Here is a 263731-nt window from a genome sequence, read left to right on the forward strand (position 1 = left end):
GGCTTTGATCTGGTTTTGTCTGCCAGCTCTGTGTTGATTTGTTTGAATATGTTGTTTGGTATGTCCCTCCTTGGAAGAAGTGAGGACAGAATTACATTGGATTGTGGAAATCTTTGTTGTGCAGTCTCTGTTATTTGCAACAATTTGTCCACAATAACTTCCTGTTGTTCCCGGATGTTGTTTGTGGCTGTGTGTATGATGATATGTTTGGGGTTAGTGAAATACGGATAGTTGATAACTACCATTGCCTGTTCAATGTGGAACAGTGAATTTTGCAGTAAATACCCCCCCCACTCTCTCTGTCCCCCCCCCCCTCTCTCCCCTCCCCCTCTCTTTCCTCTCCCCCCTAGGGTTGCCACCTTTTCTTCAAGTTAAACCCGAACACTTTAGCACATTAGGCATTTTTTTTTTATAGTATAAACTATACATATATTTTGCTATTAAATAACATTTCTAATCATATGAAGTGAACAACAAGAGTACCCCTTTACATCAGAGTTCACAGAGTTCCCTTTCACTGTAAGGGGGGACTCTGGAGCCTCTAACATAAGGGATGCTCTGGGAACCCTGACTTAAGGGGGGGGGGGGGACACTGAGAACTCTGATGTAAGGGGAAACACTGTGGCCTCTGGTGTAAAGGGGAACTCTGATGTAAAGGGTGCTCTGAGAACCCCGATTTGCCTTAGTGTAGTTACTCAGATGTGAGAGAGAGAGAAGGGGGATACTTCAGTCACAGACAGGGATGGATGGTGAGCTTACTCACCCCTTGGCACCTCTCATCCAGATGTATCTGAGGTTGTTGAACTTCAAATCTCCCCCAACTTTCCTTTTCTGAGGCACAGCTCTGGGGATCAGAGTGTGGGCAGACAGAGATGGTGGGGGGGGGGGGGGGGGGGGTGCAGATCGAGCCCTCTCTTCTCTCCCGTCTGTGTGTGTGTGTTGGGGGGGGGGTGGTTTGTTAGTGCTGGTCAGGCAGTCTGAAACCCGGACACATGATTGCAAACCCGAACTGTCCGGGTGAATCCTGGACAGGTGGCAACCCTATTCCCCCCTCTCCTCTCTCTCATCCCTCTTCCTCTTTCTCTCCTCTCTCCTCTCTCTGCCCCCCCCCCTCTTTCCCCCTCCCCCTCTCTCTCTCTCCTCTCTCTCCCCGCTCTCTCTCTCCTCCCCCCTCCCTTTCTCTCCCCCCTCCTCTCTCTCCCCCCTCTCTCTCTACCCCCCTCTCCTTCTATATCTCTCTCCCCCTCTCTCTCCTCCCCCTCTCTCTTTCTCTCTCTCCCCCTCTCTATTTCTTCTCTTCTCCCTCTCTCTCTCTGACCCTTCTCTCTCTCCCCTCCCCCCCTCTCTCTCTGCCCCCTCTCTTTCCCCCTCTCTCCCCCCTCCCTCTCTCTGCCCCCTCCCTCTCTCTGCCCCCTCTCTCTCTCCCCTCTCTCCACCCTCTCTTGCTCTCCTCTCTATCCTCCCTCTCTCTCTCCCCCTCTCTCTATCTCTCCCCCTATCTCTCCCTCTCTCTCCTCTCCCCCCCTTTCTCTCCTCTCTCTCTCCCCCCTCTCGCTATCTCTCCCCCTCTCTCCTCTCTATCCTCCCTCTCTCTCCCCCTCTCTCTCTCTCTCTCTCTCCTCTCTATCCTCCCTCTCTCTCCCCCCTCTCTCTCTCTCTCCTCTCTATCCTCCCTCTCTCTCCCCCCTCTCTCTCTCTCTCTCTCTCTCTCTCTATCTCTTTCTCTCCTCTCTCTCCCCCTCTGTCTCCTCTCTCCCCCTCTCTCTCTCTCCCCCCTCTCTCTCCTCTCCCCCCTCTCTTCCTGTCTCCTCCTCTCTCTCTCTCTCTATCTCTCCCCCTCTCTCTATCCCCCTTCTATCTCTCCCTCTCTCTCTCCCCCTCTCTATATCACCCCCCCTCTCTCTCTCCCTCTATCTCTCCCTCTCTCTCCCCCTCTCTCCATCTCACCCCCCCTCTCTCTCCCTCCCTATCTCTCTCCCCTCTACCCCTCTCTCTCTCTCGTGTTAAAAACATTAAAGCGGAGGTCCACCCCAAAAAAATAATTAAAAGCCACCAGGGAGGAGGAGTTGGGATTACCGGAAGTGGAAACAAAGACAGGTATCCTGTCACCCCTCCCCCCCCCCCCCCCCGAAAGGTGGCAATTGTGGCACCAGAGAGGGAAAGGAGACAAATGAGCGTAAGTTCCACTTTTGGGTGGAACCCCACTTTAAGGCTACTTTCACACTGGGGCGGCAGGTCTGCTAAAACTAGCGCCGCTTTACCGCCGTTTTAACAATGCTTTTCGGCTGCTAGCCTGGCACTCTTAACTCCCCGCTAGTGGCCGAAGAAAGGGTTAATAGCACCTGTGTTGCGACGCTTCCGAATCGCTTTACAGGCACTTCATTCATTACAATGGGCAGGGGCAGTGTAGGAGCAGTGTAACCAGCGCTCCCAAACCGCCCCAAAGACGCTGTATTCAGGACTTTTTTTTCCCATCCAGCAAGCGCACCGCCCCGAGCACCCGGGCTCTCACCCTGGAGAGGCGATTTTACAGGCGCTATTTTCAGCACTAAAACGCCTGAAAACTGCCTCAGTGTGAAAGGGGTAGAAAATGCATTTAAAAGTTCTGATAAAAGCAGTTACATTGTTTCGTTTTTATCTATTTGTTAGTTTATAAGTATTTATTAAAACATTGTATCAAATAAAAGCTGTCTATGTCCTTAAAAGGAGTGAGGGCCGGTTCACACAGCGGGCGATGCGAGGCGACACGACTCGCCTCGCTCCCGCAAGTCGCCCCCGTTCTGTACAATGGAACCGTTCTGAGAGGAGCGACTCGAGTCGCTCCGACTCAGAAAAAAGGTTCCTGTACTACTTTCGGGCGACCTCGGGGCGACTTGCATTGACTTCTATACAGAAGTCATTTGCAAGTCGCCGCCGAGGCCGCTGCAGGTCGTGGCGAGGCAAGTCGGAGTCGCCTCGCCTCGCCTGCAGTGTGAACCGGCCCTAAAAAAAGGTGTAAAAAAAAACTAGGCGACTAAGTAAATAGGTTTACTGTCAAGTTAAAATAGAAGTTTGTGAATACAAAATAAAATAATCTATACTCATCTAGGTGGATACAGCGTCTTCCTGATGCTGCATCTGTCCCCTCCCACTTCTAAGACTGAGAACTGAGCGATTAAAGGACGCTGATTGCTGAGTTCTTGGTCTTCAGCGAACAGAACTGTCAGATGTGTCCAATGACAGTTGATTGCAGATGTAAACACAGACCAGTTATCAGCTTTTCTATCCTCACACTGACAGCATGAGGAGAGAAGAAGAAAGCCGATAACTGGCTTGTTTTAAAGGGACATCAGCACTGATAATCAGTGCAGTCCCAGCAGTGCTGTCAATCAGTTCTCATCAGTGCTGCCAAACAGTGCCCATCAGTGCCCCCTCATCAGTTTTACCTATCAGTGCCCATCAGGGCTGCCTATTACTGTACATCAGTGTCACATATCAGTGCCCATCAGTGACCACCAGTGCCGCTCATCAATGCCCATCAGTGCCACCTATCAGTGTTGCCTATCAGTGCCCTTCAGTGCTGCCTATCAAAGCCCATCAGTGCCAACTATCAGTGGCCAACAGTGATGCTTTTCAGTGCAGCTTCATCAGTGCCGCCTCATATGTGCAGCCTATCAGTGCCAACTATCAGTGCCTATTAGTGCCGCCTATCAGTGCTGCCTATCAGTGCCACCTCTCAGTGCCCTTCAGTGATGCCTATCAAAGCCCATCAGTGCCCCTTTTTCAGTGCCAATCAGTGCTGCCTATCAGTGCAGCCTCATCAGTGGCTACCAGTGCCACCTCATTAGTGCCCATCAGTGCCCATCAGTGCAGCCTATTAGTGGCCTATCAGTGCTGCCTATCAGTGCCGCCTATCAGTGCTGCCTATCAGTGCCCCTCAGTGATGCCTATCAAAACCCATCAGTGCCGCCTTTCAGTGCAGCCTCATTAGTGCCACCTCATCAGTGCCCATCAGTGCCACCTATAAGTGCCTATCAGTGCCCATCAGGCAGGAAGGAGAAAAATTAACTGTTTGCAAAACTTTATACCAAACTATGAAAAAAAAATGTTTTACTTTTTTTTTTTGCTATTTTTTTGGTTTGCTTAGCAAAAAATAAAAACGCCCCGGTGGGAATAAAATATAACTAAAAGAAAGCTCTATTTGTATGAAAAAAGATGATAAAAATTTTATTTGGGTACAGTGTTGCATGACCGCGCAATTGTCATTCAAAGTGTGACAGCGCTGAAAGCTGAACAGTAGCCTGGGCAGGAAGGGGGTGGAAGTGCCCGGGAAGGAAGTGGTTAATTATTAGAAAAGTTTGAAAACTCTTTTTGAGGTGATGGCACCATGCTGGAGATTTTAGCAATTGGGTTTCCTACAACCAGCGCACACCACCGCTGCGAAGTTTGCTCGGGGTCTCCAACCTGCACTGACCTCTGGCCATGAAGGGGTTAGGCCATTAGCCGTCCCCTTAGGATGCGGTTTATCACATTTTGCCACCAAAGAGCGCCAATAATCACTGTTATTATTTCGAGGTAGGCGCCAGTCACGGGCGTTCCTGCCAGTGAATGGTGCCCAGCTGCAGGGCACGGAGCCCTGAGTCTGCGCCGGCCTCCCCAACACCTCTGAAAGGGCCCTTTCTTCAGGCAGAACTCGCCCTTCAATGGGGTCTTTATGATGCCCACCCGTACGTGCCCTCTGTCAGAATAACATCAGGATCATCTTTTTGCTGTCCAATAATGGGGGGGGGGGGGTCTAAGTAACATCACTTGGCTGCCTGCTGCGATTCCCGCGCCTTTGTCTGCCAGATCTTCAGAGTTATTCAGAACAAGATAAACGATTGACATTAGCATCAAGTGCGTTCGTTCACACCAAGTCCGGGAGGCCACTCCCCTTTAGGGTCCTCGAGTGTTTATTTTACATAGCACTGGAGCTTCTCATGCATGGTTTAATACAAAATAAAAATCAGTCTTTCTAGCCATAGGAGCTTACAATTGAATGTCTTTATCGTGGTCATAAACAAGCCAATCTTCTTAAATCTAAAGCAGTGGTCTCCAAACAGCGGCCCAGGGGCCAGACGTGGCCATTTGCTTGCCTTTATCCGGCTCTTGGGGCATTGTTTCCCCCACTGTCAGCAACGTTTCTGATACTGACCCCAATGATGGGGCACTATTCCACCCACTGACCCCAATGAGGGGGCACTATTCCTCCCACTGACACCAATGAAGGGGCACTATTCCACCCACTGACACCAATGTTGGGGCACTATTCCTCCCACTGACACCAATGTTGGGGCACTATTCCTCCCACTGACACCAACAATGGGACACTATTCCTCCCACTGATATCAATGATTGGGGAACTTTTCCTTCAATTGAAACCAATAATGGGGCACTATTTCTCTCATTAACACCAATGATGGGGCACTATTCCTCCAACTGACACCAATGATGGGGCACTATTCCTCCCACTGATACCATTGATAGGGCATTATTTTTCCACTGACACCAACAATGGGACACTACTCCTTGCACTATCACCAATGATGGGGGCACCCTTCATCCCACTGACCCCAACAATGGGACACTATTCCCCCCACTGATATCAATGATTGGGGAACTATTCCTTCAATTGAAACCAATAATGGGGCACTATTTCTCTCATTGGCACCAATGATGGGGCACTATTCCTTTCACTGACACCAATGATGGGGCATTATTTTTCCACTGACCCCAACAATGGGGCACTATTCCCCCCACTGATATCAATTATTGGGGAACTATTCCTTCAATTGAAACCAATATTGGGGCACTATTTCTCTCATTGACACCAATGATGGGGCAATATTCCTTTCATGAAACCAATGATGGGGCATTATTTTTCCACTGACACCAACAATGGGACACTACTGCTTTCACTAACACCAATGATGGGGCACTATTCCTCCCACTGACCCCAACAATGGGACACTATTCCTCCCACTGACCCCAACAATGGGACACTATTCCTCCCACTGACACCAATGATGGGACACTATTCCTCCCACTGATATCAATGATTGGGGAACTATTACTTCAATTGAAACCAATAATGGGGCACTATTTCTCTCATTGACACCAATGATGGGGCACTATTCCTCCCATTGATACCAATAATGGGGCACTATTTCTCTCATTGACACCAATGATGGGGCACTATTCCTCCCATTGATACCAATGGAGCACTATTAATCCCTCTAATACCAATCGTGGGGCATTGTTTACTCCCACTGGCGCCAGTACATTTTCTACTGCCACTGGCCACAGTCTGGTCCCCCTAAAGTTTGAAGGACAGTAAGCTGTCCCTTTCTTTAGAACATTTGAAGACCTTTGATCCAAAGAACTCCTTCACTCACTCTGTCCCATTCCAGTAAAATCCTAATATGGTCCAGATAAGGGGAACCCCAAGAACTCAAGATCCACAGAGAACATTATTTTCAATCTAAGTGCACCATAACAAATTCCGTCAGTGGGAACTGAACCCAAAACTCCACAACTGGGCTTAAATACTTAATACTTGCTGCAATATTCACATTAAATTCAGAGATGACCCCCACAGTACTTTTTTTTTCTGCCACTAGTGGTCTTCAGTCTGATGTCCAGCTGTCAGGGCTGGGCCCAGCCCTTCCTTCTCTGAGCTGGCCGCTCAGCTGTCGGCTAATTGCCAGTTCATCTCTCTCCACAGTTACTCAGCTGTTGATGATATCCTGCTCATCAGTCCTGCCAACTTAAGCCGTCCAGAGGATCTCTGCCTTCACCTTGGTCAACATAACAGTAACTATCTCCTGCTATCCTGTGTAAAGACTGGCTTTGCTGACATCCCTTCTGGCTCCAGATCCTGCTTGCTGTTCCACTACATTGATCCCTGACTTCTGGCTTGGCTGACTATCCATTTCCGGTTACTGAACTTTGGCTATGTTTTGACTACATTTGTTCTTTCTGCTTTTATTATTAAACAAGTTGTGATTTAACTGTACTTCTGTCTCGGGCCTGATTTCATGGTTTTTTGACGCCAGCATCATTCAACCCACTTCCTCTGAGCCCAGGTTGTCCCGGACGCACCCCCAACTTGTGACTAGACAGTGAATGGGGAAGCAGCAAAACGATAATTTACCAACAACTATGAAAATGTGACAATGCGGCTGATTGGATATAAATTGAATGGATTGTTACAATGGCCATTTGACATGGAAGCAGAGACTGTATATGCAATAAAGAAAGAGGACGCAATCCCCTCCCCTCTTTCCTCTGAGCCCAGGTTGTCCTGGGCGCACACCCAACCTGTGACTGGACAGTGAAAGAGGAAGCAGCAAAGCGGTGATTTACCAATAACTATAAAATGTGAGGACGTGGCTGATTGGATATAAATTGAATGGATTGTTGCAATGGCCATTTGGCATGGAAGCAGTAACTGCATATGCAATAAAGAAATGGGTCGCCGTCTCCCCCTTCCTCTGAGCCCAGGTTGTCCCGGATGCACCCCCAACCTGTGACTGGACAGTGAAAGAGGAAGCAGCAAAGCGATGATTTACCAATAACTATAAAATGTGAGGACGTGGCTGATTGGATATAAATTGAATGGATTGTTGCAATGGCCATTTGGCATGGAAGCAGAGACTGTATATGCAATAAAGAAACAGGGCGCAATGCCTTCCCCCCACCTTACCCCATGTACAGCTATAATTGCAAGGGTCCCGTTAACAGGTTCTTTACGCCTGGCTGTCGCAGTAGTCACATGATCATGAAAGAGAGTTGTCTCTCTCAGAGAGTGTGCGTTCCCAGCAGAGCGAGCTCTGCCACCCACGATCGCATCGGTCTGGCGAGTGGGCATTAAAGCGCACCCTCTTTGCCGCAGCACATGTGTGTCACATGGGCAGCAAGAGGTTAAATTCAAGCGATTATATTTAAGCAATCACACATCAAAGTATTTTAATAAGGACCGAGCCTCTTTCTGAGATTTGCTGTTTAGAAGTTAAAAACAGTTTTTTGTTTGCTAGAAAATTACTTAGAACCCCCAAACATTATAGAAAAAAAATTCTAACACCCTAGAGAATAAAATGGCGGCCGTTGCAATACTTTCTGTTACGCCGTATTTGCGCAAGCGATCTTACAAGCGCACTTTTTTTTGGAAAAAATACACTTTTTTGAATTTAAAAAAAATCAGACAACAGTAAAGTTAGCCCAATTCTTTTTTTTTTTTTATATTGTGAAAGATGATGTTACGCCGAGTAAACTGATACCCAACATGTCACGCTTCGTGGAATGGCGACAAACTCTTAACCCTAAAAAATCTCCATAGGCGACATTTAAAAAAATTCTACAGGTTGCATGTTTTGAGTTACAGAGGAGGTCTAGGGCTAGAATTATTGCTCTCGCTCTACCGATCGCGGCGATACCTCACCTGCGTGGTTTGAACACCGTTTTCATATGCGGGCCCTAGTCACGTGTGCGTTCGCTTCTGCGCGCGAGCTCGACGGGACAGGGCACTTTTAAAAATCTATTTTTTTTTTCCTTATTTATTTTACCTTTTTTTTTTTTTTTTACATTTTTACACAGTTTTTTTTAAAAAAATTGTATCACTTTTATACCTATTACAAGGAATGTAAACATCTCTTATAATAGAAAAAAAGCATGACAGGACCTCTTAAATATGAGATCTGGGGGGTCAAAAAGACCTCAAATCTCATTATTACATTAGAATGCAATAATAAAAAAAAAAAAAGTAATAAAAAAAAAAAAATATGGCCCTTTAAAGCGGGAGTTCCGCCGTTTTTGTTTTTTTTTTAAAGCCAGCAGCTACAAATACTGCAGCTGCTGACTTTTAAAATAAGGACACTTACCCACCCAGCGCGCCCGCGATGTCGGCACCCCGAAGCCGATCTCTCGATCGTCTCTCGGGTGCTGCCGCCGCCATCTTGGGTATGGGAATCAGGAAGTGGAGCCTTGCGGCTTCATTTCCCGGTTTCCTACTGTGCATGCGCGAGTCGCGCTGTGCAATAAGGATGGTCCCCGCTGTCTCTGGGATCCGTGTGTTTCCCAGCAGACAGCGGGGGACCTGCGGAAAGGGGCGTAGATTCTGCGGAAAGGGGTGTACCTTGTGCAGAATCTACGCCGGAAGTGGGTGCAGATACCTGTACTGTACAGGTACCTGCACCCCCCTCCCCCCTGAAAGGTGCCAATTGTGGCGCCGGAGAGGGGGAGGGTTCCAATGAGCGGAAGCTCCACTTTAGGGTGGAGCTCCGCTTTAAGAGCTATGGGCGGAAGTAACGTTTTGACATCGCTTCCGCCCTGCAATGATATGGAGACGGGTGTGGGCCATCTTCCCCCCTCACTCGTCTCCATGTCAGGCCATGAGAAGGACGCGATCGCCTCCGGTATCCGGCAGAGGCCACCGGATTGCAGCGGGAGGGGGGGGGGCTCTCTCCTGCCACCAATAAATATGATCTCGCTGCGAATCCGCCGCAAAGACCTCTTTTATCTTATGGTAACTAGCTGCTGCCATAACAATGATATCCTCCTTCAAAATACCAACGTATAACGACGGTGGGCGGTCTGGAAGTGGTTAAAGTCAGTAGCTTCCCATTTGTTTTTTTTAATCTTTTACACCAGCGTTAAGATGACGGCCGGGGGAAGGCAACGCAGACCAGGTGGAGCCGCTTTTTTTTTTTTTTTCGAAACCCGTGGATCTCGGCTCGCTTTAATAGCTTGCCATACTCAGCAGGCTGATGCACACGTGGAGGTGGCCCTCTGGGGAAGTGCACCCGTGACCCAGCAAACAGCAGACCGACACTCAAGTAATTTGCCACCGCTCAGCCGCCTGTCATAATGATTAATTCCACCATCCAGCGCGGCTCGCCATTGGTCGCCGGCCTGCTGTCTCTGTCATCTATCAGTCCCCGAGAAGACACTTCGAGACGGGGTCTTGGGTTTCCTAAAGCTGGATGGAAATGTTTGCTTTGGAGCCGGTCCTGAAACAGTCCAGTTTTTGCTGTGTTTGGCGGCGATGAAAGCGGAATAAAGGAGACTCCCGCCATCAGCTGGACGTTTACATTTCATCGGAGCTCGTGTTTGGCCATGTTGTCTGGGGACCAGCAAAGGCCTCTGCGTGCTTTCATTCTCATTTAAAATCAATCCATTCTCTGCTGCTGCCGTCATGATGTCCGACCGTCTGGACTGAGACTGTAGGCAGCCACAGGCTGAAAGTGCTGGTCTGCTGTCTGTCATGCTGATCCGGTGGCTTCCATGCTTGATGAAGCCTTGGAATGGGAATAGGCAATCAGCAGGTTCAACTCCGCAAGGCGCAGGCTTTTTTCCAAGTCAGTGACTCAGAAAGTACATGAAGCCACAGGATCAGAATGACTGGCAGGCAACTAGCATTTGAAGACTGAACTTTCCTTTGCTGAGGTGGTGGGGTGACCTCTGATGTGATAGGGGAACCTCTGATGTGATCGGGGGACCTCTGATGTGATCGAGGGACGTCTGATGTGATCGGGGGACCTCTCATGTGATGGAAGGACCTCGTATGTGATTTGAGGTCCTCTAATGTGATGGGTGGGGCCCTCTGATGTGATTAGGGGACCCCTGATGTGATTGGGGGACCTCTGATGTGATAGAGTAACCTCTGATATGAAAGGGAACCTCTGATGTGATGGGAGGACCTCTGATGTGATGGGATGACCTCTGATGTGATGGGATGACCTCTGATGTGATGGGATGACCTCTGATGTGATGGGGGGTTTCTAATGTGATTGGGTGACCTCTGATATGAAAGGGAACTTCTGATGTGATAGGGAGACCTCTGATGTGATGGGGGGGGGGCTCTGATATGAGGGGGAACCTCTGATGTGATGAGGGACCTCTGATGTGATGGGGGGACCTCTGATATGATGAGTGATTTCTGATGTGATGGGATGACCTCTAATGTGACTATGTGACCTCTGATATGAAAGGGAACTTCTGGTGTGATAGGAGGACCTCTCATGCAATGGGAGGACAGACCTCTGATGTGATTGGGTGACCTCTGAAATTAAAGGGAACTTCTGATGTGATGGGAGGACCTCTTGTGTGGTGGGAGACCTTTGATATGAAAGGGAACCTCTGATGTGATGGGAGGGCTTCTGATATGAAAGGGAACCTCTGATGTGATGGGAGGGCTTCTGATATGAAAGGGAACCTCTGATGTGATGGGAGGGCTTCTGATATGAAAGGGAACCTCTGATGTGATGGGAGGGCTTCTGATATAAAAGGGAACCTCTGATGTGATAGGGGGACTGCTGATGTGATGGTGGACCTCTAATGCAAAGGGGGGACCCCAGATGTGATGGGGGAACCTTTGATGTGATGGGGGGAACCTTTGATATGATAGGGGGACCTCTGATGTGATGGAGGGACCTCTGATGTGATAAAGGGACCTCTGATGTGATGGAGGGACCTCTGATGTGATGAGGAAACGTCTGATGTGAAAGGGAACTTCTGATGTGACGGGGTGACTTCTGATATGAAAGGGAACATTGAGCTTCCCTTCCCATCCCCCCTCCATAGAGCCTGGGGTACAATGAAGGGAAAGTAAGATAAAATATCCCCCATCTATGGCATCAGTGGGACAAAATTTGACCCATTGTTGGTGTGAATAGGAGGAAAATAAGCCCCATCGTTGGGTCAGTAGGATAAAATAAGCCCCGTTGTTGGGGTCAGTGGGATAAAATAAGTTCCATCACTGGGGTCAGAGAGATAAATTTAGCCCCACTGTTAGTGTTACTGGGATAAAATAAGCCCCATTATTGGTATCAATGGGAGTAAGATGAGGCACATTGTGGCTGTATGTGAGAGTAAATAAGCCCTATTTATGGTGTCAGTGAGACAAAATAACAAGACACCACAAGCCCCAGCGTTGGGGTTAATGAGAAAAAATAAGCCCCATCGTTGCCATCAATGGTATATTACAAGTGTCATTGTTGGGATCAGTGGGCTAAAATAAGTCTTGTCATTGGTGTCAGTGGAAGGAAGAATAAGTCATTTGCATTGGTGTCCAGTGGTCACTCCCATTCTACTGCTTTACTTTTCTCTGTCCCTCTGACTGGAACTATGCCGTCACCGTCAGGCCGCAGATCACTCTGGTGACATCATTTTGCAATGCCTTGCCCAGCATGGATATAACAAAGACTTTCCCTCCTCCCATCCCTCTGCCTCTTCTACGGCCTTTCGCAACCTTCCCAACACCAAGGAACCCTTGAAATTACTTTCTGGTCTCAGGGAACCCCTACTAAAAATGACTATATCTACAACTCATGATACATTAGTGTGATGGTCATTGGGAAGAATGGTCCTCACACTTGTGGTCATTGGGAAGAATGGTCCTTACACTTGTGGTCATTGGGAAGAATGGTCCTTACACTTGTGGTCATTGGGAAGAATGGTCCTTACACTTGTGGTCATTGGGAAGAATGGTCCTCACACTTGTGGTCATTGGGAAGAATGGTCCTTACACTTGTGGTCAGTGGGAAGAACGGTCCTTACACTTGTGGTCATTGGGAAGAATGGTCCTTACACTTGTGGTCATTGGGAAGAATGGTCCTTACACTTGTGGTCATTGGGAAGAATGGTCCTTACACTTGTGGTCATTGGGAAGAATGGTCCTTACACTTGTGGTCATTGGGAAGAATTACCTCTTTACAGGTAACTAAAAAGGTCAATGGTGTCAGTAGGAACTTATCTGAGATGCAGAAATTGCTCATTGCTAAAGGAACCCCTACAACCTCTGGGGGGGAACCCTAGGGATCCTTGGAACCCTGGTTGAAAAAACCCCGCTCTACTATGACATCGCCACCTCCACTAGCACAGCGATTCTATCCATGTATAAATAACTCGTCAGTCTCCATAAATCTGTCAGCGTGGCCGAACTGTCAAAGATGACGTCCCCTGGGGCTGAATGCATGCATCTGATTTTTGTATTTTCTTTCTGCCCTTATCAGATGGAATTGTCACATTTACTCCAACCCCACAGGAGAACGGATTCCACAGATTTGTTTACCTGACACAATGCTATGTGTCCATCACCGCGATACTATCAGCAGACAGTGAGTGGGGTTCATTTACTAAGCATGGGGGAGTGCTGGTGTAGCTATGCCTTGTAGCCAATCAGCTTCTAACTCCAGCTTGTTCAATTAAGCTTTGACAATATTACCTGGAAGCTGATTGGTTTCTATGCAGAACTGCACCAGATTTTTTTTGCAATCTCCAGTTTTAGTAAATCAAACCCCCAATGTGTGTATTCCGATGGCAGCACGTCACCCAGAGAACACAATTGGTCACACCAGCTTTGCGGGTATGAAATATGCCATGGAAGTCTACTGTTTCCAGCAGAAGGCCCAGGAGTGTACCTGTATATGGTCCTATCAACATAAAGGAACCCACCGCTAATCAACGTACAGATCCCATCCCCCCATCCACCATGTCACAACCTACAGATTTGTAGAAGGAGCTTTCATTAGCTCAATTGGCTACTGAGATCCCCCACATGGCTGGCTGCCATCTAAAGTGTGAAAGCGGCTTAGGATACCTTTTATCATACGGAGAGCACTGCCTTGGCCTTTTTAAGAACTTTAAAATGTGTCTATGGAAAGTATAATACAAATGTCAGGTGTGTGTGTATGCAGTACCAGGACAGGGTTGTCCAGCCCCCAAGGCAAGGATCCAGAATTGCGCTCCCCCCCCCCCCCCCAACCAACTATCAATAAATGCCGTAGAATGGGTGTTCCACCCTGCATCCATTTTTTACCCCTTTGCGTCACTGCACCCAGGGCAACTGCCCCTCCTTCCCAGCCCTTTTCCCGGCCTCTGGTACCCAAGATCCCAAAGTACATGTACACTATCCAAATGAAAAGAATTCACCGCTCCAGGTGTAACTGATACTAGGGCCGTCTTTAATATCGATTGGACCCTGGGCAAAAATTTTCTTAGGCCCTTGAGTTTCCTTCACTGGAACTAAGCGGCCAAGCCCAACCCCTGAAAAACAACCCTTTGCCATAATCCTCCCTCCACCAAATGATTTGGACCAGGCCTTCTCGCCTAACATCAGTGCCTGACCTCACAAATGGGCTTCTGGAAGAATGGTCAAACATTCCCATAGACACCCTCCTATACCTTGTGGGCAGCCTTCCCAGTAGAGGTGAAGCTGTTATAGCTGCGAAGGGCGGGGCCAACCCAATATTGAACCCTACGGACGAAGACTTGGTCCAGGTGCCATTAAAGTTCATGTGTGTGTAAAGGCAGGCGCCCCAATATGCAGTATGAGATCATCTAAGGCAGGGGTCTCCAAACTTTCTAAGCAAAGGGTCAGTTTACTGTCCTTCAGGCTTCGGGGAGGTGGGGGGGACTGTGGCCAATAGGAGCAGAAACTGTATCAGTGCTCTGTCATTTGTTGTATTGGGAGGAATAGTGCCCCATTGTTGGTATCATGTGGAAGAATAGTGTCCCATTGATGGTGTCAGCAGGGGGAATGGTGCCCCATCATGAATTTCAGTTGGTGGAATAGTGCCCCAAGGACCAGATAAAGGCAAGAAAAGGGCTTCATCTGGCCACAGTTTGGAGACCACTGATCTAAGACACTGCTACTTCTGACTTCTAGTCTCAACAGATTGGAGTGAGATTTGGTGATGTAATTACAATGATGACCTTTGTTCTTGCTGTAGAGGAAGCCGTACCTGAGGACCTGCAGTGCAAGGATCTCCCTGTCAGATGGGTCACCTGTCCATACACCACACACACATGCAAAATGCTCACCAAGTCTGGGAACCAGGGCCTTAAATAGGCTCTGCCTGATCCAAGATGGCTGCTAGCGTCACATGGGGCTGCAGCATCCAATCAGAGAGCTTCCCCAGTGACCATGGAAAACATAGAGGAACCATGTTCCCCTTGAATTCTTCTCCCTTGCAATAAGGCTGCAGTTGAGTGTTGAAAGTAGAATACACCTGCCTACACATGTGTTTCCAGCACACCGCAACTGGCGTGAACAGCATCTCAACCTAGAGTTTGTGTTGAATGTGTTGAATGTGTAGTCTCCATTGGAAGCCTATGTGACAGGTGACAACGCAGAAGCACAACTGGGAGACAAAGAGCGTTGTCACCCTATCACAGGAAGTGCCTTAATAAGGACATTCATAGCAGGATCAACAAGGATTTTTTTTTTTTATGTAAGAATGCAAATGACTTTTGGAATGATAGGAGATGTTAGTGGCTGGCTTGACTTATACTGGAAGTCTTGTAGATGATAACCTTGTAGTTGTGATATATATATATGGAACAGCAAATCAATAAAAAGTGTGAAACTGTAAAAAAAAACGTAGAATCGGATAAACTTCCCAATAAAAGGTCACAATGAGGACTGGCTGACGACGCACGATGGCTCCCCTTTAAGTCATGAAATCCCCGCTGGCACGTTGCCACGTTGTATTTGCAGCAGAGCTGTCATTACAAGCAGAAGCCGGTGCCAGCTGCAGGGTGGCTGGCTTAGGAGGAGTTAAAGTGCTCCAAGCTGGGGGGAATTTCTCTTTAATCTCCACACTTGTCCCGGGGATTGAGAGTGTGGGTGGCAGTGCTAGCTTGTGGCTGGATCTGAGGTCCCCTGGCCCACCGCCTGAGACGGCTTTGCTCACTAGTCATGACACCTTTCGACCAGAAGGACCCCTAATCCCTCTGCTGCCACGGTTCTGTGCCCAGGGGTCACCGCAGGCCAGGCTCGCTGTCTGTGTGGCCAGAGGGGACCCCGTTTAAAGCCCCACTCTGGCCTGCTGTAAAATCTACCCAAGCCATGGGGGTCACCATTCCACCTATAACTGGAATGTCACCTATGAACGGACTGGCCCTTTAAGGGTTGATAGCCCAGGGGGATGGGTTGGAGATTTTTCTGGGATTTCAGAAAATCTTAGATCCTGTTTAGAAAAATTGGAATGTTTGGATGGTAAATTTTTGTCATATATTTCAGAAAGAGAAATTGGGATGACAAAAAAGGTAAATTAGTAAGAAAATTGGAATATATATATATATATATATACACTGTTATACAAGCTGTACACTCACTACTTTACATTGTAGACAAGTGTCATTTCTTCAGTGTTGTCACATGAAAAGATAGAAGAAAAGATTTACACAAATGTGAGGGGTGTACTTACTTTTGTCAGATAACGTGTGTGCGTATGTATATATATAAACATACACACACACGACATCTAACAAAAGTAAGCACACCCCTCACATTTGTGTAAATCTTTTCTTCTCTCTTTCCATGTGACAACACTGAAGAAATGACACTTGTCTACAATGTAAAGTAGTGAGTGTACAGCTTGTATAACGGTGTAAATTTCCGTCCCCTCAAAAATAACTCAACACACAGCCATTAATGTCTAAACCGCTGGCAACAAAAGTGAGTACACCCCTAAGTGAAAATGTCCATATTAGGAACAATTAGCCATTTTCCCTCCCCCGGTGTCATGTGACTCATTAGTATTACAAGGTCTCAGGTGTGAATGGGGAGCAAGTGTGTTAAATTTGGCATTATCGCTCTCACTCTCTCATACTGGTCACTGGAAGTTCAGCATGGCACCTCATGGCAAAGAACTCTCTGAGGATCTGAAAAAAAGAATTGTTGCTTTATATAAAGATGGCCTAGGCTATAAGAAGATTACCAAGACCCTGAAACTGAGCTGCAGCATGGTGGCCAAGACCATACAGCGGTATAACAGGACGGGTTCCACTCAGAACAGGCCTCGCCATGATCCACCAAAGAAGTTGAGGTCACGTGCTCAGCATCATATCCAGAGGTTGTCTTTGGGAAATAGACGTATGAGTGCTGCCAGCATTGCTACAGAGGTTGAAGAGGTGGGAGGTCAGCCTGTCAGTGCTCAGACCATACGCCGCACACTGCATCAAATTGGTCTTCATGGCTGTCGTCCCAGAAGGAAGCCTCTTCTAAAGGTGATGCACAAGAAAGACCGCAAACAGTTTGCTGAAGACAAGCAGACTAAGGAGATGGATTACTGGAGCCATGTCTTGTGGTCTGATGAGACCAAGATAAACGTATTTGGTGTCAGATGGTGACAAGCGTGTGTGGGGGCAACCAGGTGAGGAGGACAAAGACAAGTGTGTCTTGTCTACAGTCAGGCATGGTGGTGGGAGTGTCATGGTCTGGGGCTGTATGAGTGCTGCCGGCACTGGGGAGCTACAGATCATTGAGGGAACCATGAATGCCAACATGTACTGTGACATACTGAAGCAGAGCATGATCCCCCTCCCTTCAGAGACTGGACCGCAGGGCAGTATTCCAACATGATAACCACCCCAAACACACCTCCAAGATGACCACTGCCTTGCTAAAGAAGCTGAGGGTAAAGGTGATGGACTGGCCAAGCATGTCCTCAGACCTAAACCCTATTGAGCATCTGTGGGGCATACTCATATGGAAGATGGAGGAGCGCAAGGTCTCCAACATCCACCAGCTCTGTGATGTCATCATGGGGGAGGGGAAGAGGACTCCAGTGGCAACCTGAGAAGCTCTGGTGACCTCCATGCCAAAGAGGGTTAAGGTAGTGCTGGAAAATGTGTCCTTAATGGATGGGCCGCCACTGCCTGGCCCTCAAGGAGCTTCCAATCTAAGGTCTAACTCACCTTCATACATACATACACTAGGGGCAATTTAGACAGGATCCAATTAACCTCCCAGCATGTCTTTGGAGTGTGAGAGGAAACCCACATAGGCACAGGGTGAACATGCAAAACTCTAGGCAGGTACTGCTGTGTTTGGGATGTGAACCAGCGACCCTTTTTCTGCTAGGTGAAAGTGTTTACCACTACACCATATGGTATGTGCAGTATAATAAATAATAACATTTTATATTTATATATACTGCAATATATATATATATTAATATATACAGTAAATATATAATTATTATAAATTTATAACTACAAAACTACAATATCACTAGTACTGGTCTGGACCTTTAAGTGGTGTTTCAAAAGAATTGGAATGTTTAACTGTTGCATTTTTCTTCTCTATTTCAAAATAAGGAATTGAGATGTCAAAAAGGTGAAAAATTATATGTATATATATATATACACACACACACACACACATATACATATACATATATATGCACACACATATACACACACAAAATTATTATTATTATTATTATTATTATTATTAATAAAATGATTAAATATAAAATACAATTAAATGTATTTTATAAATTATTCTATTAATAAATATATATAATACAATAATTTATCAAATAAATGTAATATTATGTATTTAATCATTTTATTAATAATAATAATAATAATTGTATGTATATATATATATATATATATATATATATATATATCATTATTAGTAGTATTATTAATGATAATAATAATGAAAAAAATCCTGACAGTTGTCCAGTACCCACACCCCTTAAACCCCACACTAGCACGCTGCAACCACATGCCTTGCACGCAGTTGTGGGGAAGTTGCAGAGCAGCCCCATTCACTTGAATGGGTTGCATTTGGTGGGCGGCCCACCAAAAGTGACAGGGCCATACTTCCTTCCATGGCAGCAAAGCTGTGGCATGTCTACACCCCCAGCCGCTGCCTCTGAAGCTAAAGATGGGTAACAGTTGGGGGGGGGGGTAGTAAATGTGTGGCTCAACTGCATGATTTTACCACCACCCAACCACTAGTATAAACGAGCCCTTGTGACCCATTCACCTGTGTGCAATGTGGCATCATGCAGCAAAATGTGCACAGTAACACAAGTTACCAGAGTACTTGTTCTTTATGGCACCATTTATTGTCAGTGGCACCCCAATGCATTGTTCAGTAGAGTCCAATGTACAGCTCAGCGCACCACAGCGCATGCGCGTACATTGTGGTGTACTGTGTTTTTTTAAAACAAGGTAGGTCCATTTTTTCGTCAGTTATGGTGCGTTGGTGGCCTTTTAATAATCAATGGACTACCTTACGGCAACGCATATTAACCCGCGAGCGATAATGCACCGCATTGGATCAGATATGTGTGAGCGGCACCTCCATTCTAATAAGATTCCAAAGGGATTATTTTTTTTCTCAGAAATAAAAATGAGATTTCCTATCAAAGTTCTATAGATCTGTTCAAGTCACAAAACACACAGGACAAGACAACGACCTAAATCGCCATAAATCGCTAAAACAAACATCATAAAGTTCACTTCAGGACATAATCCTCTTCCTGTGTCATGAGAAAGATACACAGAGCCGCTAATCCTAATTCAACAGAAAAGTCTAAAATTCTCTCTTTATAAATCTGAATAAGTTACATTGTATAGAAATGTATTTTCCCATTTTTGATACATTTGGCCCTCGGAGCCCATGGGGGGTTGGGGGAGTCTGATATTTGATTGCAGTCTCCTCATTCTCTACTTTTTTGGGGTAAACTTGCAAATTTTTTTGTCCTATTAATTTAATAAAGTGTATCAAAAGCTAAAACATTCTTTTATTTATTTTGGATGGACTAAATCAGGGGTCTCCAAACTTTCTAAACAAAGGGCCAGTTTGCTGTCCTTCAGATTTTAGGGGGCGCCGGACTGTGGCCATCAGGAGAAGAAAAGGTCTTGGCATCCATGGGATAGTGCATCTTTGGCATTATGGGGAGGAATAGTGCCCCATCATTGGTGTCAGTGGGAGGAATAGTGCCCCATCATTGGTGTCAGTGGGAGGAATAGTGCCCCATCATTGGTGTCAGTGGGAGGAATAGTGCCCCATCATTTGTATCAGTGCGAGGAATAGTGCCCCATCATTGGTGTCAGTGGGAGGAATAGTGCCCCATCATTGGTGTCAGTGGGAGGAATAGTGCCCCATCATTGGTGTCAGTGGGATGAATAGTGCCCCATCATTGATGTCAGTGGGAAGAATAGTGCCCATCATTGGTGTCAGTGGGAGGAATAGTGCCCCATCGTTGGTGTCAGTAGGAAGAATAGTGCCCCATCATTGTTGTCAGTGGGTGGAATGGCTTCCCATCGTTGCTATCAGTGGGAGGAATAGTGACCCATTGTTGGTGTCAGTGGGTAAAATGGCTTCTCATCATTGGTGTCAGTAGAAAAAATAGAGCCCCATTGTTGGTATCAGTGGGAGGAATAGTGCCCCATTGTTGGTGTCAGCGGGAGGAACAGCATTCCTTCTTTGGTGTCAGTGGGAGGAATAGTATTCACTGTTGGTGTCAGTGGGTCAGCTAGCACCCCTTCATTGGTATTAGCGGGAAGAATAATGCCCCATCATTGGTGTCAGTGGGTGGGATAGTGTCCCATTATTGGTGTCAGTGGGAGAAATTGTGCCCCGTTGTTGATGTCAGTAACAGGAATTATGTCCCATTGTTGGAGTCAGTGGCAGGAAAGGTGCCCCAATGGCCACATAAAAGCAAGCAACACACCACAGTTGGAGACCACTGGACTAGAGCATGGGTTCTTTATCTTATGAAGCCCGGTAAACTCTTCCATAACCTTCTGTGCCCCAACAGTGAAAAAAATCTCATTGTCACACAATAGAAGCAAGGGACTGTACAGTACATGATGCCAGGGATGGGTCCTGGAAGACGAGTATGTTTGATGGGTCCTGGAAGACGGGTATGTATGATGGGTCCTGGAAGATGGGTATGTTTGATGGATCCTGGAAGATGGGTATGTTTGATGGATCCTGGAAGACGGGTATGTATGATGGGTCCTGGAAGACGGGTATGTTTGATGGGTCCTGGAAGACGGGTATGTTTGATGGATCCTGGAAGACGGGTATGTATGATGGGTCCTGGAAGACGGGTATGTTTGATGGGTCCTGGAAGATGGGTATGTTTGATGGATCCTGGAAGACGGGTATGTATGATGGGTCCTGGAAGACGGGTATGTTTGATGGGTCCTGGAAGACGGGTATGTTTGATGGATCCTGGAAGACGGGTATGTATGATGGGTCCTGGAAGACGGGTATGTTTGATGGGTCCTGGAAGACGGGTATGTTTGAGGGGTCCTGGAAGACGGGTATGTTTGATGGGTCCTGGAAGACGGGTATGTTTGATGGATCCTAGAAGAGGGGTATGTTTGATGGGTCCTGGAAGACGGGTATGTTTGATGGGTCCTGGAAAATGGGTATGTTTGATGGGTCCTGGAAGACGGGTATGTTTGATGGATCCTAGAAGATGGGTATGTTTGATGGGTCCTGGAAGACGGGTATGTTTGATGGATCCTAGAAGATGGGTATGTTTGATGGGTCCTTGAAAACGGGTATGTATGATGGGTCCTGGAAGACGGGTATGTTTGATGGGTCCTGGAAGACGGGTATGTTTGATGGATCCTGGAAAATGGGTATGTTTGATGGATCCTGGAAGACGGGTATGTTTGATGGGTCCTGGAAGACGGGTATGTTTGATGGGTCCTGGAAGATGGGTATGTTTGAGGGGTCCTGGAAGATGGGTATGTTTGATGGGTCCTGGAAGACGGGTATGTTTGATGGATCCTAGAAGAGGGGTATGTTTGATGGGTCCTGGAAGATGGGTATGTTTGATGGATCCTGGAAGATGGGTATGTTTGATGGGTCCTGGAAGACGGGGATGTTTGATGGGTCCTAGAAGACGGATATGCTTGATGGATCCTAGAAGAGGGGTATGTTTGATGGGTCCTGGAAGACGGGTATGTTTGATGGGTCCTGGAAGACGGGTATGTTTGATGGATCCTAGAAGATGGGTATGTTTGATGGGTTCCTGGAAGATGGGTATGTTTGATGGATCCTAGAAGATGGGTATGTTTGATGGGTCCTTGAAAACGGGTATGTTTGATGGGTCCTGGAAGACGGGTATGTTTGATGGGTCCTGGAAGACGGGTATGTTTGATGGGTCCTGGAAGACGGGTATGTTTGATGGGTCCAAGAAGACGGGTATGCTTGATGGGTCCTAGAAGAGGGGTATGTTTGATGGGTCCTGGAAGACGGGTATGTTTGATGGGTCCTGGAAAATGGGTATGTTTAATGGATCCTAGAAGATGGATATGTTTGATGGGTCCTGGAAGACGGGTATGTTTGATGGATCCTGGAAGATGGGTATGTTTGATGGGTCCTGGAAGACGGGTATGTTTGATGGATCCTGGAAGACGGGTATGTTTGATGGGTCCTGGAAGACGGGTATGTTTGATGGGTCCTGGAAGACGGGTATGTTTGATGGGTCCTGGAAGATGGGTATGTTTGATGGGTCCTGGGAGACGGGTATGTTTGATGGGTCCTAGAAGACGGGTATGTTTGATGGATCCTAGAAGAGGGTTATGTTTGATGGGTCCTGGAAGACGGGTATGTTTGATGGGTCCTGGAAAACTGGTATGTTTGATGGGTCCTGGAAGACGGGTATGTTTGATGGGTCCTGGAAGATGGGTATGTTTGATGGGTCCTGGAAGACGGGTATGTTTGATGGGTCCTGGAAGACGGGTATGTTTGATGGATCCTGGAAGACGGGTATGTTTGATGGGTCCTGGAAGACGGGTATGTTTGATGGGTCCTAGAAGACGGGTATGTTTGATGGATCCTAGAAGAGGGGTATGTTTGATGGGTCCTGGAAGACGGGTATTTTTGATGGGTCCTGGAAGACGGGTATGTTTGATGGGTCCTAGAAGACGGGTATGTTTGATGGATCCTAGAAGAGGGTTATGTTTGATGGGTCCTGGAAGACGGGTATGTTTGATGGGTCCTGGAAGACGGGTATGTTTGATGGGTCCTGGAAGACGGGTATGTTTGATGGGTCCTAGAAGAGGGGTATGTTTGATGGATCCTGGAAGATGGGTATGTTTGATGGGTCCTGGAAGATGGGTATGTTTGATGGATCCTAGAAGATGGGTATGTTTGATGGGTCCTGGAAGATGGGTATGTTTGATGGGTCCTGGAAGACGGGTATGTTTGATTGGTCCTGGAAGACGGGTATGTTTGATTGGTTCTGGAAGATGGGTATGTTTGATGGGTCCTGGAAGACGGGTATGTTTGATAGATCCTAGAAGATGGGTATGTTTGATGGGTTCCTGGAAGATGGGTATGTTTGATGGATCCTAGAAGATGGGTATGTTTGATGGGTCCTTGAAAACGGGTATGTTTGATGGGTCCTGGAAGATGGGTATGTTGGATGGGTCCTGGAAGACGGGTATGTTTGATGGATCCTGGAAGACGGGTATGCTTGATGGATCCTAGAAGAGGGGTATGTTTGATGGGTCCTGGAAGATGGGTATGTTTGATGGGTCCTGGAAGACGGGTATGTTTGATGGGTCCTGGAAGACGGGTATGTTTGCTGGGTCCTAGAAGACGGGTATGCTTGATGGATCCTAGAAGAGGGGTATGTTTGATGGGTCCTGGAAGACGGGTATGTTTGATGGGTCCTGGAAAATGGGTATGTTTGATGGGTCCTGGAAGATGGATATGTTTGATGGGTCCTGGAAGACGGGTATGTTTGATGGATCCTGGAAGACGGGTATGTTTGATGGGTCCTGGAAGACGGGTATGTTTGATGGGTCCTAGAAGACGGGTATGTTTGATGGATCCTAGAAGAGGGGTATGTTTGATGGGTCCTGGAAGACGGGTATTTTTGATGGGTCCTGGAAGACGGGTATGTTTGATGGGTCCTAGAAGACGGGTATGTTTGATGGATCCTAGAAGAGGGTTATGTTTGATGGGTCCTGGAAGACGGGTATGTTTGATGGGTCCTGGAAGACGGGTATGTTTGATGGGTCCTGGAAGACGGGTATGTTTGATGGGTCCTGGAAGACGGGTATGTTTGATGGGTCCTGGAAGATGGGTATGTTTGATGGGTCCTGGAAGATGGGTATGTTTGATGGGTCCTGGAAGATGGGTATGTTTGATGGGTCCTGGAAGATGGGTATGTTTGATGGATCCTAGAAGATGGGTATGTTTGATGGATCCTAGAAGATGGGTATGTTTGATGGGTCCTGGAAGATGGGTATGTTTGATGGGTCCTGGAAGATGGGTATGTTTGATGGGTCCTGGAAGATGGGTATGTTTGATGGGTCCTGGAAGATGGGTATGTTTGATGGATCCTAGAAGATGGGTATGTTTGATGGATCCTAGAGGATGGGTATGTTTGATGGGTCCTGGAAGACGGGTATGTTTGATTGGTTCTGGAAGATGGGTATGTTTGATGGGTCCTGGAAGATGGGTATTTTTGATGGGTCCTGGAAGATGGGTATGTTTGATGGGTCCTGGAAGACGGGTATGTTTGATGGATCCTAGAAGATGGGTATGTTTGATGGGTCCTGGAAGATGGGTATGTTTGATGGGTCCTGGAAGATGGGTATGTTTGATGGATCCTAGAAGATGGGTATGTTTGATGGATCCTAGAAGATGGGTATGTTTGATGGGTCCTGGAAGACGGGTATGTTTGATGGGTCCTGGAAGACGGGTATGTTTGATGGGTCTTAGAAGATGGGTATGTTTGATGGATCCTGGAAGACGGGTATGTTTGATGGGTTCTGGAAGATGGGTATGTTTGATGGATCCTGGAAGACGGGTATGTTTAATGGGTTCTGGAAGATGGGTATGTTTGATGGGTCCTGGAAGACGGGTAGGTTTGATTGGTCCTGGAAGATGGGTATGTTTTATGGATACTAGAAGATGGGTATGTTTGATGGATCCTGGAAGACGGGTATGTTTGATGGGTCCTGGAAGATGGGTATGTTTGATAGGTCCTGGAAGACGGGCATGTTTGATGGATCCTGGAAGACGGGTATGTTTGATGGATCCTGGAAGACGGGTATGTTTGATGGATCCTGGAAGACGGGTATGTTTGATGGATCCTGGAAGACGGGTATGTTTGATGGATCCTGGAAGACGGGTATGTTTGATGGATCCTGGAAGACGGGTAAGTTTGATGGATCCTGGAAGACGGGTATGTTTGATGGATCCTGGAAGATGGGTATGTTTGATGGGTCCTGGGAGACGGGTATGTTTGATGGATCCTTGGAGACGGGTATGTTTGATGGGTCCTGGGAGACGGGTATGTTTGATGGATCCTGGAAGATGGGTATGTTTGATGGGTCCTGGGAGACGGGTATGTTTGATGGATCCTGGAAGATGGGTATGTTTGATGGGTCCTTGGAGACGGGTATGTTTGATGGGTCCTGGGAGACGGGTATGTTTGATGGATCCTGGAAGATGGGTATGTTTGATGGGTCCTGGAAGACGGGTATGTTTGATGGATCCTGGAAGACGGGTATGTTTGATGGATCCTGGAAGACGGGTATGTTTGATGGGTCCTGGGAGACGGGTATGTTTGATGGGTCCTGGGAGACGGGTATGTTTGATGGATCCTGGAAGATGGGTATGTTTGATGGGTCCTGGAAGACGGGTATGTTTGATGGATCCTGGAAGACGGGTATGTTTGATGGATCCTGGAAGACGGGTATGTTTGATGGGTCCTGGGAGACGGGTATGTTTGATGGGTCCTGGGAGACGGGTATGTTTCCCCGTTATTTGGGTTGGGGCCCCTTGAAGGCAGACAATGGGGACCATTTTTGGTTCTCGGGGGTTCTCACCCATGCAGGATGAGGGGTTCCAGGGTAGTCCAGTTGGAGAAGAGAGGACTGATCAGCAATTCTCTCAGAATTGGTAAATCTTCAATTCGGAGACTCGGAGACGTTGGGAGGATCTTTTTCCACCTCTCTAGGAGTCTCTGAATTCTGGGTCACATACGAGGACTTACCAATCCTGAGAGAACTGCTGATCAGTCCTCTCCTAGCAGACTACCCCAAAACCCCTCCCCCTACATGGGTGAGAACCCCTAAAAATGTCTCTTACTAAAAAGTACTAAAAATGTCTCTTAGAACATGTCCAATCGCACGCCAAATCGTTGCAAAGTGAACCAGGGCTGAACATGTAAATAAAATCCCCCCTCCCCCAGTCTGGGAAGTCTGATGGAGTCATGAATGCTGCAGCTGGGGAGTTTTCCTAATCATCTCACCTGAGAGTTCCCAGTCACTGCGGAGGAGAGGGGAAGACATGGAGCTGCAAATGTAAGTTGTGTGATTTGTGTTCGCTCTTATACTGGTGGGGGGGGGGGGGGGTGGAGCGATGATGCGGTCTATGGTGATGATGATGTCATAATGTGTTTTGGCAGAGCGGATTTCGGCTCCTAGAAAATGCTGAGTGCCTGGCTGTCAGGGAGGCAGAATGGGTGTCGCTCTGAAATGTTTGCAGTTTTATACGTAATAATAATGTGCACTAAACCCTGGATTTGAACGCGTTTCTGCGACTCCATGAGGATGGGGGGAGGGGGCTGATCACTTGTGATGCATTTCCATCGGTTCGGTTGTAGGAAGTCCGGCACAACCGTCATGAAAACGCTGCAACATCGTCATTGTTAGTAGGGAATTTTGTGACCAATTGATGTAGTTCTTATCTGTGAAACTTTTAGCAGTTAGGGGGTGGTAAAACTCGTTGAGCTTCAATTTTACTCCCCCCCCCCCCCCCATTTAATGGCCGAGGGAGGTATACACGTGCCACGGCCCTTTGCATGAATTGTGCTGCTTTTGGGGTTCAGGGTTGACATTGAAGTCTCTGGCCCTCAAGTCGCACAAAAGTCACACCAAAGTTGCGCATGACCTACTCTGACGTCGCAATGATATGAATGGTACTCATTGGAAAGTACGGGCTGCGACTTGTCCAAAGTTGCATGATAAGTCGCACAAGTGTGAATGGAGTCTTGACACCGCTTGACTTCTGCGACTTTTCTCTCCGCTCGGAGTGCAGCTTTAAGGCCGGGGTCACAGTCAAGTGATTTTAATTATGAGTCTGGAATGGATTTCTTCGGTTCCAGCGCAGTCTTCCCCGTCTCTCCGCGGTGCCTCCGGCTGTGACGCAGGGTGGGGGTGGGGGGGTGTTCCAGTACGCCGTCCCGTCTTTATCTCCAACATCTGTCTCTGGCTCCTCTTCAGCTCCCTCTGAGCCATTTCCATGACATGCGAGTCTCACGCCGCTCCGCCGCAATAATCGCACAGACCGCATTTGTCCTGCAAAGTGAGTTGTCATGCAGCCGGAGATCAGCGGGGGGGGGGGGACAATCTGTAACAGAACAAGACCGCTTCCTGCCTTGTGTTTTGTTTGTGTCATCACCAGGTAATGCCGCCTCTGCCCGCCATTGTCTCCACGTCCTTCGAAGGGCCGTTCACACCAGATGCGTTTATAAACGCATAGACAGGTTACCCTATGGGAGTTATTTCCTCAGTCTCCCCTCCCCCAGTGATCAGACTGTACATTGTAACTTTGCATAAGGAGGAGGAGTTATTTCCTCAGTCTCCCCTCCCCCAGTGATCAGACTGTACATTGTAACTTTGCATAAGGAGGAGGAGTCATTTCCTCAGTCTCCCCTCCCCCAGTGATCAGACTGTACATTGTAACTTTGTAGAAGGAGGAGGAAGCATTTCCTCAGTCTCCCCTCCCCCAGTGATCAGACTGTACATTGTAACTTTGCATAAGGAGGAGGAGTCATTTCCTCAGTCTCCCCTCCCCCAGTGATCAGACTGTACATTGTAACTTTGTAGAAGGAGGAGGAAGCATTTCCTCAGTCTCCCCTCCCCCAGTGATCAGACTGTACATTGTAACTTTGTAGAAGGAGGAGGAAGCATTTTTTCAGTCTCCCCTCCCCCAGTGATCAGACTGTACATTGTAACTTTGTAAAAAGAGGAGGAAGCATTTCCTCAGTCTCCCCTCCCCCAGTGATCAGACTGTACATTGTAGCTTTGTAGAAGGAGGAGGAGTCATTTCCTCAGTCTCCCCTCCCCCCAGTGATCAGACTGTACATTGTAGCTTTGTAGAAGGAGGAGGAGGCATTTCCTCAGTCTCCCCTCCCCCAGTGATCAGACTGTACATTGTAACTTTGTAAAAAGAGGAGGAAGCATTTCCTCAGTCTCCCCTCCCCCAGTGATCAGACTGTACATTGTAGCTTTGTAGAAGGAGGAGGAGTCATTTCCTCAGTCTCCCCTCCCCCCAGTGATCAGACTGTACATTGTAGCTTTGTAGAAGGAGAAGGAGACATTTCCTCAGTCTCCCCTCCCCCAGTGATCAGACTGTACATTGTAATTTTGTGGCAGGCAGGAAGCATTTCCTCCGTCTCCCCTCCCCCAGTGATCAGACTGTACATTGTAACTTTGTAGAAGGAGGAGGAAGCATTTCCTCTGTCTCCCCTCCCCCAGTGATCAGACTGTACATTGTAACTTTGTAGAAGGAGGAGGAGGAAGCATTTCCTCTGTCTCCCCCTCCCCCAGTGATCAGACTGTACATTGTAACTTTGTAGCAAGTCACTCACAAGCATATTATATGATTGTGTCATCTCTGGGTTGGCATCTCAGCCCAGGAAGTAGAAGGTGGCCCTGGGTGATGTCGGAAGAAAGATGGCGCCGTCCTTCTTGACATGAAGGCATTTGTCAGGGGGGATCTCTGTGATCGGGAATAAATACCCGGCAGGGGGACACGCACACATCACTGAGCACGCTGCACTTGACATTCAAGGCGTCTAATGATGACCGCTCCACTTTAGAAATGTAAGGACACGGCAGGCGTGGCGATCTCGGGGAGGAACGCCGCGTCGCGCTCCGCCATTGGCCTTCCTCAGGGCCATTATTTCCAGGGATATATCTAATATTTCTAATAAGTGGGTTGGAGTGATAATTGCACGGAGCGGGCGTCTGTAGATAAGGATCGCGGGGAGCGGCCCCTTCTGTCCGGATCGTTTTCAGATCGGTTTTAGCGAGAACAATGCGTCTTTTCTTCCCGAGCGGAATGAGACGTCCCATGCATGGGGGAGGGGGAGGGCTACCTGCTAATTCAGTGTAAAATCTTTGTTCTTCCTCTTTAGCGATGTCGCCAGTCCATTGAGGCGCGCTCAGTCCCCACCAACGCTGATGTGTCTAATCTCCTCCAATTAGGAGTGGTGGGAACCTGCGTGCTGATTGGAGGAAATCCTTCTGTCCTCCTCTCTATTGTAGAGAGGAAAAGGAAAATCATTTATTTAGATAGCATGGGAGAGACGTGACCTTTTTCTCCCAGTGACACCATTGGGGAGATTTTCCTTCACTTCCCATCCAGGAAATGAGGGATCGTGGATATCAATTGGCCAGGAAGGCCTAGAGAGCGATCGAAACATTAACAGGAGTTCCAAACCTTCCTCACTTTACTATTATTTATGTTCTGTTTTCATGTCATTTTGGTTGGAGAGGAAAAGGTTTATTTATGGTCTCTGTCAGGATTTTACTACCATCTGTTGGGGAGATTTGCCCCATCGTTGGTGTCAGTGGGAGGAATGGTACCCCATCATGGAATGGGGGGTGTTGGTGATAGGAGTGGAATGGGTGGGGGGTTGTGGGGCTGGAATGGGGGGTGGTGATAGGAGAGGAATTGGGGGGGGGGGGGGGGGGTTGGTTATAATAGGAGTGGAACAGGGGTGGGGGGTTATGGGGGGGTTGTTGTGATAGGGGTGGAATGGGGGGGGGTTGTGTGATGGAATGGGGGGTGGGTGGTGGTGATAGGAGTGGAATGGGTGGGGGGGTTGTGGGGTGGAATGGGTGGGGGGGTGGTGGTGATGTGGTGGGGTTGGGGGGTGGAATGGGTGGGGGGGGGGGTGGTGGTGATAGGAGTGGAATGGGTGGGGGGGTTGGGGGGTGGAATGGGTGGGGGGGTGGTGGTGATAGGAGTGGAATGGGTGGGGGGGGTGGTGGTGATAGGAGTGGAATGGGTGGGGGGGGTGGTGGTGATAGGAGTGGAATGGGTGGGGGGGTTGGGGGGTGGAATGGGTGGGGGGGGGGGTGGTGGTGATAGGAGTGGAATGGGTGGGGGGGTGGTGGTGATAGGGGTGGAATGGGTGGGGGGGTGGTGGTGATAGGAGTGGAGTGGGTGGGGGGGTTGTGGGGTGGAATGGGGGGGATAGGGGGGATGGTGGTGATAGGAGTGGAATGGGTGGGGGGGTTGTTGGGTGGAATGGGGGGGGATGGTGGTGATAGGAGTGGAATGGGTGGGGGGGTTGTTGGGTGGAATGGGGGGGGGGTGGTGGTGATAGGAGTGGAATGGGTGGGGGGGGTTGTTGGGTGGAATGGGGGGGGTGGTGGTGATAGGAGTGGAATGGGTGGGGGGGGTTGTTGGGTGGAATGGGGGGGGTGGTGGTGATAGGAGTGGAATGGGTGGGGGGGGTTGTTGGGTGGAATGGGGGGGGGGATGGTGGTGATAGGAGTGGAATGGGTGGGGGGGGGTTGTGGGGTGGAATGGGGGGGGATGGTGGTGATAGGAGTGGAATGGGTGGGGGGGGGGTTGTGGGGTGGAATGGGGGGGGATGGTGGTGATAGGAGTGGAATGGGTGGGGGGGTTGTGGGGTGGAATGGGGGGGATGGTGGTGATAGGAGTGGAATGGGTGGGGGGGGGTTGTGGGGTGGAATGGGGGGGGATGGTGGTGATAGGAGTGGAATGGGTGGGGGGGGTTGTGGGGTGGAATGGGGGGGATGGTGATGATAGGAGTGGAATGGGTGGGGGGTTGTGGGGTGGAATGGGTGGGGGGTTGTGGGGTGGGGTGGGTGGTGGTGATAGGAGTGGAATGGGTGGGGGGGTGATAGGAGTGGAATGGGGGGGGTGGTGGGGGGGTTGTGGAGTAGAATGGGGGGAAGGTTGTGGGGTGGAATGGGTGGGTGGTGGTGATAGGAGTGGAATGGGTGGGGGGGTTGTGGGGTGGAATGGGGGGGTGGTGGTGATAGGAGTGGAATGGGTGGGGGGGGGGGGGGTTGTGGGATGGAATGGGGGGGTTTGGTGGTGATAGGAGTGGAATGGGGGGGAGGTGGTGGGGTGGAATGGGGGTTTGGTGGTGATAGGAGTGGAATGGGGGGGGGGGTGGAATGGGGGGGTTTGGTGGTGATAGGAGTGGAATGGGTGGGGGGGTTGTGGGGTGGAATGGGGGGGGGGTGGTGGTGATAGGAGTGGAATGGGGGGGAGGTGGTGGGGTGGAATGGGGGGGGGGTGGTGGTGATAGGAGTGGAATGGGGGGGAGGGGGTGGGGTGGAATGGGGGGGTTTGGTGGTGATAGGAGTGGAATGGGTGGGGGGGTTGTGGGATGGAATGGGGGGTTTGGTGGTGATAGGAGTGGAATGGGGGGGAGGTGGTGGGGTGGAATGGGGGGGTGGTGGGTTGGAATGGGGGGTTTGGTGGTGATAGGAGTGGAATGGGGGGGGGGGGGGTGGTGGGGTGGAATGGGGGGGTTTGGTGGTGATAGGAGTGGAAGGGGTGGGGGGGGGGGTTGTGGGATGGAATGGGGGGTTTGGTGGTGATAGGAGTGGAATGGGGGGGAGGTGGTGGGATGGAATGGGGGGTTTGGTGGTGATAGGAGTGGAATGGGGGGGAGGTGGTGGGGTGGAATGGAGGGGTTTGGTGGTGATAGGAGTGGAAGGGGTGGGGGGGGGGTTGTGGGGTGGAATGGGGGGGGGGTTTGGTGGTGATAGGAGAGGAATGGGGGGGAGGTGGTGGGGTGGAATGGGGGGTTTGGTGGTGATAGTAGTGGAATGGGGGGTTTGGTGGTGATAGGAGTGGAATGGGGGGGAGGTGGTGGGGTGGAATGGGGGGGGGTGGAATGGAGGGGTTTGGTGGTGATAGGAGTGGAAGGGGTGGGGGGGGGGGGGTTGTGGGGTGGAATGGGGGGGGTTGGTGGTGATAGGAGAGGAATGGGGGGGAGGTGGTGGGGTGGAATGGGGGTGGGTGGGTTGGAATGGGGGGGTTTGGTGGTGATAGGAGTGGAATGGGGGGGGGGGGGGTGGTGGGGTGGAATGGGGGGGTTTGGTGGTGATAGGAGTGGAAGGGGTGGGGGGGGGTTGTGGGATGGAATGGGGGGTTTGGTGGTGATAGGAGTGGAATGGGGGGGAGGTGGTGGGGTGGAATGGAGGGGTTTGGTGGTGATAGGAGTGGAAGGGGTGGGGGGGGGGGTTGTGGGGTGGAATGGGGGGGGGGTGGAATGGAGGGGTTTGGTGGTGATAGGAGTGGAAGGGGTGGGGGGGGGGGTTGTGGGGTGGAATGGGGGGGGTTTGGTGGTGATAGGAGAGGAATGGGGGGGAGGTGGTGGGGTGGAATGGGGGGGGTTTGGTGGTGATAGGAGAGGAATGGGGGGGAGGTGGTGGGGTGGAATGGGGGGGTGGTGGGTTGGAATGGGGGGTTTGGTGGTGATAGGAGTGGAATGGGGGGGGGGGGGGTGGTGGGGTGGAATGGGGGGGTTTGGTGGTGATAGGAGTGGAAGGGGTGGGGGGGGGTTGTGGGATGGAATGGGGGGTTTGGTGGTGATAGGAGTGGAATGGGGGGGAGGTGGTGGGGTGGAATGGAGGGGTTTGGAATGGGGGGGGGGTGGAATGGAGGTGTTTGGTGGTGATAGGAGTGGAAGGGTTGTGGGTGGAATGGGGGGGTTTGGTGGTGATAGGAGAGGAATGGGGGGGAGGTGGTGGGGTGGAATGGGGGGGGTTTGGTGGTGATAGGAGAGGAATGGGGGGGAGGTGGTGGGGTGGAATGGGGGGGTGGTGGGTTGGAATGGGGGGTTTGGTGGTGATAGGAGTGGAATGGGGGGGGGGGGTGGTGGGGTGGAATGGGGGGGTTTGGTGGTGATAGGAGTGGAAGGGGTGGGGGGGGGGTTGTGGGATGGAATGGGGGGTTTGGTGGTGATAGGAGTGGAATGGGGGGGAGGTGGTGGGGTGGAATGGAGGGGTTTGGTGGTGATAGGAGTGGAAGGGGTGGGGGGGGGGGTTGTGGGGTGGAATGGGGGGGGGGGGTGGAATGGAGGGGTTTGGTGGTGATAGGAGTGGAAGGGGTGGGGGGGGGGGTTGTGGGGTGGAATGGGGGGGGTTTGGTGGTGATAGGAGAGGAATGGGGGGGAGGTGGTGGGGTGGAATGGGGGGTTTGGTGGTGCGGAGAGTCATAAAATGCTTTACGACCCCTGAATCCGCGTTCATTTCTACAAAGAGACAAGTCTTGTGGATCTGGAGCCGGTTTTCATTTCGGTTGGAAATTTTTCATGTTTTCGGAAAATGATTTTCATTTTGCAACTTTCCCATCAGCAGGAAACCTGAAATGTCGTGTTTTGGAAGCTCCTCGTCTTTAGTCCTCCGTGGACGCATTATCATCCGCCCCCCCCCCCCCCGGTGCTGAAATTGGATAGATGCATTGATTTTCATAATGATGCTTGGAGAGAACACAGGCAGACCGGACAGTTAAAGGGAACGAGTCGGGGAGTGAAGCACCTGTGTGATAAGCTGCTGATGGAAGCGGTTTTGTAAATGGTGATGAGATGTTAATGACTTTTTTTTTTTTCTTTACTGTATATTTTTTTTCAAAACAAGTAAAATGGGCACCAGGGAAATCAGTTTTTTTTTTCGGGCAACAAGCCTATTACACATTCATAAGATGATCTGTGATTCCTACACAAGGAGATATGGATCTCGGCCAGACGCCAATGTAGATCAGGCTTACAGGTGATTGGATTAGACTGCAGTTTAAAGAGCCCCTGGGGTCAATTCACTAAGGCCGGGTTCACATCTGTGCGGCCGCGGTTTTCAGCCCGGGGTGCGGCGTGTGTCTGTTCACCGGTTCAGATGCAATTCTGGTCCAAATTTTTGCCTGAATTCGCACATAAGCCAGACCCAAAAAACACACCGGACCCTTTTAGAAACCACATCACAGCCGCCCCATTGAGAGCCGGTCACACACACATCATGCAAATTGGATGCGGCAAAAACCGCAAAGTGGCACATAATTGTGAAGTGGAAGGAAAATGATAAATGTTTTTCAACATTTTTACAAATAAATATCTAAAAAGTGTGGGGGGGTGCATTTGTATGGCGCCCCCTTTACTCTGATACCCCTAACTAAAATCTAGTGGAACCAATTGCCTTCAGAAGTCACCTAATTAGTAAATAGAGTCCACCTGTGTGTAATTTAATCCTAGTATAAATACAGCTGTTCTGTGAAGCCCTCGGAGGTTTGTTAGAGAACCTCAGTGAACAAACGGCATCATGAAGGCCAAGGAACACACCAGACAGGTCAGGGATAAAGTTGTGGAGAAGAAAGCAGGGTTAGGTTATAAAAAAAAAAAAAAAAAAAAAATAAATAAATAAAAATCTCCCAAGGGGTTAGGTTATAAAAAAATAAATAAATAAATAAATAAATAAATAAATAAATAAAAATCTCCCAAGCTTTGAACATCTCATGGAGTTCTGTTCAATCCATCATCAGAAAATGGAAAGAGTATGGGCACAACTGCAAACCTACCAAGACATGGCCGTCCACCTAAACTGACCGGGCCGGGCAAGGAGAACATTCATCAGAGAAGAGCCAAGAGGTCCATGGTAACTCTGGAGAAGCTGCAGAGATCCACAGCTCAGGGGGGAGAATCTGTCCACAGGACAACTATTAGTCGCCTCTCCACAAATCTGCCGTTTATGGAAGAGTGACAAGAAGAAAGACATTGGAGAAAGAAAGCCATAAGAAGTCCTGTTTGTAGTTTGTGAGAAGCCATGTGGGGGAGGGGGCAGCAAACATGTGGAAGAAGGTGATCTGGTCAGATGAGACCAAAATTCAACTTTTTGGCCTAAAAGCAAAATGCTATGTGTGGCGGAAAACTAACACTGCCCATCCCCCTGAACACACCATCCCCACCGTGAGACATGGTGGTGGCAGCATCATGTGGTGGGGATGGTTTTCTTCAGCAGGGACAGGGAAGCTGGTCAGAGTTGATGGGAAGATGGATGGAGCCAAATACAGGACAATCTTAGAAGAAAACCTGTTAGTCTGCAAAAGACTTGAGACCGGGGCGGAGGTTCACCTTCCAGCAGGACAACGACCCGAAACATCCAGCCAGGGCTACAATTCATATTCATGTGTTAGAACAGGGGTAGGCAACCTGGGGCCCTCCAGCTGTTGTGGAACTACATTTCACATGATCGAAACAATGTGGCGCTGCGCTCCCAGAATAAAGTGAAGCAAAGGGAAAGTAGAAAACAAAAAAACAAAAACACTTATCCCACAACAATTAATATATGTGACCTTGTGACACGTGGTCTAAACAAATACACAGGGGACTAGCCCCAAAATAAAGTGCTCGTGTGTGTGTGTGTGTGTGTGTGTGTATATATGTATGTATGTATATATATATATATATATATATATATATATATATATATATATCAATATATAGGTGGAACAATTAATACCCAAACAACAAATGTCATGCGTGACGTAGCCAAATGTAAAGGGGACTAACCCCTTTAAAATCCCAATAAAATTGATTTACGTTTTTGGTTGTAACATGACAAAATGTGGAAAATTTCAAGGGGTATGAATACTTTTTCAAGGCGCTGTATTGTTCGACTTTTGTCACCAAGAACAATCGGGTTCATGCAGGAAATTTGGATTGGATGAAACATGGAAGCTTGAGATTTGAAAATGAAAGGCATTTATAGCTTGCATCATCCATCCCTTCCTACATGAACAGAGGATCTCTCAAAATATCCAAATGTCAATCTTTTCCACAAAACTGAATTGTTTTTAGATCTTAGAAGGGATAGTTGTATCTTTTGGGATGATTTGTATGGTAAGGCAGCCGGTGGGTTCGGCGCGATCCTGTACGGGGGGGGGGGGGAGAGACATCCAATGTCAGGTGTGCAGGGAGGGGGAGGGGCTCAGGCTGAACAGACAGTGGATTCTGTGTCTGCCAAGAACCGCTGAGCATCCTAGGTGGTCAGAATCTAGGATTACATATCTGTTTGGGGTCAGGCTGTGTGCTTCCTATCCCCGCAGGTTACATCCTGGTCTCTCCAATCTCTGCCTATTTCTTTTTCTTTTTAATTCTGAGGAAACCCAGGGTGAATTGTACTGGATGGAGGGTCGGAAAGGCAGACTTTGGAGGGTCCAGAAGGCTCTTCTGATTTTTCTGAATTTTGAAACTTTGCTTTGGTATGATCGGGTATCCAGTCCAACGTCAACGTTCTGGAAGGACAAATCTGGCGAAGAGTTAAAATGGCTTGGTTATGACGGGCCCTGGGATGGACTGAGTGGCCCTGTTTGGTGCCAATGTATAAAGGTTTGAAATGGAAACTTTACTTCGAAATAAGTAACAGAGATGGGCAATGAGGGGGAAATCGACACATATACTATATGGCCAAAAATTGGTGAAACCAATCCAAATGGTTGAATTGAGGTGTCTCCATTGAAGGGTCCTGGTAATCTCCGTCATACAAAGACATTGTAGACAGTTGTGCTCTTCCTTCCTTGTAGTAACAGTTGGCTAAAGACCAGAGGTGTAACTGGAACCATGAAGGGCTCCCCGACCTCTATGGCCATTTTCATCCATCCCGGGTCCTTTTACTTCCATCAGACCCAAAGCCCGTTACTTCCATCAGACCCAAAGCCCTTTACTTCCATCAGACCCAAAGCCCTTTACTTCCATCAGACCCAAAGCCCTTTGCTCCCATCAGACCCAAAGCCCTTTGCTCCCATCAGACCCAAAGCCCTTTGCTCCCATCAGACCCAAAGCCCTTTGCTCCCATCAGACCCAAAGCCCTTTGCTCCCATCAGACCCAAAGCCCTTTGCTCCCATCAGACCCAAAGCCCTTTGCTCCCATCAGACCCAAAGCCCTTTGCTCCCATCAGACCCAAAGCCCTTTGCTCCCATCAGACCCAAAGCCCTTTGCTCCCATCAGACCCAAAGCCCTTTGCTCCCATCAGACCCAAAGCCCTTTGCTCCCATCAGACCCAAAGCCCTTTGCTCCCATCAGCCCCGGCAGGGGGCCCTTTTCTTTCCATTTGGCCCCAGGGGCCCTTTACAAACTCCAGTTCACACTGCTGCGACTTATCATGTGACGTGCAACACATAAAAGGTACATGACAAATCAAAACACATTAATTTCAGTGGGTGATGGCTTTAACAAAACCAAAAAGGTTCTTGCGCTACCTTTCTGTGACTTTGGTGCAATTTGAGTGCCATAGACTGCAATGTTAAATCACAAAAGTTGCCAGGAAATCGCAAGCAGGTCCCACAACTTTGGGGTTGCAGCAATGTGAATCGAGCCCATGTTCTGCAGCAGTCCCCTTCCTGCTGTCTTGCCCCCTACCCCCTCATGTTGACGGAATGCCAGGGCCTAGTTGCTAGTTCGACCTTGGTAGGTCCACCAGTGGCAAGGACTCTTTTCTGTTTCCAGCATGACTGTGCCCCTGTGTACAAAGCTAGCTCCACAAAGACATGGTTTGACCAGTTTGGTGTGGAGGAACTTTAATGTCCTGCACAGAGCCCTGACCTCATTCCTATTGAACACCTTTTGGGATAAAATGGAACACTGAATGTGGTCCAGGTCTTCTCATCCAGTAGCATTCCTGTCCTTGCAGGTTCACGATTAAAAAGAAAACTCAACCATCAATGGTAATATGGTCATCCAATTTCAAACACATACACCATATGGCTCAAAGGTTGTGGTCACTCCTCCAAATGATGGCATTCAGTTGTCTCCAGTGAAGGGTCCTGTTAATACTCCATCATACAAAGACATTGTTCTTTTCCAGTCTTATGGTAACACTTTGAAGGCCCTTTTCTGTTCCAGCATGACGGTAACCTGTGTACAAAGCCAGCTCCATAATGACATGGTGTGACCAGTTTGATGTGGAAGAACTTGGGTGACCTGGACAGAGCCCTGAACGATAAGTTCAGGGCTCTGTCCAGGTCACCCAAATCCTACTGAACACTTTTGGAATGAACGGAACACCAATGGTGAAGCAGGTCTTCTCATTGAACATCAGTACTTGACCATGCAGACTTGTGACTAAAAACCTCGACCATTAATGGTAACTCTGCATGTAACGCACACCTCTTTGAGTCCAAGAAGGGGACAGCCCACTCCAAACTGATGTGGTATATAGCCCGATGTATGTGGACACTCCTCCAGGTTATTGAACTCAGGTGTCCCCAGTGAAGGGCCCTGTTCATACTCCATCGTACAAAGATAATGTAGACAATTGTGCTCTTCCATCCTTGTGGTAACAGTTTTGGTAAAACCCTTTTCTGTTCCACTATGTCTGGGGGGCCATGGCCAAAGGGGAGGCAGAAGAGGCAGCCACCTTTGGCACTTCAGCAGGAGGGGGTGCAAAAAGGACAGCCCCTGCAACCTAAGCTTCTGAAATAGTTCACAACTCCTGAAAGTGGATGCAAGAACCTTGGCCGTGCACACTGACTGTGCCCTGTGTACAAAGTCAGCTCCATGAAGATATGGTGTGACCAGTTTGGTGTGGAGGAACTTGAGTTTTCTGTTCAGAGCAATGACCTCGTCCCTACTGAACACCATTGGGGATGATTTTGAACTCCCAGCTGCAATCCAGGTCTCTTCATCTAACATCAGTCCTGTCCACCACCCCACCTCTCTACTACATCCAATCAGAGAATGCTTTGCAAATAATTCTCTGCAAGGTGCCTGTGTTGAGCAACTTTACTCTTGTCATTGGGCCCTCTTTTATTTTTCTGTGACTTTGGTGCGATTTGAGTGCCATAGACTGGAATGTTAAATCACAGAACTTGAAAGGAAATCGCAAGCAAGTTGCATGACTTTGGGATTGCCCCTCAAGGTGACAGGAAGAGAGCTGCTGCAACTCCAAAGTCATGCAACTTGCTTGCAATTTCCAGCAGACGGAATAGTCCCTCCAGAAGAACTCCTGGGCGCAAGCTAACACTGATTACCTTTCGTGCTCACAAGAATTGGGCATTGGCGAATAGATATGCACGAACTTCCGCAGAAACACAAGCCGCCACACATCCCTGTGCGCGCCGACACTTGCGAGCACCTGTGATTGACGCTGGCGCCAAACAAACTACATAAACCCAGCCAGTACTCAGATCCAGTGCTGCCTTGTCTTCAGCCTCCCGTGTTTCCTGCATTCTGTGAACCTGTTTCCTGCTTCAGGTTATCTACCCGGCTTGTTTTGACCTTCCCTTGAACTCCACCTGCACCGACCTCGGCTTATCCTGTGACCAATCTTCTGTCTGCTCCTTTCGGTCCCAGACCCGGCTTGCCTCCTGACTAGGTTTCTGCCTGTGTCCTGTACCCCATTCTCCAAGCCTGTGTATGTCCCAACCTGCCCGACCCTGCTATCCTGTCTGCTGTCATCTGCACCAGCCGCCTACCTACCAGTCTACCTGCTGAAGCCATCTGATGTCTTCATCTACCCTGCTGCTTGCAAAACTTCCTGGCACTCATGCGACTCTGCACTCCTGCGCTTCCTGTCTACAGGGCCGTCTTTAATGCAGGGCACCAATCTTTGTTGGGAGTCCCGCGCTACCCGTGAATTGGGGGCCCCCAGTGACTGCTTTGCAGAGCGCACAGAGGACACGGGAGGTTGTATTCCCAAGTTAGCCAATCAGTGAACAGTAGTAATCTGCTGTAATCTTCAGCAACCAATCAGTGAGTGGTAATGATGTGCTGTAACCCCTAGCAACCAATAAGTGAACGCTAATAATGTGCCGTAACCTCTAGAAACCAACCGGCAAGCAGAAATTATCTGTTGTAACCTCTAGCAACCAGCCAGTGAGCTGTAAGGATAGGCTGTAACCTCTGGCAACCAATTGCAATCGCTGAGTGATCTGCTGATCTGCGTGATCCACTGCAGTAAACAGATTTTGAGTCCACCTGCTATTTTTTTGTATGTCTCAGAATGGAGGGCCCAAGAAAATGTTTGCTCAGGGCCCAATCAATATCAAAGACAGCCCTGTCTGTCTACACTATCAGAGGTGTAAGAGAGGCCTTCCTCATCCTATTGGGCTCTGCTACCAGGTACATGATGGTGTGCAAAAAAAATAAAAAAATAAACCCATATGCCTGATGCTGGAAATCTCACATCATAGTGTGAATAGAGCCTATAGGAGATTGTACAATCAGACTGTATAGTATATGGCTAGCTTTAGGCTTTATATACAAGCAGTGGCCGATGGACAGCGCTCGGTTTACTTCCACTGCGTCAACCAATCATATAATGACTCTGGAATTCTTGGTGTAAGGCTGTCACATTGGCACCATGTCAATCAATGGCCGTGTGTCCCTTTTTGGCTTGCTGTGACCAGTTGCCCTCGGTCTTATCGGGTCCATCTTGACAGCATCATGGGCCCCTGGGCAAAGTAATGCTATAGGATCATTACCAGCCTACCTTAATTTATGCACCTTCCCTCAAGAATTAAAGCACACATAGTTGATAGAATTAAGGTCATCTGTCCGGAGGGCACAGTACAGGGGGAGGTCAGGAGGGCACAGTACGGGGGGGGGGGGTTCAGGAGGGCACAGTAGGGGGGGGTTCAGGAGGGCACAGTAGGGGGGGGGGGGTTCAGGAGGGCACAGGAGGGGGGGGGGGGTTCAGGAGGGCACAGTATAGGGGCGTTCAGGAGGGCACAGTATAGGGGCGTTCAGGAGGGCACAATACAGGAGGATCAGGAGATAACGATACTGGGATCAGGAGGGCACAGTATAGGGGGGGGTTTAGGAGGGCACAGTATAGGGGGGGTTTAGGAGGGCACACTATAGGGGGGGTTTAGGAGGGCACAGTATAGGGGGGGTTTAGGAGGGCACAGTATAGGGGGGGTTTAGGAGGGCACAGTATAGGGGGGGTTTAGGAGGGCACAGTATAGGGGGGTTTAGGAGGGCACAGTATAGGGGGGGGTTCATGAGGGCACAGTATAGGGGGGGGTTCAGGAGGGCACAGTATAGGGGGGGTTCAGGAGGGCACAGTATAGGGGCGTTCAGGAGGGCACAGTATAGGGGCATTCAGGAAGGCACAGTATAGGGGTGTTCAGGAGGGCACAATACAGGAGGATCAGGAGATAACGATACTGGGATCAGGAGGGCACAGTATAGGGGGGGGTTTAGGAGGGCACAGTATAGGGGTGTCCAGGAGGGCACAATACAGGAGGATCAGGAGGACACGATACTGGGATCAGAAGGGCACAGTATAGGGGGGGTTCAGGAGGGCACAGTATGGGGGGGGGTTCAGGAGGGCACAGTATGGGGGGGGGTTCAGGAGGGCACAGTATAGGGGGGGTTCAGGAGGGCACAGTATAGGGGGGGGGTTCAGGAAGGCACAGTAAAGGTTCTGGGATGTTGCCGAGGACAGGACCATTCCAGGACAGCTTGGTAAAAAATATTGACTGTCCCAGAAAATCCAGGACAGTTGGCCAGTATAATGTAATGCAAGATTATCATAGGGCCCCTATGCACCTGGGGCATTAAGACAGCCCTGGGTGTTCTATGGATTATTGGAATAGGTTCCCAGTGATGCCAGAGTATGCTGAATCCTGTCTAATGCATGGTAATTTTTAATTTTTTTTTTTTATGTAGCGCTGCAGGGGCCCAGGTGAGAAGTACACCCTGACTCATTATCTCCCGAGCTGAGTGAACACTTTGCACAGTCTATAATTACTCCGGATAAACAAACAAGGGAGAAAATTTTCTCCCAGGCCTGTGCGCCCGAGCTCTCCAGCGCTGGAATCCGCGGATGAGAGATATGTGGAAACAGGCCGATGATTGATACGCGGAAACCAGGGGCTGATAAGGATTTTGGAACGGCCTCCGGCGGCCGGGCGCGGTGCCACCCTTCAGGTGTGCGAGAGTCTCTCCGACAGACTCTCTCATCTGCCTCCTGACTGGGAGAAAACTGGATGGATTCTGATAAAGACGCATCCCTCCTATACAACGCGGAATAAATCAAATGCCGGCTATGTATTAAAGGCGGACCTACAGGCACATCATCCCGCCACCTTTTTTTACCTTTTTCCTCTTTTACAATAAAAAAAAAAAAAAAAAGTTAGTTTTAAAGAATCACAACACACATGCTAAAGACAGCTCTGACCTTGAGGGGACAGTCCATAATTGTATAATTCGGTCTTCAGGGAAGTGGAGGTGAAAGTTCAACTGCTGACTTTTTTTTGCATATCCTAAAGATCTGTTTTGGAGAAAAGGGGATATTCTGCGTCTATGGGCTAGGGTTGCCACCTGTCCAGGATTCACCCCGACAGTTCGGGTTTGGGTTCATGTGTCCGGGTTTCAGATTATCTAAAACCCGGACACATTATTTAGACTGGACTATGGCTTTTCAGCAGGATTGCTGGCAGTGGTTGTCTCAGCTGAGAGTGTCTGTTACACTCTTTCACAGCCCCTAAAGCCAGCACTAACAAACCACCCCCTCCCCCCCAACACACACAGATGGGAGAGGAAAGAGGGCTCGATCTGCACCTCTTCCACCCCACCCCTACCCCTCTGTGTCTGCCCACACTCCAATCCCCGGCGCTGTGCCTCAGAAAGGGAAAGTGGGAGCCGGAAATTTGAAGTCCAGCAGCCTCAGATCCATCTGGTGCTGACTGCTAAGGGGTGAGTGGGCTCACCATCCATCCATCCATCCATCCCTGTCTGTGACTGAAGTCTCCCCCCTTCTCTCTCTTGCCTCTGAGTAAGTACAGTAAGGCAAATTCGGGTTCTCAGAGCACCCTTACATCAGAGTTCCTCTTTTACACCAGCGGCCATAGTGTTTCCCCTTACGTTAGAGTCCTCTTCGTACATCAGAGTTCTCAGTGTTCACCCTTAAATCGGGGCTCCCAATGCATCCCTTATGTTAGAAGCCCCAGAGGTCTCCCTTACATCAGAGTCTGCAGAGTCCCCCCCTTACAGTGAAAGGGAACTCTGCAATTTCAGATGTAAAGGGGGACTCTTGTTATTAACTTCATATGATTAGAAATGTTATTTAGTACCGTGTTTCCCCGAAAGTAAGACAGTGGCTTACTTTCTTTTTATCCCCAAAAGCCCCACTATGTCTTACTTTCGGGGTATGTCTTATATTGGAAAAAAAATTTCAAATTTTTTGTTTTAACCATAAAATTAACATTTATTAAAGTGGGGTACCCCCTAAAAAAAAAAAAATTAAAAGTCAGCAGCTACAAATACTGCAGCTGCTGGCTTTTAATAATCGGACACTTACCTGCCCCAGGGTCCAGCGATGCGGGGGAACGAAGCCCCCCCCCTCGCTCCCCGCTCCGCTCGCGGCGCCGTCATGCATACTGTGGGCACCCGGCTGTGGCTTCACAGCCGGGCACCCACTGCGCATGCGCGAGTGGCGCAGGGCGCCGTGATACGCCGTACAGTCACCTGGGACACATGACAGGTCCCAGGTGAATGTGCGGCGCGAGGGGAAGTGATGTCACCAGCCCGGGCAATGAAGAAGGCAGACTACGAGGGACCCCCTAGCAACCGGTATTTAGAGGTGAGTAAAAATTTATTTTTTTGCCAATTTTTTTTTGATTTTTTTTTTTTTTTACGAATTTTAAGTAGTTTTATTTTTTTGGTGGCAACACCACTTTAACAACCTGAACAGTATTGTATTCACCACAAAACAGTTTTATAAAAGGAAGTGCCAAGAATGTCTTGTTACAACATTGCATAACATGTAAAACAATGAAAAATGTATTTAATCCAGTGTGACACCTGCTGATACCCACTGGGTTACATACAGCAGATGATACCCCAGTATGCCAGTGTGTATGTTTTACTGATGTATGATTAATACTGTGTGCATTACCGTATTTTAAGCAGGAGGCGGCAGTGACAAGTGCAGGGGACAGAGGACTACAAGTTCCAGCATGCAAGGCTGCACTGTACTACAGAGGAGGCCTACAAGTCCCAGCATGCAAGGCTGCACTATGGAGGACTACAAGTCCAAGCATACAAAGCTGCTATGCTCAGCAGAGGAGAACTGTAAGCCCACACAGCCCGGTATGTTGGGACTTGTAGTCCTCCTCAGCTGCATCTTGCGGTTACATAATAAGAGCTGCAGAGAATCTCTTCACACCCCCCATCCCCCTCCCCCTCCTTGGTCTCTCTCTGTATGACCAGCACTGACCTGTACCGGGAGGACACAGAGCCAGTGACACCTGTCGGCAGTGATCTGGGACCTGGCGCAATAATCCCCTTCTCTGTGGTTGCGTCGCGCCGTTCTGATCAGTCTCAGGCAGCGGCTGTCACTCACAGCCGAGCAGAGTGAAGCCACCTCCCCCTCCTCTTGTATGGCTACACAGTGCTGTGTATGGAGGAGGAGGAGGAGACGGCTTCAGTGAAGCCGCCTCCCCCTCCTTCTCCTTCATGGACAGCACTGTGTAGCCATACAAGAGGAGGGGGAGGCGGCTTCCCTCTGCTCGGCTGTGAGTGACAGCCGCTGCCCGAGACTGATCAGAACGGCGCTGTCTCTTCAGTTGGAGGGGGAGGGCGCTGGCCTGGCACCCCCCCCCCAGGGTGTGGCACCCGGTGCGGCCCGCACCCCCCGCCCCACTCTTAGTACGCCACTGGAGGCGGCAATACCCCCGTGTTTCCCCGAAAGTAAGACGTCTTACTTTCGGGGTTCGGCTTATATTAGCCGACCCCTCTGAAGCTCCCGATACGTCTTACAATCGGGGGTGTCTTACTATCGGGGAAACACGGTAGCAAAACATATGTATAGTTTATACAAAAAATTGCTGTGCCCCACAAAAGTGTTCAGGTTTGACTTGAAGAAAAGGTGGCAACCCTACTATGGGCACAGATGCTGGACTCGGGAGCGCGCCCGCTAGGTAACACCCCGGGAGAGCGCTTCCCCTAGGGCGTTATACGATGCACGGAGGAGCTACCAGTGCCACCGGGGGGGGGGGGACCCCAGAAGTCGAGGATCGGGGGGCCACTCTGTGCAAAACGAACTGCACAGTGGAGGTAAGTATAAAATGTTTGCTATTTAAAAAAAAAAAATAATAATAATAATAATAAAAATAAGCCTTACAATCACTTTAAATCTATTGAGATTTTACAGTTTTTTTTTTTTTTTTCTAAAACGCTCCAGTCCCGGCCTTCCAGAGACCGGAGATACACACCCGGCTCATGTATAATTCCATCTGTGGTGCAACGTGAAATTAATCTTGGGTTGTGCTACAGCAAGATCCTGCTGCTCCCCCCCCCCCCCCCCCTCCATCCCCATGTTCCTTGGGAATCTGGTAATTAATTCAGGAGAAAATTAATTACTGTTGGATTATGCAACAAAAGGATGCTTTAGAATTTAAGAGGCCCTAGACGGCTAGATTGAAGGACCTTTTATCTGCTGTGAACCTACGTTAACCCCTTCATCCCCCAGGGTCACACTGGGCAAGTTGGCGAGGAATAAAGACATGTAACTAAAAGCCGTAAATACAGTTAATTTAAAAGTGGGACGTATAAATGGAGTAAATATACAGGTTAGCGTCGGAGAGGATTATTGACCAGTGTATGATTTTGTGAGAGCTCAGGCTGCCATTTTTCATTTTATCCCGCCAGCGTGGTGCAGCAACGGCCGACCCCCCCCCCCCCCCCCGTCACCACCACCACCATCTCCGCACACCCCTCTAATCGCATGGACTGGTTGTGTTGGATTTTTTTTCTTTTCGGAACAGCTAAGCTCAATTAGCTCGCAAGAGGGACGGAAGGCTGGTTGAGGGGGTGATGGCTCGTTACCCGTCCACCAGGCTTGTGTGTCGGTGGCACCTAAAATTTCTTAAAGTCCTTCTAACGCACGGATACCTTGGCTTAAATTTTTTATTTTTAACATTTTCTTAATTCTAAGCAGGATGTTGGCACCGGTTCTGGTCACATGACGGCCTCCTGTGGAAGGGTGGGGCTTGGGAACGCCATATTCCATAAGGTAGATGTAAATCTTAACCAAAAGACATTTCCTTTTGTATTGGAATTAAAGTGAATCTTCACCCTAAACTAAGTGCCGTATTGCCCCAATGCCCAGCCCCTCCCCCCACCCCACCCCCCCCCCCCCCCTCGCTATTTATTATTATTTTAAGATGCATTATTTTATTTTTTTTGTGCTGCAAAGTAACACTTCTGCCTTCTTTTGCCTAGACAAGAATGACATTGTTGTCCCCTCCTGCCTGATTCTGCTGGTGTGCCACAAGGCTTCAGGTCCCTGTGGCACACCTGCTCATGCACAGTTTTCCCTGCATATCTGCACACATGCGCGGTTTCCCATACATGCGCAAAGATGGGTATTATGGAAGCACCAAACCTTTGCTGTCTTTGCGCATGCTTGGGAAATCTCCTCTGTATTGCCAAAAGTGTTGAAGGGCTCTGCCAGGAGAAGAGTCCTTCTGCGCACTTGCCATAATGATGCTGATTGGGGGGGGGGGGGGGGGGGGGGAGAAGAGACAAGGTTGCTACTCTACTTCAGGACACTTAGATTTGCGGCTCTTAGGGGCTACCCCATTGTTTCTTGAAACCTTACAGGAACCAGAAGGGGTTCCATCCCGTCAGCAGCTGGGGGAAGTATTGACTACATACCCCCTTGCCACCGAGCCTGAGCGGTACACATATTTCCTCAGTTATACTAAAGTGTTCAAGTTTGGCTTGAAGAAAAGGTGGGAACCCTAAGAGGTAACAGTCCAAGGGCACAATTAGGAGACAGGTAAAGGGTGTTGTCACCTTAACAGGAAGTGCCTGAACAAGGATCTTTATTATTTTCATGAAACCTGCAGAATTAAAGTGACCTTAACATGTTAATGCAAAGTTAGATTTTTAGTGATTGTGTTCTCATCTGTCTTAATGACTTTAAAGTCATCAGTCATATATATTTTTTTTTTTTCATCTTTCCTTCTATTAAATCTTCTGCTCTTGTTGTTTTAACTTTGGATAGTAAAACATTTTTTTTTTTCTGCCAGTAAATACCTGATACAGCTCACTTCCTGTTTCCTGTCTGGTCATTCGCCCAGGCTTATGACATTGTGCACAGCTCTCTTTCACTCTCGTGAGAGTTTGCCGGGAAGGAAGTGGGGGCCGGTGCTACCACTAGGCAACTGGTGTTCCTACACTCTTCTCTCTGCAGCACGCAACTAAGCCTCAGCATCAGCAGGCTGCCCCCGCTCCGTTCGCACAAAGTGTCAGAGGCGCATCGGCGGCTGAGGACTGTCTGTGTCCCGACTCCTGAAATAATGGAAGCAAGCAAACATTCATTGATGGGCGCTGGTGAGGCTGCCTTTGATGGGCGCTGGTGAGGCTGCCTTTGATGGGCGCTGGTGAGGCTGCCTTTGATGGGCGCTGGTGAGGCTGAACTTGATGGGCGCTGGTGAGGCTGAACTTGATGGGCTCTGGTGAGGCTGCACTTGATGGGCTCTGGTGAGGCTGCACTTGATGGGCTCTGGTGAGGCTGCACTTGATGGGCTCTGGTGAGGCTGCACTTGATGGGCTCTGGTGAGGCTGCACTTGATGGGCTCTGGTGAGGCTGCACTTGATGGGCTCTGGTGAGGCTGCACTTGATGGGCTCTGGTGAGGCTGCCTTTGATGGGCTCTGGTGAGGCTGCCTTTGATGGGCTCTGGTGAGGCTGCACTTGATGGGCTCTGGTGAGGCTGCACTTGATGGGCTCTGGTGAGGCTGCCTTTGATGGGCTCTGGTGAGGCTGCCTTTGATGGGCTCTGGTGAGGCTGCCTTTGATGGGCTCTGGTGAGGCTGCCTTTGATGGGCGCTTCAAGGTGGGGTATACATGGGCAGGGCAAAGGGGGTGGACTGGGGGGGGCACAAAAAGGGTTTTGCCTAGGGTGTCAAAAATCCTTGCACCAGCCCTGGGGGGGGGGGGGGGGGGAAATTAGTCATAAGCGGACCAATGAGAGCTGCAGAGCTGGAGGTGTGGGTCTGTGTAAATCCAGGAAGTGAACAGGCAGCAGCTTCAGCTTAAAATGGCCGCAGCAAGACTCAGTGTTGGGAGATTTCTGCAGCATATTTGGCAGGTACAGAATCACATTATGTATTAAATAATATGCAAAGTGGTTGGAGGGAAGCTTCAGAATGGCCAAGATGTTTTTATTACAAATTATGTGAGCAGACCGCAGTTCCTCTTTTTAAACCAGAACTAAAGTCCGCAAATACTTACCTCCGCTCCCTTGCCAGCATCAGCATCTTCTCCCTGGCTTCATCCGAGGGCCGGGTCGAGGATCTGGATACAATGTTATTATTTAAATGATAAAATGTATCGGATTATTTCCTCTGCACTGTGACCACCTTCCACCCTTCGATTTAACCGCTTGCTCTGCAGCATCGTCCATGAAGGGTTAAACAAAATATTTGCTGTGTTTACACCCCCCCCCCCCCCCCAACACAAGCCACTTTCCCATGTCTGCGGCCTGCGGGCCAGTGAATTAGTCGCCATGGTGACGCCGTTACCCCCCAAGGAGCTGGTAAAGAAGTAAAAGGGGGGGGGAGGTTTAAACTTGAAGTGGGCTCATTTTAGCAGAAATAATTCTCACCCCCCCTGCAGCCTGGCATCCAATCAGAAGCCTAGGATATGATGTCATACCTCCCCGATATTAGCGGCCGTGCCACGGATAGTTCTCACCGAGCTCTCACTGTGTGCTGTGCACATAAAGAGCATCGCTGCGTAGGAAGTCAGAAAGAGGTATTTGGCTTCACCCGTGTGTGCGCTAAAGAGGGCGCCAATTGAAAACGGGTTATACAATTGCGCATGGAACCTTCATATACATTAATTATATAATACAATATCATTTTTTTTCTGTAGTATAAAAATCAATAAAAAAAAAAAAATCCTGTCTACATGCCATCAGCTGCATATCGTTGCTCTGGACGGCTTCCTAATAGTGACAACAGTTGACCATGCCTGCACAAGGAGGGTCTCCGTGGGCACTTGAGGTCTCCAGTGAGAGGGCTGAAGGCTGGCAACTGTAAAACTATGAAATCAGGCCGAGACAGAAGTCCAGTTAAATCACACTTTAATAATAAAAGTAAAAAGAACAAACGTAGTCAAAACATAGCCAAAGTTCAGTAACCGGAACGGATAGTCAGCCAAGCCAGAAGTCAGGGATCAACGTAGTGGAACAGCAAGCAGGATCTGGAGGCAGAAGGGATGTCAGCAAAGCCAGTCTTTAAACAGGAACGCAGGAGATGGTCTCTGTGATGTTGACCAAGGCGAAGGCAGAGATCCACTGGGCTTAATGGCTTAAGTGGGCAGGACTGACGAGCAGGATGTGATCAACAGCTTGAGGAAATGTGGAGAGATGGGGGCTGGCAATTAGCCGACAGCTGAGCGGCCAGCTCAGAGAAGGAAGGGCAGAGCCCAGCCCTGACAGCTGGATATCAGACTGAAGACATCTAGTGGTAGAAAAAAAGTACTGTGGGGGGTCATCTCTGAATTTAAGCTGAATATTGCAGCAAGTATTAAGTGTTTAAGCCCAGTTGTGGAGTTTTGGGTTCAGTTTCCCCTGACACAACAACACAGGAACATAATTGTGAAATGGGGGTGGCGTGTTGTCACTCTATAACAGGAAGTTGAACCTTTTTTAGGCTCCATTCACACCATGCAAACACCATATACAGTACTTGCCCTTATGCCAGAGGTGTCCCATAAATAGAAGTCCACAAACATTCAAAAAGGTGCTGCATCCTTAAAGGGGTTGGTACACTTTTATTAGCACCACCTCTCTTAATCAGCGGGCACTCTGCTTGTGTTTCCAGGTGTGACCCCCCCCCCCCAGCGAGTGGCATGTAGGGCAGGGTTCAGAGTGGAGTGTTCCTTTAAGCTTGTCCACGGTATATGCATTGTTCAGTCTTTGGTTTGAGGAGCGGGGTGATACGAAGGTACGTGGGAATGTCATGAGCTCATTGTACAAACATGGCAGCAGGGAGACTCTACATTCTTAGCTGAACACCTGCTGCTGATAAGACATTAACAGTCAAGTAAACACTCCGGATCCTTCTATATAGATAATGTACAGTACAAATATGTCTGCCCCACACGTATGTCCACACAGGTAGAGCCGCGTATTACGCCTGGGAATTCATGGATTACAATTCATTCGGTTAAGCAGGGACTGGACACATTTTGATCTAAGTATGGGGAGAGAGGACCTATCAACTTCTGTACAACCAGTCAACCACCATCCCTGTGCTGAGTTCCCGGGTCTGTAAACCCGCTGTACCCATTATGGGGGGGTCTCACCATCCTTGTGCTGATTTCCCGGGTCTGTACACCCGCTGTGCCCATTATGAGGGGTTCCCACCATCTGTACACCTGCTGTGTCCATTATGAGGGGGTTCCCACCATCCCTGTGCTGAGTTCCTGGGTCTGTACACCTGCTGTGCCCATTATGAGGGGTTCCCATCATCCCTGTGCTGAGTTCCCGGGTCTGTATACCTGCTGTGCCCATTATGGGGGATTCCCACCATCCCTGTGGTGAGTTCCCAGGTCTGTATACCTGCTGTGCCCATTATGAGGGGTTCCCACCATCGTTGTACTGAGTTCCCAGGTCTGTACACCTGCTGTGCCCATTAGTATGGGTTCCCACCATCCCTGTGGTGAGTTCCCAGGTCTGTACACCTGCTGTGCCCATTATGAGGGGTTCCCACCATACCTGTGGTGAGTTCCCAGGTCTGTACACCTGCTGTGCCCATTATGAGGGGTTCCCACCATTCCTGTGGTGAGTTCCCAGGTCTGTACACCTGCTGTGCCCATTATGAGGGGTTCCCACCATCCTTGTGCTGAGTTTCCCCCGGATCTGTACACCTGCTGTCCCATCATCCTTTCTGGGTTTATATTGATTTGAGAATATGTAACCAGAGCTTGAACACACAAAGATGGACAAGGACAGAGTTGGGTATTGGGGAAGAGAGATCTTAGTTTTGGAGAATCCAAGTTATTTAAAAAGCCGCTTAGTCTCCACCTATAACTTGCATCCCACTTTTGGGTAAGGTATATTAAATAATGTAAATGACGCTGTATGATAATACCGCCGCCAGCGTTCTTCTGGTTTGTCGGATGTTTTTGAAGCTTCCTCCTGGATGAAGAATCTACAGAACATTGGTGGGAGGGTTTGATACATATGTGTCTTGTTTTTGTCCTGTGAAGGACGCATTGGCACACACGATCCTGAGCGCTCCCTGGAAGGCAGCTCATTTATATTCATGGGGGGGATTTTGGGAAGACGAGGACGGAAGTGTGCGGAGAACAGGAGACGGCCGCTACACGCCTCCACGCTGGGATGCCGAGGGAGTGTTGGAGTCAGAGGAAATTGGAGGAATGATTTACCCCATTCCCTTCATACGGAACAAAACACGTCGGGGTCTATGGAGAGGACACAAAGTCTGAAAACAGAACGACCGAAATCCCCTCTGGAGGCCGAACATCCGTCTGATTAGAAGCAGGAGACTTTTTTTTTTTTTTTTTTTTTTTTTTTTTAAGGGGAGCTCTCACCTATGTGAAAACTGAACTCTAGAATAATAAATGCATCGGTCATGTGTATTCTGGAATCTCGGTGAGCTTTGTGTACTTCTTCTTCCAGATCTGTGCAGTAATCCAGTGTGAGACGTCCTGTAATAAAGACCGACCACTGCTGCTCTCTCTCTCTTTTGTGCAGGGGGACTGGTCTTGTCTCCGCCCCTTCCTATATCTTTCTGCAGGCAGCCTGTAGTGGGTGGAGCCTGCTGATTCCACCTTCCACAGCTCTTTTTTCTCTTTTTTTTCTTGTGCAGGGGGACTGGTCTTGTCTCCGCCCCCTCCTGTAGTGGGTGGAGCCTGCTGGGCCCCTCCCACAGCTTTGGTATCTCTCCTTGTGCAGAGGGACTGATCTTATTTCTCCGCCTCCTCTTGTAGTTTTCTGTAGGCAGCCTGTAATGGGCGGGGTTTGCTTGGTCCCTCCCACAGTTCTCTCTCTCTCTCCTCTCTCCTCTCTCCTCTCTCCTCTCTCCTCTCTCCTCTCTCTCCCTCCTCTCTCTCCCTCCTCTCTCTCCCTCCTCTCTCTCCCTCCTCTCTCTCTCTCCTCTCTCTCTCTCCTCTCTCTCTCTTCTCTCTCTCTTCTCTCTCTCCTCCCCCCCCCCCCTTGTGCAGGGTGACTGGTCTTGTCTCCGCCCCCTCCTGTAGTCTTCTATAGTAGGTGGAGCCTGCTTGGTCCCTCCCACGGCTCTGTTCTGTGCACATGCTATGCACTGCTCAGTGATTCAGTGATGTAATACTTGGGTGTGTAAATGCATTTGGTGCACACAAGATTTATCTTTTTTTTGTTTGTTTGTTTTTTCTTTGATGGAGGATAGAAATTTTTTTTATATAAAAAAAAAATATATATATATAACATTATTATATAATTTATTTTTAGTCCCCACACACAATCATGGCCCAAAAATGTTTAGATTTCACACACACCACAAAAAACAATAATAATAATGATTTATAATTATTAATAACAATAATTTATTAGGGAGATGTTCCTTCACTTCCTGTCCTTTTTCTGTTTTTATTTTTTTTTATTTTATTTTTTTTATTTTTTATTTTTAGAAAATGGAAGGATTAAAACCCTTGCTGTTGTTGTTGTTGTGTGTTATGTATAGTATATATGAGGAGGAGGAGTAGTAGTAGTAGTAGTAAATATATAGTATTTCTTTTTGGTCCCTATACACAATCGTGGACCAAAAATCATTTATATATCTCACGCAAACCACAAAGACATAATGATATAATATAAGCATAATTTTTGTAATTTGTTCTTTAAGATGTTCCTTCACTTCCTGTCCTGAGGTGTGTGGGTTTTTTTTTTACGGCCGTGGATTTTTTATTTTTTTATTTTTTTTTTATTTATTTATTATCTGCGTCCTGGGGAGTGAAAAATGAGGTGTCCCCTTACCAGGAACAGAGGGGGAATCTTCCAGTGGGGACACTAGCTCTGGTGACAACTGTCCATGGGGGATTTTCCCCGCCATGGCGGTTTTAACCCTTTCCTACTCTATCCAAAACCAAACTAAAAAAAAAAAAAAAAACGTTTTAGATCCACGTTTTAATGCCCTCGGCGCATAGAGTTCATATAGAGTCCACGGCGGCCAAGGAGTTAACGTGGCGGCTCAGCGCGTCCTGTGCGCGGATCTCGGCGGCGCTCAGGCAGAAGCGCACGGTTTAGGAATGAATTAGTAAAGTAAACATTCTGCCCTCATGGCTCAGCTGGGGGAATGTCACGATTGGCTTATTTCTTGGCTCCCCGTCCCGTATCCTCTCCCCGGCCCGGGTGCCTAGGCTCACCTCAGTAGCTTATCTAAACAGCACCGTTCCTTTCCAAGCGATTTGTGTTTTCATCCAACTCGCTGGTTCTGAGGACAGTCGGGGACAACCGCGTGATGACGCTGTCTGGTTCATAGATAGTGCAGACATATTTGGGGGGGGGGGCGCATCTGATACCTGGATGTACCCCAGGTTGTAGAGCTGAATGCCGAGCAGATATAAAAGACCCAAATCAAAGCAGATCTATAATCATTAATACCGGAATGCTACCGGCTGGGGGCATTCTGATAGGAGGAGAGGGCAGAATGATGGGGAGATGAGCAGACAGCAGAAAATAACTCGGCAGGAGTTCTAGCCCTTCCCTATACAACAGTACATACATATTTAACAATGTAACAATTTGTGATTTCATATCCTCCTGGAGATTAGATTTAAAAAAAAAAAAATGGACCGCTCATTTTTTGCATTTTGTCAGATGGCCGGGTTTCTAGTGTTCTGCCCGGCCAGTCATAGAATCTCTATAGTTCTGCCTGGACGGTCGTAGGCATTCTCTGGTTCTGGCCAGTTGTAGAATCTCTAAGGTTCTGCCTGGCCGTTTGTAGAAGCTCTCTGGGTCTTCCCGGACGGTCGTAAACATTCTCTGGTCCTGGCTGGTTGTAGAATCTCTCTGGTTCTGCCCATCTGATCGTAGACATTCTCTGGTTCTGGCCGGTCATAGAATCTCTAAGGTTCTGCCTGGCCAGTTCATTGTAAAATCTCTCTGGTTCTGCCCGGACGGTTGTAGACATTGTCTGGTTCTGACCGGTTGTAGAATCTCTCTAGTTCTGCCTGGCCGGTCATAGAATCTCTCTGGTTCTGCCTGGACAATCAGAGATTCTACAACTGGCCAGAACCAGAGAATGTCTTTGATTGTCCAGGCAGAACTAGAGAGATTCTATGACCGGCCAGGCAGAACTAGAGAGATTCTACAACCGGTCAGAACCAGACAGACAATGTCTACAACCGTCCGGGCAGAACCAGAGAGATTCTACAATGAACTGGCCAGGCAGAACCTTGGAGATTCTACAACTGGCCAGAACCAGAGAATGTCTTTAAGGTTCTGCCTGGCCGGCTGTAGAAGCTCTCTGGCTCTGCACGGATGGTCGTAGAATCTCTCCGGTTCTGCCCGGCGGGTTGTAGAATCTCTCTGGTTCTGCCCGGCCGGTTGTAGAATCTCTCTGGTTCTGCCCGGCCGGTTGTAGAATCTCTCTGGTTCTGCCCGGCCGATTGTAGAATCTCTCTGGTTCTGCCCGGTCGGGTGTAGAATCTCTCTGGTTCTGCCCGGTCGGTTGTAGAATCTCTCTGGTTCTGCCCGGTCGGTTGTAGAATCTCTCTGGTTCTGCCCGGCCGGTTGTAGAATCTCTCTGGTTCTGCCCGGCCGGTTGTAGAATCTCTCTGGTTCTGCCCGGCCGGTTGTAGAATCTCTCTGGTTCTGCCCGGCCGGTTGTAGAATCTCTCTGGTTCTGCCCGGCCGGTTGTAGAATCTCTCTGGTTCTGCCCGGCCGGTTGTAGAATCTCTCTGGTTCTGCCCGGTCGGTTGTAGAATCTCTCTGGTTCTGCCCGGTCGGTTGTAGAATCTCTCTGGTTCTGCCCGGTCGTAGACATTCTCTGATTCTGCCCAGCCAGTCGTAGGATCTCTCCGGGTCTGCTCTGTATGCGGACATTTGTGGTTGGGAAATGCTTTGTTTGTCGGGGGATTATGTATGTACACCGCAAGATGCTCAGATTCCGCCGCCACTTCCAGCGCGGCGCGGAGGTACACGTCCGTGTGTAGGAATGCTCCCGCCCCCACCCCCACCTCTCTGCCCGGACATGCCGCTCCGCTCAACCACAAAGGGATTTTTCTTATTTACCTGGAAGATGAGGGGTGCTCGCAGGTTACACTTCTCGCATTTACCGATCTTTACCTGCCAGTGAACCCGTGCGGAGCATTCATGCAGAGTCCCAGTTCTGTATTTTAGCATGCCGTATCCTCGCCGCGCACAAATCTTCCCAGATAAGGATTTAAAGGGCGACTCCCCCTCTGTGACCCCCATTGATGGTTGTGTTTTTGTTTTTTTGTTTTTTGTTTTTTTACTTGTCTTGGAATTCTGCAGACCGGTCATGTGATGTTGGAGAAACCCCTGTCTTCTTTTCTTCTGTGGTTTGGACATCCCTCATTGGGTGCCTCCTCTCCGGGATGGGCGGTCCTCATTGATGCACAGCACTGCATCGGCGTGTGACGATGTCACCAACATCGGTATACTGTGAGTGAAGGGTGATGCTCCTCCCAGCACTCACTGTATGTCCTCAGTCTTTGGTGCTGAAGCCTCATTCTTCTTCATAGAATGAGGACATATTGTGGCAAAGAAGAGGTACTGCTCCAGATTGAAGATGAGCATTGCAGCTAGACTCCCAGCACTCACTGTATGTCCTCAGTCTTTGGTGCTCAGCGATGCTGAAGCAACATTCCTCTCCATAGAATGAGGACATCTTGTGGCAAAGAGGTACTGCTCCAGATTGAAGATGAGCATTGCAGCTTAACTCCCAGCACTCACTGTATGTCCTCGGTCTTTGGTGCTGAAGCATCATTCTTCTCCATAGAATGAGGACATCTTGTGGCAAAGAAGAGGTACTGCTCCAGATTGAAGATGAGCATTGCAGCTAGGTCCCAGCACTCACTGTATGTCCTCAGTCTTTGGTGCTCAGCGATGCTGAAGCAACATTCCTTTGCATAGAGTGGGGGCATCTTGTGGCAAAGAAGAGGTACTGCTCCAGATTGAAGATGAGCATTGCAGCTTGAGGGTTTCTTTTTAGTAAAGGGGCCTGTTCACGCATGCATCAGCCCTTGTTGCCCCTGTGGCGGATCGCTTTTCAGAGGGCACCTGACAGGCAGTAAGTAGATGATATGTCGCCTCCTTACCACTTGTTTTTAAGTTGGAAATGCCCAACACACCGCACACCTCATTCACCTAACGCGTAGCAGGGAACGAGCATTCCCATTGCCCAATTTTCAAAGTACGATCGTCACGCGATTCTGCGTGTCGCATAGGACCCACTTGTTTACTTAAATGGGCTGCTCTGAGTGCGTTTTGTCGTTCAAAAAGAAGATCCTGCTCCTTTTCCCGGGTGACGCACTTTCACGCGATTATCAAAGGAGCGGATTGCCACGCGATCCTGTTGCATGTCAACCGTAGCAGAATCGCATGATGTTTAGGGCACTGTTGAAGGATAATGGCACCCAAGCACTGCGATTCCTGTGCATTTCCTGATGACCTGAGCCTCAAACCAATTATTTTCCTGGAATAGTTTGGCTCATCATGAAACTGAACCCCCCCCCCCCCCCCCCCGCCCAAACAGCCAATCTGTTCTTGGGGGTGGTGGAGAAGGAGGTAGTAGAACCTCTGTCAGGTTTATACTGCGGCCTGTGCCCCACCGTGCGCTGGGCTGTACACATGTGCAATACATTTAGTTCCCAAATGAGTTTTTAGACAAAATTTGACTAATTAAATAATTCTGAAATATTCTAATTAACGAAAACCCATTTAATAAATTTTATTGAAATTCTAAAATGCGGACATTGAAAAATTAGAAAATTCTGAAATTCAGAAATTTGGAAAATATGAAAATTGGAAAATATGAAAATGCGGAAATTCAGAAATTGGGAAAATACGAAAATGTGAAAATTTGGAAATACGAAAATTGGAAAATATGAAAATGCGGAAATTCAGAAATTGGGGAAAATACGAAAATGTGAAAATTTGGAAATACGAAAATTGGAAAATATGAAAATGCGGAAAATACGAAAATTTGGAAATTCAGAAATTGGAAAATATGAAAAATTCCAAAATAATAGCTAACTAACTGGTAATGACTATCTATTAAATTATCGGTATTGGAATTTCCTTTTAAATTTTGCTGTTGGTGAATGTAACGAATATGAATTTATCCGAACGTAACAAATTAATAATAAATAATAAAAACTTTTTATTTATTATTATTTAATTTGTTCCGCTTCATTAATTTTACATGTGGAATTCGTTATTTCGAATAATTCATAGCTTCGGATAAATTCGTATTCATTATTAGTTAGTTATTTTGGACTTTCTAATTTTGGGATTTTTGTTCTTTCGAATTTTCGGATTTCCTTTCGGATTTTCGAATTTACGATTTTATTCGAAATAACGAATTCCGATCATAACGAATGACCCAAAAAAACAGAAAAAAAAAACAAAAAACAAATGAAACTAAAACACACATTTTTTTTTTTTTTTTTGGCAGTGCACATGTCTACTACACCCCAAATCATTCGCTTTCTGCAATTCACGCAGCAGAAATCGTCAACGATCGGCTGGATTCATGAATCGCACAATCCTCCGCAGACGCTGCACCACGGGTTTCTGTGGGTTTTTTTTTTTTTTTTTTTAAGAGCAAGCTGAAATTTTACGCCACGGTGAGAAAGAGATAACAATTGGTTTATCGGTCCTCTCCGCTATGTCAGGATGTTTTGGGAACGATCGCTGAGAGCCAGGGAGGATACGGCATAAACAGCGGCGTTACCAAGACGGCTCCAACTTTACAAGCGCCCTTCTCCCTAAGCAACCAAACTGAAGAATAACAGTGCAGGTGAGTCACCAGGGGCCCCAGACACGGCCCCCTCCCCCATCCCTCCGTGAGCCATGCACGGGGCATGCCAATAAAATACAGGTGTCAGACAGGGGATGGGGCGTGGTCAGGTGGGTGATCTCACAGATGTGATCTCATTCCTTCGGTCGGCTTCAACAAGCAAAGATCCTTTCAATCTCTATACAGTTACAAAGTATCTCTGAGCGCTTCCTGGTATAAATGGCTACAAAATGTCCATCGGGCCCCTTTTACATTTTTGCAACTTTTTCCTGCGACTTTGGACAGATTCGCATGACAAGTCCTTACCGCCACGATTCCCAATGATAACCATTCATATCTGTGCGACTTCAAAGTAGGCCTTGTGCTACTTTGGTCCGACTTTGATGCAAGTTGGGGGGGCCCATAGACCTCAAGTTTACAAAGGCATTCCCTGAAATCGCGGCAAAATCGCACGACTTTCAAGTTGCTGCAGTGTGAAAGGGGCCTCATTAAAGCCGGCTTCACACCGCGGTGCTGCGGTTTGGCCGCAGCGCAGGTGTAGCCCCGTTTTTTTTCGACCGGTTAATTCCTCAGTTTCCCACAGATTTTCTATTAGATCACGTGTTTTGCACGCTGCATCTTTGGTGCGCATTCACAAAATGCACCAAAAAAAAAAAAGTGCGATCGAATAGAAAGTCTACGGGAAACCGGGGGGGTGTTGCTTAACTACACGACAATTTTTTTTCCTGGACTCGACTGGAATGCAGTAAAGCGCATCAAAAATGCACTGAAATGCCCTGGAACGCAGCAAAAAACACATCAAAAATGCACCGGACCCTAGTATAGTGGAGGGAGGGGGGGGGGACAGGGAAAAAAAATGAAAAAAGCACCTGGAATGTATCCGGAAATGCGTTAAAAATGCACATGCCAAAACGCATCCATAACGGATCTGGAGTGCGTTTTCGTGGTGTGAACCCGGCTCTTCCTGTGTTTTCAACCACTTTTGAGCGCTGGTTCACGCCACAAAAAAAACGCACTACAGATGCGTTCTGGATGCGTTTCTGCATGCGCGTTTTTAATGCGTTTTGGATACGTGTCGGTGCGTTTTTTTTTTATGAAATCCAGTGCGTTTTTTTCAATTTTCTTTTTTCTTAAACTTAAGGACGTGCGTTCCGGTGCGTTTTGATGCATTTTACAGCGTTGTAGTACAGTACAGTGCAGGAAAAAATGCAGCATGTTCTACTTCGTTTTATTATTATTATTATTATTATTATAAATTTTTTTTTATTTTAATTTTTTTCCTGGGACTGACCTCACTGATGTGAACTTTGATTTTGTAAACCATAGAACCTGCTTTCCATTGATTCAGAACAAAAAAAACACACTGGCCTGCATGTGGTCTGAACTGGCCCTTAAAAGGGGGTGTAAAGCTTCCTTTTTTTATTTTCTAAATAGGTTCCTTTAAGATAGTGCATTGTTGGTTCACTTACCCTTTCCTTCGATTTCCCTTCTAAATGTTTTTTTTTCTTTGTCTGAATATCTCACTTCCTGTTTCTACTCAGTAAACTTCACACCATCATCCGAGCCGTGTTTAGTCAGCCAGAACAGCTTACCGAGGAGGAACAGGAAGTGAGAAATTCAGAAATTCAAGAAAACAAAGGGAAAAAAAACATTTAGAAGGGAAATCGAAGCAAAAAGGTGACCAACAATGCACTAGCTTAAAGGAACCTATTTAGTAAATAAAAAACGAACCTTTACAACCCCTTTTAATCACGTTTTATTTATTTAAATCGCCATTTTATTCTCTCGGGTCTCTGCTAAAACAAATCGATATATTGTTTGGGGGGTTCTAAGTCATTTTTTTTTTTTTTCTGCCAAACAATCCAGATTTAGCCCGAGTTTCACACCAGGTGCGCCGCGAATTCTCTGCGGATCCAACACTGCATCTAAATCGCGATCCAATCCTTGTGAACCAATTGCAGAGTGTATGTTAAAGTAACGACACCCGGCAATTGGTTTGCAAAACGCAGCACGATTCGCAGAATTGGATCCCATGGGTGTTCACATTTTAGAAATTTGTTAATTTTAAGAAAAAATTGTCCTCTGAATCATCTCATCTCTGCGATTGAATGTGAGCGTCAATTACAATCGCACTACTAACAATTAGAAAATCGTAGTGGGGGCGGGGCCCTTCTATAACCCCCCCCTCCCCCGTCTATGGCAGTGCATTGACTCAGGTGCTGTATGCGCAGTGACAGAGGGATTTGGAAATCCCCGCACTGTGACCTCATCCCGGAGGAATGACGGGCCGATCGTTGATGCGTTCGCCTCTTCTTAGCACGTTTGTGAAAAAAAAAAAAATTGTCTCTTCCCGTCTCCTCTGCTGCCCCGGGGGCCCCAACAGATTCTTCACATTCTGTTATTTTGTTACAAGTTCTTCCTGAAGAGCGGAGAGGGATACAACGAGGAGACTCCTCGCCATAAACAGACCACACACAGCCCAACCCGATCGCCCGATATCTGTTCACCAGTCCGCTCATACCAGGGCAAATTCATTACCGCACCAAGTTGAAATTGCCCCGCCTTTGCGATCTGCTGCAGGTAGACATGTGGACTGATGAAAAATTTGTTCGTTTTTAGTTTCGTTCTTTTTTTTTTTTTTTTTTCCAGATCTCAATTTGTAAATTCGCACGGGAGCCGCCAGTGCCCTCTCTTCAGTGCGCATGTGCCGATGATGGCGGCATATATAGTAAATATCTCCTAAACAGTGCAGCAGGTTTAGGAGATATTTCCAGCACCTACAGCCTTATTATAGACTCGCCTGTAGGGAAAAGTGGCATAACTGCGTTTACATAACATGCAGTTCGGTGCATATTATTATTTTTTTTTTTTTTTTTTTTTTTTCTATTCATCAAAAGCGCATGGAAAGTAGGTTCTATGTTTTCCAATGGCATCATTCACAGCAGGGCTTTCCAGTTCCAGGGAAAAAAAAGTAGACCATGCTGTATTTTTTTTTTCCCTGGCACTGGACTGTACTGGAACGCAGTAAAACGCATCAAAAACGCACTGAGATGCACTGGAACGCATTAAAAACGCACTAGACCCTAGTATAGTGGGGGAAAAGAAAAAAAAAAACACCTGGAATGCATCGGAAAATGCATCAAAAACGCACTAAAACATGCACGCAGAAACGCATCCGGAATCTGGAGTGCGTTTTTTGCTCTGTGAACCGAAACGGAAGTCGGTTATCGTCCCTTTTTTTTTTTTTTTTCTCCTCACAATCATCGTGAGGAGAGAAGGCGGCCAGTAAACGGCTTCTGTTACAGGGCCCCTGGCACCAATCTGTGCCCACCGATGCTGCTAATCGGTGCCACCTATCAGTGCCCATCAGTGCTGCCAATCGGTGCCTTATCATTTGTGTCACCTATCAGTTGCCGCCTACCAGTGCCCATTAGTGCAGCCTCATCAGTGCCATCTATTAGTGCCCACCAGTGCTGCAAATCAGTGCCCATCAGTGCCTTATTATTTGTCACCTATCAGTGCCGGCTACCAGTACCCATTAGTGCCCACCGGTGCTGCCAATCAGTGCCTTATCATTTGTGTCGCATATCAGTGCTGCGCATCAGTTCCCTTCAGTGCCATCTATTAGTGCCCATCAGTGCCTATCGGTGCCACCCTATCAGCGCAGTTTATTAACCGTTTGCTAAATTTTATAACAAACTATGAAAAAAAATGTTTTCAAAATTGTCGGTCTTTTTTTTTGTTTTATTAAATAATAAAAATTTTAAAAACAGCAGTGATTTAAATATCACCAAAAGAAAGTTCTATTTGTGTGAACTGAAACGAAACGTAATTTATAACATTTGTATCGTGTGTGTTTTTTTTTTTTTTTTTTTTTTGGTTGATATTCTGTCTCTATCATAAAAAATACTCCTATGATAAAAAATGATAGACCCTTCATTTCTTTGTAAGTGGGCAAATGTACAAAATCTGCAGGGGAGCCAATCATAAATTTTCACCACTGTAGGCCAACATTATTTTAATTGTAATTTTTCGTTTTAGATTTACCTATTTTATATTTTATTTTGTTTTATTTTATATTGTTTTCTTTTATTTACTTTTTATTATTTTAATAAAACATTTTTAGATTTGCCTATTTTAGATTTTATTTTGTTTTTTATTTTATACTTTTTATTATATTCTTTAAAAAAAATGTAAGTTTGCCTATTTTAGATTTTATTTTGTTTTTGTTTTATTTCATTTTTAATTTATTTTTAGGTTTTAAAACTTTTAGATTTACCTAATTTAAATTTTATTTTATTTTGTTTTTAAAACTTTTTAATTTACTCCTATTATACTGGTTCCTGGAGGAGTCAAGAAAAAAAATGTATGGAAATAAATGGGAAATGCTGCAAGTCCTGCATTTCTATGCTCTGTGCAGTTCTTTAGGTTGGTGACGGGTTCTCTTTAGCTTGGTGACAGTTCTCTTTAGGTTGGTGACGGCTTCTCTTTAGGTTGGTGACGCCTTCTCTTTAGGTTGGTGACGCCTTCTCTTTAGGTTGGTGATGGGTTCTCTTTAGGTTGGTGACGGGTTCTCTTTAGGTTGGTGACGGGTTCTCTTTAGGTTGGTGACAGGTTCTCTTTAGGTTGGTGACGGCTCCTCTTTAGGTTGGTGACGGCTTCTCTTTAGGTTGGTGACGGCTTCTCTTTAGGTTGGTGACGGCTTCTCTTTAGGTTGGTGACGGCTTCTCTTTAGGTTGGTGACGGCTTCTCTTTAGGTTGGTGACGGCTTCTCTTTAGGTTGGTGACGGCTTCTCTTTAGCTTAGTGACGGGTTCTCTTTAGCTTAGTGACGAGTTCTCTTTAGGTTGGTGACCGGGTTCTCTTTGGGTTGGTGATGGGTTCTCTTTAGGTTGGTGATGGGTTCTCTTTTAGGTTGGTGAAGGCTTCTCTTTAGCTTGGTGACGGGTTCTCTTTAGCTTGGTGACGGCTTCTCTTTAGCTTGGTGACGGCTTCTCTTTAGCTTGGTGACGGCTTCTCTTTAGCTTGGTGACGGCTTCTCTTTAGGTTGGTGACGGCTTCTCTTCAGGTTGGTGACGGCTTCTCTTCAGGTTGGTGACGGCTTCTCTTTAGGTTGGTGACGGCTTCTCTTTAGGTTGGTGACGGCTTCTCTTTAGGTTGGTGACGGCTTCTCTTTAGATTGGTGACGGCTTCTCTTCAGGTTGGTGACGGCTTCTCTTCAGGTTGGTGACGGCTTCTCTTTAGATTGGTGACGGCTTCTCTTTAGATTGGTGACGGCTTCTCTTTAGGTTGGTGACGGCTTCTCTTTAGGTTGGTGACGGCTTCTCTTTAGGTTGGTGACGGCTTCTCTTTAGGTTGGTGACGGCTTCTCTTTAGATTGGTGACGGCTTCTCTTCAGGTTGGTGACGGCTTCTCTTCAGGTTGGTGACGGCTTCTCTTCAGGTTGGTGACGGCTTCTCTTTAGGTTGGTGACGGCTTCTCTTTAGGTTGGTGACGGCTTCTCTTTAGGTTGGTGACGGCTTCTCTTTAGATTGGTGACGGCTTCTCTTCAGGTTGGTGACGGCTTCTCTTCAGGTTGGTGACGGCTTCTCTTTAGATTGGTGACGGCTTCTCTTTAGATTGGTGACGGCTTCTCTTTAGATTGGTGACGGCTTCTCTTTAGGTTGGTGACGGCTTCTCTTTAGGTTGGTGACGGCTTCTCTTTAGGTTGGTGATGGCTTCTCTTTAGGTTGGTGACGGCTTCTCTTCAGGTTGGTGACGGCTTCTCTTCAGGTTGGTTCTCTTTAGGGATGGATGGTATTGTGACACAAGTCCATGTGATTCTCTATCCTTCCAGGAAGGATGCGACTCTCGTTGCTCAATTCGTTTTCTGAGCATTTGCAAACAAAACATTTCTATATTTGCATGAAGTTCCGAGCAGTCCCTGAGCAGAATACTGAGCGCCGCCCTGCCCGTTTGCCACACTGAGCGTGCCCAGAACTCGCCATTTTTGTGGTGGACCAGTGAGAGGATTGGGAGCTTCGCACCATGACCTACCTGCGTGCTTCTCCCACTTCCATGGGTACCAAGGCCTACTCCAGAGAGGCCGCCATCTGAATCAAGACGGGACTGCTGATTGGCTGCTGTACGTTCAACCGTCATCCCAGGGTCACCATCTACTTCCTAGACTGAGATGCCCACAGTCTGATCACTGGGGGAGGGGAGACTGAGGAAATGCTCAGCGGGGTTTGTGCACACACGTACAATTCCATTGTTTATTTGCACTAACACCGCACAGTTGCAGCTGAAAAAGCACACTTCCTCTGGGGATCGCGGTCGGTGAAGTAGCCCTCCCAGGAGGCAGCGTGGGTCCGGCCTAGGCCAGAAACCCGGAAATGCTGCTTTACAACCACCAGGCAAAACCCGAAGCTCTGCGTGGAGTGAGACTTGATGTATTCCGATGGCAGTAGTCTCCTACTGTGCTGTACCTGCCAGCACTGCGATGAATTGGCATGCCCCCTCTCACCCCCCCCGCCACCCTTCTCCACCGCTAATGCATTCGTTTTACTCAAATAGTTTAGTGCTGAGTATTTGCCCGGATTGTCAGCGTGCCGGGACTAGCTATTTATATTTCTGGTAGATATCTGTGTGTGTTTATGTAGCCGGCTCCCCTTAATTAGGATGACTCCTCACTCCGCAGTGCTGGATATTAATTATTAGAACGCCATGTGTCGGCTCCAGCTCGGCACGTACGCACCGCCAGGAGTGTGAGAGAGAGTTCGGGGACACGCCTCTCTGCTGCTCTGCCCTGCACACCTTGCCAAAAAATGTTCAGCGAGCCCCGGATTAGAGAAGAAGCCAGGAACCCTGGAGCAGGAGCCTGAAATACCTGAGCCCACCAACTGTCTGCCGCTTTCTTCAAGAGAGAGAGCCAACCTTTCTCAAAGGCTTCAACGCATTTCACCCAAAAATGATACGTCTCTTTTGAAAAGATGGTGGTAAAATCATCTGGTAGCCTCTTCTGTCCCTTGGGCGGCTTCATTGCAGGGTCCATTATGAGGAGTTCCACCATCCCTGTGTGGAGTTCCCGGGTCTGTACACCAGCTGTGCTCATTTTGAGGGGTTCCCACCATCCCCGTGCTGAGTTCCCGGGTCTGTACACCAGCTGTGCCCATTATGAGGGGTTCCCACCATCCCTGTGCGGAGTTCCTGGGTCTGTACACCCGCTGTGCCCATTATGAGGGGTTCCCACCATCCCTGTGCTGAATTCCTTGGTCTCTACACCTGCTGTTTCCATTATGAGGGGTTCCCACCATCCCTGTGTGGAGTTCCCTGGTCTCTACACCTGCTGTGCCCATTATGAGGGGCGAGGACAACCAAAGCTCTCTCACAGGAACAGATTTTGGAATAATGACCATAAGACCTCAGTGTTTGAACATTTAACATATTCGAAAGTTATTTCAAATCTCACGCACCGATCTTTTGCGCAGACATGATCGTTTAATGTCTATTCAGCATTATACAGTGTTTGGCAAAAGAGCATGAACCCCCCCCTATAACCCCAACACTAAGTCTTCCTGTAACCCCCATTACTATCCCCAACCCTAACACTAACCTTTTCCCTTGTAACCCACTCTCTGTAATACCAACTCCCTCCTTGTAACTCTGACACTAATTGCCCAACCCTAACCTTTTCCCGTGTAACCACAATACCATCCCTGTAACCCCAACCCAAATATCCTTCTCTTCTGTGAACCCATCATTTAACCCTCCATGTAACCCCATTACAACCTCTTTCCCATCCCTGACACTAGCCTTCGCCCTTGTAACCCCATCACTAACCCTCCATGTAACTCCAACACTACTTGCCCAACCCCAACACTAACCTTCTCATTTCTAACCCCAACAAAAGCCCTTTTCATAGTCCAAACATTAACTGCCCAAGCCTAACACTAACCTTCACCCTTGTAGCCGATTCCTGAGCTTTCCTGTATCTCCATTACTACACCAACCTTCTCCCTTGTAACCAAAACACCCTCCCTGTACCCCCAACCCAAACATTAGCCTTCTCCTTTGTGAACCCAACATTAACCCTCCCTGTAACCCCATTACAACCGCCTCCGCATCACCAACCCTCCATGTAACTCGACACTACCTACCCAACCCTAACAATAACCTTCTCCCCTCAACACAAGTCCTCCCTGTAACCTTAACACTAACCTCTCCCTGTAACTCCATTGCAACCCCACACATACTAATCTTTTTCCTTTTGCCCATCACAAAACCTCCCTGTATTACCATCACTAGCCTTCTCTGTTACTCCATCATTAACCTTGCCTGTAACCCCAACAGTATCCACCCAACCCTAACACTATCCTTCTCCCTTGTAGCCCATTATTAAGCCTTCCTGTATCTCCCAATACTACCTGCTCAACCCTAACACTAACCTTCGTCCCTGTAACCTTAACACAAGCCCTTCCTGTAACCCCAACACTAACCTTCTTCCATGTAATCACAACCCCTCCCCTGTAACCCCAACCCAAACACCAGCCATCTCCTTTGTGAGCCCAACATTAACCTTTCCTATAACCCCATTACAGCCCTCTCCCCATCCATGACACTAGTCTTCTCCCTTGTAGCCCCATCACTAACCCTCCATGTAACTCCAAAACTACTTGCCCGTTATTAAGCCTTCCCTGTATCTCCAATACTACCTGCCCAAACCTAACACCAATCTTCTGCCCTGTAAACCTAACACAAGCCCTTCCTGTAGTCTCAATACTAACTGCCCAAGCCTAAAGCTAGCCTTCTCCCTTGTAGCCCATTACTATGCCTTCCCGTATCGCCATTACAACCTGCCCAACGCTAACCCAAACCCTTTCTTGTAATCCCAACACTAACTGCCCATCCTTAACACTAACCTCTCTCTTAACCCATTACTAACCCTCCCTGTAACCCCATTACAACCCCCCTGAACCCCAACAACCACCTTCTTCTTTGTAACCCATCATAAAACCTCCCTGTAATACCATAACTGACCCTGTTACCCAATCATTAACCTTCCATGTAATCCCAATACTAACCTCCTCCCTTGTAACCCCAACACAAGCCCTTCCTGTAACTCCGACACCAACATTCTCTCTTATGGTCCATTATTACTCCCCACTTTAAGCCCATTACAACCCCCAACCCTAACAATAGCTTAACCCTCCCTGTAACCCCCGACACTAGACAACCAACTTTCACCCTTTTAACCCCATAATTAACCCTCTCTGCAACCCCTAACACTTATTCCTACACTAGCAACCCTTCCATAATCCTAACACTCAAACACAAAGCCTTTCTTGCAGTAATTCTATCACTAGCCTTCCCTGATATAAATGACCCCATGCTTGCCACCTCTCTTCTCTGGCGTGGATCCTCTGAGCCTGAATCTCACCCCTCTTCACCAAAAAGATATTCAACTTTACATTTTTTTTAAGGAGAAAAAAAAGTGTCTAGGAGGAGAAATGATCTGATGTTTCTCGGGCATTCAGACCCACATGGGTGCACTGAGCACATGGAAATTGTGTGGGACACCAAATCCAGACTTGAACAAAAAGAACCCACAAAGCTCCAGGATAGGAAGGGGTTAAGGCGGCCCCCACTGTGGGCCCCACACTGGTGAGTGATGGCGAGGGCACTCAATATTAATTAATGCCATTGCAAGCTGGCAGCTGGGCGCTCACAGACTGCAGCTGAAAAGAGAATTGAGCATAAACATGGAGGCAATTTAGGGATTAGCGTCCGTGCCGCAGCAGGTAGACTCCATGCTTCGATCCCCCAGTCGGTATGGCGAGTGGGCTTTTACATTCCTCTGATAATGATATGTAATTTCACTACGGTAAAAAAAAAAAAAAAAAAAGAGTGGCGGGGGGGTACTTTAATCATCAGCGAGACCGTGGGAAAAGTCTGCTGCACACAGCGATGTTACAAATAAAAAAGTCATCACCTTTTGTAGAAGATAAATCTGTGGTTGGTGAACCTGTGCAAACATGTCTGCTGATGAATAATCACTGATAATGGGTACCAACTTCTAGCCCAGGAACAACCGAGCTCATGTTTTAGTAATTCTGCCTTATTACAGTTAAAGAGGACCAGTCACTTAAAAATCTCGTTCCCCCATTGGGTGTGATGAAAGGTCTTGAGTTAGCCATTGTGAATTTTGGTTTCGTGCTGCCCTAGGCAAGACTAAAATCGGGCACCGATTGTCCCACATTTTCCTGTTGAAGATCCACTCCATCTGTAAATGCCACCCATTCCTCTTTAGGCCCCACCTCTTCCTATTATAGCCCCACCTCAGAGGTGGATGAGAGAGGAGAGAGGGGGGGGGGTGAGAAAAAGAGAAGGTGGAGAGGTGGGGGACTGACTGACTGATAAAGAGGGAGGGGGGGTGACTTAGGGAGGGGGTGACAGAGAAAGAAAGAGGGGGGGTGAGAAAGAGGTGGGGGATGAGGAGGGGGTGACAGAGAGAGGGGTGAGAGAAAGGGGGTGAGAAAGAGGTGGGGGATGAGGAGGGGGTGAGAGAGAAAGAGGGGGGGGTGAGAAAAACGAGAGAGGGGGGGTGAGGAAGGGGGTGAGAGAGAGAGAAGGGGTGAGAAAGGGGGGGGTGAGAAAAAGAGGGGGGGTGAGAAAAAGAGGGGGGGGTGAGAGAGGGGGGATGAAAGAAGAGGGGTTAGAGAACCCCCCCTAGCCCCCCCATACTATACCGGACTTTCACCTTTCTGCAGCCTGTGGGCTCCCTTTTACCAGCTGTGTACCAAGGCTACCAAGGCACGATCATAGCCCGGGACTCCGACCTGCTCTACCAAGTGAGCTATTTCTGGCATTGAAGGCTGCAGCCACTGCTGCCTCTTGCTTCCACTTTGCTCCCCTGTCACTGAACAGTCAGTCCACAGCCACCCCTCTGGCGTCACCCGTGTGTGGGCCGCACCCTCGTAGCAACGCCACCACTCGGTGTCCTTTCTGCTTGGTTGCAGCGTCATCCCCCGGAAAAATGGTACCCAAGGAAAATGCCTTGTTTGCCTTGCGATAGGTACACAACTGGTTGTGACCTTGGCATTCATGTTGGGTGCCATAATGGAACCTGATGGTGTTGGCAAAGACCTGTCCTCCTCCGTCCAATCGGACCCTTACAGAAATTCTCGCCCTGGAACTTTTAAAGTTACTTCGGCTGGAGAAACCACTGATTTTGTTCCATGCGTTTGGTTCCACCAGGGTACCGTGGTCTTCAAAGAAGTTTGGATGCCGAACCGGAACCCCACTAAAATCAATGGGAGCCCAATCTGTCAAATTTAAAAATGTCAATTTTCTTCTGAGCCATACCAGGCTTTATGCCGCCATCAACATGGGGGGTAACCCATGCACAAAAAAGTGGGAGCCAATAGTAAATTGTCAACTGGAATGCTTAGCTGATGCAGCCTTCCTCAATTGGGTACTAACATTTATAGGTAAAGCTGATCCAGGGAAAATCCGATTGCCTCTCTGGGATCAGGAAGGAATTTTTTCCCCTGCTATAGCAAATTGGATCATGCTTTTCCGGGGGGGGGGGGGGGGGGTTCACCTTCCTCTGGGATCAACTACGGGTATAGGGTTGGGTATATGGGATTGTATGATATTTTTTTATTTTATTTTTTATGGTTGAACTAGATGGACTTTTTCCAACCTGACTAACTATGTAACTATGTAACCAAGATAGAGGAATCTTAGTAGGTAACTGTAGTAAAAGCAAACAGGAGGGCGCAAATGCCTAGTGCATTAGCAATAGATTTATGCTCGAGAGCCAAATTAATTTCCCAACTCCCAAAATTTAAAGAATGCAAGCATTGTATTGCACAACAACCAGATCCGGTGCTGGTGAAGTGTTACCTGGTCCAATGCGCCACTTGATCGGCAAGATTACATGTTTCAGGGGATTCACCCCCTACCTTAGAGCTATAGGATAGGGTAGCCCCCCTGCAAGGCACCCTTTCTCCATGTCGATGTGGACAAGGGCCTCTTCCCCACAACCCTGGCCAGTGGTTGTGGGGGGGTCTACAGGCTTATTTAGAATCTGGAAGACCCATTTTAACAATATGAGGACCCCAAGAAGTGCATAGTATCCTTACTCGTTCACAAAAAAAAGAATTGTAACATAAAAAAATAAAAAATAAAACATTTGACAAGCTTTATTTTAAAAATAAAAAATTTTTAATTCCCCAAAAAATTACCCTTATTGTAAATACATCCTCCATCATCCGCTGAAAAAAGAATACCTGGTGCACACAACCAAGCCTGATGGTACCACTAGCTGAATGTCAATGTCATCGCCCCAAATATGTCACTCTCCCACCCTTTTGCTTATGTGGCAGGGATTCCCAGTAACGCCAGTGGTTCCTAGGGACGCGGCGGGTGCAACCACCCACTGCTTCCTTAGGAATCAGTTATAGAAGCAGTAGAAATACCACTTCTATATATGATGCCAAACAGGAGACCAATCGGGCAACTGACGGCTCATTCCTACCGCTCTGTAGGCTAAGTGCCTTTAACATTTCATCACATGACCCCTGCTGTAGGGAAGGATCAGCAAATCTTGGCTCTGATCTCTATTCAGTTGCAGTGTGCGAGCGCCCAGCTGCCAGCTTGCAACGGCATTAATTAGTATTGAGTGCCCTCCTCGGAGATTACATGACTGAATGCTAAAAGATAAAGCAGCAGTTTCTCCAGCCAGAGTTGGCGTCTTTTGCATTTCGGGTATATCTGTACACCAAGTATTAGGTTCAGAAATGGCAAAAAGTTCCAGCAAAGAACTCATTTTGGTTTTACTCCAACGCAGAAAGGTTAGAACTTCTATCATGGTTTTTAATGTTGTCTGTGCCCATAATTTCAGGGGACCGCTTTCACTTCCTGTCTCAGGGGGTTGGTGCTCCATCGGTCGGTGGGGGAGGCAGACAGACCTGACCACAGACATACCCCATCACGCCAGCCCACCACCCCACACTAACCATCCCCCCCCCCCCCCTCATCAATCACAAGCCCAACACTGTACACCATACCTATAAGAACCCAGCCCCCCACCCGGTCGCCCTCTGGCCCGCCAGGCCTCTGTCAGCCCTGCATTTATACCATGCAGGTCACGGTGGCAGCTTCCCCCCTCCGTCTTCTCCGTGTCCTGGCTGTCTCTTCTCTTCCCAGCTAATCGGGTCTTCGGACTCCCGGTCAATGAGGTCCTTGGACTACTGACCAATGGGGTGCCGCTCCCCGATGGGCCAGGAGGTGAAACAGGAAGACATTATAGATTGTTAATTCGCTTTTGTCACACAAGAGAGATGTCACAGGGCGCAGTGCGCTTTTTTGAAGGCAGTTGGAGACGCCGGCTGTAATCACGTGCTTCAAAAAATAAATGTAAAAAATCCCATTGGAATCCATGCATCTGGAGCCCCACATGTAGATTAGGGGCCGAATGCATGGATTAAGGGGCCCCTAATGAGCGGCCGCAACTGGTTTTCCATACTTAGAGGAGAAGTGCAGAATTTTTAAATACCAGATGCAAGTGCTCACCTATGTGGATGCAGCATCGCTCCAATGCTGCAGCTATCCTCTGCCGACTCTAAGCCCCAGAACCAAACATTCACATAATGGCCGATCGCTCAGTTCTCTGTCTTCATTGAGAAGAGAGTGGTGACTATCCATTAATCTCTGTTCTGTCCCTCCAGTGCTCACTGGAGCGCTGGGCTGGGGAGGGCGCTCAGTGGCTTGCTGAGGGGCTGAGCCAGCTGAGCCCGCTGCTGGTCAGGCATCCGGGTGGATCCTGACATTATTGTTGGGATCCCTCCTGAAGTCTAGACCAGCTCTTTGATGTCAGCCAACGATGAGTGTCCACTGTGAACAGTCACTAATGGTGAAGTCCATCTCCTTGCTATCCCTCATCCTTATTTGTAGTTCAGTAATCGCATACAATAATCACCATGCTGCCCAAATCTTGAGATCTAGGTGAAGAGCCATCCTGAATATGATTTAGGGGTAATGTTCGTGGGCCGTTGGAAGTCTCGCTGCACTTTTGAAGGGGGGGTCAGTGGTCCAAATCTGGCTTCCTAAGGTGTGTTTTAACCCTCTCCCCTCGCCATGGATGCCATCCGCCATGCTAGACGATATGCGCTAATGTATTCCTAGACCTCTGGACGCTAACAAATATGCCGACGAGGGAAATGAGGAGGTGATGAAAGTTTACCCCGATCTTTATTTATTTGGCTCTTCGGTTAACTTCCCCAACATCCGGGGGAAAAGAAAACGCATTGGAGAAATATTATCAAAGCCTCTGCCTGGCATCCTGCGAGCAGCCATAGCGGCGAAGTCTGACTCTGCGGATCAGGTTCCTTCAGAAGCGGACATGAGGGAGATGAGGCACCCAGCACGCGGCATGTCTGCGTCGGTACTGACAGCTAGCGCTGGGGATCGGCGCCTGTGAAGTCGAAGGAAGCCGGGGAAAGGGGGCACCTGAAACCTGTAGGGAAGTGATTAAGGGGGGAGGGGGTGAGAAATCTGAGTAAACAGGACTGGTGAAAATGAAGACGGGAGGAAGTGAGAGGAATATGAAAGCTGGACTTCTGGTCCCTTGCTAATCCCTGTACATGCTGCAGGATATAAGCGGACAAAGTGTAAATCTAGCACAGTTGCTTTACCCAGCAGCGGCATCCAGATGAGATAACGGCGGTCACCGGGGATCCGTCTGCCGCTGGATTTGGGATAATGTGCTGTGAGGAGCTGTCAAATGCTTCCTACTTAATGTAGAACATTGCTGGAAGAAGATTGGCCAAAAGCAGTAGAAACTGAAGCTCAACACTTCCAAATGTAAAATAACAAGCTTGGGGAGGAAGAAATAATCTTCTGATAGAGTATAGAATTGGGGGGGGACAGTGTTGACCAGAGCTGCAGAACAATAAGACTTGGGATGTCTAGGCATTTGACTATATACCTGTAAATGTTTATATCACTAGAGGGGTCACCAGCGGGAGGAAGAATGTCCTAAATCCTCTATATAGATCTTTATATCACTAGAAGAGTCACCAGCAGGAGGAAGGAGGTCCTGATTCCTCCACTGAGATCCAGTGGAGGCTGGTGCTCAAAATTCTTGGGGCAAACAAATTAAAAAATACTGAAAAAAACCATCAATTGCTGCCACTGTGCCCATCAAATGTTGGCACTATGACTCCCCCCCCCCCCCCCCCTTTATATTTGTATATTGCTAGAGGGGTCACCAGCAGGAGGAAGGAGGTCCTGATTCCTCTATATAGATCTTTATATCATTAGAGGGATCACCAGTGGGAGGAAGGAGGTCCTGATTCCTCTATATAGATCTTTATATCATTAGAGGGATCACCAGTGGGAGGAAGGAGGTCCTGATTCCTCCACTGAGATCCAGTGGCGGCTGGTGCTCAAAATTCTTGGGGGCAAACAAACAAAGTAAAATTCTGAAAAAAAAACATCAATTGCAGCCTCACTGTACCCATCAATTGCAGCCTCACTGTGCCCATCAATTGCAGCCTCACTGTGCCCATCAATTGCAGCCACTTTTCCCATCAAATGCAGCCACTATGATCCCCCTCTATATGTTTATATCACTAGAGGGATCACCAGCAGGAGAAAAGAGACCCTGATTCCTCTATATAGGTTTTTATATCACTAGAGGGATCACCAGCAAGAGGAAGGCAGTTCGGTTTCCTCTATATAGATCTTTATATTACTAGAGGGACCACCAGCGGGAGGAAGGAGGTCCTGATTCCTCTATATAGATCTTTATATCACTAGAGGGGTCGCCAGCGGGAGGAAGGAGGTCCTGATTCCTCCACTGAGATCCAATGGTGGCTGGTTCTCAAAATTTTTGGGGGCAAACAAAAAAATTTTTGAAGAAAAATACTGAAAAAAACATCAATTGCAGCCTCACCGTGTTCATCAAATTCCGCCAACATGACCCCCCCCCCCCCCCTTTATATGCTTATATCACTAGAAGGATCACCAGCAAGAGAAAGGAGACCCTGATTCCTCTATATAGGTTTTTATATCACTAGAGGGATCACCAGCGGGAGGAAGGAGGTCCTGATTCCTCTATATAGATTTTAATATCACTAGAGGGGTCACCAGCAGGAGGAAGGAGGTCCTGATTCCTCTATATAGATCTTTATATCACTAGAGGGATCACCAGCGGGGGGAAGGAGGTCCTGATTCCTCCACTGAGATCCAATGGTGGCTGGTGCTCAAAAGTTTTGATTGCAAACAAACAATTTTTTTTTTAGAAAAATACTGAAAAAAACATCAATTGCAGCCTCACCGTGTTCATCAAATTCCGCCAACATGACCCCCCCCCCCCCCCCTTTTATATGCTTATATCACTAGAAGGATCACCAGCAAGAGAAAGGAGACCCTGATTCCTCTATATAGGTTTTTATATCGCTAGAGGGATCACCAGCGGGAGGAAGGAGGTTCGGTTTCCTCTGTATAGATCTTTATATCAATAGAGGGACCACCATTGTGAGGAAGGAGGTCCTGATTTCTCTATATAGATCTTTATATTACTAGAGGGATCACCAGCAGGCGGAAGGAGTTCCTAATTCTTCTATATAGATCTTTAGTTAGACCTCCTAAGCTCAGTTCTGGAAGTCTCACTTACATAATGATATTGATAGAATGAGTCCAGATTTGGTGCATCCTGAGGGGGTTTTTTTTTTTTAGCACAATGCTGGTAGTAATACCCGACTAGTCCCAGAATCTCCCGGATTGTTTTCACACTTTGTACAGTTATATTTTGTAGGGTTTTTCCTGTTGGTATCTATTTCATATACTTCTCTGTTTTTGTACATTTTCAGACATGCCAGGGGCACCAAGGATTTATATTTGACTCCCTTTGTTTGGACAGAGCAAAGATAAGGTAAGAAGTTTAACTGGCTGCATTAAGAAACAACATGATGTAGGAAAAGAGAACCAGAAAGATGAAGTTACCCATCCACATAAGACAGTGCTTGCTTAGAACTGATTCCATAGTAGCCTAACTGAACTTTAGTTTTAAATCGTCTTCAAGGTGCATCAAAACAAAAGCTGTGCGAACCCATACTTAGTAAGCAAATAGCCACAGCCTGAGTAGAAAAGCCTGTCCCCTGCCAGTATGCTACACTGAATGGCCATGATTTCCCCTGGTCTCTCTGCAGAAGATTAACCCCTTAGGGTCCACAGAGAGTATAACCAGCATGCTTTACTGCATATACAGACTGATTTTACTGTTGTGGGTTTAGTGATACTTTACTGTACTATATATATATATATATATATATATATATATATATAAATTATAGCAATGCACCAAATTTAGACCAACTGTTATGTCACGTTGATGCAGAATATGAATGAGCGATTGATTTGGTGGTCAGTAGGGGCGCTCTCATTGGAGGAAGAGATGGCAGCTGTTATAGTGGCCAGTAGGGGTGCTCTCAATGGAGGAAGGGGTGGCAGATGATATAGTGACCAGTAGGGGGACTCTCATTGGCGGAAGGGATGGCATCTGGTATAGTTGCCAGTAGGGTGACTCTCATTGCTGAAACGGATGGCAGCTGGTATAAGGCCAGTAGGGGCACTCTCATTGGAGGGATGGATGGCAGCTGGCATAAGGCCAGTAGGGCGACTCTCATTGGAGGAAGGGATGGCAGCTGGTATAGTGGTCAGTAAGGTCATTCTTGTATGACAGAGGAATTACAGCTGGTTGTGTCGCCAGTAAGGGCACTCTCTCATTGGGCAGGGAAATGGCAGCTGGTGAAGCTTAGCCAGGAAGTCGGGGAAAGTCGGGCTCCAGTAATAAAGTCAAATTAAATTGAGGGGTTGGGGGAGAAGATTATTTTCTGGATAATAAATATAACGGCAAACTTCCTGTAGTGTTCGTTCTTATCCAGCACGTTTTACTTTTAAAAGTGTGAAATTAAGTACAGGTCCACTTTACAGAGCAGTCAGTTTTACCCTCCATGTCTGGTGGCTTCTGGCTTCTGCCGGCTCTTGGGTTCTGGTGGCTCTTGGGTTCTGGTGGCTCTTGGGTTCTGGTGGCTCTTGGGTTCTGGTGGCTCTTGGGTTCTGGCGGCTCTTTGGCTCTGGCGGCTCTTTGGCTCTGGCGGCTCTTTGGCTCTGGCGGCTCTTTGGCTCTGGCGGCTCCTGGGCTCTGGCGGCTCTTGGGCTCTGGCGGCTCTTGGGCTCTGGCGGCTCTTGGGCTCTAGCAGCTCTTGGGTTCCTGGCGGCTCTTGGGTTCCTGGCGGCTCTTGGGTTCCTGGCGGCTCTTGGGCTCCTGGCGGCTCTTTGGTTCTGGCGGCTCTTTGGTTCTGGCGGCTCTTTGGTTCTGGCGGCTCTTTGGTTCTGGCGGCTCTTGGGTTCTGGCGGCTCTTGGGTTCTGGCGGCTCTTGGGTTCTGGCGGCTCTTGGGTTCTGGCGGCTCTTTGGTTCTGGCGGCTCTTTGGTTCTGGCGGCTCTTTGGTTCTGGCGGCTCTTTGGTTCTGGCGGCTCTTTGGTTCTGGCGGCTCTTTGGTTCTGGCGGCTCTTTGGTTCTGGCGGCTCTTTGGTTCTGGCGGCTCTTGGGTTCTGGCGGCTCTTGGGTTCTGGCGGCTCCTGGGTTCTAGTGGCTCTTGGGCTCCAGGGTGTAGAGCAGAATCAGGAGCTCGCCGATCTTCTCCTGGGGTCCCGGTGACGTTTTCTCTCTCCCGGCAGGCCGCTCATCGTGAAGCAGGTCAACAGAAAAGCAGAGGCACTTCTGTAAGTTTATCCAAGAAGACGCCTCTCCTCATCATAGGAAGGGCATGGAGGGAACAAATCACACTTTATTTTCCTTCTTACCCCAAAGGGGAACTATAATACACTTATCTGGAGTTATCATTTACCATCAAGTGAACCTTTCATTACCTTCCCAGGTCTGTATCAGTAACTTCCTGTCATGTCACAACATACCGCAACAATATCATAGGAAAAATAGCTACACATTTGATCTTTAAAAAGAAAAAAAAAAATTATCCACAGTTGGTGACTCTGTCTAGGCTGAGATGATGTCATCAATCTACTGCAGGCAGGAAGAAGCATTTCCTCAGTCTGCCCTCCCCCAGTAGTCCGACTATACATTGTAGAAGGAGGAGGTGATCAGACTGTACATTGTAACTTTGTAGAAGGAGGAGGAAGCATTTCCTCTGTCTCCCCTCCCCCAGTGATCAGACTGTACATTGTAACTGACCTCTCAGTCCAGGACATAGGTAGTGACCCTGGATGACGAACAAATATGGTGCTGCGCTTCTGGAGAGAAAATCAGATGAAGGCATTTATGAGCACGCAGAGTCCGCCATGATCTACGCGTTCTGCGTCAAATGGTCATTTTATTTATTTTTTCTTGGAAGCCAAGGAACATGACAGCAGCTTAAAGAATATAATAAAAGGAAATATACACGTGTCAAAAAACAGGCGCTGTATATCGCGTGGAAAAAATGCTGAAAATGTTATCTCCGGCTATATCGCTATAAAACAACATGCTAAACATATCTGGGGAGTCAATTATTTGGCTGGAATAAAATGACAAAAATAAACAGATTCTTTCTTTATAACGACACAGAGATGTGACTGTGCATTTATTACTTTTACACTTTTACTTTTTACTTGAGTGTCAACGCACAAAAACATTGTGTGAACCAATGGCAGGAGAGGTTTCTCTGGCACCCAAGGCAAGAATGCTAAGGTGCCTATAAAACAAAAAAAAAATAAAAAATAAAAAAAAATAAAATAAAAAAAATAAAAAAAAAATCTAAAAATAAATAAGGGAATGAAAAAAATTCTAAAAATAAATAAATAAGGGAATGAAGAAAAAGATAAGATTAGCTAAATCTTAACTTTTAAATGGTACAAAGTATTTTCTAAAATAAGGCTCTACAAATACAAATGAACGCACATTTGAAAATGTTTACATTAAAACAATTGAAAAAAAAAAATCAAAAAGGAAAAAAAAGAAGGGGGGGGGGCACTAATTTTATTTTTTATGCCTTTAATCCACTCCACCCCCCATAAAAAATAAAATAAGAAAAGAACGAATTAGTGCTCACTAAGGATTTACAAGGGGATAAATTGTTTTTTTATTTTTATTTTTTATTTTTTCCATATAAAATAAACATGTATAGAAACTGCACAAGTAACTTTTTTATTTTAAAGTAACTTCAGCACAGGTTTCAAGCTGTCAAACTGCTAGTTCAGTGCTTCTGGTTACACAGGGAGAGTCTTTGGTGCCGCTGCTTACACATGAAGAGCTGTGGAGAGCTGCTGGTTACACCGGGAGAGCTGTTTAGTGCCGCTGGTTACATTGGAAGAGCTGCTGGTTACATACGTAGTGCTATAGAGTGCCACTGGTTACACTGGGAGAGCTGGGGATGCAGTGGCGAATGCTCCATTAGGGACGCTGGGGAGTGTCGCTGGTTACAGTGGAAGAGGTGCAGAGTGCCGCTGGTTACACTGGGAGAGCTGCTGGTTACATACGTAGTGCTATAGAGTGCCACTGGTTACACTGGGAGAGCTGGGGATGCAGTGGCGAATGCTCCATTAGGGACGCTGGGGAGTGTCGCTGGTTACAGTGGAAGAGGTGCAGAGTGCCGCTGGTTACACTGGGAGAGCTGCTGGTTACATACGTAGTGCTATAGAGTGCCGCTGGTTACACTGGGAGAGCTGTGGAGTGCGGCTGGTTACATTGGAAGAGCTGCTGGTTATATACGTAGTGCTATAGAGTGCCATTGGTTACACTGGGAGAGCTGGGGATGCAGTGGCGAACGCTCCATTAGGGGCTCTGGGGAGTGTCGCTGGTTACACTGGGAGAGTTGCAGAGTGCCGCTGGTTACATGGGGAGGGCTGCGGAGTGCCGCTGGTTACATGGGGAGGGCTGCGGAGTGCTGCTGTTTACACTGGGAGAGCTGCAGAGTGCCGCTGTTTACACTGGGAGAGCTGCAGAGTGCCGCTGTTTACACTGGGAGAGCTGCAGAGTGCCGCTGTTTACACTGGGAGAGCTGCGGAGTAAAGGTGGTTACACTGGGAGAGCTGTGGAGTGCCGCTGTTTACACTGGGAGAGCTGTGGAGTGCTGCTAGTTACACTGAGAGAGCTGCAGAGTTACATAGGGAGAGCTGCGGCGTGCCACTGGTTACACCGGGAGATCTGCGGAGTTACACTGGGAGAGTTGCGGAGTGCTGCTGGTTACACTGGGAGAGTTGCGGAGTGCCGCTGGTTACACTGGGAGAGCTTCGGTGTGCTGCTGTTTACACTGGGAGAGCTGCGGAGTGCCGTTGGTTACACTGGGAGAGCTGCGGAGTGCTGTTGGTTACACTGGGAGAGCTGCGGAGTGCCGTTGGTTACACTGGGAGAGCTGCGGAGTGCCGCTGGTTACACTGGGGAGGCTGCTGGTTACACATGGAGAGTCACTGGTGTCACTGGTTATAGAGGGAAAGCTGCAGCCTATCGCTGGTTTTGCAAGAGTACCTGTGGAGTGCTACTGGTTACACAGGAGAGCTCTGGAATGCCCCTGGTTACACAAGGGGATTGACGGCTCAGCCTGGCACAGTGCATGACAATGCTGGGCAATGCAGAGGCAGGAGAGGCCTCCACCTTGGTTGCACCACTCGCAGCATGGTGCCCATGGTGGGTGCCTCTGCCTGACCCTGCTGTGAATAGGACCTACTATAAATACCACCACTCCTAGGCCACATTGGTGGTAGTTGGTGGTTGCTCAGGCTCTGATCACTGCATACCAGTTCTATCTGCACCCAGAAAATCCTATTTTTCGGGGACCCCCCTCCCCCGGTGGGGGATGTTAACGTATCTATTTGGTGGCACCAGGATTTCTATTATTGCCGCCAGTCCTGGTTTCCATTAGCGCTCTCCAGGGTCCTCTCAAGAAGGAAATGGTGTTTGATGAGCGCAGTCTCGCATTACGCTTTGAAGGCATCGATCTCCGGCCTCTTCAGGTGGCGCCCCCCTCGGCCTGTACACAGGCTTTGACCGAGTGGCCTCTTCAGTGCGCGCCCACACCGCACTCGCCGCCTCGCTGTGTGTACTCACCTCTGTTTATTCTGCGGCGTTAAGGAAGGTGTGAGTCAGGCCTGCCGTCCAGGTAGAGAGCTGAGAATAAACATTTTAAAGCCGGTGCCCCCCCCTCGCCCGCGGGCTCTTATCGGAGTCCGGAGGCGCCAGGCGTGGAGCAGCGCACAAAAGAGGGAAAAAGAAAAAAAAAAAAAAATCAGAGAGCGGCCAAACGACAACCAATATTTGACTTTGGCAGAAAGTAAACTAATAAAAAGCCTTCCAGCACATGTCTGTCTGAAGCTCGCTACGGCCGAGGCTGCGTGGAAACCACCGGGCACAGTGCGAGGGATTGTGGGAAATGGCGATACTTGAGACCAATGTAGTGTTAAAGGGGAACCCAGGGCAAAATGATATGCAATATACAGCGGGTAAAATAAGTATTGAACACATCACCATTTTTCTAGGCAAAAATACATTATATTGTCAAAAGTATTGGGACATCCCGGCCTTTACACGCACATGGACTATAATGGCATCCCAGTCTTAGTCCGTAGGGTTCAATATTGAGTTGGCCACCCTTTGCAGCTATAACAGCTTCAACTCTTCTGGGAAGGCCGTCCACAAGGTTTAGTAGTGTGTCTATGGGAATGTTTTGACCATTCTTCGAGAAGAGCATTTGTGAGGTCAGGCACTGATGTTAGATGAGAAGGCCTGGCTCACAGTCTCTGTTCTAAATCATCCCAAAGGTGTTCTATCTGGTTCAGGTCAGGACTCTGTGCAGGCCAGTCAAGTTCCTCCACCCCCAAACTCGCTCATCCATGTCTTTATGGACCTTGCTTTGTGAGCACTGGTGGGCAGTCATGTTGGAACAGGAAGGGGCCGTCCCCAAACTGTTCCCACAAAGTTGGGAGCATAAAATTGTCAGAAATGGCTGATTCCTTAAGAGTTCCCTTCACTGGAACTAAGAGGCCAAGCCCAACCCCTGAAAACCCCCCCCCCCCCTTCCACCAAATGATTTGGACCAGTGCACAAAGCAAGGTCCATATAGACATGGATGAACGAGTTTGGGGTGGAGCAATTTGACTGGCCTGCAGAGTCCTGACCTCAACCCGATAGAACACCTTTGGGATGAGTTAGAGCAGGGCCCTTCTCGTCCAACATCAGTGCCTGACCTCACAAATGCTCTTCTGGAAGAATGGTCAAACATTCCCATAGACACACTCCTAAACCTTGTGGACGGCCTTCCCAGAAGAGTTGAATCTGTTATAGCTGCAAAGGGCGGAGCCAACTCAATATTGCACCCTACGGACTAAGACTGGGATGCCATTAAAGTTCATGGGTGTGAAAAGACAGGTGTCCCAATACTTTTGATAATATAGTGTATTTCTAAAGGTGCTATTGACATGGAATTTTCACCACGTGTCGGTAACAATCCATGCAATCCGTACATACAAAGAAACCAAAATAAATAAGTTCAGAAATGAAGTTCTGTGTAATAAACTGGGATGATACGGGGAAAAAATTATTGAACACACTAACCGAAATGTATTGAATATTTTGTACAAAGTCCTTTGCTGGTGATGACGGCTCCAAGTCGAAGGCTCCTGTATGGAGGAACGAGTCGCATGCGTTGCTCAGGTGTGATTTCGGCCCGTTCTTCCACACAAACAGTCTTCAGATCTTGAAGGTTCCGTGGACCTCTTCTATGAACTCGGATCTTTAGTTCTTCCCATAGATTTTCTATTGGATTCATGTCGGGTGATTGGCTGGGCCATTCTTTATTTTCTTTCTTTAAATCCAACTGAGAGTTTCCTTGGCTTTGTGTGTTGGGATGATTGTCTATGAAATGTCCGCCCCTCGTTTCATCTCCATCATCCTGGTAGATGGCAGCAGATTTTTATCAAGAATGTCTTGGTACATTTTTCCATTCATCCTTCCTTCAATGATATGAAGTTTGCCAGCACCGTAAGACCGAAAGACAACCCTGCCCCCACCAGGATGTTCCCACCTCCAAACCTCACTGTTGGTATGGGGGGGTTGTTTTTTGGGGTGATGTGTCGTGTGACCCCCAAACATGGCGTGTTTGATGGCATCCAAAGCGTTCCATTTTGCTTTCCTCTGACCAGACTATCTTCTCCCCGTATTTCACAGACTTGTCTAAATGTTGTGCAGCAAACTATAAATGAGCTTCATCATGCTTTGTCTTCAGCAATGGAGTCTTGTGTGGTGAGCGTGCCTACAGGCCATGGAGGGTGAGTGCATTACTTATTGTTGTACCTGCTTATTCCAGGTCGTTATGAAGCTCTCCACAAGTGGTCCTTGGCTCTTGGACAACTCTTATAATTCTTTTCACTCCTCTGTCAGGAATCTTGTGAGGAGCACCTGGTCATGGCCTGTTTTATGGTGAAATTATGTTCTTTCCACTTCCGGATTGTGGCCCCAACAGTGCTCACTGGAACATTCGGAAGTTTAGAAATCCTTCTGTAACCATCAGTACGTTTTGCAACCGTAAGGTTACGAAGGTCTTCAGAGAGCTTTTTGCTTTTACCCACCATGAGATGTTTCTTGTGGGACACCTTGGTAATGAGACACCTATTTATAGGCCATCCGGTGAGACTGAACCAGCTGATATTAATTTGCACGGACAAGGGGCAGGATTGCTTTATAATTACTGATAAATTTCAGCTGGTGTCTTGGTTCCCTATGCCTCTTTTCACCTGCCTTTCTTCATAGTTTCATAGTTAGTAAGGTTGAATAAAGACACCAGTCCATCTAGTTCAACCTGAGTGAGTGTCTACCCCTATCCCTGTACATTGTACACTCACATCGGTCCCTACACTCAAGGAGCCCACAATCTAAGGTCCCCATTCATATACTAGGGCCAATTTTGGACAGAAGCCAATTAACCTACCTGCATGTCTTTGGGGTGTGGGAGGAAACCCGAGTACCTGGAGGAAACCCACGCAGGCACAGGGAGAACATGCAAACTCCAGGCAGGTAGTGTCGTGGTTGGGATTCGAACCAGCGACCCTTTTTACTGCTAGGTGAGAGTGCTAACCACTACACCACGCTCTTGATGTGTTCAATACTTTTTCCCTGTGGTATTCCATTTTATTACACAGAACTTCAATTCTGAACTTAATTTTTTTGGGTGTCTTTGTATGTATGGATTGCATGGGTTCTTACCGACGTGTGGTGAACATTTATTGTCAATAGCAGCTTTACCAATATATTAGGAAAATGGTGACGTGTTCAATACTTATTTTACCCTCCTGTATGTGATATTTTTGGTTTTGGGTTCAATATGAAAGAAAAGAATAGATCAAACTATTTGTAAAAATGTTCCCTCTTCCTCCCTCCTCCAACTAACCTGCATACCCTGTATGAAAAGATCTGTGTACTTGCCTATATTTTAATCTGGTTTGGGCACATGATCCTGCAGCTCCAGCTCTCCTGTGTCACTGGGTGGCAGCTGCAGGGGAGAGGATGGAGCGCCATCAACGGCTGGGCTGTGGGAGCCTATTGGTGATGTCACGGCTCCCGGAATTCAAAGCCCTCGTTGAGCGCCCACTTACATGGGGGAGCTGGAGCTGCAGAATCACATGACCAGATTACAACCCGTTTCTTTTTATGGGTTGTCACAGGGATGGGAAGTGAGAGGAAATCTCCCCACATCGACTTTACGGTCAGAAAGAAACCATTGATGCGAATTATAACAGGTTTTTTTCTTGTAATATCAAAAACGTAAAAAAAAAAAAAAAAAAAAAAAAAAAGTTTGGCTGGAGCTCGGCTTTAAACAAATAAAATCTAGAAAAACAGAAGGGCCAGTTCATCCATATATCACCATTAAACAATGCCGGCTATGTGATGTGGAAAGGGCTGTGATGACATGTAAATAACTGACATATTTCCCCTCTGTAGTCAGATAATCCGGTTGGGTGATATTTTCCTATGGGGTGAGATAAGGCGATGGGCTCCAGACCTCCGCTCTCCAGATATCCACGTTCCGTAATGGCACTGGGGCAATACGCTCCCATTGTATGGGACTCATGGGGGTTGGAGGAGTTGTCACCAAAACAGGAGGTAAGGGGAGATCTACATCTGGGGGGCCACGTTCCAGTGACAACTGCCTAAGGGCTTGTTCACAAATGCCGCTCTTCTGGAAAAGCGATCTAAATTTGGATTTTCAGGGGTTTTTGACAGCAATATGTTGCCTCCTCACTTCCTGATTTAGCTCTATAATTGCTGAACTACCACTTCCACTATCGCGTGCATTGCACGTAGTTTCGGAACTGTCCCCGTAGAACTGCATTTAGGCCCCTTCACATGTGAGGTTTGGGAGTGATAAAACCAGGCAGTTGAGCCTGCGCCTCCTCAGAGTTTCTCACGAGCGAGCGTTAACATTTTTTAGGGTTTGGGTTAGGTTTTAGGGTTAGGGTTGGTTTATGGTTGGGGTTTAGGGTTGAGTGAGGGTTAGGGTTGTGTGAGGGTTTGGATTAGGGTTTAGGGTTTAGGATTTAGATTTAGATTTGGATTAGGGTTTAGGGTTTATGGTGTAGGAAATAGGATTGGGTGAGGGTTTGGGTTAGGGTTTAGGATTTATGGTTTGGGTTAGGGTTGGGTGAGGGTCTGGGTTAGGATTTAGGGTTGAGTGAGGGTTAGGGGTGAGGTTTAGGGTTAGCGGCTAGGGTTGGGTTAAGGTAAGGGTTGGGTTATGGTAAGGGTTGGGTGGGGGTTAGGGGTGAGGGTTTGGGTTAGGGTTGGGTGGGCGCTAGGGGTTAGGGTTGGGTGAGGGTTAGATGTGAGGTTTAGGGTTAGAGGTTAGGGATGGGTTAACCCTAACCCTTTGGGTTTAGGGTTTGTGTTAGGGTTTTGGTTTATGGTTTAGGGATTAGGGTTGGGTTAGTGTTTAGGGTTTGGGTTTATTGTTTAGGGGTTGGGTTTGGATTAGGGGTTAGGGTTGGTTTATGGTTGGAGTTTAGGGTTGGGTGAGGGTTTAGGGTTGGGTGAGAGTTAGGGGTAAGGTTTAGAGGCTAGGGATGGGTTTGGGTTAGGGTTGGTTTATGGTAAGGGTTGGAAGGGGGTTAGGGGTGGGGGTTTGTGGTTTGGGGTTGGGTGAGGCTTAGATGTGAGGTTTAGGGTTAGGGATGGGTTAACCCTAAGGCCTTTTTACTGCCCCTTAACCACCCACCTGCATGCGAACATAGAGCCGCTCATGGCTGTGCAAATGTTGCGACAAAATTTAGACAGCATGCCGCTTTTTGATGGTGGTGCTGCCGCTGAACGTGAGTAATGCATGCAATTGCGGTGCGCTAATTACAGGGCTAAAAAGGGCAGCAAGGAGGTAAGCGTGATCCCAGCGTGGATCGCTTTTCAGTCTTGTGAAGGAGCCCTTAGTTGTGTTTAGCCGCGGCACCACCCGCCATGCTTACATTTTTTCCATGGCACGTGTGCAGCTGTGAGTAGTTGTAGGTTAGTGTTCAGGCAGGAGGTCGGGGGGGGGGGGGCAGGAAAACCGTGGCTCAACACATGGTTTTACCATCCCCTGATCTCACGTGTGAATGCATAGCTCCCAACTGTCCCTGATTTGGAGGGACTGTCCCTGATTTGGAACAAAGTCCCTCTGTCCCTCTTTCCTCCTCATTTGCTCCTTGCTCATTTTGGTCTGATCTATATAGTTGTGTGTGTATATATAAAAATGCACTTTTTATCTTTAAATGTGTTTCCCAGCGCTAAACCTTTCATCTAATTCCTAAATTGCTGCATTCGTAAATTTTGAAAGCCAGTATAAAGTATTAGTAGGGGTAAAAAAAAAAAGCACTAACTAATTTTTTTTTTTGTGTGGATAATTCTCCTTTAAGGGAGGCATTTTTGGCAGGGGGTGTGTCTTATCCCTACATACCTTTACTAATAGGTGTCCCTCATTCCCATCTGAGAAAGTAGGGCGGTAGGTGAATGGGCCTTGAGAGGGGATTTCCGCTGACTTTTTTTTTTTTAGATATTTCCTTCCACTTCCACAGAACATTGGTTAAGCAGATCCAGCGGAATAGGCAAATTTACCTTTATATGCAAATCTTGACTTTGCTGCAAAAGTCAGTCTTCCTCAGGATTCATTGGCTTCGGAGGCAGTGAGGATTGCATGGTGCAGAAACCTTTACCAACCAATCGGTAATTTATTTATCGATGATCTGGGTGACATTAGTGAGTTATGAATGGTTGCTGTGTGATCTAGCCAGTGCCGGGACAAGGTCATTTAGAGCCCAGGGTGCAAATATCAAGCTGTGCTCCCCCCCCCCCCCCCCAATGTATGAGCATTGTGTGTCAGCAAAAAATCCCAAAAACCCCCCCAACACAAATGCCCCTCCCCAAAAGAAGTCAACCCCCCTCCTTAGCACAAATCCTTTACCCCTCAAATTTCCCCTCTGGGTACACATCCTCTCCCTCCTCCCCCCCAACTCCCTCTTCTAGCACAAATCCCCCCTGCCCCCCACACACACGCAAAAAAACTGAGCACTAATCTTCAAACTTGCCCCCCGAGCAAGTCTCAAATTTCCTCCCCTGCTTAAATCCCCCCTTCCCAGCACAAACCTTTGCTCCCCCATCCCCAAAAACCCAACACTCAAACTCCCCCCCACCCCCAAAACATCACACCCCACCTCCCAGCACAAGTCCCCTAGCCCTAAAATTTCCCCTCCTAGCAGTGCCGGGACAAGGTTATCTAGCGCCAAGGGCAAAGATGCCAAACAAAAATTCCCCCTTTCCGGTACGCCCACCAGCTTGTAGGTAGCCACTCTCTATGCAGCCCCCCCCCCCCACGTCATATGATACCACAGCACCCAGGGAAAGCCACCCCTCCGGACCACCCCTTGTCCTGGCCCTGCTTCCTAGTACACCTTTTCCCCCCCTCCAAGCAAAAATCTTCTTTCCTCACCCCGACTCCCAACACAAATCCCCCTAAATCGTCACTCTTGGCACACCTCCCTCAATTTTCCCGTCTTAGAACAATACTTACCCCCTGCCGCCGCTCAAATTCCCCTTTCTAATACAAATCCCCTCCCACACAATCTCCTCCCCACCCAACGTGATACCACAGTGCCCAAGGCAGCCGCCCCTCCTGCCCACCCTTTTTTCCCCGGCCCTGGTTATAGCACATTGCAGACCATCACTTTCCTTGTTGAATAAGCCCCTAATTATGAACAAGAGCTATTCAAGTCCCTTCAGGGGGTCTCTAGATGACTCGTTCTATGAGGCCACCTTAGGTTTTATGAAGTGATGCCCAGGTAGGAGACGGTGCTGTAGAGAATCCATTCCAGCCCCAAGGTCCCCCCCCCCCCCCCCCCCCCAAATATGCATAATACAAATATTATGGGAGAAAGCAGAACTTGAGACAACACTGACCTGTTTGGGTGCTTAAAGCATTTTTAGGATCCTTGTAAAATTCAGCTTATTGGGCAGCTGCTTCCAAGAACAACATACTGCAAATGCTCTACGGAGCCGCGACGTTACCGCAAGGAATGTTCCGTCACACTCGCCCACCCCCACCTTTATACGCACATATATTTAACCCTCCTTCGATAACACTTTCCATGCAAGGACCATTACAAGAGCAACGACGCATTAAAGAGCAACAGAAGACCAATTAAAATCAAAACTAGAAATTTGAATTTAAAATAAGGTGGCTCTGCCTTGCAGCACTAGGGTGCTCGGTTTTGGGTCCTGACCAAGGATAAGCTCGGGTTTGGTCAGTCGTCATTGGTGTCGCCGCCCCTTTGTGCGTTCCGCAGAGAGGCAATACCCAGTTGGTTGGACAGTTGAAAAAAAGTGGAAAAATGGCGCAGGACCCGTAACGGTCATGCCATTGGTATTAATGTTAATGCAGATGGTCTGATTCCTGGGCAGGCGACTTCCACACCCCCAGAGAAACATTCCTCAACCTTTTCAAACACAGGGGAATGTTTTAAGTAACTTTATGGTCTCGGGGAACCCTGCTAAAAATTTCTAGATCTACAACTCGTGGTGCGTTAGTGTGATGGTCATTGAGAAGAATGCCCCTTACAGATGATGAATGGTGTCCGTGGGAACTTATCTGAGAGGTAGAAATTGCTCATTGCTCAAGGAACCCCTAGCAACCTCCTGAAGGAACCCAGGTTGAAAAACCCAGCCCTAGAGGATTTCCATGGTCTCTTGACTTGTAGTGTAATGTAACAAAAAATGGAAACTGATGCACCAGACCACTGCTAAGAGGTCCAGATGCAACTTTATTCCAAAGGTTAAGTGGGTTGAGAAACCCTTCCCCAAAGGAGCTCCATGGTCTCTTGGCTTGTAGTGTATTGTAACAAAAAATGGGAAACTGAAGCACCAGACCACTGCTAAGAGGTCCAGATGCAACTTTTTCCAAAGGTTAGAGGGGTTGAGAAACCCTGCCCCAAAGGAGCTCCATGGTCTTCTTGGCTTGTAGAATAATGTAATACACAGGGCCGTTTTTAAGGCAGGGCAAAAGGGGCAGCTGCCCTGGGCCCTGCCATTGTTGTGGGGCCCAAAGCAGATGCCTCATACTTGCCAACTATCCTAGTTTAAATTCCCTCAACCATTGAGGTTTTAGTCCTGTGCTATGTCCCAATATCTCAGTGTGAAGTGCTGCTACTAATGCTGGCCAGCTCTGCCCTATTGTTGTGTAAAGAAGACTCGCCTGCAGACCCTGTGTTTACATGTAAATTACCGGCATTAATATGTAAATAGGGGCAGCCGGCGGTATTGATATGTATATCATGCCCCCCTGAGGTCATATCCACAGTAATCTCTAGCAACCAATCAACAAGCAGAAATCATGTGCTGTAACCTCTAGCAACTAATCAGTGAGCCGTAATGTGTGCTGTAACCTCCAGCAACCAGTCAGTGAGCGGTAATGATGCACTGTAATCTCTGGCAACCAATCGCAATAGCTGCCTGATCTGATACAGTAAACAGATTTTGGGTCTAGCCGCTAATTATTGTGTGTCTCAGAGCAGGTGGAGGGTGGAATTGCATGGGGGGTGGGGGGCCCCCAAGAAAAGTTTTGCCCAGGGTCCAATCAATATTAAAGACGGCCCTGGTAATACAAATGAAAATTGAAGGAGGTTCAGGTACAACTTTATTCCAAAAGCAAGGGGGGCAAAGAGTAGTCAATGTGTTTTTGAGGGTCCGTAAATGCCCCCATTATCAGGGCTTGATTGAAAAAAAAATGTGAATAGTCTGGAGATGAACTGAACCTTTAATAGTATTTCTTCCTATGGGACAACAGGTCTTGTCAACAGAAGTTGACAGCAGTTTTCAATCAAGCTCAGGTAAAGTGTTTTTGGACCCCTGAAACACATTGGATATTCCTTGGAATGCCCCTTATCTTTTGGATTAAAGCCATATCTGAACCTTTTATCAGTATTGTGGTGCTTCGGGGCAGGAATGACAGCTTCTTTCTGAGACTAAACCAGAACTCGGCCTTAGTCCTCGCCAGGACATTTTCTGCATGGAATTTGCATGTTCTTCCTGCTTATGTGGGTTTCCTCCGGGTATTTCAGTTTCCTCCCACACTCCAAAAAGACAGCTGATGGGTTAATTGGCTCCTGTCTAAAATTGGCCTGAGGACTGTGACCTGGTACTAACATGCAGCAAAAACCCATCCCCACCATCAGGGTGAACACTGGTTAGTGCTTAGACCCCGCACTTCAGGTGAGCCCGCATCCTCCACCAGGGTGATCTGCTTGTATGACTGTGCTGCTGGTCGGTGGGAGCCTCTCTACTGCTATAGCTACTGGTCTCCCAGCCTAAACCCTGGCTGTGACCTCCTTCCCTATACGATCCAAATGTAAAACAAAAGTTTTGGCTAGGCAAACATCTAAACTATGAGCTTCCGCTTTCGTATATACGCTCCATGAGTACCGTATTTATTGGCGTATAACACGCACTTTTTTCCCCTTAAAAGCAGGGGGAAATCGTGGGTGCGTGTTATACGTGGATCCCCTGAAATTCTGCCTTCGGCTCTTCAAGGCGACTTTCGGCTGCCTTCGGCCATTATCGGCGGCTTTCGGCCATCTTTGGCCGTTCTCGGCCGCCTTTGGCTCTTCTCGGCAGCTTTCGGCCGCCTTCGGCTCTTCTCGGCGGCCGAAAGCTGCCGAGAATGGCCGAAGGCGGCCCGAAAGCTGGCGAGAAGAGCCGAAGGCGGGCGAAAAGCTGGTGAGAAGAGCCGGAGGCCCGCCGAGAACTACCGCACGCCACCGAGATACACATCCGGCTCTGTATCTCGGCGGCGGCATTTTTAAAAAAGAAAATACAAATGGCAAATAAAATGGACACGGCTGCAATGGGGGACGAGACTGCATAAGGCTGCAATGGGGGACAAGACTGCATAAGGCTGCAATGGGGGACAAGGCTGCAATGGGGGACAAGGCTGCAATGGGGGACACGGCTGCAATGGGGGACACGGCTGCAATGGTGGACAAGGCTGCATAAGGCTGCAATGGTGGACAAGGCTGCATAAGGCTGCAATTGTGGACAAGGCTGCATAAGACTGCAATGGTGGACAAGGCTGCAATGGTGGACAAGGCTGCATAAGGCTGCAATGGTGGAAGAGGCTGCATAAGACTGCAATGGTGGACAAGGCTGCAATGGTGGACAAGGCTGCATAAGGCTGCAATGGTGGACAAGGCTGCATAAGGCTGCAATGGTGGACAAGGCTGCATAAGGCTGCAATGGTGGACAAGGCTGCAGATGACACTGATGGGCATATAAATGTAATTTTTTTTTTTTTTTTTTTTTTTTTTTCCCCTTAAACTTCCCTCCTAAAAGTTTTTTTTCCTTAAAATTCCCTCCTAAACTTGGGGCGCGTGTTATACATCGATAAATACAGTAATTTTCTATTTTTATCAAATGAAATACAAATTTTATTCCTTGTTTTTAATGTATTTATTTAGCTAAATGTAGATACTTCAATATTCTATAACAGAACTTTGGTACACCGATACACAAAATCTTGGTAAGGTTTATGAAGGTGTTGCTTGCTACATCTCTTGATCTTTGGTGGTGGATAATTTTTTTTTAGATCCAAATTCAGGTCAATGAGAACGTGCTGATTATATAACTTTAATCCATAAAGCCTTCTAAATGGTTGATGGAGATTTTGGTTATCCAAGATGGGACGAATGTTGTCTGCCGTGCTACCAGTCCAGAAAGGATTAGAAAGTGAAAAGAATCCTTGCTGCCATTTTCTTTGGGACCATCGATCTGCCCACATTTTGTTGGGTAAACCATTCATAATACTGAATTTCTTTCTTTTTGCTTAATTCCTTTCACATACGAGGCATTCAGGGTCCGTCTGACCCTCCAAAACAAAGGCTTGATTATCTGCGCTGTGACTGGTCATAGGTCGTAGAGTCCGTATTTCAGCCTTGGACACCTGGAAAAGAAAGAGATAAGAGATTGATGTGAAGCCACGGCTATAGGAGATGTTTTTGGTGGCATTGTTTTATACATTTCATGACCATTCGTGTCTTTGAAAGCCAAAAAGCATTGAGTGGTTGAGAAAACGGCTAGAATAGACCAAGACTGATGAGGACTAATAAAATGAAACAAAGACGCAGTTCATAAAATATTTGCCAAATGATGGTGGTGTCCTACAATCTCTATAAAGTAGATGAACTTGATGGATAAAGTTGGAATGAACAAGGAGGTCCTGTTAATACTGAGAGTAAGGGCCCACTGAGGGAATTTACTATGACTGGAGCAGCTGTCCATGGAAACCAATTGGCTTCTAGCTTCCATTGCCAAAGCTTAAAGGGTTGGTTGAACTTTACCAAAAAACTGCCTATGCAGGTAAGGGATGCGTCCAGACAAAAACGAATTGTCGCTTTGGCTATAGATGTATACCATGTACATCCCTCCTGAAGCCTGGCTTTGTTTTTATCTACAGGCACTCCTTACCTGTATGGGCAGTTTTTTCGGTAAAGGGGAACTAACCCTTTAATTGAACAAGACCCATTGCACTTTTGTTTTTTCATTCATTGGCTTAAATGGAAGTCAACGCCAGTAGAATCTACTAAAGCTGAATCTTAGTTGGATATTATGCTCATGACCTACATTTCCATAGTCTTTGTTCCACCTTCGTCTGTGACGGTAGAAGGAATTATGGCCCTATAATCCATATAAGTGTTAGGAATAGTGCCCCATCATTGGTGTCAGTGGAAGGAATGGTGTCCCATCATACGTGTCATTGGAAGGAATGGTGCCCCATCATACGTGTCATTGGAAGGAATAGTGCCCCATCGTCTACGTCAGTGGGAGGAATAGTGCCCTATCATTGGTGTCAGTGGAAGGAATGGTGTCCCATCATACGTGTCATTGGAAGGAATGGTGCCCCATCATACGTGTCATTGGAAGGAATAGTGCCCCATCGTCTACGTCAGTGGAAGGAATAGTGCCCTATCATTGGTGTCAGTGGAAGGAATAGTGCCCCATTGTCTGTCAGAGGAAGGAATAGTGCCCAACATTGGTGCCAGTGAGCGGAATAGTACCCCGTCATTGGTGTCAGTGGGAGGAATAGTGCCCCATTGTTGGTGTCAGTGGGAGGAATAGTGCCCCATTGTTGGTGTCAGTAGAAGGAATAGTGCCCCATTGTTGGTGTCAGTAGAAGGAATAGTGCCCCATTGTTGGTGTCAGTAGAAGGAATAGTGCCCCATTGTTGGTGTCAGTAGAAGGAATAGTGCCCCATTGTTGGCGTCAGTAGAAGGAATAGTGCCCCATCGTCTGTGTCAGTGGAGGAACAGTGCCCCATCATTGGTATCAGTGGGAGGACTAGTACCCCATCGTTGGTGTCACTGGAAGGAAAAGTGCCCCATCATTGGTGTCAGTGGGAGGAACAGTGCCCCATCATCTGTGTCAGTTGAAGGAATGGTGCCCCATCGTTGGGGGTCAGTTGAAGGAATAGTGCCCCATCGTTGGGGTCAGTAGAAGGAATAGTGCCCCACCATCTGTGTCAGTCGAAGGAATGGTGCCCCATGGTTGGTATCGGTGGAAGAATAATGTCCCGAGGGCCAGATAAAGGCAAACAAAGGGTCACATCTGGCCCCCAGGTCACAGTTTGGATACCACTGATCTGATCTACATAAATGTGACCAATTGCTGCTAGCTATACTATACCATGACCTCAATATATTTGTATATATAGACACTTGACACTTTTGGGCAACATGAGGACAAGACTGGCGAAGCACACTTCTAGGCACCAGTGCACATTTGCATCTGAATGCCATGTTAGTAAAATTGCCCCGTGAGACTATCCTCACCTCCTGGTATCATTAGATCCGGACTTCAAAGCATCAGATCATAGCGCAGGGTTGTATGCGTTAGGGTGTGAAGAGTGTGCTTCACACCTCCAGCTATAGACCGTGCGCCCCATTATCTGGAGTACGCTTCGCGCTGCAGATGTCTGCATTTTTATCTGCGACTCCCCCGTGTAAAATAATTATCACTTTTAGAAAAAAACGCATCCATTAGAGGTGCTGGAAAAAAAAATCATCAGGAGAGAGGACAAGCTGTTAGAGTAATGAAATAACGAGGCCGTGAGAAGTTTTTAGGTATTCATAGACCGGAGATGATGGGTTCAAGAGACGCTTGGCGCATGGGAGGGTGGATCGGACGGGTTAGAAATTCTATTGCAATTGGCTTTTATTTCTATACCCTACATGCAGAATCTTATATACCCTACATGCAGAATCTTATATACCCTACATGCAGAATCTTATATACCCTACATTCAGAATCTTATATACCCTACATTCAGAATCTTATATACCCTACATTCAGAATCTTATATACCCTACATTCAGAATCTTATATACCCTACATTCAGAATCTTATATATCCTACATTCAGAATCTTATATACCCTACATTCAGAATCTTATATACCCTGCATGCAGAATCTTAAATACCCTGCATGCAGAATCTTATATACCCTGCATGCAGAATCTTAAATACCCTGCATGCAGAATCTTAAATACCCTGCATGCAGAATCTTATATACCCTGCATGCAGAATCTTAAATACCCTGCATGCAGAATCTTAAATACCCTGCATGCAGAATCTTAAATACCCTGCATGCAGAATCTTAAATACCCTGCATGCAGAATCTTAAATACCCTGCATGCAGAATCTTAAATACCCTGCATGCAGAATCTTAAATACCCTGCATGCAGAATCTTATATACCCTGCATGCAGAATCTTAAATACCCTACATTCAGAATCTTATATACCCTACATGCAGAATCTTATATACCCTACATTCAGAATCTTACATACCCTACATGCAGAATCTTTCATGTGAAGGGTACTCACCCACCGAAGTTACAATGCCCTCTCTAGTCCTTGTATAGGTCAAACCTTTGGAGGGGTATAGAGGCATGTCCAGTATAAAGTTTTGTCACATTTGAGGGTTTATTGAAGGAGTTCATTGAAGGTAACAGTACACAGGTGATGGGTAAGGCCAACATGTTTCTGGGGAATTCCTCACCTCTTTATCAGGGCTGAAGTGTTGGATAGGCTTGGACTAGTAATGTGGTGCAATTTAGATGCCTATAATGAGGCTGGATCAGACTGGTTATCCATCACAGCATCACAATGTATCACATCACAGCACTAGTCCAAGCCTATCCACCACTTTAACCTTTATGAAAAGGGGGGGGGGGGGCATTTTCCCAAAACGCATTGCAGTTACCTGTGAATTATGAATTATGAAGTATGACCTGAGCTGCTGCTAAGGCAGTACAGCCAGTACTCCTGAACCGGGCCTGGGCCCCATCAGTTCAAAAAGGGGGCCCAGGAGGGGCGGTTGTACTGCCTTACTGCTGACAGCGATCCTCTTGTGGCTTCCCAGCGCTGCTGCTGGTGGAGTCTGTGGCCCCTGAAATGTGTTGGTTGTCCTTTGTTCTTTTTGTTGTAACTAATTGAACAAATAAAGATTTTGGACTCGCAATGCTATTTGTTTGCCATAGGGCTTTGTGGCTGGTATTTTTAACTCTCATTGCAAGTGGATATGGGAAAATAATTCGTTCCTAGCTTGGTCCAGCCAACTTTTTTTTTACCCCAGAGGAACCCATACAGTTAATTTTAAGATCTCTGGAAACCCCTGCCAATGATATGGAGGTCCGCTGGAAGAAAGCCCCTTACAATAGTGGTTAGAATGCCAACATACAGTGAGTGGTGCCTCGCCATTGTCTCTGCCAAGTAGTGTTGGCCCCAAAACGATGCAGGCGTCATCAGATGGGAGGACAATCGACCACCCCATGAACCCCTAATAACCTGTGGAAAATTTCACCGAGCCATGCTTGAGAATGCCGCCCTTTATAGTAAAGGTCAGAATGCCACCATACAGAGAGCTAAAGAGAAAACTGGTGCCATGCCCACTGATTCTGCCAAATAGCATTGACCCCAGAGCTATGCAGGCATCACCAAATGAGAGGTTGATCAACCGCCATTCAAGGAACCCCCAACATGCTCTGGAGGAACCCTAAAGCCTGGTGGAGAATGGCTGACTTGATCAATTGAGCCTACAACGTTGGATGTGTGTGCCTTCATTCGGCCTAGAACGTAGTAGGATGCTTTGGAAAGAAGAAAGAGGCCAGCATTTAACCTGTCAGTGTACACAAAAGGGGAAGAAGGGCGAGTAAACAGGGAAATTAAAGTGCTTCCTACAGGTTGCCAGGAGACCGCGACTCTTGGCTAAAAATTGTACTTGAAGTGTGTGCGTAGAAATCACCAACACGGCAATTCAGATTCCACCATAACCGAAACACGTTACTATACCGAGGCTAAGATTTTATGTTGTAACTCTTATTTACACCATGAAAGATGAAATTGCAAAACTGATTATGTTGTCACTCTCCGGAATAACTAGTAACTACCAACAGCTGGGAAACTAGAAGCTTACATTGTTGCCACCATCATCCTATAATACATTGTTGCCATAGATATGCCCACAATATGATATATAACACACACACACACATATATATGTATGTGTGTGTATGTATGTATGTATGTATGTGTATATATAAATATATATATATACCGTATATAATATATCTATTATATGTATATCATATTGTGGGCATATCTGTGGCAACAATGTATTATAGGATCACAGTGGCAACAATGTTTATTTTTATATATATATATATATATGTGTGTTTATATTAGGGCTGAAACAACTAATCGATTAATCGTCAACTAATCGATTATGAAATTAATCGATTAATATTTTCATAATTGATTAATCGGCCAGTAACAAAATGGGGTTAAAGTTGATGAGTCTGATGATTATTACCAGATTGACCCTTTAATAGTATATCTCTCCCTCTAATAGTGTATACGGTATATGTCCTCTAATAGTATATACGGTATATGTCCTCTAATAGTATATACAGTATATAGCCTATAATAGTATATACAGTACATCTCTAAATATATACAGTATATCTCTCTAATAGTATATACAGTATATCCCCTCTAATAGTATATACATTATATCTCTCCTCTAACAGTACGTACAGTATATAGCCTATAATAGTGTATATACAGTATCTCTTCTAATAGTATATACAGTATATCCCCTCTAATAGTATATACATTATATCTCTCCTCTAATATATACAGTATATCTCTTCTGTCTGTTATTCTCAGAGTGAATTAGATATTTTGCTCCCTAACCATATAGTTGGTTATTTATTTTACCACTGCATAGAGATATTTAATAATAAATTGCCATTTTTAAAACGTTACATATTAACCAATTAGACACCACACTTTTTTTTTTAAGGTTATTAACCGATTAATCTAACAATAATCGGCCAACTAAACGATTTTGAAAATAATCGTTAATTGCAGCCCTAATTTATATATATAATGACATTTTTCATATATATATATTCTCTCTCTCTCTCTCTCTCTCTCTCTCTCTCTCTCTCTCTCTCTCTCTCCTCTCTCTCTCTCTCTCTCTCTCTCTCTCTCTCTCTCTCTCTCTCTCTCTCTCTCTCTCTCTCTCTCTCTCTCTCTCTCTCTCTCTCTCTCTCTCTCTCTCTCTCTCTCTCCCTCTCTCTCCCTCTCTCTCCCTCTCTCTCCCTCTCTCTCCTCTCTCTCCCTCTCCCTCTCTCTCCTCTCTCTCTCTCTCTCTCTCTCTCTCTCTCTCTCTCTCTCTCTCTCTCTCTCTCTCTCTCTCTCTCTCTCTTATATATAATGGATGTGTGTATATATATATTATATATGAACATGATTTGGTAATACTGGACGGATGGTCCTGCATAGGACAATTCAGTATAATCCATTGATTTGGATGTTATGGCGCCTATGCTGCAATGGTTGGATGTTCTTGATGAGACAGATCTACGCAGTTCATATCCGAAGATCAGGAGCAAAGTGCATGGATAGTAATAATGTGGATTATATCCAAACATGGTACAGGGTTCTAGAGGAGCTGATTAAACAAGGTTCTGAAGGTGCAGTGATGTTGGGGACCCAGCCACAGGTCAAATATTATCTGCTGTACCTAAGAAACCCTTCATGCCTTGAGTTCCTCCCTCGCACTGTTCAGTTGGCCACACTGGTGGGCATCACAATGGTCTATGACCCTCAAGAACCATTCAAAAGATCATTGTAATCCATGAAAAGCATGATATGAAGAAAATGAGAGTCCCTTTAGATTTAGACTTTAATTTTCTTCATATATCTTTTCTCACCCATGGAGAATTTTGGATGCCGTGTTTATTTATATTTTTATTTATTTTTTGCAATAATATAGGCACACATAATTTTAAGGCTTGGTATGTTGGTATCTGTTTACTTGACACAACCAAAAATTGGGCATTACATTTTGTTTGTTTGCACTAAAATTTATTTTATTATATTTTTTGCTTTAAAAAAAAAATATGCATTTGATAAACAGTTGTGCAAATTAAAAAAATATATATATTTTATTCTACAGGGCCTCTGCTTTCAGAAAATTTTCTGGGGGGGGGGGGGGGGGGGGGGGGGGAGAGAAAGAGGAGGTTAAGTCATTTTGTAGCCGAAAAATGCAGAATTTTTGCAAGTGCAAGAAAAAAAATTGCTGTAGAGGAGACGTGGTTATGGAAGCCAACACCTTAGGATAAATCTGTATTTTACCAAATATTACATAGTTAATGTGCTAGAGTTGAAAAAGACACCAGTAACATAATAAAAAAAGAAAAAAAAAATTAACCGCTCTATCTACCGGGATTGGAAATTCACAGCCGCATGACTAAAATAAAGTCCCCTCTCCTTGTGTGGAAGCTTTGTGAATTCAGTCTAATGTCCGATGAACCTCTTCTATCTGCGGGGGTCATTCCTGGAGAAGTCTTGGCTGCATCTGGTCAGTCGGAAGTGAAATTTGTCTGATTTCCGGCATTCTCAGAGCAGGGAGCTTAGTTTGTTTGCACAGAGAAAGGTAACGATTGCGAGGTGCGTCACCGCCCCCCCCCCCCCCCCTCTCCACCTTTATTACAGAAGCAATTAATCTCAGTTTATCCAAATACAGGAAGGTAAATTCTCTGAGATACATGAAACACAAACACTTGTGCAACCTGCGGCCATCTGTGTGCAGGCATTTAACTCTTTACTTTGTCATCTTTTATTATTCCTTTTTATTTTGCCTGTATTATTACTCCAGATTTTGTTACTTTTTGATCAGTTATAATGACTGCAATTTCCGCTGCAGACTGAGATTGGCCTGCAGTGTAAAGTGTATCTAAACCCAAAAACATATTAATATTCAACATATTTGTTAATGGTGCCGCTAAGGGGGCTCTTTGAAGAGATTTCCTCTTACTTCTTGGTGTGTGTACAGGACAGGAAGTGAAGGAAAATGTAAACACAGATAGAAAAATAAATAAAAAAAAGACCGTCAGAGGGTTCAACCCCAGGCATGGGATGCTATGTCTGAGGATCATACCTACTAAATTACATGGTGAATATTGCCATAAAAATTTCCAAAGCATTTTGGCCATTCAGGCCTTGGTCATGGCTAAGGCCTAAGTGGACTGAAATGCATTGGAAATGTTCCTTTTAAGGCTTTTATTGCTGTGCAAGGTTCTGAGTACCGGGTTTTGGAGCTGTTTGGAATATCCCAGCAGTGGTTGTAGTGGTGTCTCATTTGTTTTCAGTAATTTCTGCAGTCCTGTCTTGTTTCTGGTTTACCAATACAGTATAAGGTCTAAGGGTTGTCACTCTAGATCAGATATCGGGATGAGTTTGGTTTTGGTCTGAACCGGGAAGACAAGCTGTGACTGCTAGGTCAATGATGTGGATGGGAGCTACATGTATACATAAAGAAGGGGGGGGGGATGCTCAGGACATGACATGATTGACCAAATAGGCCACATTGTCATATTATGTCAATAATGTGGTGCCATAGAACTAATGTGCCCATATAAGGTCAGTGATGTCACAAGCATCCCCACCCCATGTGCCACATTGTCATATTAGGTCAATGACATTGATGGCGTTGACCAAATGTGCCCATGTAAGGTCAATGATGTCATAAGCTTCCTTGCCCCTTGTACCACATGCTCATATTAAGTCAATAACGGTGGCATTGACCTAATATGCCCATGTAAGGTCAATAATGTCACAGGCCTCCCGCCTTGTGCAACATGGTCAATGAGGTTGGTGGCATTGACCTAGTGTGCTTATTGGGTCAATGAGGTTGGTGGCATTGACCTAGTGTGCCCATGTAAGGTCAACCATGTCACAAGCATTACCGCCCCTTGTGCCACATAGTCATATTAGGTCAATGATGTTGGTGACCTTGACCTAGTGTGCTCATTAGGTCAATGAGGTTGGTGGCATTGACCTAGTGTGCCCATGTAAGGTCAACCATGTCACAAGCATTACCGCCCCTTGTGCCACATAGTCATATTAGGTCAATGATGTTGGTGGCATTGACCTAGTGTGCTCATTAGGTCAATGAGGTTGGTGGCATTGACCTAGTGTGCCCATGTAAGGTCAACAATGTCACAAGAATTACCGCCCCTTGTGCCACATAGTCATATTAGGTCAATGAGGTTGGTGGAATTGACCTAGTGTGCTCATGTAAGGTTAATTGATGTCACAAGCATTACTGCCCCTTTTGCCACATAGTAATATTAGGTCAATGAGGTTGGTGGCGTTGATCTAATGTGCCCATATAAGGTCAGTGATGTCACAAGCATCCCCGCCCCTTGTGCCACATAGTCATATTAGGCCAATGATGGTGGTGTTGACCTAGTGTGTCCATGTAAGGTCAATGATGTCATAAGCATCCTCTCCCTTGTGCCACATGGTCATATTAAGACAATGACGTTGGTGGCATTGACTTAATGTACCCATGTAAGGTCAATAATGTCACAAGCCCCCCCCCCCCTTGTGCCACATGGTCAATGAGGTTGGTGGCATTGACCTATTGTGCCCATGTAAGGTCAATGATGTCACAAGTATTACCGCCCCTTGCGCCACATAGTCGTATCAGGTCAATGATGTTGGTGGCAATGATGTAATGTGCCCATATAAAGTCAGTGATGGCACAAGCATCTCCACCCCTTATGCCACACATATTAGGTCAATGACCATGGCATTGACCCAGTGAGCCCATATAAGGTCAATGATGTCACAAGCATTACCACGCCTTGTACCACATGGTCATATTAGGTCAATGAGGTTGGTGGCATTGACCTAGTGTGTCCATGTAAGGTCAATGATGTCACAAGCATCCCCACCCCTTTGTGTATGTCAGTTGTGCCATGGGAAATCCCACCTGCAGCTCAAGCTGACTTCTGTATACAAAAGAGGGGGGGGGGGGGGATCTAATGAAGCCAACACATCTAAGGACTGGTAAGCTGCAATATATGACATTTTGGGGTTTAGATTTATTTATATTTAACAGGTTGAGGGCCATAAAGAAGTGGTGAGATGGCCACATGCTTTTAAAGTGGTTGTAAACCCTTACAAACCACTTTGACCTACAGGTAAGCCTAGATTAAGGCTTACCTGTAGGTCCAAGCAATATCTCCTAAACCTATATGGTTTAGGAGATATTTGCCCGAAAACGGGCACCGGTCTACGGCGCATGCGCCGTAGACAGCGGCGCGCAGGCGCACTGAACGCGGCAGTTCCAAGAATGGAGCTGCCGCATTTGTCGACTCCCGTGAGCATTCGCGGGAGTGATGTCATCGCGGCTTCGCCGAATGACAGCGGCGGAGCTGCGAGACGCCACCAGCAAGATGGATGCGGCGGACTACAGGGGACAGCGCGACTTCGCTGGCTCCTGTGTCAGGTAAGTGACACATAATGGGCTACTATGCGATGCGATGCACAGTAGTCCATTATGCTTTGCCTTTGCAGGGAAAAAAAGAGGAAGTAAACTCATCAGGGTTTACTTCCTCTTTAAGAAAAACACCAGTTTGATGTGATTATTTTTGTTTTACCTTTTCCTACCCTATCCAAATCCGAACAAAAACAATGCCTATGACTGACTGTAGAGTAGAAACACGTTGGGCAGAGTTTAGGCTTGTGATGTCATCGCGCACGCCAGAGGAAGTTTCGGCAGTGCCATATTTGCTCTTCTAAACACGAGTATACCCGTTTTTCATGTCAGTGCAACATCTTAATAAATTTTAAGTGTTTTTAATTTGCTACACTATGAGCTTCTGTCCTCCTTTGCCTCAAAAATAAGAATTGTGGTTGATTTTATACAGAATCATATAAAGCACTTTAAAGTGATAGTGCACCTATTTTTAGTAAAAACAAAAAATAAATTTTGGCTAGAGTCACATTTTTTTTGGCGGTGTGCTATTAGTAAATGTGCTTCTGCTTTAAGCAAGCCCATCGCTGTCAGCTGAGGTAAAGTCGGTGTTGGAGGTAGGGCAGCGCGTTTGCATCCAGATGTGTCGTTCCCGGTGTGTGGGAAAGGCAGCGGTGACCTTGTACCTCGGTGTGTACATGAAAACAGGACGCTGGCTCTTTTCCTGCCCAGCTGTCTGTCTAATGCGCCTTCCCCAAACACTGTAAGTCAGTAATCTGTTAATAGCCAGCCTCGTCTGGGACAGGTGCCGCGAGCTTAGCCCCTAGGTGCAGGCTGACTCACTTCCCAGGTATGGCTGAGAGCGGTGAGTAATGGGTCGCAGAGAGCAGGACCACCTCCTTGGCGGTGCACGCCGTATCTGACGAGCTGATAATTATGGGGGTTGACTCTCCAGACGAGCCCCCCCCCCCCTACCTGGGTCTCCTCTATTCGGTCACATAATGAAACAAAAGCTGAGGAGCATTTTTCAGCCAAGCTTTGGATGGCAACAAAGACCAAAGGGTTGAACCCAACATTTTTCTATCAATACTGCAAAATTCACGAACGTGTTGGAGGTTGGCTGCTTTGAACATTAGGATGTTTTGTTTTTATGTAGACCAAAGCTGGTGTAAAGTGGTTGAACTTGTCTGGTACGTTCCATGGTACTAGCCAACGTTTCAAAATGATTAGGATGGACACCTGCTGAGCACATGGATGCAATAAAATTGGACGTCACATCGCATGTTTTTGCCTAGTGCCCAACTGTCCCCGATTTTCGAGGCGCTGTCCAGCTTTCAAAACTAATCTCGCACCTTCAGCTTTTCTCCTTAGCTGTCCCCAGGGCCGTTTTTAAGGCAGGGCAAAAGGGGCAGCTGCCCTGGGCCCTGTCATTGTTGTGGGGCCCAAAGCAGCTGCTTCATACTTGCCAACTATCCTGGTTTAAATTCCTTCGTCCCTTGAGGTTTTAGTCCTGTGCCGTGTTCCGATATCTAGGGCGGCACAATGGTGTAGTGGTTAGCACTCTCACCTAGCAGTAAAAAGGGTCGCTGGTTCGAATCACAACCACGACACTACCTGCCTGGAGTTTGCATGTACTCCTTGTGCCTGCGTGGGTTTCCTCCGGGTACTCCGGTTTCCTTCCACACTCCAAAGACATGCAGGTAGGTTAATTGGCTTATGTCCAAAATTGGCCCTAGTATATGAATGGGGACCTTGGATTGTGGGCTCCTTGAGTGTAGGGACCAATGTGAGTGTGCAATGTACAGGGATAGGGGTTAGGGTTGCCACCCTTTCTTCAAGTCAAACCCGAACACTTTAGCGGCGCACAGCAATTTGTTTTTATACATATATTTTGCTATTAAATAACATTTCTAATCATATGGAGTCAATAACAAGGGCCCCCTTTTACATCTGGACTCTCAGAGTTCCCTTTCACTATAAGGGCGACTCTGCAGACTCTGATGTAAGGGAGAACTCTGGGGAGTAAGGGATGCTCTGGGAACCATGATTTAAGGGGTAACACAGAGAACTCTGATGTATGGAGAGGACTCTGATGTAAAAGGAAACACTGTGACCTCTGGTGTAAAGGGGAACTCTGATGTAAGGGGTTACCTGAGAACCCTGACACTCTCAGCTTAGACAACTGCATGCAGCAACCCTGCTGGGAAGCCATAGCCCAGTCTAAATAATGTGTTCGGGTTTAAGGCAGTCTGAAACCTGGACACATGATTCTAAACCCGAACTGTCTGGGTGAATCCTGGACAGGTGGCAACCCTAATAGGGGTAGACACTCACTCAGGTTGAACTGGATGGACTGGTGTCTTTATTCAACCTTACTAACTATGAAACTATCTCAGTGAAGTGCTGCTACTAATGCTGCCCAGCTCTGTCTTATTGTTGTGTAAAGATGACCCACCTTCAGACCCTGTGTTTACATGTAAATTACCGGCATTCATATGTAAATAGGGGCAGCCAGCGGCATTGATATGTATATCATGCCCCCGTGAGATCATATCCACAGTAATCTCTAGCAACCAATCAACAAGCAGAAATCATGTGCTGTAACCTTTAGCAACTAATCAGTGAGCCATAATGTGTGCTGTAACCTCTAGCAACCAGTCAGTGAGCGGTAATGATACACTGTAACCTCTGGCAACCAATCACAATAGCTGCCTGATCTGATTCAGTAAACTTATTTTGAGTCTAGCTGCTATTTATTGTATGTCTCAGAGCAGGTGGAGAGCGAAAGTGCATGGGGGGGGGGGGGGAAGATAAGTTTTGCCCAGGGTCCAATCAATATTAAAGACGGTCCTGCCTGTCCCACTAAGGATGCAAGAACACCTGAGCATTTTCTAGCTCAAAGCTCCAAAACTTTGGAGGAGAAAAAAAAAAAATACATGTAACTATGTAACTGGCCGTACCCATTACTATCTGATTCCACGACCTCCATTAAAATGACCTAAATGTTCTGAACAGATTTGCACAATTGTAGCACGTTATTGGATGCCATTAATCCAACCATTTCAGAGCCATGAATGCCCTTTTGGTAATCAAAAACGCAAAGCTCAACTTGGGTTCTCCCCGCATCACAAGGGTTACATGTATGTTAGATCTTGAGGGGGCTGAAAATCTCTTCCTTGCGTTACACTTTACTCTGGACTCCTTCATTGCTCTCCTGTGGGGTGGTCCCTCCGCATCATCACATACAATGCAGGGGGCTATTGACCCTGCAATCCAGCCATTCTCGACTAGGGTTCCTCCAGAGGTGGCTAGGGGTTCATTGAGCTTTGGCCGATTTTTACCTCCTGTTTTGATGGTGCCTGCATACTTCTGAGCCAATGCCACTCTGCGGTGCCAGCGGTAGGACACCAATAATCTTTATAGCTCTCTGCAAGAGGGCCATTCTTACCACCGCTGTAAAATAAAAGGGCATTCTTCTGACCACCAAAGTAAGGGGCATTGTTCCCATTGACCCCCAATGAATGTGTTTTTATCAGGGGTTCCCCCGAGACCTGAAAATTATTTTAAGGGTTCCCCTGGGGTAAAAAGGTTGAGAAGGGCTGCTGTAATGTGCACAGAGGAGGCAGGGGTGCAACTACGGCCTGATGCACCTTTTAGAGAGGAGTAACGCGAGCATTCACGTTACTGGGAGGGAGCCTAGAGGAGCAAGGAGTAAGGCAAAGGCGTAACTAGTACCTCCCGGGCTCTTGTGCAAGAAACCATGACGGGGGAGGGTGGGGCCCTGACCACCAAGGGGGCCTTTTCCATTGGTCCTGGGGCCCTTCCCACTGATTCCCAAAGCCCTTTACTCCTATCGCAGGCCTCCTTTTTACTTTTCTGCAATTTTGGTGGGTGCGTGCCATAGACTGCAATGTGAAATCACAAAAAGTCTCAAGGAAATTGCAAACAAGTTGGGGGTTGCGGCGTTGTGAACTGATCCCTTATTCTGCAGTGGGGCCCCCCTGCCTGTCACCTTGGGGCCCACTGCAGAATGCAAGGGCACGGTTGCAAATGCGACCTTTGTGACCCTGGTAGATCCACCACTGGAGTGAGGAAAGTATGACTTCTTATCCCTACACCCCTAGACTGAAAAAAGTTAACCCTTGCAGTTTGGGGGGCACCACTGTTAGGGCATTTTTTTTTTTTTTTTTTATATTGTACCCGTAGTTGGGCTTTAAGGTGTCACCTTTTTCCTTTTGCTTCCATTCCTGCTCTTCTTTGCCAGTTTACCCCACACATCCTCTGCCTACATGTGTCGGGGCGTTTTTTACGACTTTCAGTGGTGAACAGAAATTCCCCAAGGTGTGGGAGTGACGAGATTTCTACTGATTGCATAACGATCGTCTATAAATAGGCGCCAGAAGCCTCCTTCACCCTCAGAGTCACCGCGATGACATCATGACGCATCGTCCTGTGCGGTGTGTGCCCCCGGCAGTCGCACTGTTGGCTGCTCTGCGTCTGCCGCTATAGAGGCAGCCGCCCTCCATGTTTTGTAGAGTGTGAAGGCGACAAAATATCCGTCATCGTCAATGAAGTGTGTCCAAGATTGTTTCGATTTCCCTCGTCTCCTCTGTAATTACAGGTCACACTACCAAGGGTCAGACTTGGGGACCCTGTCACCAACTTCAAATATCGGCAGGTAAAAGCATGAAAAAAAAAATTAAGTAATGTAAATGCAGCATTTTTCTTTTCTGGGAGTTTTTAATTGTTGTCTGTGCTTGTCTTTCGAATTACTGTCTGTGCTGGCCCAGCTCCTCCCGCCTTACACATCCTAGCCCTCTTGTCTTTTGAATTACTGTCTGTGCTGGCCCAGCTCATCCTGCCTTACACATCCTAGCCCTCTCCTCTTCTGGGAGTGTCTTACTGTCTCTGCTGGCCCAGCTCTTCCCTCCACATCCTAGCCCTCTCCTCTTGTGGGAGTGTCTTAGTGTCTGTGCTGGCCCAGCTCTTCCTTCCTTCCTTCCTTCCTTCCACGCCATAGCCCTCTCCTCTTCTGGTAGTGTCTTACTGTCTGTGCTGGCCCAGCTCCCACCTTACACATCCTAGCCCTCTTGTCTTTTGAATTACTGTCTGTGCTGGCCCAGCTCCTTCCTCCTTGCACATCCTAGCCCTCTCCTCTTCTGGGAGTGCCTTACTGTCTATGCTGGCCCAGCTCCTCCCTCCTTACACGTCCTATGTCTCAGGTTGCGGTGCGACCACAGAGGAAACCTAGAGACTATGTTGGTGAGTAATTTCTACTAAAAATAAGGTGAGGGCGCCTACAATTGTACAGCAAGAGACAATAAATGGATTAAATGAACTCATATACACACAAAGCTCTCACAGGTCGTCCTCAGCCTTGGCTGGAGACTGGGGGGGGGGGGGGGGTTATGTGTAAATGAGTTTGTTTAATCCGACTTCGGATAAATTTGTATTTGTTAGGTTCACGAACAGCTAAATTTGAAAGCAAATTCAAATACTTATTATTTAGTAGTTTAGTAATCGATAAGTTGTTATTAGTTTGTTATTATTTAAGATTCTCGGATTTTCGTTCTTTAGAATTTTCGGATTTTCATTCTTATTTTTCGGAATTTCGAATATTTGAGTTTCCAAATATTATTTATTTTTAATTTTTTTGTTAATTCGGATATTTAATGAATATATCGAAAATAATATATAAAAAATATTAATTTGGAATATAACTAATTGCACATGTCTACAATGTAAACTTTTTTTTGCAACAAGAAATCTGAGCCAGGGATTTATTAACCTTTAGCTTACCGCAATATATAACTTTAATATATAACTTTTAATAATTTTTAAACTAAGTGTCCTTTTATTCTTTAGTGTCTCTGCAAAAAACTAAACAAAAAAAAGTGTGTGTGTGTGTGTGTATATATATATATATATATATATATATATATATATATATATATATATATATATATATATATATATATATATATATATATTATTATTATATATATTTTTTTTCATTAAAGTGTATTTTCTTAAAAAAAAAAAAAAATATATATATATATATATATATATATATATATAAAAAAATTTATTATATATACATTGCGGTCTGCAAGTTGTTTATTGTGATTATGGCTGAAGATATCGGACATAACCCCAGTACTGTTTTTGTTCTGCAGGCGGCTGTCTTTCTCATGAGCCGATGGAACGTTTTTGCTGGTGTTTCTCGGGCTTACAGTTTCTGCCGGTTCACCCAAAAAGCCATCCAGCAATGCTGCCGGCTGCTCCCATAGGCGATCAACTCTATGGCCTTGGAGGACCAGAATGACGTCATGACGTCGCTTCCAGTCCAGGCTGGAATTTTTTTTTTTAAAGCAAAAGATCAAAAAATGATTTTGCTTTTAAGGCTCGGCTCACATTGGTGCGATGCGGGAAACCCTGCGAATGCAGTGCGGGTTCCCGCATCGCACCTGACTCGCAGGCAGTCCACCCTGCCCTGTGCGAACCGCTGCGGTTGTCAATACAAAGTTAATGACACCCCCCGCCAGATCTGTTTCCATATCGCAGTGCGTACTCTCAATTCTGACAGGAGTTGGAGCGCATGGTTGTGAACACCCATGAGCTCCAATTCTGGTGCGGACAAAAAACAAAGGGGGTCCTGTGCGAGTTTGGTTCGAATGCGATGCAAATTCAGCCAGACAAAATTCACATCGGACAGACATCGCATGTGATCTGCACAGCAGTGTGGTGCGAATCGCATGCGACATCTGGCATCGCATCAATGTGAACCCAACCTTCAGGAAAAGAAGAGATTTGGGGTCTTTTCTGACCCCAGATTTCTCCTTAAAGAGGACCTGTCATCCTTATTTCTATTACAAGGGATGTTTACATTCCTTGTAATAGGAATAAAAGTGATAAAAAAAAAATAAAAAAAAAATTTAAGGGACAGTGGAAAAACTAAAAATTTAATAAATAATAAAAAAAATGTGCGCATGCACATTCAAACCACACATGTGAGATATTGCCACGAACGTTAGAGCAATAATTCTAGCACTAGACCTCCTCTGTAACTCTAAACATATAACCTGTAAATGCTTTTAAAGCATTGCCTAGGGAGATTTTGAAGTACCGTAGTTTGTCGCCATTCCATGAGCATGTGCAATTTTAAAGCGAGACATGTTGGGTATCTATTTACTCGGCGTAACCTCATCTTTCATATTTTACCAAAAAAAAAAAAATGGGGTATTTATTATGTTTGTTCTTTTTTTTTTTTTTTTTTTTATTCATTAAAGTGTATATATTTTTTTTCAAATACATTTATATATTATGACATTTTAAATACATTAAATACATTTAAAACTTTTAAACCTTTAATACTTTTCATTTGCCATTTTATTCTCTAGTGTCTCTGCAAAAAAAAAAAAATATTTATATATATATAATTTTTTTTTTTTTTATGTATTTGAAAAAATACACTTTAATGAATATATAATATATTCATTAAAGTGTATTTTTTTCAAATACATAAAAAAAAAAAAAAAAATTATATATATATATATAATTTTTATTTTATTTTTTTGCAGAGACACTAGAGAATAAAATGACACTTTGTTTAAAGAGTATTAAAAGTTTTAAATGTATTTAAATAAAATTTATTTATATATAATGTATGGGGGTAATTTTCTAGTAAAAAATACAGATTTGTAACAAAGAATGTCAGAAAAAAGGCCTGGTCAGCAAAAATTATATGGAAGGTAAATCGGCGCGATTGTTGCCCAACGGCGCTAATCTTGGTCTGGCCATTGAGGATCCTCTGCTCACTAATGATCGTTTCTAGCAGAAATCGGGCGCCGTTGAACGTATCCCACTCACATAGGTATCCTTGGCAAGGCCGGCTCGCTGCTTTTTCAGAATTCCCCCGGGGTAAACGGCAAGCGTTGCGTAAATGGGAAGAGTAATCCCTCGTTCTGCGGAATTAAAAACTAATTTGCATGAAGTGAAACTCTTGTTTTTCCGGTTGTTGGGAAATGAATCTGATTGAGGAGTGGAAATCTGCACCACAAAGCAGATAAATAGAATTGCCCAGATTTCACATCCATGTACTGTAGTCCAGCATCAGGGCTGCTGTTAGAAACCACGGGGGAGCCCCCATACAGCCTACCTGACAGGACCCCCCGGCCAAAAGTGACTGAGGACATTGATTTATAAGTCCCTTTCCTTGCAGTCTGAGCTGCACAGCTGAATGAGTAGGAAACACTCTGAGGCTTCCTGCTTTCACAAACTGAAGCATAGTAAATAGTTCACTATGCATCAGTGATGATTGGACAGGGGAGTGATTGGTACCGATCACTCACTGTGTTCATTCGGGAAAGGAAGGGGCTAGTAAATTACATATTTACCACCCCCTTCCCCCCACTTTCTATCTATCCGCCGCTAAAGTGTTCGGGTTTGGCTTGGAGATAAGGAGGTAAACCCTAGACATGAAGGAAGGGTGAAAGAAAAACACGAGCACCCTTTAATTTCTACAAGGACTTTTTACAGCACCGTGGCAGACAGACGGGTGGTGATTGTGCTCACAGTCCATTGACCCTTCCTCCAGCTCATTAACTACAGGACTGTACCTCCATGGAGGAAGAGTCTGCAGGAGCCTGGCACTGTGCCCGCCATCCACTGATCCTGGGGGCAATGCTTTGCAGGCTCCTGTGGACAAAAAAAAATACACTTTTATTTTTTGCAAGAATAAAAAAAAGTGCATTTTTATTTCTTTAAGGTGGACAACGCCTTTCAGCAAGTAGAAAGTATTTTGTTCATTAACTGGGTCAGTGGTGTAACAGAAGCCATAGCAGCCCACACATGTAATATGGGGCCCTAGGGTAGGAGGGGGAGGGGGTGGGGGCATTAGAGAGGCTGTTAAACTGAAGTGAAGTTTCCAGTAGAGAAGAGCCGAGGTCACATCTCAGGATCCTCTCTAGTCACAGATCCCCCTCTGATCCCCCTCTGATCCCCCTGATCCCCCTCTGTGCACCAAGAAGCATCTACTTCTATGTCTCAGCCCTGTAGCTTTATTGCCCTATGAACTTCCGCTACAGAATGAAATTACCCCGGTGGGTCTAAAGCAGCCACAAATCCCAGAGATTCTCCTTCTAGGTCGGCTGGGTTTTGTAGTTCTACAAAAAAAGGGAAGTTAGGATTTAATGATGTTTGTATTGGGGTTAGATAGTAATTGTATGCAACAACATTCATCATTTTGTCTTATTATAAAATATAATTTATTATTACTATTTTATTATTCATTTTATTATTATTATTGTATGCTTTTTATTGTATTATAATATAATTTACTATATTATTCTTATGCCATTTTTATTTTATTATTATTATTTTACTATATTATTATACTATTTTATTATTAATATTCTTCATTTCATAATTTTACATTTTATTTTAATATTTACTTTTGATATTATTTGTATTGTTTTATTAGAACATAATTTTTATTATTATTAGACAATTTTATTATTGTTTATTATTATATTATAATTGACATTATTCATATTATGTATGTGGAAAAAAGTTGCGCTACTAATAAATGTGAACAAATAATAAATCAGCAGCTAGCATCAACAATTTAGTGGATTGTGAAATAAAATTAAACTATTATTATAATTATTTTTCTTCTTTTAGCGCTGCATTTTATATTTTTCATTATTAATATTATGACTATTGTTATACTATAATATTATTTCATATTTGATTATCAAATAATATTTACTTTGATATTAAATATAATTAGCTATTACCATTATTTTAATATTTCATTATTGTTATTTTAACAATATTTACTATTTTATTATACATTTTTATTATTATTCACATTTTTATTATTTATTTTATCATAAATTACAATTTTTTTTATTACTATTTTATTATGATTTATTATAATATCATTTATTATGATATATATACACATGAACTTTAATGGCATCCCAGTCTTAGTCTGTAGGGTTCAATATTGGGTTGGCCCTGCCCTTTGCAGCTATAACAGCTTCAACTCTTCTTGGAAGGCCGTGCACAATGTTTAGGAGTGTGTCTATGGGAATGTTTGATCATTCTTCCAGAAGAGCATTTGTGGGGTCAGGCAATGATGTTGGATGAGAAGGCCTGCGCTTAGGCGCTGATGTTGGATGAGAAGGCCTGGCTCTAATTTATCCCAAAGGTGTGTCCTATCAAATGCAGCCACTGTACAGCATCGAATGCAGCCTTGCTATGTCCCATCAAATGCCGCCACTGTGACATCAAATGCAGCCTCGCTGTGCCCCATCAAATGCAGCCTCGCTGTGCCCCATCAAATGCAGCCTCGCTGTGCCCCATCAAATGCAGCCTCGCTGTGCCCCATCAAATGCAGCCTCGCTGTGCCCCATCAAATGCAGCCTCGCTGTGTCCCATCAAATGCAGCCTCGCTGTGCCCCATCAAATGCAGCCTCGCTGTGCCCCATCAAATGCTGCCAGTGTGCCCCCCACCCGCCGCCTGTACTTACCCTGTCTCAGTGGCGATGGGACAGCTCCTCGATGCTCCTTGATGTCTTCTCCCGTCCTCTGCTACGATTAAATGCCTGATAGGTGTCCAATCACAGTGCCTGTCGTTTCAGCCAACCAAATGATGGGTAACGGATCCAAGCACCTGATTGGCGGAGAGGCGGTTTAGCGCTAGGAATGCAGATATTTATTCGCTTTTCTAACACAGCTGAGTGACCTGCGAACCAGCATGGCGCTCACAGTTCACCCTTTTTTGACGCCTATTAGAGCCTATGGCTCTTATCAGGTACTTCAAGACCTCCCCCCCAGCCGCTGTAATTCAGACGCCCTGTTCCTGAAAAGGGGCCGGACGCCTGAATAGGGGGTGGCAGAGGCGGCCATAGCTAGATCCATCCAATGCATGAACCTATCTATTGGTGATAGAGGGGGTGGCAGGAGAGAAGGGGCGGCGCCGGTGCGTCCATACTGGGAGACAGCAAATTTTACACTGTTATACAAGCTGTACACTCACTACTTTACATCGTAGCAAAGTGTCATTTCTTCAGTGTTGTCACATGAAAAGAAAAGAAGAAAATATTTACAAAAATGTGAGGGGTGTACTTACTTTTGTGAGCTACGGTATATACATTACCGTTTTTTTTTCTCCCTCCTGAAATCTGTCCCTTTTTTAACTTTCCCGAACATCTGCGCTTTTAACAGATTGTTCAGACAAGTTAGAGACTAACCACCATATTTTAATTATTTTTTTTAGGGCTTCTCCTATGTTTATATTATTATTGCTACTAAAACGTCTCCATTGCTCTGCTCCCTCGTAGGGCGCCGACTCCGCTGGCACCTCTCCTGCTGCCCGTCCTTGATTTAGACATACTTCATGTTGAGATTAATGACACGGATTGTCACAGTTGACGCTGCCGGCTGCTACAAAAAGAATTGCCCCGAGGGGCCCCAATGTTGGAAGTTCCACCCCTCAGAGGGGTACGGGGGATGTCCTCTTCATGCCTGTTCCTGCAGCTGGTTACCGGGGGTGCGCCAGGCAGCGCAGTGCAGGTGTTCAGTGACAGTTATGAAGGTTGGCCGTGCATAAAGTTGCCCGTTTTTTGCCCCTACCTTGCTCATGTAAGCGCCTCTGGGAGGGTGGGGGGGGGGGGGCGCCTTACACAACATGACTCCAATATTGCTGTAAACCAACATCGCTAGTCGCTAACAACAAAAAAACAAAACTTTGGTCTTGTCTCCATCGAGGCGCACGTTCCCAGCCTACCCTACGGAGGAGAAGAGCGGCCTCCCTTCCCTTCAGACACAGCCGCCCAGCTCATGGTGACACCTCTGCTGCTGCTGCAAGATGATTGCTAATGTAACAGCTGCTTTGATGGATGGGAGCTGGGAGATGACCTGGGGGGCCAATTTCATGCACAGAGTTAACCCTCGCTGTCTGCTGGGAAGGTTTTTTTTTTTCTAATGACAAATCTCTTACAGATGTGAGATGTTCTAGAGTGAGATGGAACGAGGAAAAAAAAAAGAAAAAAAAAAACGTTGAACATTTCGGGAGACTCCTGCTAATGTTTTTAGATGTTTGCAGGTTACGTCGCTCTTGCTGCCAGATCCTTATGGCCAATACGAATTCCTAAGTGGAAGTCGGGCAATTATCAGCATTTGCCCAAAGGGTGTGTGTGGTTTGCTAGTTGTAAGAAAATTGTGATGGGGTCTTTGACCTCTGTTTCCTTCTAATTAGTAATCTCACTTGTAAGGATTCTGGCTGGATATGATCCCGTGACTGTGGATTTAGCCTTTATCCCTCCTTGGCATTTTCCTATTATTTCTTGGCCTTTATCCATGTCCCTGCCCAATGCACACCTGTAGCTCACTAGATCAACCCATGAATATACACTCTATATGGCCAAATATATATGGAGTTCAGATGTCCCCAGTGAAGGGTCTTGTTAATACTCCATCATATAAAGACAGTTTAAACAATTGTGCTCTTCCTTCCTTGTGATAACAGCGGAAGACCCTTTTCTGTTCCAGCAAGACTGTGCCCCAGTTTGGTGCAGAGGAACGGGAGTGTCCTGCACAAAGCCCCGACCCTAACCCTACTGAACACCTTTGGTATGAATTGGAACACAGATGGTGAGCCAGTCTTCTCATCCAACTAACTGACCTCAACTTTACTGGACACCTATGGGATGAATTGGAATAGCGATGGTGAGCCAGGTCTTCTCGTCCAACTAACTGACCTCAACCCTTCTGAACACCTTTTGGGGTGAATTGGAATACCTATGGTGAGACAGGTCATCTCATCCAACTATCTGACCTCAAATCAACTAAACACCTTTGGGAGGAATTGGAACACCAATGGCGAGCCAGGTCTTCTCATCCTGCTACCTGATCTCAACCCTACTGAACAACTTTGGCATGAATTGGAACACCGATGGTGAGCCAGGTCTTCTCATCCAAATAACTGACCTCAACCCTACTGGACACCTATGGGATGAATTGGAACACCTATGGTGAGCCAGGTCTTCTCATCCTGCCAACTATGGGATGAATTGGACGAGAAGATCTGGGATTCATCCCAAAGGTGTTCAGTAGGGTTGAGATCAGGTAGCAGGATGAGAAGATCTGGCTCACCATCGGTGTTCCAATTCATCCCATAGGTGTCCAGTAGGGTTGAGGTCAGTTCGTTGGAATACTGATGGTGAACCAGGTCTTCTCGTCCAACTAACTGACCTCAACCCTACTGAACACCTATGGGATGAATTGGAACACCAATGGTGAGCCAGATCTTCTCATCCTACTACCTGATCTCAACCCTACTGAACACCTTTGGGATGAATTGGAATATCGATTGTGAGCCAGATCTTCTCATCCTGCCAACTATGGGATCCAATTCATCCCATAGGTGGCAGGATGAGAAGACCTGGCTCACCATCAGTGTTCCAATTCATCCCATAGGTGTCCAGTAGGGTTGAGGTCAGTTAGTTGGACGAGGAAGACCTGGTTCACCATCGGTATTCCAACTAACTGACCTCAACCCTACTGAACACCTATGGGATGAATTGGAACACCGATGGTGAGCCAGATACTCTCATGCCCCTGGAAGACGTTACCTATAACGAAACGGCGTAGGGAGGAGCGACGTACTGACGTCACCGCGATCTACGCTGGACCCGGAAGCGACGGGCAGTGTTACTAAGCCGGCCGGCGAATTTGTTTGTTTTACAAAGCAAAGTTTTTTCTACTTGATGTAAGTGCAATCTTTTTTATTATATTAAATTTCGTGACTATATCACACTATGGCGATTCCTTTCGTTATTATATGTGCTGGGCAATGAGCGGTGTGGCCGTAGGATTTTTCTAACCATTGGAATAAGCGGTGTGGCCGTAGGATTCTTCTAACCATTTGAACCAAGCGCTTAAAGAGGATACACCCTCCATGCAGTCCTGACTCAGAGGAAGCGTTTTTGATTTGGCGATATCTGGTCTCTGAGATGGGATCAGTGTAGCTGGTAAGCGGCAGTAGTGTTGGTGGTGGAAGTCCTCTTTTTTCCTGCAAACTCTGATGACACTTTTCCTATATCGGTGTGGTGTGTTTAAAACACGTTGGAGATTACAAGCAAAACGTTTTTTGTTGATGGGATGATGGACTAATATTTGAACATTAGTATATGCATTTCCCTGTCTGTACTTTGTTAATATTTTTTGATTTCATGCTTTATTTATTCACTCATTTGCTTCACATAGCATTTATCGGATCAGTATAGCGCAGCTTATTTGGGAATAATTATTTGAATTGTGGGTATCTCACGGTTAAAGCTGCTGCTGCGTTTATAATTCACAATTTTTTTATTTATTTTTTTTAATTTTTTTGTTTCATTACTTCACATTAAGTTTACATAGGAACAGCGCTGTATTTTTTAGGTTTTTATTCTCATCCTGCTGCCTGATCTCAACCCTACTGAAAACCTTTGGGATAAATTGGAACACAGATGGTGAGCCAGGTCTTCTCATCCTGCTTAGGGACCCAAAGGATGGATGGATGGCTGTGTTCACAAACTCCTCAAGCAGCTGCTGATAGGGTGCATGGAAGACATTCACAGTCTCCGAAGGCCAGAACAGAGCTGAAGCCACCTCCACCACCGCGAGGGGAAGTAGAACATTCAATTCATTGCAAAGATTTTCTGTAGTGTTGAGGTCAGGGCTCTGTGCAGAACACTCAAGTTCCTCCACACCAAACTGGTCACACCATGTCTTTATGGAGCTGACTTTGTACACAGGGGAGGGGGGCACAGTCATACTGGAACAGAAAAGGGTCTTCACCAAACTGTTACCACGAGACTGGAGGAGCACAATTGTCTACAATGTGTATAAAGCAGCAAGTCTCTGCCAGTCTATGGAAAATATGAAGACTGGTGGCTTATCTGTGAATGCTTGAGACCCTGAGCAGCTACCAGGTTCTATAGACTGGCAAAGCCTTGATGGTTTCTATGCGTGTGTGTGGGGGAATTTTGCGCATGCACACTGCGGGTCTCTGCCCGATTTACAAAAGTTGACAGAGCCCAATGGTGTGTCTGCGCATGCCTGAGATTACACATAAGCTTTCTTTGCATGCTTAAGGGGACTCTTGCGCACGAGCAGACATGCCTCGGCTCTCTGCCAGGCCCATGAACATGTGGTGTGCCCTAAACATGAGCAAGCTATCATGCTGAAATTATCATGCCTGCCTAGGTGAGGATTCAGGAAGTGAAAGATGATAAACTATCATCATACCTTTTTATAGCAAAACTATACTCCCACAAAAAGTTGAAGCTCAAAATTTACACCACATTTTGCCACGTTTAACAGCTGAAAAACTCTTCAAACACAGTAGGTCTGGGGGGTTGTTTTCCAGCTTGAAAACGCCCCTGTCAAACAAAAACACAGATAAAACCCCGTGTGTGCATGGACACATAGGATAGCATGCTGGGGAGTTCACCGCCTGTAGAAAAAAACGCCTGACGCCCAAGGCAGCAGCTGTAAAAACATCCAGTGTGCATGAGGCCTAAGTGCGTATTTTAATATTAATGAATTGCCAACCGCGCTATTGCTGAATGACGGTTACAGCGCGGCTGACCAGTTCTGGGAGGCCATCATATGACATCCTTCAGTGATCGCGCCCGCTGCGGCACGCAGGCAGCATGCTCTGTGATCTCCTCCATAGATCGGGCACTGATGAGCAGCCCTGATGGGCACCGATTGACAACACTGATGGGCACTGATAGGCTGCACTGTTGAGGTGGCACTGATGAGCATTGATAGGCACTGATAGGCTGCCCTGATGGACACTGCTGATCACAGATTGAGGTAAAGAGATGATCAGCGGCTCTTTACCACATGATCAGCTGCGTCCAATCAGCTGTGTCCAATCCAAAAAGTACGTTTTCTCCTTCACTGATGGGCACTGATGGGGCTGCACTGACTGGCACTGATAAGGCGGCACTGATGGGCATTTATGGGCACTGATATGTGGCACTGATAGGCGACACTGATGGGCACTGATAGGTGGCACTGATGGGTGACACGGATGGGCACTGATAGGTGGCACAAATTGGCATGGATAGGCGGCATGGAAGGGCATGGATAGGTGGCACAGATGAGCATGGATGGGCACTGATGGGTGGCACGGATGGACACTGATAGGCGGCATTGTATTGTATTATACTGATGGATGCCAATCAGTGATGCCCATTGTGGGCACTGATTGGCATCCATTGTGGGCACTGACTGGCATCCCTGGTGGTCTAGGGTGGCATACCTGGTGCTGGGCATCCCTGGTGGTCTGGTGTGGGCATCCTCGGGGGGGGCTGCGCCGATAATCGATCAGCACAGACCCCCCTGTCAGAGGAGCAGCCGATCATCTCTCCTCTACTCGACAGAGGTGAGCGAGGAAAAGCCGATCAACGGCTCTTCCTATTTACACTGTGATCAGCCGTGATTGGACACGGCTGATCACGTGGTAAAGAGTCTCCGTCTGAGACTCTTTACTGAGATCGTAGTTGCGGGGTGTCAGACTGACACCCCACAACAACGATCGCCGCGATGTGCGCCCCGGGGGCGCGCGGCGGCTCAAAATCCTGATCACGTCATATGACGTCCGGTTAGGATTTTGAAACCACTTTGCCACCGTCATTTTGCTATAGGGCGGGCAGCAAGTGATTAAATACCACCAAAAGAAAGCTCTATTTGTGTGAAGAAAATGACAAAAATGTCATCTGGGTACAGTGTTGCATAACCGCGCAATTGTCATTCAAAGTGTGACAGCGCTGAAAGCTGAACGTTGGCCTGGTCAGGAGGGGGGTGAAAATGCCCGGTAGGCAAGTGGTTAAAGAAAAGAAATCTATATTAATATGTCTGGAAAGAGTTAACATGTAATTTTCGGTCTGAGCAGATTTGTATTTGCAGGGATTACCAGCATAAGTACTGATGTGATTTTATTTTATTTTTTTCCTTTTTTATTTTCCTCCGACTGTAAGATGATTAAAAACTCTCCACCTCTTCTGCATACCTCTGCGGGTTCCTCCGTCTCTCTGCCCCGCGCCGCGCACAGACCTCGGCGCTCTGCGCAGCATGCCGGTACACGGCGCAGACAAGACCCGGCGTGCCTGCACGCGGTGGGGAAAAAAAAAAAACACATGGCGTTTTAATATCGGACTCCGAGCGATCGCATTCACCTGTCACAACCCACCGCTGATCGTCACGGCTCATTTACTGACAGCAAAGGAGAATCCGAGCATTGAAAATGCGAATGAAGTTCATTTATCCTTGCTGAAAAAATAAAAGTAAAAAAAAAACGAAGAGTTGCTCGGCTGCATTTTTCACGTCGGTGGGAAAAAGGTAAAATAAAAATGTAAAGAGCCAGTACACAAATAATAATCACAGACCCCCCCCCCAAAAAAAAGGAAACGAAAAATGCAAAGAACACCAATTTAGATCAACACTACAGCAAATACACCTAAAATCACACCCTGTATATACAGTAAATGGGGGGGGAAGTAGATTTTGGGTTTTTTTCGTGAGCAAATTTCAACAAGACCTGTGAGTCTTAGGTATAGTATAGTCAGGGCTGCGGATGAGGCAGTACAGCCGGCCCTCCTGTACTGGGCCCGGGCCTCATCAGTTCAAAAGGGGGGGCCCGGGCTTCATCAGTCCAAAAGGGGGGGCCTGGGTCTCAGTACAAAAGGGGGGACCCGGGCTTCATCAGTTCAAAAGAAGGAAACAAAAACGCAAAGAACACCAAATTAGATCAACAACACTACAGCAAATACACCTAAAATCACACCCTGTATATACAGTAAATGGGGGGGGGGGGGGGAGTAGATCTTCTTTTTTTTTTTTTTTTTTTTTCGTGAGCAAATTTCAACAAAACCTGCGATCTCTGAGTCTTAGGTATAGTATAGTCAGGGCTGCTGATAAGGCAGTACAGCCGGCCCTCCTGCACTGGGCCAGGGCCTCATCAGTTCAAAAGGGGGGGCCTGGGCCTCATCGGTTCAAAAGCGGGGGTCCGGGCCACATCAGTTCAAGGGGGGGGGGTCCGGGCCTCATCAGTTCAAAAGGGGGATCCCGGCCTCATCAGTTCAAAAGGGGGGTCCCGTGCCTCATCAGTTCAAGGGGGGGTCGGACCTCATCAGTTCAAAAGGGGGATCCCGGCCTCATCAGTTCAAAAGGGGGGTCCCGTGCCTCATCAGTTCAAGGGGGGGTCGGACCTCATCAGTTCAAAAGGGGGGTCCCGGCCTCATCAGTTCAAAAGGGGGCCCGTGCCTCATCAGTTCAAGGGGGGTCGGACCTCATCAGTTCAAAAAGGGGAGGTCCGGGCCTCATCAGTTCAAGAGGGGCCGGACCTCATCAGTTCAAAAGGGGGGATCCAGGCCTCATCAGTTCAAAAGGGGGCCCGTGCCTCATCAGTTCAAAAAGGGGAGGTCCGGACCTCATCAGTCCAAAAAGGGGAGGGGCTGGGTGCACTGTCTTATTGCCAACACTTGTGACTCTTGTGCAGTGCTGCCGGCTTCTACTTTTATTTTCTTCCTCCGTCTGCACTGCAGGGGGATCAGTTCTAGTATCTGCGCCCCCTGTCTGTCTGGAATCCATGTGCCCCTTCCCCCCCCATTACTAAGCTCTGTGGGGGGGCGGATTGAAATGCATTCGGGGCGTGGCCCGGTCGGAGTCCAGGCTGAGGTTGCCACTCATCTCTCTAGGACACCTTAGATGTGCGACCCCTTTTTCTCTTGCCCCTTTTCCCCTCAGTGCTGCCGTTTTCCCTCCTCTCCTCTCCTGCCGGCAGCTGCTGCGGGCACAAGGTGGGTTGTTTCAGGATGGTAAGCGGACGGGCGGGGGGGGGCTCTCCATCCTGACTGAACACACCACCATGAATAAACACAGCCAGTGATCAGTAACCCCCGGTATTTTTTTGCCCTCTCAGGCGGCCGGTGTTCTAGCCAATTCATCAAGATCTCCAATGACATCGCTTCCGCGGACTGTAAACCTTCATTAATTGGAGATTTCGATGACTTATCATTTTTACACAACAGCGGCAAGCGTGTAAACTCCGGTACATGGAGACTTTGCTGTTTTGACAAAACAGCGGGTAACGAGGAAAAAGTTGTGCCGCCATTTTGTTGGTTAGTATCAGAGTGAAATAACAATATCCGCTCATAATAATGTGTACCGGAGTGTATACGGTTGGCGGTGTTGTGTCCCAAAACAGCAAGTGGTTGAAATCTGCAATTTCTGACGGTTTTCAGTACCTGGAAGTGACGTCATTGGAGATGAATTGGCTATTTTGACGGAGCACAGGCTTTCAGAAAAAAAAAAAAGTGATCTTGGTGGTGGATTTGCCGCGAGATCACATTACTAGGCGGCCGCTGCATTCTGGGCGTTTCCAAACTTGCCGAAGCCTTCTGTAAGCCTGGAACCGATCCGATGTGGCTGATGGCTAGGCAGGAAGCCAAGTGAGAGCAAGATGGCCCCCCACTCTATGCCCTTGGAGAACTCGAGAGACCTCTGACATCATTTCCAGTTCTCGCGTTTTTTTTTCTTGACCGCTTTAAGACCAGCCCCCCCCCCCCCCCCAATCATTGGACTACGGCAGGTTGGCTCTCGTGGCCGAATCGCTTTAGGTGTACGTCGGCCACTTTAAGATTTAAGAGCGGCACCGGCGTCATGCCCGCCCCCTTTCGATGTGCGTGGCCAGCGACCGCAATGTCCGCCGGCCACCCGCGGTCGCTCCACAGAGAGCCAAAACGGGGATCTGTCATTGTAAACCAACAGATCCCCATTCAGACAGGGGAGTAGAGAGAGCTTGTCTGTTCCTAGTGATTAGGAACGGCGATCTCTCTCCTCCAGTCAGTCCCAACGCCCCCACAGTTAGAAACACCTCCCAGGGAACACATTTTAACCCCTTGATTGCCCCCCCTAGTGTTAGCCCCTTCCCTGCCAGTGACATTTACACAGTAATCAATGCATTTTTTATAGCACTGATCGCTGTATAAAAATGTCAGTGGTCCAAAAAATGTGTCAAGTGTCCGATCTGTCCGCCGCAATGTTGCAGTCCCACTAAAGATTGCTGATCACTGCTATTACTAGTTTTAAAAAAAAAAAGACAACTTTTGCACAAACCAATGTACACTTATTGCGATTTTTTTTTTTTTTTAACCAAAAATATGTAGAAGAATACATATTGGTCTAAACTGATGAAGACGTTTTTTTTCTTTTTTTCTTTTTTTTTTAGATATTTATTATAGCAAAAAGTAAAAAATATTGGGTTTTTCCCAAAATGTTATCTTTTTTTTTGTTTTGTTTATAGCACAAAAAAACGTGTGCGTAGAATACATATCGGTCTAAGCTGATGAAGAAATTTTTGGGGTTTTTTTTTATTTATTTTTTTGGATATTTATTATTATAGCAAAATGTAAAAAATATTGTGTTTTTTCCAAAATTTTCTTTTTTGTTTATAGCGCAAAAAAAATAAGAAGAAACCGCAGAGGCGATCAAATACCACCAAAAGAAAGCTCTATTTGTGGGAAACAAAGGACGTCGATTTTGTTTGAGTACTACGTCGCACGACCGCGCATTTGCCAGTTAAAGCAGCACAGCGCCGTATCGCAAAAAATGGCCCGGACATTAATGGGGACAATCCTTCCGGTCCTTAAGTGAGTAAATTCCTTACTATTGTAATTCGAAAATTCTGCTAAGTCCGAATAAAATTTTTATTCGGAATTCACTTTTAAACCTTTACTGTATATATGTTGCAATGTGTTTCCATTTCTAATTAATTTTCAAATTCGGATAATTCGTTTTTTTTCATTCTAATTTTAATTTTGGGTTCGTTGATACTTGTTACTATTGTGTTTACAGAAATTCGGACACATCCGAATAATGAAAATTTTGTCTGAATTTCGATTTGTGAAAGCACATATCCAGCTTCCGGCTTCCTCCAAGTTTTAAGCGTGATTGTTCCGTATAATGTAGACATTTCTTCACGCGGTAAAAAAAAAACGGCATTGGATTCATCCAGGCCTTCTAAAATCAATAATTTTAACTGAATTTGGAGCTGCACAATTAATCGCCAATCATCGTTCTCGCCGATCTTGACTAAAGTGTTTCACAATTCTCTCTATGCAAAGAATTCTCTCTGCTCTTCTGAAGACACAGCCCTTAAAAGAAAGAGAAAAACCTAGAATCACAACATTCTTTATCAGTTGAACTTAAGTATAAACATTGTAACAATTTGTCAATGGAATAGACTTTGTGTGTACAATATATTATGTCTGTATTTGTGCAGCAGTCTTTCAAATGCAATTTAAAAAAAAAAAAAAAAAAAAATACTTTAATGAATTAGGAAAAAAACAAACAAAAAAACTAACCAGTAAAGTTGCCCCATTTTTTTTTTTTTGTATAATGTGAAAGATTTTACGTCGCGAGAATAGTGAGCGAATCGTGATCTTTTTATTCTAAGCAAAAGAATTGTGATTCTCATTCTGGCCAGAATCGTGCAGCTCCAACTGAATTGCTTGCCAAACTCTGACTGGACCCCCTGTGCTGCTCCTGAGCCCCACAGCAGACACGCAGCCTCCGTTGTGCCCCCCCCCCCCCCCAGGGGAGACGCAGTTTGGGCAGACGCAACGCGTAAAACTGAAGCTTCCAGTGGCTTTCGCCTTAAAAGGAGGAAAAAAAAAAAAAGTTGAAATGACATCCACAGAGAGGAGCAGATTTTTTTTATATTTTTTTTTTCCCCTTTTCCGTATTCGGAGAGTTGTTTACCATGGGAGGAGGAGGAGGCGCACCGTGCCAAAGTCAAGGACTGAATGTCCCTTTTGGCAGCACAGCCACATAAAATTCAGCTAAATGAAGCAGTCGCTGAAACGGGATCTTTGCCGGGGGCCGAGGGTGCTGTCACCGGGGTCAACCCCATCCTCTGGCTGACCCACAAAGACCGGCGCTCATGCTAGGTCCGGACGCCGGGGGGGGGGGGGGGGGGGGGGTTCCCAAATCACGCCAACGACGAGGGGGGGAGGGGCCCCCCCCCTTCTGCGGCTCCCATCAGTCTTGTCTTACATTGGTAAATATTCACTTTTTCCAGGGTAGCCGAGATGGCTAATGAGCTCGCAAATCCCAGGAAAAACTGCTGCGAAATGCATAAGCAGATGTACCACGTGACCCGTCCTGGCTGGAAATAGAATGTGCTGCTTCCATTAAAGCCGGACTCCGGGGCCAAAACGCACAACTGAGAGTAAACCCCGGTGCTTTCCTGCGCAGGGCAAGATGCAGAGATCCCCTCCCCCCCTCCCCAAACTGCCAAAGCAGCTGCACATACTTGCCTGTTCCTCGATCCACTGACACCACGTCTAACCACAGATCTGGGAAGCCCTGTATAGGCTTCAATCGATGGATTCGAGGTGAACCCCTTTTGCTGCCAAGAGCCGTTTTTTTTTTTTTTTTTTTTTTTTTTGCACAACAAAAATTTACTTTAGGCCTGAAGGTTACTTAAAGTGGCGTTCCACCCAAAAAAATTGAACTTCCACTTTAAGTGCAGGTGACCCCCTGAATTGCCACTTTTGGCATGTCATTTTTCATTTCCCTGAAGAAGGGAGTTACCCTGAATCTCCCGAAATGCGTCGGACTATAGGAGAAGTGCTTTTTGCTTATATACCATACATTAAGTATCATTTTGTGCGTGACTGTTGTCTTTGATCATTATAGTGTTTTTATCTAATACATTTTTCTATTGTCTTCTAAAAGCTCACCCTTAAAGTCCCTATGTACCGGGGGGTACTTGCTTTTATATACATGTCATTTTTTGAGGGGGGGGGGGGGCGGGTACCCTGTTTTTATGGGCACCCAGCTCCCACTTCCTCCCCTGGCTCTGCAGCGCCGGAAGGAAGTTCCCCTCTCCCCCTCCCTCCCTGCAATCTTTTGGGACACGTCACAGGTACTAGAAGATTGGCTGGCAATTCAAAACGTGGCTTGTGCATGCGCAGCGTGTAGCGTGGCTCATGCCTGCGCAGCGTGCAGCACGGCTTGTGCATGCACAGTGCGCACCCGGCTGTGAACTGCCCACAGTTAGAACACCGGCTCCTCTGAGAGGAGGGGGAGAGGAGCGGGTCTTTGTGCGCCCCCATGGCTGGAGCGTGGGACAGGTGAGTGTTTGATTAATAAAAGTCGGCAGCTACACTTTTTGTAGCTGCTGACTTTTAAAATGGGTGGAACTCCGCTTTAAAACCCACAGTGTTTTTCATGAAAGCAGACACCCTACAGCCCTGGTGCCCAACCTGTGGCCTTTTTGGTATACACTACATTACCAAAAGTATTGGGACACCTGCCTTTACGAACTTTAATGGCATCCCAGTCTTAGTCCGTAGGGTTCAATCATAAAGGGGACACCCACTGGAGTTCATTTCAGGGATGTTGCCTTTTAAAGTAGCTGTGTAAGTACAATATATTACCAAAAGTATTGGGACACCTGCCTTCACACGCACATGAACTTTAATGGCATCCCAGCCTTAGTCCGTAGGGTTCAATATTGAGTTGGCCCACTCTTTGCAGCTACAACAGCTTCAACTCTTCTGGGAAGGCCGTCCACAAGGTTTAGGAGCGTGTCTATGGGAATGTTTGATTATTCTTCCAGAAACGCATTTGTGAGGTCAGGCACTGATGTTGGACAAGAAGGCCTGGCTCGCAGTATCCGCTCTAATTCATCCCAAAGGTGTTCTACCGAGTTGAGGTCAGGACTGTCAAGTTCCTCCACCCCATACTCACTCATCCATGTCTTTATGGACCTTGCTTTGTGCACTGGTCCAAATCATTTGGTGGAGGGGGGATTATGATGTGGAGTTGTTTTTCAGGGGTTGGACTTGGCCCCTTAGTTCCAGTGAAGGGAACTCTTAAGGCGTCAGCATACCAAGACAGTTCGGACAATTTCATGCTCCCAACTTTGTGAGAACAGTTTGGGGGACGGCCCCTTCCTGTCCCTACATGACTGCACACCAGTGCACAAAGCAAGGTCCATAAAGACATGGATGAGCGAGTTTGGGGTGGAGGAACTTGACTGGCCTGCACAGGGTCCTGACCTTAACCCGATAGAACACCTTTGGGATGAATTCCAGCACAGACTGTGAGTCAGGCCTTTTCGTCCAACATCAGTGCCTGAACGCACAAATGTTCTTCTGGGAAGAATGGTCTAACATTCCAATAGACTCACTCCTAAACCTTGTGGACGGCCTTCCCAGAAGAGTTGAAGCTGTTATATCTGCAGAGGGCGGGGCCAACACAATATTGAACCCTACAGACTAAGACTGGGATGCCATAAAGTTCATGTGTGTGTAAAGGCAGGCGTCCCAATACTTTTGGTAATATAGTGTTTGCTGTGCAGTCCTTGGACCTCAGCAGCCATTAGCATGTTCCCAGTTTCGTATTGTCATATTTCTTATTATCTTCTGCAGCATATCCCCAGCCAACAATGTATCCTGTCCTCGCTCTCTGACCCTCATTTCCTCTATTAGGTCTGCAGTCTCTGACAGTCCTGTCATGCACTACAATACAGTGTACTGAGCATTACGTGCGGCTCTTCGGTGAAGTCAGGGGTAGTGATGGACGAACTTCCGACGGGACGTTTCGCGAACGCGAAACGCGAACGGACACAAACGTTCGCGAAAACGACCGTTCGCCGCGGGCTCCATTGACTTCAATGGGAGGCGAATTTCGCAAACCTTTAGGTCGAATTTGCGGCCACGGGGTAATTATTAGGGGGTAGCACGTAGTCCCACCACCTGGACAATAGCATAATACATGTATGAGGTGAATTTGGGATCGATAACTACAAGCATTTTTTTTTTATTTGGGAAATTGTTCTGACAATTCAGGACTATGGAGCTAATGAAGGCAATGGAGGAGAGGGAAGGTCAGGGACCAGGGTAGGCAAACAAGAGGGTGCAGGAGATACAGAGCACTGACAGCAGCACCGTAATACAGAGCACTGACATCAGCACCGTGACATACAGCGCTGACAGCAGCTCCGTGACATACAGCGCTGACAGCAGCTCCGTGACATACAGCGCTGACAGCAGCTCCGTGACATACAGCGCTGACAGCAGCTCCGTGACATACAGCGCTGACAGCAGCTCCGTGACATACAGCGCTGACAGCAGCACCGTGACATACAGCGCTGACAGCAGCTCCGTGACATACAGCGCTGACAGCAGCTCCGTGACATACAGCGCTGACAGCAGCTCCGTGACATACAGCACTGACAGCAGCTCCGTGACATACAGCGCTGACAGCAGCTCCGTGACATACAGCGCTGACAGCAGCACCGTGACATACAGCGCTGACAGCAGCTCCGTGACATACAGCGCTGACAGCAGCTCCGTGACATACAGCGCTGACAGCAGCTCCGTGACATACAGCGCTGACAGCAGCTCCGTGACATACAGCGCTGACAGCAGCTCCGTGACATACAGCGCTGACAGCAGCTCCGTGACATACAGCGCTGACAGCAGCTCCGTGACATACAGCGCTGACAGCAGCTCCGTGACATACAGCGCTGACAGCAGCTCCGTGACATACAGCGCTGACAGCAGCTCCGTGACATACAGCGCTGACAGCAGCTCCGTGACATACAGCGCTGACAGCAGCTCCGTGACATACAGCGCTGACAGCAGCACCGTGACATACAGCGCTGACAGCAGCTCCGTGACATACAGCGCTGACAGCAGCTCCGTGACATACAGCGCTGACAGCAGCTCCGTGACATACAGCACTGACAGCAGCTCCGTGACATACAGCGCTGACAGCAGCTCCGTGACATACAGCGCTGACAGCAGCACCGTGACATACAGCGCTGACAGCAGCTCCGTGACATACAGCGCTGACAGCAGCTCCGTGACATACAGCGCTGACAGCAGCTCCGTGACATACAGCGCTGACAGCAGCTCCGTGACATACAGCGCTGACAGCAGCTCCGTGACATACAGCGCTGACAGCAGCTCCGTGACATACAGCGCTGACAGCAGCTCCGTGACATACAGCGCTGACAGCAGCTCCGTGACATACAGCGCTGACAGCAGCTCCGTGACATACAGCGCTGACAGCAGCTCCGTGACATACAGCGCTGACAGCAGCACCGTAAGCAGCCCCAGGAGGAAGTCAGCACAGCACAGGGATGGTGTGATCCCCTCATAATAAGAACCCCCAGGAGGAAGTCAGCACAGCACAGGGATGGTGGGAGCCCCTCATAATAAGAACACCCAGGAGGAAGTCAGCACAGCACAGGGATGGTGGGAACCCCTCATAATAAGCAGCCCCAGTAGAAATATGACACCGCTCAACCTCTTCAAAGAGGAGGGTAGGGGCATATAGTACGGTGTGCTTTTTTGGGTCAGGGAAGTGAGCCAAATGAATTAAGAAGGTCTGTGTGCTTGATTCCAAAAATTGTTTATAGACATATACATGGTCTACTGATCACATGTGTTGAATTCCTCCGAGATCCATGCCTCATTCATTTTTAGAAATGTGAGGTAGTTAACACTGTGGTGAGCTAGGCGAGTACGCTTATCGGTCACAATCCCCCCTGCTGCGCTGAACGTCCTTTCGGACAGGACACTGGATGAGGGGCAAGCCAACAGTTCGATTGCAAATTGGGCAAGCTCTGGCCAGAGGTCAAGCCTGCCCACCCAGTAGTCTAGGGGTTCATCACTCCTCAGAGCGTCCACATCGGCCGTTAACCCAATGTAGTCGGACACCTGACGGTCTAGGCGTTCCCTGATGCTGGATCCGGATGACACCTGTCGATGGGTCGGCTGAAAGAATGACCTCATATCCGAAGTCACCAACACATCTTCAAACCGGCCTCTTCTTGCAGGCGCTGTTGGATTGGTACCCGCAAATCCTTCTCTGGGAGTGGGAATTGCTCCTCTGCCAGCGCACGCAAAAGCAGAATGCAGCATTTCTCGAAGCAAGGCCTGGAAGTGCTGCATTCTGACAGCCCTCTGCGACGGCGGTAACATTTCCGCCATTTTGTGTTTGTACCGGGGGTCTAAGTACGTTGCCACCCAGTACTGGTCCTTGACCCTCATGCTTTTTATACGGGGGTCCCTATTAAAACACTGGAGCATGAAGGCCCCCATTTGCACTAAAGTGGAAGCGGTGTGGTGGCCTGGCTCCTGCTCATCATCCAGGATAATGTCGTCCTCTTCATTCTCCTCTCCCCATCCTCGCACAACAGGGATCCCAGAAAGGTTTAAAGCATGCTCTTCTTGCTCCTGCTCATCCGCCCCGGCACCATCCTCCTCTGACTCCTCATCAGACTCCTGTTGTTGACTTGTCTCAGATAGAGTAGCCCCCCCTGGGAATTCATCCAGCATTGCGACTTCCTCATCTTCCCGCTCCTGCTCCTCCACAGCCTGATCAATGACACGACGCAATGCACGCTCCAGAAAGAAGGCATAAGGTACCATGTCACTGATGGCGCCATGGCTGCGACTGACCAGTTTGGTGATCTCCTCAAATGGCCGCAGAAGTCTGCATGTGTCGCGCATGAGCAGCCACTGGCGCGGTGAAAAAAAACCCAGCTCCCCAGAACCGTTTCTTTCGCAGAGTTCATACAGGTAGACGTTAACTGCACGTTTCTGCTGGAGCAGCCTATCAAGCATATAGAAGGTTGAGTTCCATCGCGTCGGGCAATCGCAAATAAGACGTCTGACCGGCAGATGGTGTCGCCGCTGAATGTCAGCAAGGCGAGCCATGGCCGTGTAAGATCTTCTGAAATGGGCCGAGATTTTCCTTGCCTGCCGCAAGATGTCCTGGACCCCAGGGTATTTGACAAGGAATCGCTGCACGACCAAGTTTAAGACGTGTGCCATGCACGGCACGTGCGTGATTTTGCCCTGTTTCAATGCGCTAAGCAGATTGGCACCGTTGTCACACACCACTTTACCAACTGTCAAATTGAGCGGTGTTAGCCACTCATCTGCCTGTGAACGCAAAGCTGAAAGGAGTGCCGGGCCAGTGTGGCTCTTTGCTTCCAGGCACAACAGACGCAGCACGGCATGGCAACGTCTCACCTGGCATGTGGAATAGGTTCTGGGGAGCTTGGGCGGTGCAGTGGAAGAGACGCTAGCAGCGGAAAAGGAGGAGGCAGCTGAGGAGGAGAGGGAGGAGGATGGAGTAGGAGGAGGAGAAGAAGAGTCAGGCCTGCATGCAATCCGTGGCGGTAAAACCAAATCTACACGGGTGCCACGGGTTACATGCTTGACGGCCGTCAGAAGGTTCACCCAGTGGGCAGTAAAACTGATATACCTTCCCTGCCCGTGTTTGCTAGACCACGTGTCTGTGGTCAGATGTATCTTGGCACCGACACTGTGTGCCAGAGATACATTCACTTGCCGCTGAACATGGCCATATAGCTCTGGGATGCCCTTCTCTGAGAAATACTTCCTTCCTGGGACCTTCCATTGTGGTGTTCCAATGGCCACAAATTTGCGAAAGGCCTCCGAGTCCACCAGTTTATATGGCAGTAGTTGGCGGGCTATGAGTTCTGACAAGCCAGCCGCCAACCGTTGGGCAAGAGGGTTATCCGGCGTCATCATTTTTTTACGCTCAAACATTAGGCCCACGGAAGCCTGCCTTTTTGCAGAAAAATGTGAGCTTGGCGTGATGGAAGGTGGAGTGGAGGACAATTGTGAGGAGAGAGGAGAAGGAGAAGTAGAAGACGAGGCTGGACGGTGAGAGCCTGCAGTGTGGCTTTGTGTGTTCCGTTGCTCCCACTGGGCTCGGTGATGGCTGCTCATGTGCCTTCTTAAGGCGGTCGTCCCTAGGTGAGTATTGGGCTTACCGCGACTAACGCGTTGACTGCAAAGATTGCAGATGGCAACGCTATTGTCAGCAGCGGACACGTTAAAAAAAGCCCACACTGCGGAGCCATGTGCCGGTGTCCTGGGAGCGCCAGATGTGACCGTACATGGTCGATGACTCGCTCCTGATACATTTGCAGTCTGCTTTGTCCCTGCTGTGCAATGTAAGTCATTGCTGCTTCTCCTCCCTATCTGCTGGTCCATATCTCCCTCTGAACTCCCCTCCTCTTCCTCTCTTGTGGGCACCCACGTGACATCACTAGACACGTCATCATCAACGTCACCTTCCCCACCGCTATAAGTAGAGTAGGCAGCAACACCGGGGACCAACCTCCTCCTTGGGCTGATCTGGGTACTGGCGTCAGACTGCTGAGTAGCGCTTGTTGCTACCTCCTCTTCCTGATCCAATACCAAGAGTGGCTGCGCATCAGAAATGTCCTCTTGATATGGATCGGAAAATAATTCCAGTGACTCAAGCGGAAGGTATGTGGTGGTGGTGGTGGTGGTCGTGTTGTTGGTGGTAGTGTCTTTGGGGGTGCACATAGCAGAGAGTGAAGAAGAGGGTGCAGATCGAGAGGATGAGGAGGGTGCAGAAGAGTAAGGCTGAGCGAGCCACTCAACCAAGTCTGGTGCATCCTTTAAAGTAATTGAACGCACCTTCTGCAACTTCCCACTTTGGCTCAAGCCTGTTGCTCCTGCCCTACCCCTACCACCCCTGCGGAAGGGCCTGCCTCTTCCTCTGCATGTCATTTTTTAAATGACCCTGTGACAAAACTCTTAGTCCCTATACCGCTGAAGGACTGCTGCAGTATAGGTGAGCGGTCAGCAGTGGTGCACGTCAACCCTATCTATTGTGGACCTATAGCGGTCCTTACAGAACAGCAGACTGTACCGCACTCAAGCCTATGTACCGTAGCACCCTATACCAAGTTACCAGTCCTTATAAGAACTTTTGTGGACCAAGCAGGTTGTGTATTAGTGTTTAGCAGACTGTACGTCAGTCCCTATACCGCTGAAGGACTGCTGCAGTATAGGGCAGCGGTCAGCAGTGGTGCACGTCAACCCTATCTATTGTGGACCGATAGCGGTCCTTACAGAACAGCAGACTGTACCGCACTCAAGCCTATGTACCGTAGCACCCTATACCAAGTTACCAGTCCTTATAAGAACTTTTGTGGACCAAGCAGGTTGTGTGTTAGTGTTTAGCAGACTGTGCGTCAGTCCCTATACCGCTGAAGGACTGCTGCAGTATAGGGCAGCGGTCAGCAGTAGTGCACGGCAACCCTATGTATTGTGGACCGATAGCGGTCCTTACAGAACAGCAGACTGTAACGCACTCAGGCCTATGTACCGTAGCACCCTATACCAAGTTACCAGTCCTTATAAGAACTTTTGTGGACCAAGCAGGTTGTGTGTTAGTGATTAGCAGACTGTACGTCAGTCCCTATACCAATGAAGGACTGCTGCAGTATAGGGCAGCGGTCAGCAGTAGTGCACGGCAACCCTATGTATTGTGGACCGATAGCGGTCCTTACAGAACAGCAGACTGTAACGCACTCAGGCCTATGTACCGTAGCACCCTATACCAAGTTACCAGTCCTTATAAAAACTTTTGTGGACCAAGCAGGTTGTGTGTTAGTGTTTAGCAGACTGTGCGTCAGTCCCTATACCGCTGAAGGACTGCTGCAGTATAGGGCAGCGGTCAGCAGTGGTGCACGTCAACCCTATCTATTGTGGACCGATAGCGGTCCTTACAGAACAGCAGACTGTACCGCACTCAAGCCTATGTACCGTAGCACCCTATACCAAGTTACCAGTCCTTATAAGAACTTTTGTGGACCAAGCAGGTTGTGTATTAGTGTTTAGCAGACTGTACGTCAGTCCCTATACCGCTGAAGGACTGCTGCAGTATAGGGCAGCGGTCAGCAGTGGTGCACGTCAACCCTATCTATTGTGGACCGATAGCGGTCCTTACAGAACAGCAGACTGTACCGCACTCAAGCCTATGTACCGTAGCACCCTATACCAAGTTACCAGTCCTTATAAGAACTTTTGTGGAACAAGCAGGTTGTGTGTTAGTGATTAGCAGACTGTACGTCAGTCCCTATACCAATGAAGGACTGCTGCAGTATAGGGCAGCGGTCAGCAGTAGTGCACGGCAACCCTATGTATTGTGGACCGATAGCGGTCCTTACAGAACAGCAGACTGTACTGCACTCAGGCCTATGTACCGTAGCACCCTATACCAAGTTACCAGTCCTTATAAGAACTTTTGTGGACCAAGCAGGTTGTGTGTTAGTGTTTAGCAGACTGTGCGTCAGTCCCTATACCGCTGAAGGACTGCTGCAGTATAGGGCAGCGGTCAGCAGTAGTGCACGGCAACCCTATGTATTGTGGACCGATAGCGGTCCTTACAGAACAGCAGACTGTAACGCACTCAGGCCTATGTACCGTAGCACCCTATACCAAGTTACCAGTCCTTATAAGAACTTTTGTGGACCAAGCAGGTTGTGTGTTAGTGATTAGCAGACTGTACGTCAGTCCCTATACCAATGAAGGACTGCTGCAGTATAGGGCAGCGGTCAGCAGTAGTGCACGGCAACCCTATGTATTGTGGACCGATAGCGGTCCTTACAGAACAGCAGACTGTAACGCACTCAGGCCTATGTACCGTAGCACCCTATACCAAGTTACCAGTCCTTATAAAAACTTTTGTGGACCAAGCAGGTTGTGTGTTAGTGTTTAGCAGACTGTGCGTCAGTCCCTATACCGCTGAAGGACTGCTGCAGTATAGGGCAGCGGTCAGCAGTGGTGCACGTCAACCCTATCTATTGTGGACCGATAGCGGTCCTTACAGAACAGCAGACTGTACCGCACTCAAGCCTATGTACCGTAGCACCCTATACCAAGTTACCAGTCCTTATAAGAACTTTTGTGGACCAAGCAGGTTGTGTATTAGTGTTTAGCAGACTGTACGTCAGTCCCTATACCGCTGAAGGACTGCTGCAGTATAGGGCAGCGGTCAGCAGTGGTGCACGTCAACCCTATCTATTGTGGACCGATAGCGGTCCTTACAGAACAGCAGACTGTACCGCACTCAAGCCTATGTACCGTAGCACCCTATACCAAGTTACCAGTCCTTATAAGAACTTTTGTGGAACAAGCAGGTTGTGTGTTAGTGATTAGCAGACTGTACGTCAGTCCCTATACCAATGAAGGACTGCTGCAGTATAGGGCAGCGGTCAGCAGTAGTGCACGGCAACCCTATGTATTGTGGACCGATAGCGGTCCTTACAGAACAGCAGACTGTAACGCACTCAGGCCTATGTACCGTAGCACCCTATACCAAGTTACCAGTCCTTATAAGAACTTTTGTGGACCAAGCAGGTTGTGTGTTAGTGATTAGCAGACTGTACGTCAGTCCCTATACCAATGAAGGACTGCTGCAGTATAGGGCAGCGGTCAGCAGTAGTGCACGGCAACCCTATGTATTGTGGACCGATAGCGGTCCTTACAGAACAGCAGACTGTACTGCACTCAGGCCTATGTACCGTAGCACCCTATACCAAGTTACCAGTCCTTATAAAAACTTTTGTGGACCAAGCAGGTTGTGTGTTAGTGTTTAGCAGACTGTGCGTCAGTCCCTATACCGCTGAAGGACTGCTGCAGTATAGGGCAGCGGTCAGCAGTAGTGCACGGCAACCCTATGTATTGTGGACCGATAGCGGTCCTTACAGAACAGCAGACTGTAACGCACTCAGGCCTATGTACCGTAGCACCCTATACCAAGTTACCAGTCCTTATAAGAACTTTTGTGGACCAAGCAGGTTGTGTGTTAGTGATTAGCAGACTGTACGTCAGTCCCTATACCAATGAAGGACTGCTGCAGTATAGGGCAGCGGTCAGCAGTAGTGCACGGCAACCCTATGTATTGTGGACCGATAGCGGTCCTTACAGAACAGCAGACTGTACCGCACCCAAGCCTATGTACCGTAGCACCCTAGACAGACCAAGTTACCAGTCCTGATAAAGAGCTTTGTGGAACAAGTGAGTTGTGAATGATTAGCAGACTGCAGCAGAAGGGCAGCAGTCAAGTATAATATTCTTTCTATATTTGGAAGAAAGAATATTATACGTGTACAAGCCTATTACCGTACCACTGATACCAGTCCTGAAAAGAACCTTTGTGGAACTAATAGTAACAGCAAGTCTTTAAAATTATCCTCACTGCCTGACACACTGCTTCCTGCCTGTCCCTATACAAATTGGCAAAAAAGAGTAGGCTGGAACGATTAGCTGGAACAGCTCTTTTGTGGACCTGATAGTAACAGCTAATGATGATGATGATGATGATGATGAAGAAAGACTAATCTGGCTGAGCTGTCCCTAAAATAGCAGCATACAGCGCTCTGTCCCTTTATCTAAACTGACAAAAGAAACTCAGGCTGCTGACCTAACACCTATACCAGTCCTGAAAAGAACTTTTGTGTACCAAATAGCTAGCGTTTTCTCTGTCCCTACTCCACACAGGATCCTTTCCCTACAGTGACAGAAGAAAGAATGTAAAATGGCCACCGGATCGGGTGTATTTATAGGTTAGGGGGAATGTCCAAGTGTCCATGAGCTGTCATGTCTCAATTGGTTGTCCTGTAACACATGATAAACGTGTCACGAAAGGTTAAAGTTCTTGTATACATTAAACACGTAAGTCCGCCGGGGCGAACGACGGAAAAAGGCGTTCGAACCCGCGGACGGCGAAAGTCGGAAATTCGCCGCGAAACGACCGCCGGGCGAACCGTTCGGCCATCACTAGTCAGGGGCCACATTTGAGGCCCTCTTACAACCGCTGCCATAGAGAGAATAAAATTGTGGTAGTTCCAATTTTTTTGTCACGCACAACAGTTTATGAAAGGCAAAACTTAAGTAAAAAGGTAATTTTAGGTCACAAAAATGAAATAAATTACCTAATTTTTTTGGGGGGTAAAATATAAAATAAAATGGCTCTAACCCTTTCGCTGCCGGAGCAGTTTTTGCATTTTTTTGTTTTTTTGCACGTTTAAAAAAAATAAAAAAAATAATTTAAGGCGTTTTAGGCCTGAAGATTGTTTTAAACCCCCAGAAAATACTTTATATTTTCTGAAAGCAGAGACCCTAGGGAATAAAATAGTGGTAGTTCCAATTTTTTATGTCGCACGATATGAGTGCAACGGTTTATGAAACACAAAATTTCAGTCAAATATACACCTAAAGTTAATATTTCTGTTACAAAAACACAATAAATTACCTATTTTATTTTGGTAAACTGGAAAAAAATGAGGTTCACACCGAGTGCATAGATACCCAACATGTCAAACTTTAAAATTGTGTGCACCTTTGAAACATCAACAAACTTCAGTACCCTATATTTTCATATGCAATGCTTTAAAAGCCCCCCCCCCCCCCCCCTATAGGTCAGCAGTTTAGACCTAAACTAGAATTATTGCTCTCACTCGAGCGTATGCAGCAATACGTAATGTGTAGCCAATAAATCGAATGGGGTGCAGATCGTGCTTCATTCGTTTCTTCCCGGGCCACACTGGCTGGAGACAATGATAACGGGACCCGGAAATTATGTTTTACATGAGGCTTCCAGGTCAATAGCAGGAAGGGGAGCCACCTCAAGACCAAGGCAGTAATATGTAACATGTAGCCAATAAATCTAATGAGGTGCAGATCGTGCTTCATTTGTTTCTTCACTTGCCCAACTGGCTGACACCAGGACCCAGAAATTATGTTTTACATGAGGCTTCCAGGTCAATAGCAGGAAGGGGAGCCACCTTTAGACCAAGGGCCTCCTCTAGACCAAGGGCCTCCTCTAGACCAAGGGCCTCCTCTAGACCAAGGGCCACCTCTAGACCAAGGGCCACCTCTAGACCAAGGGCCTCCTCAAGACCAAGGCAGTAATATGTAACATGTAGCCAATAAATCTAATGAGGTGCAGATCGTGCTTCATTTGTTTCTTCACTAGCCCAACTGGCTGACACCGGGACCCAGAAATTATGTTTTACATGAGGCTTCCAGGTCAATAGCAGGAAGGGGAGCCACCTTTAGACCAAGGGCCTCCTCAAGACCAAGGGCCTCCTCAAGACCAAGGGCCTCCTCAAGACCAAGGGCCTCCTCTAGACCAAGGGCCTCCTCTAGACCAAGGGCCTCCTCTAGACCAAGGGCCACCTCTAGACCAAGGGCCACCTCTAGACCAAGGGCCTCCTCAAGACCAACAAATGCAGAGTTTTGCCCATTGGGACTTTAGATGAAACGCCACATAGCCAGTAATAAAAACATAGTACAGGTTTATTGAGTATATGCCAGCAATAGAACTGGGAAAAGGTGTCATAATGCCAAACAGTTGGCCCAAATATACAAATCCATTACACAGTTACATACAGTAGTCTAATAGTCCATGGTAAATGTGTCATGGCATCTATGGTGACCCTACGCGTTTCATGAGTTGTCTCACTCTTCAAGGGTTGATGCGTAGACATAATCTATAAAGTAAAATGGTTAAAAAAAATATAACGTCGTAATGAACATGGAAATGTATCGGGTAGCTTGAAATGTGGGACTCAAACTAAGGCATCCATACTCGCAGAGGTGCAGGATTCTGCATGCCAAAGTCCCACCGGCAGCCACCGGTGATGTCTGACCCCGGGAGCTGTGTGGGCAAAGGATCCAAAATGGGGCCATCAGAGCAAAAACTGGACGGATGGGGAAAAATGGGCAAACAGAACCGTCCAACATGGCCTGCCAGGATGTTGACTTTAAAAAAAATAGTGTAATATGGGCGATGATGTGTACAATAAATTAAGAATGAAAATAAAAAATGATGATGAAAAGGTGAAAAAAATGTAAATAATGAATAAATGGGCAAAAATAACCAAATGGTACAATTGGGAATGGTGAAAGTGACCTGCACAGCCGAATGAAATGAGATGCCACAAGTGAAACTAAGTATATGTGTTCTAAAGTATAAAATGCAACTTGGTGAGGTAGTGACACCAGTGCATGGGAATATCCCAGTAGTGCAAGGTCAAATCGGGTCAAAAAAGTAAATATGTGTAACAAATAGGGGAGGGGGGGGGGTGTTTGTACCTACCAGGATCAAAGTCATGCTGACCAAAAATAGCGTGTGTTCAACCACCTGGGAGGCATTGCATAGACTGGTGTCCTGAGCCCTCCTATTTATAGCCCTGGACAAACAAAATGAACCCCACCATCCCTGGTTGCCATAGGGGGAAGGCCACCTCAAGACCAGAGGCCACCTCAAGACCAAACACCAACCTCTAACTAGCATTGGAGTTTAAGGGGATCACCATAGGGTGCCTCTTAGGCCTCGGTTATCTTTCATGCAGATTGAGAACCTTGTAACCTGAAAGTACTATTAATGGGGGCTCTTTGATTTTGCATTAACTTATCAGTTCCACCATATAATATTTTTATATATTTTTTTTATACATTCTTTATTTTTAAAAAGAAACCTCAGGAAAGGTACATTACAGTTCAACAAGAAGGTGTAAAAGTAACCAACACATAGTGTATTTTCCGTGAGGATGAAATAATATAGGAATACTCCATAGATATGGGTTATAACAAGCATGCCATCCAATGAAGTCAAGTCAGTACATACAGATAACATGGTGGAATGAGGATAACATAGTTCCCTTTGACAGAGTTTTAGTGTGTTCTGATTTTACCTGAGGTTTGATTTTTGACACAGGAATACTGGGTCTTTTGGTAGAGGGAGGTCTGTAAAATTTTGAAAAATTGTGTGCATCTGTGTGCAAAAAAAATCTGCAAGGCTGGGTAAGACCAGAATATATGGAGTACGGTATATCTCCAGCAAGAGCTCAGTATAGAAGGGATACGGTACCAGCGGGTCGCGATTTTGTACCCAGATTTCTGGTATTTATTGCTGCTAGAAGACTAGTAGTAGGGCGTAAATATTTTGGATCTCGCCACCGGTGAGAGAGGAGTTTGGAGGTCCTGTTCCCAGTGATCTAAGAAGGGGAGTGGGGTTTGCAATGTCCCTTTGTAGGTTAAGGCTGGTGCATGCCACTCTTGACCAGTAGTAGGAGTCATAGGATGTTGAAAAGGAGGGCATTGGGTAGGGACAATTGAGGGTCCCAGTGAAGGAGCCAGGGGTATAAAGTCAGGATCATGTAACATATATTCAGATGTCCAAGCCAAGATAATAGTTATTGAGGTGCCCACATTTTGTATCCTCTGACATAGAGAGTTAAATGCCTTGCTGTACAGGACAGAAATTAATTTGGGGTTTCGGAACACATTAAATAGAGAGGGGAAAATAGGATGGTGAGATACCATAGACCAGCCATTCTCAACCAGGGTTCCTTGAGCCCTAAGACTTATCTAGGGCTAGGGACTCCTTGAGTTCCGGCTAACTGACCTCCCATTTGATGGTGCTTGCACGGTTCCAGGTCCAATGCCACTTGGTAGAGCCAGCTACATGACTGCAAGGGTGTCATTCCAGCCAACCTGTAAAGAGGCACTCTTCCCACTTACCACCAAGAGTGTAAGGGATATTTTACCAATAACCCCCAAAAAAATAATCTTACTAGGGGCTCTCTGAAACTCAAAAAGTATGTTAACGGTTACTCTGGGATAAACAGGTTGAGAGAGGCTGCTAAAGACAGTGAATACACGATTGGCAGATACACCAGGTTGGTGCTATGGTTGGGTATTTATGAAGGTCCAAGGCTGGAAGCTCAGTTCCCCACAGTAGTCTGTTCACTGGGAAGGAAAAAAAATGACTTGTTCCATCACTATCCATTGCTTTGCTATGATTTGCCTGTTCCAGTTGAGTGCTCTCGCCACATGACGAGCCTGATGGAGCATAATATCGTGTAGAGACATTCCACTGGACTTTTTCCATCTGTGGAGTGTGTTGTGTTTGATACAGGCAGATTTGAAGGTCCATACTGTTAGATTGAATAGATATGAAGTACGATAGGGGTATGTGGAGTGGAATAGTCCAAAGGAGATACTAGAATATGGGGTAATATGGTTTGTATGTGTATATTGCATCTTCCCACCCATAGAAAAACGTTGGTTCACCCATACCATCGGTTTGCTTCTAAAAGATGCAAGACCGGGAGTAAAGCTAAGGGTGAAGAGTTTTACAAGGCAATTCAGCAGTAGGATTGTCTAGTACTTGACATGAGAAGGTACCCATTTAAAAGTAAATGTTATTTTGAGTCTGGTGGCATTTTTATCTTTCACTCGCACCAATGATAGGACACTATTCCTCCCACTGACACCAATGATGGGGCCCTATTCCTCACACTGACACCATTGATGGGGCCCTATTCCTCACACTGACACCAATGATGGGGCCCTATTCCTCACACTTACACCAATGATGGGGCCCTATTCCTCACACTTACACCAATGATGGGGCCCTATTCCTCACACTGACACCAATGATGGGGCCCTATTCCCCACACTGACCTCAATGATAGGACACTATTCCTCACACTTACACCAATGATGGGGCCCTATTCCTCACACTTACACCAATGATGGGGCCCTATTCCTCACACTGACACCAATGATGGGGCCCTATTCCCCACACTGACCTCAATGATGGGGCACTATTCCTCCCACTGACACCAATAAGGGTCCGCTATTCCTCCTACTGACACCAATGATGGGGCACTAGTCCTCCCACTGACACCAATGATGGGACACTATTCCTCCCACTGACACCAATGATGGGGCACTAGTCCTCCCACTGACACCAATGGTCCACTATTCCTCCCACTGACACCAATGATGGGGCACTAGTCCTCCCACTGACACCAATGATGGGGCACTAGTCCTCCCACTGACACCAATGATGGGGCACTAGTCCTCCCACTGACACCAATGATGGGGCCCTATTCCTCTCACTGACACCAATGATGGGGCCCTATTCCTCTCACTGACACCAATGATGGGGCACTATTCCTCCCACTGACACCAATGATGGGGCCCTATTCCTCACACTGACCTCAATGATGGGGCACTATTCCTCCCACTGACACCAATAATTGTCCACTATTCCTCCCACTGACACCAATAAGGGTCCGCTATTCCCCCCACTGACACCAATGACACCAATGATGGGGCACTAGTCCTCCCACTGACACAAATGATGGGACACTATTCCTCCCACTGACACCAATGATGGGGCCCTATTCCTCCCACTGACACCAATGATGGTCCACTATTCCTCCCACTGACACCAATGATGGTCCACTATTCCTCCCACTGACACCAATGATGGGGCACTATTCCTCCCACTGACACCAATGATGGGGCACTATTCCTCCCACTTACACCAATGATGGGGCACCATTACCCCTCCTGGCGACCACAGGTTTTTACTCCCACTGACCACTAAAAGCTGGGGCATTTTCTACTCCCATTGGCTACAGTCCAAGCCCCCCCCCCCCCCCCCACCCCATCCAACGTCTGAAAGACAGTCAACTGGACCTTTTGTTTACAAGGTCTGGAGATCCCTGATCTAGGGATTAAACAGACATGACATCCTGTAGATTGACTCTCCCGTTTTCCTAAACGTTAAAGTGTCCAATTCTACTTTACAGCCGAAGTGTCACCCACCCAACTCCCAAATCTTGGTGGGCCGTTGTGCGGATACATAAACAATGCACCCGGCCCCCAACGGTCCTTTTGAAAAACAAGGACACTTGGAGGCCAAAAACAGTTGAGTCTTTTTGATCAACAAGTACTGCTCTCCTATAGAACACTCTTGGTACACAATGTGCCATGCCGCTTTGTCCCAGCCACAGTGTTGGGCGTTCGCCATGCTCAGTGTGACGCCACCTGAATAAGAGGAACATTTGGCCATGAGATGAAAGATGGAATCCTTCTCTGAGCTAAAACAAAAAACCAGCACAGGACGATCCAGCCAGCAGAACCAGCGCCGTTCTTTTTCAATATAATCCACGGACAATGGACAAGCCTGCCCTGTTCCACCAAGCAGCACGGAAGGCCCTCAAAGATATGTTTAATTTCCTGCGTGGAACTTACATCTCTCCGAGTGGCTCCATCCGTACGAGCTTAATAACCCATCACCACGAGCAGCTTGCGAAGGTCCAGAGAAGAGGATTATTGTTCTCTTAGGGGCCCCTGATGCCACAATGACAGCTGAAGAAAAAAAAAAAAAAATGATAAGCATTAGTCTTCAAAAAATCAAAAAAAAAAAAAATTTATATTTAACTTTATTTATTAAAATAAAAAGTTTTTAAAAATTCTATTTTCAAAGGCTACGTCCAAAAAAAAAAAGAAAAAAGGAATAAGCATTAGGCCGCGTACACACGCGCGGACTGTTCGCCCAACTTTGTCCGCTGAACAGTGTTTGGGCGGACAGTCCGCTCGTGTGTGGGCTTCAGCGGACAGTTTCAGCGAACAGTTGGACGGACAAGGTTTTTCGGAAATTCCGAAAAACTGTCCGCTGAAACCTTGTTTGAGCGAACAGTCCGCCCGTGTGTAGGCTTGTTCATCAAACAAAGTTGCGCGCATGCTCAGAAAGGATTTTCACGCCGAAAGCTATAATGCAGTGTATAGGACGTCGTATTTTTCGTCCCGTCGTACGTGCCGTTCACGTCATCGCGCACGGTTTCAGCAAACTGTTCGTTCGTCGTGTGTGGGCATGTCCGTCCATGCTAATTTTGAGCGGATTGTTTGCCGAAACTGTTGGACGGACAAAGTTGGGCGAACAGTCCGCGCGTGTGTACGCGGCCTTAGTCTTCAAAAAGTCAAAAAAAAAAATTTATATTTAACTTTATTTATTAAAATAAAAAGTTTTTACAAATTCTATTTTCAAAGGCTACGTCCAAAAAAAAAAGGAAAAAGAAATAAGCATTAGTCTTCAAAAAGTCAAAAAAAAAAAATTTATATTTAACTTTATTTATTAAAATAAAAAGTTTTTACAAATTCTATTTTCAAAGGCTACGTCCAAAAAAAAAGGAAAAAAAAAAAAACTGTACTGAAGGTGGAGGAGTTAACATGATGGAAAGAAACTATCATTCTCAGAAGGACAGAAATCAAGGTGCGTTTTGGATTTGAGTGTATTTATATATACATTTATTATAAATGTATATATTTAGGACTTATTGTAGGCATTTATATAAAGGCACCAACAATTTATACAGCACTTTTACATATTGTACATTCACATTAGTCCCCCAAGGAGCTCACAATCTAATTTATCTCACATATATGTTCACATAGTAGGGCCACTTTTTAGACCCCAGCCATTATATCATTGTGGTCTTTATTTGACTTTTTTCACAATCTTTCTTTACTAAATAAATAAAAAAAAAATTGGGCTCAGGAAGGGCTGTTTTTTGGCACAAGAACAGGCCGAGGATGGTTGAAAAGAGCTTCTGTAGCCATAGGCTGCCATATATAAAGCCATTTTGCCTTCCCTATTAACTATGATACATTTTGGAGAAATGAAAGCACTCCGTTGTGTTTATTTTACTAAATTATTATAATTTTTTTAAATTATTTCTATATTATATATAATATATCAAAAAGAACAGGCAGCTAGAATGTCATTTTTAAAATGTAAAATATTTATCACAATCGTTGCCATAATGAAGTCAAACACTCAATTTTAATTCCTACAGATGTGTGCTAAAAAAAAAAAAACGCACGTCTACTACAGATGATAATGGTTATGTATTCTAAAGCCATCCCGATCAATCGCCTACCAAAAATTATCAGGGAAAACTGCAATTCACAATATAATAAAACACACACACATATATATATATATATATATATATATATATATATATATATATATAATATAAAATACAGTATCTCACAAAAGTGAGTACACCCCTCACATTATATATATATATATATATATATATATATATATATATATATATATATATATATATATATATATATATGTATTATATATATATATACACATACATACATATACACACATACATACATATACATTATATCTATTATACATACACACACATATATATATATATATATATATATATATATATATATATATATATATATATACACATACATACATACATAGATAGATATATAGATATATAGATGTGTGCGTGTATGTATGTGTGTATGTATATATATATATATATATATATATATATATATATATATATATATATATATATAATCTCCATTTAAAAAATTCTATATATTCTGGCAAATGGAATTCATGAATGTGCAACCGCTTGGATGTACCTAAACAAAATTTTAGACGCGTTTTTAAGCTGCCTTTTCCTGCCCTGGAGTAAAGGTGTCCAGGGGTGGGGGAAAAAAAATGTCCTGTGTGCATGACGCTATAACCCGGGAGGATAATATGGACACTTTAATACGCGTTTGTCCTTGGCGCTGTGACTCACTATAAAAATATTGGTTTACTAAAGCATCCATTATCCTCCTTATTTCTTTTAAGGAAGTCATTTGAGTGCCTATTAATACCTGTCTGTTTATATAAAATCAGATTAAACAGAAATAAGGGGAACTGTTTTTACAGATTTGCATTCTGTTCATCCATTTCTGATATTTGAGGCCCCCCGACCCCCTCATACAACACAACTGGGTGACCCCACTTTCTCTGTTACCGATAGACATGGAGGGATATAGCGGTGTCCTCTACTCCATCAGCCTGCTGAATGAACAGCGGAAGAGCAGCTGCAGACTGGTGAGGTCAGCTTTCTGCTCATTCTGATTCCCCCTCCTGTCAGCATGTTCACCGTCCGCACATTTGCATGCAGCACACCCGATTGGCTCCTGGTTCTGGCCCTCCCCCTCTCCCGGTCTGCTGCATAGGGGATCGCTAATATTGTCAAACTCAAGTTTTTGCACAGCTTGCATTTCAATATAATATATTATATTAATAATATAATATAATATAATGTTTTTTTTTGATACATTGAGTTGATAATTGATACAAATCTACATTATTAAAAAAAAAAAGACAAAGTATCACTTTATGAATCAAAACATGAACAGATTATATTCCTGGCTACTCTTGGTTCCCCCGCACCCGCCGCCCCTATCTCTGCCTTATTACGCCGTTCCGACGTGCCGCGCCAACGCTCATTCTGGTGCAGTCGGCGAGGTGTTGCGGTTGGCAGAAGAAAATAACCCGAGATATGGAAAATAACTAGCAGTGATCATTCAGGAATGTAGAAATAAGAACACATGAAGTGACAGGAGACGTATTCTGATTTATTAAAAAATCCCGGTGGGGTGGCGTTCCCAGGGAAACGCGTCGGGGGGTCACGAAGGCCATCCACTGATCTCCGTATGTGGTGCAGAAATGCCGGTTTCCTGTGCCGTCTCATTAGACGAAATTGCTTTTCGGAGCTTGAGCTGGCTTATAATTTTTGTACCTGTTTTCTAGAATGTATCGGAATTAGTGCGTTATCAGTGATAAATAGCGCTGACTTATCATAAGTCGTCCACAGTGAACCCCTGGTGGGGGGGGGGGGGCGCAGGATTAGTAGAGAGAGGATGGCACTGCTCTGCAGCTTGGATAGGCACCCCGGTGCATTCAAATCTGAGGCGGGCACCTCCGCGACCTCCTGGCAACCCTTGCACATTGCATCGTGGGAAATAAAAGGCAAGCCTGACCTTCCAAAATAGAAGATTTTACTCTTCTGTAGTTACATTTAAAAGAAAAAAGATCAAATCTACTTTTAATACCGCCCTATTCTCCTAATCTTAGGCCTGTGCGAGAAGCCTCAAGCGGAAGCTGCATTCTCTGTCTCCCGCCTGGGGCAGTGATGTCACACCTAGGTAAAAAAAAGCTTTGCTTTACCATCCCAGGACCAGCACACAGAGTCCGAGAACAGCCGTATCCATTGGAAGTTTCTCACAAAGGTATTCTGCCGTGTTTTGTGTTAAAGTCGGGTTCCACCTTTTGCAAAAGAAAAAAATAATAAAACGCAAACCATTGCAACTGCAGTCAGTGATTCATGGGTGCTCTTTACTGCTTTCCCTGCATGACCTGTGTCCTCGGCCGGGTCAGTCCCCCAATAGGGCACCTAAAAATAAAATAAAAAAATAATTAAAAAAAACCTACTGATACCAGTGGTGGAACTATAGGGCTCACAAAGGTCATACCTGTGACCAAGCCCTGGAGTTCCACCGCCGGACTCGGAGGGAAGGGCCCTGGCTGGGGTTCAGGGGGGGCCCTTCATGGTTTCTTGCATCGGGGCCCTGAAGGTTCTAGTTACGCCACTGCATAGGTGCAATGCTCTGGCTCATGCAGACTATTCCTCTAGCCCCCAGTACGAAACCCTCATTTACAGTGCTGGAGAAAATATCAATGGAATGCAAGTGTAGTGACATCATCGCGCTTGTGCTCCATTGAGATCTACGAGTCGCTCTAATGCTGTGGCATTGGAAACTTGTAGTCTCTCCATCTCTGGTTGCCACTAAGGGGAAAAAAATCTCCATAGGTGCAATGCTCTGGCTCCTGCAGACTTCCCCCAGCCCCAGGTACAGACATTCAGTTACAGAGCTGGAGGATATATCAATGGAATGTGGCGACTCCATTGTGCTTGTGCTCTATTGAACTTTACAAGTCCTTCTACCAAGGTGGCATATGGGACTTGTAGTCTCTCCATCGACAGATCTATGGGAGTCACCACAGGGCACTCCAGGGGGAAAATCCCCATGGGCACAATGCTCTGGCTCCTGCAGACTTTTCCTTCAGCCCCCAGTACGGACCTTCAGTTATAAAGCTGGAGGAAATATCACTAGAATACAAGTCTGGTGAGATCATTGCTCTTGTGTTCCACTGGGATCTACAAGTCCGCCTGCCACCGTGGAAGATGGGACTTGTAGTCCCTTCATTGACAGATCTATGGGATTCACCACAGGGCAATGCAGGGGGAAAATCCCCATGGGCAAAATACTTTGGCTCCTGCAGACTTTTCCTCCAGTGCGGACCTTCAGTTACTTAGTTGGAGGAAATCTCAATGGAATACAAGCTTGGTGATGTCATGATACTTGTGCTACTACTGCTCTACTGAGATCTAAAAGTTCCTCTGCCACCGTGGAAGATGGGACTTGTAGTCTCTCTATTCACAGATCTGTTAGAGCCATGGGGTGCTCCAGGGGGAAAATCCCCATGGGTGCAATCCTCTGGCTCATGCAGACTGTCCCTCTAGCCCCCCAGTACAGACCTTCGGTTACAAAGCTGGAGGAAGTTTCAATGGAATACAAGCGTGGTGATGTCATTGTACTTGTGCTCCACTGAGATCCAGGGGCGGACTGACAATTTGGCCACTCGGGCACTGCCCGAGAGCCCCGAGCCACTAGGGGCCTCATCGGGGTTGCCATCCTCAGTAAAACCAGGGACAGTATGTAAAAAATCAGTTTTTTTTTTTTTTTTTACATCTGTCTCTGAAATGTCCCTTACCGACATACTTTTGGTCTAAAAATCCCAAGATTATAGCTGCCCCACCTCTCCAGTACCTTCTCAGCCAAAAGAAACATGTCTGTGTATACTGTGTGATTGTATACTGTGTGGCCCCATAATCTCGGATTGCCTGGGGGACCCATAATCTCCTATTGCCCGGGGGCCCCATGAGTTGTCAGTCTGCCCCTGCTGAGATCTAAAAGTTCCTCTGCCCACAGTGGAAGATGGGACTTGTAGTCTCTCTATTCACAGATCTGTTGGAGCCATGGGGTGCAGCAGGGGGAAAATCCCCATGGGTAAAGTGCTCTGGCTCCTGCAGACTTCCTCCAGCCCTCAGTATGGACTTTCAGTTATGGAGCTTGAAGAGCTATCAATGAGATACAAGTGGATGAAGGGCTCGGAAGTGGATTGGTGTGAAGCCCAGAAGTGGAAAAGTGAGAGGCTCTGAAGTGGGTGGGTGACGGGTCCAGAAACAGCTAAGTGAGGGGACCAGAAGTGGATAGATGAGGGGCCTAAAATTGGTTGAGTGAGGAACCCAAGGAGGGGGTGGGTAAGGGGCCCAGAAGTGGATGAGTTAGAAGCCTGAAAGTGGATGGGTCAAGGGCCCAGAAGTCAGTGGGTAGGGGGCCCAGAAATGTGTGGTTCAAAGACCCAGAAGTGGATGGGTGAGGAGCCCAGGGTTGGTTGACTTGAGTTATGGGCCTAGAACTGGGCAAGTGAGGGTCCTAAGAAGGGGTTGAAGAGAGGTTCTTCACTCAACCAATTTTGGGCTCCTCATCCACCCCTTCTTAGGACCCTCACTTGCCCAGTTCTAGGCCCATAACTCAAGTAAACCAATCCTGGGCTCCTCACCCATCCACTTCTGTGTCTCTGAACCACACATTTCTGGGCCCCCTACTCACGACTTCTGGGCCCTTGACCCATCCACTTCCAGGCCTCTAACTCATCCACTTCTGGGCCACTTAACCACCCCCTCCTTAGGTTCCTCACTCAACCAATTTTGGGCCCAAGGAGGGGGTTGGTAAGGGGCCCAGAAGTGGATGGGTCAAGGGCCCAGAAGTCGGTGAGTAGGGGGCCCAGAAATGTGTGGTTCAGAGACCCAGAAGTGGATGGGTGAGGAGCCCAGGATTGGTTGACTTGAGTTATGGGCCTAGAACTGGGCGAGTGAGGGACCTAAGAAGAGGTGGATGAGGGGCCCAAAATTGGTTGAGTGAGGGACCCAAGGAGGTGGTGGGTAAGGGGGCCTGGATTGGTTGAATTATGGGTCCAGAACTGCGCGAATGAGGAACTTAGGAGGGGGTGGGTGAGGGGCCCAAGATCAGGGACCCATAATCAGCTTTTCGGTAACGATTGCAGAACTGGACATGCCATACAGAGAAGGGGGAGATTCTTCTGCATTATTCCAGTAGAACTTTCGCCATCTTTATCTTTGGTTACACATCATTGAATGCCTGGATTGGACGTCCCTGGCTGTTTGAACAGCTCGCCGCAAAGTTAACCCCGATCACCACGGATCTGATTATCTGATCAGCGTGGGCCGTGGTTATTATTCTCGTGGTGGGGCCATTGGAAAGAATCCTCAAATCTTGCCGTCTCGGCTGGGTGTGACTTGTTTGGTTTTCATATCTGTCGGTCAGGATTGTGATACGCCGGCTGGCACCACGTTTGGTATTTTCCTTCTGATAATGTAATCAATTATTTTCACCTTTTTTGTGGTTAGAAGATCAGATAGGCCGACGTTGTATGAATGGAGAGCAGAGACACAATGACGGCGATTGCCTAATCTCAATAATAAGCGATCTCAAGGCAAAGAATTTTTTTATTCGTTTTTTGAATAGGATGTGGCAGGGTCAGAAGACTCAGAACCCCTGTCAGGTTTTTATTACTGCTTGAACCCCCCATTGGGGGAGATTCACCTTCTCTATTTATCACTAGAAAGTCTGCATCAAATTGGTCTGCATGGCTGTCGTCCCAGAAGGAAGCCTCTTTTAAAGATGATGCACAAGAAAGCCGCAAACAGTTTTCTGAAGACAAGCAGACTAAGGACATGGATTACTGGAACCATGTCCTGTGGTCTGATGAGACCAAGATAAACGTATTTGGTTCAGATGGTGACATGCGTGTGTGGGGGCAACCAGGTGAGGAGGACAAAGAAAAGTGTGTCTTGTCTACAGTCATGCATGGTGGTGGGAGTGTCATGGTTTGGGGCTGCGTGAGTGCTGCCGGCACTGGGGGGCTACAGATCATTGAGGGGACCATGAATGCCAACATGTACTGTGACATACTGAAGCAGAGCATGATCCCCTCCCTTCAGAGACTGGACCGCAGGGCAGTATTCCAACATGATAATCACCCCAAACACACCTCCAAGATGACCACTGCCTTGCTAAAGAAGCTGAGGGTAAAGGTGATGGACTGGCCAAGCATGTCTCCAGACCTAAACCCTATTGATCATCTGTGGGACATCCTCAAACGGAAGGTGGAGGAGTCGCAAGATCTCCAACATCCACCAGCTCTGTGATGTCATCATGGAGGAGGGGGAAGAGGACTCCAGTGGTGACCTGTGAAGCTCTGGTGACCTCCATGCCCGAGAGGGTTAAAGAGGAAGTAAACCCTCATGGGTTTACTTCCTCTTTCATTCCCTGCAAAGGCAAAGCATAATGAACTACTATGCATCGCATCGCATCGCATCGCATAGTAGTCAATTATGTGTCACTTACCTGACACAGGAGCCAGCGAACTCGCCGCTGTCCCCTGTAGTCCGCCGCATCCATCTTGCTGGTGGCGTCCCGCAGCTCCGCCGCTGTCATTCGGCGAAGCCGCGATGACGTCACTCCCGCGCATGCTCACGGGAGTCGACACGCGCGGCAGCTCCATTCTTGGAAATGCCGCGCTCATATAGGTTTAGGAGATATTGCTTGGACCTACAGGTAAGCCTTAATCTAGGCTTACCTGTAGGTCAAAGTGGTTTGTAAGGGTTTACAACCACTTTAAGGCAGTGCTGGAAAATAATGGCGGCCACACAAAATATTGACACTTTGGGCCCAATTTGCACATTTTCACTTAGGGGTGTACTCACTTTTGTTGCCAGCGGTTTAGACATTAATGGCTGTGTGTTGAGTTATTTTGAGGGGGCGGCAAATTTACACTGTTATACAAGCTGTACACTCACTACTTTACATTGTAGACAAGTGTCATTTCTTCAGTGTTGTCACATGAAAAGATAGAAGAAAAGAGTTACAGAAATGTGAGGGATGTACTTACTTTTGTGAGATACTATATCTATAGTATAAAAAATATATTTATTAGTAAAAAAAAAAAAAAATCTAAATAGAGACAAAAAATTTAAATTACAAAATGAATAAAACAAAATATTAGAGATTAAAGATACTTGATAACATATTTACGTCAACTCCGCCTTTTCTGCTTACCGCCACATTGACCAAATTTCTCAAAATTTTGAGGACGTTAAAAAATAAATCCCGATTTCCCTCCCCCTAAAAAAAAAAAACCATGGGTCTCTGGGGAAGCATGGTGATCCTGCAGGTCGCGTCAAATGCGGGAAAAGGGTAAAACATTCCGTAACGTAGCTATAAAAACGCGTGCAATTTTTTGCGACGCTTTTCTTTGGCTGAAATCTTATTTTTTTACTTTTTTTTTTTTTTTTATCTAGCAACAAAGTTACTAAAGAGAATCTGTAGCAGCTACAAAATGACACGGCTCTAAATGGCGGCGTCTCCTGATTGGACATTGTGCGGCTTGTTGCTGGCGTTTGGTGAATCGCGTGCATTGTGCGCCGTTGTATTAATCGGACAGATTTTTATTACAGCAGACCTGCAGATGTGGAGGAGCCCGTGATTTATTTTAATTAGGATAGAGGAGGGGGGGGGGGTTAAGTCAGACCTGATCTTAATTGCGCCTGGTAGCAGTCCTACCTCGCAGAGCGCCCCGTCACCTCGGCCCGCTGAATGAGGGGGGGGAGGGGGGGGAGAAGAGGGGCGCTCAATGAATACTCCGGGGTCTGGCTCTCATTTGCACCTCCCTGATTTACTATTTAACAAATTCCTATTTAATAAGTTTCCCACCCCGGGAATGTGAGCTGGCAGCTCTGCCTGCGAAGAACAACATCGGCTTCCAGACGGAGCGCCCCCCAGCTGTGGGCTCTGCCCCTGAAAGCGCTCGCCGGAACCCCCTCGCACGCCGCAAATCACATCGAAGGTTTCTACCTCCACCATCCTGCTGCTAATAAGTTGGCACCGAAAAGGACCAAAACCCGTTAATCCCGCCTTCTATGGCTGATTGGGGGGGGCGGGCTTGGCACAGTCTGTGGGCGCAAGAAGAAAAAAAACGGTGTGCGTAAACGGAGGCAGACGCAAAGGATAATGGGAAAATTTGCCTGAAAAGAAAAAAAAAAAAAAAAAGGATGGTGAATCTGAAACCCATGAAATGTAGATCTGGATTGGTCCTCGTGGTCCCCGTTCACTCTATGACGCATGACGTCGCGTTTTTGCGCATTTTCACATTCATTTCAGGCCGCCTTCGCATTTTAGCGATCCGTGAAGGAGTTTGTGCGTGTATTTTTTTTTTTGCGCCACATGCACAGGGCAACCCATTTATTTTAATGAGGGGCAAAGTAGCTTGTGTACGTTTTTTTTAATTATTTTTAATTTTTTTTTTTGAGCGGCGAGCTTTGTGCGTTTATTTTTTTTAACCACACATTTTGCCCTGTTTGACGCACGTTTTTTTTCGCAACAACAAATCTGCATCTTTTTTACTGCGTTGGGGGTTCCATTAACAATGGACGGCAATTTAAGAGCAAAAGGATTCTTTTTTTTTTTTTTTTTTGTGTTTCGCAGAAGAGCGCGTGAAATTGCGTGCTTATACGCGCATGCACGGAACGCCAAGGCTCGTTTTACATCTGTGCGTTTCAGAAACTAAGGCAAAAATCGCATACTTTTCATTTGGTTTGGTGCAATGCGATTTTACAAAAAGGGTTGTGTCAAACCATAATGGGCACAGCAGGTGTACAGACCCGGGAACTCAGCACAGGGATGGTGGGAACCCCTCATAATGGGCACAGCAGGTGTAAACGGCTCCATGCATGGTGACGGTGATGTTCCTTAGTCTGGCTCTCCCGTAGGGATTATGTTGTACGCATTTTGGTTGGCACCATTTATTATGTTCTTGTTTTGTATAGTCCGATTCAATTATTTTGTAAATATGTTTTATTTATTTATTATGGTTTTATTGTATATAAGTTGCTGTTTGTAAGATTTTCAATAAACAAAATTAACCCCTCATAATGGGCACAGAGGTTGTACAGACCCGGGAACTCAGGACAAGGATGGGGGGAACCACTCATAATGGGCACAACAGGTGTACAGACCCGGGAACTCAGCACAGGGATAGTGGGAACCTCTCATAATGGGCACAGCGGGTGTACAGACCCAGGAACTCAGCACAGGGATGGTGGGAACTCCTCATAATGGGCACAGCAGGTGTACAGACCTGGGAACTCAGCACAGGGATGGTGGGAACCCCTCATAATGGGCACCAAAGGTGTAAACGGCTCCATGCATGGTGACGGTGATGTGCCTTAGTCTGGCTCTCCCGTAGGGATTATGTTGTACGCATTTTGGTTGGCACCATTTATTATGTTCTTGTTTTGTATAGTCCGATTCAATTATTTTGTAAATATGTTTTATTTATTTATTATGGTTTTATTGTATATAAGTTGCTGTTTGTAAGATTTTCAATAAACAAAATTAACCCCTCATAATGGGCACAGAGGGTGTACAGACCCGGGAACTCAGGACAGGGATGGGGGGAACCACTCATAATGGGCACAGCGGGTGTACAGACCCGGGAACTCAGCACAGGGATAGTGGGAACCTCTCATAATGGGCACAGCGGGTGTACAGACCCGGGAACTCAGCATAGGGATAGTGGGAACCTCTCATAATGGGCACAGCGGGTGTACACACCCGGGAACTCAGCATAGGGATAGAGGGAACCTCTCATAATGGGCACAGCGGGTGTACAGACCTGGGAACTCAGCACAGGGATAGTGGGAACCTCTCATAATGGGCACAGCGGGTGTACAGACCTGGGAACTCGGCACAGGGATGGTGGGAACCCCTCATTTAAAAGGTGCAATACCCACCAAACCCTCAAATCTCAGCATTGGGTAGACGGACCTTTCACAGTTCTCAGGTTCAGATCTCAACCGCTCCGTATTCTTTTTTTTTTTTTTTTTTTTTCTGTTACATTGTATTTTGGAATCCGGAGGTGACAACATTTTTGGCTATTTTTGGCTCGGTGAGGTTTTTTGTTTGTTTTGGGGATATAGAAACCGTCAGCCATCACTCAGCGATGACAGGGCGACTCTCTGTACACTCCGCTCCTTCAAGAGCCTGTCGGGGGGGGGGGGGGGGGGGGGGGGGGAGGGGGAGCGAGAAAATAGTCATCAATAACGATGATGGATGCGCCGTCATGTGACAGAATGCGATGCGGCCCCCGCAGTCAGTGCTCAGCGTTAGCCGCAGGCTGGAGGCTGCATTTTTTGAGTCGCAGCGACAGAGCAAATAGCCCCGGGCTACGGGGAGCAGACATGGGAAACGCGCTCGGGGCATCTGCTTAGAAATACATTTAGACCGCGGACGTGCCGCGTTAGAGGAGCCGTCCTTCAGATAGTATCCATCTCATCATAATCATCACTGAATTGGAAACATTGTCTACAAATGTCTTCCAGGCTTAGAAAGGGATCCCTTATCTATAAAGAGAAGAACCTTCATTTCATTGGATCCCAACATCTCATGACCTCAATGATACAACCAACTGAACACCGGATACATAATATTCCATGTTCAGTGATGTCAGTGTAACCCTTCCAGGTATTTATTACTCCTCACAGAGATCATCTGATCTCCCCTCCAGAAGGACGGCGCCATCTTTGTTCAGGCATCATCCAGAATCGCCATCTGCTTCCTGGACTGGAGATTCGGTCTCAGAAATTACGCCGTTTGCAAATCCTGGTGCCTGTGTGGTTCTTTGCTGTGTCCACAAATGTCTCACACAGATCAGCCCTTGCTGCACAATTGCAATGTACAGTCTGATCACTGGGGGAGGGGAGACTGAGGAAATGCTTCCTCCTCCTTCTACAAAGTTACAATGTACAGTCTGATCACTGGGGGAGGGAGACTGAGGAAATGACTCCTCCTCCTTCTACAAAGTTACAATGTACAGTCTGATCACTGGGGGAGACTGAGGAAATGCCCCATCCTCCTTCTACAAAGTTACAATGTACAGTCTGATCACCGGGGGAGGGGAGACTGAGGAAATGCTTCCTCCTCCTTCTACAAAGTTACAATGTACAGTCTGATCACTGGGGGAGGGGAGACTGAGGAAATGCCCCATCCTCCTTCTACAAAGTTACAATGTACAGTCTGATCACTGGGGGAGGGGAAGACTGAGGAAATGTCTCCTCCTCCTTCTACAAAGCTACAATGTACATTCTGATCACTGGGGGAGGGGAGACTGAGGAAATGCCTCCCCCTCCTCCTACAAAGTTACAATGTACAGTCTGATCACTGGGGCTGAAATGGCTTCCTTTGATTTCACTGAACACTGTGAGCTTCTCACAATGTGCATTAGAAGCTGCAGTAGATCAGATATAGAGCCCACCTAATTTCCTGGCTGGAGGACACCCAGCATCATCTAGCTCTTTCCTCCCCAGCCTGACTGTCCATCTCCCGCCGCTTTCATTCATTGGATTTCAGTTCTTTAAAGTGGCTGTAGACCCTTACAACCAACTTTACCCTACAGGTAAGCCTAGATTAAGGCTTACCTGTAGGTCCAAGAAATATCTCCTAAACCTACACGGTTTAGGAGAGATTTGCCGAAAGACAGGCACCGCTGTCTACAGCGCATGCGCCGTAGACAGCGGCGCGCCGCTGTCAATAGCGATATGCCGCGAGTAGCGGCTCCCATGTGCATGCGTGGGAGTGACGTCATCGCGGCTTCGCTGAATGACAGCGGCGGAGCAGCCAGACCCACCAAGAAGATGGATGCGCCGGACTACAGGGGACAGCGGTGACTTCTCTGGCTCCTGTGTCAGGTAAGTGACACATAATAGGCTACTATGCAATGCGATGCGATGCGATGCATAGTAGTCCATTATGCTTCACCTTTGCAGGGAATGAAAGAGGAAGTAAACCCATTAGGGTTTACTTCCTCTTTAAGGTAACATTTACATTAAAACATATAAATGGCGCACTAAGTTCAGAATCCTGTGCAGAGCGAAGACGACTCTCCTTCCACTGACCCCGCACCGCCAGGAGGGGGGAGAGTCTATTCCATTCTGGAATTCTGGAAGAAAGAGAAAACCCCGAAGAGGAAGCGCTATTAATGGAGCGTTGAATAACAAACAGCGTCCCGGGCTCCATGTCTCTGGCTGGAACCTCAGGTGACGGCTCTGGAATGCTCCCCTGTCGGGTTAACCCCCCTAGTGCCAGACTGCGTATAGGAGGACGCACAGACACAGTTCCCCCCGCTGCGGGGTCATTTGGCGAGGCAGCAGTGCGAAAATCTACCATAACCCTTGTCAGCCAATGAGATTTTACCATTTAGTTTTTCTGCTGTTATCAGAAATTTGATTGGCTGCCTTGTCCTGATTTATTAAAGCAGAACTCCGGGAACGTGTAAGAGACAAAAAAAAATTACATTTTTTTTTAATTTCTTACCATCCACATAACTCATGTGATGTGAAAGAGGGTAAGCTTTAACGCCCATATGCCACACAAATGTGCCCATGGGCGGCAGAGCTGGAGAACGCTCACAGCACAGTGACCGAGCTGTCAGACAGCTTTTGGTGCTTGCTAATGATCAGGATCCAGTGGCACCAGCTGCAGATCATGTGACCACTGTGACAGCTAATCGCAGTGGTGATTTGATTCAGCCAGCCCTTACTGCCCCCTGGGCATAAAGCCATATTAATGGGACACTGGGGCCAGGCTGGAATGTAACCTGGTATCAGCTTTGTGCAGCAGAGCTCAGTGGCGGCTGTTATGTTTTTTTATTTTGGGGGGGGGAGGAGGGCAAGCAATCCACCCTCCGGTCGGTCAACAGCCCCGCGCTTACCCCATCTGGGTCACGGGCGGTGCTTCCTCCAGGCAGCAGCTTCACCCTGTGTGTCCTCCTCGGCTCCGGCGGCTTCACCCTGCGTCTCCTCCTCAGCTCCGGTGGCTTCACCCTGCGTCTCCTCCTCGGCTCCGACGGCTTCACCCTGCGTCTCCTCCTCCTCAGCTCCGGTGGTTTCAGGTTCTGGTGGCTTCACCCTGTGTCTCCTCTTCCTCGCCTCTGATGGCTTCACCCTGTGTCTCCTCTTCCTCGGCTCTGATGGCTTCACCCTGTGTCTCCTCTTAGCTCCGGCGGCTTCACCCTGTGTCTCCTCTTAGCTCCGGCGGCTTCACCCTGCGTCTCCTCCTCCTCAGCTCTGGCGGCTTCACCCGGCGTTTCCTCCTCCTAGACGCCAGTGGCTTCACCCGACGTCTCCTCCTCCTAGGCGCTGGCGGCTTCACCCTGTGTCTCCTCTTCCTCGGCTCTGATGGCTTCACCCTGTGTCTCCTCTTAGCTCCGGCGGCTTCACCCTGTGTCTTTTCTTAGCTACGGCGGCTTCACCCTGTGTCTCCTCTTAGCTCCGGCGGCTTCAGCCTGCGTCTCCTCCTCCTCAGCTCTGGCGGCTTCACCCTGCGTCTCCTCCTCCTCAGCTCCGGCGGCTTCACCCTGCGTCTCCTCTTAGCTCCGGCGGCTTCACCCTGCGTCTCCTCCTCCTCAGCTCTGGTGGCTTCACCCGGTGTTTCCTCCTCCTAGACGCCATAGGCTTCACCCGACGTCTCCTCCTCCTAGGCGCTGGCGGCTTCACCCTGTGTCTCCTCTTCCTCGGCTCTGATGGCTTCACCCTGTGTCTCCTCTTAGCTCCGGCGGCTTCACCCTGTGTCTCCTCTTAGCTCCGGCGGCTTCAGCCTGCGTCTCCTCCTCCTCAGCTCTGGCGGCTTCACCCGGCGTCTCCTCCTCCTAGACGCTGGCGGCTTCACCCGGCGTCTCCTCCTCCTAGACGCTGGCGGCTTCACCCGGCGTCTCCTCCTCCTAGGCGCTGGCGGCTTCACCCTGCGTCTCCTCCTCCTCAGCTCTGGCGGCTTCACCCGGCGTTTCCTCCTCCTAGACGCCAGCGGCTTCACCCGACGTCTCCTCCTCCTAGGCGCTGGCGGCTTCACCCTGTGTCTCCTCTTCCTCGGCTCTGATGGCTTCACCCTGTGTCTCCTCTTAGCTCCGGCGGCTTCACCCTGTGTCTTTTCTTAGCTACGGCGGCTTCACCCTGTGTCTCCTCTTAGCTCCGGCGGCTTCAGCCTGCGTCTCCTCCTCCTCAGCTCTGGCGGCTTCACCCTGCGTCTCCTCCTCCTCAGCTCCGGCGGCTTCACCCTGCGTCTCCTCTTAGCTCCGGCGGCTTCACCCTGCGTCTCCTCCTCCTCAGCTCTGGTGGCTTCACCCGGTGTTTCCTCCTCCTAGACGCCATAGGCTTCACCCGACGTCTCCTCCTCCTAGGCGCTGGCGGCTTCACCCTGTGTCTCCTCTTCCTCGGCTCTGATGGCTTCACCCTGTGTCTTCTCTTAGCTCCGGCGGCTTCACCCTGTGTCTCCTCTTAGCTCCGGCGGCTTCAGCCTGCGTCTCCTCCTCCTCAGCTCTGGCGGCTTCACCCGGCGTCTCCTCCTCCTAGACGCTGGCGGCTTCACCCGGCGTCTCCTCCTCCTAGACGCTGGCGGCTTCACCCGGCGTCTCCTCCTCCTAGACGCTGGCGGCTTCACCCGGCGTCTCCTCCTCCTAGACGCTGGCGGCTTCACCCGGCGTCTCCTCCTCCTAGGCGCTGGCGGCTTCACCCTGTGTCTCCTCCTCTTCCTCGGCTCTGATGGCTTCACCCTGTGTCTCCTCTTAGCTCCGGCGGCTTCACCCTGCGTCTCCTCCTCCTCAGCTCTGGCGGCTTCACCCTGCGTCTCCTCCTCCTCAGCTCTGGCAGCTTCAGGCTCTGGTGGCTTCACCCTGTGTCTCCTCTTCCTCGGCTCTGATGGCTTCTTCACCCTGTGTCTCCTCTTCCTCGGCTCTGATGGCTTCACCCTGTGTCTCCTCTTCCTCGGCTCTGATGGCTTCACCCTGTGTCTCCTCTTAGCTCCGGCGGCTTCACCCTGTGTCTCCTCCTCAGCTCCAGCGGCTTCAACCCTGCGTCTCCTCCTCCTAGGCGCCGGCAGCTTCACCCTGCGTCTCCTTCTCCTCGGCTCCAGTGGCTTCACCCTGCGTCTCCTCTTCCTCAGCTGCAGCGGCTTCACCCTGTGTCTCCTCCTCCTCTGTACCAGTGGTTTCACCTTGCGTTTCCTCTTCCTCAGCTCTGGTGGCTTCACCCTGTGTCTCCTCCTCCTCGGCCAATAGGATCACTTCTTCTATTAGCCAATCGGGTGATGGGTCTCAGGACCTGCTTCCCGATTGGCCGGGTGGAGAATCAGAAAGACAATAGCAAATATTAATTTGCTATTGTCGCACAACTGGGTGGGCCCAGGATGCAGTGCTCTGCGCCTCAAGCCCACCCTTTTTTGAAGCCAATTAGAGCCTTAGGCTCTAATCATGTGCTTCTAAAAGAAAAAAGAACCCCATTGGAATCCATGTGTCCATGCCCTGCATGTAGATTAAGGGGCCAGGCGCATGGATTGGGGGGCGGCGCCCTTGCGCCCTGTATGTACGGGCCACTACTGGAGCTCAAACTGGAAGGGGAAAAAGCAATAAATGGAACATGCTGATAGGAGGAGAAAGCAGAGTGGCAGACAGTTGTGCTGTTTCTCCTTTCCATGTCCAGTCACAGGCTAGGAGGGGAGATGGAGCACAACCTGGGCTCAGAGGAAGTGGGTTGAATGATGCTGGCTGATCAGACTGAGGGCATCCAGTGGCAGAAAAAAAAAAGGTACAGCAGAGTAAATTCTTACATACAAAAAAATGTGTTGCGCTGTTTGCAAATATATTCAATCCTGAATTGCATTGTGTGCGATGGCTAGTCCAGGAAACACACGTGTCGGGAGGATGTCAGTGGCAGCAGTTTACGTTTATTTACATTTATTATTTTTCCTGCCCGTGTCAATATTTCGGTTTAGAAATGCGTTGCTGGGTCCCGCCCGGGGTTCTCCCTTTCATTTCACAGGCTGGCGATTGATGCGGGCGCGCGGGGCGAAACGCAGCGGAGGGGAACGGCCATGCATCGGCACTCACAGGGTTATCCTGTATATTCTACCATCAGTCGGCTCATACCTGGGAGCAGGTCAGCTGTGACTGGGAGTTTACACAGAGCAGCCAGGGAACGTGCGTTTTATTTCTGCTCAGCTTCCCTCCCGAGTCTCTCCTTCACAGGCGGCACGTATGAAGAGTTGAAGAGGACCTGTCCGTGTCCTTAGCAGTCTGCATGTATACGTCCTTCACATCACAATGTGATTTACTAAAAGAGATAGACTGAGCACTCTGCAAAGGGCAAGTAATCCAGAGCTTAGCAAATGAGATAAAGCTTCACTTTACAAAGAACACCCAATCGCATGCAGGGAAAATGTAAAAATAAATGCATTTTTGCTTGCACGTGATTGGATGATGGAAGTCAGCAGATCTTCCCCTCATTTACTAAGCTCTGTAAAGAAACTGCTCAGTATATTTGCCTTTAGTAAATCAGCCCCAATTATACAACAGGATCATTTCACCCCCTGAGCTCCACTTAGAGACTTTGCCTAGGCTGAGATGATGTCATCAGTCTGCTGCAGGCAGGAGGAAGCATTTCCTCAGTCTCCCCTCCCCCCGTGATCAGACTGTACATTGTAACTTTGTAGAAGGAGGAGGAAGCATTTCCTCAGTGCCCCCCCCCCCAGTAATTAGCCCCAGGGATCTCCAAACTGCGACCCAAGTGGCACATCTGGCCCACTAGAAGATGTTATCCAGTCCCCATTGCACTGGGTAAGGGTTATAGTCAGCAGAGGATGCCTATGGTCTCTGCTTCTGATGTAAGGGGTGGCTCTAATGGGGACACTAATATAGAGGGGGTATGCTGATGGGGAACCTGATGTAAGGGGGCCTCTGATGGGGACCCTGATCTAAGGGACGCCTCTGATGGGGACTATGATGTAAAAGGGGGACTTTGATGGGGACATTGATCGAAGGGGTGCCCCTAATAAGGACACTAATATAAGGGGGACTCTGATGGGACCCAGATGTAAGAGGGCTTCTGATGGGGACCCTGATCTAAGGAGGGCCTCTGATGGGGACCCTGATCTAAGGGACGCCTCTGATGGGGACTATGATGTAAAAGGGGGACTTTGATGGGGACATTGATCAAAGGGGTGCCCCTAATAAGGACACTAATATAAGGGGGACTCTGATGGGACCCAGATGTAAGAGGGCTTCTGATGGGGACCCTGATCTAAGGGGTGCCTCTGATGGGGACCATGATGTAAAGGGGGACTTTGATGGGAACCTTGATCTAAGGGGGGCCCCTAATAAGGACATTAATATAAGGGGGGCTTCTGATGGGGACCCTGATCTAATGGGTGCCTCTGATGGGGACCCTGATCTAATGGGTGCCTCTCATGGGAACCCTGATCTAAGGGGGGCCCTCTGATGGGGACCCTGATCTAAGGGGGGCCGTCTGATGGGGACCCTGATCTAAGGGGGGCCCTCTGATGGGGATTTTTTCAGCCTGTGAATATATCTAAAATATACAAATGTTGCCCTCATACTAAAAAGTTTGGAGACCCCTTTTCTAGCCAATCACATGACAAGTTGGCATCAGCAGTGAGCCCAGGGGGTGTGTCCATGACAACCTGGGCTCACAAGAAGTGGGTTGAATAAACCTAGGCATAATTCAGCCCGCAAAACCGGCACCCAGTGACAGTGGAGTTGGGTTTTATTGAACAGGCAAAGTCCTCGGTTTTCTGTGCTTCCCCGCGTCGGCGGCAGTCATTCTTCCGAAAAGTTCTGCCATGACCCGTCACCCACCAAATAATTGCAAAATAATGACTGAGGATAGTCCTGAGAAGACGTTCGCCCTGTTCATACACAATCCCATACATGTTGTAAATAGAAATGAGGTCATCGATCCCTTTCAATCACCAGAAGGGTGGAAAGTGGTGATGAAACAGAAGAGATATGAATGAAAAAAATCTAATTATTGGCGTGTCGGTAATGAGGCCTGAGAAGTTGTCGTGAAGCCTAAGCGGGGCTTACCAGTAAATACAAAATACGTGTAAAGTATTAGAATTACAGAAACCGGCGAGGAGGGACAATGGAGATTCGGAAATCTGGGGAATTATCGGTTTAAGTCGGATTTCTGCCCATTCCATGAGCACCGGTCTTAGCTTGTGAAGCGTTAATATAATCTGCGAGATTTCAAGCCATTTCCTTTACAATTCTACAACAAAACAAAATTGGAAAAGTGTATGAATGACGCAGAGGGTGGGGCTAACAATACGTTAAATGGTAGAAATTACTTTGAGCGAACCAAACCAATACATTAACTAAGAATACATAATGGACACCTTCTTCCCACTGATCACCAATGTAAGGAACATTCTTCCCACTGATCACCAATGTAAGGAACATTCTTCTCACTGATCACCAATGTAAGGAACATTCTTCTCACTGATCACCAATGTAAGGAACATTCTTCTCACTGATCACCAATGTAAGGAACATTCTTCCCACTGATCACCAATGTAAGGGACATTCTTCTCACTGATCACCAATGTAAGGAACATTCTTCCCACTGATCACCAATGTAAGGGACATTCTTCCCACTGATCACCAATGTAAGGAACATTCTTCCCACTGATCACCAATGTAAGGAACATTCTTCCCACTGATCACCAATGTAAGGAACATTCTTCTCACTGATCACCAATGTAAGGGACATTCTTCTCACTGATCACCAATGTAAGGGACATTCTTCCCACTGATCACCAATGTAAGGAACATTCTTCTCACTGATCACCAATGTAAGGAACATTCTTCCCACTGATCACCAATGTAAGGAACATTCTTCTCATTGATCACCAATGTAAGGAACATTCTTCTCACTGATCACCAATGTAAGGAACATTCTTCTCACTGATCACCAATGTAAGGAACATTCTTCCCACTGATCACCAATGTAAGGGACATTCTTCTCACTGATCACCAATGTAAGGAACATTCTTCCCACTGATCACCAATGTAAGGGACATTCTTCCCACTGATCACCAATGTAAGGAACATTCTTCCCACTGATCACCAATGTAAGGAACATTCTTCTCACTGATCACCAATGTAAGGGACATTCTTCTCACTGATCACCAATGTAAGGGACATTCTTCCCACTGATCACCAATGTAAGGAACATTCTTCTCACTGATCACCAATGTAAGGAACATTCTTCCCACTGATCACCAATGTAAGGAACATTCTTCTCACTGATCACCAATGTAAGGAACATTCTTCTCACTGATCACCAATGTAAGGAACATTCTTCTCACTGATCACCAATGTAAGGAACATTCTTCCCACTGATCACCAATGTAAGGAACATTCTTCTCACTGATCACCAATGTAAGGAACATTCTTCTCACTGATCACCAATGTAAGGAACATTCTTCCCACCGATCACCAATGTAAGGAACATTCTTCTCACTGATCACCAATGTAAGGGGCATTCTTACCACCGATCACCAATGTAAGGAACATTCTTCCCACTGACCACCAATGTAAGGAACATTCTTCTCACTGATCACCAATGTAAGGAACATTCTTCTCACTGATCACCAATGTAAGGAACATTCTTCTCACTGATCACCAATGTAAGGAACATTCTTCCCACTGATCACCAATGTAAGGAACATTCTTCTCACTGATCACCAATGTAAGGAACATTCTTCTCACTGATCACCAATGTAAGGAACATTCTTCCCACTGATCACCAATGTAAGGAACATTCTTCTCACTGATCACCAATGTAAGGGACATTCTTCTCACTGATCACCAATGTAAGGAACATTCTTCTCACTGATCACCAATGTAAGGAACATTCTTCTCACTGATCACCAATGTAAGGGACATTCTTCCCACTGATCACCAATGTAAGGAACATTCTTCTCACTGATCACCAATGTAAGGAACATTCTTACCACTGACAACCAATGTAAGGAACATTCTTCTCACCGATCACCAATGTAAGGAACATTCTTCCCACCGATCACCAATGTAAGGAACATTCTTCCCACCGATCACCAATGTAAGGAACATTCTTCCCACCGATCACCAATGTAAGGAACATTCTTCTCACTGATCACCAATGTAAGGAACATTCTTCCCACTGATCACCAATGTAAGGCCGCGTACACACGCGGGGACTGTCTGCCGAAACTAAGTTCGTCAAACAGTCCGCTCAAACTTTTGAATGAACGAACTTGCCCACACACGGCACTTTTTGAGCGGACTAAGTTCGTTGTACTAAGTCCGCGCAACTTTTCAAATGAACGGACTCGCCCACACACGAGGAGGACAGTCCGCTCATTTCGAGCGCGTGTCAAGGTAGGCGGGGCCCGCGACGGAGACGTCGCGGGCTCCGCCGCCTGGTATGGACTTAAAGGGGAACTCCAACGCCGAAAAAAATCGGTGTGGGGGTTCCCCCAAAGTCCACAACAGACCCTTGTCCGAGCACGCTACCCGGCCGGCCAAGAAAGGGGGGCGAGCGAGCGCGCCCCCCCTCCTGAGCCGTACCAGGCCGCGTGCCCTCAACATGGGGGGTGCCTTGGGGAAGGGGGGGCCGCGCGGCCCCCCCACCCCAAAGCACCTTGTCCCCATGTTGATGAGGACAAGGGCCTCTTCCCGAAAACCCTGGCCGTTGGTTGTCGGGGTCTGCGGGCGGGGGGGCTTATCGGAATCCGGGAGCCCCCTTTAATAAGGGGGCCCCCGGATACCGGCCCCCCACCCTATGTGAATGAGTATGGGGTACAATGTACCCCTACCCATTCACCTGTAAAATAAAAGTACCCAAAAAAAAAACACAACACACGAGATAAAATATTTTATTGCACAGCTCCGGGGGTCTTCCGTCTTCGGGGGTCTTCTCGCCGGACTCCTCCGCTATCTTCTTGTAGCTCTTTTGCTAGCGGAGGAGTCCGGCTTTCTTCCTCCCCGCCGCCGGCCTCTTCTCCCGACTTCGGGGGTCTTGTCCCCCTCTTCGGTTCTTCTGCTGGGCCACCGCGCCTTCTTATAGCTCTTTTACAGGCGGTGGCCCGGTCTTCTGTCGCCGCCGTCGCCTTCCGTTCTTCTTCTTCTTCTTCTTCTTCTCCAGGAGATGTTGACACGTCGCTCTCTCCGGCCGGAATGCCAGAGCCGCGCTGCGCGGCCACTTATATAGTGACAATGGGGCGGTGTCACATGGTATATGTCACATGGGTTGGTCACATGGTGACCCCGCCCCCTTACGATGTCATAGTCCCCATGTGACATCAACCCATGTGACCAACCCATGTGACATATACCATGTGACACCGCCCCATTGTCACTATATAAGTGGCCGCGCAGCGCGGCTCTGGCATTCCGGCCGGAGAGAGCGACGTGTCAACATCTCCTGGAGAAGAAGAAGAAGAACGGAAGGCGACGGCGGCGACAGAAGACATTGTTTTACGGAAATTCCGTAAGACTTTGTTCGTCAAACAGTCCGCTGAAACTGTCCGCTGAAGCCCACACATGAGCGGACTGTCCGCTGAAACACTGTTCAGCGGACAAAGTTGGGCGAACAGTCCGCCCGTGTGTACGCAGCCTAAGGAACATTCTTCTCACTGATCACCAATGTAAGGAACATTCTTCTCACCGATCACCAATGTAAGGAACATTCTTCTCACTGATCACCAATGTAAGGAACATTCTTCTCACCGATCACCAATGTAAGGAACATTCTTCTCACTGATCACCAATGTAAGGAACATTCTTCTCACTGATCACCAATGTAAGGGGCATTCCTCCCTCTGACCACCAGTTTGAAGGAGCCCCACAATTTTCAATGGATGTGTCTTTTGTGACCAATACCATTGTCATTCTTTTAACTTTTTTTTACTACTGAAAATACAGGTAATTTGGTTGTATAGAGCAAGCCTTGGGTGTCAAATATGTCACATTCCTTTTATCACCTTACTTTTCACACATATGTACAGTGAGCGATAGTAATAATATATAGTAATTCTCATCAGGGGTTCCATGAAAGCTAAAAATAATTTCTATTCCATGGTAAAAAAAAAAAAGGGTTGAGAAAGGCTGTATTGGACCCTTAGATGGTGAAGGCCAAACCAGGGAACACCTGACCTTATTTTTCTTGGGTGACCTGGAAGGTGCCAGCTGCTACAGAGGTTTAGATGTCAGAATATCCATGTGCACTAGAGGGACAGCAAGGTGGAATGTAGAGATGCCTTGTAGGTAGGCCGGGGTTCCCTGACCTAGTTTAAATATCAATCTGAATATCTCAGTGGAATACACATTTTTTGCCGTAGACCGTCCATAAGGTTGACTGTTCTTGCCCTTATCTGTATGTTACCCGTCGGAACCTTATACGGTATCTCAAACCTGGTCCAGACCTATGTCTAGAATTTTTTTTTTTTACCTTGTTGAGATCTCAACTATGACACACCAAGGATGACCAACCATAGTCACAGATAAATAGAGAAGAATTCAATTTTTCCAACAGGAACTTGGATCATGGGGTCTCAATTAAAAAGATAGTCATTGCCCTTTGATGCCCATCTTGCTCAATGGTCCACCAGCCGCCATCCCTAGCCTAACATTATACCACTTAACTAATCCAGACCAATGCCCAGGAGTTTTCTTTTTACCTTGTTCAGACCTCAGCTATGACACACCAAGAAGGACAAGTCATGGTCACAGATAAATAGAGAATTCAATTTTTCCAACTTGGGCCATAAGGTCGCCATTTAAAAGCATAGTAATTTCCCACTGTCCTCAATGGTCCACCATTGTATGGCTGTTGCAGATCTGTGGCTCCCACAATCCTTTGCAGTGTCTCCCCGGCCTGTCCAGGTCAAGACTTAAGGAGAATTTATTTCATTATTCTGTTGAGCTCGACTAATCCTCGGCAGCAGAGTTCTCACATACGGGATATCACCATCACATCAGCATTAGAAAACTGAAGCTCGTCCGGGTCTAACTATTTGCTCAAGAGATTTTGTAAGCCTGAAGGCTTGCACGTAAAACACACAGAGGAGACGAGTTCCCTGGCAGGATCCACCATCTGCGTCTCTGTTTACCGGTCGCCATGCCATAGCAACAGAGGTTCAAAATAAAAGGAACAGCTTTGAAACAATGTATCGGAAAGGCTTCACATGTAGCAACTCCCTTAAAGGGTTGTTACAGTTATGGATGACCTGTCCATTGGAAGCTTCATTTTTCAGCGACTATGGTACAGAGGTCTCTGACGTTACCAACTCCATCCTCTCACTACAGCCTTTGCCAATGGGGGGGGGGGTTGTCTTCTCGCTCCCCCTGAATTATGAAAAAGACCCAGAAAAAGCCTGGGAATCCAGTGCTGGGATCATTGCAGAAAAAGGTCGTCTAGAGTCCAGGGCAAACATGGCAAACTGCCCCCCGCCCCAAGTTGTATGAGTTGCATTATGTGTCAGCAACACCCCCCCCCCCCCCCCCAGAAAAATACATTCCCCCTCCTGCAAGACAAATCTGCCCCCTGTTGAAATCCCCCTTCCCAGCAAAAACCTTAGATCTGCTATAAAGATGGGCACCCTAATTCTCCAGTCCATATTGATCCACCTAATTCTACCATCCAGATGGGCACCCCCAATTCTACCATCCATAAGGTCCCCCCTAATGCTACCATCCAGGTGGGCACCCTAATTTTACAGTCCAGTAGGACTTCCTAAAATTATACAGTCCCGGGGGGCACCACCGCAATTCTTTAGCCCAGGTGGGGACTTAACTCTACAAACCAGGGCACAGTGGCGGCAATTGATGGGCACAGTGGCTGCATTTGATGGGCACAGTGGCTGCAATGGATGGGCACAGTGGCTGCAATGGATGGGCACAGTGGCTGCAATGGATGGGCACAGTGGCTGCAATTGATAGCCCAATTCTGAAATCCAGGTGGGCACCCCAATTCTAGCACCTCCTGTAAATTGTTTGACATTCTTGCGATGACAGATGTGATGACAGGTTGGAGGAGATAATTACAAACATAGAAAGCTCGGATTATTTGTGTCTTGCGTTTCACCTCCCCGGTCTTTCTTTTCCAGTCTCACCGCACTTTCTGCCCAACCGGTTCTTCCATGACTTTGGTCTCATGCCGGATTATCTCCATAGCAACCAGCAGGAAACAGAAACCCACCTGGGTCCACCCCCTAATCCACCTGTTGTGTCACAGGATACGCGTTCCGCTCCACCAGCCACAGAACTCTGCGAGGGTTCTAGAATGCCAACGCTGCGGACGGGAATTTGATTGTCACATATCTGCACAGTAAACCTTCCACCCTGGACTTCCAGGGACACAATATTAAATGTGACCGGTCCTGTTCTGTTTATAAAAACATTTACAAAGTAACTCTATGACCAACTTTTCCATTGTTGACCAACGCTGAATAGAAACATATCAACCTGCTCTTCCTCGAAAGGGGATTGGGTCGAATTTGGCAGCATCTTCTACTACCAATGGCAAAGCGATGCTTTTCAAAAGACTCCGTCACCAACTTAAAAACTTGCACAGAGAAATCAAGTATTTCAAATGCTTATTTGTAGTATTTGTCCTTCCCGTAAATTTAATTTTTTTATTCATTTGCCGAGACTACTCCAGGAAGAGATTTGATTCCCGAACACGGCCCCCTCCCTTCTGTCCGTAAAATCATCTTTTATATTTTACAAAAAATTGTGTAATTGACATAAACATTTGCAAAACCCACCAATTCTCCAAGGCCTCTGCTTTAAAAAATAAAATAAAAATATGCGTGTGTGTGTATGTATATGTGTATGTGTGTATATATATATATATATATATATATATATAATATAATGTTTAGGGGTTCTAATTCATTTTTTAGCACAAAAAAATGATTGTTAAACAAAAAGGTGACGGAAAAAAAGCCTGGTCTTCAAGTGGAACATTTCCTATTGTTTCTTCCTTGGTGAGGAGGCCGCTCTTCTGGTCAGATGGTGGCAGAAAGCCTTGAATATACCCGACATGGTCAGTCATGTGACCAAATTCCAAGTCACTGGTCAAGTGTCCAGCTCCAGGCAATCAACAGCTTTGCCTGAACTCCGATTCTCTCATTCTGCAGGGAAATAATATGACCAATGCCTTGACGTTTGGTCATGTGACTGGCTCATGGTGTGGTTCCCTCCGCCAAGGCATGAATATGTTACCTTCAGGGTGAAGAGTACAACCAAGGGGTTTCTTATCATTAAAAATCCACAGTGTCCCTGAGTGGACCATGGCACACTCGTTTAGTGATATTTCATTTCAGCGCTGGCACTGCCTACAGAGATGGCAGATGGCAGCCTCAGACCCTGGATGGAAGCCTTGGTTGTGACAGGTACCCTTTAAACAGAAATTCATGTACATTTCTTCTGACTTGGTAAGTTCCCAGATCTGTATACCTGCTGTGTCCATTATGATGGGTTCCCACATGCCTGTGCTGAGTTCCTGGGTCTGTACACCTGCTGCGCCCATTATGAGGGGGTCCCACCATCCCTATGCTGAGTGCTCGGGTCTGTGCACCTGATGTTCCCATTATGAGGGGTTTCCACCATCCCTGTGCTGAGTTCTTGGGTCTGTACACCCACTTTGCCCATTATGAGCGTTGAATACCATCCCTGTGCTGAGTTCCTGGGTCTGTACACCTGCTGTGCCCATTATGAGGGGGTCCCACCATCCCTATGCTGAGTGCTCGGGTCTGTGCACCCGCTGTTCCCATTATGAGGGGTTTCCACCATCCCTGTGCTGAGTTCTTGGGTCTGTACATCCACTGTGCCCATTATGAGGGGTGCATACCATCCCTGTGCTGAGTTCCTGGGTCTGTACACCCACTGTGCCCATTATGAGGAGTTACCACCATCCCTGTGCCGAGTTCCTGGGTCTGTACACCTGCTGTGCCCATTTTGATTCTGGTTGGAATTTGTTTTCTGGGGTCAGTTGAGCCAAAGTTGATTGGGGGGGTTCATAACCAGCAGATGTGGCGTTGTGCCGCACCCATCACTGTCTGACAGATCATAGATTGAGATCTTTGATATAAATCAGGCCAGACAAGCGCTGGATGGGTGGGCTGGGCGCTCTGCGCTGTCACATCACAGCGTTTGTCAGCTGTTCTTTGGAGGATTACTCCAGCAGCTCGCTCCTCCGGTGTAATGAAGTGGAAAAACACAATGCAGAGGTCGTTCCATTCTGTGCCGGAGGAAAATCCCGGCTCTTGCGTCTTTAAGCGGCGACTGCGTTCTGCAGGGGGTCAGCTCCCAGCTAAGCCAGGATTACGCAGGGGGCACAGAAACCTGTGTACACTGCGTAGCAAAATTAGCCAGACTGCTCAAGCTGCAGCCCTGATCTGCTGAAGTATTTGGCATGTGAATTGCCACAAGGACCCCAGGACCGGTAAACACGCCGGGGATTAATAGAGAGAGCCGCCGCACCTGGCACCACCAGCCCACACTATGTCCTGACGGGCGACCGTAAGCTTTTGGGGGCAGAGTCAATCTGAGACTCAGCCATGGCAATCGCAGCATTAGATCGCAAGCCCACGAGCCCAGCAGCTTGAGAGTGCGGTTACATGTGAGATTTTTGGTTCACTTTGTAACCAGAGATTAAAGAGGCAGTCCACCTAAATCTAACCCTGTGCTGAGTTCCCGGGTCTGTACACCTGCTTTGCCCATTATAAGGGGTTCCCACCAACCCTTTGCTGAGTTCCTGGGTCTGTACACCTGCTGTGCCCATTATTAGGGGTTCCCACCATCCCTGTGCTGAGTTCCTGGGTCTGTACACCTGCTGTACCCATTATGAGGGGTTCCCACCATCTCTGTGCTGAGTTCCCGGTTCTGTACACCTGCTGTACCCATTATGAGGGGTTCCCACCATCCTGGTGCTGAGTTCCCAGGTCTGCACACCTGCTGTACCCATTATGAGGGGTTCCCACCATCCCTGTGCTGAGTTCCTGGGTCTGTACACCTGCTTTGCCCATTATAAGGGGTTCCCACCAACCCTGTGCTGAGTTCTGGGGTCTGCACACCCGCTGTGCCCATTATGAGGGGTTCCCACCATCCTTGTGCTGAGTTTCCGGGTCTGTACACCTGCTGTGTCCATTATAAGCGGTAACCATCATCCTTTCATGGAAGGTGTACAGTGAGGATCAGGGACACACAAAGGTGGACAGGAGCAGAATCAGGAATGATGGCTGGGCGATCTCGCTATTGGACCATCCAAGATCTATAAGAAGCCAGTAGCTGACTTATGCCACCTGGCTCCCGGTATTGTCAGAAGATCACTTTGGGGTGGATTGGCCCTTTAGGAAGGTTAATTTGCAACACATAGATTGCTGAGTGTTACAATGTAATTTTTATCTTACTACTATTGATTTATATTGTGTCTGCAGTGCGTTTACAAAGTACACATGTCCATTCACATCAGCTTCTGCCTCAAAGGAGCTTACAGTTTATTATTGGAAAAACAGTGACACGTGCGCGCAATATCTGTAGGAAAAGATTAACCAAACGTGATTGGTGGGAATTACACCTTTTTAAAATCTAATAGCGCAGTGCACAATGGGGCCTTTATAATACAGGGAGGTGTCTGCAGGTCTCACTTCCAGCACAGATCCAGTAAAATAAAGAGATTATTCCGCAATTTAGGATAGTGGGCGGAGCCTTGCAAATCATTATTTTATGCCCCTGTGGCCAATTGTACATCCAGAAACTCTCGACTATAATATAGTGTTAAAAAAAAAATTACAGGTAGAATTCATGTCGCATGCACAAACGTGTGCGACGCACACAAAACGCATAAAAAAAAATAAGCTGCCGAAGGAAGACTGACAGTTGTTCTCAAAAGTTTGCAGAAATTGTGAAATTTTGGCACCGATATTGAAAATCTGACGAATCGTGCCCAAAAAAAAATCTTATTTTCAGATAGTGATGATACAAAGCCATTTATCATTGGTCTTTATAAATCCTAAATTATAATCTTTTATAAATATAAATGATATATTATGTTTTTTTTGCATATAAGTGTGTTTCCCCAAAAATTATGTTTGAAAAACTGATGCACAAATATCATGCGACATAAAAAAAAAAACGATCACCATTTAATTAGAGCATCTTCTACAAAAAAAACGAAATATATATTTAGTTTTTTTTGTAGAGGAATAGAAAATTGCTTATAATGCTTTTTATTATATATTGCTATATATATATATATATATATATATATATATATATATATATATATATATATATAAAACATTTGTGAGTTATAAGCAATTTTTCTAGAAAAAAAAAAACTATTTTAAGTATCGTAGTTTGTCGCCATTCCACGAGCGCCAATTTTGATGTGTGACATGTTAGGTATCTATTTACTCAGCGTTATGTTCATCATTTATATTTTACAAATATTGGCTTATATACTGTGTTTTTTTGTATTAAATTCATTAAAATATATATATTTTTCCCCCAATAAATTACATTTGAAAAACTGCTGTGTAAATACTGTGACATAAAAAATGGCAACGATTGAATTTTTATCTCGGAGCATTCCATTTTGGTGTTGGGATTTATTCACTTATGGACTATATACCTGCTTATTTTCTCATTAATGTGCACATTTGAGTTTGACGCAGTGTTTTTCTTTGTGACAATTTTTTTTTATATATTAACATGTAAAAGCACCTTATTCTTTATTTTATCATTTCGCACAGTTCCAGTGATTCATTCATTAAAGGGGGCAGCGGTTTGTTTATATGTTCTCATCCCCCCCAAGGCGCCATTTTTTTGGTACACATTTTTTGATATTGCCATTTTATTCTCTAGGTTCTCTGCTAAAGATAAATATATATATTTTATATCTTATATATATATATATATATATATATTTTATATTCTATAAAATACTGATTTAAAGTACCATAGTTTGTCGCCATTCCACAAGCATGTACAATTTAAATCGTGACATGTTGTATCTATTTACTCGGTATAACAACATCATCTTTTATATTTTACCCAAAAAATTGTGGTATATATTGTTTTTTTTTTTTGCTTAAGTATATTTTTTTTCTCAAAAAATTTTGTTTAAAAAAAACTGCTGCACAAATACAGTGTGACATAAAAAATGTCAACGACCGCCATTTTATTGCCTAGGGTCGCTGCTAAAAAACGAATACACATATACGTGTGTGTGTTTGGGGGTTATACGTAATTTCTAGTGAAAAAAATACTGATTTAAAAGTACTGTAGTTTGTCTCCATTCCACGAACGTGCGCAATTTTAAAGCATGACATGTTAAGTATATATTTACTCGGCGTAACATCAGCTTTTATATGTTACATAAATTGGCTTATATACTGAGTTTTTTCACATTACATTCATTAAAGGCTTTTTTTTTTCTCCAAAAAAAATGCATTTGAAAAACTGCTGTACAAATACCGTGTGACAAACATTTGCCACGATCGCCATTTTACACGGTATTTGTATGTCTATCTATATTCATTCTCTCTCTCTCTCTCTCTCTCTCTCTCTTTCTCTCTTTCTCTCTCTCTTTCTCTCTCTCTCTTTTTCTCTTTTTCTCTTTTTCTCTTTCTCTCTTTCTCTCTTTCTCTCTTTCTCTCTTTCTCTCTTTCTCTCTTTCTCTCTTTCTCTCTTTTTCTTTCTCTCTTTCTCTTTCTCTCTCTTTTCTAGTAAAAAAAAAAATACTGATTTAAAGTACCGTAGTTTGTCGCCATTCCACGAGCGCGCGCAATTTAAAGCATGACATGTTGGGTATCTATTTACGTGGTATAACATCATCTTTTATATTTTACCAAAAAAATTAGGGTATAGATTGGGTGTTTATTTTTATTCTTTGAAAGTATATTTTTTTTCCCAAAAAATTTTGTTTGAAAAACTGCTGCGCAAATACCATGTGGCATAAAAAAATTCAACGACCACCTTTACATTCCCTAAGGTCTCTGCTAAAAAAAAAAAAAATAATAATAATAAATGTTTGGGGGTTCTGAGTAATTTTATAGCAAAAAAGTACGGATTTAAACTTGTAAAAAAAAAAGTGCCTGGTCAGCAAGTGGATATCCTACCTACATACAATTAACACGGATGTGTAGCACAGACCTCTCCCTGACTGCAACAATGTTACTGCTTAATACATTTAACATCATCTTCATGTATCTTGGGTGGAATTCAGGAGCGGAGGTTTGCTTTAAAAACAGAGTTGAGTTGGGAGCTGTAACAAAATTGCTTTCTTAGATTGTAAGCTCTTAGACCTAGGCTCCTTCAGTGCCATTGCCAGAAGGTAGTGTCATTACTGCAGGTAACCCAGCAGCCCCCCTACACTCCATGGACTTCTGAATGCTGTGACCCCACATTGTAGTGGAAGATCCCGGGCCGCTGCCTGTACAGACCTGCTGAGTAACGCACACTAATCTGCCTCTGGCGGAATTTGCTGATAGGCGATATGTCAGAGATAAGGTATAAAAGGGAATTTATAGTCTCTGCGATTTACATACGAATTTGATCTTCTGATATTCATAATCTGGTGGGAAGTTTTTCACTGTAAGGTCATCATCACAAAAGACAAAGGGGCACCGGTAGGGAGAGGTTTAAACTCCGCATAGGGAAAGGCTTCTTTACCGTAAGAGCTGTGAAAATGTGAAATAGAATATTGCAGACCCCCTTACACTGGGGGGTCAGCAAGAGAAGGGTCCCCCCTTACACCATTGGTCGCTCAGTGAAAGACAGCTATAGTAGAAGATCCCAGGTCACTGCCTTAACAGAGCTGCTGAGTAACAACACCGATCTGCAGATAGGCTATAAGTTGGAGATGGGGTTTAAATCAGAGGTTTCCAAACTTTCCAAAGGGCCAGTTTATTATCTTTCAGACTTTAGAGGGGCCAGACTGTGGCTAGTAGGAGTAGAAAATGTCTTGGCGTCAGTAGCAATGCCCCATCACTGGTACCAGTGGGAGGAATAGTGCCCCATCACTGGTACCAGTGGGAGGAATAGTGCCCCATCACTGGTGTCAGTGGAAGGAACAGTGCCCCATCATTGGTGTCAGTGGAAGGAACAGTGCCCCATCATTGGTGTCAGTGGAAGGAACAGTGCCCCATCATTGGTGTCAGTGGAAGGAACAGTGCCCCATCATTGGTGTCAGTGGAAGGAACAGTGCCCCATCATTGGTGTCAGTGGAAGGAACAGTGCCCCATCATTGGTGTCAGTGGAAGGAACAGTGCCTCATCATTGGTGTCAGTGGAAGGAACAGTGCCCCATCATTGGTGTCAGTGGAAGGATTCGTGCCCCATCATTGGTGTCAGTAGAAGGATTCGTGCCCCATCATTGGTGTCAGTGGAAGGATTAGTGCCCCATCATTGGTGTCAGTGGAAGGATTCGTGCCCCATCATTGGTGTCAGTGGAAGGATTAGTGCCCCATCATTGGTGTCAGTGGAAGGATTAGTGCCCCATCATTGGTGTCAGTGGAAGGAATAGTGCCCCATCATTGGTGTCAGTGGAAGGAATAGTGCCCCATCATTGGTGTCAGTGGGAGGAATAGTGCCCCATCATTGGTGTCAGTGGAAGGAATAGTGCCCCATCATTGATGTCAGTGGGAGGAATTGTGCCAAATTGTTGGGTTCAGTAAATGAAATAGTGTCCCACTATGGGCCAGATAAAAACAAGAGAAGTTTGCAGACCGCTGCCCTATAGCATTGAGGCTAGGTTCACATCTGTCTCCACAGCTGCAACCAATGCACGGAAAAATGCGCTCGATGCGTGGGGCCATTCATTTCTAATGGCAGCCTGCACTTACTGGGAACCTCACTGCATTTGCAGTTCCCATGTGGACCGCGATTCCAGAATTGGTGCGGGGAACCTTTTCCCTGCATTTTGAAAAATGCGTCTCGCAGAGCCGCATCAACGTGAACCTAACCACATTCTTGATGGCAGTCTCCCGTACATCTCCTTTCCGCTTGTATCCTAAAATGCCTAGGGCCACGGGGGCCGAAGGACTTCTTTTGCTGCATTTTCTGCGCACATTAAAATGAATAGACTGCGTTTGCGGGAACACGCAGAAACGCTAGCATGCTCAACCGCACCTTCAAACCACCGAACGCAGGTTTTCTACGCTTGGCGTTGTTGTAGTGGAAGCAGATGTTCCTATTCTAGCGTGTAAGGCGCATTCTGAAACTTGTCGTCGCCGCCGCCGCAGCCCGGTGAAATATACTTTTCTCGTCTCCCTCATTCCTCTTTTCCATCACTGCAGAATTAATCAGAATTAATTTGTCCCATCGATCTATCGCTTTCTGACACTGCGTTGAATGCTGAGTCTATTAAACTTTCAGCGCCCGCGCTCTCTGGAGCTTTTCTCTTGCCGTTCCGTCATCCCCGTCGCTTTCCAGGGCCCAAGGCTGCAGGCTGGAAAGGAGAACTTGGCTGGAGGAGAGGGGGGGGAGAAGGGGTGGGGGTGAAAAGGGGGGGGTGTTGTCACTAAGTCATTCTGGACTGGACGATCCTCGGGACTAGGGTTGCACCAATACTAGTATCGGTGCCGATACCGAGTATTTGCACAAGTATCGGTACTCGTGCAAATGCACCGATACCTTCAAGCTCGGTTCTTTGAGCTGTCAGCGGATCTTCCCTGTTGACAGCTGAAGTGTTAAAGAAGTTCCAGAGCTGTCAAAAAAAAAAAAAAAAGCAACCAGCAATGTTTATTAACAACACTAAAATAAAAAGAAACATTGTTTGTTTCTTTTTGTATCTGTTTCTTCATCTGCAGATTAAAGGGATGAACAAATGTTCTGTTTAACCCTTTATTAACCCTTAATTTACTCTAATCAGCCTTAATTAACCCTCTATTCTCCTCCCATTTAATTTATTATTTTCCCGCTTTTAAAAAAATAATAATAATTTTGTCTATTTTATTAACGATAAATAATTAAAACTTTTTTCGTTAGTGAATATTTTTACACATATATATTAATATATATTTACACATTTCACATTGAAAAAGCGCCCAAAAAAATAAAATAAAAAAATGTATTTCATTTGTAAATAACTTTTTTCAATGCTTTGTACCACTGCTGACAGCTGAAGTGAAAATAAAACCGTTGCGGTAGGCATTGGTAATTGGTAGGGGTGCAACGGATTGTCACCGATCCGTGACCCGAACCCTGTTCGGATCGGCACACCCCGCGATCCGCGGAGCGCTCAGCTGATCGCGTGGCTTAGGAAAGGCCGCGGCGTCGGCCTAGCTCCACAGCGGCAGCCATCTTGGTACATCCGGCGGCCGCTATCTCGCCAGGAAGGGATGTTTCATCACCGCCATCTTGCTACACCCCGCACTCCTGCACAGTAATGATAGTGAGAAGGGGGAAAGCGGACATCTTGTTACACCCACCTGAGTTTTAGATTTCACAGTTATTTTCAACACAAAACGGAGCTTAGATGCTTAAATACGGTATTTGTAAATCCGACTAACTGTTTAGATGTGTGGGTGTAACAAGATTTGTCTTTTCTTCTTTTTTTTTTTTTGCTGACCCGAAAAATGATCCGATCCGTGACTCTGATCCGAGGAACGATCCGATCCGTGAGTTTTTTGATCCATTGCACCCCTATTAAATGGTATCGGCAAGTACTAAAAAAAAAAAAAAAAAAAAAAAAAAAAAAAAAACAATGATGGGGCACTGTTCCTCCCGCTGACGCCAATGATGGGGCACTGTTCCTCCCGCTGACGCCAATGATGGGGCACTGTTCCTCCCGCTGACACCAACGATGGGGCACTGTTCCTCCCGCTGACACCAATGATGGGGCACTGTTCCTCCCGCTGACACCAACGATGGGGCACTGTTCCTCCCGCTGACACCAACGATGGGGCACTGTTCCTCCCACTGACACCAACGATGGGGCACTGTTCCTCCCACTGACACCAACGATGGGGCACTGTTCCTCCCACTGACACCAACGATGGGGCGCTGTTCCTCCCACTGAAACCAATGATGGGGCATAATGCCTCTCAAATTACACCAAGGATTAGTTACTGTTCTTCACACTGACACCAATGACGGGGCCCAATGACAGGGGACAATTCCTCCCAATGACATCAACCATGGGGCCCAATGACACCAACAATGGAGCTCAATTCCTCCCAATGACACCAACGATGGGGCATCATTCCTCTCAAATGACACCAATGATGGGGCCCAATTCCTCCCAATGACACCAAGGATTTGGCACTATTCCTCTCACTGACACCCAAGATGGGGCCCAATTCCTTCTAATGACGCCAACGACGGGGCCTAATTCTTCCCAATGACGCCAACGACAGGGCCCAATTCCTCCCAGTGACGCCAACGACAGGGCCCAATTCCTCCCAGTGACGCCAACGACAGGGCCCAATTCCTCCCAGTGATGCCAACGACAGGGCCCAATTCCTCCCAGTGATGCCAACGACGGGGCCCAATTCCTCCTAATGACGCCAATGATGGGGCACAGTTCCTAATGACAAAAAAGATGGGGCATTTACTCCAACTGATGTTGGGACATTTTCTACTCCCGATGACCACAATCCGGACCCCCTGTAGTTGGAAGGACAGTAAACTGGTCCTTTGATTAGAAAGTTTGGAGACCCCTGCTATAGGGCAGAGGTGCTCAACCTGTGGCCCTTCAGCTGACAAGTTACAAGGATGACTCCCAAAGGCATAGGCATAATGGGAATTTTAGTTTAGCTGAAGGGTTACAGGTTAAAGAGGAAGTAAACCCCGCCAAAAAAATTCTAATTTTCAAATGTTTGGATATTTATTAACATCAGCAATCAGAATATCTATAAATAATCCAAAAACGAGCGTTATAAATACCTTTTTTAGAAGTTTTTTATTACACTATCTTCCGGGTATCGCCCGCGCCATTGTTAGTGCTGATTTTAGAAGCTTTTGCCGACGTCATTTCCGCCCTTAGTTGGTGTCCCTCACGAAACCTCGCACATGCGCCATAGCGTCATAACCAAGCCTCGATCTCGATTGCCGTTACTACGGCAACAGCATTTCATCACATGAAATGCCGATCAAGGCAGAAAATTTGGTTTTCTATTTTCTCTGCTCTGATTCACTCCCCTGCGTGACGTCTTGTTCAGTCACAAGGGGGAGTATCAGGAAGAGCAGAATGATATCTACATCGCGAGACTTCTCCTCTGTGCCAGTCAGAGGAGAATCTCACTTACATTACAATGCAGGCAAGCCGAAAAAACACACGCGGCAAAGGATACATGCCACATTTGAAAGTCCATACTGCGCAATCGCGCATGACGTCATGGACCATAAAAAGGCGATTTTTATCAAAACTAAACAAGTAAGTGCACTTTCTTAGGCAGCGATCAGCTGCCTGTGTTAAGTAGTATCTGACAAGCTAAACATGTATCTGAGGGTTTACTTCCTCTTTAAGCACCCATGCTTTAGGGCAACGCGTTTCTATTTCTGGAAAGCATGCGATTCTCTGAATATTCCCAACACGGGTGAACATTACAGGTCAGCACCTGCAGATTATGACATTAAAGTAGCGAACGTTAAAAGGCATGTGTCACCACAACGGGCAGAACTGAAATGCCACGTCAGTCTCTGCCCGCCCCTAGCAGCTCACAAGCCTATAAGCCTATGAAGGGTGGGGCTGTGGCATGTGCAATTTTGTACATCGCATTTAGGGCAGCCCATTCATTTCAATGGGCTGATCTCTGCACAAAAATTGCAAACAGAAAAGTGCTGAACCTTTTTTTTTTTTTTTAAATGTGCTGCAGCAAAGTACATGGCACTTTGCCATTGCGTGTTTTGGCAAAGTCCAAAGTGCGTTAGCAAGTAAAGCAGAACAAAAATCTTCAAGAAAAAAAAAACTGCAAACAGGCCGGCTTTTTATTGCAGAAGAGAAAATGCGATAACCTAAACCTACCGAGTGCCATAAATGCCCTTACATATCCAGCAAACCCGCACATCCACGCCTACCAAAAAACACATGGCACCATAGTGCATTTTGGCGCAGTGGTACCCAACCCATAAAAGTTATTAGGAATAATTAATAAAATAATAATGAATTAAATAAAATAACCCAAACCTCTAGTTACTATATAAACCTAATATTAACCCCTAATCCTGATATTAACCTCCAATTCTAATCTGTAACCCTTAATCCTAACCCCTGACACTAATATTAACTCCTAATTCAAACCCCTAACCCTAATAACACCTAGCTCTAACCCTAATTTAACTCCTAACCCTAATATTAACCCCTAACACTAATATTAACCCCTAATCCTAACAACTAACACTAATATTGACCCCTAATCCTAACCCCTAACCCTAATATTAACTCCTAATTCAAACCCCTAAACCTAATAACCCCTAATACTAATATCAACTCCTAATCCTAACCCTTAAGCCTAACCCTAATTATAACCCCTACCCCTAATAACTCCTAATTCAAACCCCTAACCCGAATAACCCCTTGCTCTAACCCTAATATTAATCCCTAACACTAATATTAACCCCTAATTCTAACCCATAACCCTAATCCTAACCACAAACACTATTAACCCCTACTCCTAATCCTTAACCCTAATACTAATTATAACCCCTAACCCTAATAACAACTCCTAATTTGAACCCCTAACCCTAATATTAACCCCTAACCCTTATATTAATCCCCAATCTTAACCCCCAACACTAATATTAACCCCTAACCCTAATATTAACCCCTACTGCTAACACTAATATGAACCACTAATCCTTAACCCTAATTATAACCCCTAACCCTAATATTAACCCCTAGTCCTAACCCCCAACCATAATAACCCCTAGCACTAACCCTAATCCTAACACTAATATTAACCCCTAATTCTAACCCCTAATAAACCGCAACTCTAACCCTAATATTAACCCCTACTCTTAACACTAATATTAACCACCAATTCTAATCCTAACCCACAACCCTAACACTAATTATAATCCCTAACCCTAATATTGGCTCCTAATTCTAACCCCTAACCCTAATATTAATTTTTAATCCTAACCCTAATCTTAACCCTTTTCCCCTAATCCTAACCTAATAAAATAAAGCGTAAACAAATGAACCCCTTACAGAAAAGTAAAAAAAAAAAAAGAAAAAAATATTAATAAATAACATAATAAAAAAAAAAAAAAAGTGGATGAGAAAGCTGAAAACATAGAAACAAATGGTGAAACAGCTGATATTTTTCTCTATTGGTTTATAAATAAAAGGCAAGGCTCAAAAATGCTGCATAAAAAAGGCTCAAAAAACTCCCGAAAAGAAACTCTCAAAAAACACGGCGCTCCGGTGTGAACGCAGCTTTAGTTGTCACTGCCGGTGTCCCCATTGGAGGATTTCCCCGGTTTCTGTTAGGTGGTGACAACCGCTTTATTACTTTCATACTGAGATGATCGGGCCATCATGTGACTGTCAGGGAAAAATGTGTCAAAACCGCGTTTTTAACAGAACTGGCAATTTGAGTGTCAGCGTTCGAAGTGTGAACTTGGCCTAAGGCTCCATTTCCATTACTGGTGACTAGTCATGTGACTTTGGACACAAAGTCGCATGACAAGTCACAGCGCATTGATTTCAATGGCACCCGTTCCCATCTATGTGATGGTTCTACTGTGATGCGACTTTTGATGCGACTTTTATCCATCGAGTGTAAAGTTGGATCGAAGCTGCACTCAAACCCACACGCTAAATCGCATGACTTCGGGGGAGGGGGGAGGTCGCAATAGTGGAAACTTAGGCTAAGGCTCCATTCACACTTGATCGTGAGCGGAACCGCCATGTTTTTCAAAAAGGGACGCCTTTGCGAGGCCATTACTTCTAATGGCACCCCAATCGCGCTGCGATTGACGCACGGTAAATCGCAATGCAATCGCGGGTAAGTCGGAATGCGCAACACTGTCGTCCAAAAGAAGCTCCCATTTCTTTCTGAGTGACCAGTGTAGCGCGTGACGATTTCAGCACGATTTGATGCGACCACCGTGGCAAAATCGCGGCGCGATTTAGAAGTAAATGGCATCACAAGCGCGTCCCGTGTTTTGCAGCGATTTGAAATCGCCGGCGATTTCCGACCCGTGATCAAGTGTGAATGGAGCCTTAGGCTACGCTTGCACTATTGCGACACCCCCCGAAGTTGCGTGATTTTGGAGTGCGGGTTTGGTCCAACTTCACACGCTCTGGATCAATATCGCTTCAAAAGCCGCATCAAAGTCGTGCAGGAACCTATTTTCAAAGTCGCATAGATGGGAACAGGTGCCATCAAAATCAATGGGCTGCAACTTGTCATGTGACTTTATGTCCAAAATCGCATGACAAGTCGCCAGTAGTGGAAACGGAGCCTTAGGCTAAGTTCACGCTATTAAAGCGGACGCTCAAATTGCCCGTACCGTATGAATGGCGCAAGGCCGGGTCACACCTAAAATCACTCAGGAACGCAATCCACCTTCCTCTGTGCGATTCCTGCGCAGTCACGTGGAGTACTATTTTTGCATCCTATTTGCTTGAATGGGCTGCAAATCGCACCGCAACGCAGTAATGCACTAACTTTTAAAAACACGTCTCACTAAATCGCATGGTGCCGCAGTACCACGTGATTTGGTGCCCCGCAAACGCTCTGAGTTTTTTGGGGTGCCCTTAACAATGTATTGGCACCCTCAGGAGATCGCAAAGGCAGTGCGTTTTGAGCGTGCCGCTGGAAACGCCTACAGAAGGGACGCCTTTTAATCGCCCCGCAGCCGGCCCTCCCAGTCTTCTCTACAGATCCAGGAAAATCGATCGGTTACAATGTATCGCCCAGACGTGAAATCTTCTCCAGCGTGACACAGAATACAGAAGAAAGATGAGGGGCCGGCGCAGAGCGGGTGGAATCCGGACACATCATTCACCATCGGCAGCACGCGGGGTCCCCGGTTATTCACCTCCAGGAAATACGGGCCCATTGGGGTCAGGACAAGAGGTTAGCGAGGGGTCGTTTGGCGGTGGGTGGGGGGAGGGGGGGCACCATATGCTAAAATCCATCTAGTATCGCCCCAGGCTGGCCCCGGTCTTCCCTGCCCTCAGGGTGCCTTTAACTTCTTGCCCCCCGCGTCTCAACAATCGGAATTTGCCAGTTTGAGGACGCCAATATCCAATCGACTTCCTGATGGGCCGTTATTATGTCCTGGGGGGGGGGGTGGGGCGAATCCCAAACTGACATCTCAGGGGGAAAAAAAATTAGAAAAAAAATATTTACAAACGTATAAAAAACAGGAAACAAAATAACATAACAAAATAAATAAAAATAATAATAAAAAATAAATAATAATAATGATATTATTAATAATATAATAATAATAATAATAATAGTAACATAGTAGCAGCCGAGGTGATTAAAAAAAAAAACACAAAAAAAAAAAACACAAAAAAAAATTATGTAAAAGTTTTTTTTTTTTTTTTGCTTTTTAACCACTTGAAGAACGGACTTCTTTTTTGTTTACAAGATTAAATCAGTATTTTTTGCTAGAAAATTACTTGGAACCCCCAAATATTGTGTGTATATATATATATATATATATATATATATATATATATGTGGCGCCCCCCCTCTATTAGGGGCACACTGGTGCCACCAGCCCCCCCCCCCATGTGTCCGCCCCGCAAATCTACATTTTGGGGGAACCGGACGCATGGATTCCCATAGAGGATTTTTTTTGAAGCGCACGATTATAGCCTGAGGCTCTAATAGGCTTTAAAATGGGGTGCAGAGCACTGCGCCCCAAGACCACCCAGTTGAATGAATATTCGCTATTCTCACGCTGATCCTCCAATCGGGAAGCAGGTTGTGAGACCCATCATACGGTTTTTATTCTCTATTACAAAAAAAAAATGATAATAAATAATCGCACCAAAAAACGCACCAGAAACGCAATGCAGTATCGTCTTTCGTGTAATCGGGGCCTTTGGGGGGGTGGGGGGACTACGCACCCCCCCCCCCCCCCCCCAACAACTGCACCAATAAATGAAGCCTGAAGTGACATTTTTAATGTGCGGTGCAATGCCGCTTGTATCGAATGTGAACGCGTGTCACAACGCACATCGCTGTTTGCGTTTGAAGCAGGTCGATGGCACGGAGATACGTTCCCATTGATTTCAATAGCAGAAATCGCCCAGCAAAAATCCTAAATGTGACTCCAGACTTATTTTTACATTTTTTTAAATTTTTTTTATTTTGAATTTTTTTGATTTTTAAAAAAAAAAAAAAATTTATGATTTGCGCTCCGGGGGGCCCCCCGTGCGACCGCCCAGGGTCCCCATCTATTTTATTTATTTATTTTTATATATTTTAATGAAAAGCGAGTTATACGACTTTTAATTAAAGGGGTTTATGGAGAGGGTGCGATATTTGGAAAAGCAGCGATTTCAGCCGCTTCGAACACATTTTCCAGAACCCGGCGCTGCCGTCTGCATCCGCTGGCCTCGGGCAGCTTTTAGTGCGCAAATAAATCCGAGGCGGCGAGTGCTGACAGATGATTATGCCGCGTGATGGGCCGGGGAGCGCGTGTGGTGGGTGGGGGTTGGGGGGGGGGGCGGTAGGTGTCGGGGAAGGTTAGACCGGTATGACAGAAAACAACAGATGGACAGAAGCAGGAAAAACTTGCCAGGAATCGCGGGAAAAGGGCACAGCCCAAGTCTCCAACCTCTGCGGGTTGGGCCCAGCCTACACCTTACAAATCGGATTGGGCGATCTCCTTTTAAAGATACCCGCAACTATGTAGTGCCAGAGCCGGCCCGACTGATGCAGATTTGATGGGGAGACTCGGAGCAGAGCCAAAATCTCTCAGGAACAGCCCAAGTCTCTATCCGGTGCTGGGAGCTATTGTTGTATATTAAAGCGCAAATTCCAGCAAAAGCTGCAGCCAGGCGCAGCCCAAGTCCCCCATTAAGGTCCAGAAGCTACCGCCATATGTTAAGAGCACAACTCCGGCTTAAACTGTCGCAACGGCTGCAGCCAGGCACAGCCTAAGTCTCCATCTGGTTCTGTATGTTAAAGCGGAACCCCAGCCAAAACCAAATGGTCAGGCGCAGCCCTAATCTGTATCCAACGAGCTACCGCTGAATGTTGTAGGAGAGCCCAAACCCATTTGGAACAGCTGAAGTTAGGCACAGCCTAAGTCCCCATCTACTGCTGTATATTAAACCTCAGCTCCAGCCAAAATTAATTCTTATTATTTTAATACAGGATTTATATAGTGCCCAACAGACTGTGCAGCGCTTTACTTGGGCACAGCCTAAGTCTTCATCCAGTGCTGGAGGCTACTGCTGTATTTTAAAACAAGCACTCCGGCCCAAACCCATCACAGCGGCTGCAGCTAAGCACAGCCTAAGTCCCCATCCAGTGCTGGAAGCTACTACTGTACGTTACAGCAGAACGCCAGACCAAGCCTAAGTCCCTTTTCAACCAGCTGCTGCTGGATGTTGAACCATCATAACTCCAGTCCAAACCCCTGACAACGGCTGCAGCCAAGCGCAGCCTATGTCCCCACACAGTGCTGGAAGCCAAAAGGTATTATGTGGGGATACACTGATATATCGGTCGCTGAAAACGATCAGCTGAAAATAGGGTTATCTGCATTTTGCTGATAGAGGAAAAAAAAAAGTGCAGATAATGGCATGCTGCGTCCCATTGACTTCAATGCAGAAACATCCCCTATTGGTTTCAATGCAAAATCACTTCCCATTGACTTCAATGCATAATCGCGTTCCACTGGCTGCAAATTCAATAAGGCCCCCCTATGGACTTTAATGCAAAATCGCGTCCCATTGACTTCAATGCAAAAAAGCCCCCTATTCACAACAGTGCAAAATAGCACCCCATTGACTTCAATGCAAAAACACCCCCATATTGACTTCAATGCAAAATCACGTTCTATGGACTTCAAAGCAACATTGCGTCCCACTGACTTCAATGCAGTCTCATTGACTTCAATGCAGACTTCAAATAGCCCCCTATTCAATTCAGTGCAAAAATCGCACCCCATTGACTACCATGCAAAAACACCCCCCTATTTACTTCAAGGCAAAATTACGTTCTATGGACTTCAATGCAAAATCACGTTCTCTGGACTTCAAAGCAACATCGCGTCCCATTGACTTCAATGCAAAATCGCGTCCCATTGACTGCAATGCAAAAACTCATTAAATTAAATAAATAAATAAATAGTTATTTGCGAAGCATGGAAAGGTTAGAACCTCTCTTGGGGTCCAACAACCCAACTGCACCCATCACAGGGAGAACATGCAAACTCCACGTGGATGTTTTATCGATCTCTGCCCTCAATCCTGAATAATAATAATAAATCTTGAATAATAATAATAATATTTTTATTATTCAGGATTTATATTATTATTATTCAGAATTCATATTATTATTTATTATTAATATTATTTTTATTATTCTGTATTATTATATTCAGAATTTGACATTATTTTAGTATTCAGAATTATTATTAGTATTATTAAGGATTGATATTATTATTATTTTCAGAATTTATGGCATTGTTATTTTATTATTCAGAATTCATATTAAATATTATTATTATTATTATTAAGGATTGATATTATTATTAATAATCCTGAATAATATAAAAATAGTACAAACCCTGAATAATAATAATATAAATCCTGAATAATAATATAAAATCTTAAATAATAATAATAATAATCTAAATCCTGAATAATATTAATAATATCAATCCTAAATGAGAACAATAAAAATCCTGATTAATGATAATATAAATCCTGAATATTAATAATAAATAATAATAATGTAAACCTTGAAGATTAATAATAATATATTTCTTGAATAATAAGAATCTAAATCCTGAATGATATTTAATAATAATATAAATCCTGAACAACAACAACAACAACCCTGAATAATATTAATAAAGATAATATAAATGCTGAATAATAATAAAAATAATAATATAAATCCTGAACAATCATAATCAGCAGCACTCAGGGATGAAATAAATGCAAACAATTATTGTTTGATACAAAAGTATCAGTTGGGTTTTATATCTCCTTTAAAAAAAAAAAATATTTAGGTTGTCGTCGAATTATTGGTGAGTTCAGGACATTGCGGCTTCGTGGTCATGTTGGGGTTAATTATGAACCCCATGGATTTTTATTTCACTTCTATGCCCCATTTGGATGGTCGCACTCCCTAAACCCCCCCCCCCAACCTCGGCCACTGCCACTTTGACATCCCATTTGCCCACCGGGGCCGACGGTAGCCGCTGCCCCCCTCCCCCTCCCGTGTTTATTGAGCGCAGCTGATAATTAAGTGGTATCTCAGAATACCACCCAGGTGTGTCACACCCCCCTCTAAATCCTGCAGCACTCACCACCGTCGCTGAGTCGAGTTTATTTTTCCGATCGCTAAACACGTAGCTCAGCATTACAGTATATTTCCAGACCGGCGCGGCATTCCCTGCTGGTGATTTTTTTTTCTTTTTTTTTTAAACCCAGGCCGTCCCCGGGGAGCTGCGTTTAGTACCTGGGCGAGGACGGTGCCACCTCTGCACATCTGATGTGGCTCTTCAGCGGCCCCCACGCCGGGACCAGAAAACGTGATTAATCACAGGCCTGTGTGCGCGGCGGGCGCTCATGCCGGACTCTGCTGATCAAATAAAAAATACACGACCGTCTTTCCAACCTCAGCAGGTCAGCGAGTACACAGGGCGCCTCTTTTTATTTTTATTTTCTTACCGCATTTACTAGGAGGAAAGATGCCCCAGTGTTTGCTCGGCCTATCGCCTGGCAGAAGACTTTTTGTAGATACACCGTTTCTATAGAGAGAGAGGGAGAGAGACGCACCGCTAAACTTTAAGGGGTTTATCTTTTTTACATTTGCATAGAAATTCATCCAGTGAAAGTGTTATGTACATTTGTTCTCTGCAAATAGGTAAAAAAAAAAAAAATATATGTTATTAGGCTATATCCCATGCGGGACGAATGTTTTTCATTGATTTAAGAAGAAAAAATACTAAGTATGGCCTCTAGATGGCACTAACAATCGTAGGATTTTTATTTATTTTTTTGGTCATACTCAGCGCCATCTGGTGTCCAAATGCAGCAATTTACTTCTTGTCCTTTTTCCTGTGCTGGTCAAATGTTTTTCATTGATTTTTAAGAAGGAAAATACAGCAATTGGACACCAGATGGCGCTAAGTATGGAAAAAAATCTAGTGATTATTAGTGCCATCTAGAGTCCAAATGTGGTATTTTTCTTCTTAAATCAATGTAAAACATTGCAGCACATGAAATTGCCCAACAACATTTGATTCTTTTTTTTTTTTTTTTTTTTACAATGTACAGTCTGATCACTTGGGGAGGGGAGACTGAGGAAATGCTTCCTACTACCTGCATAAAACTGATGACATCATCTCAGTCTAGGCAAAGTCACTGAACTAGCCAGAGGGTCTAACCCTTGGTTACTCCATCTAAAAGAAAATCAAAATTAAACCTTTTGCTTTCGTTTTAAATTTGTCACTATTGTAATTCGGAAATTCGGATAAGTCCAAATTTCCGAATAACGAAAAATTCATCCAAATTTTGATTCAAGATGAAAACGAAGCGCACATGTTTAAAGCACGCCAAAGTATCATGACGCTCATAAGCCAGCCCATTGCAATGGGGGGGGGGGCTGCCCTATGTACGTCACATGAAAAACGCGCTTTTCAAAAGCACGAGGTGAGAAAACCGCCAATCTGCGCCTTCCTCGCGTTTTCTGCGCTCCGGGGGCCACTTTAAGAGCGATGGGGGGCGGCGCCGGAGCCGATGCGCATGGCTGGTGGCCTTGATATCCAGCCACCTGCAGACGCTCCTCAGAGCCAGGATAGGGCGATCACTCCTCAGAGAGCCAGGACGGGCGGTGATCGCTCCTCAGAGAGCCAGGATGGGGGGCGATCGCTCCTCAGAGAGCCAGGATGGGGGGCGATCGCTCCAAAGAGAGCCGGAATGGGGCGATCGCTCCTCAGAGAGCCAGGATGGGGGGCGATCGCTCCTCAGAGAGCCAGGATGGGGGGCGATCGCTCCAAAGAGAGCCGGAATGGGGCGATCGCTCCTCAGAGAGCCAGGACGGGGGGCGATCGCTCCTCCGAGAGCCAGGACGGGGGGCGATCGCTCCTCCGAGAGCCAGGACGGGCGGCGATCGCTCCTCCGAGAGCCAGGACGGGGGGCGATCGCTCCTCAGAGAACCAGGACGGGGGGCGATCGCTCCTCAGAGAGCCAGGACGGGGGGCGATCGCTCCTCCGAGAGCCAGGACGGGGGGCGATCACTCCTCCGAGAGCCAGGACGGGGGGCGATCGCTCCTCCGAGAGCCAGGACGGGGGGCGATCGCTCCTCCGAGAGCCAGGACGGGGGGGGGGCGATCGCTCCTCAGAGAGCCAGGACGGGGGGGGCGATCGCTCCTCAGAGAGCCAGGACGGGGGGCAATCGCTCCTCAGAGAGCCAGGACGGGGGGCAATCGCTCCTCAGAGAGCCAGGACGGGGGGCGATCACTCCTCAGAGAGCCAGGACGGGGGGGGCGATCGCTCCTCAGAGAGCCAGGATGGGGGGGAGATCGCTCCTCAGAGAGCCAGGATGGGGGGCGATCGCTCCAAAGAGAGCCAGGACAGGGCGATCGCTCCAAAGAGAGCCGGAATGGGGCGATCGCTCCTCAGAGAGCCAGGACGGGGAGGCGATCGCTCCTCAGAGAGCCGGAATGGGGCGATCGCTCCTTAGAGAGCCGGAACGGGGATCTGTCAAAGTATTCAAACAGATCCTCATTCTGTCAGGGGAGTAGAGAGATCTGCTGTTCCTGGTGATCAGGAACAGTGATCTCTCTCCTCCTCCAATCACTACATTCCCCCCCCCCACAGTTAGAAAAACCTCCCTAGCGAACGCTTAACGATTTGATCGACCCCTAGTGTTAACCCCTTCCCTGTCAGTGACATTTATACAGTAATCAGTGGTTATTTTTTGGCTCTGATCACTGTAATAATGTCAATGGTCCCAAAAAACAAAAAAAAAACGCTGATCACCGCCATTACTAGTAAAAAATAAATAAATAAAAATGCCATAAATATATCCTCTATTTTGTAGATGCTATAACTTTTGAGCAAACCAAATATACGCGTATTGCAATTTTTTTTTTTACCAAAAATATGTAGAAGAATACATATCGCCCTAAACTGATGAAGAAACTAGGTTTTTTTTAATTTATTTATTTTTGGGATATTTATTATAGCAAGAAAGAGAGAAATAAAAAATATTGTTTTTTTTTTTACCAAAAATATGTAGAAGAATTTCGTTTTTTGTTTTTTTTTTGTGATATTTATTATTAGCAAGAAGTAAAATATATATATATATATATATATATATATATATATATATATATATATATATATATATATATATATATATATATATATATATATATATTTAATTTTTTTAACAAAAATATGTAGAAGAATACATATCGGCCTAAACAATTGAAGGCTTTTTTTTATCTATTTTTAGGATATTTATTATAGCAAGAAGTAAAAAATATTGTTTTTTTTTTTTTCAAAATTGTTGGTCTTTTTTTAATTTTATATCGCAAAACATAAAAAATAAATAAAATGCAGAGGTGATCAAATACCACCAAAAGAAAGCTCTATTTGTGGGGGAGGAAAAGACGTCAATTTTGTTTGGGTACAACATCGCACGACCGCGCAATTGTCAGTTAAAGCGACGCAGTGCCGCATCGCAAAAAATGGCCTGGTCATGGGGGGGGGCACTTCTTCCTATCCTTAAGTGGTTGCGTTCAGTATTATTGTAATTTTAAAATTCGGATAAGTCAGAATAACGAAAAAATTCATCCAAAATTTTGATTAGAAATGAAATGAACGGCACATGTCTAACGCACGCCAAAGTATCATTGCAATCAATGGGGGGGGGGGGGGGCTGTCCGCTGTACGTTGCATGAGAAACGCACTTTTTAAAACGCACGAGGTGTGAACGCAGCCTAAGTAAGAAAACCGCCGATCTGCACGTTCCCAGCATTTTCTGCGCTCCGGGGGCCAATGAGACGTAACGAAGGGTGGCGTACTTTTTGTAACATTTTAATCATTCCGTAAACAAACAAACAAAAAAAAAAGCATCATGCGATCGCCTGTGACAGCCAATCGGAATGCACCTCTTGCTGACCAGGCCACGGGACACTCATAAATCGCTAATTCGCAGCCTTCCTATGGAAATAAATGGGTTCTCCCGGCGGTCCCTCCCCCCCGCTGGCCCCCGTTCAGGTAAGACGAGAGCGGGCGATGGAATGGGTGAGACTCCGGCCGCAGAATCTGCTTTCAGGCACGCTGAATCCAAATAATTTCGCCTTTTTTTTTTTTCTCTCCTCGTATTTTTTTTTCCACCACAGAGGCGTCAGCGAGGACCGAGAAGGGGGCACCTCTCTCCTCGAATATTCCCCCTCCGCGCTCTTCCTTCCCGCAGCCTACCTGTGTCCTGCATAGAAATGAGGTTTGGAAGGGTTAGCTGATATCCCCAGCGAGCGCGCTCCGCCACAGCTACCGCGCCGCAAACATAAAGGCTCCTTTGAGAGGCGAGGGGCGCCACTGGCAGGTTGCTTTTCACCGCCTTCGGACACAACGCCACATTTCAAGGGAGATGACCGAATTCTACCGAATTAGGACAACGCCGACCTGCTCGACCTCGGATGCCAACGCCAAGATTTTCTCTTCTTTTAATTTTTTTTATTTTTTAATAAAAAGTATCTTTTTTATTTTTTTTTATTCTACCAAATTAGAACAATGCTGATCTGCCTGACCTCAGATCCCAACGCTGCCCCTCGATTTTCTTTAATTAAAAATAATAATTTACATTAAAAAAAAAAAAAAATCATGGGGCAGCGCTGGGATCCAAGGCCGGGCAGATCGGCATTGTCCTAATTCGGTAGAATAAAAAAAAAAAACTTTAAATTAAAAAATAAAGAAAAAGGTGGTGCTGGGATCCGAGGCTGGGCAGATCGGCGTTTTCCTAATTTGGTAGGATACAATAAAAAAAAAAAAGATAGTTTAATTAAAAGTAAATAAATAATAAAGAAAATGGTGGTGTTGGGATCTGAGGTCGGATAGATCGGCATTGTCTTAATTCGGTAGAATACAATATAAAAAAAAAGAAAAAATAGATACTTTATTAATTATTATTTTTAATTAAAGTATCTATTTTTTCTTTTTTTTTTTTTTTATATTGTATTCTACCGAATTAGGACAACGCCAATCTGCCCGACCTCGGATCCCAACACCACCATTTGCTTTATTAAAATAAATAAATAAATAGATACTTTAAATAAAAAATAATAATAAAAAAATAAAAAATAAAGCAAATGGTGGTGTTGGAATCCGAGGTCGGGCAGATTGGCATTGTCCTAATTCGGTAGATTACAATATATAAAAAAAAAAAAAAAAAAAAGAAATTAGATACTTTAATTAAAAATAATAATTAAAAAATAAAGTATCTATATTTTTTATATTGTATTCTACTGAATTAGGACAACGCCAATCTGCCCGACCTCGGATCCCAACACCACCATTTGCTTTATTTTTCTAATTATTATTTCTAATTAAAGTATTTTAAATTTTTTTTACAGGTTTGCGTTGACAGGCATTCTTTTCAAGTGTTTGAACGCCAATGCATGAGTTTGTATGGCAAACGTGGCATTTGGCGCGGAAAAGCTGCGTCTGAAAAAAAAATGGCGCCCTTCAATAGGATGCGCGGTTTCTCGAAGGAACGCAAAGCAGCCAAAACGAGGAAGCGCCCAAGCCCCCCCCCCCCCCCCCCATCACTCTTATCCAATTAAGAGGGGACACCGGTGCGCAGACAAGCGGTGACCCAATCAACAGCAAAAAATTGGTGGCACACAATGACTGATCCGCCATAACTTCTTATTTCCAAGCAATGAAAACGTGACGGAGAGGCCGCCCCCAGAACTGCCAATGCGTACTGCTCCAGTAAAGTCAATGGGATTTTGGCAATTTATGTTGTTCCAAACGCACATCACTTGCAGAAAAACGCCTCCCATTGACGGGAGCCCAAATACAAAAAAATAAAATAAAAAAAGATTTCGCCTAGCCGTCTCAAATAATCCTTTAGTCTAATATGTTTATTTCCTATGATTGCCATCGCCATCTAGTGGCCATAAGGTGGTATATTCCTGACTAGGGTATTTTAGGAAAATATTGTGTTGTGGTCACTAGATGGAGCAAGCAATAATGAGAAATAAACATATTGGACAAATTCCGGGAATTATTCAAAACAGCTGTGCGAATGCTTGAGACCACTTAGCGCGTCTACCGAAGTGACCAACTATGGCGGCGCGAGGGTTAACAACCAGGTGACAGCTGACATAAAATACATCCTGCTGTCTCATTTTCAGGGAGTTACCCACCGATTAATATCATTCTTATTAACCTCATAGAAATTGAAACAAAGTATTATGTTTCGTAATATTTTTTGTATCAACATATTCTAAATGATAGTTGCCAATTTTACAAACATCCAGATTTTGAAGACATGTCAGTGAAGAGTTTTTTTCCCAAAAACGTTCCTGGGTTCTGGTATTACCGGATCTAGATAAATAAATGTGTATATAGATACAGTGGTGTGAAAAAGTGTTTGCCCCCTTCCTCATTTCCTGTTCCTTTGCATGTTTGTCACACTTAAGTGTTTCGGAACATCAAACCAATTTAAACAATAGTCAAGGACAACACAAGTAAACACAAAATGCAATTTGTAAATGAAGGTGTTTATTATTAAAGGTGAAAAAAAATCCAAACCATCATGGCCCTGTGTGAAAAAGTGATTGCCCCCTAAACCTAATAACTGGTTGGGCCACCCTTAGCAGCAACAACTGCAACCAAGCGTTTGCGATAACGTGCAATGAGGCTTTTACAGCGTCCTGGAGGAATTTTGGCCCACTCATCTTTGCAGAATTGTCCTAATTCAGTTACATTAGAGGGTTTTCGAGCATGAACGGCCTTTTTAAGGTCATACCACAACATCTCAATAGGATTCAGGTCAGGACTTTGGCTAGGCCACTCCAAAGTCTTCATTTTGTTTTTCTTCAGCCATTCGGTGGTGGACTTGCTGGTGTGTTTAGGATCATTGTCCTGCTGCAGAACCCAAGTTCGTTTCAGCTTGAGTACACGAACAGATGGTCGGACATTCTCCTTCAGGATCTCTTGGTAGACAGCAGAATTCATAGTTCCTTTTATCACAGCAAGTCTTCCAGGTCCTGAAGCAGCAAAACAGCCCCAGACCATCACACTACCACCACCATATTTTACTGTTGGTATAATGTTCTTTTTATGAAATGCAGTGTTCCTTCTACGCCAGATATACTTGGACACACACCTTCCAAAGAGTTCCACTTTTGTCTCATCGGTCCACAGAATGTTGTCCCAAAAGTCTTGGGGATCATCAAGATGTGTTGTGGAGAAATTGAGACGAGCTTTGATGTTCTTTTTGCTCAGCAGTGGTTTTCTCCTTGGAACTCTGCCATGCAGGCCATTTTTGCCCAGTCTTTTCCTGATGGTGGAGGCATGAACGCTGACCTTAACTGAGGCAAGTGAGGCCTGCAGTTCCTTGGACGTTGTTGTGGGGTCTTTTGTGACCTCTTGGATGAGTCGTCGCTGCGCTCTTGGGGTAATTTTGGGCGGCCGGCCACTCCTGGGAAGGTTCACCACTGTTCCATGTCTTCGCCATTTGTGGATAATGGCTCTCACTGTGGTTCGCTGGATTCCCAAAGCTTTGGAAATGGCTTTATAACCCTTTCCAGACTGATAGATCTCAATTACTTTCTTTCTCAATTGTTCCTGAATTTCTTTGGGTCTCGGCATGATGTGTAGCTTTTAAGGATCTTCTGGTGGACCTTACTGTGTCAAGCAGCTCCTATTTAAGTGATGCCTTGATTGTGAACAGGTGTGGCAATAATCAGGCCTGGGTGTGGCTAGAGAAATTGAACTCAAGTGTGGACAACCACAGTTATAGTATGTTTTAACAAGGGGGGCAATCACTTTTTCACACAGGGCCATGATGGTTTGGATTTTTTTTTCACCTTTAATAATAAACACCTTCATTTACAAATTGCATTTTGTGTTTACTTGTGTTGTCCTTGACTATTGTTTAAATTGGTTTGATGTTCCGAAACACTTAAGTGTGACAAACATGCAAAGGAACAGGAAATGAGGAAGGGGGCAAACACTTTTTCACACCACTGTACATTGTATACTGTATATGTAACTAATAATAATACAAAAATAAAAAAGGTTTTATTTGCATATTTTAATACTAAAAATAATAAAATAAATCATTGTTTTAATTATTATTATAATAAATAATATGGAAGGTTTTGCTTTTTTGTTTTGTTTTTAATAATCCAAAAGATGGGAAATGTCTTATTTTTTTTTGTATTATAATACAAAAATATGTTTTCTTTGTATAATATTTTATTATTAAATGGAAGGAAAATATTTTATTCTTGTATTATACAAAAATACATCTAAATATATTTATTAAAAAAGGATTTTTTTTTTAAAAAATACATTTTATGTTGTTATATACTTTAACTTTCAGCTAAAGAAAAAAAAAAAAAAACATCTTTGCTGTTCCATATTTTATTCAGTTCAATCTACATTTAACTGTTATACCTCTAAAACTCAGCGCCTCTATTATAACATTAAGTAATACATTAACCACTTGCCCTCCAGTAGATCTACCCCTCCCCTTCATGACCAGGCCATATTTTGCGATACGGCACTGCGTTACACCTTAACTGACAATTACACAGTCATGCGACGCTGTACTCAAACTCGTTCTTTTTTTCCCCCAACAAATAGAGCTTTCTTTTGATCTCACACGCATTACATAATAAATATAAAATATATATATATATATATAATACATTTTCCTTTCTGCTATAAAAAAAAACACATCCAATAGAAAAATTTGAAAAACATTGTTTTTTTTTTACAAACTTGTCTTTTTGTAAAAAAAAAAAAAAAAATCGAATTTCTTCATCATTTTGGGCTAATATGTATTCTGTTACATATTTTTGGTAAAAAACAAAAAATAAAACAATACGCGCATTGGTTTGCACTAAAGTTATATCGTCTACAAACTACGGGATATATTTATGGAATTTTTTTATTGATTTTTTTTACTAGTAATCGGCAATCAGCGACTTGTAACAGGACTGCAACATTGTGCAGACATTCTGACACTGACACTTTTGACCCTTTTTGGGGACCAGTGACACTAATACAGTGAGCAGTGCAAAAAATATGCACTGTCACTGTACTAATGACACTGGCTGAGGAGGGGTTAACATCAGGGGTGATTAAAGGGTTAAATGTGTGCCTAGGGAGTGCTTATGTACAGTGGGGGAGGGGTTTTTTCTTTTTTCTTTATTTTTTCTTTAGAGGAAGGCATGGATCCGTGTCTCTTTGCAGTAACACAGGATCCATGCCTTCCATGCTGCCATTCTGGCTCTCTGCCTAATGAGCGACGGGTGCCGGTGGTCATTTAGTCCACGGAACCCGCAGATCAGCTGCTGCTGTGTTCAATCAGAGAGGGAGCGGGCGGCTGCTGGTGGTGCGTGTGCCCGCCCCAGACCCCGGAAGTGCAGGATCCCATGCCAGGTACGTGATCCTGCATAGCCGCCATATATGTAAGCGATACGGTCAGTGAGCGGTTAAAGTATAACGGAGGGCAAAGCTAGAATAGAAGGATTAGACCCCAGTGGTGGCTCGTCCATAGAGGGCGCACGGGCGCCGCCTCCCCTATCCAATGTGTCCGGCACCCAGATCTACATATCAGTGGCACCGGACCATGGATTCCAATGCCGGGGGTGTTTTTACTTAAGCACCTGATTACAGTCAGAGGCTTTAATAGGCTTCAAAAGAGGATGGCCTCGGGGCGCAGAGCAATGCGTTTCGAGCTCACCCAGTTGTGTGACCACAGCAAATAAATTTTCTATATTATCACACTAAAGTTCCTCACCGGCCAATCAGGAGGCAGGTCTATGAGACCTGTTTCCCGATTGGCCAAAGCGGCAAGTGACCCTATTGGATGCCCAGCGCTTTGGCGGAAGAGGAGACACTTGGAGGAGGAAGCTGGAGGAGCGGGCACCGGAGCCACCGCACGTGTGGGTAAGTGCCGTACTGCCTGCGGGGGGTGCTGTTTCAGTGCCGTGCCACGCCGACAGAGGGGGGGGTGTTTGTTTGTCCCCCCAAGAAGATCCCACCAGCCGCCCTTGTAAGACCCCTTGTCAGGTTTTTATTGCTGTTGGTGCTCCCGATAGGCAGATTGACCCTCTTAATTTGTCCCATTTACCATTATTGAAAGGGAAAGAAAATTCCAAAATTTTGGGTTGTCACCAGAGCAGGAATAGAGGGGGAATCTTCCAACGGGGACACTAGTTTCTGCGATTCCCCCCACTTTGAAGGGATTACCTCTCACTTCCTGTTGTGGTTATGGGACAGGAAGTGAAATCTCCCCAACGGGACACACGGAGCAAACAAAAAAAACTCCCTTCCTTCTATCCAAAATGGAAAGAAGACCTTTGCCTTTAGAGCTCCTTTTATATATTCTGTCGGAATAAATACCAATACCAGGATTATCGAACGGTAAATGCGTCGCTTGGACTACGCTCGGTGGGAGGAGTTTCTGGAACGGTCGGCTTTCTATTATCTTTTATTTTTGGCGGAGAGATTTGTTGTAATTTTTCAGGATGATCGGTGAGCTCGGCTTTGAGCAGCCTTGAGCCGGGTGAGCCGGCCACGCACGAAACGCGTTGCCCACCCCCCTACAGATGTTAATTCTTAACGGCACTCAATGCCTCTTGAAAAACCGCGTGCGCATTGGCGTTTCCCAAAAACACATAGTACCGCCCATTTTGGTGCAGCATGTGCCGACTCACAGAGCAGAGGAATTAGCCTATCTGTAGGCTGCTGCTCCTTTTTATATTGTCCAATCACAGGCTGGGGGGGGCGGGGAGATGACCAGGCTGCATTGCTTAACTGCAGTAAAGAAAGTCAGGTCACTGAGCTTGACTGTGCTTGTGCGGCAGAGCTGTGTAAACCTCAGGACTGGCTGGACAGAACTGCAAATTATTAGGCAGCTCCCTTCTATATATATTAGTTTGCCCGGGGTGGGGGTTATTTTTTGTAGTGCCCCGGCCGACTTCTGCGGCTACGCAATCCTCTCATGTCCACGAGGTCGACGCGACGAGCGAAAGGGTTAAATAGCAGGCATGTCAAAAGGAGGAGGGGGGGGGGGAGGAGAGTTTTTTTTTTTTTTTTTTTTTCCTGCCGTGGTATCATTTGAGTTTTTGGGGAGAGGCCGCGGCGCTCAATGAGGAGCCTGTGCACTCCGGGAAAGCTTCGGGTTGTGTTTGCCGTCCTGTCACTACTACTTAGCCAGGACATTAATCTTGGTGAGCCCTGAATGGCGAGTGCGGCTCCATCCCACCCCCGGCTTCACGCTGGAACTTGTGTCCGGGCCAGGGAGCCCCTCGCCGCACTTTCCTACACTGCGCCTTAACCCCTACGCCGCCAGCGCCCCTTTCCATCCCGCGATCGCGCCCTTTTACACAACAGGAACGCACCTACCGTGAGGGGGGGGGGGGGAAGTATTCGATCCCCCTGCGGAGTTTGTAAGTTTGCCCCACTGACAAAGAAATTAAATCGGTCTATAATTTTAATGGCCGGTTTATTTTAACAGCGAGAGACAGAATAACAACAAAAATATCCAGGAAAACGCATTTTAAAAAAGTAAAATAAATAAATTTGCATTTTAATGAGTGAAATAAGTATTTGATCCCCTATCAATCAAATCGGCAAGTTTTCTGGCTCCCAGGTGTCTTCTATACAGGTAAAGAGCTGAGATTAGGAGCACTCTCTTAAAGGGAGTGCTCCTCAGGGGCGGCCCATCATTTGGGGCCGCCCCCTTTTCTCCAGGCCACCCCCTATATGCAATGGATAGATTCAGGCATGGCATGAATCTATCCACGGCCGCTGTGGCCGCCCCCTATTTGTGTGTCCGGCCCATTTCAGGGCACCGGCCCCTGAATTACAGTGGGCAGGTTTTTTTTGTTTTTTTTTGGACGCACCTGAGGCTCTAATAGGCTTAAAGATAGGGTGGGTTCTGGTCGCAGAGTGTGCGACCGGAGCCCACCCAGGTGTGTTACAACAGCGAATGAATATTCGCTGTTGCAACACTGATCCTCCTCCCGGCCAATCGGGAAGCGGGTCTGATACCAGTCGCCCAAACTGGCTGAAAGGACAAGCGATCCTAAGCGATCCTATTGGACACCTAGGAGGAGGGGAGGAGACGCGCGGTGAAAGCGAGGAAGAGAAGAGCCGCTGGCCAACGTCTGGATGCATGATCCCCGTCGCTCCTCAGTTGCCTGATCCCCCGCTGCGGCCGCCCCCTATTTATGCACCCAGCCCCCTTTCAGGGCACCTGAATTACAGCAGCCAGGTTTTTTTTTTTTTTTTAAGCACCTGAGGCTCTAATAGGCTTAAAAATAGGGTGGGCTCGGGTCGCAGAGAGTGCGACTGGAGCCCACTCAGGTGTGTTACAACAGCGAATGAATATTCGCTGTTGCAACACCGATCCTCCTCCCAGCCAAAAGGGAAGCAGGTCTGATACCTGTCATGCGATTGGCTGAAAGGACAAGCGATCCTATTGGACGCCTAGGAGGAGGGGAAGAGAAGAGCCGCTGGCCGACGTCTGGATGCATGATCCCCTGCCGCTCCTCGGCTGCCCGATCCCCCGCTGCTGCTCCTCAGATGCCCATCGCTGCCTAGATTGGGTAAGTGCTGGTGGACCGGCAGACAGCGGGGGGGGGAGGGGTTTGAGTTGGGGGGGGGGGGTGTTCAGTTGTTTGCCACCCCCCCCCCTCCAAATTAAAAACCACCAGCCACCACTGGTGCTCCTAATCTCAGCTTGTTACCTGTATAAAAGACACCTGTCCACAGAAGCAATCAATCAGATTCCAATCTCTCCACCATGGCCAAGACCAAAGAGCAGTCCAAGGATGTCCGGGACAAGATTGTACATAAGTATTTGATCCCCTATCAATCAGCAAGATTTCTGGCTCCCAGGTGTCTTCTATACAGGTAACAAGCTGAGATTAGGAGCACTCTTCTCTCTTAAAGGATCAATCAGATTTCCAATCTCTCCACCATGGCCAAAGAGCTATCCAAGGACATCAGGGACAAGATTGTAGACCTACACAAGGCTGGAATGGGCTACAAGACCATCGCCAAGCAGCCTTGTGAGAAGGAGACAACTGTTGGTGCGATTATTCGCAAATGGAAGAAACACAAAATAACTGTCGATCTCCCTCAGTCTGGGGCTCCATGGAAGATCTCACCTCGTGGAGTTTCAATGATCATGAGAACGGTGAGGAATCAGCCCAAAACTACACGGGAGAATCTGGTCAATGATCTCAGCTGGGACCATAGTCACCAAGAAGACAATTGGTAACACACTACACCGTGAAGGACTGAAATCCTGCAGCTCCTGCAAGGCCCCCTCCTCAAGAAATCACATGTACAGGTCCGTCTGAAGTTTTCTAATGAACATCTGAATGATTTGGAGGAGAACTGGGTGAAAGTGTTGTGGTCAAATAAGACCAAAATGGAGCTCTTTGGCATCAACTCAACTCACCGTGTTTGGAGGAGGAGGAATGCTGACTATGACCCCCAGAGGAAAGGGATGGTCAATATTCAGGATGACATTCAAAAAGTATAAAAGTATTGAAAAGACATGTACAATGCTGTAAAAAATTAAAAATAAACACCCTACGCGTTTCGGATGTTCGTCCTTAGTCATGACTGTATGGAGCTCATTTCAGCACTCATTACCTCCAACACACAAAAACGTTCATTAAATTATATTATCTCAATAGTCCCAAAGGATAGGAATCTACTTTATGTGCACCAAATGCCTTTACAACCCCAGATATTACCTTGTAAAATGAACGGTGACATCATCACTGCACTGTACATAGCCTAAGCAGAACTGTCAGGAGGGCTCCACCCACCACTGGAATATACAGGAGGGGGGTGGGGACGAGACCGCTCACCCTGCACAAGGAGAGAGAGAGAGAGAGAGAGAGAGAGCAGAGCTGTGTGAGGGGCAAAGTGGGCTCCACCCACTGCAAAAATGACAGGTGGGGGTGGAGACAAGATCAGTCATCCGGCACAAGGAAAGGGCAGAGTTATGGGAGGGGCAGAGCAGGCTCCACCCACTACAGAAAATTACAGGAGGGGCGGAGACAAGATCAGGCCCCCTGCACAAGGAGAACGAGCAGAGCTTTGGGAGGGGCAAAGTAGGCTCCACCCACTACAGAACAGAGTGGAGCCCCAGGAGGGGCGGAGACGAGACCAGGTCCCCCCTGCACAAGGAGGCGCAAAGTAGGCTCCACTATACTAATATAGAATAGGAAGTTTTAGTTGCATGTTAATATTAAAAATAATTATTCATAAATAAAAATTATTATTTGTTCCTAATAATAATACTATGGAAGGAAAACAAACCTGGCCCCCTCCTACCCCATCCCCCGTCACTTGATTGATTGCCCACTCGGTCGTCACCCGCCTGCCTGCCCCCATCTTACCCCAACCAGGTCGTAGCTTCAGCTGGTTCATCCCCTGTATATCCTCCCGAGTCCTGGTGGTCGGATCTCCTCCCAGCCAATCGGGTCTCAGGACTCCTGGCCAATCGGGTCTCAGGACTCCTGGCCAATCGGGTCTCAGCACTCCTGGCCAATCGGGTCTCAGGACTCCTGGCCAATCGGGTCTCAGGACTCCTGGCCAATCGGGTCTCAGGACTCCTGGCCAATCGGGTCTCAGGACTCCTGGCCAATCGGGTCTCAGGACTCCTGGCCAATCGGGTCTCAGGACTCCTGGCCAAATCGGGTCTCAGGACTCCTGGCCAAATCGGGTCTCAGGACTCCTGGCCAAATCGGGTCTCAGGACTCCTGGCCAAATCGGGTCTCAGGACTCCTGGCCAAATCGGGTCTCAGGACTCCTGGCCAAATCGGGTCTCAGGACTCCTGGCCAAATCGGGTCTCAGGACTCCTGGCCAAATCGGGTCTCAGGACTCCTGGCCAAATCGGGTCTCAGGACTCCTGGCCAAATCGGGTCTCAGGACTCCTGGCCAAATCGGGTCTCAGGACTCCTGGCCAAATCGGGTCTCAGGACTCCTGGCCAAATCGGGTCTCAGGACTCCTGGCCAATCGGGTCTCAGGACTCCTGGCCAATCGGGTCTCAGGACCCACATCCTGATTGGCCGGGAGGAGAAGCAGGAAGACATTAGCGAATATTAATTCGCTAATGTCACGCAAGTGGGTGGGCTCGGGGCGCAATGCTTTGCATCCCGAGCCCAACCCCCTTTTTTTTTAAGCCCATTAGAGCCTCAGGCTCTAAATCATGTGCTTCTAAAAATAAAAATAAAATAAAACCCAAAAAACCCCATTGGAATCTATGCGTCCGGTGCCCTGCATGCAGATTAGGGGGCGGCATCCGTGGGCCCTTCATAATCAGCCGCCACTGCTATAGAGGAAACTTTCCAGCTGGCTGGTTGAACACAAGTTGACCGATTACCTGTGTACAACCAACCGGTCCATACATGGATTGAAATGCAGCTGAACCGACTGAATTTTGATCCTTGGATTGGTGGATTTAGAGAAGCCTCCCCCCCCCCCCCCCCCGTATCTCTAGAAGAAGATACTTTGTATCGTGGTGGACGATCTCTGGAGGAGAAAAGTAACAATAATATTAAAGATGAAAGAGATGATGGCTTAGTTCAGATGTTCCGCTTAATTGCCACTCCTCTGAAAAGTGACCCGCTTTCCGATCACCTTTCAGGAGGCAGCGAGGCGGCAATGTGACGCGATATAATGCCTCCCCAAAGCATGCGATGCATCTGGTTGGTGGAACTGTCAAATCACGATAAATTTCCCGAGTGTGAACTGGGGCTTAGCGAGAATCGCACACGCCCCAAACGCGCCGAAACAAATGGGCTGCCCTACATGCAGAATTGCGTGAAAATCGCAAGTGGGAACGCGAGTTCCTGCCGCGCCAACTGCCAACGGCGCCTGAAGTGGATGGGCTGTCTAATGTGCGGAAACACGTGTAAATTGCGCTTTTTAGAATCGCCAGAGGGGGAACGCTCCTAACCGCAATGCGATTTCTGAACGGGGGGCCTAATAGATTGGTACAGATTTACTAACGCATGTCAAAATTTGATTACCGCGTTCAGCCACTAAGGTTGTTTTTTTACCTTCGGTCATGAAGGGGTAAAAACGCAGCTAATGCGCAGACATATTGGAACCCCAGAGTTTTTTAACTTTTTTTTTTGTAAAGGGGCGGGAACCGCGAATGTCGCTTTCGTTTTGAGTCTCTGCATGGCGGGCGGGCGCGCTAACTTCATACTCAAAAAAAAACAAAAAAAACAATAATCAATGGCTTGCGCATGCAATACGGCGAGAAGAAATGTGACATTCCATCGGACACATATCATCGTCCCCGTGACGATTTTCCAGGGACGGGCCTCCAATATGGAGGACGGGCGACGGTACATATTTGGGGGGGGGGGGTCTGTTGCAGCTTTGCATAGGAACCAATCATCTTCCAGGTTTTATTGCCAAAGCTTAATTGAGCTTAACTGAAGCTAGATGCTGATTGGTTGCCATGCACAGCTGCACCAGATTCTGAGTGCTCCAGTTTTAGTAAACCACCCCCCCCTCCCCCCCTGTCACCAAAACAAGCTGCGCCCGCGTCGTGACGCCGCACCAAAACAGGCCTGGGTTTTTCTTGGCTGACCTCGCGGCTGCGGGTAACCAGATAAAAGAGATGAAGGGAGGCCGGCGAGGCGGAGAATAATTATCCCGCGCTTCCTGCACCTGCTGAGCTTTTATGGCCGACAGGTGAGCGGAGATAAGATTCGTGTGCCAAGGTCAATGCACGCCGTGACCCCGGGGGCGCAGCACTATCGCAGCTCGATGCAAAATAACCGGGATGAACCGCCTTGTGCAAAACGAACAATTTTTATTTATTTTTTTTTTAACGAAAAACTTCTAGCGGATTGCGCACGGCGCCGGCGTTTTCTGGGTGGAGCAGGGGATAGCTGCCATTGTAAAGGTAGCGCAGCGGTAAGGGTTAATTCGCCCCCTTTCGAATTTATTGGGTTTCGCAGATTATCCGGAATCACAGCTGTGATTTCACTGAAGCTCGCATAAAAAAAAAAAAAATAATAATAAGTTGGCGATAATGCGACATTGTGTCCTTCAGCCGTGGAGCAACACTGCCCTCCGGTGGTGAAGCTTGGGAAGTGCAGAATCCTCCCCTACAAGTCGTGTTCCATGCACCGCTTTGAAGTCGCGACTCTTTTGGATGGTAAAAAATAAATAAATAAATAAATAAATTTTTTACCATCCGCCATCGACCATAAAATATTCACAAATTCCTACAAAGTCTTCGAAGATCACAACGAAGACTGGAAGGTTGGAGTTTAAAGCTGAAGTTTAATCTGCTTATATTTTACCTCCTCGGGTCTCCCCTCCCCCCCTCCCCCCCCCCCCCCCCCCCCCTTCATCAACATGATAATAACATCTTTAAATGAAACCTTTCCATTTTCGTTACATTGACTTATTTTAGTCTCAATGACATCATCACCAGGTCTCTGCGCTTCTCTATGCAATGTGGGCGGATCGGGGCTGGGGGGGGGGGCCGTGTACAAAGCCCCTGAACAGTGTCCGGACAAGGTCATCTGGGGGGGCATGCCAAACTGTGCCACCCCCCCCCCCCCCCAAAGATATATGAGCATTATCTGTCAGGAACCCCTCCCCCCACCAAAAAAAAAAAAAACACTAATCTGCATGCTTACCACAAATCCTTCACCCCTAAAAGTTCCCCTCCTAGTGCACATCCCCTCCCCTCCACTTCATATTTCCCCCTCCCAGCAGAAATTACCCCCAAATCCCCCCACCCGACACAAACCCACCTAAAATATCCCTGTTAGCACTCCCCCCCTCCCCCTCCGTCCAAATTGACCCTCCTAGAACAATATCCCCCTCTACCGCCCCCTAAATCCCCCCTCCCAACATAAATCCCCCTAAATCACCACTGTACGCATCCCCCCAAAATTTCCCCTACTAAAACAATGCCCCCCCCACCACCGACTAAATCCCCCCTCTCAACAAAAATCCTCCTAAATCATCTCTGTTAGCACTCTCCAACCCCAAAGTTCCCCTCCTGGAACAATACTTTCCCCTTTCCAACACAAACCCCCCCCCCCCCCCCCCATCATCTCTGTTAGCACTCTTCCACCCCCCACCACGAAATTCCGCACCTAGAACAATACTTCCCCCCCTTCCCCCTTAACACAAATCCCACCCAAATCACCACTGTTAGCACCCCCAACCCAAAGTTCCCGTCCTAGAACAATACTTCCCCCCCCCCCCCCCCTCATCATCTCTGTTAGCACTCTCCCACCCCCACCATGAAATTCCGCCCCTTGAACAATATTTCCCCCTTCCAACACAAATTCACCCCCCCCCCCAAATCACCACTGTTAGCATCCCCCAACCCAAAGTTCCACTCCTAGAACAATACTTACCCCCTGCCGCCCCCCAAATCCCCCCTTCCAACACAAATCTCACTAAATCACAACTGTTAGCACCCCCCCCCCATCACAAATCCCCCTAAACCATCTCTGTTAGGCCCCCCTCCCACCGCCAAATTCCGCTCCTAGAACAATACTTGCATCCTGCCACACCCAAATCCCCCCCTTCCAATACAAATCTTCCTAAATGACAACTGTTAGCACTCCCCAGTCACCCCCCACCATCACCACAACATTCCATCCCTAGAACAATACTTCCCCCCCCCCCCCCTTCCAACAAAAATCCCCCTAATTCACAACAGTTAGCACTCCCCCGTCAACCACTCCCCCCCCCCCCCCCCCAAGTTTCCCCTCCTAGAACAAGACTTCCCCACCACCCCCCAAATCTCCCAAAATAAATCCCCGAAATCATATCTGTTAGCACCCCCCAGCTCCCCTCCTCCCACCACCAAATTCCACTCCCAGAACAATACTTCCTCCCTGCTGCCCCTCAAATCCCCCCTCCCAACACAAATCCCCCCAATTATGACTGTTAGCACCCCCCCAAAAACAAAATTCCATCCTAGAACAATACTTACCCCCTGCTGCCCCCTAAATCCCCCCTCCGAACACAAATCCCCCTCAATCATCACTGTTAGCACCCCCCCCCCAAAAAAAATTCCCTCTTAGAACAATACTTACCCTCTGCTGCCCCCAAATCTCCCTAAATCACAATTGTTAGCACTCCCTCCCCCCCCCCCCCCCATTTCCCCTCCTAGAACAATACTTCCCCCACCGCCCCCCAAATCCCCCCTTCCAACACAAATCCCCTGAAATCATCTCTGTTAGCACTCCAAAACTGTAGAAAAACACTCAAAAACATGGGTAACAACGCCCCCCCAAAAAATTAACTAATTAATTAACCCCCCTACAAAAAAAGTAAAAATAAATAAATAAAATCTGATGAAAATTTTAAAAACAAGTAGCAAGAAATTATGAAGCAGATGATATTTTTCTCCAATGACTAATAATAAAAAAAAAACACCAAAAGCTTAAAAACACATTAGAAGCTGTAGAAAAACACGTGTAACAATGCCCACCCCCCCCCCCCCCCCCCCCAAAAAAAAAAAAAAAAGAATTAATCCTCTACCAAAAAAAGTAAAAAGAAAAAATAAATAAATAAAATGAATGAAAAGTTTAAAAAAAAAAATAAGTTTTAGAAAATGTCGAAAAATTAGAAAAACACTCAAACATGCGTAACAATGACCCAAAAAACAAATAATAGCTAATAATAAACTATAGAAAAACACTCAAAAAACATGCACAACAACGCCCCCCCCCCCCCCCCCCCCAAAAAAAACATTCAATAAATAATGAATTAACCCCTTAACCTCCTACAAAAAAAAAAGAAGTAAAAAATAATAAATAAAAGTGGATGAAAGGCTAAAGAAAAGTAGAGAGAAATGATGAACCAGATGATATTTTTTTTTCTATTGGATAATAAAAAAAAGCAAAAAAAAAAAAAAAAGCTCAAAAACACTTTAGAAACGCTGTAGAAAAACGTTCAGTTTTCGCGCATCGCCTGATCACGGGTTCACTTTAAGCATCCATTCACACTACTGCGCTGTGGTAACGTGCGGTGCGTGCGTTGCCATAACACACGTCGGCACATTTTGCCCAGTGTGGTGCAATGGGGGGGGGGGTGCCCTCCAGAAAATTTCTAACTTGTGCTTTGCAATACCCTACATGGTCCATTTTTCCATGTTTTAAAGTGCAAAGGATAAATGGGCTGCTGTAGTTGACAGGAACATTAAAGAGGAAGTAAACCCTGATGGGTTTACTTCCTCTTTTTTTCCCTGCAAAGGTAAAGCATAATGGACTACTATGCATCGCATCGCATCGCATAGTAGCCCATTATGTGTCACTTACCTGACACAGGAGCCAGCGAAGTCGCCGCTGTCCCCTGTAGTCCGCCGCATCCATGTTGCTTGTGGCGTCTCGCAGCTCCGACGAATCACAGCGGCGCAACCGCGATGACGTCACTCCCGCGCATGCGCACGGGAGTCGACAAATTTGGCAAATCCATTCTTGGATTTGCCGCATTTAGTGCGCCTGCGCGCCGCTGTCTACGGCGCATGCGCCGTAGACAGCGGTGCCCATTTTCGGGCAAATATCTCCTAAACCATATAGGTTTAGGAGATATTGCTTGGACCTACAGGTAAGCCTTAATCTAGGCTTACCTATAGGTCCAAGTTGTTTGGAAGGGTTTACTTCCTCTTTAAGCATTAGTGCAACATATACTTATAATACAAAAAATAAATAAAAAATTTGCCTAGTCAAAGTGCACGTACATCTATTCTGTGCAAAAAAATGTTAGCCTATTTCCTGTGCTGGGCAAATGGTTTCCATTGAATTAAAATTGAAAATGCCGCATTAGGACACTAGATGGCGATAAGTAGCATTAAAAAAATTCTTATGATACTTTATGCCATCTAGTGGCCAAATGTTGTATTTTTTCCAGTTTTAAGCAATAAAAGGAAAAAAAATTCCTCCTGCATAGGAAAAAGCCTTAAAACATTCATTTTTGGCACATTCACTGAATGTACATGCCCCTTCACTAAGCAAAATGTTAAACGTTTTTTTAATATGCAACATCCACACAAGCTGCGGATTGTAACAGGTAGTCCCCACCCCCACCCCTCTGAGCCCGACATGCTGCGCTGAATAGTGGTCATGCGGCCCCTTGTAAACAATAAAAACAAATATTTTTTACAATGTTTTGTTTCTTTTTGTTAATATTAGTTTTTTTTTCCGTTTTTTGGTTTATTTTTATTCTGTGCCCCGTCATTGGTGTCAGTGGGAGGAATGGTGCCCCATCATTGGTGTCAGTGGAAGGAATAGTGCCCCGTCATTGGTGTCGCTGGGAGGAATAGTGCCCCATCATTGGTGTAGGCGGAAGGAATAGTGCCCCGTCATTGGTGCAGGCGGAAGGAATAGTGCCCCGTCATTGGTGTCGGTGGGAGGAATAGTGCCCCGTCATTGGTGTCGGCGGAGAGAATAGTGCCAAATCATTGGTGTAGGTGGGAGAAATAGTGCCCCATTATTGGTGACGGCAGAAGGAATAGTGCCCCATCATTGGTGTCGGCAGAAGGAATATTGCCCAATCATTGGTGTCGGTGGGAGGAATAGTGCCCCATTATTGGTGACGGCAGAAGGAATAGTGCCCCATTATTGGTGTCGGTGGGAGGAATAGTGCCCCATTATTGGTGTCGGCAGAAGGAATAGTGCCCCATCATTGGTGTCGGTGGGAGGAATTGTACCCCAAGGGCTGGGCACAGGGCCGCATCTGGCCACCCCCGGGCCACAGTTTGGAGACCACTGCTCTGTAGCAAACAAGGATTGATCGCTTTTGTGTCTAGTATGGATGTTAAGGGGAACCCCGCACCAAAATGTTGTTAATAAATGGCGTGTGGTCCCCCCAAAATCCATACCAGACCCTTATCCGAGCATGCAGCCTGGCAGGCCAAGAACGGGGGCTGCCCCCCTCCTGAACCATGCCAGCCCACATGCCTTCAACATGCGGGGGTGCTTTGAAGCGTGGGGGGGCTCTGCACCCCAAAGCACCTTGCCCCCGTGTTGATAGGGAGATGGGCAGGGCTTTTTTCCCCCTCAAACAATAGGTGCTGGAACTCAACCACGACCCCCCCTAAACTTCTCCCCCACACACACCCTCCAAATCACAGCAAATAGTGGGAGTGGTCAGATTTCGCAAACAGTAGGAGGGTCTTAAAGGGGCATTAAATACCAGGATTGCCTTACAGAGTGCAGAGTTCAGGGGGGGTCACACACAGAGTGCAGAGTTCAGGGGGGTCACACACAGAGTGCAGAGTTCAGGGGGGGTCACACACAGAGTGCAGAGTTCAGGGGGGTGTCACACACAGAGTGCAGAGTTCAGGGGGGTGTCACACACAGAGTGCAGAGTTCAGGGGGGTGTCACACACAGAGTGCAGAGTTCAGGGGGGTGTCACACACAGAGTGCAGAGTTCAGGGGGTGTCACACACAGAGTGCAGAGTTCAGGGGGGGTCACACACAGAGTGCAGAGTTCAGGGGGGTGTCACACACAGAGTGCAGAGTTCAGGGGGGTGTCACACACAGAGTGCAGAGTTCAGGGGGGTCACACACAGAGTGCAGAGTTCAGGGGGGGGTCACACACAGAGTGCAGAGTTCAGGGGGGGTCACACACAGAGTGCAGAGTTCAGGGGGGTCACACACAGAGTGCAGAGTTCAGGGGGGTCACACACAGAGTGCAGAGTTCAGGGGGGGTCACACACAGAGTGCAGAGCTGTCACTCCGGACTTCTGCATTTACAAGTGATTGTGGTGAGCAGACCTCCCCACCCCCAAAGGGTCTGAGCCAGAGGTGGTGCAAAAAACCCTGGAGACGGGCCTCTTCCCCTCCACTCAGGGCAGTGGTTGTCTGGGTCTGTGGTGGGCAGGGGGCTTATCGGAATCTGGAAGACCCCTTTAACAAAGGGGCCCCCAGATCCTGCCCCTCCCCTCATGTGAAGGAGTATGGGGGTACATTGTACCCCTACTCAATCACCCAAAAAATGTGTTAAAAAAAAAAACACACAGTTTTTGACAATTCCGTAATTTAAAATAAAAAAAATAAAAAACAATGTGTTTTTAATAAAGGAATGGTCAAAAACTGTCACCCGTGAAAAAAAAAAAATGTAAATAGATAAAGGGCACAGTGTAAAACATTTTTAAAAAAAAATGTAAAAGAAAAAAAGTAAAATAAATGAAGGGGATAGTGTAAAAAAATGTAAATAAATAAAAAGGGACAGTTTAAAAAAAGTTAAAAAATAAAATAAAATAAAAGTACAATAAAGGGGACAGTGTAAAAAATAAAAATAAAAGTAAAAAGAAATAAAGGGGACAGTGTAGAAGAAAAAAAAAAAATGTACAGCATCCCCATCCCTCCCCCCTATGCTCATGTGCATATGTAATTTTGCGTTTGCACCATCAAGTGAGGTATCGCCGCAAACATTATAGCGAGAGCAAGAATTTTAATGCTAGACATGTAACCTGTAAAAATAAATCAACCGTTGCCTATGGAGATTAAGTACCGTAGTTTGTCACCATTCCACGAGCGTGCGCAATTTTAAAGCGTGACATGTTAAGTATCTATTTACTCTGTGCAACATCATCTTTTAAATATTGTGTACTCTTTCCCAAAAAACTGTGTCAGGAAAACCACTGCGCAAATACCGTGTGACAGAGAAAAAAAAAAATTCCATGATCGCCATTTTGTTCTCTAGGTTCTCTGCGAAGAAATATTTTACATATATATATATATATATATATATATAAGAGAGAGAGAGATTATATATAATTTTTTTTATTTATTTAATATAATTATTTTTTTTTTTTTTTTTGTTTAATAAATAATGTTTGATGGGGGTTCCAAGTAATTTTCTAGCAAAAAAATACTGAATACTGTAAACAAAAAGTGCCAGAAAAGACTTGGTCCTTACATGGGCAATACATATTTGTAAACACTAGGTGGCACCAAAGCACATATGATCCCTCATAACGCAAACTGTCATGCCAGAAACATTTTATGCCCCACTGTATGGGGGACATAGATTATTATTATTATTATTATTATACAGAATGTATATACTGCCAACAGTTTGCACAACGCTTTACAACATGAGGGCAGAGAGTACACTTACAATCCAATTCAAGGATGAGAGGATAACTTGCTTTGTGCACTGGTGTGCAGTCATGTTGGAACAGGGAGGGGCCGTCCCCAAAATGTTCCCACAAAGTTGGGAGCATGAAATTGTCCAAAATGTCTTGGAATGCTGACGTCTTAAGAGTTCCCTTCACTGGAACTAAGGAGCCAAACCCAACCCCTGAAAAAACAACCCCCCCACATCATAATCCCCCCTCCATCTAATGATTTGCACCGCGCAAATACCGTGTGATATAAAAAGTTGCAACGGTCTCTGCTAAAACAAACAAAAGAATAACTATAATAAACCTGAAAAAAGAAAACAAATGCAGCCACCAGCATCTGATGGCTGATAAGTTGCAATATACCCGCTTCCCATCCGGGCCAATTCTGACATTTCTCTCCTACATGTAAAAATCTTAATTTTTTTATTTTTTCTAGAAAATGACTCAGAACCCCCAAAACACATATACATACATACACATTATATATATATGTATGTATATGTGTTTTGGGGGTTCTGAGTCATTTTCTAGAAAAAATAAAAAAATTAAGATTTTTACATGTAGGAGAGAAATGTCAGAATTGGCCCGGATGGGAAGCGGGTATATTGCAACTTATCAGCCATCAGATGCTGGTGGCTGCATTTGTTTTCTTTTTTCAGGTTTATTATAGTCAGTGTCCTTGCCACTTCCTATGTACTAAATGAATTCTGTAACAATGTTCTCAGCTTACCCCCCGGCTATCGTCTATGAAATACACAACCCCCTCCTCCCTTTGCTGTACAAACCAAAAGATTAAATGGGGAGGGGGGGGGGGGGATGTCTGTAGTACAAAATCAAGAGTACAGCCTAGGCCAGTGATGGTGAACCTTGGCACCCCAGATGTTTTGGAACTACATTTCCTAGGATGCTCATACACTCTGCAGTGTAGTTGAGCATCATAAGAAAATGTTTCATATTAGAATTTGAATCTCATTATTTCAGACGAATTTTTCGTTTTGTTCATTTTGGAGGATTCCTGTTACATTCTTTACTATTGCGATTCGGAATTTCGGACACATCTGAATTTCTTAATGAGTCGCCCAAATTTTGGTTCAGAACGAAACAAAAATCGCACATAAAACTGGTAATGCAACCGCTGCATAAACAACACAACGCTATTTCTAATGTCGTTTTGCAGGGGGGGGGGGGGGGGGGGGGTTTCAGCCGCTAGCGGGCGGTTTTAACCCCCCCGCTAGTGGCCGACAAAGGGTTAAAAACCACCCGGCGGTGCTGCAGCGGTGCCCATCCAGTTCAATGGGGAGGAGCAGTGAAGGAGCGGCGTGTAGCACCGCTCCTTCACCGCTTCAAAGATGTTGCTTGCAGGACAATTTTTAGCGTCCTGCCAGCGCACCCCTTGGGGGTGTCACATTGGGGGGGGGGGGACACGAGAGGCGCTTTACAGACGCTATTTTTAGTGCTGTAGCGCCTGTAAAGCACCTCAGTGTTAAAGGGATCTTCGTGTTTGCAGAAAAATACATGAGATCAGTAATCATTTTCTTACAATCATCCATTCTTCCTATTGGCTGACATGTTTTCTTGTCTTGACAGCTGAGATAATACAACGGGGTGAATGTGATTTCTGGCTGGATGGTAAGTGTAATATAAGATAGAGACACATATGTATTGAATATGTACTTTATATACTGTGTGTGTCTGTGCTTATATATATATATATATATATATATATATATGTATGTATGTATGTATGTGTATATATATATATATATATATAAAATATGTATGTATGTATGTATGTATGTATGTATGTATGTATGTATGTATGTATGTATGTATGTATATGTATATATATATATATATATATACACATACACACACACACACACACACACACACACACACACACAGTGCCTTGAAAAAGTATTCATACCCCTTGAAATGTTCCACATGTTGTCATGTTACAACTAAAAACGTAAATGTATTTTATTGGGATTTTATGTGACGGACCAACACAAAGTGGCTCATAATTGTGAAGTGGAAGGAAAATGATAAATGGTTTTCAACTTTTTTTTACAAATATACATGTGAAAAGTGTGGGGTGGCATTTGTATGGCGCCCCCCGGAGTCAATACTTTGTAGAACCGCCTTTCTCTACAATTACAGCTACAAGTCTTTTTGGGGGTGTCTCTACCAGCTTTGCCCATCTACAGAGGGACATTTCTGCCCATTCTTCTTCTTTGCAAAATTATCTCAAGCTCTGTCAGATTGGATGGAGAGCGTCTGTGCTCAGCAATTTCCAGGTCTTGCCACAGATTCTCAATGTGATTTAGGTCTGGAATGTGGCTGGGCCATTCTAATGCCCCGTACACACGATCTGACATTGATTGGACAATCCGACAACAAAATACATGGGATTTTTTTTTCCCGACGGATGTTGGCTCAAACCGGTCTTGCATACACCACGGTCACACAAATGTTGTCGGAAATTTCCGAACGCCAAGAACGCGGCAACGTACGACGAGCCGAGAAAATTGAAGCTCAATGGCCAGCGCGGCTCTTCTGCTTGATTCCAAGTGTGCATCGGAATTGTGTACACACGATCGGAAATTTCCGAGAACGGATTTTGCTGTCGGAAAATTTGAGATCCAGATCCAGATCTCAAATTTTTGCGTGATGGAAATTCCGATGCAAAATGTCGGATGGAGCCCACACACAGGTCGTACTTTCCGACAACACGCTCCGATCGCACATTTTCCCTCAGAAAAAATCTGACTGTGTGTACATAACACATAAATATGCTTGAATCTAAACCATGGGTCTTCAAACTACGGCCCTCCAGTTGTTCAGGAACTACAATTCCCATCATGCCTAGTCATGTCTGTGAATGTCAGAGCTGCACAATGCCTCATGGGATGTGTAGTTTTGCAACAGCTGGAGGGCCGTAGTTTGAGGATCCCTGATCTAAACCATTCCATTGTAGCTCTGGCTCTGTTTTTTTTTTTTTTTTTATTTGCTAGGTCTTCTATAAAAATTGCTTAACATACCATGAGGAATGCAGGTAATGTGAACTGGGATCTTATTTAATAAAGTTTGGACTGTAGCACAGACACTGCGTTCTTCACAGCTTTAATCCTTCAGGATTGGGAAGTGTAAATTGCAGTGGATTTTTACACTCCACTACAGTCCCCGTCCCCACGTTCTTCAATGTGACTTCAATGTGCAAAGGTGGTTTTGCAACTTCTCCACCTATGAGGACATTATAATATATGTCCACCAGAGGGAGCACTTCTCCCACTAATGTCATTATACTGTATGACCAGCAGAGGGAGCTCTTCCCCCACTAATGTCATTATACTGTATGACCAGCAGAGGGAGCTCTTCCCCCACTAATGTCATTATACTATGTGACCAGCAGAGGGAGCTCTTCCCCCACTAATGTCAATAACATGAACTCTACTCCAACAAAGGCAGCTGAATAAATCTCTGTGGTCGAAATACTACTTTTTTTTTTTTTTAATCTGAGTATTCAGGTTCGGATGTCGATGTAACTTTTACATGAAACCGTTTATGATGAGACTTTCAAATTTTCGCCAGGGGTAATTTAGGACATCAGCTGATAACAGCTTTAGGCTGAAATTTCAGGTATGCATATTACATGGTTACATTGTTCCAGCTCGGACCAACTATGTACATTGTATCCGGAAATATTCACAGCGCTTCACTTTTTCCACATGTTATGTTGCAGCCTTTTTTCCAAACTGGATTAAATTCATTATTTTCCTCAAAATTCTACAAACAATCCCCTATAATGTGAAAGAAGTCTGAAATCTTTGCAAATTTATAAAAAATAAAAAAAATGGAACCCCCCCCCATACATAAGTATTCACAGCCTTAGCCCAATACTTTATTGAAGCTCCTTTGGCATCAATTACAGCCTCAAGTCTTGTTGAGTATGATGAGTATGATGCTACAAGCTCGGCACACCTATTTTTGGGCAGTTTCTCCCATTCTTCTTTGCAGGACCTCTCAAGCTCCATCAGGTTGGATGGGGAGGGTCGGCGCACAGCCATTTTCAGATCTCCCCAGAGATGTTCAATCGGGTTCAAGTCTGGGCTCTGGCTGGGCCACTCAAGGACATTCACAGAATTGTCCCGTAGCCTCTCCTCTGTTATCTTGGCTGTGTCCATCACTTATCTCTATCAAGTCATTATAATGTATGACATAATGGCATTCTCCTTACCAGCACATTACTCTGTATGACCAGCAGAAGAAGCTCTTCCACCACTGTCATTATACCGTATGACCAGCAGAGGGAGCTCTTCCACCGTCATTATACCGTATGACCAGCAGAGGGAGCTCTTCCACCACTGTCATTATATTGTATGACCAGCAGAGGGAGCTCTTCCACCGTCATTATACCGTATGACCAGCAGAGGGAGCTCTTCCACCACTGTCATTATACTGTATGACCAGCAGAGGGAGCGCTTCGACCACTGTCATATTGTATGACCAGCAGAGGGAGCTCTTCCACCACTGTCATTATACCGTATGACCAGCAGAGGGAGCTCTTCCACCGTCATTATACCGTATGACCAGCAGAGGGAGCTCTTCCACCACTGTCATTATATTGTATGACCAGCAGAGGGAGCTCTTCCACCGTCATTATACCGTATGACCAGCAGAGGGAGCTCTTCCACCACTGTCATTATACTGTATGACCAGCAGAGGGAGCGCTTCGACCACTGTCATATTGTATGACCAGCAGAGGGAGCTCTTCCACCGCTGTCATTATACCGTATGACCAGCAGAGGGAGCTCTCGCACCACTAATGCCAATGAAGAATCCTCCTCTACAGTTGTTTCATTATGTTTCATTGTTATATTTGAGTTCCAGTCCTCTGAATGCACAAATTGCTTCCTGCATTTGACTGGAAGGTTTTTTTGGTAGCTAAGGAGACTTCCAGGCAAATAAAAGTACACATTTAAATGGCATCTATGTGAATGGCTTCTAATTCCGTTCACTCGCCATTCGCACACCCGGCCACACTATACCTAGGAGGGTGACACCACCATTCACCGTTGTCGCTTTTTGCTCATTGGACAATGATAGGTCCTCATCACTGGCCCCCCATCAAATTCGTCCTCCTGGAAGCTGCCTGTACACCTCCAGTACCTCCTGGTGCCTGAAACATGTTAGTTTGGCATGACTCTGAGAGATCAAACCGTTCACAGCGTATAACCCCCGAGCATGTCAGACCAATCGCATTCCCTGACCATAACAGGTGAGTGTGGAGCAGGACAGTTCTGTCTATTGTAAGAATGGACATGTGTTTCCTGGCTGGTGGAATCCTCCTTTAAGTCACTCCTCAATCAATTAGAGGGGATCTATTTGATATGACCAGCAGAGGGAGCTCTTCCCCATTAATGTCATAATATATGACCAGCAGAGGGAGCTCTTCCCCCATTAATGTCATTATAAATATATGACCAGCAGAGGGAGCTCTTCCCCATTAATGTCATAATATATGACCAGCAGAGGGAGCTCTTCCCCCATTAATGTCATTATAAATATATGACCAGCAGAGGGAGCTCTTCCCCCCCATTAATGTCATTATAATATATGACCAGCAGAGGGAGCTCTTCCCCCATTAATGTCATTGTACTATATGACCAGCAGAGGGAGCTCTTCCCCCATTATTGTCATAATATATGACCAGCAGAGGGGCTCTTCCCCCATGAATGTCATTATAATCTATGACCAGCAGAGGGAGCTCTTTCCTCCATTAATGTCATTATAATATATGACCAGCAGAGGGAGCTCTTTCCTCCATTAATGTCATTATAATATATGACCAGCAGAGGGAGCTCTTCCCCCATTAATGTCATTGTACTATATGACCAGCAGAGGGAGCTCTTCCCCCATTATTGTCATAATATATGACCAGCAGAGGGAGCTCTTCCCCCATTATTGTCATAATATATGACCAGCAGAGGGGCTCTTCCCCCATGAATGTCATTATAATCTATGACCAGCAGAGGGAGCTCTTTCCCCCATTAATGTCATTATAATCTATGACCAGCAGAGGGAGCTCTTTCCCCCATTAATGTCATTATAATATATGACCAGCAGAGGGAGCTCTTTCCCCCATTAATGTCATTATAATATATGACCAGCAGAGGGAGCTCTTCCCCCATTAATGTCATTATATATGACCAGCAGAGGGGACTCTTCCCCCATTAATGTCATTATATATGACCAGCAGAGGGAGCTCTTCCCCCATTAATGTCATAATATATGACCAGCAGAGGGAGCTCTTTCCCCCATTAATGTCATTATAAATATATGACCAGCAGAGGGAGCTCTTCCCCCAATAATGTCATTATAATATATGACCAGCAGAGGGAGCTCTTCCCCCATTAATGTCATTATAAATATATAACCAGCAGAGGGAGCTCTTCCCCCATTAATGTCCTAATATATGACCAGCAGAGGGAGCTCTTCCCCCATTAATGTCATTATAGGACAGTAGAAATGTTTCATTGTTATATTTGACTTCCAGTCTGCTGAATGCATAAATTGCTTCCTGTATTTGATTGGAAGTTTTTTTGGCAGCGAAGGAGACTTCCAGGCAAATAAAAGTACACAGCTAAACGGCATCTATGTGAATGGCTTCTAATTCTGTTCATTCGCACGTCCGGCCACACTATACCTAGGAGGGTGACACCACCATTAATGTCATTATACTGTATGACCAGCAGAGGGAGCTCTTCTCCCACTAATGTTATTCTAGTATATTATTATTTAAAAAAAAAGGTACTAATATAGCGCCGTCAATTTACGCAGCCCTTGTACATTCACATTGGTCCCTACCCTCAAGGAGCTTACAATCTAAGGTCCCTAACTCACATTCATAAACAGGGGCCTATTTAGACAGAAGCCGATTAACCTACCAGCATGTCTTTGGAGTGTGGGAGGAAACCGGAGGACCCGGAGGAAACCCACGCAGGCACAGGGAGAACATGCAAACGTAGTGCGGTGTTTGGAATTCAAACCAGTGACCCTTTTTACTGCTAGGCGAGAGTGCTACCCACTACACCACTGTGCCACCCTATATGACCAGCAGAGGGAGCTCTTCTCACACCAATGTACATATAATATATGACCAGCAGAGGGAGCTCTTCTCCCACTAACGTTATTCTAGTATATGACCAGCAGAGGGAGCTCTTCTCCCACTAATGTCCATATAATATATGACCAGCAGAGGGAGCACTCCTCCCACTAATGTGCATGTAATATATGACCAGCAGAGGGAGCTCTTCTACCACTGTTATTGTAGTATATGACCAGCAGTGGGATCTCTTCCCCACTAATGTCATTATAACATATGACCAGCAGGGGGAGTCTTTGCACCAGACCTAAGTTAGAATATTACAGTAACATTTGTCTGCAAACAGCTTGTGGGGAAACTTTTCCACGTTTGCATATTTGCTGTTCCATATTTCAGTTATTATAATACTTCTAAGACACAGCACTCCTAGTGTAACAATAATATATTAAAGCATTGCTAAAGGCAAAACTTTCATTTTGGGTGGAGTAGAGAGGGATTAGACCCCCTGTCAGCTTTTTATTGCTGCCTGTGGTTCCCCATTAGGGAGATTCATCTTCTCTATTTGTCCTGTATTGGGATTTCCTCTTATTTCCTGTTTTGGCTATGGTGCAGGAAGGGAAATCTCCCCAACCTGATATGGAACTATAACCCTCCCTTAATTCTATCCAAAATGAAAAGGCATATTTGCATTTAGTTCTACTATATTCTGAGGAAGGATGGATGAATGGAGGAGGGGGTGGGAGGCTCTGCCAACCGAGAGGTAAGTATAATACTCTTCTATGGCAGGAGCCGGTCTCTATAGGGACTTCAGAGATAAGTCCATTGTTTTCTGCCCTGTCAGGTCTCTGTTCATAGAGAATTATGGGGGATTAGTCCCAGGGAAGGGACTCAAGCCTTAATGATCGAAGTTAGTCTCTGTAGTAGCCAGGCGACTAGTATCTTCAGACTGGCGATGTCGGCCCCCAGGTGTCTCGGGAAAGGTTTGCTTTAACATGTATGGCAGGAAAAAGTTCTAAAAAAAACAACAACTCCTATTTGGTTTGGAATCCACGTTCATCTCTTTGTGATTATTCATTTAAACACGCTGAAGTACAATGGAATAACTCCGCCCCTCCTCTGCTCCGCCCCTCCTCTCTGACATCACAATAAAGCTCTAAATTCATGGTGTCAGCCCTGCCAACTTAATTTCTGATGACCTCTCCTCATCTCCATAAGCCCCATCAACCCCAGTCCTCATCTCCATAACCCCTCCTGTTCCCTCCCCCTCATCTCTTAAACCCTCCTCATCTAATCTGTCCTCATCTCCATAACCTCTCCTACTCCTCACCTACCCCCCCCCCCCCCCCCACTCATCTCTATAGCCCCTCCTTCTCAACTACCCTCATCTCCACAACTCCTCCTCCTTGTTTTGTCACTATGCATGTTTGCTGTGATGAGTAGGGTCACAGGTCCCGGGCCTGTCCTGAAAGTCTGGGGAGGGGGTGGACATGGCCTTCTGGCTTAGTTCGCCCTCTCTCTTAGGGTTGGGGTCTCCCTTCAGAGGAGCCTCACCTAGTATTTGGGTTGGTCTGTTTTTGAGTGTGTTTTGCATGCCACAGGCTTTAAAAAAAACAAAACAAAACACTCCTCCCCATAACCCCTCTTCATCTACACCCCCCCCCATACCTCCATAACTCCTCCTCATCTCTATAACCTTCTCCTCCTTCTCCTCTCCATAACCCCTCTTCATCTACCCCCCCCCCCCATCTCCATAACTCCTCCTCATTTCTATAACCCCTCTACCCCCCCATCTCTATACTCCCTCTTCACCTACCCCCCCCATCTCCGTACCCCTCTTCATCTACCCCCCCCATCTCCGTACCCCTCTTCATCTACCCCCCCATCTCCGTACCCCTCTTCATCTACCCCCCCCCCATCTCCGTACCCCTCTTCATCTACCCCCTCCCATCTCCATACCTCTCTTCATCTACCCCCCCCCCCCCCCCATCTCCGTACCCCTCTTCATCTACCCCCCATCTCCCTCTTCATCTACCCCCCCCATCTCCCTCTTCATCTACCCCCCCCCATCTCCATACCCCTCTTCATCTACCCCCTCATCTCCATATCCCTCTTCATCTACCCCCCCCCCATCTCCATACCCCTCTTCATCTACACCCCATCTCTATACCCCTCTTCATCTACCCCCCAATCTCTATAACACCCTCCTACTATATAACCCCCCTCCTCAACTTCTCCTCTCCATAACCCCATCTCCATGACCCCTCCTCATCTACCCCTATCCATATAGCCCCTCTGCCTCACCTCCATGACCCCTCCTCATCTAGCTCCATTTCCATAATGCCTCCTCCGTATCTCTTTAACCCCTCCTCATCTACTCTCTATCACCATACCACCTCCTCCTCCTCCTCCTCCCTCCCCCCTCCTCAATTTCACTGCCCTTACACAGGCAGATAGTACAGGCGGTTATCAGCTCTCAGGATTTCTGCGGGATCACCAGGAATTTCTTGCATTTATAAAACAGAACAAAACTTTTTTCAATATTGTATTTAAAAAAAAAAAAAATTAGGAAAAAGGGCAGCACCCAGAAGACGTTGGATGTCGCGGCGCACATACACATGAAGGACTTTGGACAGATTCGTCATTCTCTAGTTCAGCGACTCTAATTATTTGAAGCCGGGCAATTAGCATTTTCAGAAGGGTGTCGGCCTTGAAGGAAACCTTTTACGCTCACAGATTTAACTTGGTGGCCACCTCGCCTCCGCGTTTTCCGTAGCCGGTCCATCTGCTCGGCTTTGCCCCAAATGCCCACCGGCTGTTTTTTCTGTCCCCCCCCCCTCCCCCCACCCCCTGCCTGCCGCCCTGCCAGCTTGGTGCCTGCGGGGCCCTTCATGAGAGCAGACCATTATTTATTATATCCCAACCATTTCATCCTCCTTTTACCCTCACCCCCCCCCCCCCCCACCCCTCCCGCCTTCCCTCTCAAACAAACGTGTTGTGTTAGCGGCTGTCTCCGCAGGACAAAGTGAGCGTTTGTCTCCCCTCTGGGGAGCGATGAAAAGCCATCTGTGTGCTGCGTACCATGCTGGGACCTCGTCTCTTTGTACTGTCAGCTCCACGGGACAAATGCTATCTGAGGGGACACAGAGACCCTCTTCATAGCAGAATGGGGGGCTTGTTCTGATGGGCCTTTAATGGCGAGCTCGGTGTGAACATTAGGACAGAGGGTCTGTGTCCCGGCCTTACAATGGCCTGAATTATTACAGCCCTGGCCTGGGAAAGAAGAGGAGGGCGGGGGGGGGGGGTGTGGGGGGCATGGACGATATTAGAGGAACAATTCCACTTGTAGATTTCGGGGGCTTTCACCCGTTCTACGTTTTGGTGTCTTTTTTTTTTTTTTTTTTTTAAAGGTTGTGCGCCATATATTACTTTATAACACTACAGATTGATAGGGGGCAAAATCTGCCACCAAGGGGCAAAACTCTCAGAGATGTGGGTGGTACCAGGGAGGTGCCAGCCGCCTAAAGGATGGCCATACTAGCTAAAATATGGATGTGCTTTGGGTTCACCAACAGATATGTAGTGCAAGAGGTCTGTAGGATTTGGGTATGTCTAGGATGTCCAGGGTGACCGATGCTCTCCATTAACAAAAAGAGCGCTAATGGTGCACAGCAGCTCCTGAATGGAGAGAAAGGGGGACAATCTGCCACCAAGGGACGAATTTCAAGGATTTGAGTGATACCAGGTGGTGCCGACCGGGGATGCTTCTTTTGAAAAGCCTATGGTGATGTGCCCATGAAGTGGCAGTTCAGGGGTACCTTACATTCATGTGATTTATCACTTTTGAAGTCTGGCGCCACGGACACTTCACTGTGTACACACTTTTCACACCTGCCTCTAGGCCGGGGCCTCTTGGCTAGGACCAGAGAAATACAATGGCCACCTTAGTCACTCCTCTTCTCCCTATCCCTTCCCCACTTTTTATTTAGTGTGTTGTGTGTCACGTTTTATGTTTGTCACTGCACATGTGGCGAGTAGGGTGTCAGTCCTCGGGCCAACCCTGAAAGTCTTGTGGGAGGGTGGACATAGGCCTTCTGGCTTGGTTCGCCCTCTCTCTCTGGGGGTCTCCCTTCGGGGGAGCCCCTACCCTAGTACCTGGGTGGGCCTGTTTCGGCAGACCTTCCGGAGAAAGGCGGTCGTCCTGCTTTGGCTGGATGGGCCATATATTTGGTACCTCAGTCCCCGTCTGGAGCTAATGCCCCGGGGGATCAGGGTAAGGTCCTTCCTTATGGAGGACAGCAGACACCCGTTGCACCGTTTTTGTGTGTCACTCTTGATGTCGTCCACTTTTTTTGGCTACGGGTGGAAGTTTTTGGGTGTGTTTGCACGCCATAGGCTTTTTCAATCAAAAAACTGTATTTCTTTGATTGTTACACGTTTGTCACAGTGTGATTAGTAGGGTGTGGTCTTCGGAGGGGTGGACATGGCCTTCTAGCTTGGTTCGCCCTCTCTCATGGGGTCTCCCTTCAGGGGAGCCCCACCTAGTACTTGGGTGGGTCTGTTTCAGCAGACCCTCCAGAGAAAGGGGTCCGTCTTGTTTCGGTCAGATGGCCTAGTGAGCACCTCAGTCCCCATCTGGAGCCTAATGCCCCAGGGGATCAGGGTAAGGTCCTTCCTAGGGAGGACTGTGTAACACCTGTTGCACGTTTGTGTCACTCTTTATGAGTGTGCACTTTTTTTGGCACCGGGTGGAGTTTCTGGTGGTTTCACACGCCACTGGCTTTTCAAAAAGTGGTCTAAAACTGTGGCCCTTTGCTTGCCTTTATCTAGCCCTTGAAGGCAATATTCCTGCCAATGACACCAACAAATGCGCATAATTCCTGCAACTGACACCAACAATAGGGCACTATTCCTTCCACCGACCACAAAATGGGGCACTATTCCTCCCAACGACACCAGATCAGGCATTGTTTAACAGCCCTCCAAAGTCTGAAGAGTAAACTGGCCCTTTCTTTAGAAAGTTTGGAGATCCCTGATCTTTGCAAAGGTCCTGCCTGATTGTATTCAGGAGTTGCTGTTCACCATTACTGACCATACAACTATACCCAGAGAAAGGGGGAGAATCTGCCCCCAAGGGGTCAAATCTCAAGGATATGAGTGATACCAGGTGGTGCCGGCCGCCTAAAGAAGGCCACACAAGCTCAAATATGATCTGCTTTGTATTCAACAAATATGTAGTGCAAGAGGTCTGTAGGCTTGGGTATGTATAGGATGTTCAGGGTGACTGATGGCTCGCAATTACTAGAAAGATCACTAATGGCGCACAGCATGTCCTGAACAAAGAGAAGGGGGTAAAATCTCAAGAATATGAAGGACACCAGGAGGTGTCAGCCATCCAGAGCAGTGGTCTAAAACTGCAGCCCTTTGCTTGCCTTAATATGTCCCTTGAGGCAATATTTCTGCCACTGACACCAACAATTGGACATTATTCCTTCCACTGACAACAAAATGGTGCACTATTCCTCCCAACGACACCAGATCAGGCATAGTTTACCGGCCCCCCTAAAGTCTGAAGGACGATAAACTGGCCCTTTCTTGAGAGATGGCCATACAAGCTAAAATACGATCTGCTTTGGGTTCACCAACATATATGTAGTGCGAGAGGTCTGTGGAATCGGGTATTTAGGATGTTCAGGCTGGCTGATGGCTCTCAATTACCAAAAAGAGCACTAATGTTGGACAGCATGTCCTAAACACAGAGAAAGGGTTAAAATCTCAAGGATATGGAGGATACCAGGAGTTGCCGGACGTCTAGAGGAAGCCATACATGTTACAACGCGAGTTGCTTCAGTTTCAACACCGGAGGTCTGCCTGATTGGGTATAGGTAGTTCAGGTAGGCTGATTGCTACCTAAAGATGGCCATGCAAGTTGCAATACGATCTGCTTTAGGTTCACTGACAGATATGTAGTGTGAGAGGTCTGTGGGATTGGGCATGTAGGTTGGTTCAGGATGGCTAAGGGCTCTCAATTACCAAGTGTGCACAGCACCCTCCTGAACGCATGGAAGGGCCACAATCTGCCACCAGGAAAATTTCAAGGATTTGGGTAAAACCAGGAGGTGCTGGCCACCTAAAGATAGCCGTGCAAGTTACAATACAATCTGCTTTAGGTTCACCAATTGATATGTGGTCTGAGAGATCTGTTGGTTTGGGTATGTAGGTTGACCTACAGAGCCAGTACTGATGGCTCTCAATTAGCAAAAAGAACTCTAATGTCGTACAGAACACTTCTGAACACATAGCAGAGGCAAAATCTCAAGGATATGGGAGGTACTAGAAGGTGCCAGCCTTCGAAAAATGGCCAAATATAATACCCATGTAGTGCAAGAGGTCTGTGGGATTGGGTATGTAGGTTTTTCAGGGTGGCTCATGGCTCCCAATTACTAAAAAGAGCACTAGCACAGAGCCTCCTGAATACAGAGAAAAAGAGGGAGAATCTGCCACCAAGGGACCAAATTTTAAGGATATGAGTGATGCCAGGAGGTGCCAGTCACCTAAACATGGCCATACAAGTTGCAATATGATCTGTTTTAGCCTCGCCAACAGATATGTAGTGCAAGAAGTCTGTGGGATTGGGTATGTAGGTTGTTTTCCGGGTGGCTGATGGCTCTCAAATCCCCAAAAATAGCACAACCTGTGCACAGCACACTCCTTAACACAGAGACAGGGGGTAAAAATCGGCCACCAAGGGGACAACGCTCAAGGATATGGGTGATGCCAGGCGATGAGGTTCCTAAAGATGGCCATACAAACTACAATATGATCTGCTTTGGATTCACCAACAGATATGTAGTGTAGTGTAGTGTAGATCCCCATGACCAAGCTCAGAGGGGCAGAGTGGAACTCATTGGGGTGTGGCCTGGTGGGAGCCCAGGCTGATGATGTCTCTCTCATACCACCATAGGAATCTGTGGATGTGTGGAACCAGGGATCTTTCCATTCTTCCTTCCAGATATGTAGTGTGAGAGGTCTGTGGGATTGAGTATGTAGGTTGTTCAGGGCGGCTGATGGCTCTCAATTACTGAACAAAGCACTAATAGCGCACACCGCACTCCTATACCCACAGAAGAGGCAGAATCTCAAGGTTATGGGAGATACTAGAAGGTGCAAGCCTACTAAAGATGAGCATATATAATACAATACGATCTGCTTTAGGTTCACCAATACCTATATAAAAGCAAGATGTCTGTGGGATTGGGTATGAAGGTTATTCAGGGTGGCTGGTGGCTCTTAATTACTAGAAAGAGCACTAATGACTAATGGTGCACAGTATGTCCTGAACACAGAGAAAGGGGTAAAATCTCAAGGATATGGATGGCATCGGGAGGTGTCGGCCACCTAGAGGAGGCCATACATGTTACAATGTGATTTGATTTAGTTTCAACACCAGAGGTCTGCATGATTGAGTGTAGGTAGTTCAGGTAGGCCCATTTCTCTCCATCACAAAAAAATAGCATGCTTACGGACAGATTGAAGGGGCTGAATCTGCCTCCAAGGGGCAAGGAACTTGGAGGCCTAACCTCACAAATGGTCTTCTGGAAGAACGGTCAAACATTCCCATAGACCAGTGATGGCGAACCTTGGCACCCCAGAGGTTTTGGAACTACATTTCCCATGATGCTCAATTACACTGCAGAGTGCATGAGCATCATGGGAAATGTAGTTCCAAAACATCTGGAGTGCCAAGGTTCGCCATCGCTGCCATAGACACACTCCTAAACCTTGTGGACGGCCTTCCCAGAAGAGTTGAAGCAGTAATAGCTGCAAAGGGTGGGCCAACTCAATATTGAACCCTACGGACTAAGACTGGGATGTCATCAAAATTCATGTGCGTGTAAAGGCAGGCGTCCCAATACTTTGGTTTGATTTTAAGACTATATCCCTTGCTTTTTTTTTGGGGGGGGGGGGGGGGGGCTGTTGGAGTCCTTCTTTAATGGAGTGTTGTGATTTATTACTATAAAGAAGCTGATTCTCCTGTATGATGAACGCTGAGATCAGGTCAGTCTGCTGACGAGCGATCGCTGCAGTTTCCAAATTCAGCAAATTTTTCACGAGTGAGTAAATGTCAGAGCGCAGCCAAGAAGAGGAGAGGCGGAAGAGGTGACTCAGCGCAGCGTCCGAAAACGGGACCGCCAGTCGCGAAAAGTGTTCTGCACTCGTGTGAACCCGGCCGGGGACTCCTCGGGGAAATCTCTGTCCCCCCCCCTTACCGCCCATCTCTACTGAAGACTAACTGCACACCGTTAGTCTTTAGGGGCTCTGGACTTTCCAGTACAAGGGGCCACATCAGACAGTATACGGATATTCCTCAGCTGAAAAAAAAAAATCTGTTTTATAAAATTAATGAATATGTTACAATTCATTCTTTCCTGTACTCAGAACATCAGAGGATTTAATAAAACATCAGGGTCCCAACTTATATTAGGGTCTCCATCAAACCCCCCCCCTTTACATCAGAGTCCCCCCCTTTTACATCAGGGTCCCTCTCAATCTCTACTTACACCAGTGTCTTCCACAGAGTCCCCCATACACCAGAGTCCCTATCAGAGTTCCCTTTTTCCTATATAGTGTCCCCATCAGACCTGCGTTGGAGCCTGCAAAGGGGAAGCGCGGACCAACTGATGGGAATCCACATTCTGTGAGCCAAGTCTGAGGATCTGCCGTGGATCCTAGCCATGGGCCAGATAACAATTCATAGCACACTAGATGTGACCTGCGAACTGCAGTTTGGAGACCCCCCCCCCAAATACACTAGACATTAGTTTTCGTACGAATCCGAAATACCAATTTTTAATGCATACAAATTCTGTACAAAATACGAACTTTCGTATACGAACTTTTGGATCCAAATTCCATTACAACAGAATCGGACAGAATGTTTGTTAAATACGATTATTCGTTATGATGAAGTTGAAAACCCCAGGAAGTCAGCACAGGGATGGTGGGAGCCCCTCATAATGATAAAATTCATTATAACTAAAATTCGTAATTGTTACGAAAAGTTTACGAATCCAACAATGAAAATTAGTATTTCGTAGGAATCCAAATTGAATTTCAGACATGAATTACGAAACGGAACGAAATGAAACAAATTTTTTGACTGTGCATATGTCTAGTATACACACCTGCAGAAAAAGAAAAAAAAAAAAAAAAGGAATGTTTTTTTTTTTTTTTTTTTAAATCATTTAAAATCTGAAGCTTTAGCAATTTCAATAGAAAAACCTTGAAATGAGATGTAGAGGGGTACAGATACATTGTATGGGATGTAGAGGGGTACGGATACATTGTATGGGATGTAGAGGGGTACGGATACATTGTATGGGATGTAGAGGGGTACGGATACATTGTATGGGATGTAGAGGGGTACAGATGCATTGTATGGGATGTAGAGGGGTACAGATGCATTGTATGGGTTTGTAGAGGGGTACAGATGCATTGTATGGGTTTGTAGAGGGGTACAGATACATTGTATGGGATGTAGAGGGGTACGGATACATTGTATGGGATGTAGAGGGGTACAGATGCATTGTATGGGATGTAGAGGGGTACAGATGCATTGTATGGGATGTAGAGGGGTACAGATGCATTGTATGGGTTTGTAGAGGGGTACAGATGCATTGTATGGGATGTAGAGGGGTACGGATGCATTGTATGGGATGTAGAGGGGTACGGATGCATTGTATGGGTTTGTAGAGGGGTACAGATGCATTGTATGGGATGTAGAGGGGTACGGATGCATTGTATGGAATGTAGAGGGGTACAGATGCATTGTATGGGATGTAGAGGGGTACAGATGCATTGTATGGGATGTAGAGGGGTACAGATGCATTGTATGGGATGTAGAGGGGTACGGATACATTGTATGGGATGTAGAGGGGTACGGATACATTGTATGGGGATGTAGAGGGGTACGGATACATTGTATGGGATGTAGAGGGGTACGGATACATTGTATGGGATGTAGAGGGGTACGGATACATTGTATGGGATGTAGAGGGGTACGGATACATTGTATGGGATGTAGAGGGGTATCGGATACATTGTATGGGATGTAGAGGGGTACGGATACGTTGTATGGATGTAGAGGGGTACGGATACATTGTATGGGATGTAGAGGGGTACGGATACGTTGTATGGATGTAGAGGGGTACGGATACATTGTATGGGGTGTAGAGGGGTACGGATGCATTGTATGGGATGTAGAGGGGTACGGATACATTGTATGGGATGTAGAGGGGTACGGATACATTGTATGGGATGTAGAGGGGTACGGATACATTGTATGGGATGTAGAGGGGTACGGATACATTGTATGGGATGTAGGGGGTACGGATACATTGTATGGGATGTAGAGGGGTACGGATACATTGTATGGGATGTAGAGGGGTACGGATACATTGTATGGATGTAGAGGGGTACGGATACATTGTATGGGGTGTAGAGGGGTACAGATGCATTGTATGGGATGTAGAGGGAGGCTAGTGTACACTAGCTGCAGTGCTTGCCACCCCACTGAACAGTGATTTGCGATGGAACACTTCGCCTCCGCGACACCTTTGAAGCGGTGGGGGGGTTAACACATGGCTCAACTGCCTGTTTTTACACCTGATTGGTCCCAAGTGCTGCCCCTACTCCCCCCCTCCAGCAGGCCTGAGAAAAAAAAAACACAGAGAGGGGTGCCTATGAATAAATAGTATACACTTTAATTTAAAAAAAAGCAATATAAACTCACATGAAAGAAAGCAATGTTGCACGTAGGTTGAGCTGTATACTGTCCAGGAGCCGGGCCAGAGTGGACGGCCAGGTCACGTTGAGGTCTACTTCTCACTAGTATAGTGGAGAGTGGATGACACTATCATGCAACGCGTTTCTGAGCTTTCATGCTGCGAGCGGTGTGGCAGCCGCGCTCCTTTTTCAAATTATATATATATATATATATATATATATATATATATATATAATATATATATTTCGAATAAACCGCACAATCAGTTCATGTGCTGATCAGAAGAATGCTGATAGGAGAGAGTAAAGTGATAGAGAGATGATGCTGGCCACCAAACTGAGGACATCTAGTGGCAGAGAAAAAGTACTGCATGGGAAATCTCTGGATTGAAGATGAACATTGCAGCAAAAAGTGTTATTTATTATTATTATATCTTTAATTGGGCTATTCATTTGTATCATCTGTTAGGCTGGGATTTCACTTTATGTTCAGTTCTACCTTAAGAAACCTTCACACCTGGCCCAGCAGCGTCTTTGTTGACAGCGGCGTCGGAGCCAGACGCGGACAACTCACAATGCATAGACACACGGAAGGACGCTAAATTTTACGTCCAGCGCCTGGACAAGGGGAGCTGTCAGGTCTGCCTCTCACCTTCCCTCTGGCCGTCTCCCCGGAGCAATAACACGGCGCACACAGGACCGCCATTCACCCGCCAGGTCTTAGACTGGCCACTGAGCCTCTGAAACCAAACAGGAGGACGCCTGCAGGAGATTCCCGGCATGACAAAAAGGGCTTTTGTGACCGCCATCTCCCCCCCCCCCCCAAACAGCCGACCTGTCGGGAGAAAATACCAGGGAGAGCGCAACGTCCTCTCTCAGAGCCTACTACTGCCATTGTAGGGTGCATTAAAGGGGAATCCCAACCAGCGCTAATGAAATAAATAATGGAAACACGGTATAGCTGTAATGTAACAACCACCCTTTATATGGAAAGAAGCCAGAACGCAACACAACCCCAAAATATTACACAATGAATGTTTATAAGATATGTTGTAACATGTTTTACTATATACAGTAATGGAAAAAAAAAATGAAAAGAACTCTTGGAACTTGAAAATACATCAGATCTCAAAAGGGGAAAAAAAAAAAAACTTATGCTAGATAGCTATACTAGTATGGACTGGGTAATGTGTTGGGATCTATATTGGTATGGACTGGGTAATGTGTTGGGATCTATACTGGTATGGACTGGGTAATGTGTTGGGATCTATACTGGTATGGACTGGGTAATGTGTTGGGATCTATACTGGTATGGACTGGGTAATGTGTTGGGATCTATACTGGTATGGACTGGGTAATGTGTTGGGATCTATACTGGTATGGACTGGGTAATGTGTTGGGATCTATACTGGTATGGACTGGGTAATGTGTTGGGATCTATACTGGTATGGACTGGGTAATGTGTTGGATCTATACTGGTATGGACTGGGTAATGTGTTGGGATCTATACTGGTAAGAACTGGGTAATGTGTTGGGATCTATACTGGTATGGACTGGGTAATGTGTTGCAATCTATACTGGTATGGACTGGGTAATGTGTTGCGATCTATACTGGTATGGACTGGGTATTGTTTTTGGATCTATACTGGTAAGGACTGGGTAATGTGTTGGGATCTATACTGGTATGGATTGGGTAATGTATTGGGATCTATACTGGTAAGAACTGGGTAATGTGTTGCGATCTATACTGGTATGGACTGGGTAATGGGTTAGGCAGGAAAGGATGCCACATCGTTTGATGGAAATTAAAATGATCAACCTACAAAGGGCTGAATTCAAAGACACCCCGAAAATCGAAGTGGAAAAAAATGATGCAGAAGGCTCGTCATTGCAGGAACTCAAAATGGTCCTCAGTCGTTTACATGGCCCTCTCGTGCTTGACAACATCGGGGCATGCTCCTAATGAGACGACGGATGGTGTCCTGGGGTATTTCCTCCCAGATCTTGACCAGGGCATCACTGAGCTCCTGAACAGACTGGGGTGCAACCTGGCGACATCAGATGGAGCAAAACATAATGTCCCCGAGGTGTTCCATTGGATTTAGGTCAGGCGTGCGTAGGGGCCATTCAATGGTATCCATACCTTCATCCTCTAGGAACTGGCTGCATACTCTCGCCACATGAGGCTGGGCATTGTCGTGCACCAGGAGGAACCCAGGAAGGGTCTGACAATGGGTCCAAGGATTTAATCACGATACCTAATGGCAGTCAGGGTGTCATTGTCTAGCCTGTAGGCATTCTGTGCCACGGCAGAAGGTGCTGTATATTTGGGGGGGGGGGGGGGGGTGCCAGTGGGTGTCTTGTTTGCTGCCCCCAAAATATACAACATCAGCCACCACTGCACAGACCCGTAAAAGGCCAGACAAAGGCACTCTAACTGCCCCCAGTTGGTTGCTCAGTCAAAAAACCTCAACCCCCGCCCCCAACCAGCCCGGCACTTGCCCCATCTGGGTCGCGGGCAGCTTCGGCTCCTTCCTGCATTTCCTCCTCAGCGGCTTCACCCTGCACCTCCGGCTTCACGGTGGTTTCTCCTACCCTTGCTTCTCCTCTCGGCCAATCAATTCTTAAGACCTGCTTCCTGATTGGCCGGGAGGAGACTCGGGAAGACAAATGGCGAATAATAATTCACCATTGTCACACAAATGGGTGGGCTCTAATCTCGTGCTTAAAAAAACAAAACAAAAAAAAAAACCCATTGGAATCCATGCATCTGGTGCCCTGTAGGTTTATTAGGGGCCGGGCGTATGGATTAGGGGGAGCAGCGCCCCCTGCGCTCCGTATGGATGGGCCGCCACTCAGTGTGTGCATCCCTCCATAGATTTGCCTCCACACACCCAGCGCCATCTTTAGCACAGGGCAAAAGGGGCAGCTCCCCTGGGGCCCAGTCATTGTTGTGGGGCCCAAAGCAGCTGCCCCTTGAGCCCGTACTGCCTGCAAATAGTTAATAAGTGAATTTGGGAGGGCCCAAGCAAAATGTTTGCCCAAGGTCCAATCATTATTAAAGATGGCTCTGCAAAGACCATCACTGATCCATCACCAAACCGGTCATGCTGAACGATGTTATAGGCATCATAACGTTCTCCAGGGCTTCTCCAGAACCTTCCACGTCTGTCACATAGGCTCAGGGTGAACCTGCTCTCATTGGGGAAAAGCACAGGGTGCCAGTGGGCGATCTGCCAGTTCTGGTGTTCAGTGGCAAATGCCAATTGAGCGCCGCAGTGCCGGGGTGGGGAGCACCGGGCCCACCAGAGGACTTTGAGCCCTCGGGCCACCCTCATGAAGTCTGTTCTCTGATTGTTTGGTCAGAGACATTCACACCAGTGGCCTGCCAGGAGATTTTGTAGGGCTCTGGCAGTGCACACCCTGTTCCTCCTTGCACAAAGCAGCAGATACCAGTCCTGCTGATGGGTTGAGGACCTTCTACGGCCCCCATCCAGTTCTCCTAGAGTACCAACCTGTCTCCTGGAATCTTGAGACTGTGCTGGGAGACGCAGCAAACCTTCTGGCAATGTCAAGTATTAATCTGCCATTCTGGAGGATTAGGACTGCCCGTGCAACCTGTATATGGTCCAGGTACCGCCACGTGCTACCAGTAGTGACACCGACCCTAGCCAAATGCAAAACTAGTAAAAAAACATTGCGCACAATGGGAGAGAGCGTCGAGTCAGCATCAGAAGAAGAACAGAGGGCGAAGACAGCGGAGAAGACCAGGCAGACCAGGAAAAAGAGTGAGAAGACAGCAGAGGAGACCCGGCAGAAGATAGCGGGAGGAGAACCGGAGAGAGAGCGGAGAGGGCTAGAAGACGTCAGTGGAGGAGGCAGAAGAAATCGGACGAGACGCTGGAGCTGCCTTAATAAATTACTTTAACACCCTGTGTACTGTGTTTTGACGCTTTTTTTCAGGTGAATGGGTAGGGGTACAATGTATACTCATATTCACATAGGGTGGGGAGCCGGGATCTGGGGACCCCCTTTGTTAAAGGAGCTTCCAGATTCCGATAAGCCTCCCGCCCGCAGACCTCAAAAACCAACGACCAGGGTTGTCGGGAAGAGGCCCTTATCCCCAAGTTGATGAAGACCAGGTGTTTTGGGGTGAGGGGGTACAGCCCCCCCCCCCCCCCCCCCATGTTGAGGGCATTTGGACTGGTACGGTTCAGGAGGAGGGTGGGAGTGCTCGCTCGTCCCTACCCCCTTTCCTGACCTGTCAGGCTGTGTGCTCGGATAAGGGTCTGGTACGGATTTTGGGGGGGGACTCCCATGCCGTTTCTTCGGCGTGGGGGTTCCCCTTAAGATCCGTACCAGACCAAAGGGGCTGGTATGCTCTTGGAGCTTGTGCTGCTCTTCCCTCTTACAGTCTGAGCTCTGCTGTACAGGGGGATCTCCCTGCTGCAGTTTCGCTTTCACTTACTATTTTCCCCACCCCCAGGCTGTGATTGGACAGGAAAAAGAAGCAGCACACTAAGAAGCTCTTCTCTCCGTCACTCTGCTCTCACCTGTTTCTATGTTCCTGATTGGCTCCTTGTGCTGCTCCTCCCTCCTACGGTCTGAGCTCTGCTGTACAAGAGGCTGATACAAAGTCACAGCAATGCATAGAACGCATGTCTTGGTAATGAGCCCTGAAATGACAATTGTTTATGGTACACGGCGCCTTAGCAAACTAAAGATCCAGTGAGTGGTGACATCTGCTTTATACTGTCATTGGCTATTGCAGAGCCGTGCCCGATGGTTTCATGTTAATGACCGGTCCTCTTTTGTGTTCCTCCCCAGGCGGCGGCAAGGGGACCGTGTCGTCTGCAGCGCGGAGCGGCGAGGAGCCGGCGTGAACGGCGAGGATAATCTGTAATTTTTGTTCAAGTCATCTTTACAATTCGGAGAAGAATGGAGCCTTTCAGCCGCACAAAACGCACATTCATGAAATGCCAAGAGCACATTGTGTCTTCTGCAAAGCAGATAAAACGCTTCGAGTGCGCACTTCCACCGGCCCAATAATACGTACGCGCTTCGCCTTTCACAACGCACAATAAGAGCTGAATGGGCCCTCCACCACACAATGGACAATGGGCAGGACGAATGTGAACAGGGCTCCGGCAGGTGCACACCAATATCGGCGGATTGATCGGGATTTATCAATGTAACGTCTGCAGGGGGATTCTGTGGCAGCGATCAATTATTGATGAACAGATTAATCAATTTAAGGCATTTGCAAATGTACAAAATTTGGATCTCTTAAAGGGGAAGCGTCACCCAAATCCTGCAAACTGAAAATGTTATTACACAGCAAACGCAAGGTGTGGGAACACGTGCAAAATCATGCGTTTTCCAAAAACCCGCTGCCGCCAATAATGCACTAGGAATTTTCAGTGCATTAACATGACAAAAGCCCCCCCCCCCCCGTGAACGGGCCTCCCTGTGCGCGCACGACAATCGTCCCCCCTAGGTGAATGGGCCACCCTGTACGCGGCAAGCGCGCCCCCCCCAGGTGAATGGGCCGTGCTGCGCACGACAAGCCCCCTCCAGGTGAACGGGCCGTCCTGCGCAGGACAAGCCCCCCCCCAGGTGAACGGGCCGTCCTGCGCAGGACAAGCCCCCCCAGGTGAACGGGCCGTCCTGCGCAGGACAAGCCCCCCCCCCCCAGGTGAACGGGCCGACCTGCGCACGCAAAACTCCCCCCCCCACCCCAGGTGAACGGGCTGACCTGCGCACGCCTCCCCCCCCCGGGGAATGGGCCGCCCTGAGCGCGACAAGCCTCCCCCCCGGTGAACGGGCCGCCCTGAGTATGGCAAGTGCCCCCCCCCCCCGCCCGGGGAACGGCCGCCCTGAGCACGAAAAGCACCGCCCCCTCCCAGGTGAACGAGCCGTCCTGAATGCAACAAGCGCTCCCCAGGTGAACGGGCCACCCTCTGCGCGACCAGCACCCACGCGCCTCCAGTGAACGGGCAGCCCTCCACGCGGCAAGCACACTCCCCTCCAGTGAGTGAGCCGCCCTCCGTGCAGTAAGTGCGCACCCCCCCCCCCCCGTGAATGGGCCGCCCTCTGTGCCCCCGCTCTAGGAGGGGAGAAATTTGAAGTGGGGGGGGGGGAAGAGATGTGTACTAGGAGGGAAAATTGTAGGGGGTAGAGGATTTGTGCTAGCCCGGCACGTGCAGAACAAAAACGTTTGTGTCGTTTTGATTCATTATTTACATAAATTTGTTTAGGTAAATTAGTTTCCGGAATTAGTCTTGTTTATTAGAATTGAAATTGATTCACATTTTTCTAATTCAATTTGTAATCTAATTTTATTCTATTGTAAAATTTGAATTTTGGAAGCTTATTATATTCTATGCTATCCCCCCCCCCCCCCCCCCCCATTCTGTACTTACTATATTCTATTCAAAATTAGATTTTTGAAAAATCTTTATTCTATTTTTAAATGTATTCTAGTTGAAATTCAAATTTCAGAAGATGGTTACATTCTATTTTGTTCTTTTTTACTCTTATTTTCTATTCAGTTTTAATCCATTATATTCTATTCTTTTATTTTCTATTCTATATTATTCTCTTTTAAAACTATTATAATTTCGTCTGAAATTTTGATTCGTTTAAATTCGGATACATCCAAAATTTGCGAATAACACAAAAAAAAAAATTGTCCAAAATTTCAATTCAGAATGAAACGAACCGCACACGTCTAGTGCTAGGGTTGGAGGGATTTATGTTCAGGGGGTAAGCATTCGGATTTTTGCTGACACATAATGCTCATACATCTTTGGGGGGGGGGGCAGTTTGGCATGTTCGCCCTGGGCTCTAGATGACCTTTTCCCAGCACTGCCCAGGAGGGAGGGGGGGCGATTATCGGCATACAGCCAATGGCAGAGAATGGGACCTATAGAGAGAGGCGGTGGGTTGGCTGCGCCCGGCACGCAGACATCTGTTCCGGGGTCTTTTAGCCTCCATTCTCCATGCGGTGACACCGGCTCAGAGACTCCTTGTCTAGACAGGCGCAGGCTATTAACCCTTTCCAGATCCAGGCTGCAAGATAAGAGCGCCGGCCTGGAGGCGGCTTTATGGTCCCGTCCCCTGTGACTCTGGAGGGACCTTCAAGACCTGGCGGAGAAAGGCGCACCGCAGATCGCGGTTATAAACAGAGACGTATTTAAATATGAAGTCCGGCACAAAACTAAATAACTTGTTCATTTGTATATTTGCCACAAAAGGATAGAATTCCACTTTGCGTGCGCCAAATTCCTTTGCAAATCCAGATGCTGCCTTGTAAAAGTAGCTGCGACATCATCACTATGCTGTACATAGTCTATGCAGGGAGCGCAGGTGTGGGAGGGGCTCAGCAGGCTCCACCCACTATAGAAAACTAGAGGAGAGGGCGGAGACCAGACCAGTCACCCTGCACAAGGAAAGAGAGCAGAGCTGTGGGAGGGGCCCAGCAGGCTCCACCCACTACAGAAAATTACAGGAGGGGGCGGAGACAAGACCAGTCACCCCGCACAAGGAGAGAGATCTGTGGGAGGGGCCCAGCAGGCTCCACCCACTACAGAAAATTACAGAAGGGGGCGGAGACAAGACCAGTCACCCAGCACAAGGAGAGAGATCTGTGGGAGGGGCCCAGCAGGCTCCACCCACTACAGAAAATTACAGGAGGGGCGGAGACAAGACCAGTCACCCCGCACAAGGAGAGAGATCTGTGGGAGGGGCGCAGCAGGCTCCACCCACTACAGACTGCCTGCAAAAGAACTGCAGAAGGGGCGGAGACGAGACCCGTCACCCTGCACAAAGAGAAGAGCTTTGGAAGGGGCCCAGCAGGCTCCACCCACTACAGACTGCCTGCAAAAGAACTGCAGAAGGGGCAGAGACAAGACCCGTCGCCCTGCACAAAGAGAAGAGCTTTGGAAGGGGCCCAGCAGGCTCCACCCACTACAGAAAAATGCAGGAGTGGGTGGAGACAACACTAGTCACCCTGCACAAGGAGAGAGAGCAGAGTTGTGGGAGGAGCTCAGCCAGCCCCACCTACTACCCGCCTACAGAAAACTACAGGAGGGGGCGGGGACAAGACCAGTCCTCCTGCACAAGGAGAGAGGGCAGCAGTGAGCGGTCTTTATTACAGGAAGTCTTGCATGGGATTACGGCACAGATCTGGAAGAAATACAGGTAGGTACAGATCTACCTGTGCAGAAGGTAACCTAAATGTCTTTTCACCCCCCAGGAGCACCAATGACTGGAACCAGCTGTTAGATGGCACTACAGCCTGCCCTCAGTTTATCCCACAATGCAGTTTGTTCCCAGCAGGGTGGAGCCGGCACAAGTCAAAATTTTGCATACTGGACACTCCCATATACAGAGCCATGGTACGCAAGACCAGAAGCAATACAACAAAAAAAAAAAAAAGAAAGGAGGAGGACTTGCAGATTCTCTAATGAGGAATTCATATAGCCGATGGGAATAGACTGCTTTAAGAAATTACTTAAAGGAATTTGCAGCAGGCAGAGTGAGACTTTTGAGGCAAGGGGCAGAACCTGGCCGAGGGAGTCCCTAGAAGATATAAGCAGTTCATTTAGCCCAACAGCTGTAAAACCTCCACCTATATCTGAACACACAGAAACGCATGGATACTTTTTGTCCCGCTTCTCACGGAAAGTTTTCTTGAGGAGCATTTTAGAATTCTCCAAGTTGCAAACCAATGAGAGAGTGTGGGCCCCGGCACTGCTGGGGAGGGGGGGGGTTTCTAGCAGATTGGGGACAATTAATTATTCTAGTTCATTTCATGTTTAGTCCTCTGAAAAACCATGTGCCCGGAGTTACATCGCACTCTATGGAAGAATCCAAGACTTTTCTACATCAAAGTGTTTTCCAAACAAGAGGACATGATTACAAGTAAGATCCACTGTGTACCTTCTATACTTGTTCTATGAATCATGGATGAAATAAACGATGGACCTTCTAAGCACCGTCAATGAACCATCTTTGGACCTTCTATTTACCAAATATGGACCATCTAAGTACCTTCAATAGAGGTCTATGCACCTTTTATGAATTATCTATGAACCTTCTACTGACAGTCTATAGATCATCTATAAACCCTCTATGGACCTTCTGTCTACGGAACTTCTATGTATCTTGTGTTTTTTTTTTTTTTTTTTATAGACCTTCTATGCTTCTTCTATGAATCTTCCATTGACAGTCTAAGGACCATCTATAAACCTTCTTTGCAACTTCTATGGACTTTATCTGCACCTTTTAGGAATCCTCTTTAAATGAACATTCTATTGACAGCCTATGGACCATCTATATATATTGTCTATAATCCCTCTATGTATCTTTTATGGACATTCTATGTACCTTCTATGGACCATATATAAACCTTCTATGCAACGTTTATGTACCTTCTATGGACCTTTTAGGAATCGTCTTACGAACCTTCTATTGATAGCCTATAGACCATCTATGCACCTTCTATATATTGTCTATAATCCATCTATGCATCTTCTATGTACTTAAAAGTCGTAACCTTGTTACGACTTTTACTTCCTCTAGATGGTCTTCTTTGCATCATTTAAGAACTGTGTATCCACCTTCTATGCTCATTCAATGAACCATTTATGGACCTTCTATGCACCTTTTATGAACCATCTGCAGAATGAACCTTCTATTGACCATCTATGGACTTTCTTTCACCTTTTATTTACTATTTACAGAATGAACATTCTATTGACAGTCTATGGACCATCTATGTAGCTTCTATATATTGCCTATAAACCTTCTATGCACCTTTTATGGACATTCTATGGACTGTCTATTGACCAACTCTTACGAATTACCTACCCTCTATGGACTGCCTATGAGCCTTATATTGACTGACAGACAGACAATCTATGAACCCAACATGAATCTTCTATGCACCAACTATGGACCTTCAATGCATCTTTTATGAACCATCCTATGTACCGTCTATAGATCTTCTTTGCACCTTTAACGCATCTTCTACAAACAATCTATGGATCTTGTGTAGACTTCTAGGACCTAGCTGTGATTGGTTGGAAGACTAGAGGTGTTACTGTTTGGCAGATTTTACTTCCTTCTGTATTTCCGTACAATCACTCGCTGACACACCTGCTGAGATATAATCAGAGCCACGCTGCACTGCTTGAAGTTGGTCACACCTGACCCAAAGGATCAGTAGACGCAGCCACACTGAAGGAGGACTAAGCGGAACTTGAACAGCTCGGATTTCACTGCACACTGTGAGCCTCTCACAATGTGCATTATGCATCATGTGTTGTGCCTAGGAACACCCTCCCCTCCAGACTGACACCCACCCATCAAGACTTTTTGATATTTGTAGCGCCTGCATTGCATAGAGGAGCACAGAGGCCCACCAGCCATGATCCGCCTGCATTGCATAGAGGAGCACAGAGGCCCACCAGCCATGATCCGCCTGCATTGCATAGAGAAACACAGAGCCAACCAGCCATGATCCACCTGCATTGCACAGAGGCCCACCAGCCATGATCCGCCTCCATTGCATAGAAAAGCACAGCAACCCACTAGCTACGATCCGCCTGCATTGCATAGAGGAGCACAGAGGCCCACCAGCCATGATCCGCCTGCATTGCATAGAGAAACACAGAGCCAACCAGCCATGATCTGCCCGGATTGCACAGAGGCCCACCAGCCATGATCCGCCTGCATTGCATAGAGAAACACAGAGCCAACCAGCCATGATCTGCCCGGATTGCACAGAAGCCCACCAGCCATGATCCGCCTGCATTGCATAGAGAAGCACAGCAATCCACTAGCCATGATCCGCCTGCATTGCATAGAGGAGCACAGAGGCCCACCAACCATGATCCGCCTGCATTGCATAGAGAAACACAGAGCCAACCAGCCATGATCTGCTTGCATTGCATAGAGGAGCGCAGAGCCAACCAGCCATGATCCACCTGCATTGCATAGCGAAGCACAGAGGCCCACCAGCCATGATCCGCCTGCATTGCATAGAGAAGCACAGCGGCCCACCAGCCATGATCCGCCTGCATTGCATAGAGAAGCACAGCGGCCCACTAGCCATGATCCACCTGCATTGCATAGAGGAGCACAGAGGCCCACCAGCCATTATCTGCCTGCATTGCATAGAGAAGCACAGAGGCCCACCAGCCATGATCTGCCTGCATTGCAGTGAGGAGCACAGAGGCCCACCAGCCATGATCTGCCTGCATTTCACAGAGGCCCACCAGCCATGATCCACCTGCATTGCATAGAGAAGCACAGAAGCCCACCAGCCATGATCTGCCCACATTGTACAGAGGCCCACCAGCCATGATCTGCCTGCATTGCATAGAGGAGCAAAGAGCCAGCCAGCCATGATCTGCCCACATTGCACAGAGGCCCACCAGCCATGATCTACCAGAATTGCACAGAGGCCCACCTGCCATGATCCACCTGTATTGCACAGAGGTCCACCAGCCATGATCCACCTGTATTGCACAGGAGGTCCACCAGCCATGATCCACCTGTATTGCACAGGAGGTCCACCAGCCATGATCCACCTGTATTGCACAGGAGGTCCACCAGCCATGATCCACCTGTATTGCACAGAGGCCCACCAGCCATGATCCACCTGTATTGCACAGAGGCCCACCAGCCATGATCCACCTGTATTGCACAGAGGCCCACCAGCCATGATCCACCTGTATTGCACAGAGGCCCACCAGCCATGATCCACCTGTATTGCACAGAGGCCCACCAGCCATGATCCACCTGCATTGCATAGAGGAGCACAGAGGCCCACCAGCCATGATCCACCTGCATTGCATAGAGGAGCACAGAGGCCCACCAGCCATGATCCACCTGCATTCCACAGAGGAGCACAGAGGCCCACCAGCCATGATCTGCCTGCATTCCACAGAGGCCCACCAGCCATGATCTGCCTGCATTGCATAGAGGAGCACAGAGGCCCACCAGCGATGATCTGCCCGCATTTTACAGAGGCCCACCGGCCAAGATCTGCCCGCATTTTACAGAGGCCTACCTGCCATGATCTGCCCGCATTGCATAAGGAAGCACAGAGACCCACCAGCCACGATCTGCCTGAATCGCATAGAGAAGCACAGGGGCCCACCAGCCATGATCTGCCTGCATTTCATAGAGAAGCACAGAGGCCAAATGACATCAGAATAAGGGAAAGTTTTATTTAAAAATGTTATTAGCATGTTGGGGGGGGGGGGGGTGACATAAGCAGATTAAAGTTGAGCTAAGCTATAGGAAGGGGAGGGGGGAGAACAAAGTGGGGCTCGGCGGTGGCTTAGAGCGCAGTGCAGGTGTCTGAACACGTCAGAGAACTCTAACCAGTCTTAAAAAGGAAGCACAGAGCTACCGGGAGAGGCTAACCGGGGACACCCAACAAAGGAGGAACTCCGCCGCGCACCCTCCCCGAGACAGACAGAATTGCTGCAGCTGACAAAACACTGTCAGGTGGAAACAGCGACACACCGCAGAGGACGTCACGTTACGCTCCGGCGCAGGCCCGTCCCTCCCGCTGCCAGGATTGTAAAATCACACACAATGCCATCTTTATGACTTCAATCCCACCACCTTTTTTTTTTTTTCACATCCGTATTGTTGCCATTTTATACAATGTAACGTCTCCTATCCGCCATCCAATACAACTACAAGGGATCGGTCACCATACACCGCACAATCTTCTATCCTGTCACTCGAGGAGCAAATGTGACCGACTGCAAAAAGTCAACTCAAGGAATTGTTTGATTTTCCATCGGTTGGAACATTTCTTTTTTTCTGCCTTTCTATCGATCCACACAATCGTCCTAATGCCAGCGGCAGGCGGAATCTTTCCATTTGCTGTAAATCATCCAGTAGAAGGTGAAGGTGACCATACACGTTACAACCAGAGATTGTGCAAATCGCTGTACAATCTCCTTTTACATTTACCAAAACGGAGGACAAAGTTTAACAATCCATCCAGATTGTATCCAAGCTCTAATATTATTATTAATTTATATTGCACCAACAATTTGCGCAGCACTTTACAAACAGTACAGTTACAATAAAATACAAAAGGGATATTAGATGGTGGGGAGATTGTACAATCTGATTGTATAGTGTATGGATATGACCGACGATTTTCCCTGAAATTCGCAATTAAATATCCCAATCAGTCATAAGATTCCAGGACCATGAAGATATATCGATTTATGAAATTAGAAATAAAATTAACAACTACTCCAAGCAAAAGGACAACATTTTATCCTGGTAACCAATCAGAATCCAGGTCTGTCTGGTTTGGCTATAGTAGTGTGAATTCTGATTGCTTTGGGTGCTTCTGCTCCACACACTAGTAGTAATAATAACAGTAAATAATCATCCTCATTCTTCTAAAAATAAAAACAATTATTATTCTAAAAATAAATAATAATCCTCATCCTAAAAATAAACAATTATTATTCTAAAAATAAATTATAATCATGATACAAAATAATAATAAGCATTATTCTAAAAGTAAATAATAATAATAATAATAATAATAAATCATCATCATGGTTCTAAAAACAAAAATTTATTTTATTAATAATAATAATAATAATAATAATAATAACAGTAATTACGATGATCATAAATAGTGATCATAATTATTATTATTATAGTAAATAGTAGTAATAATAATTTTGATTCTAAAAAAAATAATAATGATAATAAAACATAATACTTATGGTAACGATAATAAAATAGTAACAATGATCATAACAATTCAAAAAAATAAATAAAATTAAAAATAACAATAATGCTATAATAAATACTGCTAAAAATTAAAAAATAATAATAATAATAATAATAATAATAATAATTAAAAAATAACAGTAATATTGATCATAATAAATAACAGTAATAATAAATATAATAATAATCATCATCGTCATCCAGAATCACAAATTGTCCCATGTAGGCCAGCCACAGACGTGAGGTGGCGGTTGCTGCACGATCGCAACATAAACACACACAATCAGTTCAGCATACATGTTTATGCGATGAACTTACACGTGTCTTGCGGCGCCAAGCATCCAGGACAATCACCTACAGTAGTCATAGCGTGCCTATAGACATACAATCAATTATTGATCGGTTATTGGCCAGATTGGATGATAATCCCATACATGAGCAGCTTTGGGATCATTTAGAATTATTGGTGAGGAATAACACATGACAACCAGAGACAACTTGGACATGACAACCAGAGACAACTTGGACATGACAACCAGAGACAACTTGGACATGGCTGGCTACAGAAAACTGACTTCTGATTGGCTATCGCAGATCCCTATTCTAGGTAATAAGCCCAATACAGTTCAAGGAGGGAACCATCCCAGAGCCAATGGTTCACCTTCAGTTGGCACACCATCCAGCAATCCTCACATCTCTGCACTTTGCTCCCAAGGACACAGAGCCATTGCCTCCACACTAGTCCATCCAATTTGATTGCAAGGTGTGTGTGAGCACCAGCAGCTGCTTGAGACACCAGCCATACAATAGGCAGACAGTAAGTGCCCTGCACCTGCCAGACCCCCCCCCCCCCCCCCAGCATCTGTCTGACTTACCTCCCAGCAGCTGCCTTCCTCTGATGACTCCCCATGACACAATAATCCATTTTATCCAATCACTGATAAATCCAAAAATTCTGACAGCCCCAAAAACCAGCAAATCCACCAAAAGTGTAAATATTTATAGAATTTCCAGTAAACATGATGTCTCCATAGAGGAGGGAATGGTGAGCCCATAGGATCCAGAGGGGGGGTAGATTTCCATGGGAGGGGGAGATTCCTAAGATCCAGTGCAGGTTCCCTGAGTGCCATAAGCATCCTGTGTCTGGAGCTCCAGTCCCAGCAGCTGGCTGGTCCCCACTGCACTCCACTCTGCAACTGGCTGCAGCTAAGAGGCCAATTACTGAGTCCAGGACACGCCCCCCTCCCCGCCCAGGGACTGTCTGCCAACCAGCAGGCTGAGTGCAGAGGAACAGCCAATGTCAGCCTCCCTGTGTGAGGAATTGTCCCCCAGTCCCTAGGTGTTAACCCCTCCGCTGCCGGATACAGCTCATGTGCTGATACATTGTATCTGTGCCAGGAATGTCTGCGGAAGATGGAAACTGAAAAATGCGGATATAAATCATCGATCATTCTATCTGTCTGTGTCTATCGATCGATCCAAAAATGAAGGCGAAGTGGATTTTTCAGTAACTTCACATGTCTGTATGAGTACAATCCTGACATGTCACAATATACAGAGTATTCTAAAACCTTCCCCTTATATAACCTGCCCTTTACCTTCAGCCCAGTGACTTCACCTGGGAACTTTCCATTTGCTGCAGGCAGGAGGAAGCATTTTCTCAGTCTGTATGTGTATATATACAGTATATATAAAATCAATCTTTTTGTTTTTCTTTTTTAGCTGCCTTCCTTAAATTCTTCCTTCCTTCTTGTTTCCTTTCCCTTTCTTTACTTCCTGTGTTCCTTCCTTTCTTCCTCCTTACCTTTTTCCTTCCTACCCTTTCCTTTCTCTCCCTCCCTTCCCTGCCCCTGAGTTAGCCCTCCTCTCCTGTTCTCCTTGCTTCCCTTTGTTTCCATTCCTTTGATTTTCTTTACTTCCTATTTTCATTTCTTTCTTCCTCCTTTACCCTTTTCCTTCCTACGCTTTCCTTTCCCTTCCTACCTGCCCACCTACCTACCTTCATTCTTTAATCTTCCTTCCTCTTTCCTTTCCTCTTTTTTTTTATCTTTCCTTACCTCCTTTTTTTCTTTTTCTTTCCTTACTATCCTTTCCTTCTTGCTTCCTTTTGTTTCCATGCCTTTAATTTTATTTTCTTCCTGTCTTCCCCACTCACTTATTTCCTTCACCTTTTTTTCTTCCTTTCCTCCTATTTTCTTTTTCCCTTTTTCTTTCCTTTCTTCCATCATTCATTTCCCTTCCCTTCCTTTATTCCTTCATTCATTTCCCTTCCCTTCCTTTATTCCTTCATTCATTCCCCTTTATTTTCCTCCAGTACTCACCTCCCTTTCTTTTCCTTTTAATTTCCTTTCCTTTCCGTTCTCCAGTCATTTCCTTTATTTCTTCATTCATTTCCTTTTCCCTTTCCTTTCCCATTTACCTTTCCCTTTAAATTATCTTCCCTTTCTTTTCTTTTCCCCTTTCCTTTCCCTTTATTCCTTCATTTCCTTTTCCCTTTCCTTTGCCTTTTATTCTCCTTTTCCCTTTACCTTCCCTTCCCTTTCCATTCCTTTCCTTCACTAATTTCCTTTATCCCTTCATTCATTTCCTTTTCTCCTTCATTCATTTCCTTTCCTTATCTCTGTCACTCATTTTCCTTTCCTTTAATTCACTTATTTCCATTTCTTTTCCTCTCCTCCCTTATCCATTTCCTTTCCTGCCTCATTCATTTCATTTTCCTTGCCTTTATTCATTTCCTTTTCTACTTCATTCATTTCATTTCCTTTTTTTCGTCATTTATATCCCTTTGCTTTTCCTTTACTTAATTTCATTTTCCTTTTCTTTATTTCTTCATTCTTTTCTATTTGCTTGCTTCTTCATACATTTCCTTTTCTTTATATCTTTCTTCATTTTATTTTCCCTTCCCTTTATTCCTTCATTAATTTCCTTTATTCCTTCATTTCCTTTCCTCCTTTATTCAAGTCCCTTTCCTTTTGCTTTACTTAATTCATTAATTATCTTTTCTTTTCCTTTTATTCATTTCATTACCTCATCAATGATTTCCTTTCCATTTCCCCATCCTTCATATCCCTTTCCTTTCCTTTACTTCATTACTTTATTTCCTTTTCCCTTTCTTATTCCTTCATTCATTTCCATTTCCTTTCCTCCCTCATTCATTTCATTTTCCTTTTCTTTATTTCTTCATTTCCTTTTTCCCTTTTTTACTTTTCCTTTCCTCCATTCATTCCCCCTTTACTTTATCCTTTCGTTCATTTCCTTTGCTCCTTAATTCATTTCCTTTTCCTCTCGTCCTTTCTTTCCTTTTCTCTTCCTACTCTTTTCCTTTTTCTTTCATTTCCTTCCCTTTTTTTTATCTTCTGCCTCTCTTTCTTTCTTGTGTTTTCTTATCCCCATTGTATGACTTTAGTCATGAGGAGACCTAGAACAGCAGCTGTCAGGGATCACATAAAATGCAACAAATTTACCACGTAACCTGGGTAGTTGCTATTGGCAACACTCATTTCTTTGCACCCTCCTATGTACTGTTTGGTTGGGGGTGGTGCAGGTGTCACTGTAACAAATATGCTGCCTATGTGTATAGTAAGTTTACATGCCATAGAGACAACGTTTTCTGAGCCTACATTTTTTTTTTGCTCCTTAGTCAATGCTCAGTCTTGTGGGGAAGGATTAGATCCCCTGTCTTAGGCTCCATTAGAGAGATTCTCCTTCAATAAATAGTGATGACAGTTTTAGCAAACATTGAAGAAAATGGATCACATACAGAAATACAATTCTTGTTTTAATAGAAGGAAGGGGGGGGGGAGGGGGTAGAGCCCCTGTCAGGTGTTGTTGGGTGCACATTTGCAGTGTATGTTCTGAATTGGGTAGAGGTAGGTTGTAATGCTCTGCACTGTCTGTGACACTGAGGAATGTCAGGAATGTCTCTGATCCCTCTGTGCTCCTTCCTATGGCAGACATGACCCTGATCTGTGTGCAGGGTGACAATGACTCCAATGTAATCCATGTTCAGGAAGACACTCCAGTCAAGCATCAATGCATCACATAGGGGACACGGCCCATCAGATGGGGGGACCACAGGGTCACATTTTCTGCATAGGGTGAAAAGCTGGTGTTCCACATTTCTTTACTTGGCCCCAGAGTATGGAATATATATATATATATATATATATATATATATATATTATAGCTAATATATACTGTATATACAGCATAGCTCTAGCCACATCTTTTTTCTAAATTTGAATAAAGCATTTTAGATTAGATCTTCCTGTTCTGCAGACACAACAGGAAGTGGTTGGAAATAGCTCCAAAGTGGCAAATGAGATATGAAAGGGCGCTGTAGGTGTACATGTAGGGGGGGGGGGGGGAGGGGGGGTCTGTAGAAGACGTAGGAAGCGTAGTAGCCATAGCTATGGAAAGGTGCAGTAGGTATAGGTATTGGAGACACAGCATATGTAGGTTTGGGGTGCAGTAAGTATGGGTATTGGTGGCACAGTAGTTGTAGGTTTGGAGTGTAGTAGATGGGTGTAGGTATTGGAGGTGCAGTAGGTATAGGTATTGGAGGCACAGTAGATGTAGGTTTGGGGTACAGTAGGTGTAGGTATTGGAGATGAAGTAAATAGGTATAGGTATTATAGGCACAGTTTGTGTAGTTCGGGGTGCAGTAGGTATTGGAGGCACAATGGGTGTAGGTTTAGGGTGCAGTAGGTATAGGTATTGGAGGCACAATAGGTGTAGGTTCAGGGTGCAGTAAATGTAGGTACAAGAGTGTAGTAGGTATGGAGGGTGTAGCAGGTATAATTTCTGGATGTGCAGTAGGTGTAGGTGCAGGTTTTGAAGGTCCATGTAAGTATTGGAGGCACAGTAAGTGTAGGTGCAAGGGTGCAGATTTTGAAGGTAGGTATTACAGGCACAGTAGGTGTATTAGGTATAGGTATTAGAGGCACAGTAAGTGAGGATATTGGGGGTGTAGTATGTATTGGAGGTGTAGTAGATGTAGGTACTGGAGGTGTAGAAGGTGGAGGTATGATGGTGCAGTAGGTGTAGGTATTGCTGGTGCAGTAGGTGTAGGTACAGGGGTGCATTAGCTGTAAGTATGATGGTGCAGTAGGTACAGGGCTGCAGTAGCTGTAGATATGGGGGTGCAGTAGGTGCAGGTATTGGATGTGCAATAGGAGCAAGTATGGGGGCGGCAGTTGGTGTAGGAATGTGGGTGTTGGTGCAGTAGGTGAAAGTATTGGGGGTGCAGTAGATGTAGGTATGGGGTGTAGGTATTGGGGGTGCAGTAGATGTAGGTATGGGGTGTAGGTATTGGGGGTGCAGTAGATGTAGATATGGGGTGTAGGTATTGGGGGTGCAGTAGGTTTAGGTACAGGGGATGAATCAGTAGTAGGAATGGGGGTGCAGTAGGTGTTGGTATGGAGCGTAGGTATTGAGGGTGCAGTAGGTGTAGAAATGGTGGTGTTGTAGGTGCTGGTACTGGAGGTGGAGTGAGTGTAGTTATGGGGGTGTGGTAGCTGTAAGTACAGGGCACAGAGTAGATCTATGTATGGAAGGAGGGTGCAGCCATGATTGAGTTGATGCAGTGGCTATAGTAGGAGGGGGTGGCGCAGTGGGTAGAGTAGGAGGTGGCGCAGTGGGTATAGTAGGAGGTAGCGCAGTGGGTATAGTAGGAGGTGGTGCAGTGGGTAGAGTAGAAGGTGGTATGGTAGGAGGTGGTGCGGTGGGTAGAGTAGTATATGGTGCGGTGGGTAGAGTAGAGGTGGTGTAGTGGGTATGAGGTGGTGCGGTGGGTAGAGTAGAGGTGGTGCGGTGGGTAGAGTAGAGGTGGGGCAGTGGGTAGAGTAGAGGTGGTGCAGTGGTTAGAATAGGAGGTGGTGCGGGTCGTATTAGAGAAGTGTGAAGCAATCAGCAGACTTTAGACATGAAATGATGAAAGGGGTGCCGGAGGTCGGAGCATTTCCCATAACAGAGCTCTTTTGTTCCCGGCTCAGGCCTTCTCTTTGTAGAAGGGGCCTTTTGTGTGTGTTGTTCCTCAATACCCCTATTGTGTCTCCGCATTGTACATTCCTGGGACCCCGCACAGCGTGTCACCTTCTGATGAGGACCAGGGCTGTGTGTGGACCCAAAGTGACCAATCACAGGATCTGGAACTAGATTTCATACACTGATATTTGGTTCCTTCCAGTCAATCTGCTTGACTTCTCACCATTTATTTGGCACCATGATGTCCTCCATGCGGCAGAGGACTTCCTCCATGCGGCAGAGGACTTCCTCCATGCGGCAGAGGACTTCCTCCATGGGGCAGAGGACTTCCTCCTGGTCTCTGGGCCTTCATTACTGTTACAATGTCATTGTGCATTGAGTGTAGGTGCAGCCATGGTGGATATCCATCTGCAGTGTGCAGGCCTCCAAACTCCATGCAGCTTTCTGCTGTGCACTCATCCCATGCACCAACACTGGATATTTTCCACTGCTGATTATTAGGCGATGCGACCATTCATTACAATGAGCGAAGTCTACATCATTTCACTCATCTGTTCAAAGAAGTTCCATTCATGTGATGAGTTTGAGATTTTTTTCTATATCCAAATTCTGTTCTTGGGTCATGGATGGGGAGATTTGCCTTCACTTCCTGTCCTGAAGAGGAAATTTCTCCTGGTTGGAGGGTTTGCCCCTCGCCTCTTGTTCTTGTGATCGCAGAACAAACAGAGGGGTGAATGTTCCCAATGTAAAGACTTGATGGAGAGTCTAACCCTTCACCATTCTATGCAACACTTAAAGGGGAACTCCAGCATTTCGCCACCCTGCTTTCTGCCCCCACAGCCTCCCAAAACACCCCTCTTAAATATCTTTTATTAAAAAAAATGTTTTTTTTCAGTGAAAAGGGCTGCTGGATTTGCTGGCTGTTGGGAAAGGGGGGGGGGGGGGGTATAGTTGCTGGGGGGGTATATTGTTTTCTGGGGGGGGGTATTTTTTTGTAGGGAGTATATCCTTGCCGGGGGGTTGGGTTGGTATTATGTTGTGAGGGATATACTATTTCTGGGGGGTATTTTGTTGTGGGAGATCTATTTTTTGCAGGGGGAATATGTTGTAAGGGGGATCTATTGCTGCTGAAGGCATCTTTTGTTGCAGGGGAGATCTGTTGTAGGGGGATCCATTGTTGCTGGAGGGATCCATTGTTGCTGGAGGGATCCATTGTTGCTGAAGGGATCTATTGTTGCAGGGGGGATCTGTTGCTGCTGGAGGGATCTATTGTTGCAGGGGGTCTGTTGTTGCAGGGGAGATCTGTTGTAGTGGGGATATATTGCTGCGGGGGATCTATTGTTGCTAAAGGGATCTATTGTTGCAAGGGGATCTATTGTTGCAGGGGAGGTCTATTGTAGGGGGCTCTATTGCTGCTGAAGGTATATTTTGTTGCAGGGGGATCTGATGCAGGGAGATCTATTGTTGCTGGAGGGATCTATTGTTGCAAGGGGGATCTGTTGTTGCGGGAGGATCTGTTGCTTTAGGAGGGTCTGTTGTTGTGGGGGGGGGGGTCTGTTGCAGGGGAGATCTGTTGTAGTGGGAGTATATTGCTGCTGGAGGGATCCATTGTTCCTGAAGGGATTTATTGTTGCAAGGGGGTCTGTTGTTGCAGGGGGATCTATTGTTGCAAGGGGGGGGTCTGATGTTGGAGGGGGAGTCTGTTGTTGTAAGCGGGATCTTTTGTAGGGGGATATGTTGCTTCTGGAGGGATCTATTGTTGCAGGGGGGTCTGTTGTTGCTGGAGGGATCTATTGTTGCAGGTGGATCTATTTTAGGGGGATTGATTGCTGAAGGGATCCATTGTTGCAAGGACCTGTTGTTGTAGGGGGATCTGTTGTTGTAGGTGAAACAATTGCTGCTGGAGGGATCTATTTTTGCAGGGGATCTATTGTTGCGGGGGTGGGGCTGTTGTTAAAGGAGGGATCTATTGTTACAGGACATCTATTTTACTACGTTTCTTGTTATCATTAACCAATTCCATACAAATCACTTGGCACCGCAAAAATGATACCTGGTTCTGTAGTCTCTAAAAGGGGCGGTGCTGGGTGGGTAGGGGGCGGAGACAAGGGGAGTACCTGCACCTCTTCTCAGAGGGGAGAAGAGCCCTGTATATATAATATATACACACACATACCTGTCCTGCAGTTTTCTAGGTGGTCTGATGACATCACAGTGGGGGGGCGGGCCTTCTTCCTGGACTTAACAATGCTCATGAAATTACGTTCTGGAGTGCGGTGAGCCCAGTCCTGCGCCCCAGGGGGGGGGGGGGCGGCGAAACATGTAAGGGGCACCGGAATTGGGCAGCATGACTATGCCATTAGACCTAAAGATTACCACTAATGCTGGACTGTGGAGGAAGCTGGCATGCAAGCAGGGGGGGTGTGGCTTAGCTGATAAAGCCCCGCCTCCCATGAAGATTCCTGGGACGTATGACATCATGTGCCTAGTCCAGAAACCAGGAAGTGGATGAAGAAATGTAAAAAATGGATATATTTTCTATGTTCTAATGCTAGAAGAATAAGGGTGGGAAATGGTGAATGTTGGTTGAGAGAGTGACGTTTGGTTATAATTGCATCCGTGGTAAAATCACCAGAAATCAGAGGGAGAATGCAGCTGTCTAAACACTCAGCTAATCAGACATGTTTCAGGTACTGGGGGCTGCGGTGCTGGCAAGGCCTTGGAGGAAGGTGGGGTGGCACACGGAGGACCTGATGAAGGACGAGGTGAGATCTGCTGAGCGGCGGCGTCACCCTCCAGATATGCGCTGCGTTGGTCGAACTGCGTTAGGAACATTGGGTTATCGGTGACAGATTTTCTCCTTGTGTCCGGTTATCTGTTCTGTCTTTTTAAGCCGCTGTATTCCCAGCAGAGGCACAACGTTTATTGGCATCGGAGTCAGCTGTGCCAGGAGGTGCCCATCCCTTACCACCTACACACATGATGTCATCAGTGATAACCGGTAACTCTTTGCCTCCTGATTTGTGTTTTGGGAAATTGATATGGCGGGATTGGGCAAAATCCTCCATTTATTTATTCCAGGAATTTATAGAACGCCGACAATTTACACAGCGCATTGTGTGCTGTCCATTCACATCAGTGCCTGTCCCCAAGAGCTTACACTCTTGGGCCCCTCTAGGTGATCTCCTGTTGGGGGAGGTCTATTGCTGCTGGAAATTTGGGAGTCTGTTTTTGTTGTTAGCCACTGGGGGGGATCTATTGTTGTTAAGCACCTATTGTTTGCTGGGGGATCTATTGTTCCTGGGGTGATCTCCGGTTGGGGAGGTCTACTGTAGCTGGCTACTTGGGAATCTGCATTGGTTGCTAGCTGCTGGGGGATATATTATTGGCGGGGTCTATTGTTGCTGGGGGGGGGGTCTATTGCTCCTGCAGTGATCTCTTGCTGCTGGAAACTTGGGAGTCTGTTTTTGTTGTTAGCCACTGGGGGATCTATTGTTGAGGGACCTATTGTTGCTGGAGGGGGTCTTTTGTCCCTGGAATGATCTCCTGTTGGAGAGGTCTATTGGTGCCAGCTACTTGGGAATTCTGTTTCTGTTGCTAGCTGCTGGGGGGATATATTGATTGGGGGGAGGGGGTCTATTGTTCCTGGGGTGATCTACTGTTGGGGGAGGTCTATTGCTGCAGGCAACTTGGGAGTCTGTTTGTGTTGCTAGTCACTGGGGGTTCTGTTGTTGAGGGGTCTAATGTTGCTGGGGGGTTTTATTATTCCTGTTCCTATATTGTTGGGGGGAGTCTATTGTTGCAGGTGGGGGATATGTTGCTTCTAAGGGGTCTACTGTTCCTGTGGTGATCTCCGGTTGGGGAGGTCTACTGTAGCTGGCTACTTGGGAATCTGCATTTGTTGCTAGCTGCTGGGGGATATATTGTTGCGGGGGGGGTCTATTGTTGCTGGGGGGGTCTGTTGTTCCTGCTGTGATCTCCTGTTGGGTTAGGTCTATTGCTGCTGGAAACTTGTGAGTCTGTTTTTGTTGTTAGCCACTGGGGGATCTATTGTTGTTGAGGGACCTATTGTTGCTGGGGAGGTTTATTGTTGCTGGAGGATCTATTGTCCCTGGGATGATCTCCTGTTGGAGAGGTCTATTGGTGCCAGCTACTTGGGAATATGCTTCTGTTGCTAGCTGCTGGGGGATATATTGATGGGGAGGGGGGGGGGCTATTGTTCCTGGGGTGATCTACCGTTGGGGAGGTCTATTGCTGCAGGGAGTCTGTGTTGCTAGTAACTGGGAGTTCTATTGTTGTTGAGGGGTCTATTGTTGCTGGGGGGGGTTATATTGTTCCTTGTTGATCTCCTGGTATGGAGGTCTATTGTTGCTGGCTAAATGGGAATCTGCTTTTGCTATCTGCTGGGGGATATATTGTTTGGGGGGTCTATTGTTGCAGGTGGGAGATATGTTGTGTCTAAGGGGTCTATTGTTCCTGGGGAGATCTCCGGTTGGGGAGGTCTACTGTTGCTGGCTACTTGGGAATCTGCATTTGTTGCTAGCTGCTGGAGGATATATTGTTAGGGGGTCTATTGTTGCTGGGGGGGGGTCTATTGTTCCTGGGGTTGATCTCCTGGTATGGAGGTCTAATGTTGCTGGCTACATGAGGATCTGCTTTTGTTGCTAGCTGCTGGGGGATATATTGTTGGGGGAAGGGGGCTCTTGTTGAAGGTGGGGGATCTGTTGTTCCTAGGGGGGTCTATTGTTCCTGTGGTGATCTCTTGTTGGGGGAGGTCTAATGCTGCAGGAAACTTGGGAGTCTGTTTTTTGTTGATAGCCACTGGGGGATCTGCTGTTGATCGACCTATTGTTGCTGGGGGATCTATTGTTCCTGGGATGATCTAGGTTTTCTGGGGGGGATTTATTGATTCATGTTCTGCTATGAGGAGAGAGCAAAGTGACAGAGAGAGGAGCTCATCACGGCGCTGCTTCTCCTTTCACTGTCCAGTCACAGGTTGGGGGCTCGTCCGGGATGACCTGTCCAGGATTAAATGATGCTGGCCATCAGACTGAGGACCTCTAGTGGCAGAAATAAAGTACTTTAGGGGAAATCTCTAGATTGAAGGTGAATTTTGCAGCCAAAGCTGATTTTGTTATGTTACTCTTTCATGTGGATAAGCATTAGAATCTGTATTGGGTTTTACTGCTGTACGGGGGCTTCATTGGGGGGGGGGGGGGTCTGCCACCACCAGTACATTAGTAAGGGAGCCCCTACAGCAGGCACAGTGACTGCAATAAAAAGACATTTGTTTTTGTAATTTAGGGAACACTAGAACCCCTGCCGACATTTTACTATGTCTGTGTCCCTCTTGCAGGATTTCCTTCAGTCTATGTCTGGGGACTGACTTAGCCGCCCCCAGAATCTCGCCGTATTCCTGCACTGTGAGGTCGCCATGATTGCGCTCGGTGTGGGGAAGGCTGCGGTGACCTTTGGCGCTCTGTGGTGTTGCGGTAACATTGTATAAGTGCATTATTACTCTAATTACCGCATGGCAGCCTGCCAAGCCACGGATGTCAGAGAACCTTCACCCTTCTCTCACCTTCCCAGCTCAGGGTGCTCCATGTGCCGCCCGCACCCTGCGCCACTTTACTTTTATATCAATGTGGAACAAAAATAAATCCTAAATATTGGCACATCCAGCTGTGTTTTTATCTGTCTGCTAATAATAATTATTATTATTTTGATTTTCATTTTATTATGTTGATTTTTTTAATTTCTATTATTTAATTTTTTTAATTTATTATTATTTTATTTTTTTATTATTATTACTGTATTTTATTATAGATTTATTATTATTATTTTGAATTTATTATTATCTAGATTTTTATTGTGTTATTTTTATTATTATTATTATTTTATTATTATATATTTTTATTATTATTTAGATTTTACGATTTAGATTTTTATTATATATTTATTTTATTATATATCCTTTATTATTATTTAGATTCTTATTGTATTATTTTTATTATTTTATTATAATTATTACTTATATGTGCTGTAAATGCAGCAAACTGCATCGCTTGAAGCTTGTCACCCAAAAAAAGATCGAAAGCTTCTTTAGGGCAACAAGCTCTGTTGCGATGCGGTTTGCGGCGATTATCTAGATTTTTATTGTATTATTTTTCTTATTATTATTTTATTATTATATATTTTTATTATTATTTAGATTTTATTATTATTTGGATTTTTATTATATATTTATTATTATTTTATTTTATTATTATATATTTTTTATTTATTATTTAGATTCTTATTGTATTATTTTTATTATTTTATTATAATTATTATATGTGCTGTAAACACAGCAAACCGCATCGCATGAAGCTTGTCACCCAAAAAAAGATCGAAAGCTTCTTTCGGGCGACAAGCTCTGTGCGATGCGGTTTGCGCCGATTATCTAGATTTTTATTGTATTATTTTTATTATTATTATATATTTTTCTTATTATTTAGATTGTATTATTATTTGGATTTTTATTATATATTTATGATTATTATTTTATTTTATGATTATTATTATTTTATTTTATGATTATATATTTTTTATTATTATTTAGATTCTTATTGTGTTATTTTTATTACTTATATGTGCAATGCGGTTTGCTGCGATTACAGCACATATAAGTAATAATTATAAATAATAAAAATAACACAATAAGAATCTAAATAATAATAAAAAATATATAATCATAAAATAAAATAATAATAATCATAAAGATATAATAAAAATCCAAATAATAATACAATCTAAATAATAAGAAAAATATATAATAAGAGAAATACTACAAAAAAATCTAGATAATCACCGTAAACCGTATCGCACAGAGCTTGTTGCCCGAAAGAAGCTTTTCGATCTTTTTTTGGGTGACAAACTTCACGCGATGCGGTTTGCTGCATTTAGAGCACATATAATAATTATAATAAAATAATAAAAATAATACAATAAGAATCTAATAAATAAAAAATATATAATAAAATAAAATAATAAATATATAATAAAAATCCAAATAAAATCTAAATAATAATAAAAATATATAATAATAAAATAATAATAAGAAAAATAATACAATAAAAATCTAGATAATCGCCGCAAACCACATCGCACAAACCTTTTCGTGTGAAAGAAGCTTTGGATCTTTTTTTGGGTGACAAGCTTCACGCAATGCGGTTTGCTGCGATTACAGCGTGAAGCTTGTCACCCAAAAAAAGATCCAAAGCTTCTTTCGCGCGAAAAGGTTTGTGCGATGTGGTTTGCGGCGATTATCTAGATTTTTATTGTATTATTTTTCTTCTTATTATTTTCTTATTATATATTTTTATTATTATTTAGATTTTATTATTATTTGGATTTTTATTATATATTTATTATTATTTTATTATTATATATTTTTTATTTAGATTCTTATTGTATTATTTTTTTATTATTTTATAATAATAATAATTATTACTTATATGTGTTGTAATCGCAGCAAACCGCATCGCGTGAAGCTTGTCACCCAACAAAACGATCGAAAGCTCTGCACGATGCGGCGGTTGCAGTGCGATTTATCGTGGCAGAACCGCAGCTCGTTTTTTTTTTTAGGCGCCATTAAAATGAATGACATCTGATATGCGCGTTCTGGGGTTGGACATTTTAGCAGAGCGTTTTGAAATCTTGGGCAGAATCGCAAGCGATTCCACCCGTGATTTAAAGCGCGCACATGTGAATGCAGCCTGAGGGCGCTTTCACACTTGCGTGACCTGAAAATCGCGTGATTTTTGCTGCGAATATGTAAACATGAGGTCTTGTGGACCTGAAATCGCATCAAAGTCGGGCCAAAGTGGTGCAGGGAGTACTTTGAAGTCGCTGAAACTTGAAGTCGCACAGATATGAATGGTACCTCATTGGAAAACATGGGGAATGACTTGTCGTGCAACTTTGCAGTCCCAAGTCGCAGGAGAAGTCGCACAAGTGTGAAGGGGGCCTAAGGCTCCCTTCACACTTGTGCGACTTGTCATGCAACTTTTGGGCATCAAAGTCGCATGGCAAGACGCAGCCCATTCTTTTCAATGACACCCGTTCAAATCGGTGCGACTTAAAAGTTGCAGCAACTTTGACAAGGTGCCCACACCGCTTTGATGCGACTTTGATCCAGAGAGTTTACAGTTGGATCAAAGTCGCACTCCAAAGTCACACCGTGTGGATGCAATTTCAGTCATACAAACTGTATAGCTAAGATCGCACCGCACAAACATTGCATGTGATGTGAACAGGAATGCGGTGTGATTCCTGTCCGAATCACATGTGGTGTCCCAAGTGTGAACCCAGGCATAGGCTCCATCCACACTTGCGTGATTGTCATGCGACAATAAATGTTTTTCAATGAGTACAGTTCATATCTGTACGACTTAAAGCCGCTCCTGCACTACTTTGGTCTGACTTTCAGGCAACATGACGGCCTTAGACTTCAATTTAAACCCTGAAATGAATGATATACATGCGACTTGTGTGCGACTTTGCAGAGCGCACACACACACGCACACACACACACAGTCAAAGCCAAGCAAGCTTGCAACAAAGTTGCCCTTCTCAAAATTGCATCAAGTCGCACTGTAAAGTTGCAATGGAAACGGCCCGCAGGGATGGAGCCTCAGTGGGGGATCGTCGGCGATGGCGGCGGCGGCTCAGTCCAGCGTATCGGCTGGTTAGCGTGACTGGGAGGCCATACACCTGTCTCGGGAGGGCCCACGCAGGCAGAGACACGCAGGAGGAGAACAATGGGCGCCATTGTTCCCGGGGCACCTGGGCCGTCCCCGCAGATCACTCAGCGCCTGTCAGAGGCTGCGAGAGTCGCACACAAAGCAAACCGCAGAGCCCCGGGGGCCAAGCCTATCATCTCTCCTTAACACGCAAGGTGTCAGTCACAGCCCTGCAGTCTGTTTACATGGAACGTCACGTGGGAACGCGTGTCGTCGCCGCCGCCGCATTCCTCGCAAGAGCGTGCGTGGGTCAAAGAGGACCCGTCGCCTGCGACATGTCATACCGGGAGCTTTACCCGACCGTCCAGTCCTGGGATTTATACAGCTCCGCCACACATAATGCCTCCTCCTACAATGTACAGTCTGATCACTGGGGGAGGGGAGACTGAGGAAATGCTTCCTCCTTCTACAAAGTTACAATGTACAGTCTGATCACTGGGGGAGGGGAGACTGAGGAAATGCTTCCTCCTTCTACAAAGTTACAATGTACAGTCTGATCACTGCGGGAGGCGAGACTGAGGAAATGCCCCCTCCTCCTTCTACAAAGTTACAATGTACAGTCTGATCACTGGGGGAGAGGAGACTGAGGAAATGCTTCCTCCTTCTACAAAGTTACAATGTACAGTCTGATCACTGCGGGAGGGGAGACTGAGGAAATGCCTCCTCCTACAAAGTTACAATGTACAGTCTGATCACTGAGGGAGGGGAGACTGAGGAAATGCTTCCTCCTCCTTCTACAAAGTTACAATGTACAGTCTGATCACTGGGGGAGGGGAGACTGAGGAAATGTCTGCTCCTCCTTCTACAAAGTTACAATGTACAGTCTGATCACTGGGGGAGGGGAGACTGAGGAAATGCCTCCTCCTCCTTCTACAAAGTTACAATGTACAGTCTAATCACTGGGGGAGGGGAGACTGAGGAAATGTCTGCTCCCCCTTCTACAAAATTACAATGTACAGTCTGATCACTGGGGGAGGGGAGACTGAGGAAATGCCTCCTCCTCCTTCTACAAAGTTACAATGTACAGTCTGATCGCTGGGGGAGGGGAGAATGTTGGGATTTCGGCACATCGGGGAACACGGCAGCTGCTTTCACTTGAAGTGGATAAAAGAGTGATGACATCATCGGTCATGTGACCACTACTGACGCCAAACTCCCAAATTCTTTAATAAAAGGAAAGTTTTCCTGTAAGCTGTCCAAAGACAGAAGGGGGGGGGGTCTCTCATGGGGGGGGGGGGGCTTTGCTGGGCGTGGCCAGGCTCAGGACCGCAGCGGCTTTTATTCCAACCCTGAATTTAGAATTTCAATAATCGTTCTGCCACCAAGTGACGATCATTCCTGAAATGTCAGAGGATACGGAATGACCACCTACCTGTCTGATCCTCTAGACATTCGAGGGCCCCGACGTTAAAGTTTAATCTGCTTATATTTCGTCTTCTCTGGTTCCCCCTCCCCCCTCATCAACATACTGATATCATTTATTTAAAAAAAAATAAAAAAAAGATCTCTCCATTTTTATCACACACTTTATTTTCGACCCTGTGACATCATCATCACCGGTTCTCTGTGCTTCTCTATGCAATGCAGGCAGATCAGGGCTGGTGGGAGGAGCTCCAGCAGGGGGGGGGGGCTGTACATGTCTTCCTGATAACATCACAGCCTGCCCCCCGGCCTCAGTACTCCTTTCAAGCGTAATGTAAGTAGTGGGAGGAGTTATGCAAATATAATATGCTGATGGGTGGAGGTCAGGCTGGAGGAGTGGGCGTTTCTAGGCAGGTTGTATTTGCATGCAGACCGCCCACACGTGATGAGGAGCCTCTTTTGATATGAAGAAATTAAATCCAGTGAATGATGAGGGTGGGGCCAGGGACAGTCAGCGCTGGGGAGGAAAGGGTTTGATGATGCTGGTGTCAGCTCTGGCTCTTGTGAGACGCAATATATGTTTATTTTTGTGTATTTTAGAATGTATTCTACATAAATCTACCATAAATTCCTCTATATGGCCACATAGCCACCTCCTTCCTGCACAGCAGCACTGTGGCACAGACTGGTAGGGGCAGAGCTCTGAGCCAATAGATGCTCTTCTAGATCCACATGTGTTTTGCCATCCCGCCTCTCTGAATGTTAGCGGGGGGAGTGACGACCTTTTCGGTTTGCTGCTTCTCCAGGCAGCAGGCTGGTGTCCAAGAAAGAGGAGGTCACTGAACTTGCTGGGATGTCTGGCAGGGGCTCATGGATCTTGGGTGAGGATCTTGGTCTGGTTCTGGTGGTGTTCTTAGTCTTTTCTTCATTTGGGTCTGGTCTTGGGTTGGGTCTGGTTTTAGCGTTGATCTGGTATTGGTCTTGGGCTGGGTCTGATATTGGTCCTGTCTTCGTCTGGGTCTTGTCTTAGTGTTGGTCCGGTATTGGTCTTGACTTGGTTTTAGTCTTTGTCTAGTATTGGTCTTCGTCTGGGTCCATCATTAGTCTTGGGCTGGGTCTAGTATTGGTCTTCGTCTGGGTCTATCATTAATCTTGGGCTGGGTCTAGTGTTGGTCTTGTTTTCAGCTAGGTCTGGTTTTGGTCTTGTTTTAGTGTTGGTTTGGCATTGGTCTTGGTCTAGTCTTGGGCTGGTCTATGTCTATCATTAGTCTTGGTCTGGTCTTGGGCTGGGTCTGGTGTTGGTCTTGTCTTAGTGTTGGTCTTGTCTTTGTATAGTTGCAGAATTGTCCTTGGTCTTGTCTTGCTTTTAGTCTATGTCTAGTATTGCTCTTGTTCTGGCATTAGTCTTGGTCTAGTCTTGGGCTGGGTCTGGTGTTGGTTTTGTCTTAGGCTGGCCATAAACTATACAATTTTCTTATTCCATTTCCTTTAGATTTACCTTCAACTATGTAGTGCAAGGGCTTGCCTGATTGTAAAGAAATTGAAAGGGCTTAGGTCTAACCTTGTATGGTTTTGGTAAATCTAACAGAAAGTTGAACAAGAAAATTGTATAGTGTATGGCCAGCTTTAGTGTTGGTCTGGTCTTGTCTTTGTGTTGGTCTGGTCTTGGTCTAGTTCTGGTATTGTTCTTGGTCTTGTCTTGGTTTTAGTCTATGTCTAGCATTGGTCTTGGTCTAGTCTTGGGCTGCGTCTGGTATTAGTCTTGTCTTTGTCTGTGTCTGGTGTTGGTATTGTCTTTGTCTGGGTCTTGTCTTGGTCTGGTCTTAGTCTAGTTCTGGTATTGTTCTTGTTCTTGGTCTTGTCTTGGTTTTAGTCTATGTCTAGTATTGGTCTTGGTCTAGTCTTGGGCTGCGTCTGGTATTAGTCTTATCTTTGTCTGTGTCTGGTGTTGGTCTTTGTCTGGGTCTTGTCTTGGTCTAGTTCTGGTATTGTTCTTGGTCTTGTCTTAGTTTTAGTCTATGTCTAGTATTGGTCTTGGTCTAGTCTTGGGCTGCGTCTGGTATTAGTCTTGTCTTTGTCTGTGTCTGGTGTTGGTCTTGTCTTTGTCTGGGTCTTGTCTTAGTCTTGGTCTGGTCTTAGTCTAGTTCTGGTATTGTTCTTGGTCTTGTCTTGGTTTTAGTCTATGACTAGTATTGGTCTTGGGCTGGGTCTGGTATTAGTCTTGTCTTTGTCTGGTGTTGGTCTTGTCTTTGTCTGGGTCTTGTCTTAGTGTTGGTCTGGTCTTGGTCTAGTTCTGATATTGTTCTTGGTTTTAGTCTATGTCTAGTATTGGTCTTGGTCTAGTCTTGGGCTGCGTCTGCTATTGGTCTTGTCTTTGTCTGGTGTTGGTCTTGTCTTAGTCTTGTCTTGGTCTAGTTCTGGTATTGTTCTTGGTTTTAGCCTTGGTCTTGTTTAGTCTTGTCTTTGTCTGTGTCCGGTCTTGAGCTAGTTCTGGTACTGGTCTTGATCATGGTCTGAGTTTGGCCTTGAGCTAGGTCTGGTGTTGGTCTGGTCTTGGTCTGGTGTTCGTCTTGATCTTCTCATGGTCTGCGTCTTGTACTGGTCTGGTGTTGGTCTTAGCCTGATACGGTCTTGGGTCTGGTCTTAAATATTTTGCCAACTAAGACGTTCACATTGTGGAGAATTAACCTCACTTCCTGTCCTGTAGACACATCAAGAAGTCAGATGAAATCTCTCCAAAGTGAAGAATTTCCCTCTAAAGCTGGCCATACATGGCTCAATTTTTTTTTTTTGCTCCTCCTCCTGAATGAAAAAAAAACAGAACCGACTCCCCCATCTATACATTCCAGGTGGATGGGGGGTGGGGGTGCTCCCCGCTGTGTCCGTATTCTGACCGCGGCGACTCCTCCACTTGCAGAATACACTGATTGAACATTTTCCACCAAGCCATTGGGTTGACTTCTCATGAATGGGACCAGCCATAGATGGGTTGAAGTTTGGCTGGTCCCTGCTGAACCGGCCGGTTTTATTTATTTTTTTGATCCATCTTTAGACAGTTGTCACCGGAACACCATCCGTACCTGTTCCAAATTTTGGACCGGCCGCCACCTTCCATCCCGGTGACACTGATTAAGAATATAAGGGGCGAAACTCCCCAGTGAGGACTCATGCTGCAATAAAAAAAACCTGACAGAGGTTCTAACTACTCCCTATTCTATCCAAAACGTAAAAAAAAAAAAAAAAAAAGAAAAAGTTTGGGCTTTAGATACATTGTAACAAAATGTAGAAGTGGCCTGGAGTTCACGTTGAGTGGTGAGGACAGAAGGATGGATGGAGGGTAAGAAAAGAGAGCCAAGGTGGCGGTGAGAGCGCAGCGGGGCCAGTTCCGGCTTGAAGCGATTCAGGTGTACGGACGCGAGCCAACAATTTTTCCCAGGCCCGTTCCTTTCCTGGATCGCACAAGAATAGCTGCATTGTTCCTGTGCGTGCACAGATCCTCGCTTGGCTCGGGGTTCCGCCCTTGCTCGCAAAACCGCAATTACACCCAGCTGCACCTTGTCCCCTTCTCGTCTGCCTCGCTCTCTTTTGGCATCAGGTAAATATCGGCATCTGCACGCGATCCCCGGGGAGAGCGAGGGAGGGGAAGGAAGGTTTCCACATTACCGTAATAAACCCCCCCCCCCCCCACTCCGAGAGAAAGAGAATTCTTCTGCACTGACTCAGCACTTGTGTGAAAGCAGAGAATGCGTTAACCCAGTCGCCGCCGACCGACAGCCGCCTGCAGCGACGCCCATGGTCGCCAGAGGGTTAAAAAGAAAAAAAGCAAATTCCAAGGAAGCAAAAGATTCAGGGTCAATGAGTGCGCCAGAAGATGTTTATATATTTGTATCAAATTAAAGGCCGATTAAGGCTCCATTCACATTAGCGCGTCACAATTTCCAGTGCGACTTTTGGTGCGATTTTGTTCCGACTTTACATTAGCAGCGCAGGCGCCTTTTCAAAGTCGCCGTGACTTTAAGGCTCCGTTTTACACCTTGGCGTTCCCGGATGGCGAACGGAAATGCTGCGATTCTGCCCGCGATTCTCGAATCGCCGCAAAACATGGATCCCGTTGCTTTCAACGGCTCCCCCCCCCCCCCAACGGCAGCGCGATTGTCCTACAACAAATCACAAAATCACGTGGCGCCTGTCGCCGAAAAGAAGTTCTTTTGGGAGGACAGGCGTGCCGTGAATTTTGCCGCGCGACAAAGCGCACAAATCACGCGACGCCTGTCTCCCCCGAAAGGTGTTCCGAACAATCGCAGCAAAATCGCGCAGCAATTGGGGTGCCGTTGAAAGTAACGGGGTTGCAATCGCGTTATCTGACGTTTTTGCGGGCGTTTCGGGAATCGCAAGCAGAATGGGGGCGATTCTGCCCACCATGCATTTTTTGACAAAAACAGGTGACTCGCAAAGAAATTTATGCACCTTATGTATTTAAGATGCATTAGTGACATGCTTTTGATGCGTTTACGTTGCGTTAAAAAAAAAACACTCGCCAGACTGTGGTGTTGTTTATTTTTTTTATTGTATGGATTTTTGATCGGGTAGTACCGCTTTCTAAATGCATCTCAAATGCTCTGTAAACACCATAGGGGTGTTTGTGGCGCATTTACATTGACATCAATGGAAGCATTTGGGGAGCGGCAAAGCCTGGCAGACAACACATGTTGGCAGGGCCGGGACAAGGAGTGGGCAGGAGGGGCGGCTGCCCTGGGCATTGTGGTATCATGGGGGGGGTGCCAGGAGGAGATTGGGAGGGGGAATTTGGGGGGGTAAGAACTATTCTAGGAGAAAAAATTGTGGGGGGGGGGGGGACGGGTGCTGCTAGGAGTGCTTAGGGGGATTTGTGTTGGAAGGAGGATTCGGGAGGTCTGTGTTAGAAGAGGTGATATGTTGGGGGTGTGCTAGTAGGGATGATGGTGGGGGGGGGGGGCGTATTGTGCCAATAGGGTTGATTCGGGGGGATGATTGGGGTGGGATTTGTGCTAGGAGGGAATTTTTTTTGGGGGGGGAGATTTGTGCTAATAGGGGTGATGGGGGATATTTATGCCAGGAGTGGAAATTTGGGGGGGGGGGGGGGTTGTGCTAATAGGGGTCATTGGGGGGATTTGTGCTAGGAGTGGACATTTGGGGGGGGGGGGGTGGAATTTGTGGAAATTTTGGGGGAGGGGGGGATTTGTGCTAATAGGTATGATTGGGGGGGTATTTGCGCTAGGAATGGCAATATTGGGGGGGGGGGGCAGATTGAATTTGTGCCAATAGGGATGATTGGGGGCAATCTATGCTAGGAGGGGAGATTTGAGGGGTAGAGGATTTGTGCTAGAAGGGGTAATTTTTTCTTATTTGGGGTGGAAGGGCATTTTGTTGGGGGGGGGGACAAAGATTTTGCTGAGGGGGGATTTCAACAGAGGGTCAGACTTGTACTGGGCAGAGGTAAGAATGCAGGTAGGTGCTCAATTTTTTGGGGGAGGGGGACACACAATACTCATACATCTTTTAGGGGGGGGGGGGGGGGCAGTTTGGCATGTTGGCTCTG

At 46.6% G+C, this 263731-nt stretch overlaps 1 long non-coding RNA gene across 1 annotated transcript; it reads right to left on the bottom strand.

Annotated features, from left to right (window-relative positions):
* Positions 1-91157: 91157 nt before the first annotated feature.
* LOC143935068 (uncharacterized) lies at positions 91158-243224 on the bottom strand. Its single transcript, XR_013263455.1, has 3 exons — positions 242899-243224; positions 141173-141289; positions 91158-91289 (listed from the first exon to the last, which is right to left on the bottom strand). It is a non-coding gene; the product is annotated as an uncharacterized LOC143935068 (long non-coding RNA).
* Positions 243225-263731: the final 20507 nt, after the last annotated feature.

This window comes from Lithobates pipiens, unplaced genomic scaffold, assembly GCF_037356315.1.
Source record: "Lithobates pipiens isolate NorthernLeopardFrog02 unplaced genomic scaffold, aLitPip1_a1.2 Scaffold_28, whole genome shotgun sequence".
Lineage (NCBI taxonomy): Eukaryota > Metazoa > Chordata > Amphibia > Anura > Ranidae > Lithobates > Lithobates pipiens.